At 44.3% G+C, this 243,793-nt stretch overlaps 2 protein-coding genes across 2 annotated transcripts; both read left to right on the forward strand.

Annotated features, from left to right (window-relative positions):
* Window positions 1-89,032: 89,032 nt before the first annotated feature.
* On the forward strand, window positions 89,033-144,042 carry GGCT (gamma-glutamylcyclotransferase). The gene is made up of 4 exons (XM_069730048.1): window positions 89,033-89,387; window positions 120,660-120,805; window positions 137,888-138,020; window positions 143,790-144,042. Exons 1-4 carry the CDS (start codon window positions 89,250-89,252, stop codon window positions 143,931-143,933), a joined length of 561 nt encoding a protein of 186 aa, XP_069586149.1. The 5' UTR covers window positions 89,033-89,249; the 3' UTR covers window positions 143,934-144,042.
* Window positions 144,043-149,719: 5,677 nt separating this feature from the next.
* NOD1 (nucleotide binding oligomerization domain containing 1) lies at window positions 149,720-243,545 on the forward strand. The gene is made up of 12 exons (XM_069730050.1): window positions 149,720-150,004; window positions 189,190-189,411; window positions 190,142-190,316; window positions 192,051-193,839; window positions 214,468-214,551; window positions 218,083-218,166; window positions 218,786-218,869; window positions 222,280-222,363; window positions 228,560-228,643; window positions 234,276-234,359; window positions 236,209-236,292; window positions 241,616-243,545. Exons 2-12 carry the CDS (start codon window positions 189,235-189,237, stop codon window positions 241,683-241,685), a joined length of 2,799 nt encoding a protein of 932 aa, XP_069586151.1. The 5' UTR covers window positions 149,720-150,004; window positions 189,190-189,234; the 3' UTR covers window positions 241,686-243,545.
* Window positions 243,546-243,793: the final 248 nt, after the last annotated feature.

The raw sequence follows: 243,793 nt of genomic DNA on the forward strand, positions 1-243,793 counted from the left end.
TCCGGAGAACATCGTTTCTGACATGGGATCCCAGTTTGTGTCTAGATTTTGGCGGACGTTCTGTGCTAAGATGGGCATTGATTTGTCCTTTTCGTCTGCATTCCATCCTCAGACGAATGGCCAGACGGAGCGAACTAATCAGACCTTGGAAACTTATTTGAGGTGTTTTGTTTCTGCTGATCAGGATGACTGCGTTACCTTTTTGCCGCTGGCCGAGTTTGCCCTTAATAATCGGGCTAGTTCTGCTACCTTGGTTTCTCCTTTCTTTTGTAATTCGGGGTTTCATCCTCGTTTTTCCTCTGGTCAGGTGGAGCCTTCTGATTGTCCTGGAGTGGACATGGTGGTGGATGGGTTGCATCGGATTTGGAGTCATGTGGTGGACAATTTGAAGTTGTCCCAGGAGAAGGCTCAGCAGTTTGCTAATCGCCGTCGCCGCGTGGGTCCTCGACTTCGTGTTGGGGACTTGGTGTGGTTGTCTTCTCGTTTTGTTCCTATGAAGGTCTCTTCTCCTAAGTTCAAGCCTCGGTTCATCGGTCCTTATAGGATCTTGGAAATTCTTAACCCTGTGTCGTTTCGTTTGGATCTCCCGGCATCGTTTGCTATTCATAATGTGTTCCATCGGTCGTTGTTGCGGAGGTATGAGGTACCTGTTGTTCCTTCGCTTGAGCCTCCTGCTCCGGTGCTGGTGGAGGGAGAATTGGAGTATGTTGTAGAGAAGATCTTGGATTCTCGTGTTTCCAGACGGAAACTCCAATATTTGGTCAAGTGGAAGGGTTATGGTCAGGAGGATAATTCTTGGGTGGTTGCCTCTGATGTTCATGCTGATGATTTGGTCCGCGCTTTTCATAAGGCTCATCCTGGTCGCCCTGGTGGTTCTCGTGAGGGTTCGGTGACCCCTCCTCAAGGGGGGGGTACTGTTGTGAGTTCTGTTTTTGGGCTCCCTCTGGTGGTTACTGATGGTACTGGGTGATTTGTGTTCTGCTGTCTCTGGTGTCCACCTGTTCTATTAGGATTTGGGAGTTTCCTATTTAACCAGGCTTTCTTGTCATTTCCCCGCCGGCTATCAAGGTTATCAGAGTGTTTTGTTACCTCAGCTTCTGGCTTCAGTAATCTTCAGGACAAGCTAAGTTTTTGATTTTCTTGTTCCACGTTTTGCTTTATTTTTGTCTTGTCCAGCTTGCATATAATTGTTTCTTTGCTGCTGGTTGCTCTAGTGGGCTGTAATTGCTCCTCATGTTCCATGAGTTAGAACATGAGTTCAAGTAATTGCAGGATGGTTTTTTGAAGGGTTTTTTGCTGACCGCGCAGTTTACTTTTGTATCCTCTGCTATCTAGTTTTAGCGGGCCTCATTTTGCTGAATCTGTTTTCATACTGTGTATGTGCTTTCCTCTCATTTCACCGTCATTATATGTGGGGGGCTGCTATTTCTGTGGGGTATTTCTCTGGAGGCAAGAGAGGTCTGTGTTTCTTCTAATAGGGGAAGTTAGATCTTCGGCTGGTGCGAGACGTCTAGGATCAACGTAGGCACGTTCCCCGGCTATTGTTATTTGTGTGTTCAGGTTTAGGGTCGCGGTCAGCTCAGGTTCCATCACCCTAGAGCTCGTTGGTGCTTGTCCTTTTGTGATTCCCTGCCATTGGAATCATGACAGTACACACAAGGACACAGGACAGAGGTTGAGTCAACTTTAATCCATGTCAACTGGCTGCAAGTGTGATTTAGTTATTGCCAACACCTGTTTGGTGCCACAGGTAAGTTACAGGTGCTGTTAATTACACAAATTAGAGACGCATCACATGATTTTTCGAACAGTGCCAATACTTTTGTCCACCCTATTTTATGTTTGGTGTGGAATTATATCCAATTTGGTTTTAGGACAATTCTTTTTGTGTTTTTTTCATTTAAGACAAATTAAATGAAGATAATAATACCAAAGAATTTGTGATTGCAATCATTTTTAGGAAGAAACTGAGTATTATCTGAAAGAATTGCAGGGGTGTCAATACTTTTGGCCACAACTGTACAGGTGTAGCGATGATTTTTACTTCCCAGAAACAAGCAGCAGTGGAAGTTGCTGAGTGCAAATTGCAAACTACCATTGTAGTGCCCAGTACGTTGTAGTCACCAGTACATTGTTGTGCCCAGCTCGAGCTTCTGGAGACACGCACCTGTAAATTAGGTGGGCTGTCATCGCTACATAAAAGCCAAACATGTAGACACTAAATGTGGTTTGGCACGCTGTGGGGCTTAGAAGGGAGAGGGGTATTTGGTTTTGAGAGCGTAGGATTTGCTGAATTCCTTTTGGGTGTACAGGGAGCTATAGCGCTTTTACAAAGCCTTTTTTACTACCAGTAATGTGGAACTATAATGAGTCAGCAGAGTTACTCTGAACTCTGTCTGTCCTCTGTTCAGTGTACACCAAACTGTGGCTGACCACTATTTTATGCACGCCTAACAAGATGGACACTGGTGGATCACAGGTCAGATGGTATCCACAGTGCCTCCATCTGCCTCATTATAACGAAGCTTCCGTCTGTATCACATATTTTAGAGATTTACACAAAAATCCCTGTGTAAGCGCTCAGCGTAGAGCACAGGATAAATGTGCACTGAGTCTTACTGCGAGCTTTAGTTTAAAAAACACTAAAAACAGCAGGTGAAGAATTGGTTTTATTTATTTTTTATGCTGTTCCTTGTGTGGTATAAGTAATTAGACAACTTTATTGTTGGGGTTAGTGCAATTACAGGGATACAAGATCTATACTTTTTTTAATGTTTGGCTGCTGTCACACACTAAAGGACAATTTTTATTGCAAAACAAGTTTTTGTATCCCCATATTTAGATATATATATAGCTATAATTTTTCCATATTTCGGCTGACAGTCATGTGAGGGCTTGTTTTTTGTGGGGTAAGTTGACATTTTTATTGGTACCATTTTAGGGCACAGGACATTTTTGATTGCTTCCTATTCCGATTTTTTAGGAGGCAAAATGAATAAAAACAGCAATTCAGGAATTGTTTTTTTGAGTTTTTGTTTATGCCGTTCCACGTGTGGTAACCTTGGTGGGGCAGCTTTATTCTTCAGGTCAGTACGATTACAGCGGTACCATATTTATATAGTACTAGATGGTGGCCCGATTCTAACGCATCAGGTATTCTAGAATATGTATGTCCACGTAGTATATTGCCCAGCCACGTAGTATATTGCCCAGCCACGCAGTATATTGCCCAGCCACGCAGTATATTGCCCAGCCACGTAGTATATTGCCCAGTGACGTAGTATATTGCCCAGCCACGTAGTATATTGGCCAGCCACGTAGTATATTGCCAGCCACGTAGTATATTACCCAGCCACGTAGTATATTGCCCAGTGATGTAGTATATTGCCCAGCAACGTAGTATATTGCCCAGCCACGTAGTATATTGCCCAGCACAGAGCCACGTAGTATATTGCCCAGCCACGTAGTATATTGCCCAGTTATGTAGTATATTGCCCAGCACAGAGCCACGTAGTATATTGCCCAACCACGTAGTATATTGCCCAGCCACGTAGTATATTGCCCAGCGTCGTAGTATATTGCGCAGCCACGTATTGCCCAGCCACATAGTATATAGCAGAGACACGTAGTATATTGCCCAGCACAGAGGCACGTAGTATAGAGACTTAATAAAAAACAAAAAAAAACATATACTCACCTATAGCCCGTTGAAGTCCTGCTATACTTACCCTCCACCGCCTTTCTCGCTCCTGTCCACGCTCCTGGGATCGCTGCATTGTAAGCAGCAGCGTCCGCTCCCGTCCCAGGGCTAGTGTGAGCAGGACCTATGATGACGTCGCGGTCACATGACCGACCGTGGCATCACGGCAGGTCTTTGTCACACACCAGCCCTGGGACGGGAGCGGAACCTGCCGCTTGCAATGGAGCGTTGCCGGGAGCGTGGAGAGAAGCGAGAAAGGCGGCGGAGGGTGAGTATAGCATGTTTTTTTTTTTTTATTATTTTTAACATGACATATTTTTACTATTGATGCCGCATAGGCAGCATCAATAGTAAAAGGTTGGGGACACAGGGTTAATAGCGCAGTAACGGAATGCGTTACCGCCGATATTAACCCTGTGTTAGCGGTGACCGGAGGGGAGCGGAGCGGGGCGCCGGGGACACAGTGCGGGGAGCGGAGCGCCGGGGACACAGTGCGGGGAGCGGAGCGCCGGGAACACAGTGCGGGGAGCGGAGCGCCGGGGACACAGTGCGGGGAGCGGAGCGCCGGGGACACAGACTACGGGGAGCGGATCGCCGGGGACACAGACTACGGGGAGCGGAGTGCCGGGGACAGTGACTGCGGGGAGAGGGCACCGGCCACTGAATGCGGGGAGTATGGAGCGGCCATTTTCTTCCGGACTGTGCCCGTCGCTGATTGGTCGTGGCTGTTTTGCGGTGACCAATCAGTGACTTGGATTTCCATGATAGGACAGAGGCCAGGACCAATGAATATCCGTGACAGAAGGACAGACAGACGGACAGACAGACAGACGGAAGTACCCCTTAGACAATTATGTATATAGATGCTTTTATTTTGGCGCTTTTCCGTAATAAAAACTATTTTATAGAAAAAATAATTATTTTTGCATTGCTTTATTCTGAGAGCTTTAATTTTTTATTTTTGCGCTGATGGAGCTGTATAGCAGCTTGTTTTTTGCGGGAAAAGATGATGTTTTCAGATATACCATGTTTATTTACATTTATTTTTTCATCACGCTTTATTCCACTTTTTGTTCAGCGGCATGATGATAAAGCTTCGTTTTTTGCCTTTATTTTTTTAACGGTGTTTACTGAAGTGGTTAACTAGTGAAGCAGTTTTATAGTGTGGGTTGTTCCAGAAGCGGAAATGCAACATATTTGTACTTTCTTTTGATTATTTTTACATAAACACATGTATTTATTGTAATAATGTTTAATATCTTTTTTTGCTCTTTATTTTTTTTAAACATTTTTACAATTTTTATTAACTTTTTTACTTTTTGATATTGTCCCAGTGTGGGACATCAACTGTATAGTGACAGATCGCTGTCACTATACTATGCATTATATTGGCGTCTCTCACACTGGGAAGAGTCATGTCAGCTCCTGCTCTGAAAATGAGCTGACAGGCCACCGTCCCGTACAGGAAGAAGCTGCCGGCGCCCGGAGAACCAGGGACGTGCAGGGACCGTGCCGGGAGCAGGTGAGTATGGGGGCATATTCACCTGTCCCATGTTCCACCGTCGGCACCGCTCCGCCTTCTGTATCCTCTGCAGTGACGCTCAGGTCAGAGGGCGCGATGACGCGATTAGTGTGCGCGCCGCCCTCTACCTGGACGTCAGTGCAGAGGACATGGAAGACACCGGTAGCTGCTGCATTTTCCACAATAGGATTATACTCGAGTCAATAAGTTTTCCCAGTTTTTTGTGACAAAATTAGGGGTCTGTGCTTATACTCGGGTCAGCTTATACTCGAGTATATACGGTATTTAGTCAGCCACCAATTGTGCAAGTTCTCCCACTTAAAAAGATGAGAGAGGCCTGTAACTGACATCATAGGTAGACCACAACTATGAGAGTCAAAATGAAAGTCTTAGTTACTCACCGGTTAACGGTGTTTTTCGGAGTCCATGACAGCACTACGGAGCACTACGGAGAGAGGGGATCCGCCCTTCAGGAACAGGAAACCTACAGATACATAAGGGCGGCACCTCTCCCACGCATCAGTTGGTTTACAGAGCACAAGAGGACCACCAAGGTTAATAGCATACATAATAAACAATAATACAATAACTAACTATTCACTACCCGTGAATTATATATAAATAAAGGAAGAGGTGTACACCCAGAACTTAAGAAGACGGGAGGTTATGTACAGGTGCTGTCATGGACTCCGAAAAACACCGTTAACCGGTGAGTAACTAAGACTTTATTCGGTCGTCCATGACAGCACTACGGAGAGAATTACAGAGAGTAACTAACTAGGGAGGGACTACAGCTTGCAGCACCCTTACACCAAAAAGAGAGGTCAGAAGAGGCACCCAGGTTCAATCTATAATGGTTATAGAAAGTGTTTGGAGAAGACCAAGTAGCAGCCTTACAAATCTGGTCGATCGACACCTCCAATCTTTCCGCCCATGAAGCCGCCATAGCTCTAGTGGAATGTGCTTTAAGACTTTCAGGCACCGGCTTGCCCTTTGAGAAGTATGCCAGCGAGATAGCCTCCCTAATCCACCTAGCTAAGGTAGATTTCGATGCTCTATGCCCTTTCCTACTACCCTGATAGGACACGAATAGGGCATTATCTAACTTCCAGGGATCAGTTACCGCTAGATACTCCAGGATACATCTTCTTACATCTAAAGTGTGTAACTTCCTTTCCTTATCGTTAGTAGGATTGGGGAGGAAAGATGGAAGAACTATTTCCTGTGTTCTGTGGAAACTGGACACTACTTTAGGGAGATATGCTGGATCAGGGGATAGTATCACTCTATCATCTCTAAGCTGCATGTAAGGGGGAACCCTGGATAATGCTTGTATGTCACCTATCCTACGCGCCGATGTTATGGCCACCAGGAAGGCTACTTTAAGAGATAACTTTTTAATAGAGGCTGAAGTAATTGGCTCAAATGGGGCCTCTGTCATGGCTGAGAGGACTAGGTTCAGGTCCCAAGGCATGACTCTATTCTTCACAATTGGCCTAGACCGTTTTGTTGCCCTAATGAATCTGCTGACCCAGTGATTCTCAGCAATGTTGCAGCCAAAGAGGGCCCCTAAGGCTGATACCTGCACTTTAAGAGTATTTGGGGATAACCCCATATCTAACCCCCTTTGTAAGAATTCCAAGATCTGGACAATCGGTATTGACTGTCCAGCTGTTGCCCCCGAGTTCTGAAGAAATCTCTTCCAGATTCTGACATAGATTTTTGTGGTTATCATTTTCCTGCTTTTCAGCAGTGTGTTAATGAGGGCCGGCAAGAACCCCCTATCTTTTAGCAGCGCCCGCTCAAAATCCACGCCGTCAGATGAAGGCCAACCGCTCGAGGATGGTAGACTGGGCCCTGGGATAGGAGATCCGGAATGTCTGGCAAGACCCATGGATCGGACATCGACATAGCCCTCAGGCATGGAAACCACGTCCTTCTGGGCCAGAAGGGGGCAATTAATATTACTGTGGCTTTGTTCTTCCTGATTTTCCTCACGACCAGAGGAAGTAGAGACAGGGGAGGAAAGGCGTAGGCTAGCCTGAAGTCCCAGTTTATGAGGAGGGCGTCTACTGACAGGGGATTTTCTCTTGGGTTCAGAGAGCAGAATTGTGCCACTTTCCTGTTTTCTTTTGTGGCAAACAGGTCTACCTCTGGTTGCCCCCACCTTTCCACAATAAGGTCGAAGATGGTGCCGTTCAGAGACCACTCTCCCTGCCTCAATGTGTTGCGACTTAAGAAATCCGCCGTAGTGTTTTCTGCCCCTTTTATGTGTAGAGCCGTCAACGAGAGATGTTGCTCTGCTAGATGAAACAGACGATCTGCTACACACATCAGGGATCTGGAACAAGTCCCGCCTTGGTGATTTATGTATGCCACGGTGACCCGACTGTCCGAAAATACCCGCACGTGGTGGCCCTGTAGATAGACAAGGAGTGTTTTAACCGCCTGCTCCACAGCCGTTAACTCCTTTAGATTGGAAGACATCTCCATCTGATCACGATCCCAAAGCCCCTGGACCAATGTATCCCCCATGTGAGCCCCCCACCCAGAAGGGCTAGCGTCCGAAGTGACAATACGAGTTATATCATATTCCCAGGGGACCCCTGTGGACAGATTCTCTTGATCTAACCACCACCCGAGGGATACAATAGCGTCTTGGGATAGGGTCAGCAGACTTTCTAGACATCCCCCCAACCTTTTTTGATGTAACAGCACCTCGCCCTGAAGTATCCTCGTATGATACTGAGCCCATCGGACCGCTGGAATACCGGACGAGAGAGAGCCTAACAGAGACATGGCTCTTCGTAGGGACATGGTGGGGTTTTTTGAGGCATTCAGCACCTGAAGGTGCAGGCGATTAATTTTTTCTTGAGGCAAACGGCATTCCTGAACCTGGGAATCCAGGGTCAGGCCTAAAAATCGCTGCACCGTCATGGGCTGTAACCGTGATTTTTTAACGTTTAGCATCCACCCCAGACGCTCTAGAGCCGACATCACTTTATGTAACTGTTCCATACAGTGATCCGCCGTTTTACCTACGATAAGGAGATCGTCCAGGTAGGGAATTATTAGAATGTTGGACTCATGCAGGTGTGCCATAACTTCCGCCATTACTTTGGTAAATACCCGAGGGGCGACCGAAATCCCAAAGGGAAGGGCCCTATACTGGAAGTGTTTTACTACCCCATCCAACCGTACCGCCACCCTCAGGTATCGTTGGTGACCTGCATAAATAGGGATATGGTAATAGGCGTCCTTCAAATCCAATACTACCATAAAGCAGTTTTTAAACAGCAGCTTTATTGCGGTGTTAATAGTTTCCATTTTAAATGGTTGAACGGTCAGAAAATTATTCAGCGCTCTAAGGTTAATGATTGTTCTGAAGGAGCCGTCTGGTTTACTTATTAGGAATAGAGGAGAGTAGAATCCACTACCCTGTTCTCCTTCCGGAACCTCAGATAGGACATTTTTATTGAGCAGATCGTGAACTTCCGCTTCCAGGGCCGCCTGTTCCGCTGGAGAGGATCTGAGAGGGGTGATTCTGAAGAAGTTCTGAGGGATAGAGGAGAATTCTAGCCGCAGACCCGTAGCTATCAACCCCAAAATCCAATCACTACTGGAGATCTTGGACCAGGCCAGGTAGAAGGCAGATAGTCTACCTCCCACCGGGGCGACTAGTCATTGGGGTGGTTTTTTGATTTCACGGGGTGGCTCCTGACGTCCTCCACCAAACATGAACCCAGTACCTCTCTTCTTTTTATCGTCCCATCTGCTCTGGTCTCTGGCTGGTCTCTTCCGTAAGAATCTTTTCCCTGCGAAGGGGCGCCTGTAAGAAGTTGTTGGTAGATTAGGAAACTTCTTCTCATCTCCGGCTTTTGTCTAGCAGCTCATCTAGGACTGGCCCAAACAGGTATTCCCCTTCGCATGGGATAGAGCACAGACGAGATCTGGATTGAAGGTCACCCGGCCAACATTTCAGCCATAGGGCCCTGCGCGCTGCGTTCGATAATCCTGCCGCTCTAGCCGCCATTCTTGCCGAATCCGCAGAAGCGTCTGCGAGAAAGGCAGCAGCATTTTGGATTGTTGGCAGGAATTCCAACATGGAATCTCTGGAAACACCTTCTTCCAATTTAGACCCTAGCTGATCCAGCCAGACCATCATCGATCTAGCTGCGCATGTCGCAGCTACAGCAGGTCTCAAGGCACCAGCCGACATCTCCCATGTCCCTTTAAGGAACGAGTCAGCCTTTTTATCTAGAGGATCCTTTAGGGAAGCCATGTCATCAAAGGGGATAGATGATCTCTTCGATGCCTTAGACACCGCCGCGTCTAATTTTGGCGCCTTATCCCAGGTGTTCACCATGGGGTCCTCAAAGGGGTATCTTCATTTAAAGAGCCTTTTTTCTCTGGCTTCTTCCATTCTCTTTTGATGAGGTTCTGCACCTTGTCATTGAGCGGAAAAGACCTACGTTTTTTAGGGTCTAGACCGCCAAACATTAGGTCCTGCGTTGAACGTTCTGGCCTTTTGTCCGCCACCCCCATGGTGGATCTAACTGATTTAATTAGTTTGTCCATTTGGTCCAACGGGAAACAGAAACGGTTAGACTCTTCTTCCGAAGAGGACGCTGAGGAGACAGAGGCATCTGAATCAATCTCCCTACTTGGGCCAGCGGACGAATCTGAATTTGAGGCGCTAGGCTCCCTTCTTCTCTTGGAAGGTTCTCCCCGGGATAGGGATTTCAGGGAATCCTTCACCTCCTTCCTGATAATCTCCCTAAGATTTGAAGTGAAATCGGGAGACTCCTCTGCCACCTATGGGAGCGGAGAAAAGGCTAAGTCACTTATCCGATGCTACCGCTATACAGTATCCCATTCAACTATTTCCTACCGTCTGCCGCACACACGACTGACAAAGTCTTTTAGGCTAGGCGTCTGGCAAAGGGCAAGCGCATAGCGCGCACTCCTTGTTTTTTGATTTACCAGCGCTTTTTTCCCCCTACGGAAATAAACATAGGAAAAGACTGCATCAGGGTACATTCAAGAAGATCTCTTACCCAGGCAGTAGCGGTAGGTACCGGATCACTGGGGGGGGGTCGGTCCAGATCCTTCTGCCTTGATCTGCGACTGGCCTGATTACTGCATCCGCGGGTCTTCTGCTGGGGTTTTGCAAGGGTCTCTGAGGATCTGTCCTGCTCCTGCTCCAGCAGACCAATGGCAGCTTCTGGCACATCCATAGCTGCAGATAGCCATAAGCAGCTCTGTAGCAATCTAATCGGCTATATATAGCCTTCCCCCGCCGGAACATGTGCAGGTGTGTATGGTCAGTAATTAATCTCCCCCCTGCACCGGACCCTGCTCCATCCTCCCCCGCCCCTGAACGCTCCCCCCCTGCCGCTCCCATCACATGCAGGACGCGGCATTTCCAGCTGAAGCCGGCCGGCGTCCAACTTCCGGTCCTGGCTCCGCCCCCCCCCCCCCCGCCGCATAACTTCCGGAAACGGCTAGAGCCGCGCCTGGAAGCCGGGGACGGCGTCGCCGAATCCTCCAGCCGCACACCGCCATACCAACGCCGCACGCGGCCCCAGCACAGCGGCGATCGCGGCGGAAGCCGGCGCCCGACACCCGGATCTGCCCCGATCCCAAAGGAGTGCGGAGGGGCGTTCCAGGAAGCCTGCTCCGCCTGGATAGGACCAGAGGTAGGGAGACAGGGCACGGGAGAGCTAACGGACCGGGGGGGGAGACATACTCACCTCGCTGACCCCAGAGACAGACCTCCTCCGGACGCTGCTCCCCTCTGCACCGCTCACTGTCGTGGAGCCCTACCCGGGCCCACCGTGGCACTTCCAGGGACCCGCACTGCCCGAGGTAGGAGACCCCCTCGCTACCTGGGTCGGACAGCCGGCCTGGGTGCTTGATAGGTGACTGAAGATAATCTGTAGGGAATCCTGTCCTCCAGGAACAGGAAACCAACTGATGCGTGGGAGAGGTGCCGCCCTTATGTATCTGTAGGTTTCCTGTTCCTGAAGGGCGGATCCCCTCTCTCCGTAGTGCTCCGTAGTGCTGTCATGGACGACCGAATAAAAAACAAATCCAGAAAATTACCCGTATATACTCGAGTATAAGCCGACCCGAGTATAAGCCGACCCCCCTAATTTTGCCACAAAAAACTGGGAAAACTTAATGACTCGAGTATAAGCCTAGGGTGGGAAACGCAGCAGCTACCGGTAAATGTCAAAACTAAAAATAGATACCAATAAAAGTTAAATTAATTGAGACATCAGTAGGTTAAGTGTTTTTGAATATCCATATTGAATCAGAAGCCCCATATAATGCTCCATAAAGTTTATGATGACCCCATAAGATGCTCCATATTAAAATATGCCCCATATAATCCTGCATAAAGGTTAATAATGGCCCCATAAGATGCTCCATAGACATATTTGCCCAATATAATGCTGCACAAATGCTGATTATGGCCCCATAAGGCTGGTTTCACATTTGCGTTTTTGCGGTAAAAAACGCAAAAAAACGCATGGTGAAAAAACGCATGTAAACGCATGCAAACGCTGCGTTTTTTGACGCATGCGTTTTTGCATGTGGTGTAAAAAACGCGGCGTTTTACCGCGTTTACATGCGTTTTTTCATGCGTTTGCGTTTTTTAAACGCATGCTGAGAAATGTGTGACAGCTGCCAATCATTAAAAAAAAGTAAAAAACCCACTATAAACAGAAATAGTTAGGGTTAGGGGTAGGGTTAGGGGTAGGGATCATAACCCTAACCCTAAAGAGATCCTAACCCTAACCCTACCCTACCCCTAACCCTAAGGGATCCTAACCCTACCCCTAACCCTACCCCTAAGGGATCCTAACCCTACCCCTAACCCTAACCATAAAGGGGTTAGGGTTAGGGGTAGGGTTAGGATCCCTTAGGGTTAGGGTTAGGGGTAGGGTTAGGATCCCTTAGGGGTAGGGTTAGGGGTAGGGTTAGGATCCCTTAGGGTTAGGGTTAGGGGTAGGGTTAGGGGTAGGGTTAGGATCCCTTAGGGTTAGGGTTAGGGTTAGGGGTAGGGTTAGGATCCCTTTATCACCTTTACGTTGGGTGGTGGCATATTAGTGTGTTTTCAGTGTTTTTAATAAAAAAATGCATGCGTTTTTTAACGCAAAAAACGCATGCACCAAAAAACGCATGCGTCCCCATTGACTCCAATGCATTTTTTGGTACAAAAAAAAACGCATGAAAACGCATGCGGTTTTTTTGGGTCCAAAAAACGCTTCTAAAAATACTACAAGTAGCATTTTAGAAAAAAAAACGCATGCAGTAAAAAAATGCATGCGTTGCAAAACGCGACCAAACGCATACACAAAAAAACGCGTGCGTTTTCAATGTTAAATATAGGGAAAAAAAACGCAGCAGACAAAAACGCAAGTGTGAAACCAGCCTTAGATGCTCCATAAAGATATTTGCCCCATATAGTGCTGTACAAACGTTGATTATGGCCCCATACAGACACTTGCCCCATATAGTACTGCACAAACGTTATGGCCCCTGTTATGATCTGGTGGTTTAGGAACAACATGAGACAAGCTCTGAAGGAGGTGGTATCTGTACTGACCGCAAACCCTGAACCTAGCAGCGCAACTAAAAATAGCCGTGGGGGGTACCTGACGCTCCCTAGACCCCTCGGCACAGCCTAAGATCTAACTTCCCCTAAAGATGGAAACAGGAAACCTATCTTGCCTCAGAGAAAATCCCCAAAGGAAAGATAGCCCCCCACAAATATTGACGGTGAGAGGAGGGGAAAATAACATACGCAGAAATGAAATCAGATTTTAGCATAGGAGGCCAGTCTAGCTTGATAGATAGGACAGGAAAGGCTACTGTGCGGTCAGTATAAAAACTTCAAAACAATCCACACAGAGTTTACAAAAATCTCCACACCTGACTAAAGGTGTGGAGGGTAAATCTGCTTCCCAGAGCTTCCAGCTAACAGAAAAAATCCATACTGACAAGCTGGACAAAATATAGAATGCACAGAACAATAAGTCCACAACATGTGGACTGAAATGAGCAAACCCAGGACTTATCTTGCTGAACTGGTCAGGAAACCAGGGAAATCCAAGCCGAGATGTGAATCCAGCCAGGAAACATTGACAAGTGGCACTGGCTAAAGGGAAGAGCCAGGAATAAAAGCCGAGCAGAAAGACAATTAGTGGAAGCAGCTCCAGACTACTAAATCCAAGGAGCAGCCATTCCACTTAAAACCACCGGAGGGAGCCCAAGAGCAGAACTCACAAAAGTGCCACTTACAACCACCTGAGGGAGCCCAAGAGCGGAATTCACAACAGGCCCCATACACACTTGCCCCATATAGTGCTGCACAAACGTTATGGCCCAATACAGACACTTGCGCCATATAGTGCTGCACAAACATTATGGCCCCATATAGACACTTGCACCATTTAGTGCTGCACAAACGTTATGGCCCCATACAGACACTTGCCCCATATAGTGCTGCACAAACGTTATGGCCCCATATAGTGCTGCACAAACGTTATGGCCCCATATAGTGCTGGACAAACGTTATGGCCCCATACAGTGCTGCACAAACGTTATGGCCCCATATAGTGCTCCACAAACGTTATGGCCCCATATAGTGCTGCACAAACGTTATGGCCCCATATAGTGCTGCACAAACGTTATGGCCCCATAGATGCTCCATACAGACACTTGCCCCATTTGCTGTGATAAAAAAAATCACATACTCACCTCTCCGTCGCTCAGGCCCCCGACACTTTCAATAGTCACTTGCTCCTCACATCAGCGCCGCTCCATCTTCAGCACTGGCATTCAGGCTGAGGGCGCGCACTGACCACGTCACCGCTCCCTCTGACCTGAGCGCCACTGCTGAAGATGGAGCAGAGCCGGAACAAGGAACAGGTGACTATCGCGCAGCGCTGAGCTCCCCGTTATACTTACCTGCTCCTGGCGCTGTGCACTCCCTGGCTTCCCGACGCTGCAGCTTCTTCTTGTAGTGAGCGGTCACCGTTACCGCTCATTACAGTAATGAATATGCGGCTCCACCTCTATGGGAGGTGGAGCCGCATATTCATTACTGTAATGAGTGGTACCATGTGACCGCTCAGTACAGGAAGAAGCTGCCGGTGCCGGGAAGCCAGGGACTGCACAGCGCCAGGAGCAGGTAAGTATAATTAGACGGCCCCCGCTCCCCCTCACCTGCCGACCCCTGGGTACGACTCGAGTATAAGCCGAGAGGGGGACTTTCAGCCCAAGAAAGTGGGCTGAAAATCTCGGCTTATACTTGAGTATATACGGTACCTTGTCTGATTTGGCAAGATTTATTTTGCAAATTATGGAGGAAAATAAGTATTTGGTCATTAACAAAAGTTCATCTCAATATTTTGTTATATATGCTTTGTTGGCAATGACTATGCTTTGTTGGCAATGACAGAGGTCAAATGTTTTCTGTAAATCTTCACAAGGTTGGCACACACTGTTGGTGGTATGTTGGCCCATTCCTACATGCAGATATCCTCTAGAGCAATGATGTTTTGGGCCTGTCGCAGCAGTTGATATGATTTGCATGTATTTATGAAAATATCTAAGATTTGCAAATACTTAAAAAAAATTCTCAATTTTTAAAATTTAAATTTTATGCCCTTAAAACGGACATTCATGCCGCACAAAATAGATTATAAATAACATTTACCATGTGTATACTTTACATCAGCCTAATTTTTTAAATGTTTTTTGTTAGGATGTTAGAAGGGTTAAAAATTTTGCATCAATTGTTCATGTTTTCAATGAAAACCTATATTTTTAGGGACCACTTTATTTTTTAAGTGGCCTTGGGATTATATGTCAGAAAACCTTAAAACAAGACACCATTTTAAATCTACACCACTCAATATATTCAAAACTGCTTTCAGTGTGTTTGTTAATTCTTCAAATGCTTCACTGGAATTAATGCAACCTGGAAAAAAGAAATAAAAAATTACATTTTTTTAAATAAAATGTCACTTTAGCCACACATTTTTCATTTTTACTAGTGTAAAAGGAAAACATTGACACCATAATTTGTTGCACAATTATTTCTGAGTTCTGAGTACACCGATACCTCATATGTGGTTGTAAACTGCTGTTTGGACACCCTGCCAGCCTCAAAGGGGAAGGAGCGCTATTTGATTTTTACAGCATAAATTTAGCTGCAATAAATTGCAGACACCATGTCGCATTTGCAGAGCCCCTGAGACACCAAAACAGCAGAACCCTCCCACTGATCCCATTCTTGGAATTGTAACGCTCAAGGAATTCATGTATGGGTGGGATTACCATCTTGAGCCTACAGGTGTTTTACAAAATTTTATAATATTGGGTAGTGAAAATGTAATATTTTTTCTTCCATGAAAATGTAGCTTTAGACCGAAATTTCTCAGATTCACAAGAGTAACAACAGGAATTGCACAATAGATTGTGACATCCATTTTTTCTGATACCCCACTGTCAAGAATCACAGCCTGGTTAATACTTAATCCTCCACACTTTTATCCTTTTCATCGCAAACAGCCCTCTGCTGCCTCATATCGTCAGGACAATTACCCAATTGGCCGACGATTAACTGATGAATACCACTAATAGGCTGGTTAATGAAGAACTAACAATGAGTATACAGTATATACATCTCCGATTCCAACACATGGAATATATATATATATATACCACGGTACGGTCACTGCTAACTCCACAATAATCCAAGAACTACTCGCTGCCACCACCAATCATTCATACAGGCTGACTGGACACATGATTTCTGGTAACGTCTGGCTTTAGGGTGCAGTTTACAGAACAAAAGGAACAGAACTAATACATTTTAAATTTACAAAGAGGACAAAACAATACAGCATATACTGTTAAATAAGAGGACAAACAATAGAAACGTACTACGCTGATCACAGCGATGGCTCGGTTTAGCGGATGGAAGCTATCCGAATGAAGACGTGGATTAAGGCAACACTGAAAAGTATCTTCCTTAGCATTGAACCCAGATCATAATTTGCCTTGACCTTTTTTCAGCAGCTAAGTTACACCCACACCCCCCTCTTGATGTTCTCACATGGGCTGGGTTGTGGAGTAAGCAGATATGTTATTGATGGCAGACAAGAAGGGAGAGAATAAGCAGGAGCAGAGTTTTTTGCAATAGATCAGAGGGAGACCATCTGAACATGGGGTGTTACCTGAAGGAGAATTCTTAACTGCAATTCTAAGATCCAGCTCAGATATAGGGCTCTCTAGGGCAGTATTGGGACCTGTTCTCTTCAACATATTCATTAATGATCTGGTAGAAGGTTTACACAGTAAAATATCGATATTTGCAGATGATACAAAACTATGTAAAGCAGTTAATACAAGAGAAGATAGTATTCTGCTACAGATGGATCTGGATAAGTTGGAAACTTGGGCTGAAAGGTGGCAGATGAGGTTTAACAATGATAAATGTAAGGTTATACACATGGGAAGAAGGAATCAATATCACCATTACACACTGAATGGGAAACCACTGGGTAAATCTGACAGGGAGAAGGACTTGGGGATCCTAGTTAATGATAAACTTACCTGGAGCAGCCAGTGCCAGGCAGCAGCTGCCAAGGCAAACAGGATCATGGGGTGCATTAAAAGAGGTCTGGATACACATGATGAGAGCATTATACTGCCTCTGTACAAATCCCTAGTTAGACCGCACATGGAGTACTGTGTCCAGTTTTGGGCACCGGTGCTCAGGAAGGATATAATGGAACTAGAGAGAGTACAAAGGAGGGCAACAAAATTAATAAAGGGGATGGGAGAACTACAATACCCAGATAGATTAGCGAAATTAGGATTATTTAGTCTAGAAAAAAAGACGACTGAGGGGCGATCTAATAACCATGTATAAGTATATAAGGGGACAATACAAATATCTCGCTGAGGATCTGTTTATACCAAGGAAGGTGACGGGCACAAGGGGGCATTCTTTGCGTCTGGAGGAGAGAAGGTTTTTCCACCAACATAGAAGAGGATTCTTTACTGTTAGGGCAGTGAGAATCTGGAATTGCTTGCCTGAGGAGGTGGTGATGGCGAACTCAGTCGAGGGGTTCAAGAGAGGCCTGGATGTCTTCCTGGAGCAGAACAATATTGCATCATACAATTATTAGGTTCTGTAGAAGGACGTAGATCTGGGGATTTATTATGATGGAATATAGGCTGAACTGGATGGACAAATGTCTTTTTTCGGCCTTACTAACTATGTTACTATGTAATATCATCACTCTTCAATGAAGGGATGCCAGAGTTTTTGATATAATCATGAATACGGTTCTGGAAATCTGCCCTGGCAGAGCCAGAGGTAGACTTATCTATAGAGTATAGAGAGTATACTCTATCTACACATTATATTTTCTTGTATATCTATATAACTGTGTTGCAGTTCATATTGGCTATTATATAGACCCACTATGGATTCTTTGAGTTGTTTGACCCCATTTGTATGTGTACCATATGCCTATTGTATTGATCTGCTTTGCAAGCTTTTAATAATTCCGATTGATAGAGTAATTATCCTAAATTATCCTACCAGTGTACTATACACTAATCACCACCAGGTTTACCCACCTCTCTTGTCTTTCATTTGCATTCCCCATTTTTTGTATATTTATTCAAGTATTATTTTTTCTATTTCTTTAATGTAACTTAATAAAATATCGTTTTTAGCCTCTGCAGAAAAAAGTCTCTGGTTTAGTGCTTTGTTTATCTATGCTTTTTGCCTGAGCATTGAAGGATGAGGATATTGGTGTCAATACTGTGCAATAATGAGTTTCTTCTTCTCCACTGCAGATCAATGAGAATAGAGCATTTATCGGGGCTATGAAGGGGCTTAACTTTGAGCAAGCCCACAGGAATCTCAGACTGTCTATGCTGAGACATGTTTGGAAAGGACACCTGGAAAGAAGAGAGAAAAAAAAGGGGAGGGGGGATGAGGAGAAAAAGTAGGACTGTAGAAGGATGAAAGACCAAATGTAATACCGGTAGTTAGAAAAAAAAGTCAGTAAGGGAGGACACTAAAAATAGAGAACAAGCTTACAAAAAGCAAACAAACCCCAGATCCAGTAAGGAGCCCATTAGGAAACAGTGGACACGAAGCTAGCCATATGGATGGAGCTTGGTGGCCCGCACGCAATAGAACCATAAGCTAATCACTCACCCAGCTCTTGAGAGGGCACAAACTTAAACAAAAGTAAAAAACAAAAAAACAATCAATTTTATGAATGAAGACAATAAGTCCAGACACCTGTCCTCCCATATGGAAGGCTGGCCCAGATTAGTCCCAATTACTGAGATCCAGAGTGTTGTATGAACATTGAGAGAATGGTCAATTTCGTAGCCCTATATGGACAGAGCTGAGTAGAGGCTCTAAAATGAAGACATTAAGTCAGATTTCTTTTGAATGAGCTGGAGTGTTCATAGGCAAATTCTGCAAGTCAGATGAGGAAACGGGGCTACGTTCACATTAGCGTTGTGCGGGGCAGCGACGCATTCGTCATGCACCCCTATATTTAACATGGGGGGCGCATGGACATGCGTTGTCTTGCGTTTTGTGACACATGCGTCATTTTGGCGCAACTGTCATGGCGCAGAGGATGCTGCATGATGCAGTTTTTTCTGCGCCAAAAATCATGCAAAAATGAACGCATGCGTCACAAAAAGCTGCGTTGTGCATGCATTTTTGCATGCGTTGTGCGTTGCGTCGCCGACGCTGCCACGCACAACGCTAATGTGAACGTAGCCTTAGCAGGTGAGGCGATATATGATCTTTGTCTTCTTTCTCTTTGCGGCAAGGCCTCTGGGAGCTTCAAAGAAAGCCAATCAGGAACTGACATGTGACTTGATCCCAGAAACCAGGGAGATCTTCACAGAGGTGTATCTAGGGTTTCTGACACCTGGGGCAAGAGTTCATTTTGGCGCCCCCCTCCCCAGCACACATGCGATTTGCACACTTTGCCATGTACCCATGAGCTCCTCTCCCTAATGCTCTCAATGTTCATTAAATCCCCCCATCTCTACTCCAATTCTCCCCACACAATAAATCCCATTCCCCACACAGCCCCTCATCACCCCATCTCCTCATCCCCCCTCAGCCCCTCATCACCCCCCCACAGCCCCTCATCAACCTCATCTCCCCCTCAGCCCCTCATCACCTCCACACAGCCCCTCATCATCCCCCCATTCCAAACACAGCCCCTCATCATCCCCCATTCCCCCATACAGCCCCTCATCATTCCCCCATTCCCCACACAGGCCCCCATCATCCCCCCAATTTCAGGCCATGCCTCTGACCACACCCATTTCACAACTAGTCACGCCCCAACCACACCCATTTAGCACTGCTGATCACAATGCTTCATAAACAATAATTATAAACAAAAAAAATATGGCTGCACAGTGCTCCATACTGTATAATGGCCACACATGATGCTCCATACTCTATAATGGCTCCACATGATGCTCCATACTGTATAATGGCCACACATAGTGCTCCATACTGTATAATGGCCCCAAATGATGCTGCGTACAGTGTACTGGCCCCACGTGATGCTCCACACAGTATAATGGGCCCACATGATGCTGCATACAGTATAATGGCCCCACATGATGCTCCATACTGTATAATGGCCCCACATGATGCTCCATACTGTGTAATGGCCACACATGATGTTCCATACTTTATAATGGCCAAACATAGTGCTCCATACTGTATAATGGCCACACATGATGTTCAATACTTTATAATGGCCAAACATAGTGCTGCATACTGTATAATGGCTCCACGTGATGCTCCATACTGTATAATGGCCACACATGATGTTCCATACATTATAATGGCCACACATAGTGCTCCATACTGAATAATAGCCACACATGATACTCCATACTGTATAATGGCTCCACATGATGCTCCATACTGTATAATGGCCCCACATGATGCTCCATACTGTATAATGGCCCCACATGATGCTCCATTCTTTATAATGGCCACACATGAAGCTCCGCACACCTCGTACACACGCGGCTACGCTCCGTACACCTTGTACACACACACGACTCCGCTCCATACACATTGCGCACTCTGCTCCGCTCTGTATACCTTGTACACACATGGCTCCGCTCTGTACACACGTGGCTCTGCTCCGTACACCTCGTACACACACGGCTCTGCTACATCCACACTGTAAACACCTCCTGACCTCACACATACGCTTACCTTCGTCCAGCGCCATGACAACCAGCAGACAGTGTCAGGCTTAGCTTAATGTCAGGCTTTACAAGGCTGCAGCACCCAATGAGGCTCAATTGCATGTGAATTATTGGTGAGGCTGCCAGTGGGAAAAAATAACAAGCCACATTAACTAGCCCTCTCCCAGGGAGCTGCAGTTGCTCCTCCTCCTCCAGCATTCACTGGACTGTGACATCGACTACTGATGATAGTCCCTCTGCAATCACAGCACTGAGCAGCTGAGGCCAGTTACAGTGGAGGAAGCCTGTGACGAGTCTCCATCCCACCCTGCTCAGCCCTACTCATTCTACACAATTTCACCTGGGCGCCATCTAGGATTACTGGTCACTGAGACCAAGCCCTTTGTAAGATCTGTTCCTTGTCAACAAAATAGTGCAGGTGGCATAGCACATCTCTAGGGGTAGAGAAGTACCTAGAGTTAGGTCTAGAGACTCTGTGAACCCTGTCAATCTTGTAAGTAGCCTCTAGGGGTCTATTAGATATGGTAGTAAAGATAGTGATTATCCCATCATGATCATGTAACAGCTCATGAGGCCAGCTTTCAGGGATACCTTTCAGTCTCTCATTGTTCCACCTGCCTCTGTTTCCTGATCATCCAGGAGCAATGAAATGCCCTTTAATTGAGCATTGGATTTCTCATATTCCTTCTCCAAGACAGACACCATTTTTACTAGGGACACGCTTGGCTTCAAAGGGAATTTGATGGTTTAGAATGTAAGCTCTTTTTCCTACTGGAAATTCTATGAGAGAGAGGAAGAGGCGTGAATGCCCCTTGTGACAAAGTCACTGGCAAGGTGTTGGAGGGGAGATATGTTTCGCTGAGGCTAATGGCTTCAGTGATTTAAAAAGTTTTTCCTCCAGCACATTAAGTGTTGCGAGGTGTTAGCTAGCCATTTTGCTGAAGGGCTGGGTTTTGTGAACAACCATAGAGAGGATAGGAGGTTGTCCACCTTATCTCCACCCCAGGATGTGGTCTGAGCCAGGCCTATAGCCATGTCCTTAAAGCACGTGCACGCTCCCACACTCTTAAAGGGCCAGCGTGTAACCTTGCTATTTCCTCCCCAGTCAATGACTGTGTGGCAGTATGTAGATATTGCTTCCTCCCCTTTGGGGAAGTGCCTGAGCAACCTTCTTATTTTGCAGTCTATACTGTGTAAGGTTGCATACCAGTCCCTGCTGCACACTGGTGCAAATCCTGCCTGCTGCACTCTGGTGCAAACTCTGCCTATGGTACCCAGTAACAAACTGTGCCTACGGCACCCAGTTACAAACTCTGCCTGCTGCTCCATCCAGTCTGTCCTTCTGGGGCCAGCTGCTGCACGACTGTTGGTCTGTCCTGGAGTGGCACCTGGCGTTCATCGGGAGCCAAATCTAACCTCACCATCAGAGGCTCTAATGAACAGTCTGGTGCTCGCTTAGTCACGCCCCTCCCAGGCTCTCCGCGGACAGTGGCACAGTGGTTCTAGTTCCACAAACCACTTCCGTGACACAGAGGCAGTCAGTGTTCAGTAGAGCTGGAGAGAGGAACTCCAGCATTTTGTGTACTGGGGAGGAAAATTGAACCTACAAATGCTAAGTTCTCCGGAGCATGCAGATCCCTGCAATTTAGAGACCTTTTGTTTTGTTTTTCCGGTTTTGCCTGAAGGGTTGTATTTATTTTCACTTCTCGATGGTCCAAGCTGCCTGTATAGACATTGTTCCTGATTCTACATCCGTGTGCCGCTGATTGAGCTGAACTACCACAGGTGGTGTTTCGAATGCAGGCAACGTTCCAGGAACAGGGGTAACGGCTGTGGACAAATTGCATGTCCTGGGTAAAGTTGGCCATAAGCCAGAAGATGACAGATAGCATGGAGCACCTGATTAAGCATCTGATGAAAACACAGCAGCAGCAACAGCTGGCCCTCAAGAAGACAAATAAGCTGCTTATGCAACAGATGCAACAACAGCAGCATCAGTTCCAACAACAGCAGCAGTACCAACAAGACCAGTTCAGACGACAGAAGCAGCAGATTGAGTTGTTGCAGAGGTGTTCGTAGGAGGCCGGAAGCTCATTCCCCAAGTCCAGGTGATGACAGATACAACCGGAAGGCGATATGAGGAGCGATGCAGAAAATGACACCGGGGCAATGATGTAGAGGCATTTTTGACAATTTTTTTTGCAGAGCAGGAAATGTTGGACCCAGAAGGTTTGTTATGACATGGCCGTACAACATGCCCAGGAATATGCCAAATTAAAAACTGAGATATTGGCATGCTCAGGGGTCATTATGTCTGTCAGTGCCCAAAGGGTTCATCACTGGGCATTTTATCGTGACAACCCCCCTTGCTCTCAAATGTTTGACTTACTGCATCTGGTACAGAAATGGTTGCAGCCGGAGTCCTCCACTCTAGCCCAGATGGCCAAGCAAGTTGTCAAGGACAGATTTATTCACTCCCTCCCTAGGCCAGTGCAGACCTGGCTTGCCCAGAGAGACCCCCAAAATTCAGATGACCTGGTGAGCCTTGTAGAAAGTTACCAGGTAGTCGAGAGGTTTCTAAACAAGTCAGTGGACGGTGCATCTTCATACTGGGGTAATCAGCGGGAGCCCTAGTCCTAAAAGAGCGTTAGTAGAGCCACCACTGGGGGGAGTCCGAGATCCCAAGGAATCACTGAGCGGTTGCCAAAGGCCGCTGGTAAAGACCTGGTCTGCTGGAGGTGCCACGGTCCTGGACACATAGCCACCCATTGTCCTATGTTCTCTGAGCAGATGGACTGCCTAGGCAGGCACTATGCCTATGCAGTGTGGACTATCAACCCGAGGAGGGGCCGCAGTCATCTCCCTTGACAATAAATGGCGTACTAGTGTTGGGACTCTTGGATTCAGGGAGTTTGGTAACTTGGGTAAGGGCCACAATTTTCCACCAGTTGGTCCATGGAAAAAATGTGGGCATCCGTTGTATTCACAGGGATGCCAAGGACTACCCAGCTGCCAGAGTGACTACAAAAACAAACCGTGGCACTGAGTCCCATGAGGTCGGGGTAGTTAAAAACTTGCGACACTCCGTAATAATAGGGCCAAACTTCAGCCTGTTCTGGGACTTGTGGGGAAATGCGAGGGTGCTCACTAACTCAGACAGGAGTCGATTCACCCAGGAAGAATCCCCATTGCAATCGAAGGTGAATGAGGTCCCCCTGTGTATTCTTGCTGTCGACGAGGACCAGACAGTGACTCATGATGAGATTCCTGGATTTGGGGTTTCTGGGGGGAATTTTTGGACTGCTCAAATGGAGGATCTTACGTTAAAAGAGGCATGGGACAATGTGGTTGTGTTAAACTGGGTTGTCCAAGAGAAGGGGGCCAACACCAGGTTCCCTTATTTTTCAGTTAATGAGGAGCTCATATCGGGTCACTAAACAGCGAGCGGAAGTATTAGAGCAGCTGTTAGTCCCAGGATCCTATAGATATAAGGTACTAAACCTGCCCCATTCTCATGTCTTTGGGGGGGGGGGGCATCTAGGAGTAGATAAAACCCAAGAACGGGTACTTCAAAGATTCTACTGACCTGGGTGTCACTGGTAATTAGTTATTGTTGATCCTGTCCTACATGTCAGTTAACTGTTCCCGTTTCCCACTTCTGCAGTCCCCTAGTTCTGTTACCCATTATAGAATTCTTATATGACTGGATTGCCATGGACCTTGTAGGGTCTTTAATTAAGTCCGCCAGAGCCCACCAATACATCTTGGTGATCATAGACTATGCAACACGTTACCGGGAGGCGGTACCACTGAGGAACTCCTCAGCCAGGAGTATGGCCCGAGAGCTAGTCCATATTTTCTCCTGGACGGGCCTGCCCAGGAAAATTCTGATGGCCAAAGGAACAATATTCATGTCCAAAGTAATGAGAGAGTTGTGTCAGGTCCTCCAGATTACCCAACTCAGGACATCTGTGTATCATCCACAGATGGATGGCCTGGTGGAAAGGTTCAACAAAACCTTGTAGTCTATACTTAAAGGGAACCTGTCACCAGGTTTGGCCAATATGGGCTACGGCCACCGCCTTTCAGGGCTGATATACAGCATTCTATATTGCTGTATATAAACCCCCAACCTGTAAGAGAAGAAAAATAACTTTTATTATACTCACCTGCGGGGCGGAAAGTAAGTTCCTGGGCAAGTGGCAAGGGCCATATGAGGTGGTAAAAAATGGAGTGATGTCAACTACAGGTCCACCAGCCAGTGAGAAGAAAGCTGTACCAAGTGTACCACAACCTGCTCAAACGGTGGTGAGACAGGGAACTGGTGGAAGCTACATGCGTGGGGGCCTTTCCTGAAGCCAGGATTGAGGATATCACAGTGGTAGAGACACTCAACAGCCCAGAAACTACAGAGCCATGAGCTGCTTCAGCGGAACTGGTACCTGTTTACGGAGTTACCGGGTTGTGCGCAGGTAGTTCGGCACAAAATTCTGACTGAACCACATGTGAGGGTAAACCAAAAGCCGTATCGAATACCTCAAGCTAGCCGCAAGGTGATCTCCAAGGAGGTGAGGAGAATATTGAGCCTGGGCATCTTTGAGGAGTCAAATAACGGCTGGTTCAGCCCTATTGTCCTTGTGCCAAAGCCAGATGGAGAGTGGTACTTCTGTAACGACTACAGAAAGTTAAATAAGGTGTCCAAGTTTGACACATATCTGATGCCCCATGTCAATGAGCTCATTGAGAGGCTAGGGGCTGCCAGATATATCACCACCCTGGACCTAACAAAAGGGTACTGGCAAATACAAAAGGGTACTGGCAAATTCTCCTGTCCCCAAGTGCCAAGGAGAAGACAGCCTTCTCTACGCCTGATGGGTGCTTTCAGTATAACCAGGATGCCGTTCGGACAACAAGGAACTCGAGCTACCTTGCAGAGGGCCATGGACCAGATCGTAGCCTCTCACAAAAACTGCATCGCCACTTACCTGGACAACATCATGATTTTCAACCCAAATTGGGGAAGTCACCTGCAGAAGATCCAGGCAGTACTGGAAGCACCGAGGAAGGCAGGATTTACCATAACCCTAAGAAGTGCAGCCTGGGAAAAGAAAAGTCAAAATACTTGAGCTACATTGTTGGGAGGGGCAAAATAAAGCTGCAAATACATAAGGTGGAGGCAATCCAAAAGTGGCCACAACTGGTCTCCAAACAGCAGGTTAGGGCGTTTCTGGGAATTGTGGGATACTATCGGCGATTTATCCTGAAATTCGCCATGATAGCTTCCCCCCTGACTGATCTTCTTAAGGGCACAAATACGTCACTGGTCCAATGGTATGGCAGATGGCATGCCAGGAGTTGAAGCTCACCCTATGCAATCAGCCGGTCTTGGTCGCACCTGACTTCAATAAAGAGTTCATGCTCCAGAGAGATGCCTTCAAGGTTGGTTTGGGAGCTGTGTTGTCCCAGGAACTAGATGATGGTGAACATCCAGTTCTATACATGAGTTGGAAACTCTCCTCCTGTGAAAAGAACTGTGCCATCGTAGAGAAAGAGTGCTTGGCCATCAAGTGGACAATCGACACCCTGAGATACTACCTGTTAGGTAGGAAGTTCAGGCTAGTGTCAGATCATGCGCCCCTGAGATGAACGAGGGTAAAGAAGGGGAAGAATGTCCAGGGGATTAGGTGGCTTCTAGCACGCCAGGACTTTATTTTTCAAATGGAAGTTACATGGAAACGCTGATGCCTTGTCCAGACTTCCCTGTTTAGCAAGTGAAGGTGCCAAAACCCCCTGCTTTGGGCAGAGGGGGTAATATGTGACAAAGTCACCGGCAAGGTGCTGGAGAGGAGATATGTTCAGTAGGGTTAGAGAGAGGAACTCTCTTGCATTTGGAAAGTTCCAGAGGTGCAAAACAGCAGAAACCCACACCAGTAACCCCATTTTGGAAACTGCACTCTTCTAGGAATTTATTTATGGGTGTAGTGAACATTTTAAAGAAACAAGCGATTTGTGGAATTTTGAACTGTGGAAATGAAAAATTATTTTTTTTCCACTAAAATGTTGCTTTAGCCTCAAGTTTTTCATTTTCAAAAGGGCTAATAGGAAAAAATGAACCACAAAACATTTGTTTCACAATTTCTCCTGGTTTACCGAATACCCAATATGTGGTCTGAAACTACTTTTCATGCACAGTCCAAAGCTCAGAAGTGAAGAAGCGAAATGCTGGACTACAGATTTTGATGGAATGGTTTTTGGGTGTCATGTCAAATTGGCAGAGCCTCTTAGATGCCAAAACAGTATAACCCTCTATAAGAGGTCCCATTTCACAAACTATATCCTTCAATCAATTAATCGAGGGTGCAGTGAGCATATTAACACCACAGGTGTTTCACAAAATGTTATACCATTGGGTGTCGAAGAAAACATAATTATATTTTTACCATTAAAATTATGTTTTATTCAGATTTTCCATTGCCACAAGGGGAGTTAGGTGAAGATGGCCCCATAAATACAACAATTACCCCCCAATTTGAGGCTGTACAGCACTGTTTGGCTACACGGCAGGGCTTGGAGGGGAAGAAATGCTATTTGACGTTTGGAGTGCAGATTTTCCTAAATACACTCTATTTGAAGAGCACATAAGTGCAAGAACTGCAAAAAAAACACAAAACTCATGTGACCCATTTTTGGAAATTACACACCTTTGGGAATTCATATACAGGTGTAGTGACGATTTTTACTCCAAGGGGGTTTTCCCAGAAACAAGCATGTCATTTATGTTGCAGAGTAAAAATTGTAAATCTGCAATTATAGTGCCTTAAAGTGCCTTTTTGGAAGTGCATTTGAACAGCAAGGTTGATTGCTGTTGAGGGGAACTAGAAAAAAAAAATCTATAAATCTTCAGCAGAGCGAGTGTGAGCGAGCTGAGTGTGGCCTGAGCGTAAGTGTGGACGGCGGTAAGTGTGACTTGTGATTCAGTGACTTTGGATTCAGGGAGTTTCCAAGGGAGGAATTACTGAATTGCTGTCTGTTTTGTATTAATACTTTGTATTTATTTTTTTTTTTATTGGTTAACTTTTCTGTCTGGTGCAATCCCCATTAGGAAATGTGCTCCATGATTGTTAATGCCATCCAGTGCACATCTTGCCACATGTATGCAGTCCTTGAGCAGCCGATCGAGGGTGCATACTGCTGTGCGAGATGTGAGCACGTTGTGCATATGGAAACCCAGATTCTGACTCTAAATGTGCAGCTGGTAACACTGAGATCCATTGACAATACGGAGAGGAGTCTTCTGCTCACGGAGCAGACGCTCAATGGGACAGATGGGGGGGATGGTAGGATGGAGCTGCAGGATGGTGAAGTAGCAAGCTGGGTGACAGTTAGGAAGCGGGGTAGAGGGAAGAGTGCCAGGGAGGCTAGTCCTGATCTGGAACACCCCAATAAGTTTGCTAAGTTGGCAGATGAGGGGGGTGCCAGTACAGGGGTAGCACTGCTTCAGCAAGGCAGCCGGAGGAGTGACTGCTTCAGTAAGGAGGGAAATAGGAGAGCAGGGCAGGCCAGACAGGTGCTGGTAGTGGGGGACTCAATTATTAGGGGAACAGATAGGGCAATCTGTCACAAAGACAGGGATCGTCGAATGGTGTGCTGCCTACCTGGCGCTCAAGTCCGACACATCGCTGATCGGGTGGACAGATTACTGGGAGGGGCTGGTGAGGACCCAGCGGTCATGGTGCACATTGGCACAAATGACAAAGTTAGAGGTAGGTGGAAGGTCCTTAAAGATGATTTCAGGGAATTAGGCTGCAAGCTGAAAGCAAGGACCTCCAACGTGGTATTCTCTGAAATACTGCCGGTACCACGTGCCATGCCAGAGAGGCAACGGGAGATTAGGGAGGTTAATAAGTGGCTCAAGAATTGGTGTAGGAAGGAGGGGTTTGGGTTCCTGCAGAACTGGGCCGACTTCTCAGTTGGCTACAGGCTCTACGCTAGGGATGGACTGCACCTCAATGGGGAAGGTGCAGCTGTGCTGGGGGAGAAAATGGCTAGAAGGTTGGAGGATTGTTTAAACTAGGGATTGGGGGGGAGGGTATTCAATTTATAGGAGGGGAAGATAGTGCAGACAGAGACCTGGGCACAAATAAGGAAGTTGGGAGTGGCGGTGGCATGGGGGGTGGGGTTAGAACAGTTAATAATTTAAGAAAGAGTAGAGGTACAGAGAGGAACATCAAGTGCATGTATACTAATGCCAGAAGCCTCGCCAACAAAATGGACGAATTAGAACTAATGTTGTTGGAGCATAATTATGACATGGTGGGGATATCTGAAACGTGGCTGGATGAGAGCCATGACTGGGCTCTTAACTTGCAGGGCTATAGTCTGTTCAGAAATGACCGTACAGATAAGCGAGGGGGAGGGGTGTGTCTATATGTAAAATCGTCCTTAAAACCCATCCGGCGTGATAATATAGGTGAATTTAATGAACATGTAGAATCCCTGTGGGTGGAGATAAGGGGAGGGGGAAAAAAATAATAAATTACTGATAGGGGTTTGTTATAAATCTCCAAAAATAATGGAAGCAATGGAGAATATCCTCGTAAAGCAAATAGATGAAGCTGCGACTCAAGGAGAAGTCATTATTATGGGGGACTTCAACTACCCTGAAATAGATTGGGGAACAGAAACCTGCAGTTCCAGCAAAGGTAATCGGTTTTTGACAACTGTGAGAGACAATTACCTTTCACAGCTGGTTCAGGACCCAACAAGAAGGGGGGCACTGCTAGACCTAATATTAACCAACAGGCCAGACCGCATAGCAAATATAAGGGTTGGGGGTTACTTGGGAAATAGCGATCACAAAATAATAAGCTTTCATGTATCCTTTAAAAAGATGTGTAATAGAGGGGTTACAAGGACACTAAACTTCAGGAGGGCAAATTTCCAACGGATGAGAGAGAATCTTGGTGCAATTAAATGGGACGATATCCTGAGACACAAAAATACACAAAGAAAATGGGAGACAGTTATTAGCATCCTGGATAGGACCTGTGCACAGTATATACCGTATGGGAATAAACATACTAGAAATAGGAGGAAACCGATATGGCTAAATAGAGCTGTAAGGGGCGCAATAAGTGACAAAAAGAAAGCATTTAGAGAATTAAAGGAAGTAGGTAGTGAGGAGGCATTAAATAAATACAAAAAATTAAATAAATTCTGTAAAAAGCAAATCAAGGCAGCAAAGATTGAGACAGAGAGACTCATTGCCAGAGAGAGTAAAAATAATCCCAAAATATTCTTTAACTACATAAATAGTAAGAAACTAAAAAATGATAGTGTTGGCCTCCTTAAAAATAGTCTGGGTGAAATGGTGGATGAGGATGAGGAAAAAGCCAATATGCTAAATGACTTTTTTTCATCAGTATTTACACAAGAAAATCCCATGGCAGACAAAATGACTAGTGATAAAAATTCCCCATTAAATGTCACCTGCTTAACCCAGCAGGAAGTGCGGCGGCATCTAAAAATCACTAAAATTGACAAATCTCCGGGCCCAGATGGGATACACCCTCGAGTACTGCAGGAATTAAGTACAGTCATTGATAGACCATTATTTTTAATCTTTAAAGACTCCATAATAACAGGGTCTGTACCACAGGACTGGCGTATAGCAAATGTGGTGCCAATATTCAAAAAGGGAACAAAAACTGAACTCGGAAACTGTGGGTAAAATCCTGGAGGGCATTCTAAGGGATGCTATACTGGAGTATCTGAAGAGGAATAACCTCATGACCCAGTATCAGCACGGGTTTACTAGGGACCGTTCATGTCAGACTAATTTGATCAGTTTCTATGAAGAGGTAAGTTCCGGACTGGACCAAAGGAACCCAGTAGATGTAGTGTATATGGACTTTTCAAAAGCTTTTGATACGGTGCCACACAAAAGGTTGATACATAAAATGAGAATAATGGGGATAGGGGAAAATATGTGTAAGTGGGTTGAGAGCTGGCTCAGGGATAGGAAACAAAGGGTGGTTATTAATGGAGCACACTCGGACTGGGTAGCGGTTAGCAGTGGGGTACCACAGGGGTCAGTATTGGGCCCTCTTCTTTTTAACATATTTATTAATTACCTTGTAGGGGGCATACAGAGTGGAATTTCAATAATTGCAGATGACACTAAACTCTGCAGGGTAATCAATACAGAGGAGGACAATTTTCTATTACAGCATGATTTATGTAAACTAGAAGCTTGGGCTGATAAATGGCAAATGAGCTTTAATGGGGATAAATGTAAGGTCATGCACTTGGGTAGAAGTAATAAGATGTATAATTATGTGCTTAATTCTAAAACTCTGGGCAAAACAGTCAATGAAAAAGACCTGGGTGTGTGGGTGGATGACAAACTCATATTTAGTGGCCAGTGTCAGGCAGCTGCTACAAAGGCAAATAAAATAATGGGATGCATTAAAAGAGGCATAGATGCTCATGAGGAGAACATAATTTTACCTCTATACAAGTCACTTGTTCGACCACACTTAGAATACTGTGCACAGTTCTGGTCTCCGGTGTATAAGAAAGACATAGCTGAACTGGAGCGGGTGCAGAGAAGAGCGACCAAGGTTATTAGAGGACTAGGGGATCTGCAATACCAAGATAGGTTATTACAATTGGGGCTATTTAGTTTGGAAAAACGAAGACTAAGGGGTGATCTTATGTTAATGTATAAATATATGAGGGGACAGTACAAAGACCTTTCTGATGATCTTTTTAATCATAGACCTGAAACAGGGACAAGGGGGCATCCTCTACGTTTGGAGGGAAAAAGGTTTAAGCATAATAACAGACGCGGATTCTTTACTGTAAGAGCAGTGAGACTATGGAACTCTCTGCCGTATGATGTTGTAATGAGTGATTCATTACTTAAATTTAAGAGGGGACTGGATACATTTCTGGAAAAGTATAATGTTACAGGGTATATACACTAGATTCCTTGATAGGGCGTTGATCCAGGGAACTAGTCTGATTGCCGTATGTGGAGTTGGGAAGGAATTTTTTTCCGCAAGGTGGAGCTTACTCTTTGCCACATGGGTTTTTTTGCCTTCCTCTGGATCAACATGTTAGGGCAAGTTAGGTTAGGCTATGGGTTGAACTAGATGGACTTAAAGTCTTCCTTCAACCTTAATAACTATGTAACTATGTAATACATTGTGGTGCCAAATACATTATGCCCAGCTTGTGTTTCTATTTCTGTTTTTGTGGGCTCAGTTGAAGCTTTATTGATACCATTTTGGAATACATAACATTTTGAATCACTTTTAAGGCTTGGTTGACATTTCTTCCGATCTCTACACTGACTACTTATATTGTGGTTTACAACTAAATCTCCGAAAAAGTAGAAGGCAGAGGGTTAAATAGTAGGTCAGAAGGTTTATGTTGAATTATGTTTATTTGAACACATTGCTGTCCCAATTATCAGACATAGTGTTTTATGTCCAAGTGGGCCTTAAAAGGTCTCGATAAATGATGTCACTGAAAAATACAGGGCCACTTGTAAGACCCAATATGGAGCACAGCAAAGGGCTGCGGCCACAGAGGAAGGGAGCAGTGCTGGGCTCTAAAGAAGAGAAAGATATGTAAGAACATAAACCTTTTAGGGCAAGAAATAAACATTCTATTTACAGTATACTGTGAATGGATCACTGTTTAGTGAGGCTAGAATGTGGATGGATTTGTGTGTAATTGTTAATAATAAATTATATTGCATCATGCAATTCTAGTCTGATGCGATAACAAGGTATTGTCTTACATCAGTAAAAGCATGGCTTATAGAGTAAAAAAAACAAAACAAAACACTGGTTTGTATGTAGTCCATGTTTGAGCACCAGTGCCAAAAAAATCAAAAAGCTGGTTCAAAGAATAGAAACCGAGTTAAAATAAAATATGGACAATTTCTGTTATAAATATAAATTAAAGATAGTACATGTCCCTATACAATCCAATGCAATGAATTATTGTTTTTGTGGACTCAGTAGAAAATTCTCTGTGCCATTTCGGCCCCTGATTTAACTAGGTTTGAAAGTACGGTAAATCGGTGAACTTGAGGCCTAGGTGTTTTTTTAACTAAACAATGCAAGAATATATACATTATTTTAAATAATAGAATATATGTTATAAAGGATTGTATGTTTTTGAACAGCTCAAAAATGCATTGATAAAGCGGGAACACATACATCTCAAATATCACTTTTTTATACACTGTAGCTGCTTGTTTATTGAAGAAGAAATCCATTTGCACATCAACTACTGTAATAAAAACTACACATTTAGATGAAAATTCATTTACATGTGCTATTTCTGTCCACATCCTAGGGGCATTTAGTTGTGCAATGTGTGCATAACCTCATCTGTCACCCTCTCCCCAAATAAATTGCCTGAATCTACTTTTGATGTTCGTAAATAATGATGGATGGGAGACAGATCTCCGGAGTGCTAGAGTGAATGCAACCCACCAGATACAACTTGACATTGTAATGTAAAATAAAATACCTTTTAAAAGTTGAAATGATATATTTCTCAAGCTATATGTTAGCACATTACCAAAATAAGAAGTATTCAGCATCACTTGCATGGCACAGAATTTAAGATTAGAATCCTGTCTCGAGCCGGGTTTAACCTGCTGATGTGAGTGCATGTGAATAGTTGTTGTGTAATTCTTCTGGCCAAAGAAGAGCTAATTTTGTGAGATGAATAAGAACATTGCTTTATCACTGAGGCTTCAGCTAGTGGAGTGGTGAGTGGGCGACGTTCTATCAAAGGGGAAATGTGAACAATCGGTGCCACACTAATCTAAACGTACGGCAAAATGATTCAAAAGATTAGATCCCATCCAAACCTAAAACACAATGCAGGAGCGTAATAATGAAACCCATAATCAAGTAAAAATAGAATCGCACATGTGGCACACACCAGTGTCTGAAAGGTGAAGATGAGCGAATTGATTCATATTTGTTTGATTTTTAGGAATTTACAGAATTCAGTGAAATAAAAAAAATTGTGAGTTGCTTTCAGGCAGCCACCATTTTAGTGATTGCAGCAGAAGATCATACGATTTCGGACAAGGCCGGGGGGGGGGGGGGGGATGGGGGGCTTGGGGGGGGTTTAACAGCACATGGAAGAGCAAAGCCAATCAGAAGGGAGCATCATAGCCTGTATGAAAGCAGAAAATGCAGCAGCCATTTTGTAATTAGTCTGGATAGTGAGAGGATGTCACAGCTCACAGCTTAGCTATAGATAGGGAAAGACATAAAACACTGAATAAACTGTACAAATAGTGTGTGAAAGCATGGAAGTGAACAAGAGTAGAGTGTATGGAAAATAGAATGATACAGATTTAACAGAGTGGGAGAAAGATAAAAGGGCAGATGAAGTCTATAAGGCAGGGCCAGCATAGTTATACAGTTGCATAAGCCGTTACTATTTTGATTGAGATAGTGTTAACTAAGAACCCTATGTTATTTACAGTTGTGCTCAAGTTTTCATACCCTGGCAGAAATTTTGCTTTCTTGGCCTTTTTTCAGAGAATATGAATGATAATATCAAAACTTTTTCTCCACTCATGGTTAGTGGTTGGGTGAAGCCATTTATTGTCAAACTACTGCGTTTTCTATTTTTAAATCATAATGACAACCCAAAACATCCAAATGACCCTGATCAAAAATTTACATATCCCATTTCTTTATACCGTGTATTGCCCCCTCTAACATCAATGACAGCTTGAAGTCTTTTGTGGTAGTTGTGGATAAGGTTCTTTATTTTCTCAGATGGTAAAGTTGCCCACTCTTCTTGGCAGAAAGCCTCCAGTTCCTGTAAATTTCTGGGCTGTCTAGAATGAACTGAGTGCTTGAAATCTCCCCAGAGTGGCTCAATGATATTGAGGTCAGGAGACTGAGATGACCACTCCAGAACCTTCACTTTGTTCTGCTGTAACCAATGACAGGTTGACTTTGCATTGTGTTTTGGATTGTTGCCATGTTGGAACGTATAAGTAAGTCCCATGCACGACTTCCGGGCTGATGGGTGCAATTTACCTCCAGTATTTGCTGATAATGTGTTGAATTCATCTTTCCTTAAACTTTGACCAAGTTTCCTGTGCCTTTGTAGCTCACACATCCCCGAAACATCAGTGATCCACCTCCGTGCTTTACAGTAGGAATGGTGTTCCTTTCATCATAGGCCTTGTTGAATGTAACGTTCATGGCTGTGGCCAAAAAGTTCAAATTTGGTCTTATCACTCCAAATTACCTTGTTCCAGAAGTTTTGACGCTTGTCTCTGTGCTGTTTTACATATTGTAGGCAAGATACTTTGTGGCATTTACACAGTAATGGCTTTCTTTTGGCGACTTGACCATGCAGCCCATTTTTCTTCAAGTACCTCCTTATTGTGTATCTTGAAACAGCCACACTGCTAGTTTTCAGAGAGTCCAGTATTTCAGCTGATGTTATGTGTGGTTATTTCTTTGCAACCAAAACAATTTTCCTGGCAGTTTTGGACGAAATTTTTGTTGGTCTACCTGACCGTGGTTTTGTTTTTACAGAGCCCCTGATTTTCGATCTGTTTATCACAGTTTGAACGCTGCTGACTGTCATTATCAATTCTTTGGATATCTTTGTGTATCCTTTTCCTGTTTTATACAGTTCAACTACCTTTTCCCATAGATCCGTTGGCAACTCTTTTGCTTTCCCCATGACTCACAATTCAGAAACGTCAGTGGCTGGATGAAAGATGCAAGAGTCTGTCTGGATCCCAGAAACGTACTGAGCTTTTATGCACACACACTGATTACAAGCAAACAGGTCACGGATGAGGATGTTATCTTTAGTAGCCATTCAAACCCATTTGTGTCAAATTCTGTTCATGTTATCATGCCAATATCACCAGGGTATGTGAACTTTTAATCAGAGTCATTTCAATATCGTTTGTTGTCATTATGATTTAAAAAGAGAAAACAGTAGTTTGACAATAAATAGCTTCACCCAACCACTAACCATGAGTGGAGAAAAAGTTTTGGTGTTATCGTTCATATTCTCTGAAAAAAAGCTAAGAAAGCAAAAATTCTGCCAGGGTATGTAAACTTTTAAGCACAACTGTACATGTACTATTAGTATATTTACTTACTAAAGAGTATATGTCTGAAGCGATGGCTGGGGGACCACCACGGTGCAGGAAGACTACTGTACACAAGATGAGGTGCAAACAACAAAAGGTAGATTTATTGGAAGGCAAGGAATGAAGTGGATGAGGAAGATGCAAACAGGGGTATGCAATGGCAAAAGATAATTTACAAGAGTTATTTACTTTAGCTTGTCCATAACATAGCACGGTGCTCCAACTGTTACAGATTCAATATATGCCACACAAGCAAATGCAAACAATAAACAAATAATGATGCTACTGTACGTATAACCTCCCTGGCCTCTACTAAGCAGGCCACACGGCTCCCATGTACTGACTATTGAAGCCTAAACTAGGCCCTGACATGTGCACAAAGCAGGAACAAACTCACGGTGATGTTGGGGACTCAGATCCAGTCCCAGGGGGCCCCCAACACTCTAGTATGGTGGTGCGCACGGCTTTCTGCCAGCTCTGTGGAACGTGGTCTTCTCCTTGCTTCGGGGTCCTGGAGGTGCTCCTGGAAACTGCAAATCCCTTTCTCGGCATCTTCCTGGCTTCTCAAGCTCACACAGGACAGCCACTCTTGCTGCACCCAGAAAAGTCTGTCAAATTTCACAAGTCCACTCAGTTACAGGCTGTGAGTCCTCTCTTGCAGCTATAAGCACAACGTTCTCTCTGCAGCAGCTCCAGCTCACACACTCTATCCATTTCAAAAACCTGACCGGCACATCCAAACACAGACTAAGTGTGAACAGGTGCTGAACCCAGAGTCGCCAACTCGTATATGGTTAAGTAAATAAGGCAGCACACTGCAGCGCTAAAACATGTAAACTTGAAAACACGCAATTTGAACTGCATTACTGCACTAGAAATATGAAAAATGAGAGCTTTTAGCGCATAAAAATGGCCAATTTTATGTGTACCTGGTAGCCCCTTTACAGCATCTCTCTTATACCAGGTCCTAAACTTGCCTTACCTCGCTGAGAATAAACGTCTCCATCTGAATGGGTACATGTGAAACCTCTTCTTAGACTAAAATTCTCTCTCTCTGAGGAGGGGTATTGGACCTGCTGTAATTAAAACACCTGAAGCTAGGAGGCGGAGTGCACGATCAGAAGGCTAAAGAATACATTTCAAAAACCTGACCGGCACATCCAAACACAGACTAAGTGTGAACAGGTGCTGAACCCAGAGTCGCCAACTCGTATATGGTTAAGTAAATAAGGCAGCACACTGCAGCGCTAAAACATGTAAACTTGAAAACACGAAATTTGAACTGCATTACTGCACTAGAAATATGAAAAATGAGAGCTTTTAGCGCATAAAAATGGCCAATTTTATGTGTACCTGGTAGCCCCTTTACGGCATCTCTCTTATACCAGGTCCTAAACTTGCCTTACCTCGCTGAGAATAAACGTCTCCATCTGAATGGGTACATGTGAAACCTCTTCTTAGACTAAAATTCTCTCTCTCTGAGGAGGGGTATTGGACCTGCTGTAATTAAAACACCTGAAGCTAGGAGGCGGAGTGCACGATCAGAAGGCTAAAGAATACATTTCAAAAACCTGACCGGCACATCCAAACACAGACTAAGTGTGAACAGGTGCTGAACCCAGAGTCGCCAACTCGTATATGGTTAAGTAAATAAGGCAGCACACTGCAGCGCTAAAACATGTAAACTTGAAAACACGCAATTTGAACTGCATTACTGCACTAGAAATATGAAAAATGAGAGCTTTTAGCGCATAAAAATGGCCAATTTTATGTGTACCTGGTAGCCCCTTTACGGCATCTCTCTTATACCAGGTCCTAAACTTGCCTTACCTCGCTGAGAATAAACGTCTTCATCTGAATGGGTACATGTGAAACCTCTTCTTAGACTAAAATTCTCTCTCTCTGAGGAGGGGTATTGGACCTGCTGTAATTAAAACACCTGAAGCTAGGAGGCGGAGTGCACGATCAGAAGGCTAAAGAATACATTTCAAAAACCTGACCGGCACATCCAAACACAGACTAAGTGTGAACAGGTGCTGAACTCTGGGTCATGCACTCCGCCTCCTAGCTTCAGGTGTTTTAATTACAGCAGGTCCAATACCCCTCCACAGAGAGAGAGAATTTTAGTCTAAGAAGAGGTTTCACATGTACCCATTCAGATGGAGACGTTTAGTCTCAGCGAGGTAAGGCAAGTTTAGGACCTGGTATAAGAGAGATGCCGTAAAGGGGCTACCAGGTACACATAAAATTGGCCATTTTTATGCGCTAAAAGCTCTCATTTTTCATATTTCTAGTGCAGTAATGCAGTTCAAATTTCGTGTTTTCAAGTTTACATGTTTTAGCGCTGCAGTGTGCTGCCTTATTTACTTAACCACACACTCTATCCAGGCCTCACCCCCACCCTTTGCTCAGTCCAGTTCATTCACACAGTCTATTGCAAGGGAGAAGCAGAACATTCCATCATGCCAGACAAATTGGTAGAAATCTCAAAGAAGATAGAAAAATGTTATGTTGCATCTTCTAAATAGGGAGTATTCTCCACAGGAGCTGATACAGACAGAAGAGGGCCCCTGTGTTAGGACAATATGTGGGCCAATAGCTCATCTTAATGCATACTTCAACCTGATTTGGAGGTAGAAGTTGGCCCCCTTACATTTTGGCCCCTGTGAAGCTGCCCATGTTGCTCCATAATTCTCCTGGTAAATTAACTTCAAGAGTAAGAATATTAGATACGGTAATTATTATTGCTTAGATGATCAATACACTCATGGAGTAGAACATACAGTTTGAAAGCATAGCAAGAGATTTACTAAACTAAATATGCCAGGTATCTGCCGTACATGTCTTGTACCGGATATATTGTTTCAGACACTTTTTGCATCTTACTCGGTAGAGGTGCTATTCTTAGCAAGAAAGTGCATGGTTTAAAGGGACATTGTCATCTAATTCATGCCACCAAAAATGCCAGTAGCATAAATTAGAACCTGACTGCATGATTGCAGACAGATATATTTCTCATAAACTTTACAGCATTTTTGGGAAAACAAACTTTAAAATCCCATCATGGACCATAGTCAAAGACGAGATTACGTCAAACAAATGGGCCATTAAAATAGCGTTTTTGCACTAAAATAATTGTCACAACACAGCTGTCGGGTGACCAGGGACTAGGGGCTCCTTCCCTGTCCCTAATGCTAGGGGGTGCCCGGGCTTGTCCTACTCCCTGGGATACTTCTGAAGGTAAAAATGTCGGGGACTCCGCCCTTGCCTTATCTCCTGAATTAGCCCTCCATCTGTTCTCTTCCCCCACCCAGTGAAGAAGGGCGCTACTGTGCATTGTAGTACAACAACCAGACAAACAAGGCAACACAAACAAGGGTTAACAGAAAACTCCAGGCATACAAAATATTCACTCACATATAACAGAGGAATGCAGCGGGGCGAGAAGGTAGGGGAATAAACCAAAATAGAGGATAGGGAATTTCCACGCATACAAACCAAGCAACAATCACAGATAACTCCTCCAACTCTCCTTCTCATATGAACTTCATTCCCTCCGTTAGCCATGCAACAAATGCTTGCTCTGACAAGGATTTGTAACAGAGCCCAGATTATAAAGAGGAAAGGAGTGGCTAACCAAGCTCAGCTGTGAGCTTAGGGATTTCCAATATGACCGATTAACCCCTGTTCTGCCAGAAGAAGTAAACACATTTAAAATGAAGAAGTGCTTCTTCTCAGCGCTGGAGTGGGAGCAATCAGACGCTGCAGTGTTCCAACTCCACACCGTTGCGGTAACCCCGTGACAAAAACGGTGTACTGCTTCCTCATTCTCTCTCTATATATAAATTTGTCACAACTCTATTGTTGGGTGTCCCAGGACCAGGGGGTCCTTCACTGTCCCTAATGCTAGGGACTCCCTAACTCACCCTGTTCACCATGGTGGAGATGCCAGGGCCATATACTTGCCTTAGCTCTTGAATCCGCCCTCAGTCTGTACCCTTACCCCACCTAGGGGTAGTAGTATACCAAAGAACACCAACCAGACTAATAAGGTGCTACAAATGGGTAATGAAAAATACAAACAAACATACAAATATACACACATAAACAACAGAGGTAAGCACTGGGGAGTGGAGGATGGGGTTAAACCAAAGTAGGAGAAGGAAGGGAATTATCACACACTCAAAACCCTAGCAACAGTCACACATTAAAAAGGTCTATCTTCATCTCATCAGACCAGAGAATCTTATTTCTCATAATCTGGGAGTCCTTCATGTGTTTTTTAGCAAACTTTATTCGGGCTTTCATATGTCTTGCACTGAGGAGAGGCTTCGGTCTGGCCACTCTGCCATAAAGACCCAACTGGTGGAGGGCTGCAGCGATAGTTGACTTTGTGGAACTTTCTCCCATCTCCCTACTGCATCTCTGGAGCTCAGCCTTAGTGATCTTGGGGTTCTTCTTTATCTCTCTCACCAAGGCTCTTCTCCCACGATTGCTCAGTGTGGCTAGACAGCCAGGTCTACGGAGACTTCTGGTGGTCCTAAACTTCTTCCATTTAAGGATTACGGAGGCCACTGTGCTCTTAGGAACCTTGAGTACTGCAGAAATTCTTTTGTAACCTTGACCAGATCTGTGCCTTGCCACAATTCTGTCTCTGAGCTCCTTGGCCAGTTCCTTTGACCTCATGATTCTTGTCATGGTATAGGACATGGTTCATGTCCTGTTCTCTCAGGGTTAATATTGCTGACCTCTCTTTGGATCTGTGAGGGGTATTTATACACACTCCAGACTAGGATTCCCTGTCAGCTATACTTTCGCTAAAGGTACCGTCACACTCAGCGACGCTGCAGCGATATAGACAACGAGCCAACCTAAACTAGATCTCTGGAGCATCGCTGTTTAGGTCGCTGTAGAGACGTCAAACACAGCAACTCCAGAACGATGCAGGAGCGATCCAGTGACGTAACGGCAACTCACTTCTCGTTCTCGCTGGTTGTTAGCTCCATGTAAAACGTTGCTGGCGTCGTTGCTTTTGATGTCAAACATGACGATACACGACGACCTGGCGACGAAATAAAGTTCTGGACTTCTAGCTCCGACCAGCGATGGCACAGCGGGATCCAGATCGCTGCTGCGTGTCAAACACAACGAGATCGCTATCCAGGACGCTGCAACGTCACGGATTGTTGTCGTTCTCGTTGCAAAGTTGCTGAGTGTGCAATTTCGGGAACTGAACAAAATTACTGTAAAGAACATGTACCCTTTCCCTCTGATACCCGATTTATGCAACCAACTCACATTGGCCAAATGGTTCTCTAAGCTCGATTTATGGGGGGGGGGGCTTATAACCTTATAAGGGTCCGAGAAGGGATGAATGGAAAACAGCATTCCTGATGACCGAGGGACTGTTTAAAAACCTGGTAATGCCTTTCAGTCTCACTAACGCCCCTGCTGTTTTCCAGAATTTTATCAGTTATTTTTTCTGACCTGATTGGGCGTTATGTAGTCGTCTACCTGAGTGACATTCTGATATTCTCAGAGGACAATCAGTCTCATTTACACCATCTGTGTATGGGTCTTATGAGACTCAGGGAGAACCACTTATACGCTAAACTGGAGAAATGCTCGTTCTTTGTGCAGGAACTGTCTTTTCTGGGATTAATTATATCAGGGGAGGGGTTCCGCATGGATCCTAGAAAGGTTCAGGCCATTATGGATTGGGTGCAGCCTCATGACCTGAAGGGGTTGCAGTGATTCCTGGGCTTCGCTAACTTCTATAGGAAGTTTATTAAGGATTTTCGCAGGTGGTAAAACCCTTGACGAACCACACTCTCAAAGAGGTGGATGTAAAAAATTGGTCCGTGGCTGCAAAAAATTCCTTCCTGACATTGAAATGTTTTAATTCAGCCACTGTGTAGGTACAACCCGAACCGTCGAGACCTTTTATTGTAGAAGTCGACGCTTTTGAGGTGGGGGTGGGGGCAGTGTTATCCCAGGGCCATCCCACCCTCACTAACCTCAAACCCTGCGCTTTTTTCTCTAAAAAATTCTCTTCAGCCGAGGGAAATTATGACATTGGCAACAGGGAATTATTTGCGGCTAAATTGGCCTTCGAAGAATGGACGCATTTTTTAGAGGGGGCCGTTCCATCCCATTACGGTCATCACTGATCATAAAAATTTGGCGTATATAGAGTCCGCTAAGAGATTGACCCCCAGACAGGCTCGGTGGGCACTTTTTTTCTTGATTTCATTTTACCATTACGTTCTGACCAGGGTCAAAAAATGTAAAGGCGGATGTCTTATCTTGAAGTTTTGATTCTGTGTCCCCTTCAGAACCTCCTTCCTCCATTCTTCAACTGGGAGTGGTTGTGGCAGAAGTCTCATCTGAGTTACAGAGGGAGATTCTGGAAGCACCAGCTCCCAGGAATAAACCCCCTGGTAAATTGTTTGTACCCAAACATTTCCATCTCCTGCAGGAGTTTCATGATGCTGTATTAAGCACACACCCTGGGATTGCAGCTACCGGTGGGCAGTGGCTAAGGGTTTGTGACCCTATATGGTTGCTGATATCAAAACGTTTGTGAATATGTGTGTGGGGTATGTGCTTGCTCTAAAACCTCTCAGGTCCTGCCGGACGGGGAATTGGTGCCTTTGCCAATTCCGGCACCAAAGTCCATTGACTTTATCACTAATCTTCCTCCTTCCATGGGCAACGAAGTGATATGGGTGGTGGTTGATAGATTTTCCAAACAAGCCCATTTTGTACCGTTACCCACTGCGGAAACCTTGCACCACTTATTTATACAGCACATAGTTTGGTTGCATGGGGTACGGGTGAATGTGGTGTCTGACGGGGGTGTGCAATTTATGGCCAGGTTTTGGAGAGCGTTCTGTAAGAAGTTAGGGGTCACGTTATCATTCTCCTCTGCTTATCACCTGGTGGTGATTCACCTCCTTCAAAATATCTAATGTGTTCCACAGGTCCCTATTGAACCCTGTGGGGACGGTTAGAGAAGATACCTCATCCAATGTTCCACCAGTGTTGGTAGAGGGTCAGCTGGAGTACGAGGTAGAGTGCATCATTGATTCATGGTGGGTGCGCCGGAGACTTCAGTACCTTATACATTGGAAGGGATATTCCCTTGAGGATCGCTCATGGGTTCCGGCCAGTTCTGTGCACACTGATCAACTGGTGCGGGCTTTTCATGCCAGATACCCTGAGAAACCTGAGGGTCCAGTGGCCCCCCATTAAGAGGGGGTACTGTCATGGTATAGGACATGGTTCATGTCCTGCTCTCTCAGCATTAATATTGCGGGCCTCTCTTTGGATCTGTGAGGGGAATTTATACACTCTCCAGACTTGGATTCCCTGTCAGCTATACCTTCGCTTAGTCTGTGTGTCTGACCCCTTGAGGGTGTGCTCGTTTGCATTTGTTTGCTTAACTCTGCTTGTTTGTTCAGTTGGCTTCCTGACCTTTGGCTCCCTTTCTGACTATCCCTCAGTCTCACCCCTCAGTTACCTCGCTATCTCCTGGTTTTGATCTTGGCACATTTAACTACTCTCCAGTGTATATCGTCCCCTGTTGTGAATTCTGCTTTTGGGCTCCCTCCAGTGGTTGTAGGTGGTAATGCAGTTGTCCCTGAGTTGCAGTCCTGGTCAGGTGTATCTGCTGATTGTAGTTCCGACTGGGGTATTTAGGTGTGCAGGATTCATTAGTCCTTGCCAGTTGTCCATGGTTCTGGGAGGTTTTGGATCTTTGTCTGGTTCCTCCTGCCTTGCTGCCAATTCAGCAAAGATAAGCGTCTGGTTTTTGTTTCTTTGGCACACATGCTGTGTGCTTAATAATTCTGTGCTATTCATTTGTTTTCTCTTGTCCAGCTTAGATTGTGTCAGTGTTTTCTCAGTCTTGTTGGATTCTCTGGAGTTGCAGATATACGCTCCACATCTTTAGTAAGTTGGTGGAATTTTTGTATTTTCTGCTGTGGATATTTTTGGAAGGGTTTTAATACTGACCGCTTAGTATTCTGTCCTATCCTTTCCTATTTTAGCTAGAGTGGCCTCGTTTGCTAAATCCTGTTTCCTGCCTGCGTGTGTCTTTTCTCTACTACTCACAGTCAATATTTGTGAGGGGCTGCCTATCCTTTGGGGTTCTGCTCTGAGGCAAGGTAGAATTCCTACTTCCATCTATAGGGGTATTTAGTCCTCCGGCTGTGTCGAGGTGTCTAGGATTTGTTAGGCACAACCCACGGCTACTTCTAGTTGCGGTGTTAAGTTCAGGATTTGCGGTCAGTACAGTTTCCACCTACTCCAGAGAAAGTTCCATGCGGCTCCAAGGTCACCGGATCATAACAGTACAACTGGCCCATAATGAGTTAAATGCATCTCAGAAGAAGGGAAGAAAGGTGTTGAGCCATTTTTTTTCTGCAGTCTGCTTTGTCTTCTCTTTCCTCTTTTCCTCTGGGTGGCTGAGGAGTCTTGTGCTAGCATGGATGTTCAGGAATTAGCTTCTCGTGTAGACCAGCTTGCTGCTGGGGTACAGGGTATTTCTGATTATATTGTTCAGACTCCTGTTTTAGAGCCGAAGATTCCTACTCCTGAATTGTTCTTTGGTGACAGGTCCAAATTTTTGAGTTTTAAAAACAACTGTAAACTGTTTTTTGCTCTGAGACCTCGATCCTCCGGTGATTCCATTCAGCAGGTTAAAATCGTCATCTCCCTGCTGCGTGGCGATCCACAGAATTGGGCATTTTCCCTGGAATCTGGGAATCCGGCTTTGCTTAATGTAGACTCCTTCTTTCAGGCTTTTGGATTATTATATGATGAACCTAATTCTGTCGATCAAGCGGAGAATACCTTGTTGGCCCTGTCTCAGGGTCAAGAGGCGGCAGAATTGTATTGTCAGAAATTTAGAAAATGGTCTGTGTTGACTAAATGGAATGATGATGCTTTGGCGGCAATTTTCAGAAAGGGTCTTTCTGAATCCGTTAAAGATGTTATGGTGGGGTTTCCCACGCCTTTCGGTCTGAATGATTCTATGTCTCTGGCCATTCAGATTGACCGGCGCTTGCGGGAGCGCAGAACTGTGCGCGCTGTGGCGTTGTCCTCAGAGCAAATTCCTGAGCCAATGCAGTGTGATAGGAGTCTGTCTAGAATGGAACGACAAGGTTTCAGACGTCAGAATAGGTTGTGTTATTATTGTGGCGACGCTTCTCATGTCATTTCTGTCTGCCCTAAGCGGACAAAGAGGATCGCCAGTTCATTTACCATCAGTACTGTACAACCTAAATTTCTGTTATCTGTGTCCTTGATCTGCTCATTGTCATCATTTTCTGTCATGGCGTTTGTGGATTCAGGCGCCGCCTTGAACTTAATGGACTTTGAGTTTGCCAGGCGTTGTGGTTTTGCCTTGCAGCCTTTGCAGAACCCTATTCATTTTAGGGGCATTGATGCTACACCTTTGGCTAAAAATAAGCCCCAGTTTTGGACACAGGTGACCATGCGCATGGCGCCAGCCCATCAGGAAGATTGTCGATTTCTGGTGTTGCATAATTTGCATGATGCTATCGTGCTGGGTTTTCCGTGGTTGCAGGTACATAATCCTGTGTTGGACTGGAAGTCTATGTCTGTGACTAGTTGGGGTTGTCAGGGGATTCATAATAATGTTCCTTTGATGTAAATCTCCTCTTCTTCCTCTTCTGAAATTCCTAAGTTTTTGTCTGATTTTCAGGATGTATTCGATGAGCCCAAGTCCAGTTCCCTTCCACCGCACAGGGACTGTGATTGTGCTATTGACTTGATTCCAGGCTGTAAGTTTCCTAAGGGCTGACTTTTCAACCTGTCTGTGCCTGAACATACCGCCATGCAGAATTATATTAAGGAGTCTTTGGCGAAAGGGCATATTCGGCCATCTTCTTCACCATTGGGAGCGGGATTTTTTTTGTTGCTAAGAAGGATGGCTCCTTGAGACCCTGTATTGATTATCGCCTCTTGAATAAGATCACGGTCAAGTTTCAATACCCTTTACCTTTGCTTTCTGATTTGTTTGCTAGGATTAAGGGGGCTAGTTGGTTTATGAAGATTGACCTTCGGGGGGCATATAATCTTGTTCGTATTAAGCAGGGTGATGAATGGAAAACTGCGTTTAATACGCCCGAAGGTCATTTTGAATATCTTGTGATGCCATTCGGGCTCACTAATGCTCCATCTGTTTTTCGGTCCTTCATGCATGATATCTTCCGGACTTATCTTGATAAATTCTTGATTGTATATTTGGACGATATTTTGATTTTTTCCGATGATTGGGAGTCTCATGTGCAACAGGTCAGGATGGTATTTCAGATCCTTCATGACAATGCTCTGTTTGTGAAGGGGTCTAAGTGTCTCTTTGGGGTGCAGAAGGTTTCTTTTTTGGGCTTCATTTTTTCTCCCTCATTTATGGAGATGGATCCGGTTAAGGTTCAGGCCATTCATGATTGGATTCAACCCACATCCGTGAAGAGCCTTCAGAAATTTTTGGGTTTTGCTAATTTTTATCGCCGTTTCATTGCTAACTTCTCTAGCGTGGTTAAACCCTTGACCGATTTGACGAAGAAAGGCGCTGATGTGGCGAATTGGTCCTCTGTGGCTGTCTCTGCCTTTCAGGAGCTTAAACGCCGATTTACTTCTGCTCCGGTGTTGCGCCAACCGGATGTTTCTCTTCCGTTTCAGGTTGAGATTGACGCTTCTGAGATTGGGGCAGGGGCCGTTTTGTCTCACAGGGATTCTGTTGGTTCCTTGATGAAACCGTGTGCCTTCTTTTCCCGTAAGTTTTCGCCTGCTGAACGCAATTATGAGGTCGGCAATCGGGAGTTGTTGGCTATGAAGTGGGCGTTTGAGGAGTGGCGACATTGGCTTGAAGGAGCTAAGCACCGTATTGTGGTCTTGACGGATCATAACAATCTGATTTACCTCGAGTCTGCCAAACGGCTGAATCCTAGATAGGCTCGATGGTCCTTGTTTTTTTCCCGTTTTGATTTCGTGGTTTCGTATCTTCCGGGTTCTAAGAATATTAAGGCTGATGCCCTATCTAGGAGTTTTTTGCCTGATTCTCCTGAGGTCCTTGAACCGGTCGGCATTGTGAAAGAAGGGGTGGTCCTTTCTGCCATTTCCCCTGATTTACGACGGGTTCTTCAGGAATTTCAGGCTGACAGACCTGACCGCTGTCCAGAAACTGTTTGTTCCTGACAGATGGACTAGTAGAGTGATTTCTGAGGTTCACTGTTCTGTGTTGGCTGGTAATCCTGGTATTTTTGGTACCAGAGATTTGGTTGGTAGGTCCTTTTGGTGGCCTTCTTTGTCACGTGATGTGCGTTCTTTTGTGCAGTCCTGTGGGACTTGTACGCGGGCCAAGCCTTGTTGTTCCCGTGCTAGTGGGTTGCTTTTGCCATTGCCAGTCCCTGAGAGGCCCTGGACGCATATTTCTATGGATTTTATTTCTGATCTTCCGGTTTCCCAGAAGATGTCTGTTATCTGGGTTGTTTGTGACCGGTTCTCTAAGATGGTTCATTTGGTGCCTTTGCTTAAATTGCCTTCCTCTTCAGATTTGGTTCCGTTGTTTTTTCAGCATGTGGTTCGTTTGCATGGTATTCCGGAGAATATTGTGTCCGATAGAGGTTCCCAGTTTGTTTCTAGGTTTTGGCGGGCCTTTTGTGCTAGGCAGGGTATTGATTTGTCTTTTTCTTCTGCATTTCATCCTCAGACAAATGGCCAGACCAAGCAAACTAATCAGACTTTGGAGACATATTTGAGATGCTTTGTGTCTGCTGATCAGGATGATTGGGTGGCCTTCTTGCCATTGGCCGAGTTTGCCCTTAATAATCGGGCTAGTTCGGCTACTTTGGTTTCGCCTTTCTTTTGTCATTTTGGTTTTCATCCTCGTTTTTCTTCTGGGCAGGTTGAGCCTTCTGACTGTCCTGGTGCGGATTCTGTGGTTGACAGGTTGCAGCAGATTTGGGCTCATGTGGTGGACAATTTGGTGTTGTCTCAGGAGGCTCAACGTTTTGCTAACCGTCGTCGGTGTGTTGGTTCCCTGCTTCGGGTTGGGGATCTGGTCTGGCTGTCTTCCCGTCATGTTCCTATGAAGGTTTCTTCCCCTAAGTTTAAGCCTCTGTTTATTGGTCCCTATAGGATTTCTAAGATTATTAATCCGGTGTCTTTTCGATTGGCGCTTCCGGCCTCTTTTGCTATCCATAATGTCTTCCATAGATCTTTATTGCGGAAATATGTGGTGTCCATTGTTCCCTCTGTTAATCCTCCGGCCCCTGTGTTGGTTGATGGAGAGTTGGAGTATGTGGTTGAGAAGATTTTGGATTCTCGTTTTTTGAGGCGGAGGCTTCAGTACCTTGTCAAATGGAAGGGTTATGGCCAGGAGGATAATTCTTGGGTTTTGCCTCTGATGTCCATGCTGCTGATTTGGTCCGTGCCTTTCATCTGGCTCGTCCTGATCGTCCTGGGGGCCCTGGTGAGGGTTCGGTGACCCCTCCTCAAGGGGGGGGTACTGTTGTGAATTCTGCTTTTAATTAATTAATTAATTTAAAACGTAACATCCTGATGGTATACAGCATATACAGTAAAGGCTGACGGTATTGACACCCTTGAAACTGTTGCAGAAAATTAAGTATTTCTCCCAGAAAATTATTATTGAAATTACACATTTTATTATACACGTTTATTTCCTTTGTGTGTATTGGAAAAACACAAAAAAAAAAAAAAACAAAGAAAAAAGGCAAGTAGGACATAGGACATAATTTGATTTCACACAATAGCCCAAAAATGGGAAGATCAAAATTGTTGGCACCTTTCTGAAATTGCGAGTAAAGAACTTTGTTTCAAGCATGTGATGCTTGTCTAAACTCACCTGTGGCAAGTACCAGGTGTGGGCAATATGAAAATCACACATGAAACCTGATAAAAAAGCTGGAGATGTTGACTCAATCTTTGCATTGTGTGTCTGTGTGTGCCACACTAAGAATGGAGAACAGAAAGAAGAGAACTGTCTGAGGACTTGAGAATCAAAATTGTTGAACAATATCAACAATCTCAAAATTACAAGCACATCTCCAAAGATCTTGATGCTCCTTTGTTCATGGTACGCAACAAAATCAAGAAACTGACAACCCATGGTTTTGTAGCTACCGTATTTTCTGGTGTATAAGACGACTGGGCGTATAAGACGACCCCCAACTTTTCCATATAAAATATGGAATTTGTCATATGCCCGCCGTATAAGACGGGGGTCGTCTTATACACCCAGTCATCTTATACGGCGTGTGGTTCCCAGGGTCTGGAGGAGAGGAAACTCTCCTTCAAGCCCTGGGATCCATATTCATGTAAAAAATAAAGAATAAAAATAAAAAACATGGATATACTCACCCTCGGACGGGCCCTGGCTCACAGCGCTGCTAGCGTCTGCCTCTGTTCCTTAGGAATGCAGTGAGTGAAGGACCTTCAATGACGTCACGGTCACATGAGCCGTCAGGTGACCGGTCACCTGACCGCGACGTCATCGAAGGTCCTTCACTCTAGTAGTATTCTGCTACAGATGGATCTGGATAAGTTGGAAACTTGGGCTGAAAGGTGGCAGATGAGGTTTAACAATGATAAATGTAAGGTTATACACATGGGAAGAAGGAATCAATGTCACCATTACACACTGAATGGGAAACCACTGGGTAAATCTGACAGGGAGAAGGACTTGGGGATCCTAGTTAATGATAAACTTACCTGGAGCAGCCAGTGCCAGGCAGCAGCTGCCAAGGCAAACAGGATCATGGGGTGCATTAAAAGAGGTCTGGATACACATGATGAGAGCATTATACTGCCTCTGTACAAATCCCTAGTTAGACCGCACATGGAGTACTGTGTCCAGTTTTGGGCACCGGTGCTCAGGAAGGATATAATGGAACTAGAGAGAGTACAAAGGAGGGCAACAAAATTAATAAAGGGGATGGGAGAACTACAATACCCAGATAGATTAGCGAAATTAGGATTATTTAGTCTAGAAAAAAGACGACTGAGGGGCGATCTAATAACCATGTATAAGTATATAAGGGGACAATACAAATATCTCGCTGAGGATCTGTTTATACCAAGGAAGGTGACGGGCACAAGGGGGCATTCTTTGCGTCTGGAGGAGAGAAGGTTTTTCCACCAACATAGAAGAGGATTCTTTACTGTTAGGGCAGTGAGAATCTGGAATTGCTTGCCTGAGGAGGTGGTGATGGCGAACTCAGTCGAGGGGTTCAAGAGAGGCCTGGATGTCTTCCTGGAGCAGAACAATATTGTATCATACAATTATTAGGTTCTGTAGAAGGACGTAGATCTGGGTATTTATTATGATGGAATATAGGCTGAACTGGATGGACAAATGTCTTTTTTCGGCCTTACTAACTATGTTACTATGTTACTATGTTACTCCCTGCATTCCTAAGGAACAGAGGCAGACGCTAGCAGCGCTGTGAGCCAGGGCCCATCCAAGGGTGAGTATATTCATGTTTTTTATTTTTATTCTTTATTTTTTACATGAATATGGATCCCAGGGCCTGAAGGAGAGTTTCCTCTCCTCCAGACCCTGGGAACCACATGCCGACATGCAGGATCGCTCCCTGCACAAGCCGTACCCGGCGTATAAGACGACCCCTGACTTTTGGGACAATTTTAAGGGGTCAAAAAGTCGTCTTATACGCCGGGAAATACGATCTCCTTGGACGTGGACGGCACAGAAAAATTGATGAAAGGTTGCAGCGCAGGATAGTCCGAACGGTGGAAAAACAGCTCCAATCAAGTTCCAAAGAAATTCAAGCTGTCCTGCAGATTCAGCGAGCATCAGAGTCAGCGCAAACTATCCATTGACATTTGAATTAAATTAAATGCTATGTCAGGAGACCAAGGAGAACTCCACTGCTGACACAGACATAAAAAAGCTAGACTGCAGTTTGTCATAATGTACGTGAGTAAGCCAAAATCCTTCTGGGAAAGCATGTTGTAGACAGATTAGACCAAGATAGAGCTTTTTGGTAAAACACATCATTCTACTATTTACATAAAACATAATGAGGCCTACAAAGAAAATAACACAGAACCTACTTTCAAATATGGTGGAGGTTTAAAGATGTTTTGGGGTTGTTTTGCTGAGCGGCTGTTCTTCCGCATCCTGGCACCCTACAAATAAACGATGTCCCAATTCTCCTGTGCTATGTGGGTGTGTAACACTCACAATTTGGTTGCAGGCCTCTTCGATCTCCGGTTCTTCAACTTCAGGAACCGCCGCGCACACATTAGTAGACATCAAATTTGTTTTATAATAAAGAAGTTTACTTAAAGTGAACCTGCCATCAGGATTTTGCTAAGAAAACTACAGTCAGTGTCAGGTTGCCACTGTTACACTGATTAAAATGATACCTGGGGTGAAGAAATCAGTTTTGTGGTTCTTGTTTAATCAGTGTTTGAAGTTTTGAGTTATTAAGATGCTCGTGCTCTGGGGTGGGCCTGTGGGAGGATTTTTTTTTTTTAATGATCTGGCCTTATTGTCATCCTTCTGGGCTTAAATGACAGCGACATGCCTCCTATTTTAAATACTGTGCCAGTGCATTTAATTTTGTGGTCTTCGAACAAAGTGGTGCCGACTGCAGCGAATGCCAAGCAGCATCTATCGGCAAGCGATGCTCTCAATCTGCGCATACGCCGTCCACTCTGTTACGGGGACCAGTGCGGGAGCACGCACACGAAGAGGAAATTGACGCTGCTGAACATGCTCCTAACATATAAAAACATTTGAATTAGTTAGTATCACAAATAACATTTATATCCAGGTACCTTATAGATGACGTCGCCTCTGGAGTCATTCTTCTTTTCTTCATCTTATCCAGACCCCATGATGAGTTTTCTTATCCACAGCTCGTCTCTGTGGACTTCCATCTTCTCCCGTCTTTAGCAGAAAATCTCCACATGATGCCCTTAAAGATAGAAGTGTCATTATAATGCTCTTGAATAAAAAATTATCCCTCACTATATTGTCTGCACAAAATATTAGCCCCACACTGTCCCTCATATAGTACATGCTCTTCACACTGCCCTCTCCTTTCCATACCGGCCCCCTCTTCACATTGTCCTCTCATACTGTGTCCCCCATAGGGCCCAGTATCCCAGTATTTATACTGTACTCTCATCACACTCCCCTTCCTTGGTATAGTATCCCCTCCTGGCTGTACCCTTACACTGTCCCTTCATGCTACACCCCCACTACTCAGTTTCTATTCTGTGCCCACTCACTTTTCTCCCTCCATACTGTCTCCTCACACTTTTCCCCTCCCTCCTCATACTGTCTCCTCTCACATCCCCCCTGTTCACCATACTGTCTCCTCGTATAGTTACCCCCACACTTTTTATACTGCCTGCTCACCTGATTCCCCATACTGTGTCTGCACACATCCCATCACCCTCAGTCCCCGTACTCTGTCCACATACATTTTTCACATCGCCACTCATACTGTCTACATACATTACCCGTTCGCTCCCCATACTGTCTGCAGCCATCCCCCAAACTGTTTCCTCATACATTAACTCAAAACAGTAAACACAGATTAAACAACAACCACATATCATTTTAACCCCTTAGCGACCGCCGATACGCCTTTTAACGGCGGCCGCTAAGGGTACTTAAACCACAGCGCCGTTAATTAACGGCGCTGTGGAAAAAGTCCATAGCGCCCCCCAGAGGCCGATTTTCTCCGGGGTCTCGGCTGCCGAGGGTAGCCGAGACCCCAGAGAACATGATTCGGGGGGTTTTTAACCCACCCGGCATTTGCGATCGCCGGTAATTAACCGTTTACCGGCGATCGCAAAAAAAAAAAAAAGCGATCTCTTTTTAATTTTTCTGTCCTCCGATGTGATCGCACATCGGAGGACAGAGAAAAGGGGTCCCAGGTGGCCCCCCAATACTCACCTAGCTCCCCCGATGCTCCTCGTGTCTCCCGGTGGGCGCCGCCATCTTCAAAATGGCGGGCGCATGCGCAGTGCGCCCGCCGGCCGGCACCGGGAGAATCTTTGGGGTCTCGGCTGCCGGGGGTAGCCGAGACCCCAAAGAGCATGATCGGGGTCGGTATTACCGACCCCTGTTTTGCGATCGCCGGTAATTAACTGTTTACCCGCGACCGCAAAAAAAAAAAAAGTAAAGTGTAATTCTCTGTCCTCTGATGTGATCGCACATCAGAGGACAGAGAAATAGGGGGATTCGGGGACCCTAGCATACTCACCTAGGTCCCTGGATCCTCTTGCTGCTCCTCCTGGCCGCCGGCAGCAGAACATGGCGGACGCATGCCCAGTGCGCCCGCCATCTGTCTCCATCTGCCGGCCGGCAGGATAACAGCAGTTGGGGCTAAAATTAGGGTTAGGGGTAGGGTTAGGGGTAGGGTTAGGGGTAGGGGTAGGGTTAGGGGTAGGGTTAGGGTTAGGGGTAGGGCTAGGGTTAGGGCTAGGATTGGGGCTAAATTTAGGGTTAGGGTTGGGGCTAAATTTAGGGTTAGGGTTGGGGCTAAACTTAGGGTTAGGCTTCTTTCACACTTACGTCGGTACGGGGCCGTCGCAATGCGTCGGCCCGACATACCGACGCACGTTGTGAAAATTGTGCACAACGTGGGCAGCAGCTGTAGTTTTTTAACACATCCGCTGCCCAATCTATGTCCTGGGGAGGAGGGGGCGGAGTTACGGCCACGCATGCGCGGTCAGAAATGGCGGATGCGACGTACAAAAAAACGTTTCATTGAACGTTTTTTTGTGCCGACGCTCCGCCAAAACACAACTGATCCAGTGCACGACGGACGCGACGTGTGGCCATCCGTCACGATCCGTCGGCAATACAAGTCTATGGGCAAAAAACGCATCCTGCGGGCACATTTGCAGGATCCGTTTCTTGTCCAAAACGACGGATTGCGACGGAATGCCAAACGACGCAAGTGTGAAAGTAGCCCTAGGGCTAGGGTTAGGGTTGGGGCTAAAGTTAGGGCTAGGGTTGGGGCTAAAGTTAGGGTTAGAGCTGGGATTAGGGTTAGGGTTTGGATTAGGGTTGGTATTAGGGTTAGGGTTGGCATTAGGGTTACGCTTGGGATTAGGGTTAGGTTTGGGATTAGGGTTAAGGTTAGGGTTGTGATTAGGGGTGTATTGGGATTAGGGTTAGGTTTGAGGTTAGGGTTGAGATTAGGATTAGGGGTGTGTTGGATTTAGGGTTTTGATTAGGGTTATGGTTAGGGTTGACATTAGGGTTGTTTTGGGGTAAGGGTTGTGATTATGGTTAGGGTTAGTGATTAGGATTATGGATGAGGTTGGGATTAGGGTTAGGGGTGTGTTGGGGTTAGGGTTGGAGCTAGAATTGGGGGGTTTCCACTGATTAGGTACATCAGGGGGTTTCCAAACACGACAGCCAATTTTGCGCTCAAAAAGTCAAATGGTGCTCCCTCCCTTCTGAGCTCTGCCGTGCGCCCAAACAGTGGTTTACCCCCACATATGGGGTACCAGCATACTCAGGACAAATTGGACAACAACTTTTGGGGTCCAATTTCTCTTGTTACCCTTGTGAAAATAAAAATTTGGTGGCTAAAAAATCTTTTTTGTGGGAAAAAAAAATATTTTTTATTTTCACGGCTCTGCATTATAAACTTCTGTGAAGCACTTGGGCATTCAAGGTTCTCACCACACATCTAGATAAGTTCCATGGGGGGTCTAGTTTCCAAAATCGGGTCACTTGTGGGGGATTTCTACTGTTTAGGCACATCAGGGGCTCTCCAAACGCGACATGGCGTCCGATCTCAATTCCAGCCAATTCTACATTGAAAAAGTAAAACGGCACTCTTTCTCTTCCAAGCTCTGCGGTGCGCCCAAACAGTGGTTTACCCCCACATATTGGGTATCGACGTACTCAGGAGAAATTGCACAACAACTTTAGTGGTCTAATTTCTCCTGTTACCCTTGTGAAAATAAAAATTTGTGGGCAAAAAGATCATTTTTGTAGAAAAAATGCGATTTTTTTTTTTCACGGCTCTACGTTATAAACTTCTGTGAAGCACATGGGGGTTCAAAGTGCGCGCCACACATCTAGATAAGTTCCTTAAGGGGTCTAGTTTCCAAAATGGTGTCACTTGTGGGGGGTTTCCACTGTTTAGGCACATCAGGGGCTCTCCAAACGCGACATGGCGTCCAATCTCAATTCCAGCCAATTCTACATTGAAAAAGTAAAACGGCACTCTTTCTCTTCCAAGCTCTGCGGTGCGCCCTAACAGTGGTTTACCCCCACATATTGGGTATCAGCGTACTCAGGAGAAATTGCACAACAACTTTTGTGGTCTAATTTCTCCTGTTACCCTTGTGAAAATAAAAATTTGTGGGCAAAAAGATCATTTTTGTAGAAAAAATGCGATTTTTTTTTCACGGCTCTACGTTATAAACTTCTGTGAAGCACATGGGGGTTCAAAGTGCGCGCCACACATCTAGATAAGTTCCTTAAGGGGTCTAGTTTCCAAAATGGTGTCACTTGTGGGGGGTTTCCACTGTTTAGGCACATCAGGGGCTCTCCAAACGCGACATGGCGTCCAATCTCAATTCCAGCCAATTCAACATTGAAAAAGTAAAACGGCGCTCCTTCACTTCCAAGCTCTGCGGTGCGCCCAAACAGTGGTTAACCCTCACATATGGGGTATCGACGTATTCAGGAGAAATCGCACAACAACTTTTGTAGTCTAATTTCTCCTGTTACCCTTGTGAAAATAAGAATTTGTGGGCGACAAGATCATTTTTGTGTAAACAAAAGCGATTTTTTATTTTCACGGCTCTACGTTATAAACTTCTGTGAAGCACTTGGGGGTTCAAAGTGCTCACCACACATCTAGATAAGTTCCTTAAGGGGTCTAGTTTCCAAAATGGTGTCACTTGTGGGGAGTTTCCACTGTTTAGGCACATCAGGGGCTCTCTAAATGTGACATGGTGTCCGATCTCAATTCCAGCCAATTCTGCATTGAAAAAGTCAAACGGCGCTCCTTCACTTCTAAGTTCTGCGGTGCACCCTAACAGTGGTTTACCCCCACATATGGGGTATTGGCGTATTCAGGAGAAATTGCATAACAAAATTTATGGTTACATTTCTGTTTTTACACTTGTGAAAATAAAAAAAATGGTTCTGAATTAAGATGTTTGCAAAAAAAAGTTAAATGTTCAGTTTTTCCTTCCACATTGTTTCAGTTCCTGTGAAGCACGTAAAGGGTTAATAAACTTCTTGAATGTGGTTTTGAGAACCTTGAGGGGTGTAGTTTTTAGAATGGTGTCACACTTCATTATTTTCTATCATATAGACCCCTCAAAATGACTTCAAATGTGATGTGGTCCCTAAAAAAAAATGGTGTTGTAAAAATGAGAAATTGCTGGTCAACTTTTAACCCTTAAAACTCCCTAACAAAAAAAAATTTTGTTTCCAAAATTGTGCTGATGTAAAGTAGACATGTGGGAAATGTTATTTATTAACTATTTTTCATGACATATCTCTCTGATTTAAGGGCATAAAAATACAAAGTTTGAAAATTGCAAAATTTTAAAAATTTTCGCCATATTTCCGTTTTTTTCATAAATAATCGCAAGTAATATCGAAGAAATGTTACCACTAACATGAAGTACAATATGTCACGAAAAAACAATCTCAGAATCAGCGGGATCCGTTGAAGCGTTCCAGAGTTATAACCTCATAAAGTGACAGTGGTCAGAATTGCAAAAATTGGCCTGGTCATTAAGTACCAAATTGGCTCTGTCACTAAGGGGTTAATCAGGTTCACTTTAACTATACATTTTCATCATATTGAAAAACGCAGTATTGGTCGCAAACTTTTCTGTTTTCAAAATCAATTTCTTGCCCCGAGTTATCCCTTTCCTCACTGGCATCTGACCCCTGTGATACTCCATCCGATTCTGCTCTGCAGCTTTCATGAGTCCCGTACCAACTCACTTATGCGATTCCCCATCCGATTTCCTCTAGTAGGAAGATACTGAGGCACATTTCTCAGTGCCTTAGTTGGACGAAAGGCCCTGGGCATTCCAGGAATGTCAGCTCCAAGTTTATGGCTGACGTTCTCTTGCTGCTGAACAGCCCTTGCTTCTCGTGCCCTCAGACCTCCAATTACTGCTCTCTCCATCTAACATCTGTTAGGTCTCGAGTTCCCGCTTCTGCACAGGGGGAATCTCGAGCCATCTCCGCTGCGGTCTCCCATTCTTATCCAGCCGCAGTGGAGTCTGCTCAGCAGGGACGTCGGTCCCAGCGTCTTGCTCAGTCTCACTCTGTACAGAGAGTTACTGCTGCTTCTTCAGCTTCTGCCATTAAAGCCAGTGCTGGTCAGCAGCGAGCGGACTTCTCTGGGACTAAGTCCTTGTCTGCACACACTGAGCATGCCCAGGGCAAGATCTCCCGTTTGAGATCGAGGGTCATGTGCTCAGGCCCTGCAGCACATTCCATTGGTCCTCTTGGCAGGTCTTGGAAGGGCAAAGTTTCTGTGGCCACTTCCTGTGCTGCAACTATATAAACTGCGCATGACCGCACGGCCATGCGCTAGTGTACATTTGCATATGTGTGTTTGTTGTGAGTGCAAGTCGTCCTTGGATACCCCTTCCCTATTGAATGTCTGTTCGCGGAAGGTGTATGGTTGCTATCTAGCGCCCGACTTATCCTACAGCACTAATCACACATTACAGCGTCCAGCTGCTGTGACCGCCATTACGGCGCCGTGCACTTCCTCTGTGCTTTCCTTACCCAAGCCTGGGTGGTTAGTGGCGTTCGTCAGTGCGGCACCGCATGCACTCTTGTGCCCTAATATTGTTATTCAGCTTCCTTACACACCCAGTTGCGGTGTTGTGCCAGCAAGGGTCTAATCGGACTTCAATCCTAGTTGGGGTTGAGTTCGCTGACTACTTGCTCGCGCTCTATGTGCGGTACCGCGATCCTGTGACGCAACAGGATCGCTTCCTTCACGCTGGGTGTATACTTATGAGTACCGCCATATAGTCCGTCATTACTTGGCAGCAGGTTCCATCTCTGCACGGTGAACCCCGGGCTGCGAACGCACCATACTCTATCTGTCTTTGTATTTGGTGCGTTCCGCTAGCCCTAACAACATCTTACTCTGTTCCTCTTGTTATTTGGCCCTGCTGCTCAAGAAAGATGCTGTTGGGGGAAGGCACCCTTCAAATATGAGAGACCTGGGGGCAGTTTGCAATAGAAAGTGGTCCAAAAATCTAGTTGAGAGGTGTAAGAAGCTTGTTGATGGTTATAGGAAGCAGTTATTTATTCCAAAGAGTGTGTAGCCAAATATTTAGTTAAGGGTGCTAACAATTGTGTCCGGCCCATTTTGAGAGTTTTGTGTGAAATTATGTCCAATTTACCTTTTTTTTTTTTTTTTTTTTGGGTTGTTCCAATACACACAAGGGAAATAAACATGTGTATAACAAAACATGTAATTGCAATAATTTTCTGGGAGAATACTTCATTTTCTGGAACAATTTCAAGGGTACCAACACTTTCAGCCATGACAGTATTACTCACGAGTTACAGAATTATTGTTGCACAGCCCGCTCAGCTATTTTTAGAGTCCTATCCTCTGGTATAGAGATAGTTAATCCCATCTCGCCTATAAATGGCTGACATAAAATGGGAATAGCCCTTTAGCCGTGCTTCCAAATTCTAATTCAATTTAATGTTTTGAGCAATTATTATTTCTCTGAATGTTCTCTTTTGCTTACTATTGACATAGCTTTGATACATCCCCTCATTATATTCGGGTACTTACAGGAATTTTAGTGACACAATATTTATACAGATGATTAACAAGGAGAACCAGAGTCAAATATGCTAAAAGGTCTTTGCAAAATTTAGGGCAACATAGTGCATGTAATTATTTCTGGGGTACTTAGTGTCATGCACAGTGTGGGAAGACTAAGTTCAACATGAGGGAAGAGGAGAAGGAAGCCAAAATGCTAGGGAAAGGGGGAGTGGAGACCCCATAGGCAGATCTAATAGCACCATGCCTCCCCTACCGTCCCTATATTGGTTCCACACCAATCGCTGAGCAGGAACCTAAGCCCTGTATATCCCTAGAGCTAGACCCAGAATAGGGAATGGGGGGATGAGCACTGTTCAGTCCACATTGCACACCAAGAAGTGTGACAAACAAAGGGAAGCAACTTAACTTAAGCAGGCTCAGAGAGGTAACACCAAATGTCCTCCAACAGCACCAGAGAGGAAGTAAGCTGACTGCTATAGCTCCAAGCCTTCACCACGGAAAATGTGAATACGGTATCACCGGCGACTCTTTGCAGCAGACAGTTTATAAACACCCAGATCCAGGTGTGTCAATTAGAGCCGGAGGAAGGTTGCCACTGGGTCCAAAAGTCAGAAGGACTAATAAGGCAGCCGACAGCACATCAATAGTGGGATGCACGCTCCAGTCCAACGACCCAACTGGAAATGAACAGTCCTTGATAAAGACCTTTTTAGGTTGAAACGTCGCATTAAGGCAGAATAAAGATATTGCATTTTTTTTTATCACCTGGACTGGATGCTGTTCCTTTTACTTTGAGGACTAATAAGGCGTCTGCAATGCCAAACGCAGAGACCTTCTGCAGCCAGATGCAGAGAAACTGTCTGTAGCATTTGACACACCTGTGACACTTAGTCATAGACATACCTTCCATAATTACATTTATTTATATACATCAGTTGAATTCTCTATTTGTTAGACATAAATTATCATGTCCTAACCTATTCGTCGGCCTTTATACCTAAGGTTCTAATCACTTATTTGCATGTGTACCCAAAATACTCTTATATTGTTATTTGTTGAATTTGATTGTAATTTTTTGTTAAAATAAATTTTGTAGAAATTTTTTAGCATATTTGACTCTGGTTCTCCTTGTTAATCATCATTAGGAGTCACTAATGGGTATGCTACAAATGTGGGACTGGTGGTTTTGTAATACAGTATTTATACAGGTTTCGTAATGCCATCTAGTGGTGATAATGTAGTATACACACATTTGCAGGACGAGACAGCTGTGCGTCTAGAGATCAGCCAACATGGGAAGGTGGAGACTGCTCTAACAGTCCAAGTAAGGCCCCATTCACCTGTCTGTGTTGCACGTATGTGTTCTATCTCTGCTTTTCATGGTCAGAACACTTACGGATTACAGTCTATGGGGCTGTTCAAATGTCCATCTTTACACGGACCGTGTGTCTGTTCAAAACTCATGGAGTCATGTCTGCTTTTCTCTGGTATCATGATTGAAGAGTCTCAATACAAGTCCATGGGTCCATTAAAAATACGTACAGCACATGGATGGTATCAGTGTACAATCCGTGTGCTGCTGTATTTAACATTGTAAGTATACGAGAAGCTTTGTCATTTACTCATTTATCCACCCGTGAAGAACACTGATGAAACACTGATGGAATACACAAACACACGAACCTTACCCTGATCTGAAACACTAATGAAACTGGTACTATTTTTTTTACATATGTGTTTCAACAAGAACGTGTGAATGAGGCCTAAGGCATATCTACAATGATAGTATTGGGCATAGTATTTTATCCTGGCTGGCATCGCTAGTTATTAATGATTCCATTCACTTTCTATTCTATTAAAAAGTACAACTTGTGCTGCAACAAACAAGCCGTCACTTTGCGACATTAATATAAAATATAAAAAGTCATAATAACTTCTCCAATATGACCGCAATTTTTTTCCCCATTAATTGTGTTATATGAAACATCTCTGGTATAGCTGTAATCACGTCTTAGACTAATGTGAGATGTCATTTATACTGTGTGTAAACAGAAGACACAAAATTAACAATAGCAGAATGTATATTTTTTCTATATTTTTATGTACCCCAAAATCATACCATTGAAAAGTATAGGTCATATCCCCGAGAAAACAAGTGTTAATTTAGCTACAGTAACAGGGAAATGAATATTCATATAGTACCCTGAGGATAGGGAATAAAAAGGGACAGCACCGCGCAGGACCTAAGCGCAATATTAAAAATATGACAAATAAAAGTGCAAAGCTGATGCACTCACCAAACCGAGGTAGATGGAACAGGTTATTGGCCCAGGGGGATTATCCAAACCAAGGTCCTAGTTGCTCGGTCTCCTGCACGGCTCCTGGTCAACGAGGCGATCCTCAATCGTCCGCAGGTGCAAAAGTGAAAAATTCAGTCTGGTGCCGGCACTCCTGAAAATAGTAATAGTATTTAAAAAAATATATTCTAAATATACAAATTATAACTAGGAGAATGTTACCTACTGAGTGCATCATGCCAAATGTAAAACTTGGTGACGGGATAATGCTATGGGGATGTTTTTTAGGGGATGGCCTTAGCCCCTTATTTCCAGTGAAGGGACATCTTAAAGGGAACCTGTCACCAGGTTTTTCCCATATAAAGTACAGCCACCATTAAGTCCTCTTTTACAAGAATGCTGTAAATAAGTCCCCAATCCACTCCTCAGATCCCCCAAAATACCTTTTATTATACCCACAGCTAGAGCGGTTTGGTCTCTAGTTTTGATCCAGCACCATTCTCTTTCCACGCTTCATGCGGATGAAGCATCCCATGTAATCAACACACTGTCCCCAATCGCGTTCCTGCACAGGCTCATTTCTCTCTGCCCTGCCGAGGGCAGAGCAAAGTACTGTAGTGAATATGCGCTGGTTATACTGTTTGGTCACACTCAAGGCGGAGCAGGAAGGAGAGCCATTTGGCTTTTGGAGCACAGATTTTGCTAGAATAGTTTGAGGGTGACATTTGCGTAGCACCTGAGATGCCAGGAATTGCATCTCTCAATGAATTCATCTACGGGTACAGTAACTATTTTGTAGCATCCACGTTGTGCTATTTTTTTTGAGAGTTACAAAACTGACAGTTTAGTGTCCATTCATTGTGCCCCATACAGTGTAGAGTCCAGACAGATTGTGTTCAGCTTGTGCTTCTGGCAATATGCACCATGTAAATTATTAATTGGGCTCTCCTCACTACAATAAAGCCAAACATGTGGCCACTTACTGCGGTTTAGGCACAGTAGGTGTCATGTGGTTTACCGCGACAGAGAGGAGCCAGAAGACCGCAGTGTCTGATTTCTCTTACTCCTTCACTGATTAGAAACACTTTTATTATTATTATTATACATTTTTATAGCACCATTTTTTCCATGGCGCTTTACATGTGAAAAAGGGGGCAAATATAGACAAATACATTAAACATGAGCAAAAAACAAGGCACACAGGTACATAAGGAGGGAGGACCCTGCCCACGAGGGCTCACAGTCTGCCTGGGATGGGTGAGGATACACTAGGAGAGGGCAGAGCTGGTTGTGTGGCGGTTCAGTAGACTGAGGATCACTGCAGCCTGTAGGCTTGTTGGAAGAGGTGAGTCTTCAGGTTCTTTTTGAAGGTTTCTATGGTAGGTGAGAGTCTGATGTTTTGGGGTAGAGAGTTCCAGAGTATGGGGGAAGCATGGGAGAAGTCTTGGATGCAGTCACCTTCATATAAAATGATGTAAATTTATTTTGGCAGTGCAGAGGTTGAGAGCACCTGGAGCTAAGGATCTCGGCTGTGCACTCCCACTCCAATCTCCTATATAATCTGGGCCCTGGCTACCACTCATTGTCAGAGATAGCTTACGCTGCAGATTGTTGTTGATGGTTATTAGAGTAGGCGGCCAGTGGATTTATCTGTGACTGTTGCTAGGTTTTGTGTGTGATAATTCCCTTCCTTCTCCTACTTTGGTTTAACCCCATCCTCCATTTCCCGATGCATTCCTGTTTTACAGTACAGACCAAAAGTTTGGACACACCTTCTCATTTAAAGATTTTTCTGTATTTTCATGACTATGAAAATGGCATATTCACACTGAAGGTATCAAAACTATGAATTAACCCCTTTCTGACATTATACGTACTATCCCGTCGAGGTGGGGTGAGCCCCTATGACCACCGACGGGATAGTACGTCATACGCGATCGGCCGCGCTCACGGGGGGAGCGCGTCCAATCGCGGCCGGGTGTCAGCTGCCTATCGCAGCTGACATCCGGCACTATGTGCCAGGAGCGGTCACGGACCGCCACCGGCACATTAACCCCCGGCACACCGCGATCAAACATGATCGCGATGTGCCGGCGGTACAGGGAAGCTGTTATGACCTGGTGGTCAGGACAATAATGGACCTGGTGGATAAGAGCACACGGAATGACCTGATAGTTACTGATAATATAGGACGAGCTCTGGGACGTGGGAACTCTGCTGACCGCAATCCCTAATCCTATCAACCACACTAGAAATAGCCGTGGATTGCGCCTAACGCTCCCTATGCAACTCGGCACAGCCTAAGAAACTAGCTTGCCCTGAAGATAGAAAAATAAAGCCTACCTTGCCACAGAGAAATTCCCCAAAGGAAAAGGCAGCCCCCCACATATAATGACTGTGAGTAAAGATGAAAATACAAACACAGAGATGAAATAGATTTAGCAAAGTGAGGCCCGACTTACTGAACAGACCGAGGATAGGAAAGGTTACTTTGCGGTCAGCACAAAAACCTACAAAAAGACCACGCAGAGGGCGCAAAAAGACCCTCCGCACCGACTCACGGTGCGGAGGCGCTCCCTCTGCGTCCCAGAGCTTCCAGCAAGCAAGAACAATCGAAATAGCAAGCTGGACAGAAAAATAGCAAACCAGAGAAAAACAAGCAGTCACTTAGCTTCTGCTGGTTAGACGGGTCACAATAACGATCCAGGAGTGAACTAGACCAATACTGGAACATTGACAGGTGGCCTGGAGCAAAGATCTAAGTGGAGTTAAATAGAGCAGCCAGCTAACAAATTAACCTCGTCACCTGAGGAAGGAAACTCAGAAACACCCACAGCCACCAGAGAAAGTCCATGGACAGAACCAGCCGAAGTACCATTCATGACCACAGGAGGGAGCCTGACAACAGAACTCACAACAGTAAGCATCACGCAGGGAGGGGGCTCCCTGCGGGCTTCCCTGAGCCCCCCGCAGCAACGCGATGTGATCGCGTTGCTGCGCGGGTCTCCCTACCTCCCTCCCTGCTCCAGGCCCGGATCCAAGATGGCCGCGGCATCCGGGTCCTGCAGGGAGGGAGGTGGCTTCACAGAGCCTGCTCAGAGCAAAAGAAATTCATGAATAGCTGGTTTTTGTTCATTCTGCCTCACAAAAATCGGAATAAAAAGCGATCAAAAAATGTCACGTGCCCGAAAATGTTACCAATAAAAGCGTCAACTCGTCCTGCAAAAAACAAGACCTCACATGACTCTGTGGACCAAAATATGGAAAAATTATAGCTCTCAAAATGTGGTAACGCAAAAAATATTTTTTGCAATAAAAAGCGTCTTTTAGTGTGTGACGGCTGGCAATCATAAAAATCCGCTAAAAAACGCTATAAAAGTAAATCAAACCCCCCTTCATCACCCCCTTAGTTAGGGAAAAATTAAAAAAATGTATTTACTGTATTTCCATTTTCCCATTAGGGCTAGGGTTAGGGCTAGGGTTAGGGCTAGGGTTGGGGCTAGGGTTAAGGCTACAGTTAGGGTTGGGGCTAAAGTTAGGGTTAGGGTTGGGGCTAAAGTTACGGTTAGGGTTTGGATTACATTTACGGTTGGGAATAGGGTTGGGATTAGGGTTAGGGGTGTGTCAGGGTTAGAGGTGTGGTTAGGGTTACTGTTGGGATTAGGGTTAGGGGTGTGTTTGGATTAGGGTTTCAGTTATAATTGGGGGGTTTTCACTGTTTAGGCACATCAGGGGCTCTCCAAACGCGTCATGGCGTCCGATCTCAATTCCAGCCAATTCTGCGTTGAAAAAGTAAAACAGTTCTCCTTCCCTTCCGAGCTCTCCTGTGTGCTCAAACAGGGGTTTACCCCAACATATGGGGCATCAGCGCACTCAGGACAAATAGGACAACAACTTTTGGGGTCCAATTTTTCCTGTTACCCTTGGGAAAATACAAAACTGGGGCTAAAAAATAATTTTTGTGGGAAAAAAAAAAAGGATTTTTTATTTTCACGGCTCTGCGTTATAAACTGTAGTGAAACACTTGGGGGTTCAAAGTTCTCACAACACATCTAGATTAGTTCCTTGGGGGGGTCTAGTTTCCAATATGGGGTCACTTGTGGGAGGTATCTACTGTTTAGGTACATTAGGGGCTCTTCAAACGCAATGTGACGCCGGCAGGCCATTCTGTTATGTTTGCTAATGACAGGTGTTATGAAGGCAATCCAGAAACACAGTGTGCTTAGCGATCAGAGCGCACACAGTGATCTGACAAATACCCAAAAATACAAGAACGAGCTCTGAGACGTGGAAACTCTGTAGACTGCACACCTGATCCTATCCTAAACACAACTAAAAGCGGCTGTGGATTGCGCCTAACAACTACCTAGGCAACTCGGCACAGCCTAAGAAACTAGCTAGCCTGAAGATAGAAAAATAGGCCTGACTTGCCCCAGAGAAATTCCCCAAAGGAAAAGGCAGCCCCCCACATATAATGACTGTGAGTAAGATGAAAAGACAAAACGTAGGGATGAAATAGATTCAGCAAAGTGGGGCCCGATATTCTAGGACAGAGCGAGGACAGTAAAGCGAACTTTGCAGTCTACAAAAAACCCTAAAGCAAAACCACGCAAAGGGGGCAAAAAAAAACCACCGTGCCGAACTAACGGCACGGCGGTACACCCTTTGCGTCTCAGAGCTTCCAGCAAAACAAAAGACAAGCTGGACAGAAAAAAAGCAACAAAAAAGCAAAAGGCACTTAGCTATACAGAGCAGCAGGTCACAGGAACAATCAGGAGAAGCTCAGATCCAACACTGAAACATTGACAAGGAGCAAGGATAGCAGCATCAGGCGGAGTTAAGTAATGAAGCAGTTAACGAGCTCACCAGAACACCTGAGGGAGGAAGCTCAGAAGCTGCAGTACCACTTGTGACCACAGGAGTGAATTCAGCCACAGAATTCACAACAGTACCCCCCCCCTTGAGGAGGGGTCACCGAACCCTCACCAGAGCCCCCAGGCCGACCAGGATGAGCCGCATGAAAGGCACGAACAAGATCGGAAGCATGAACATCAGAGGCAAAAACCCAGGAATTATCTTCCTGAGCATAACCCTTCCATTTAACCAGATACTGGAGTTTCCGTCTAGAAACACGAGAATCCAAAATCTTCTCCACAATATACTCCAATTCCCCCTCCACCAAAACCGGGGCAGGAGGCTCAACAGATGGAACCATAGGTGCCACGTATCTCCGCAACAACGACCTATGGAATACATTATGTATGGAAAAGGAGTCTGGGAGGGTCAAACGAAAAGACACAGGATTGAGAACCTCAGAAATCCTATACGGACCAATAAAACGAGGTTTAAATTTAGGAGAGGAAACCTTCATAGGAATATGACGAGAAGATAACCAAACCAGATCCCCAACACGAAGTCGGGGACCCACACGGCGTCTGCGATTAGCGAAACGTTGAGCCTTCTCCTGGGACAAGGTCAAATTGTCCACTACCTGAGTCCAGATCTGCTGCAACCTATCCACCACAGAATCCACACCAGGACAGTCCGAAGACTCAACCTGTCCTGAAGAGAAACGAGGATGGAACCCAGAATTGCAAAAAAATGGAGAAACCAAGGTAGCCGAGCTGGCCCGATTATTAAGGGCGAACTCAGCCAACGGCAAAAAGGACACCCAATCATCCTGGTCTGCAGAAACAAAACATCTCAGATATGTTTCCAAGGTCTGATTGGTTCGTTCGGTCTGGCCATTAGTCTGAGGATGGAAAGCCGAGGAAAAGGATAGGTCAATGCCCATCCTACCACAAAAGGCTCGCCAAAACCTTGAAACAAACTGGGAACCTCTGTCAGAAACAATATTCTCAGGAATGCCATGCAACCGAACCACATGCTGAAAGAACAAAGGTACCAAATCAGAGGAGGAAGGCAATTTAGCCAAGGGCACCAGATGGACCATTTTAGAAAAGCGATCACAGACCACCCAAATGACTGACATCTTTTGAGAAACGGGAAGGTCAGAAATGAAATCCATCGAAATATGTGTCCAAGGCCTCTTTGGGACCGGCAAGGGCAAAAGCAACCCACTGGCACGAGAACAGCAGGGCTTAGCCCTAGCACAAATCCCACAGGACTGCACAAAAGTACGTACATCCCGTGACAGAGATGGCCACCAGAAGGATCTAGCCACTAACTCTCTTGTACCAAAGATTCCAGGATGACCAGCCAACACCGAACAATGAAGTTCAGAGATAAGTTTATTAGTCCACCTATCAGGGACGAACAGTTTCTCTGCTGGACAACGATCAGGTTTATTAGCCTGAAATTTTTGCAGCACCCGCCGCAAATCAGGGGAGATGGCAGACACAATGACTCCTTCCTTGAGGATACCCGCTGGCTCAGATAAACCCGGAGAGTCGGGCACAAAACTCCTAGACAGAGCATCCGCCTTCACATTTTTAGAGCCCGGAAGGTACGAAATCACAAAGTCGAAGCGGGCAAAAAATAACGACCAACGGGCCTGTCTAGGATTCAAGCGCTTGGCAGACTCGAGATAAGTCAAGTTCTTATGATCAGTCAATACCACCACGCGATGCTTAGCTCCTTCAAGCCAATGACGCCACTCCTCGAATGCCCACTTCATGGCCAGCAACTCTCGATTGCCCACATCATAATTACGCTCAGCGGGCGAAAACTTCCTGGAAAAGAAAGCACATGGTTTCATCACTGAGCAATCAGAACCTCTCTGTGACAAAACCGCCCCTGCTCCAATCTCAGAAGCATCAACCTCGACCTGGAACGGAAGAGAAACATCTGGCTGACACAACACAGGGGCAGAACAAAAACGACGCTTCAACTCCTGAAAAGCTTCCACAGCAGCAGAAGACCAATTAACCAAATCAGCACCCTTCTTGGTCAAATCGGTCAATGGTTTGGCAATGCTAGAAAAATTACAGATGAAGCGACGATAAAAATTAGCAAAGCCCAGGAACTTTTGCAGACTTTTCAGAGATGTCGGCTGAATCCAATCCTGGATGGCTTGGACCTTAACTGGATCCATCTCGATAGTAGAAGGGGTAAAGATGAACCCTAAAAATGAAACTTTCTGCACACCGAAGAGACACTTTGATCCCTTCACAAACAAAGAGTTAGCACGCAGGACCTGAAAAACCATTCTGACCTGCTTCACATGAGACTCCCAATCATCTGAGAAGATCAAAATGTCATCCAAGTAAACAATCAGGAATTTATCCAGATACTCACGGAAGATGTCATGCATAAAAGACTGAAACACAGATGGAGCATTGGCAAGTCCGAACGGCATCACTAGATACTCAAAATGACCCTCGGGCGTATTGAATGCAGTTTTCCATTCATCTCCTTGCCTGATTCTCACCAGATTATACGCACCACGAAGATCTATCTTAGTGAACCAACTAGCCCCCTTAATCCGAGCAAACAAGTCAGATAACAATGGCAAGGGATAACGAAATTTAACAGTGATCTTATTAAGAAGGCGGTAATCAATACACGGTCTCAGCGAACCATCCTTCTTGGCTACAAAGAAGAACCCTGCTCCCAGTGGTGATGACGATGGGCGAATATGTCCCTTCTCCAGGGATTCCTTCACATAACTGCGCATAGCGGCGTGTTCGGGCACGGATAAACTAAATAATCGACCTTTAGGGAATTTACTACCAGGAATCAAATTGATAGCACAATCACAATCCCTATGCGGAGGTAGAGCATCGGACTTGGGCTCTTCAAATACATCCTGATAATCAGATAAGAACTCTGGGACCTCAGAAGGGGTGGATGACGAAATCGACAAAAATGGAACATCACCATGTACCCCCTGACAACCCCAGCTGGATACCGACATGGAATTCCAATCCAATACTGGATTATGGGTTTGTAGCCATGGCAACCCCAACACGACCACATCATGCAGATTATGCAACACCAGAAAGCGAATAACTTCCTGATGTGCAGGAGCCATGCACATGGTCAGCTGGGCCCAGTATTGAGGTTTATTCTTGGCCAAAGGTGTAGCATCAATTCCTCTCAATGGAATAGGACACCGCAAAGGCTCCAAGAAAAACCCACAACGTTTAGCATAATCCAAATCCATCAGATTCAGGGCAGCGCCCGAATCCACAAACGCCATGACAGAAAATGACGACAAAGAGCATATCAAGGTAATGGACAGAAGGAATTTGGACTGTACAGTACCAATGACGGCAGACCTAGCGGACCGCTTAGTGCGCTTAGGACAATCAGAAATAGCATGAGTGGAATCACCACAGTAGAAACACAGACCATTCAGACGTCTGTATTCCTGCCGTTCAACTCTAGTCATAGTCCTATCGCACTGCATAGGCTCAGGTTTAACCTCAGGCAGTACCGCCAAATGGTGCACAGATTTACGCTCGCGCAAGCGTCGACCGATCTGAATGGACAAAGACTCATTCAAACCAGCAGGCATAGGAAATCCCACCATGACATCCTTAAGAGCCTCAGAGGGACCCTTTCTGAACAAAGCTGCCAGCGCAGATTCATTCCACTGAGTGAGTACTGACCATTTCCTAAATTTCTGACAATATACTTCTATATCATCCTGACCCTGGCACAAAGCCAGCAAATTTTTCTCAGCCTGATCCACTGAATTAGGCTCATCGTACAGCAATCCGAGCGCCAGGAAAAACGCATCGACACTACTCAATGCAGGGTCTCCTGGCGCAAGAGAAAATGCCCAGTCTTGAGGGTCGCCGCGCAAAAAAGAAATAATAATCAAAACCTGTTGAATAGGATTACCAGAAGAATGAGGTTTCAAGGCCAGAAATAGCTTACAATTATTTTTGAAACTTAGAAACTTAGTTATATCTCCAAAAAACAAATCAGGAATAGGAATTCTTGGTTCTAACATAGATTTCTGATCAATAGTATCTTGAATTTTTTGTACATTTATAACGAGATTATCCATTGAAGAGCACAGACCCTGAATATCCATGTCCACACCTGTGTCCAGAATCACCCAAATGTCTAGGGGGAAAAAAAAAGTGAACACAGAGCAGGGAGAAAAAAAAAAAAAAAATGATGTCAGAACTTTTTCTTTCCCTCTATTGAGAATCATTAGTTTGGCTCCTTGTACTGTTATGTTTGCTAATGACAGGTGTTATGAAGGCAATCCAGAAACACAGTGTGCTTAGCGATCAGAGCGCACACAGTGATCTGACAAATACCCAAAAATACAAGAACGAGCTCTGAGACGTGGAAACTCTGTAGACTGCACACCTGATCCTATCCTAAACACAACTAAAAGCGGCTGTGGATTGCGCCTAACAACTACCTAGGCAACTCGGCACAGCCTAAGAAACTAGCTAGCCTGAAGATAGAAAAATAGGCCTGACTTGCCCCAGAGAAATTCCCCAAAGGAAAAGGCAGCCCCCCACATATAATGACTGTGAGTAAGATGAAAAGACAAAACGTAGGGATGAAATAGATTCAGCAAAGTGGGGCCCGATATTCTAGGACAGAGCGAGGACAGTAAAGCGAACTTTGCAGTCTACAAAAAACCCTAAAGCAAAACCACGCAAAGGGGGCAAAAAAAAACCACCGTGCCGAACTAACGGCACGGCGGTACACCCTTTGCGTCTCAGAGCTTCCAGCAAAACAAAAGACAAGCTGGACAGAAAAAAAGCAACAAAAAAGCAAAAGGCACTTAGCTATACAGAGCAGCAGGTCACAGGAACAATCAGGAGAAGCTCAGATCCAACACTGAAACATTGACAAGGAGCAAGGATAGCAGCATCAGGCGGAGTTAAGTAATGAAGCAGTTAACGAGCTCACCAGAACACCTGAGGGAGGAAGCTCAGAAGCTGCAGTACCACTTGTGACCACAGGAGTGAATTCAGCCACAGAATTCACAACACCATTCCATCTAAGTCTGCATTCCAAATGGCACTCTTTCCCTTCCGAGCCCTCCCATGCGCCCAAACGGTGGTTCCCCCCCACATATGGGGTATCAGCGTACTCAGGACAAATTGGACAACAACTTTTGGGGTCGAATTTCTCCTCTTACCCTCGGGAAAATACAAAACTGGGGGCTAAATAATTTTTTGGGGAAAGTTTTTTTTTTTATTTTCACGGCTCTGCGTTACAAACTGTAGTGAAACACTTGGGGGTTCAAAGTTCTCACAACACATCTAGATGAGTTCCTTAGGGGGTCAAGTTTCCAAAATGGTGTCACTTGTGGGGGGTTTCTACTGTTTAGGCACATCAGTGGCTCTCCAAACGCAACATGGCGTCCCATCTCAATTCCTGTCAATTTTGCATTGAAAAGTCAAACGGCGCTACTTCCCTTCCGAGCTCTCCCATGCGCCCAAACAGTGGTTTACCCCCACATATGGGGTATCAGCGTACTCAGGACAAATTGTACAACAACGTTTGGGGTCCAATTTCTTCTCTTACCCTTGGGAAAATAAAAAATTGGGGGTGAAAAGATAATTTTTGTGAAAAAATATGATTTTTTATTTTTACGGTTCTGCATTCTGTGAACTTCTGTAAACTTCTGTGAAGCACTTGGTGGGTCAAAGTGCTCACCACACCTCTAGATAAGTTCCTTAGGGGGTCTACTTTCCAAAATGGTGTCACTTGTGGGGGGGTTTCAATGTTTAGGCACATCAGGGGCTCTCCAAACGCAACATGGTGTCCCATCTCGATTCCAGTAAATTTTGCATTGAAAACTATCATGAAGTACAATATGTCACGAGAAAACAATATCAGAATCACTGGGATCCGTTGAAGCATTCCAGAGTTATAACCTCATAAAGGAACAGTGGTCAGAATTGTAAAAATTGGCCCGGTCATTAACGTGCAAACCACCCTTGGGGGTAAAGGGGTTAACACATGTGGAATTATATACTGTAGCATGGCTAAAGGGTGTGTAGTCGATGGGAGGTATGTGCCACATAAGTGCCTTGTTGCTGTAATGTAGCCCGGAATATTGCGTTGTTTTATATAACCATATGTTTGTGTTTCAGGACCTGTGGTGATGTCAGACCACATGGCTAATCATGTGATAGATTACTGGGTGTGGTTAGTCCTATATAAGACTGGCTAATCCTTTACACAGGAGATATGTGTGGAGGTGAAACCCTCCTGGGTGTGTTCGGCTTCAGGACTGAGCCGGATGAACTGGACACTTGTTTTCCTTTGCCTGAACCAAAGGCTATTTTGCTTTCTGTTGTTTTGCCACATGGTTTATGAAGCAATAAACCCAGTGAACTTTAAAGGAACACGTCTCCTGTGTGTCAGCCGTCGCAGCTGAGTGAGTGAAATCGCTACAATTGGTGGAGACCTGCGAGCAGCATTCCCAGCGGAGACGTGAGTTTATTTTTGAATGGCCTGGGTCAAGGCTGTTGCAAGCCAGCAAGCATTGCCGGAGAAAATGGAGGACCTGCTGAAACACTTGGTCCAGCAGGAGCAAAGGCAGCAAGAGACCAACAGGCTGTTGATGCAGCAGATACAACAGAGCCAGCAGCAGATACAACAGAGCCAGCAGGAGCAACGGCAGCAGTTACAACAGAGCCAGCAGCAGATGCAGCAAAGCCAGCAGGAGCAACGGCAGCAGTTACAACAGAGCCAGCAGGAGCATCAGCAGCAGATGCAGCTTCTGGCAACCGCCATCCAGGGCAAGGCGAGCGCCCCAACCCCAGGTTTGGCTGATGACACCCACGTCCGGAAGACGGTAAGACGTGCATTGCAGAAAATGACTCCCGGGGATGATGTTGAGGCCTTCCTGACGGTGTTTGAGAGGGTCGCTGAGAGGGAAAAACTTCCGCCAGAGCAGTGGGCAGAGGTACTTGCGCCATACCTGACGGGAGAACCCCAGAAGGCGTACTATGATTTGACCTTGCAGGATGCCAAAGAGTATCACAAATTGAAAGCCGAGATTCTCGCACGTCTGGGGGTGACACTGACTGTCAGGGCACAGCGAGTTCACTCCTGGGGCTATCACCGGGACAAACCACCTCGTTCCCAAATGTTTGATCTGTTGCACCTGGTCCAGAAATGGCTGCAGCCAGAATCCTCTGCGCCTGCACAGATGGTAGAACGGGTGATGATGGATCGGTTTGTCCATTCCCTCCCGAGGCCTATACAGTCTTGGGTTGCCCAGGGTGATCCCCAGAATGCCGACGAGCTGATCGGGCTGGTTGAGAGATACCAAGGGTTGGAAGGCTCCTTCGGGAGGCAGCCCATGCCGTACTGGGGGTCCCAGAGGGCAGCTGAGTCCCAAAAAGGGGTGGTGCGTCCAAGGTCACAAAGGGCGGGGGAGGTGGTGCCCAAGGTCCCCACGGGTGATGTTATTTGTTGGAGGTGCCACAAGCCAGGACATATAGCTGCCCGTTGTTCCCAAGCCACTGAGCAGATGGACTGCAGCATGGGACGCCGTTGTTCATACTATGCGTATCCAGTCTGTAGTGTGAACTCTCCATCCAACGAGGGACCTCAAGCGTGTCCCGTAAAGGTGAACGGTCGAGCAGTAACGGCACTGTTAGACTCGGGGAGCCTAGTGACCCTGGTGAGGGCCACTTTTCCTCTTCATCTGCTCCCAGGAAAGAAGGTCGGAGTGCGGTGCATACATGGTGATGCAAAGGACTACCCTATGGCCAGGGTGGACATTGAAACGGCATGTGGCACTGAATCCCACATAGTCGGCGTAGTTCAGGACTTGTTGCACCCTATAATTATTGGCCGGGATTTCTGTTTGTTTTGGGATTTGTGGGGAAAGGGTTCTGAGCTCCCTGGCAGGGAACCAGTGAACCCTGGAACGGTATCGCCACACCCAGAGGCAGACAGCTTTCCTTTTTGTGTTCTGGTTGGGGATGAGGAGGAAGTATCCCCTACATCTGACATTCTGGAGTTAGAGGTTACCGGTGAAAATTTTGGGACTGCCCAACATAGGGACCCCACTCTGAGGGAAGCCTTTAATAATGTCACAGTTATTGACGGGGTGGTACAGGAGCCGGGGGCAGACACAAGATTTCCCCATTTTCTGCTGAGGGGGGAATTGTTGTACCGGGTCACGAAAATAAGGGAGGAGTTGGTAGAGCAGTTGATAGTGCCGGGTCCGTATAGACGGAAAGTGTTGGACATGGCCCATTCACACATCTTGGGTGGACACCTAGGGGTGGAAAAAACGCAGGAACGGGTTGTGCAGAGGTTCTATTGGCCTGGGTGTCACCGGGAAATAGTGAACTATTGCAGGTCCTGCCCTACATGTCAGCTAACTGCTCCTACTCCTCATTTCCGGAACCCCCTTGTGCCACTGCCCATTATTGAGGTACCGTTCGAGAGAATTGCCATGGACTTGGTCGGTCCCTTAGTTAAATCAGCTCGGGGCCATCAGTATATATTAGTCATCCTGGACTATGCCACACGCTATCCTGAGGCAATTCCCTTGAGGAATTCTTCCTCAAAGAGCATAGCCCGCGAGTTGGTCCATGTCTTTTCCCGGACAGGTCTGCCAAAGGAGATCCTGACTGACCAGGGTACACCTTTCATGAGCAAGGTGATGAGGGAGTTATGCAAAGCCCTGAAGATCTCCCAGTTGAGGACCTCGGTGTACCATCCCCAGTCAGATGGTCTTGTTGAGAGGTTTAACAAGACTCTAAAGAGCATGCTGAGAAAAGCTATAGAGAAAGACGGTAGAGACTGGGATTGTCTCTTACCCTATCTGATGTTTTCCATTCGTGAAGTTCCACAGGCCTCCACAGGGTTCTCACCGTTTGAGCTTCTATATGGCCGACATCCACGAGGACTCCTGGATATAGCCAAGGAAACCTGGGAAGCCGAAGTCACGCCCCACAGAAGCGTCATTGAGCATGTGGCCCTGATGCAGCAGAGGATTGCAAAGGTGATGCCTATCGTGAAAGAACACCTTCTCCAAGCACAAGAAGCTCAAGCCAGGGTCTACAACCGGTCTGCAAGAGTGAGGCAGTTCAATTCGGGAGACCGAGTTCTGGTGTTAGTTCCAACGGTGGAAAGCAAGTTCTTGGCCAAATGGCAAGGGCCATATGAGGTTGTCGAGAAACTTGGTGAGGTAAATTATAAAATTCACCAACCAGGAAGACGGAAACCATTCCAAGTTTACCATGTCAACCTCATCAAGCCATGGCAAGATAGAGAGCCGACAGTTACTCCGTCATTGTTAAGCAACCCAGAAGGTGAGGTTGGAGCGGTTACTATAGCAGAGACGCTATCGAAAACCCAGAAACAGCAGTGCCGGGAGTTACTCCAGAAAAACAGGGACCTGTTTTCAGAATTGCCAGGATACACGAAGGTCATAGAGCACGAGGTCCTAACAGAGCCCCATGTGCGAGTGAATGTGAAACCTTATCGTATTCCTGAGGCTCATCGAGAAGTTATCTCCAAGGAAGTGGAGCGTATGTTGAGGCTTGGAGTCATTGAGGAATCCAAGAGCGGTTGGTCAAGCCCAATTGTCCTGGTCCCAAAACCTGATGGAGAGTGGAGGTTTTGCAACGACTATCGGAAGTTGAATGAGGTCTCCAAGTTCGACGCTTATCCCATGCCCCGTATTGATGAGCTCATCGAAAGGCTTGGGCACGCCAGATATATATCCACCTTGGATCTGACAAAGGGGTATTGGCAGATCCCCATGGCGCAGGAAGCCAAGGAGAAGACAGCCTTTTCGACACCTGATGGATGCTTCCAGTATGCCCGGATGCCGTTTGGCCTACAGGGAGCTCCGGCGACCTTCCAGAGGGCTATGGATAGAGTTCTTGCACCCCATAAGGCCTACGCTGCTGCGTACCTAGATGATATCGTCATCTTTAGCCCGGACTGGGAGAGTCATCTGGAGAAAGTCCAAGCGGTGTTGGATGCTATAAGAGAGGCCGGATTTACTATAAACCCAAAGAAGTGTGCCTTGAGTAAAGAAGAAGCTAAGTACCTTGGATACATAGTGGGTCACGGAGAAATAAAACCCCAAATCAGTAAAGTGGAGGCAATTCAAACGTGGCCAAAACCAGTTTCCAAGAAGCAAGTTAAAGCCTTCCTGGGAATCGTGGGATAATACAGGAGGTTCATCCCAAACTTCGCCACGATGGCTGCGCCTCTGACTGACCTGCTAAAAGGGACAAAACCAGTAATGGTTAAGTGGTCCGAAGAAACAGAGTCAGCCTTCCAAGAAATGAAAAACGCTTTGTGTAAGCAACCCGTTCTGATGGCCCCAAACTTCAAGAAAGAGTTTATTCTTCAGACAGATGCCTCAGATGTTGGGGTGGGAGCAGTCCTTTCCCAAGAACTACATGGGGAGGAGCATCCTGTTCTCTATCTGAGTAGGAAGCTGTCCTCATCTGAAAAGAACTACTCAGTCGTTGAGAAGGAGTGCTTGGCCATAAAGTGGGCAGTGGACACATTACGGTACTATCTGCTGGGACGTAAATTTAGACTGATATCCGACCATGCCCCACTTAGGTGGATGAGGGAAACGAAGGGTAGAAATGCTAGGGTCACCCGTTGGTTCTTATCCCTGCAGGACTTCAGTTTCCACGTGGAACATCGGGCCGGAAAGCTGCACGGTAATGCGGATGCCCTATCAAGAATCCCTTGTTTAGTGGGAGAAAGTGCCAAGCCCCACGGCTTTAGGCAGAGGGGGGAGGTATGTAGCATGGCTAAAGGGTGTGTAGTCGATGGGAGGTATGTGCCACATAAGTGCATTGTTGCTGTAATGTAGCCCGGAATATTGCGTTGTTTTATATAACCATATGTTTGTGTTTCAGGACCTGTGGTGATGTCAGACCACATGGCTAATCATGTGATAGATTACTGGGTGTGGTTAGTCCTATATAAGACTGGCTAATCCTTTACACAGGAGATATGTGTGGAGGTGAAACCCTCCTGGGTGTGTTCGGCTTCAGGACTGAGCCGGATGAACTGGACACTTGTTTTCCTTTGCCTGAACCAAAGGCTATTTTGCTTTCTGTTGTTTTGCCACATGGTTTATGAAGCAATAAACCCAGTGAACTTTAAAGGAACACGTCTCCTGTGTGTCAGCCGTCGCAGCTGAGTGAGTGAAATCGCTACAATACTTAACAAAAAGTGTGAAACAAATGAAATTATGTCTTATATTCTAGGTTCTTCAAAGTAGCCACCTTTTGCTTTGATGACTGCTTTGCCCACTCTTGGCATTCTCTTGATGAGCTTCAAGAGGTAGTCACTGAGAAAGGTTTTCACTTCACAGGTGTGCCCTGTCAGGTTAAATAAGTGGGATTTCTTGCCTTATAAATGGGGTTGGGACCATCAGTTGTGTTGAGCAGAAGTCTGGTGGATACACAGCTGATAGTCCTACTGAATACACTGTTAGAATTTGTATTATGGCAAGAAAAAAGCAGCTAAGTAAAGAAAAACGAGTGGCCATCATTACTTTAAGAAATGAAGGTCAGTCAGTCTAAAAAATTGGGAAAACTTTGAAAGTGTCCCCAAGTGCAGTGGCAAAAACCATCAAGCGCTACAAAGAAACTGGCTCACATGAGGGCCGCCCCAGGAAAGGAAGACCAAGAGTCACCTCTGCTTCTGAGGATAAGTTTATCCGAGTCACCAGCCTCAGAAATCACAGGTTAACAGCAGCTCAGATTAGAGACCAGGTCAATGCCACACAGAGTTCTAGCAGCAGACGCATCTCTACAACAGCTGTTAAGAGGAGACTTTGTGCAGCATGCCTTCATGGTAAAATAGCTGCTAGGAAACCACTGCTAAGGACAGGCAACAAGCAGAAGAGACTTGTTTGGGCTAAAGAACACAAGGAATGGACATTAGACCAGTGGAAATCTGTGCTTTGGTCTGATGAGTCCAAATTTGAGATCTTTGGTTCCAACCACCGTGTCTTTGTGCGATGCAGAAAAGGTGAATGGATGGACTCTAAATGCCTGGTTCTCACCGTGAAGCATGGAGGAGGAGGTGTGATGGTGTGTGGGTGCCTTGCTGGTGACACTGTTGGGGATTTATTCAAAATTGAAGGCATACTGAACCTGCATGGCTGCCACAGCTGTTATGAACAGGTAATTCAGAACCACAATGGACCTTGAAGTTCAGAGCACACAAGGTGACCTGACATTTATCAAAAACATAGGACGAGCTCTGAGACGTGGAAACTCTGCTGACCGCAATCCCTAATCCTAACACACCACACTAGAGGTAGCCGTGGATTGCGCCTAACGCTCCCTATGCAACTCGGCACAGCCTGAGAAACTAACTAGCCCTGAAGATAGAAAAATAAGCCTACCTTGCCTCAGAGAAATTCCCCAAAGGAAAAGGCAGCCCCCCACATATAATGACTGTGAGTAAGATGAAAATACAAACACAGAGATTAAATAGATTTAGCAAAGTGAGGCCCGACTTACTGAATAGACCGAGGATAGGAAAGATAGCTTTGCGGTCAACACAAAAACCTACAAACAACCACGCAGAGGGGCAAAAAGACCCTCCGCACCGACTAACGGTACGGAGGTGCTCCCTCTGCGTCTCAGAGCTTCCAGCAAGCAAAAAAAACCAATATAGCAAGCTGGACAGAAAATATAGCAAACAAAAATAACACAAGCAGAACTTAGCTTATGCAGGATAGAGAGGCCACAGGAACGATCCAGGAGGAAGCAAGACCAATACTAGAACATTGACTGGAGGCCAGGATCAAAGCACCAGGTGGAGTTAAATAGAGCAGCACCTAACGACTTAACCTCATCACCTGAGGAAGGAAACTCAGAAGCCGCAGTACCACTCTCATCCACCAAAGGAAGCTTATAGACAGAACCAGCCGCAGTACCACTCACGACCACAGGAGGGAGCTTGGCCACAGAATTCACAACAGTACCCCCCCCTTGAGGAGGGGTCACCGAACCCTCACCAGAGCCCCCAGGCCGACCAGGATGAGCCAAATGAAAGGCACGAACCAGATCGGCAGCATGGACATCAGAGGCAAAGACCCAGGAATTATCTTCCTGACCATAACCTTTCCACTTAACCAGATACTGGAGTTTCCGTCTCGAAACACGAGAATCCAAAATCTTCTCCACAATATACTCCAATTCCCCTTCAACCAAAACTGGAGCAGGAGGATCAATAGATGGAACCACAGGTGCCACGTATCTCCGCAACAATGACCTATGGAACACATTATGGATGGAAAAAGAAGCCGGAAGAGTCAAACGAAAAGACACAGGATTAAGAACCTCAGAAATCCTATATGGACCAATGAAACGAGGCTTAAATTTAGGAGAGGAAACCTTCATAGGAATATAACGAGATGACAACCAAACCAAATCCCCAACACGAAGTCGGGGACCCACACAGCGCCTGCGGTTAGCGAAACGTTGAGCCTTCTCCTGGGACAAAGTCAGATTGTCCACTACATGAGTCCAAATCTGCTGCAACCTATCCACCACAGTATCCACACCAGGACAGTCCGAAGACTCAACCTGCCCTGAAGAGAAACGAGGGTGGAACCCAGAATTGCAGAAAAACGGCGAAACCAAAGTAGCCGAGCTGGCCCGATTATTAAGGGCGAACTCAGCCAAAGGCAAAAAGGACACCCAATCATCCTGATCAGCAGAAACAAAACATCTCAGATATGTTTCCAAGGTCTGATTGGTTCGTTCAGTCTGGCCATTTGTCTGAGGATGGAAAGCCGAGGAAAAAGACAAATCAATGCCCATCCTAGCACAAAAGGCTCGCCAAAACCTCGAAACAAACTGGGAACCTCTGTCAGAAACGATGTTCTCTGGAATGCCATGTAAACGAACCACATGCTGAAAAAACAATGGCACCAAATCAGAGGAGGAAGGCAATTTAGACAAGGGCACCAAATGGACCATCTTAGAGAAGCGATCACAAACCACCCAAATGACCGACATTCTTTGAGAGACGGGGAGATCCGAAATAAAATCCATAGAGATATGTGTCCAAGGCCTCTTCGGGACCGGCAAGGGCAAAAGCAACCCACTGGCACGAGAACAGCAGGGCTTAGCCCGAGCACAAATCCCACAGGACTGCACAAAAGAACGCACATCCCGCGACAGAGACGGCCACCAAAAGGATCTAGCCACCAAATCTCTGGTACCAAAGATTCCAGGATGACCAGCCAACACCGAACAATGAACCTCAGAGATAACTCTACTAGTCCATCTATCAGGGACAGTTTCTCCGCTGGGCAACGGTCAGGTCTATTAGCCTGAAATTTTTGCAGCACCCGCCGCAAATCAGGGGAGATGGCAGACAAAATTACCCCCTCTTTGAGAATACCCGCCGGCTCAGACAAACCCGGAGAATCGGGCACAAAACTCCTAGACAGGGCATCCACCTTCACATTTTTAGAGCCCGGAAGGTACGAAACCACAAAGTCAAAACGGGAGAAAACCCAGCAACCAACGAGCCTGTCTAGGATTCAACCGTTTGGCAGACTCGAGATAAGTCAAGTTTTTGTGATCAGTCAAGACCACCACGCGATGCTTAGCTCCTTCAAGCCAATGACGCCACTCCTCGAATGCCCACTTCATGGCTAGCAACTCTCGATTGCCAACATCATAATTTCGCTCAGCAGGCGAAAATTTCCTGGAAAAGAAGGCGCATGGTTTCATCACCGAGCAATCAGAACTTCTCTGCAACAAAACAGCCCCTGCTCCAATTTCGGAAGCATCAACCTCGACCTGGAACGGAAGCGAAACATCTGGCTGGCACAACACAGGGGCAGAAGAAAAACGACGCTTCAACTCCTGAAAAGCTTCCACAGCAGCAGAAGACCAATTGACCACATCAGCACCCTTCTTGGTTAAATCAGTCAACGGTTTAGCAATGCTAGAAAAATTAGCGATGAAGCGACGATAAAAATTAGCAAAGCCCAGGAACTTCTGCAGACTCTTCAGAGATGTTGGCTGAGTCCAATCATAAATGGCCTGAACTTTAACAGGGTCCATCTCGATAGTAGAAGGAGAAAAAATGAACCCCAAAAATGAAATCTTCTGAACACCAAAGAGACACTTTGACCCCTTCACAAACAAAGAATTAGCACGCAGGACCTGGAACACCATTCTGACCTGCTTCACATGAGACTCCCAATCATCCGAGAAGACCAAAATATCATCCAAGTATACAATCAGGAATTTATCCAGGTACTCTCGGAAGATGTCATGCATAAAGGACTGAAACACTGATGGAGCATTAGAAAGTCCGAATGGCTCAAAATGGCCTTCGGGAGTATTAAATGCTGTTTTCCATTCATCGCCCCGTTTGATACGCACAAGATTATACGCACCACGAAGATCTATATTGGTGAACCAACTAGCCCCCTTAATCCGAGCAAACAAATCAGACAGCAGCGGCAAGGGGTACTGAAATTTGACTGTAATTTTATTTAGAAGGCGGTAATCAATACAAGGTCTCAGCGAACCATCCTTCTTGGCCACAAAAAAGAAACCCGCTCCCAATGGCGACGATGACGGGCGAATATGACCCTTCTCCAAAGACTCCTTCACGTAACTCCGCATAGCGGCGTGCTCAGGTACAGATAAATTAAACAGTCGACCCTTAGGAAACTTACTACCAGGAATCAAATCGATAGCACAATCACAATCCGTATGTGGAGGTAGGGCATTGGACTTGGGCTCATCGAATACATCCCGGTAATCAGACAAGAACTCTGGGACCTCAGAAGGGGTGGATGATGAGATAGACAGAAATGGAACATCACCATGTACCCCCTGACAACCCCAGCTGGACACAGACATTGATTTCCAATCTAATACTGGGTTATGGACTTGTAGCCATGGCAACCCCAACACGACCACATCATGCAGATTATGCAACACCAGAAAGCGAATATCCTCCTGGTGCGCAGGAGCCATGCACATGGTCAGCTGGGTCCAATACTGAGGCTTATTCTTGGCCAAAGGCGTAGCATCAATTCCTCTCAATGGAATAGGACACTGCAAGGGCTCCAAGACAAACCCACAGCGCCTAGCAAACTCCAAGTCCATCAAATTCAGGGCAGCGCCTTAATCCACAAATGCCATGACAGAATAGGAAGACAAAGAGCAGATCAAAGTAACGGACAAAAGAAATTTCGACTGTACCGCACCAATGGTGGCAGACCTAGCGAACCGCTTAGTGCGCTTAGGACAATCGGAGATAGCATGAGTGGAATCACCACAGTAGAAACACAACCCATTCTGACGTCTGTGTTCTTGCCTTTCAGCTCTGGTCAAAGTCCTATCGCACTGCATAGGCTCAGGTTTATGCTCAGATAATACCGCCAAATGGTGCACAGATTTACGCTCGCGCAAGCGTCGACCGATCTGAATGGCCAAAGACATAGACTCATTCAGACCAGCAGGCATATGAAATCCCACCATGACATCATAAAGGGCTTCAGAGAGACCCTTTCTGAAAATAGCTGCCAGCGCACATTCATTCCATTGAGTGAGCACGGACCACTTTCTAAACTTCTGACAATAAATCTCTATCTCATCCTGACCCTGACATAGAGCCAGCAAATTTTTCTCTGCCTGATCCACTGAATCAGGTTCGTCGTACAGCAATCTGAGCGCCAGAAAAAACGCATCAATATTACATAATGCAGGATCTCCTGGCGCAAGGGAAAATGCCCAGTCTTGAGGGTTGCCACGTAATAAAGAAATAATAATTTTAACTTGTTGAACTGGGTCACCAGAGGAGCGGGGTTTCAAAGCCAGAAACAGTTTACAATTATTTTTAAAATTCAAAAACTTAGCTCTATCTCCAGAAAATAACTCAGGAATAGGAATTTTAGGTTCTAACATAGGATTCTGAACCACTAAATCTTGAATGTTCTGTACTCTTATAGTGAGATTATCCATCAAAGAGGACAGACCCTGAATGTCCATGTCCACACCTGTGTTCTGAACCACCCTGATGCAAAGGGGAAAAGAAAGACAGAACACAGTGCAAAGAAAAAAAAATGGTCTCAGAACTTCTCTTTTCCCTCTATTGAGAAGCATTAGTACTTTGGGCCTCCAGTACTGTTATGAACAGGTAATTCAGAACCACAATGGACCTTGAAGTTCAGAGCACACAAGGTGACCTGACATTTACCAAAAACATAGGACGAGCTCTGAGACGTGGAAACTCTGCTGACCGCAATCCCTAATCCTAACACACCACACTAGAGGTAGCCGTGGATTGCGCCTAACGCTCCCTATGCAACTCGGCACAGCCTGAGAAACTAACTAGCCTTGAAGATAGAAAAATAAGCCTACCTTGCCTCAGAGAAATTCCCCAAAGGAAAAGGCAGCCCCCCACATATAATGACTGTGAGTAAGATGAAAATACAAACACAGAGATTAAATAGATTTAGCAAAGTGAGGCCCGACTTACTGAATAGACCGAGGATAGGAAAGATAGCTTTGCGGTCAACACAAAAACCTACAAACAACCACGCAGAGGGGCAAAAAGACCCTCCGCACCGACTAACGGTACGGAGGTGCTCCCTCTGCGTCTCAGAGCTTCCAGCAAGCAAAAAAAACCAATATAGCAAGCTGGACAGAAAATATAGCAAACAAAAATAACACAAGCAGAACTTAGCTTATGCAGGATAGAGAGGCCACAGGAATGATCCAGGAGGAAGCAAGACCAATACTAGAACATTGACTGGAGGCCAGGATCAAAGCACCAGGTGGAGTTAAATAGAGCAGCACCTAACGACTTAACCTCATCACCTGAGGAAGGAAACTCAGAAGCCGCAGTACCACTCTCATCCACCAAAGGAAGCTTATAGACAGAACCAGCCGCAGTACCACTCACGACCACAGGAGGGAGCTTGGCCACAGAATTCACAACACACAGCATCTTGCAGCGGCATGCTACTCTATCTGGTTTGCGTTTAGTTAGACCATCCAGGGCTGCCACTAGAAATTTCGGGGCCCCATACTGGCAAAATTTTCGGGGCCCCCTTGAGACTCCGCCCAGGCTCCACCCCAGCCCCGCCTCCAGGCTCCACCCCTCGAACTGTCCACAGTCCCACCGCTCTCTCTTGGAAAAACTCCACTTCTCACCAATCACACATTAACAGTTCCCATCACCAGATCACACATATAGCTGGCAGCTTTTGTTTTGGCCAAAAGATTTTTTAAGCCGCCACCATAACACAGTAGACACTTTTGGCCAGGCCCTACTCTACTGTAACCTATTAAATATTTGTTAAAATATGCAATACAATTTAGGTATATTTTTATTTATTTTTCAATTTTTAAAATGACCAATAATATCACATAGAAGGAACAAATACCACAACACCATGACCAGATGACATATTACCACCACAGTGATCGAATAATATCACATACAAGGAACAAATACCACAACACCATGTCCAGACCACATATTACCACCACATAGTGACTGAATACTACAATTCTGATCAGTAATTTAAAAAAAAGCACCATACTATCACCATAAGTGCCATTATACACAGGAGATCTGTACTTAGTATGCAGTGTCTGTGTACAGATAATATAGTGATCACTAGTGAAATTATACACAGGAGCTCTGTATACAGTGTATAGTGTCAGTGTATAGGTAACACACTGACTCACCAGTGACGTCTCTAGGTGAAGTCCTTCATCTTTCATCCAGCACAGACCGCCATCATTTCATCCAGCCAGGACTTCTCTCTGCAGGAAATAACACAGTTATCTCGAGCTCCGCTTGCAGAACACATTACTTAATTTTTCACATCTTCTACATTACACCACATGAAGAAGGCGACATAGTATCACTCTATACAGTAACAGGACCGCCCCCCATTTAAAACAGTATACTCAAAAAATAAAATAAATACATCACTGCAGTAATAATATCCCTAAATTAGCCCCTATGGTATTAATAATATCCCCCAGCCTGGCCCCGTGTGTCTCATTCCTGGCGTCAGCCAGATGTTCTCCCATCCTGCCCTCATGAGTATCCATTCTGCCCCATATGATCTCCCCATCCTGCCCCATATGATCGCCCCATGTGATCTCTCCATCCTGCCCCATCTGTCTCCATCATATCCATCCTGCCCCATGATCCTGCACGATGTCTCCAATTCTGCCCCCAGTGTCTCCAATCATGCCCCATGTCTCCATTCTGCCCCCTATGTCTCCAACCATGCCCCCATGTCTGCAATCCTGACACTTGTCTCCAATCATGCCCCGTGTCTCCATTCTGCCCCATCTGTCTCCAATCCTGCCCCATCTGTCTCCAGTCATGCCCCCATGTCTTTCATCCTGCCCCGTGTCTGCAATCATGCCCCGTATCTCCATTCTGCCCCGTGTCTCGCATTCTGCCCCAATGTCCAGCATTCTGCCCCTGGGTCTCACAGTCTGCCCCTGTGTCCAGCATTCTGCCCCTGTCACTGTGTCCAGCATTCTGCCCCTGTCACTGTGTCCAGCATTTCTGCCCCACTGTGTCCAGCTTTCTGCCCCACTGTCTCCAGCATTCTGCCCCACTGTCTCCAGCATTCTGCCCCACTGTCTCCAGCATTCTGCCTCACTGTGTGTCCAGCATTCTGCCCCACTGTGTGTCCAGCATTCTGCCCCACTGTGTGTCCACCATTCTGTCCCACTATGTCCAGCATTTCTGCCCCTGTGTGTCCACCATTCTGCCCCACTGTGTCCAACATTTCTGCCCCACTGTGTCCAGCATTCTGCCCCACTGTGTCCACCATTCTGTCCCACTGTGTCCAGCATTTCTGCCCCTGTGTGTCCACCATTCTGTCCCACTGTGTCCAGCATTTCTGCCCCACTGTGTCCAGCATTCTGCCCCACTGTGTGTCCAGCATTCTGCCCCACTGTCTCCAGCATTCTGCCCCACTGTGTCCAGCATTCTGCCCCACTGTGTCCAGCATTCTGCCCCACTGTGTCCAGCATTCTGCCCCACTGTGTCCAGCATTTCCGCCCCTGTGTGTCCAGCATTCTGCCCCACTGTGTCCAGCATTCTGACCCACTGTGTCCAGCATTCTGCCCCACTGTGTCCAGCATTCTGCCCCACTGTGTCCAGCATTTCTGCCCCACTGTGTCCAGCATTTCTGCCCCACTGTGTCCAGCATTTCTGCCCCACTGTGTCCAGCATTTCTGCCCCTGTGTGTCCACCATTCTTTCTGTCCCACTGTGTCCAGCATTTCTGCCCCTGTGTGTCCACCATTCTGCCCCACTGTGTGTCCAGCATTCTGTCCCACTGTGTGTCCAGCATTCTGCCCCACTGTGTCCAGCATTTCTGCCCCTGTGTGTCCAGCATTCTGCCCCAGTGTGTCCAGCATTTCTGCCCCACTGTGTCCAGCATTTCTGCCCCTGTGTGTCCACCATTCTGCCCCACTGTGTCCACCATTCTGCCCCACTGTGTCCACCATTCTGCCCCACTGTCTCCAGCATTTCTGCCCCTGTGTATCCACCATTCTGCCCCACTGTGTCCAGCATTTCTGCCCCACTGTGTCCAGCATTCTGCCCCTGTGTGTCCACCATTCTGCCCCACTGTGTCCAGCATTTCTGCCCCACTGTGTCCAGCATTTCTGCCCCTGTGTGTCCACCATTCTGTCCCACTGTGTCCAGCATTTCTGCCCCTGTGTGTCCAGCATTCTGCCCCACTGTGTGTCCAGCATTCTGTCCCACTGTGTGTCCAGCATTCTGCCCCACTGTGTCCAGCATTCTGCCCCACTGTGTCCAGCATTTCTGCCCCTGTGTGTCCAGCATTTCTGCCCCAGTGTGTCCAGCATTTCTGCCCCACTGTGTGTCCAGCATTTCTGCCCCTGTGTCCACCATTCTGCCCCACTGTGTCCAGCATTTCTGCCCCTGTGTGTCCACCATTCTGCCCCACTGTGTCCAGCATTTCTGCCCCACTGTGTCCAGCATTCTGCCCCACTGTGTCCACCATTCTGCCCCACTGTGTCCAGCATTTCTGCCCCACTGTGTCCAGCAGTTCTGCCCCTGTGTGTCCACCATTCTGCCCCACTGTGTCCAGCATTTCTGCCCCTGTGTATCCAGCATTCTGTCCCACTGTGTCCAGCATTTCTGCCCCTGTGTGTCCACCATTCTGCCCCACTGTGACCTGCATTTCTGCCCCACTGTGTCCAGCATTTCTGCCCCTGTGTGTCCATCATCCTGCCCCCCGGGCCCCCTGGATCGCAGCTCTCAAAGAAAAAAAAAAAACCACGACTTCTTACCTGGCCATGCTCCTGCGCCGGGCGAAGATCCCCCCAGGCTCCACACAGACGCACTCGCCGGGCCCGGCGGCTGACAATGACGTCAGACGCCGGCGACGCCGGCGAGTGCGCACTGCGGCCCTATTCAGCTGCCAGCCTCAGACTGGCTGGCGGCTGTTAACTATTGACGTGCGGGCGCGGGCCCGCACGTCAATAGTATGCCGCTGCCGCAGCGCCTGCAGGGGGGGCCCGGTGAGCAGATGAGACGGGGCCCGATGCGGGCCCCCTCTGCTCACCGGGCCCCATACGCCAGTCACGGCTGTCATGCCCTGATGGCGGCCCTGAAACCATCATTTATTTTTCAACAGGACAATGACCCCAAACACACCTCCAGGCTGTGTAAGGGCTATTTGACCAAGAAGGAGAGTGATGGGATGCTACTCCAGATGACCTGGCCTCCACAGTCACCAGACCTGAACCCAATCGAGATGGTTTGGGTTGAGCTGGACCTCAGAGTGAAGGCAAAAAGGCCAACAAGTGCAAAGCATCTCTGGGAACTCCTTCAAGATTTTTGGAAGACCATTCCTGGTGACTACCTCTTGAAGCTCATCAAGAGAATGCCAAGAGTGTGCAAAGCAGTCATCAAAGGAAAAGGTGGCTACTTTGAAGAACCTAGAAAATAAGACATAATTTCAGTTGTTTCACACTTTTTTGTTAAGTATATAATTCCACATGTGTTAATTCATAGTTTTGATGCCTTCAGTGTGAATGTACAATTTTAATAGTCATGAAAATACAGAAAAATATTTAAATGAGAAGATGTGTCCAAACTTTTGGTCTGTACTGTAGATCTAACTGATATGCAATGGTTTACTGTATGTTAACCATGTCTCATATCCTGTCGGCTTCTGGAATGATTTTATAGAAGCCGACAATTGAATTATCGGCTATTCTGCTACCTCTCTATGAAATATAAATATATATACATATATGTGTGTCATTGACATTATATATATACCTACTCTATATGTAGACATTTATTTTATGTATTCTATTCTAACCTGTCAGTGTGATTTTACATTACACCGCACTGAATTACCAGCTTTTCTAAAGGACACCGGTGCGTATTTCTCGCAAGTCACACGCATGGTCCGTGTGTAATCCGTATTTTTCTCGCACCCATAGACTTATGTGGCCGGGATCACACATATGGCAGATACGGCCGAGTCTCGCAGGTGAAAACCCAGCTCTGGCACCGGCACTCCGAGCGGAGCGTGCTGCTCCATGTATTGCTGTGTGGCCGCACGCTCCGCTCCGGAGTGCCGGTGCCAGAGCTGGGTTTTCACCTGCGAGACTCGGCCGTATCTGCCATATGTGAGATCCCGGTCTATTGGTGAGTCTCGCATGCTGCAATTTCACTCGCACGTATAATACGGCCAAGAAAAAAAACGATGATGGGAGCTGCCCCATAGATTAACATTGGTGTGAGTGCTATGGGATTTTTTCTCGCATAGCTCTCATCCGTATTCCTCTGTAGTGTGAGGCTGCCGTCACACTAGCAGTATTTGGTCAGTATTTTACATCAGTATTTGTAGCCAAAACCAGGCGTGGAACAAATAGAGGAAAAGTCTAATAGAAACATATGCACCACTTCTGTATTTATCACCCACTCCTGGTTTTGGCTTACAAATACTGAGGTAAAATACTGACCAAATCCTGATAGTGTGATGGCAGCCTGACTCCGGCCTGAGGTGCTCACTCCATACTGAATAAATTGGGATATTTTGGAAATGTCATCCCTCTGTCGGTCCATCATTGCTCCACTTTTCCTCGGCTTCAGTGCTGGACTGTATCCGCCATCACGCCTGCAGCTCAGCACAGTGCTGTACACCCGCACATGACCCGGCCGGCTCTCACCCGGTACATCAGCAGGCGACGCATTGTCTGCACAGCTCCTATTCTCCCCGTGTGCAGCCGCGCATTGTACCGGAGGCACTTTTATTGTTACCGGCATCTGGTACTTTCCCACGTCCTCCGTCCGCTCACCCGGACAGGACGCGGCTCCGGTGACAGTCACACGCGCTCCCGTGATGCCCGGGGGCGGGAGCAGCACGTGATGCAGCAGCAACAGCCGGTTATTTAGTGCTGACAACGGGAACATCCGCCAGTGCCACCCACACAGGCGACATGGAGGCGAAGGACACGGCCGGACTGCAGCCGGGACTCGGCACCTTCTTCTACTTCGCCTACGGGAGTAATCTACTGAAAGAGCGGATCCTGCTGGACAACCCGTCCGCCTCATTCCACTCCATAGCCATGCTGCAGGTGCTGCCCGGTGTGTGTCAGGGGAACTGCTGTGTACAGCGCTGTGTACTGACGGGGAGCTGTGTACTGAGGGGGGCGGGGAGCTGTGTACAGTGCTGTGTACTGAGGGGGGCGGGGAGCTGTGTACAGTGCTGTGTACTGACGGGGAGCTGTGTACTGACGGGGAGCTGTGTACTGAGGAGGGCGGGGAGCTGTGTACAGTGCTGTCTACTGAGGGGGACGGGGAGCTGTGTACAGTGCTGTGTACTGAGGAGGACGGGGAGCTGTGTACAGTGCTGTGTACTGAGGAGGACGGGAGCTGTGTACAGTGCTGTGTAGTGAGGAGGGCGGGGAGCTGTGTACTGAGGGGGACGGGGAGCTGTGTACTGAGGGGGACGGGGAGCTGTGTACAGTGCTGTGTACTGAGGAGGACGGGAGCTGTGTACAGTGCTGTGTAGTGAGGAGGGCGGGGAGCTGTGTACTGAGGGGGACGGGGAGCTGTGTACTGAGGGGGGCGGGGAGCTGTGTACAGTGCTGTGTACTGAGGAGGACGGGAGCTGTGTACAGTGCTGTGTAGTGAGGAGGGCGGGGAGCTGTGTACTGAGGGGGACGGGGAGCTGTGTACTGAGGGGGACGGGGAGCTGTGTACTGAGGGGGACGGGGAGCTGTCTACTGAGGGGGACGGGAGCTGTGTACTGAGGGGGACGGGAGCTGTGTACTGAGGGGGACGGGAGCTGTGTACTGAGGGGGACGGGGAGCTGTGTACTGAGGGGGACGGGGAGCTGTGTACTGAGGAGGACGGGAGCTGTGTACTGAGGGGGATGGGGAGCTGTGTACTGAGGGGGATGGGGAGCTGTGTACTGAGGAGGACGGGAGCTGTGTACTGAGGGGGACGGGGAGCTGTGTACTGAGGGGGACGGGGAGCTGTGTACTGAGGGGGACGGGGAGCTGTGTACTGAGGGGGACGGGGAGCTGTGTACTGAGGGGGACGGGGAGCTGTGTACTGAGGGGGACGGGGAGCTGTGTACTGAGGGGGACGGGGAGCTGTGTACTGAGGGGGACGGGGAGCTGTGTACTGAGGAGGACGGGAGCTGTGTACAGTGCTGTATACTGAGGAGGACGGGAGCTGTGTACTGAGGGGGACGGGGAGCTGTGTACTGAGGAGGACGGGAGCTGTGTACAGTACTGAGGGGGACGGGGAGCTGTGTACTGAGGGGGACGGGGAGCTGTGTACTGAGGGGGACGGGGAGCTGTGTACTGAGGGGGACGGGGAGCTGTGTACTGAGGGGGACGGGGAGCTGTGTACTGAGGAGGACGGGAGCTGTGTACTGAGGGGGATGGGGAGCTGTGTACTGAGGAGGACGGGAGCTGTGTACTGAGGGGGATGGGGAGCTGTGTACTGAGGAGGACGGGAGCTGTGTACTGAGGGGGACGGGGAGCTGTGTACTGAGGGGGACGGGGAGCTGTGTACTGAGGGGGACGGGGAGCTGTGTACTGAGGGGGACGGGGAGCTGTGTACTGAGGGGGACGGGGAGCTGTGTACTGAGGGGGACGGGAGCTGTGTACTGAGGGGGACGGGGAGCTGTGTACTGAGGGGGACGGGGAGCTGTGTACTGAGGGGGACGGGGAGCTGTGTACTGAGGGGGACGGGGAGCTGTGTACTGAGGGGGACGGGGAGCTGTGTACTGAGGGGGACGGGGAGCTGTGTACTGAGGGGGACGGGGAGCTGTGTACTGAGGGGGACGGGGAGCTGTGTACTGAGGGGGACGGGGAGCTGTGTACTGAGGGGGACGGGGAGCTGTGTACTGAGGGGGACGGGGAGCTGTGTACTGAGGGGGACGGGGAGCTGTGTACTGAGGGGGACGGGGAGCTGTGTACTGAGGGGGACGGGGAGCTGTGTACTGAGGGGGACGGGGAGCTGTGTACTGAGGGGGACGGGGAGCTGTGTACTGAGGGGGACGGGGAGCTGTGTACTGAGGAGGACGGGAGCTGTGTACAGTGCTGTATACTGAGGAGGACGGGAGCTGTGTACTGAGGGGGACGGGGAGCTGTGTACTGAGGAGGACGGGAGCTGTGTACAGTACTGTGTACTGAGGGGGACGGGGAGCTGTGTACTGAGGGGGACGGGGAGCTGTGTACTGAGGGGGACGGGGAGCTGTGTACTGAGGGGGACGGGGAGCTGTGTACTGAGGGGGACGGGAGCTGTGTACTGAGGGGGACGGGGAGCTGTGTACTGAGGAGGACGGGAGCTGTGTACTGAGGGGGATGGGGAGCTGTGTACTGAGGAGGACGGGAGCTGTGTACTGAGGGGGACGGGGAGCTGTGTACTGAGGGGGACGGGGAGCTGTGTACTGAGGAGGACGGGAGCTGTGTACTGAGGGGGATGGGGAGCTGTGTACTGAGGAGGACGGGAGCTGTGTACTGAGGGGGATGGGGAGCTGTGTACTGAGGAGGACGGGAGCTGTGTACAGTACTGTGTACTGAGGGGGACGGGGAGCTGTGTACAGTGCTGTGTACTGAGGAGGATGGTATCCTGTGTATGAGGCACATATAATCCAGCACCTTCAGTATTCTGCAGATTTAGGGCCCCTTTCCACTTGTGAGAAAAACGGACGAGTGCAATCCGATAAAATCGGATTGCACTCGGACCAATATTTTTCAATAGGTGACATTCCATTAGCGATTTTTTTTTTTTTTTTTTTTTTTTTTTTTTTCCCAGCCGAAATCGGACTGAGAAAAATCTGTGTCGGCTGAGAAAAAAATCGCAGCATGCTGCGTATTGCTGAGATTCTCGGACGAGACTCGCCAATGCAAGTCAATGGGTGCGTGAAAAAAAACGCACAGCACTCGCACCATGCGAGTGCTGTCCGATTTTTACGCACCCGTGTCCTTAGAAAAGCCGGCAATTCAGCGCAGAGTACAGTAAAATCACACTGACATGTTAGATTAGAGTAGATATATACACATAGAATAGGTATATATACATATATATATATATGTCAGGGAGACACATATATATATATATATATATATAGCAGCGTGAGAGAGCTTTAAAGCTGGTAATTATTACCGGCTTTTGCTTTCTCCTTCCTAAACCCGACATGATATGAGACCTGGTTTACATACAGTAAACCATCTCATATCACCATTTTTTTTGCATATTCCACACTACTAATGTCAGTAGTGTGTATATAATAATAATAATAATAATAATAATTTTATTTATATAGCGCCAACATATTCCGCAGCGCTTTACAAATTATAGAGGGGACTTGTACAGACAATAGACATTACAGCATAACAGAAATACAGTTCAAAACAGATACCAGGAGGAGTGAGGGCCCTGCTCGCAAGCTTACAAACTATGGGGAAAAGGGGAGACACGAGAGGTGGATGGTAACAATTGCTTTAGTTATTCGGACCAGCTATAGTGTAAGGCTCAGGTGTTCATGTAAAGCTGCATGAACCAGTTACCTGCCTAAGTATGTAACAGTACAGACACAAAGGGCTAATACTGCATAAAGTGTATGAGAACATGATGCGAGGAACCTTTTTTTTTATTATTATAAATAGGCCACACAGGGATCGTTAGGTTAATGCATTGAGGCGGTAGGCCAGTCTGAACAAATGAGTTTTTAGGGCACGCTTAAAACTGTGGGGATTGGGGATTAATCGTATTAACCTAGGTAGTGCATTCCAAAGAATCGGCGCAGCACGTGTAAAGTCTTGGAGACGGGAGTGGGAGGTTCTGATTATTGAGGATGCTAACCTGAGGTCATTAGCGGAGCGGAGGGCACGGGTAGGGTGGTAGACTGATACCAGGGAGGAGATGTAGGGTGGTGCTGAGCCATGGAGTGCTTTGTGGATGAGGGTAGTAGTTTTGTACTGGATTCTGGAGTGGATGGGTAGCCAGTGTAATGACTGGCACAGGGTAGAGGCATCGGTGTAACGGTTGGTGAGGAATATGATCCTTGCTGCAGCATTCAGGACAGATTGGAGCGGGGAGAGTTTTGCAAGAGGGAGACCGATTAGTAGAGAGTTACAATAGTCCAGACGAGAATGAATAAGTGAAACAGTCAGAGTTTTTGCAGAGTCGAAATTAAGAAAAGGGCGAATTCTAGAAATGTTTTTGAGATGCAGGTAAGAAGAGCGAGCCAGTGATCGGATGTAGGGGGTGAATGAAAGGTCAGAATCAAGGATGACCCCAAGGCAGCGGGCATGTTGCTTTGGAGTAATGGTGGAACCGCACACGGAGATGGCAATGTCAGGCAAAGGTAGGTTAGTAGAGGGAGAGAACACGAGGAGTTCAGTTTTTGACAGGTTTAGTTTCAGATAGAGGGAGGACATGATGTTAGAGACAGCGGTAAGACAATCACTGGTGTTTTCTAAAAAGGTCGGTGTGATATCGGGAGCAGAAGTGTATAATTGGGTGTCGTCAGCATAGAGATGGTACTGGAAACCAAATCTACTGATTGTTTGTCCAATAGGGGCAGTATACAACGAGAAGAGTAGGGGGCCTAGGACTGATCCTAGAGGAACCCCAACAGTAAGGGGAAGGTGAGAGGAGCAGGAACCAGCAAAACATACAGTGAAGGATCGGTCAGAGAGATAGGAGGAGAACCAGGAGAGAACGGTGTCCTTGAGGCCGATGGAGCGGAGCATAGTGAGGAGGAGCTGATGATCCACAGTGTCGAATGCTGCAGAGAGATCCAAGAGAATTAGCATGGAGTAGTGACCATTAGATTTAGCTGTTAGTAGGTCATTAGAGACTTTAATGAGGGCAGTTTCAGTAGAGTGTAAAGAGCGGAAGCCAGATTGAAGAGGGTCGAGAAGAGAGTTATCTGAGAGATAGCGGGTAAGACGGGAGTGGACCAGGCGTTCGAGGAGTTTAGAGATGAAGGGAAGATTAGAGACAGGTCTATAATTAGCGGCACAGTTTTGATCGAGGGATGGTTTTTTAAGTAATGGATGTATGATGGCATGCTTAAATGAGGAGGGAAAAATACCGGAAGTGAGGGAAAGGTTGAATATTTTTGTTAGGTGAGAGGTGATAGCCGGGGAAAGGGACTGGAGGAGATGTGACGGAATGGGGTCACTGGTGCAAGTGGTCGGGCGAGAAGATGCAAGGAGCCTGCTTACTTCTTCTTCTGTAACTGCTTCAAAGTCAGAGAGTGAACTAGATGCAGTGGGGGAGGGAGGACAGTGCATGGTATGAAGAGATTGGGAGATGATTTCCTGTCGAATGTGGTCAATTTTTTCTTTGAAGTAATTGGCCAGATTGTCAGCACGGAGATCCGTGGTTGGGGCCTGCTCTCTTGGGTTGAGTAGGGACTGGAACGTGTCAAAGAGACGTTTAGGGTTATTGGACAGGGAGGTGATGAGGGTGTTGAAGTAGGTTTGTTTGGAGAGGTGAAGGGCAGAATTGTATGTCTTTAGCATGAACTTATAATGGATGAAATCTTCGGGTAGATTAGATTTTCTCCACAGACGTTCTGCGCACCTGGAGCACCGCTGCAGGAAACGTGTTTGCGGCGTGTGCCACGGTTGTTGCCGTCTGTGCCGAGTTGTTTTATGTATAGGAGGAGCAGCTTCATCCAGAGCACTTTGCAGGGTTTCATTGTAATGCTTCAATGCAGAATCAGGACATGAGATGGAGGAAATAGGGGCCAATGAGGACTGCAAGTTCATCATAAGTTTCTGGGTGTTAATGGCCTGTATGTTTCTATAGGTGTGGAAAGTGGGGGTGACCTGAGCGGGATGGCAGTTCTTGATAGAGAATGAAAGAAGGTTGTGGTCAGAGAGCGGGAGAGGGGAGTTTGTGAAGTCATCCACTGAGCAAAGTCGGGAGAAGATCAAGTCAAGGGAGTTTCCATCTTCATGTGTTGGAGAGTTAGTATGCTGCGAGAGGCCAAAAGAGGAGGATAGAGATAAAAGGTGAGAAGCAGATGGGGAGAGGGGAGAGGCAATGGGGATGTTGAAATCACCCATGATAAGGGTGGGGGTGTCACAGGAGAGAAAGTGTGGAAGCCAGGTGGCAAAGTGATCCAGGAACTGATGAGAGGGGCCGGGAGGACGATACACCACCGCCACTCGCATGGAGAAGGGGACGTAGAGTCTGACCACATGGACCTCAAAGGAAGGGAAGACAAGTGAGGGTACTTGGGGGATAACTTGGAAAGTACATTTGGGTGAAAGGAGCAGACCAACGCCTCCACCTGCTCTGTTGTCTGATCTTGGGGTATGAGAAAAGTGTAGTCCACCATATGAAAGAGCAGCAGCAGCGGTGGTGTCTGACTGCTGGATCCAGGTTTCAGTAAGAGCCAGGAGATTAAGAGAATTAGAAAGGAAGAAGTCATGAATGAAGGAGAGTTTATTACACACAGAGCGAGAATTCCAAAGGGCACAATTGAAAGAGACAGCAGGCATGCAGGGAATATTAATAAGGTTAGAGGGGTTTCTGGGTGTAGCAATTGGGAGGTTTGACTGGCTATAACATGGGGGGCCGGGGTTTGGAGATATGTCTCCAGCGACTAGGAGAAGGAGGATGGAAAGAGTGAGCAGATGGTTAAGTGATTTGTGAGAGCGTCTCTTGTGTTGGATGTTGGGACTGAATGGATCTGTGCTGTTAAGCAATGTGAATAGAGCATGAGTGCTATACATAGGAGAGGCAAGGACAGAGGGGCCGATATGGATGGAGTGTAGAGAGTTAATGCGAGGGCGGTGAATGTGAGTGAATGCAGCAGCCAGAATATAGATTATACAAATAAATATGGTGAGTATTTGTGCTATTTCAAGTGAATATGGATTAGATTTAGATTGTCTTACCTGTCTCCTGCCCTGTCTAACTGCCATGTTATAACTGCCGAGTACTTAGAAAAAAAAGTACTTTGAATAAAAAATACACGAATAACAGTGCACGAATGCATCCCCAAGCTACATCTACATTTATAGAAGGCTAGCCCTTAGATCTCTTTTTTTTTTTTTTTTTTGTGTTAAAGCTCGTTAGCAATCAATCTAACTCAGTTGAGACAACAGGACACATTAAATGTAGTGATCAGATAAACAAATGTCCAGGTCTACATGGATCATAAAGCACTTTGAAACAGTTATGTGATCTCTCTGAGTAAGGACATGCAAAAGTGAGTTAAATATCTATAAACACAAACAAACGCATAATAGGATGACTAACATATATAGATACATGCAGGATTCAATGCCGAAGATAGAATGACTCAGATACCATCCAAGCTGCTTGCTGTCAGGGACTGGAGCAATAGACATGCAGGATATTTCAGCTCAGAGAATGAATGATATGTTTACCATCCAAGCTGCTTGCTGTCAGGGACTGGAGCAATAGACATGCAGGATATTTCAGCTCAGAGAATATATGCAAAATTTGGCCGTTCTAGCTATTATATTTAAGGGTTAAATGGCGGAAAAAATTGGCGTGGGCTCCCGCGCAATTTTCTCCGCCAGAGTAGTAAAGCCAGTGACTGAGGGCAGATATTAATAGCCTGGAGAGGGTCCACGGTTTTTGCCCCCCCCCCCCCCCGGCTAAAAATACCTGCCCCCAGCCACCCCAGAACAGGCACATCTGGAAGATGCGCCTATTCTGGCACTTGGCCACTCTCTTCCCATTCCCGTGTAGCGGTGGGATATGGGGTAATGAAGGGTTAATGCCACCTTGCTATTGTAAGGTGACATTAAGCCTAATTAATAATGGAGAGGCGTCAATTATGACACCTATCCATTATTAATCCAATTGAATGAAAGGGTTTAAATAAACACACACACATTATTAAAAAGTATTTTAATGAAATAAAAACAAAGGTTGTTGTAATATTTTATTTAACGCCCAATCCACTCACTGAAGACCCTCGATCTGTAAATAAAAAAAACATAATAAACCAACAATATACTTACCTTCCGAGGATCTGTAAAGTCAAATGATGTAAATCCTTCTGAAGGGGTTAAAACATTTTGCAGCCAGGAGTTCTGCTAATGCAACGCTACTCCTGCCTGCAAAACCCCAGGGAATGAAGGTAAAGTAGGTCAATGACCTATATTTACCTGCATTTGCGGTGAGGCGCCCTCTGCTGGTTGTTCATAGATCGTGGGAACTTTCCTAGAAAGCCTGGGAAGCAGTAATATAGTGGGAAATCCGTAAAAAAATTAATGAACATGCTGTGTTTTTTTTCGCAGAAAAAAACGAATCCTGTGCAAAAAAATTGCGGAATGCATTCTAAGGCTACGTTCACATTAGCGTTCCGCTAATGTGCGTCGCTGTTGCGTCGGCGACGCAGCGGCGACGCGCCCCTATGTTCAACATGGGGGACGCGTGCGTTTTTTTTGTTGCGTTTTCCGACACGTGCGTCGTTTCCGACGCTAGCGTCGGACGCAAGAAAATGCAACAAGTTGCATTTTTCGTGCGTCCGATTTTCGTCAAAAAACGACGCACGCGTCGCAAAACGCAGCGTTTTTGCGTGCGTTTGCACGCTTTTTTTGTGCGTTGCGTCGCCGACGCAGCGGCGCGCAACGCTAATGTGAACGTAGCCTAAATGATGGGATGCATAATGTATGCATTTTTTTTTGCGTTTTTATAGCTAAAAAAGTGAAATCTGCTACGCATGCACACAGCCTTAGAAAAGCCGGTAATTCAGTGCGGTGTACAGTAGAATCACACTGGCAGGTTAGGATAGAATAGATAAAATAAATGTCTACACATAGAATAGGTAGATATACAGTATAGACCAAAAGTTTGGACACACCTTCTCATTTAGATTTTTCTGTATTTTCATGACTATGAAAATTATACATTCACACTGAAGGCATCAAAACTATGAATTAACACATGTGGAATTACATACTTAACAAAAAAGTGTGAAACAACTGAAAATATGTCTTATATTCTAGGTTCTTCAAAGTAGCCACCTTTTGCTTTGATGAATGCTTTGCACACTCTTGGCATTCTCTTGATGAACTGCAAGAGGTAGTCACCAGAAATGGTTTTCACTTCACAGGTGTGCCGTGTCAGGTTTAATAAGTGGGATTTCTTGCCTTATAAATGGGGTTGGGACCATCAGTTGTGTTGTGCAGAAGTCTGGTGGATACACAGCTGATAGTCCTACTGAATAGACTGTTAGCTGCTTTTTTCTTGCCATAATACAAATTCTAAGTAAAGAAAAACAAGTGGCCATCATTGCTTCATTCCTAGAAATGAAGGTCAGTCAGTCCGATAAATTGGGAAAACTTTGAAATTGTCCCCAAGTACAGTTGCAAAACCATCAAGCGCTACAAAGAAACTGGCTCACATGAGGACCGCCCCAGGAAAGGAAGACCAAGAGTCACCTCTGCTTCTGTGGATAAGTTTATCCGAGTCACCAGCCTCAGAAATCGCAGGTTAACAGCAGCTCAGATTAGAGACCAGGTCAATGCCACACAAGACAAGATTGCCTTGTGCAGGCATGTACTACGGAGGACAGAGAAGGAACTTCAATCCAATATTGCAGCCAGTATGCAGCCAGCGGATAAGGAAAGGGTGAATCAAACACCCGAAAACCCCGCCTCTATGGCTGAAAATTGTTCCCTCCAAATTCAGGTGACACAGTCCCTTTAATTGATTGCTGTGGGTCAGTTTCCATTGTGGATTTTTTTTTTTCAGTAAACGGATGCGATTCGTTAATTTTTCTATTTTCGTTCTCTCAATATTAGTTTCCCAGTTACCCAGCATTCCTATTTCCTTATTTTAGGGATTTATTATCCATTTTCTGCCACTTGTGCCCACCTATAATTCTTCGATGCAGTTAGATTAGTTTTTTGAGTAGGATACAACCCATTGTATGGGCAGTGGATAGCCTTGGAGCTTGGTACTGTTGTGAATTCTGTGGCAGAGTTCACTCCTGTGGTCACAAGTGGTACTTCGGCTGATTCTCTCTGGGATCTTCCGTTTGTGGAGGAAAGTGGTACTGCAGCTTCTGAGTTTCCTCCCTCAGGTGATCTGGTGAGCTCGTTAGCTTCTTCTCTACTTAACTCCACCTGATGCTTTGATCTATGCCTCCTGTCAATGTTTCAGTGTGGGACTTGTTTTTCCCCTGGATCATTCCTGTGGCCTGCTGCTCTGCAAAGCTAAGTTTTGCTTATGTTATTTTGTTGCTATTTTTCTGTCCAGCTTGCTTTATTGGTTTTTCTCGCCTGCTGGAAGCTCTGAGACGCAGAGGGACCACCTCCGTACCGTTAGTCGGTGCGGAGGGTCTTTTTGTCCCCTCTGCGTGTTTTTTTGTAGGTTTTTGTGCTGACCGCAAAGTTATCTTCCCTATCCTCGTTCTGTTCAGCTAGTCGGGCCTCACTTTGCTAAATCTGTTTCATCTCTATGTTTGTGTTTTCATCTTACTCACAGTCATTATATGTGGGGGGCTGCCTTTTCCTTTGGGGAATTTCTCTGAGGCAAGGTAGGCTTATTTTTCTATCTTCAGGATTAGCTAGTTTCTCAGGCTGTGACGAGGCGCCTAGGTTCTGGTCAGGAGCGCTCCACGGCTACCTTTAGTGTGGTTTGATAGGCTTAGGGATTGCGGTCTGCAGAGTTCCCACGTCTCAGAGCTCGTTCTATTATTTTGGGTTATTGTCAGTTCACTGTATGTGCTCTGACCTCCATGTCCATTGTGATTCTGAATTGCCTTTCATAACATGGTACACACCATTTATTAATAATTTATTGGAACAATGTGATTTTGATATAAAACATGATCATAATGACTAGAAAATATAAGTGGGCATGTAACCTGGAACTAGCTGGCGATTTTTGTTACATGGGAGAAATATCCCAAGAGATGCACTCGCTCATACAATGTGTATGACATTATGATGTATGGTAATTACATCAAAGTTGTTTCTGGCTACAAGTCTGTGACCCAATTCCATTGATGGGAGGTGACTATTACCATTTAATTGCAGAATCTTAATTTTGTGATTAATAGTTTACCGCCCTACATTATACTTGTAGTCATGAGCAAGAAATTCTTACATTTACAACTTTTGTTTATTTTACCATCGCTGAACAAGAAATTCACATTGTCATCCATATTTGTAGCAGAATTGGTTTAGGTTCAAGAATGGGCTGATCAGGTCCCCTGTCCATCCCAAACCACCACCATAAGTAGAACCAGGGGCGGATAAAGAGTAGACAGTGCCCTTGGAAGATTAGAAGGCGCGGGCCCCCCATCCCATCACGATTTAATAAAAACAAAAACAACAAAAACAAAATATAAAAAAAGTGCTCTGGTGCACATCTGTAGATGCAAAATGAGAGACAGCGGTACACACTTTTTTTTCCTTATGCACAGCACTATACGTAACGCAATATATTATAGAGCAGGGATGGGCATTTAATTTTCCTGAGGGGCCACATGACAGATCGGGACTGTTGTGAAGGCCGAACTAATAGGCTGAAATTATATTATTTCTTATTCATTAACTTAATACAGCAGAACTACCGTATATACTCGAGTATAAGCTGACCCCCCCCCCCCCTAATTTTGCCACAAAAAACTGGGAAAACTTAATGACTCGAGTATAAGCCTAGGGTGGAAAATACAGCAGATACCAATAAAATCAAAATTAATTGAGAAATCAGTAGGTTAAGTGTTTTTGAATATCCATATTGAATCAAGAGCCCCATATAATGCTCCATACCGTTCATGATGGCCCCATAAGATGCTCCATACAAAATACGCCCCATATAATGCTCCATACAGTTTATGATGGGCTCCATAAGATGCTCCATATTAAAATATGCCCCATATAATGCTGCACAAATCCTGATTATGGCCCCATAGATGCTCCATAGAGACATTTGCTCCATATAATGCTGCACAAATGCTGATTTTTGGCTCCATAAGATGCTCCATAGAGATATTTGCCCCATATGCTGCACATAGCCCCATAAGATGCTCCATACAGATAATTGCCCCGTATAATGCTGCACAAATCCTGATTATGGCCCCATAAGATGCTCCATAGACACATTTGCTCCGTATAATGCTCCACAAATGTGGATTATGGCCCCATAAGATGCTCCATACAGATATTTGCCCCATATAACGCTGCACATCGCCCCATAAGATTCTCCATACAGACATTTGCCCCATATGCTGTTGCTGCTAAAAAAAATTAAAAAATCACATACTCCCCTCTCAGGCCCCCGGCACTTGCTATATTCACCTGCTCCGCGTTACACCATATAATGCTCCATACAGTTCATGATGGGCCCCATAAGATGCTCCATAATAAAATATGCCCCCATATAATGCTGCACAAATGCTGATAATGGCCCCATAAGATGCTCCATAGAGACATTTGCTCCATATAATGCTGCACAAATGCTGATTTTTGGCTCCATAAGATGCTCCATAGAGATATTTGCCCCATATGCTATTGCTGCAGTAAAAAAAAAAAAAAATCACATACCTCTCGTCGCTCAGGCCCCCGGCACTTGCAATACTGACCTTTCCTGTTCCACCACTGAGCGCCGCTGTGTCTTCCCATCCTCTGAACCGATGTTCAGGCAGAGGGCGACGCACACTAATCGAGTCATCGTGCCATCTGACTTGAGCGTCCGTGCAGAGGATGCAGCGGCACCGACGGTGGAACGGGGAGCAGGTGAATATCGCGCACTGGGTTATACTCCCCTGCTCCTGGCGCGGTCCCTGCACGTCTGTTCCCCGGCAGCTTCTTCCTGTAGTGAGCGGTCACATGGTACCGCTCATTACAGTAATGAATATGTGGCTCCACCCTGGAGCCGCATATTCACTACTGTAATGAGCGGTAGCATGTGACCGCTCACTACAGGAAGAAGCTGCCGGCGCCAGGGAAAAGACGTGCAGGGACTGCACCAGGAGCAGGTGAGTATTACACAGCTCCACTCCCCCTCCCCTGCCGACCCCTGGGTATGACTCCAGAGGGTTATTTTCAGCCCAAAAAAGTGGGCTGAAAATCGGCTTATACTCGAGTAAATACGGTAATTATGCTGACATCCCCCCCTATGTACCGTATGAGTTCACACGGCCCCCTGTGTACAGCATGAAACCCCATATAGCCTCTCTTGGTACAGTATTAACCCTCACATAGCCCCTTATATATAGTATGAGCCTCCATATAGCTCTCTGTATACTGTATGAGCCCTCACATAGTCCTGCAATGTACAGTATGAGCGTCACATAGCCCTGCTCTATACTGTATGAGCCCTTGCATAGCCTCTCCAGGTATGACCCCTCACATTGTCCTGCTGTATACAGTATGAGCCTCACATTACCCCACATATACAGTATGAGTCCCTACATACCTCCCAAGATACAGCATGAGTCCCCACATAGCCACCAATATACTGGATCAGCTCCAACTTGGTCACTATCTATAGTGTGAGCCCCACATAGCTCCAACAAACAGTATGAACCCAGCACCCCACCCCACCCGCATATCCTTCTATGTACAGGCACACATCCCATACATACATTTAAAAAAACAAACAAAAAAAAACACTCGCCTTGCTCTGCTTCTCTCGGTGCTCTGCTCTGGTCCCCGGGGTACTACCGTACTTCTTTTTCTGGCCTTCGTGTACATGATGACACTGTTGCATCACAAAAGAAGTGATGGGAGCTCCCCTGGAACTGTGCTGCCATTCCACGTTGCTAGCAGTGGAGCTCCAGGAAAGCTCCCTGCCTGAAGATGTGCGTTGCTGATGGCAGTGCACAAATCATAATGGGGGCAATCTGGCCATGACCTCCCTTGCCTTCGTTATAATCTGCCTAGGAGTACACCTATTGCTGTAGTAGAGTAAAGTCCTTTACAGTTCTTGCATGAAAAAGTGTTTGCCCCCTTCCTGTTTTCCTATTCTTTTGCATGTTTGGCACACTTAAATGTTTCAGATCACACAACAAATTTAAATTGAAATATTAGACAAAACACAGCACATGGAAACGCAAAATGCATTTTTTTTTAAATGAAGGACTTTTATTAAGAGAAAAAGAAATCCATACCTACAGGGCCAAGTGTGAAAAAGTGATTGCCCCACCTTTAAAACATAAATTAACCGTGGTTTATCACATCTTTGGGAGGCTGCGTTAAGTCCCTAGCCACAACCAGGCCTGATTACTGCCTCATCTGTTCTCAATCTAGAAATTACTTAAATAGGACCTGCCTGACAAAGTTTAGAAGACCAAAAGATCCTCAAAAGCTAATCATCATGCTGCCATGCAAAGAAATTTTGGAACAAATGAGAAACAAAGTAACTGAGATCTCAGTCTGGAAAAGGTTACAAAGCAATTTCTAAAGCTTTGGGATTTCAGCGAACCACAGTGAGAGCAATTATCTACAAATGGTGAAAACATTGAACAGTGGTGAACCTCCCCAGGAGTGACTAGCCGACCAAAATTACCCATAGAGAGCAGCGGCAACTCATGCAAAAGATCACAAAAAACCCACAACAACATCCAAAGAACAAACATGCAAACTAATAGGGAACAGGAAGGGGGCAAAAACCTTTTCTCACCACTGTACATGTCCAACAAAAAGGTTTCTAAATTTTAAAAATAGTTTAACGCGGGGTGTTGATTTCCCTAGACTAGTCCTGCCTCAGATCCTCTTGTCATGCACATGGTGGAAGGGGTCATTGATATACTCTGTATAATCCTTGTAGTTGTAGGACCTCCAACAGGTAAGACCGCCAACCCTAATCATGCACAGGATCTTATGCTTTCCTACCTGTATAGAGGATGTCAATCATACACCACTGAGGGGAAAAAAAAGATGCATGCCATGGTTGGTTTGATTTGCGGTCCAAACTGGCCAATTCTAATGTACAGATGTTTCATACAGCACATGGATGCCATCTGTTTCGCACTAATTTATTCTTTATTAAAAACCTGGGAGTATGAATAATGCCCTTAATTTCAATGATTGCAAAAAAAAAAAAAGCAATGTTAAGGCCGGGTTCACACGTCCAGATAATTCCAGTACCGTACAAAAACGGTACTGGAGTTATCCGTGTCCGTGCGGCACACGTGTGCCGCCCGTGTGCCCACTGGGTACCACACGCACCGTGCCGGAGACAGCGCTAAAGTTTAGCGCTGTCCCCGGCATCGTGCTGAAGCCCCATTCGTATGTTCCCTGCAGCAGCGTTTGCTGTAGAGAAGATATGAATATTAGTGTGTAAAATGCAGATCCAGGTCCCCCTGCCCCCCCTACCCCCTGTGCAGCTTCCGGATCCCTCGCCGCAGCGTCCTCTTCTGGCCGCAGCTTCTCCTGTATGCGGTCACCTGGGGCCGCTCATTTACAGTACTGAATATGCGGCTCCGCCCCTTTGGGAGGTGGAGCCGTATATTCATGATTGTAATCGGCGGCCCCACGCGACCGCATACAGGAGACGATGCGGCCAGAAGAGGACGCTGCGGCGAGGAATCCGGAAGCTAGGTGAGTATTTTAATCACAGGGGGGGGGGGGGGACCTGGATCTGCATTTTAAACACTAATATTCATATCTTCTCTACAGCAAACGCTGCTGCAGAGAAGATATGAATCGCGGCTTCAGCACTAGTGGGGGGGACAGCGCTTAATGTAGCGGTGTCTCCTGCACGGCACACGGACTGCACACGGACAGTGTCCATGTGCGGTACGTGTTGATTGTTCTACTCCTGATTTTGGCTTTGAGATATTGAGGTTCAAAACTCTCCAAATATTCAACGTGTGATCGTCGCCTTAGACCGTTTCATGAAAGGGCACCATAATGTGTTTCAGAAGACTGAAAAAGAAAAAGCATGAAAGAGCCCTCAAGGAATATTTATAAGTAGTGTTTTCCACAATTGTTTTTGCATGTTCTTCAGGGGTAAAAAAAAAAGCTTCAGTTTACAGTACCAGCAAAATGAATGAGATTTCTGTAATCTCATTCATGTTGTTGCTTATTTTGTCTTTAAAGGGGTTGTCCACTACTAGGACAATAATCCCCGATGAAGCAGGGTGAAACGCGCGTTGGGGCTTGGGTACACGTGGATCTATACTAGCCTGCAGGTACGGGTATCTTATTATCCCCCTTATAATTATTGTTTGCCATTTTGTTGAGCTTGTTATATCCTTGTTTGCCATAGAGGAGCTCCAAGTAATGTATACATCTTCTACCATCTTCATTCACCTGTTGGGACTATCCACTGTGACATTAATATATCTTTATGATGTGCATCACAATACCGTGAGATATGTATTTTGCACCAGCACTTTTTGTACTGTTTGATCCTCATTTCTTCACTTCTCGGATGATGTATGTTGGGTACCTTGCTTGCATTGCAGTTCTCATGTTGGCTCCACTATAGTAGGAACCTTTGCGGTCACTTTGGACATCCCTCGTATGACTAATGCCACAATATTGTTTTGCCTGATTTCAGACTTTGACCTTTTTTCTCAGCTCTCGCACAGTATCAGAGTTACTACATAGTTTACCATTTAGTATTTATCCTGATCTTACTGTGTGCTCCACTCTATACTTTATTGGTTTACAGATACTTCTGTGCCCTATTTTCTTAGAGGGACTTCTTTGCTTATTAGTTTTTATGTACGGTATGTAGTTTTTAATAGACAGTTTATTAAAGTCTGTTACTTTTAAATTGGAGTTGTATTGCACTTGTCTTGAGTTCTATGGGAGCCGGCTATCTTCCAGAGGATTTGTTGTTTGGTTTTGTATGTATGTAATCATATTCAGATTTGTATGCAGGCTTGGTAGCCATTGGGAGTTGGCAGCAATTTTGTGATTACGTGGCACCAACATTCCCTTGTGTAGGTCTGTATATATTGTCCTGAATAATCTCATAGACAATTACTGAGTACAGACAAGGAAATTTCCTCCTATGGTTCCTGATTTGTTAACCCCTCTGTGACCTTAGACGTACTATCCCGTCGAGGTGCCCTGGGCTTATCTGACCCTGGACGGGATAGTACGTCATAGCCGATCGGCCGCGCTCACGGGGGGAGCGCGGCCGATCGCGGCCGGGTGTCAGCTGCTTATCGCAGCTGACATCCGGCACTATGTGCCAGGAGCGGTCACGGACCGCCCCCGGCACATTAACCCCTGGCACACCGCGATCAAAGATGATCGCGATGTGCCGGCGGTGCAGGGAAGCACCGCGCAGGGAGGGGGCTCCCTGCGGGCTTCCCTGAGACCCCCGGAGCAACGCGATGTGATCGCGTTGCTGCGAGGGTCTCACCTCCTTCCCTGCTTCCTCCAGCCCCGGATCCAAGATGGCCGCAGATCCGGGTCCTGCAGGGAGGGAGGTGGCTTCACAGAGCCTGCTCAGAGCAGGCACTGTGAAGGCTGCAGCGCTGCATGTCAGATCAGTGATCTGACAGAGTGCTGTGCACACTGTCAGATCGGTGATCTGTGATGTCCCCCCCTGGGACAAAGTAAAAAAGTAAAAAAAAATTTTTCCAAATGTGTAAAAAAAAAATAAAAAAAAAATATTCCAAAATAATGAAAAAAAAAAAAATATATTATTCCCATAAATACATTTCTTCATCTAAATAAAAAAAAAAAACCAATAAAAGTACACATATTTAGTATCGCCGCGTCCGTAACGACCCGACCTATAAAACTGTCCCACTAGTTAACCCCTTCAGTAAACACCGTAAGAAAAAAAAAAAAAAAAAAAACGAGGCAAAAAACAACGCTTTATTATCATACCGCCGAACAAAAAGTGGAATAACACGCGATCAAAAGGACAGATATAAATAACCATGGTACCGCTGAAAGCGTCATATTGTCCCGCAAAAAACGAGCCGCCATACAGCATCATCAGCAAAAAAATAAAAAAGTTATAGTCCTGAGAATAAAGCGATGCAAAAATAATTATTTTTTCTGTAAAATAGTTTTTATCGTATAAAAGCGCCAAACCATAAAAAAATGATATAAATGAGGTATCGCTGTAATCGTACTGACCCGAAGAATAAAACTGATTTATCAATTTTACCAAACGCGGAACGGTATAAACGCCTCCCCCAATAGAAATTCATGAATAGCTGGCTTTTGGTCATTCTTCCTCACAAAAATCGGAATAAAAAGCGATCAAAAAATGTCACATGCCCAAAAATGTTTTCAATAAAAACGTCAACTCGTCCCGCAAAAAACAAGACCTCACATGACTCTGTGGACCAAAATATGGAAAAATTATAGCTCTCAAAATGTGGTATTGCAAAAAATATTTTTTGCAATAAAAAGGGTCTTTCAGTGTGTGACGGCTGCCAATCATAAAAATCCGCTAAAAAACTCGCTATAAAAGTAAATCAAACCCCCCTTCATCACCCCCTTAGTTAGGGAAAAATAAAAAAAAATGTATTTATTTCCATTTTCCTATTAGGGCTAGGGTTAGGGTTAGGGCTAGGGTTAGGTCTAGGGTTAGGGTTAGGGTTAGGGTTGGGGCTACAGTTAGGGTTGGGGCTAAAGTTAGGGTTAGGGTTTAGATTACATTTACAGTTGGGAATAGGGTTGGGATTAGGGTTAGGGGTGTGTCAGGGTTAGAGGTGTGGTTAGGGTTACCGTTGGAATTAGGGTTAGGGGTGTGTTTAGATTAGGGTTTCAGTTATAATTGGGGGGTTTCCACTGTTTCGGCACATCAGGGGCTCTCCAAACACGACATGGCGTCCGATCTCAATTCCAGCCAATTCTGCGTTGAAAAAGTAAAACAGTGCTCCTTCCCTTCCGAGCTCTCCTGTGTGCCCAAACAGGGGTTTACCCTCACATATGGGGTATCAGCGTACTCAGGACAAATTGGACAACAACTTTTGTGGACCAATTTCTCCTGTTACCCTTGGGAAAATACAAAACTGGGGGCTAAAAAATAATGTTTGTGGGAAAACAAAAAGATTTTTTATTTTCACGGCTCTGCGTTATAAACTGTAGTGAAACACTTGGGGGTTCAAAGTTCTCACAACACATCTAGATAAGTTCATTGAGGGGTCTAGTTTCCAATATGGGGTCACTTGTGGGGGGTTTCTACTGTTTAGGTACATTAGGGGCTCTGCAAACGCAATGTGACGCCTGCAGACCAATCCATCTAAGTCTGCATTCCAAATGATACAAGAAGCAAATGTCGACGCACAACACTGTAATAAATTAAATGGTATCAGGGGTGCGGAGAAGTGGCAAACAACATAAACCAGAAAAAAAGGAGAAAGAGCCACTCTAAGAAGACCGCACACCACAAAATATAAATGTACAAAAGGTAAACTTTTATTGATGCAAAATATTAAAAACATCTAAAATATCCCCACAAAAAAAAATGATGCTCCTTCCCTTCCGAGCCCTCCCATGCACCCAAACGGTGGTTCCCCCCCACATATCGGGTATCAGCGTACTCAGGACAAATTGGACAACAACATTTAGGGTCCAATTTCTCCTGCTAACCTTGGAAAAATACAAAACTGGGGGCTAAAATATAATTTTTGTGGAAAAAAAATATTTTTTATTTGCATGGCTCTGCGTTATAAACTGTAGTGAAATACTTGGGGGTTCAAAGCTCTCACAACACATCAAGATGAGTTCCTTAGGGGGTCTACTTTCCAAAATGGTGTCACTTGTGGGGGGTTTCTACTGTTTAGGTACATTAGGGGCTCTGCAAACGCAATGTGACGCCTGCAGACCATTCCATCTAAGTCTGCATTCCAAATGGCGCTCCTTCCCTTCCGAGCCCTCCCATGCGCCCAAACGGTGGTTCCCCCCCACATATGGGGTATCAGCGTACTCAGGACAAATTGGACAACAACTTTTGGGGTCCAATTTCTCCTGTTACCCTAGGGAAAATACAAAACTGGGCGCTAAAAAATAATTTTTGTGGGAAAAAATTTTTGTTTTATTTTTATGGCTCTGCATTATAAACTTCTGTGAAGCACTTGGTGGGTCAAAGTGCTCACCACACATCCAGATAAGTTCCTTAGGGGGTCTACTTTCCAAAATGGTGTCACTTGTGGGGGGTTTCAATGTTTAGGCACATCAGTGGCTCTCCAAACGCAACATGGCGTCCCATCTCAATTCCTGTCAATTTTGCATTGAAAAGTCAAACGGCGCTCCTTCCCTTCCGAGCTCTCCCATGCGCCCAAACAGTGGTTTACTGCCACATATGGGGTATCAGCGTACTCAGGACAAATTGGACAACAACTTTTGGGGTCCATTTTCTCCTGTTACCCTTGGTAAAATAAAACAAATTGGAGCTGAAGTAAATTTTTTGTGTAAAAAAGTTAAATGTTCATTTTTATTTAAACATTCCAAAAATTCCTATTAAACACCTGAAGGGTTAATAAACTTCTTGAATGTGGTTTTGAGCACCTTGAGGGGTGCAGTTTTTAGAATGGTGTCACACTTGGGCATTTTCTATCATATAGACCCCTCAAAATGACTTCAAATGAGACGTGGTCCCTAAAAAAAAAAAAAATGGTGTTGTAAAAATGAGAAATTGCTGGTCAACTTTTAACCCTTATAACTCCCTAACAAAAAAAAAATTGGTTCCAAAATTATGCTGATGTAAAGGAGACATGTGGGAAATGTTACTTATTAAGTATTTTGTGTGACATATCTCTGTGATTTAATTGCATAAAAATTCAAAGTTTGAAAATTGCGAAATTTTCAAAATTTTCGCCAAATTTCTGTTTTTTTCACAAATAAACGCAGGTACTATCAAAGAAATGTTACCACTATCATGAAGTACAATATGTCACGAGAAAACAATGTCAGAATCACCAGGATCCGTTGAAGCGTTTCGGAGTTATAACCTCATAAAGGGACAGTGGTCAGAATTGTAAAAATTGGCCTGGTCATTGACGTGCAAACCACCCTTGGGGGTAAAGGGGTTAAAGCCTGTGAGATTCAACCTACCACAATATGAGGGCTACTAATGGACACATGGGCTCAGTCTGTACATGTCTGTACATGTATGATCCCACCATACTGAACTTTTATAAGACTTTCCTGACGGTTGCTAGTATTTGAGATATACAACCAGAGCTTGGTAGAACTGGCCCACCATGCCACCTGCTAATCCTATAGAGCGTCGCTTTCCTGTACCGAGGTCAGACAGAAGGGTGGAGAAAGTAGAGCGTGGCTGAGACCTGACAACTTCTTCTTTTTCTGCTCCCAGATTCTGGACTTGGGCTACGTTCACATTAGCGTTAAGCTAATGTGCGTCGGGTTTGCGTCGGCGACGCATGCGTCCCTATACTTAACATGGGGGACGCATGCGTTTTTGTTTGTTGCGTTGTGCGACGCATGCGTCTTTTTTGCCGCGTCGGACCAAGAAAACGCAACAAGTTGCATTTTTCTTGCGTCCGATTTTTGGCAAAAACCGACGCATGCGTCGCAAAACGCAGCGTTTTTGCGTGCGTTTTACTGCGTTTTTGCGTGCGTTGCATCGCCGACGCAGCGGCGCACAACGCTAGTGTGAACGTAGCCTTATTGATAGGTTGGCAACTCTCTGGCTCTACCCGCTGCGCACAATGCCCCCCACCATAAAGCTCTGCAGTGAAACTTTACTTTAGAATTTTCAGATGTGACCATTCACAGTGACATCCACTGTTTCCATAGCAAGGAAAGCTGCAATGCCCGCATGTGGAGTTTTTACTAAAATAAAATACGGTACGTCCGCTAGTTTTAGTGCCTAATCTACAGTAAGCACCCATCAGAGAATTAGACCACGTTCACACATTCAGTCAGTATTTTACCTCAGTATCTGTAAGCCAAAACCAGGAGAGGAACAATCAGAGGAAAAGTGTAATAGAAACACGTCATCACTTCTGTATTTATCACCCATTCCTGGTTTTGGCTTACAGATACTGACCAAACACTGAATGTGTGACCATGGCATTAAACCCTGGTTCTGGACATGCGTGTATAATCTTTCAGCTCACCCTCTTGCCTGTGCTGCAGTCCTATGAACAGAGCGCTTGTTGGCTGCTGCAAGTAGTCTGCTTGTTGATCAGATCATACCATCTAGTCCTTGATATGCGGATACGCGATCCCAACCTGCTCAGCCTCCTACTTTCCAAGATGTCACGACATCCATTTCATCAGCCAGCCAAAAATATCACTCTGACTTTTACTAAGCAGTCCATTAGGACTCATTCAGACATCAGTTTTTTTTCTTATACTAGTTCAGTCCCAGTTTTTCAATAATAACACTCCTACATATGATAGTGTATGGGGATGTTCACATGTCCATGACTTTTTGCAGACTGAGTGGTTTGTGCAAAATTCGAGTGTCGGATCAAACTCGGCAATGCAAATCAATGGGTCCATGAAAAAAATCTGTTTTGTTCAGACTATTTAAAAGGTTGGTGGAGAATTTATTTATTTTTTTCACATACGAAAAAAACATGTGAAAACTAAAACTCGGATAACAAGTGATGAAACTAGGTCTGTTTTTACCGTAGGTGGAAAAAAAAAACTGACGTTTGAATGAGACCTAAAGGATCATTAATATCACTTTTTCACATAAAGGTGCTATCCATTTATTTCACAGATCGCACTGGTACATATGATAGTCTATAGAGATAATCAAGTGTCATTTTTTTTTTTCCTCAGACCGAGTGGTTTGTGCAAAATTGTGGCTATATGCTTGATATTGATTTGAGTGTCGACTCAAAGTCTGCACTTCAAGTCTGAGTCAGTGAAATAAATCTTAGAAAGAAGAAAAATACAGCTCATCCGTGATGCATAAACCAATCTTCGGGAGCACGGACCCGCTGTGTCCAGGCGTATACAGTCCAAAAAAGAAAAGAATATCCAGCTTCACCGAATCTGTAAAAAAGAGTTTGACATGATTAAGGGAGCTTAGTCTCCAGAAACACGTTGAGATTCTTACCCATATGGTTCGTGCTGAAGTCAGTATCCTCTATGTTCAAAGTTTGAATAAAGAAAACTCTTTTTTTACGGATTCGGTGAAGCTGGACATTCTTTTCTTTTTTGGAGTGAACAAATCTGACAGCTGTGATGCTAAGGCTAGGTTCACATTAGCTTTTCTGTGCGCAGCGTATCTGCGTATGCAAAAGCATGCTTACGCCTCCGCATCATCTTATTCATGATGCCAAAAAAAACGCTGTGTGTGCATGCGGTTAAATGCATTTTGGCATGCGTTTGCGTTTTTTATGCACATGTGGAGGTGGTGGTGACATCATTTCCTGGACATGCGCAGTCTGAAGTACGCATGCATATCGAACGCGTGCGTACGCATGTCTTTCCATACCAATGTGTTCCCATAGACAGTAATGTGTTTTTTGACACACTTATACGCAATCATGCGCATGATTGCGCAATATTTGACGCATCAAAAATGCAACATGTTATGTTCACCACAAACCCGCATGCGTACGCATCCACATGCGAATGCATGCAAACGCATGTCCCTGCGTACACCATGTTAAAGATATGGACGCGTGAGGATCATACGCTGCACACAGATACGCTATTGTGAACCAGGCCTAAGTCACTTCTCACAGACAAGCCGAGAATCCAGGAAATGAATAGCCATGGTGAAGAGCCAGTTGGGTACTTCATACACAGGGGGAGACAAAAGCATTGTCAGGTCACAGTCCAGGGTCACGTTCTGAGAAGGTAGCAGATCAAGACAAAGGGGCTAGGCAAATTGATGGTCAAAGGCAATGTCGGGCAACAAAGATCTACTATATAATTGTGTAAGGGTCACTTCCGTCTGTCTTTCTTTCTGTCACAGGTATTCATTGGTCGCGGCCTCTGTCTGTCATGGAAATCCAAGTTGCTGATTGGTCGCGGCAAAACAGCCACGACCAATCAGCAACGGGCACAGTCTGGAAGAAAATGGCCGCTCCTTACTCCCCGCAGTCAGTGCCCGGCGCCGGAATACTCCTCTCCAGTCACCGCTCACACAGGGTTAATGCCGGTGGTAACGGACCGCGTTATGCCGTGGGTAACGCACTCCGAACCACTGCTATTAACCCTGTGTGTCCCCAACTTTTTACTATTGATGCTGCCTATGCGGCATCAATAGTAAAAAAATGTAATATTAAAAATAATTTAAAAAAAACAAAAAACCTGCTATTCTCACCCTCCGTAGTCCGCCGAGCCGCTCGCACCTGCCGCCGTCTTCGGTTCCTGGCGATGCATTGCAAAATTACCCAGAAGACTTAGCGGTCTCGCGAGACCGCTAAGTCATCTGGGTAATTTCGCAATGCATCCTGGGAATGGAAGATGGCGACAGCCGCGCGCCTATCGCCGGAGCTTCGGTGGATCCCAAGGGGTGAGTATATAACTTTTTTTTATTTTTTTTTTTAACAGGGATATGGTGCCCACACTGCTGTATACTATGTGGGCTGTATTAGATACCATGTGGCTGTGTGATATACTCCGTGGGCTGTGCAATATATTACGTGGCCAGTGTTATATACTGCGTGGCCACTGTTATATATTGCGTGGCCTGTATTAACGCATCGGGTATTCTACAATATGTATGTATATAGCAGCCACATAGTATATAGCACAGGTCACGTAGTATTTGTCTGCTATATACTACATGGCTCCTATATACTATGTGGCTGCTCTATACATACATAAGTACATATTCTAGAATACCCGATGCATTGGAATCGGGCCACCATCTAGTTAGAATATAAACTCAAGCACATTGCAAGCACACAACACTTGAGCTGAGCTACACCTGGCAATGGTCTAATCCTTGCCAGCCAGCGAAACGCCCAGAGCGGGCGACACCTGGAGGAAACCCCACAGGCCTGGCCAGTTTGGACAGCAGAGTTGTCATTCACAATACTGACAGCTGAACACACCCCTGATCCTATAGGGCCGCTGATCTGTCACATACTATGTGTATGCATTTATTCTACTATTCTATTGTAACCTGTCAGTGTGATTTTACATTATACCGCACTGAATTACTGCCTTTTCTAAAGGACACCAGTGCGTATTTCTCGCAAGTTACACTGATGGTCTGTGTGGTGTGCGAGTTTTTCTCTCACCCATAGGCTTTCATTGGCGTACTTCGGGCGTAATACGGTGACAGTCGCCGCATGCTGTGATTTCTCTTGCATGTATAATACGGCTGAGAAAACAGATCGTAAGAACTGCCTCATAGATTAACATTGGTCCGAGTGCTATGCGATTTTATTTATGGGCAATATACTACGTGGCTGGGCAATACACTACGTGGCTGGGCAATATACGACCTTTTCTCACTCTTACTGTCGCTCTTATTCATTCTCGTCTGGACTACTGCAACTCTCTTCTGATCGGTCTCCCACTTTCCAAACTTTCTCCTCGCCAATCCATCTTGAATGTGGCAGCCAGGGTCATATTTCTGTCCACCCGCTTCACCAATGCCTCCATCTTGTGCCAGTCATTACACTGGCTAACCATTCGCTACAGGGTCCAGTATAAACTCATCTTTCTCACCCACAAAGCTCTCCACAGTTCTGCACCGCCTTATATCTCCTCTCTCATCTCTATCGCCCTACACGTGCACTCCGTTCTACAAATGACCTAAAGGTAGCATATACAAAAAAAATGCGTATCTTGAACCAATCTTTATTATAGTACAAAAAATGTTACTTTAAAACCATTGAAACATACACAATTAAAATCTGGTAGCCAAAAAAGTGCTCAAGCTGTGCAGGCCGGGAAGGTAGGCACGCCCACAGCAGCCGACGACACAATGGGCACAGAGTCCCCGGCCGCATACGGACGGAGACCCGGCCCATCGGTCCGCCCACTGCACAAGGCTTGATGTCCCGTATTAGGTATCTGAAGTATCTGCTCTCTGACTCCCACACAGAATTATGCCTGTCTCAAGAACATGTTAATGTGGATACTATTATGTCTTTGTAAAGCTGGTTGTTCTGTAGTGGTGCCACATATATTTGTTTGGCTCACAGCTTGAGCACTTTTTTGGCTACCATATTTTAATTGTGTATGTTTCAATGGTTTTAAGGTAACATTTTTTGTACTATAATAAAGATTGGTTCAAGATACGCATTTTTTTTTGTATATGCTTTCTTCATATCTATAGCGTAGAACACGTGCTGACTACGTATTTATGTGGACGCTGTACTATTAATTCTTTTTAGTTTTTGAATATGCGTCCTATAGAATAAGGGGTATTTGTTAGGTTTTCAAATGACCTAAAGGTATAGTTACACTAAACGACTTACCAATGATCACGACCAGCGATACGACCTGGCCGTGATCGTTGGTAAGTCGTTGTGTGGTCGCTGGGGAGCTGTCACACAGACAGCTCTCTCCAGCGACCAACGATCAGGGGAAAGACTTCGGCATAGTTGAAACTGTCTTCAATGATGCCAAAGTCCCCGGGTAACCAGGGTAAATATCGGGTTACTAAGTGCAGGGCCGCGCTTAGTAACCCGATATTTACCCTGGTTACCATTGTAAATGTTAAAAAAACAAAACCCAGTACATACTTACATTCCGATGTCTGTCACGTCCCCTGCCGTCAGCTTCCCGCACTGACTGTCAGCACTAGCCGTAAAGCAGAGCACAGCGGTCAGTATGTACTGTTTTTTTTTTTTTCTTTTACAATGGTAAACAGGGTAAATATCTGGTTACTAAGCGCGGCCCTGCGCTTAGTAACCCGATATTTACCCTGGTTACAAGTGAACACATCGCTGGATCGGCGTCACACACGCCGATCCAGTGATGACAGCGGGTGATCAGCGACCAAAAAAGGTCCTGATCATTCCCCAACGATCTCCCAGCAGGGGCCTGATCGTTGGTCGCTGTCACACCTAACGAGATCGTTAGCGGGATCGTTGGTACCTCACAAAAAGCGTGACGTTGCAACGATATCGTTAACGAAATCGTTATGTGTGAAGGTATCTTAAGACTAACATCCACTGTAATCTGAACCTCGCACCTCCGTCTCCAAGACTTCTATCGTGCTGCGCCAGCTCTCTGGAATGCACTTCCCCAGACGATCAGACTGACACCTAGCCCCAACCTATTCAAGCGCGCTTTAAAAACCCATCTCTTCAAACAAGCCTACCACATCAACTACTCAGTAAACTAACTTTGTCCTGTTCCCTCCTTCCAAATATTATCTGCATGTGAATCTGCACCCTACTATTCATCTGTCTCCACACCCTCCATGCACATAACTGCACTTAATACTTGACTATTGCACTTAAACACACGGGCTGATGACCGAATAATGCAGCTTTATATGAAAATCCCTATTTATTATAATTGCCAGACCTGAAATAACAAGCACTTTTCACCTATTGTGTCCCCCCCATTTCCTTGTAGATTGTAAGCTTGCGAGCAGGGACCTCACTCCTAATGTCACTGTTTAAATTGTCTTAACTTGTACTGAATTTATTGTTTGTAAATGTCCCCGCTTAATTGTAAAGTGCTGCGGAATATGTTGGCGCTATATAAATAAAAATTATTATTATTATTACTACATGGGCTGGGCACTCTACTACGTGGCTGGGCACTATACTACGTGGACATACATATTCTAGAATACCCGATGCGTTAGAATCGGGCCACCATCTAGTATTAGTATAATAATGGTCAGCAGCACTACAACTTGGCTATATCTGTTTAACCCCTTCGTGCCATGCGCCGTACTAGTACTGCGCTGCCAGCACTGCATTTGTGCCAGCAGCAGTACTAGTACGGCGCACCGATCACCGCGGTCTCTCGCTGAGCGCCACGGTGATCGGGTGCGGGTGTCAGCTGTATATGACAGCTGACACCCCGCAGCAATGCCCACGATCGGCGCTATCGCCGATCGCGGGCATTTAACCCCTCTGATGCCGCTGTCAGTAGTGACAGCGGCATAGAGGGGGATCGCGCAGGGACGGGGGCTCCCTGCGCTCTCCCACCGGAGCAACGCAATGAGATAGCGTTGCTCCGGTGACCCGGAAGGAGTCCCCGGATCCAAGATGGCCGCCGGACTCCTTCCGGGTCATGAAGTGACCTGGCTAGCCGGCGCCTGCTGAGAGCAGGCGCTGGAGAGCCAGCTAAACTGCATGTCAGATCGTTGATCTGACAGTGTGCTATGCACAGTGTCAGATCAACGATCTGATCTAATACAGAGATGTCCCACCCTGGGACAATGTTAGAAAGTTCAAAAAAAAAAAAAATAGAATGTGTAAAAAAAAATAAATAAAAAAAAATCCCCAAATAAAAAAAAAAAAACATTTCCCAATAAATCCATTTATTTATGTAAAAAAAAACAAAAAAACAAATGTACACATATTTGGTATCGCCGCGTCCGTAACGACCCGCTCTATAAAACTATCCCACTAGTTAACCCCTTCAGTGAACACCGCAAAAAATAAAAATAAAAAACAAGGCAAAAAACATTACTTAATTATCATACAGGCGAACACAAAGTGGAATAACACGCGATCAAAACGACGGATATAAATAACCATGGTACCGCTGAAAACGTCATCTTGTCCCGCAAAAAAAAAGCCGCCATACAGCATCATCAGCAGAAAAATAAAAAAGTTATAGCTCTCAGAATAATGCGATGCAAAAACAATTTTTTTTTTATATAAAATAGTTTTTATTGTGTAAAAGCGCCAAAACATAAAAAAATTACATAAATGAGGTATCGCTGTAATCGTACTGACCTGAAGAATAAAACTGCTTTATCCATTTTACCACACGTGGAACGGTATAAACGCCCCCCCTAAAAGAAATTCAGGAATTGCTGGTTTTTGTTCATTCCGCCTCCCAAAAATCGGAATAAAAAGCGATCAAAAAATGTCATCTGCCCGAAAATGTTACCAATAAAAACGTCAACTCGTCCCGCAAAAAACAAGACCTCATATGACTCTGTGGGCCAAAATATGGATAAATTATAGCTCTCAAAATGTGGTGATGCAAAAACTATTTTTTGCAATAAAAAGCGTCTTTTAGTGTGTGACAGCTGCCAACCCTAAAAATCCGCCAAAAAAACGTTATAAAAAGTAAATCAAACCCCCCTTCATCACCCCCTTAGTTAGGGGAAAATAATAAAATGTAAAAAAATGTATTTATTTCCATTTTCCCGTTAGGGTTAGGGTTAGGGCTAGGGTTGGGGTTAGGGTTTCAGTTATAATTGGGGGTTTCCACTGTTTAGGCACATCAGGGGCTCTCCAAACGCGACATGGCGTCCGATCTCAATTCCAGCCAATTCTGCTTTGAAAAAGTAAAACAGGGCTCCTTCCCTTCCGAGTTCTCCTGTGTGCCCAAACAGTGGTTCCCCCCAACATATGGGGTATCAGCGTTCTCAGGACAAGTTGGACAACAACTTTTGGGGTCCAATTTGTCCTGTTACCCTTGGGAAAATAAAAACATAGGGGATAAAATATCATTTTCGTGGAAAAAAAAATATTTTTTATTTTCACGGCTCTGCGTTATAAACTGTAGTGAAACACTTGTTGGTTCAAAGCTCTCACAACACATCTAGATAAGTTCCTTGGGGGGTCTAGTTTCCAATATGGGGTCACTTGTGGGGGGTTTCTACTGTTTAGGTACATCAGGGGCTCTGCAAATGCAACATGACGCCTGCAGACCAATCCATCTAAGTCTGCATTTCAAACGGTGCTCCTTCTCTTCCGAGCTCTGTCATGCACTCAAACGGTGGTTCCCCCCCACATGTGGGGTATCAGCGTACTCAGGACAAATTGGACAATAACATTTGTGGTCCAATTTCTCCTGTTACCCTTGGGAAAAAAAAAATTGCGGGCTAAAACATCATTTTGTGGAAAGAAAAAATGATTTTTTAATTTTCACAAGGCTACATTCTAAACTTTAGTGAAACAATTGGGGGTTAAAAGTGCTCACCACACATCTAGATAAGTTCCTTAGGGGGTCTTCTTTCCTAAATGGGGTCACTTGTGGGGGGTTTCCACTGTTAAGGCACGTCAGGGGCTCTCTAAATGCGACATGGCGTCCGATCTCAATTCCAGCCAATTTTGCATTGAAAAGTCAAATGGCACTCCTTCCCTTCCGAGCTCTGCCATGCGCTCAAACAGTGGTTTATCCCCATATGTGAAGTATCGACGTACTCAGGACAAATTGCACAACAACTTTTGGGGTCCAATTTATCCTGTTACCCTTGGGAAAATAAAAAATTTGGGGCAAAAAGATCATTTTTTGTGAAAATTAATATAAATTTTTTTTTACGGCTCTACATTATAAACTTCTGTGAAGCACTTGGAGGTTGAAAGTGCTCACCACACATCTAGATTAGTTCATTAGGGGGTCTACTTTCCAAAATGGTGTTACTTGTGGGGGTTTCCACTGTTTAGGCACATCAGGGGCTCTGCAGTCGTGACATGGGCTCCGATCTCAATTCCAGCAAATCTTGCATTGAAAAGTCAAATGGCGCTCCTTCCCTTCCGAGCTCTGCCATGCGCCCAAACAGTGGTTTACCCCCACATATGGGGTATCGGCGTACTCAGGACAAATTGTACAACGACTTTTGTGGTCCAATTTCTCCTGTTACCCTTGGTAAAATGAAACAAATTGGACCTGAAGTGTAAATTTTGTGAAAAAAAAGTTAAATGTTCAATTTTTTTAAACATTCAAAAAATTCCTGTGAAGCACCTGAAGGGTTAATAAACTTTTTGAATGTGGTTTTGAGTACCTTGAGGGGTGCAGTTTTTAGAATGGTGTCACTTTTGGGCATTTTCTGTCATATAGACCCCTCAAAGTCACTTCAAGTGTGAGGTGGTCCGTAAAAAAATGGTTTTGCAAATTTTGTTGCAAAAATGAGAAATCGCTGGTCAACTTTTAACCCTTATAACGTCCTAACAAAAAAAAATTATGTTTCCAAAATTGTGCTGATGTAAAGCAGACATGTGGGAAATGTTGTTTATTAACTATATTATGTGATATAACTCTCTAATTTAAGGGCATAAAAACTAAGAGTTTGAAAATTGCTAAATTTTCATAATTTCCGACAAATTTTTGTTTTTTTCACAAATAAATGCAAGTCATATCGAAGAAGTTTTACCACTATCATGAAGTACAATATGTCACGAGAAAAGAGTGTCAGAATCACCAGGATCCGTTGAAGCGTTTCAGAGTTATGACCTCATAAAGTGACAGTGGTCAGAATTGTAAAAATTGGCCCTGTCACTTAGGTGAAAACAGGCTTTGGGGTGAAGGGGTTAATGTGCTTTTTGATGCTGACAGATTCTGTTGAATCCCATGTGTGTACTGTACCTTCGTTATCTACCTACATGCTTGCTAACAAAGTTTGTTTTATTACTTCAGGACTTCAAGCTTGCATTTGGCAACCACAATGGCAACCAGAACAAACGATGGCATGGAGGAGTGGCGACAGTAGTTGAAAGTGAAGGTGATAACGTTTGGGGAGTTGTATGGAAAATGGACATTTCCTGTCTGGATTCCTTAGATATGTAAGGATTTGTGCGCATGTAACGCTCTATAACTTTAAGACCTCAGCAAATCATTTACCACTCATACCCATTACCGTTAAATATCGGTCCGATGTCGTTTGATTGTCATGCAAGTGACATTCGATTATTATTATATATATTTTTTTTTTTTAATGCAAGTACAATGCGTTTTTATCACCTAGCATCCGAATGCAATCCAATTTTAGCATTAGCTTTTACATAGAGTAACTCTGTCATTTAGACCGGAAAAGGTACTGGAGATGTCCGTGTCCATGTGTGTAATACTTGTGGCACACGTGTGGCAACCATCTCGCACACCAGTGCCTGAGAAACGGTGGTACAGTTGCCACTATTCCCCAGCGCCAGGTGCTGAAGACGTCACTCATCTCATCATTCTCCCCTGCTCTGCCAGTGATCATTGCAAGTAAGGGAGAATGATGAGTTATAGTCTACTGATAACAGAGACAGCAGGCGGCAGCTGATGGGACTATTACACTCATCACCCGCTGCCTGTGTATAAGTAAAGCAGCGTGGGTTCCCTTGTATTTTCTATAACCAGCCAGGCAAAACTCACAGCTAGGGGCTGCTACCCTTAGCTGTCAGCTTCAGCAAGGCTGGTTGTGTCTTGTTTTTTTTAAATTAAATTTTTTCTCTTCGCCACGACAGCACCCACTGAGAGAGGGGATCCGCCCCTGGGAACAGGAAACCCTACGGAGAGATAAAAGGGGCGGTCCCCCTCGCTCCCACAGTTTGGTTTCCTGTTCCTACGGGAAGATCCACGGAGAAGAGGATTCCCAGCCTGGACGCCGCTTGTGCAGTTTACCTGTGAGGACGGCAAGGGCTCCAGGACTGGATGCAGCGTCAGGGGTGCTGATTCAGTTTTCCCCCCTCTGCTGGCAGACGTCGCGAGACCGGGTCGTGGGGGCCGGTTCGCGGCAGATGTCCGGCGGTCTGCGGGGCAAGCACCAGGTGGTAGCGTCGTGCCGTCCTCGGCGGACGCCTGTGCGGTGTGGAGCCCAGTGCATGCCCCCGGAAGTGCTGGTAAGCTTCCGGGGTGCGGAGGAGTGAGACGACGCCGGCGCTGAAGCCGGTAACAGCGCCGGAGTATCCAATATGGCCGCGACCCGGAAGTGGTTAGCACTTCCGGGTTCAACAGGAAGAACATGGCGGCCCCCATGTGAAAAGGACGCCGGCGCTGCATCCCGGCGTCCAGAATGGATTCTGCAAGAGAGCCTGCGGTACCTTCTCTAGAGGTTACCACCGTCACCCCTCGCAGCCATGCCAGCAGCAGCAGCCGCTCTAGGCAGAGCGGATCGTCCAAAAGGAAGCCACCTGCATCTGTGTCTCCTCCTCAGCCGGTACCTGATCGGTCAGCTTCTGGGTGAGTGTGCATCTACCCCACTAGTCTGATTATTGTCCCTCTCCCTTTATAATAGGCAAAAAGGAAGGAAAAAGCGAAACACAAGCAGTGTGCGTTATGTATCCAGCCCCTTCCGGATAGTTACACTAAAAGGCTATGTGATTCATGTATAAAATCAACGTTACGTGAGGAAGCCTCAGTTAAATCAGAGGATATAAGGGCCATGAATAGGGAAGAATTACGAGCCCTACAAAGCGTTGACAGAGAGCCACGTATTAAGGAGAAAAGAGGATACGTTTCACCTGTATCCGGTCAGCCGTCTGAGTTAGGCCGCCGTCACACATGCGAGTTTTACGGACGTAAGAGCGCAGAATCTACGTCCGTAAAACTCGCAAAAAATACGGCACAATTATTCTCTATGCCCCTGCTCCTATTTGCCGTATTTTACTGATCAGTATTATACGGCTTTCTACGGCCGTACAAAATCGCAGCATGCTGCGTTTGTCACCGTACTGCGCAAGAAATACGCCAATGAAAGTCTATGGAAGCGTGAAAAATACGGATTACACACGGACAAGCAGTGTGACTTGCGAGAAATACGCAGCGCTGTTAGAGAGAAAAGCCGGTAATTCAGTGCGGTGTACAGTAAAATCACACTGACAGCTTACAGTAGAATAGGTAGAATAAATGTGTACACATAGAATAGGTATATATATATATATATATATGTCAGTGAGACACATATATGTATATATATTAATATTTATTCCAGCGCTAGACAGCTTGAAAGCCGGTAATTCAATTACCGGCTTTTTCCTTCTCCTTCCTAAAACCCGACATGATTTGAGACATGGTTTACATACAGTAAACCATGTATTCTCTCCATTTTTTTTGCAGATTCCACACTACTAATGTCAGTAGTGTGTATCTGCAAAATTTGGCCGTTCTAGCTCTTAAAATAAAGGGTTAAATGGCGGAAAAAATTGGCGTGGGCTCCCGCGCAATTTTCTCCGCCAGAGTAGTAAAGCCAGTGACTGAGGGCAGATATTAATAGCCTGGAGAGGGTCCACGGTTATTGGCCCCCCCCTGGCTAAAAATATCTGCCCCCAGCCACCCCAGAAAAGGCACATCTGGAAGATGCGCCTATTCTGGCACTTGGCCACTCTCTTCCCATTCCCGTGTAGCGGTGGGATATGGGGTAATGAAGGGTTAATGCCACCTTGCTATTGTAAGGTGACATTAAGCCTAATTAATAATGGAGAGGCGTCAATTATGACACCTATCCATTATTAATCCAATTGTAGTGAAGGGTTAAATAAAACACAAACACATTATTTAAAATTATTTTAATGAAATAAAAACAATGGTTGTTGCAGTATTTTATTCAACGCCCAATCCAGTCACTGAAGACCCTCATTCTGTGAGTAAAAAAACATAATAAACCAACAATATACTTACCCTCCGCAGATCTGTAACGTCCAACGATGTAAATCCTTCTGAAGGGGTTAAAACATTTTGCAGCAAGGAGCTGTGCTAATGCAGGCTGCTCCTCGCTGCAAAACCCCAGGGAATGAGGCTAAAAATAGATCAATGATCTATATTTAGCTTTATTTGCGGTGAGGCGCCCTCTGCTGGCTGTTCATAGATCGTGGGAAATTACCTAGAAAGCCAGGGAGCTTTCTAGGTAATTTCCCACGATCTATGAACAGCCAGCAGAGGGCGCCTCACCGCAAATGAAGCTAAATATAGATCATTGATCTATTTTTAGCCTCATTCCCTGGGGTTTTGCAGCGAGGAGTAGCATTGCATTAGCACAGCTCCTTGCTGCAAAATGTTTTAACCCCTTCAGAACGATTTACATCGTTGGACGTTACAGATCTGCGGAGGGTAAGTATATTGTTGGTTTATTATGTTTTTTTACTCACAGAACGAGGGTCTTCAGTGATTGGATTGGGCGTTGAATAAAATACTGCAACAACCATTGTTTTTATTTCATTAAAATAATTTTAAATAATGTGTTTGTGTTTTATTTAACCCTTCACTACAATTGGATTAATAATGGATAGGTGTCATAATTGACGCCTCTCCATTATTAATTAGGCTTAATGTCACCTTACAATAGCAAGGTGGCATTAACCCTTCATTACCCCATATCCCACCGCTACACGGGAATGGGAAGAGAGTGGCCAAGTGCCAGAATAGGCGCATCTTCCAGATGTGCCTTTTCTGGGGTGGCTGGGGGCAGATATTTTTAGCCAGGGGGGGCCAATAACCGTGGACCCTCTCCAGGCTATTAATATCTGCCCTCAGTCACTGGCTTTACTACTCTGGCGGAGAAAATTGCGCGGGAGCCCACGCCAATTTTTTCCGCCATTTAACCCTTTATTTTAAGAGCTAGAACGGCCAAATTTTGCAGATACACACTACTGACATTAGTAGTGTGGAATCTGCAAAAAAAATGGAGAGAAGACATGGTTTACTGTATGTAAACCATGTCTCAAATCATGTCGGGTTTTAGGAAGGAGAAGGAAAAAGCCGGTAATTGAATTACCGGCTTTCAAGCTGTCTAGCGCTGGAATAAATATTAATATATATACATATATGTGTCTCACTGACATATATATATATATATATATATATATACCTATTCTATGTGTACACATTTATTCTACCTATTCTACTGTAAGCTGTCAGTGTGATTTTACTGTACACCGCACTGAATTACCGGCTTTTCTCTCTAATATATGTGTCTACTGACATATATATATATATATATTTTCTTTTCTTTTTGGGACACATGGATCACTTCTATAGCGGTATGTTGGTTTTGCTAGCCTGCGAGAAAACCACGCAGTACGGATGCCATACGGATTACATACGGAGGATGCCATGCGCAAAAAACGCTGACACACCCTGCCTACGGAGGAGCTACGGACCACTTTTTTCGGGACTTTTCAGCGTATTACGGCCGTAATATACGGACCGTATTGTTTTACGCTGTGTGTGACGCCGGCCTTAGAGGAAGCAAACTCAGATAGATCGCAGCAGGAGATATCCTCAGATGAGGATCAGGATACGTGCTTCCCCACAGATGGCATTGACAATCTGGTGAGATCAGTTTGCAATACCATGGGCATAGAAGATCTTAAAGTCCCTAAAACACAGCAAGACATTATGTTTGCTGGCCTATCCGAAAAGAAGAGACCCTCTTTTCCGGTAATAACGGCAGTAAAAAGTTTGATCAAAAAAGAGTGGGAAAGCCAGGGGCAGAGGGGGTTACCACCATCCTCAAAGAGACGCTACCCCTTTAATGATGAAGAATTCACAACATGGTCAAAAGCCCCAAAAGTAGACGCAGCTGTGGCGTCTACATCAAAGAAATCCTTACTGCCTGTAGAGGATTCAGGCTCGTTACAAGATCCTCTAGATCGCAAAGCCGATTCGCTCCTTAAAAGAGCATGGGAGACTTCTGCAGGGGCCTTTAAACCGGCAATCTCAGCCACATGCACCGCAAGATCCATGCTTGTTTGGCTGAGTGACTTGGAAGAAGGGCTGAAAGGAGGTCTCTCTCGAGAGAAATTATTGTCCTCTATACCCCTAATTAGAGGTGCCACAGCCTTTCTAGCGGACTCATCTGCCGACTCTATACGCCTGGCAGCCAAGTCGGCAGGATTAACCAATGCAGCACGTAGGGCCCTATGGCTTAAGGGCTGGAAAGGTGACCCTCAGACCAAGTCTAAGTTATGCAGCCTCCCATGTCAGGGTGAGTACCTGTTTGGTACCAAACTGGATGAGATCTTAACTAAAGCAGGGGAAAGGAAGAAAGGCTTTCCAAATAGTAATAATTACGTTCCATTTTATAGGAGAGCGTTCCGAAAGCCCGCATTTAATAAAAGGAAGGAGTTTAAGAACCAGGATCGCTGGGCCACAAGAGACACAAAACAAAAGGGTGCGTTCTTTGGGAAGCGCCCTTTCAAGTTTGAAGAAAAACCTGTGGGAGGCAGATTGTCCTCCTTCGCTAATGAATGGCGGGCCATAACAGCAAATATTTGGGCAAATAACCTTATTGCCTCTGGGTTACAATTAAAATTTTCCCGAGTCCCTCCGGACTCATTTCTATTGACTTCATTAAAGTCTCAGTTACAACAAGAGGCATTGGAGCAGGAGGTAATAAATCTCCTAGCTAAGGGAGTCTTGGTGGAGGTTCCATTCCTACAGGAGGGAAAGGGATTCTATTCCCCGTTATTTTTGATTCCAAAACCAGATGGAACATTCAGAACTATTATTAATCTTAAAAAATTAAACACCTACCTAGAAAATCAAACCTTTAAGATGGAATCTATCCGGTCCACCATTAAACTCCTGTTTCCCTATTGCTTTATGACAGTTCTCGACCTTAAAGATGCGTATTACCATCTACCTATTTATGCAGAGCATCAACAATATCTACGGGTAGCGATTGTATTGAATGGGTGTGTCCGACACTTTCAGTATACTGCAATGCCTTTTGGGCTATCTATAGCCCCAAGAGTATTCACTAAACTAATGGCGGAGGTAATGTCATATCTAAGACTAGAAGACACTCTCGTAATTCCCTACTTAGATGACATCTTAGTAGTAGGAAATTCTCCTTCGCAATGTCAACAACGGTTGTGTGATATGATAGCATCTCTGCAAAGATTGGGTTGGATAATAAACTGGGAAAAATCTAGACTTATCCCAACAACTCGGCAAATTTTCCTGGGGATTATATTAGATTCTACAAGCTAGAAATGTTTCCTTCCGGAAAATAAACAGATAACGGTTAGGAATAAAGTTCAGTCGGTAATAGATAAACCCCTAATTTCTTTGAGAGAAGGCATGTCCCTTCTTGGCTCCTTCACGTCATGTATTCCAGCGGTTCCATGGGCCCAATTTCACTCGAGGCATTTACAGTATGCAATTTTACATGAAGAAGAAAAATCTCATGGTCATTTAAATATTAACATTTCCCTTTCTAATAAAGTAATCCAATCTCTGATATGGTGGCTAGATCCAAAAAACCTGGTCAGTGGAGTCCCCTGGGTAGTTAAACCCTCAAATATAATATATACTGATGCCAGTCCTACTGGCTGGGGCGCACATTTAAAAGACCATTTAGTCCAAGGATTATGGTCAGTCACGGAGTCAGACGACTCTTCTAATATAAGAGAGCTAAAAGCTATCTATCATGCTCTATGTGAATTCCTTCCGCAGCTACACGGGACACATACCAGAATTCTGTCCGACAACATGACATCAGTCGCCTATATCAATCATCAAGGAGGAACAAGATCAGGAACGCTCATGTCTATAACCGAAGACATTCTAACCATAGCCAAAGAACATCTTCTGTCCCTGTCAGCGCTACATGTCAGAGGAGTGGACAACTCAAGAGCAGACTTCCTCAGTCGTCATACCCTCCACCAAGGAGAGTGGGTCCTAAATCATCAAATTTTCAAAATGATAACTATGAAATGGGGTACACCCGAGATAGATCTCTTCGCCACAAGACAAAACCGACAACTAAAAAGATTCGCTTCAATGTTCCGGGCCGACAATCCCGACATTCTCGATGCCCTTCAGACTCCTTGGACATTTCAGAAAGCATACGCTTTTCCTCCTCTGATTCTTCTACCAACAGTAATCAGGAAGATAAGGGAGGACCGGGCAAATATAATCCTGATTGCCCCATTTTGGCCAAAAAGACCATGGTTTTCCCTGCTCAGAGCCATGTCCATCTCGGATCCGTGGATCCTCCCGGAGGATCAGGATCTTCTTTCCCAGGGGCCCTTCAACCACCCTCATGTGAAGGGACTAAGGTTGACAGCCTGGAATTTGAGAGGCAGCTGTTAAAACTAAGAGGCTTCTCCGATAGTGTAATTAATACCTTGTTAACAAGTAGAAAAAGATCCACTACTGATATATGTGAGAGTGTGGAAGAAATTTCTAAATCTCTATCCATCGGCGTTATCTAGTGAAATTCCCGTCTCCACTATTCTAGAATTTCTTCAAAAAGGACATGACCTAGGCCTTTCAGTTAATACTCTATATATAGGGGCCTTGTATAGTCACAATGTTGCGGGTAATAGATGGATAGCTAGATTTATTTCAGCTTGCCAGAGATCAGAGCCAGTTCAGATTCCGCAGATGCCTCCTTGGGATATTAATTGGGTCCTGGAAGCCTTAACAGGTCATCCATTTGAGCCTCTAGACTTAGCTCACATTAAATATATTTCACTTAAGACCGTTCTTCTTGTCGCGTTAGTATCGGCAAGAAGAGTAGGTGACATACAGGCGCTATCAGTAGATCCTCCCTTTATGTCAATATTTCCTGATAGAATTGTCCTGAAAACAGACCCTTCCTACCTACCTAAAATGTGTACAAAATTCTATAGATCTCAAGAGATCCTTCTTCCTTCTTTCTATAATAATCCTACAGACCAGGAGGAAGAGAAGTACCATACTTTAGATGTGAGAAGGGCTATAATAACTTATCTGGATAGGACTAGCGCCTGGAGGAAGAGCAGGGCTCTCTTTGTTTCCTTCCAGGGTCAAAGGAAAGGATCTGGTGTTACAAAAGGCACACTATCCCGAAGGATTCGGGAGGCGATATACCTGGCCTATTCATCTAAAGGGGAGAATCCACCTGAGACTGTGAAGGCACATTCCACCCGGGCGATAGCATCATCCTGGGCTGAACGAGCGGAGGTTCCTATAGAACTCATATGTAAGGCCGCAACCTGGTCTTCTCCTTCTACCTTCTATAGTCACTATAGATTAGATCTATCTGCCTCCACTGACTTGTGTTTCGGTAGATCAGTCCTTAATACGATAATCCCCCCCAAATAACTATCTCTGAAAGTCTCTCAGTGGGTGCTGTCGTGGCGAAGAGAAAACACCGGATTACGTACCGGTAATGCTCTTTTATAGAGCCACGACAGCACCCCTTCACTTCCCTCCCATTTACATATTAGTGTACATATGAGCACTGTTAAGGGTGGTGGATTCTTGTACTTATACATGGTTAAATTATAATGAATGATAAAGAATTGTCTACTAAAACTGGTGGGCGGTTCCTCGCAATCTCTGTAACCCAAACTGTGGGAGCGAGGGGGACCGCCCCTTTTATCTCTCCGTAGGGTTTCCTGTTCCTAGGGGCGGATCCCCTCTCTCAGTGGGTGCTGTCGTGGCTCTATAAAAGAGCATTACCGGTACGTAATCCGGTGTTTTTTGGTTTTTTTTTAAACTGTGTGGGTACCCCGCATTTTTGACAACCAACCTTGCTAAAGCTGACAGCTGACGAATGGTATTCTCAAGCTGGTAAAGTCACTAAGTTCACCTCAGTTCAGCTGGTGATCTATGGTGAACTCACTGAACTGTAGTGAGCCCCTCTATTCCTGATAACCTGCCTTGATGATAGCTGAGGGTTGCAGCCCCCAACTGTGAGTTTTGCCTGGCTCGTTATAGAAAATGCAAGGGAATCCATGCTGGATTTTTTTTATTTATTTATAGCACAGGCGGCAGGTGATTGAATACTCCCATCAGCTGCCGCCTGCTCTCACTGGTATTAGCAGCAGCAGGTGTAGGCTGATGGGAATAATAGTACCATCAGCCGCCGCCTGCTGCATAACCCAAGTGCAGCTTGAGATGGCCAGACATTCTCCTTCAGGATTTTTTGGTAGATTGCAGAATTCATGGCTACATTTACCACAGCAAGTCCTGAAGCAGGAAAACAGCCCTAGGCCATCACACTACCACGACCATATTTTACTATTGGTATCATATTAGTTTTCTAAAAAGCTGTTATTTCAACACCAGATGTAATGGAACATACAACTTCCAAAAAGTTCAACTTGGGTCTCATCAGTCCACATAGTATTCTCCCAAAAGTCTTTGGGATCATCAAGATGTTTTTTGGCAAAACTGGGATGATCCTTTATGTGCTTATTGCTCAGCAGTGGTTTTTGTCTTCGAACGTGCCATGCAGGCCATTTTCCAGTCCACCACCTGACAGCACCATTGGAGGACGTCCTTCTTACCCTCAGTGGGACAGGAACAACAAGCGGTTAAAAGGACCCTCCCCACTCCACCCACTAGTGTTTTTCCTGCCCCACTGCGGATAGGAACGGCAAGCGTGTCCTCCGGTGCTGTGCAGATGGGGCTGCTACCATTCCCAGCCTTTCCCTTCCCTGACGCAAGAAATCTGCGGCTGATACCTGCAATGGGGGGTCCCTCAGCCTCCCCAGAGTAGCGCTGCTCCTGGGGTCAGGTCCACTTCCTCCTCATTGGGGGCTCTCGGTCCGGGTGCCTGCCTGCCGGGGAGTCAGGGCTATGGCCGCTCAGCGCGCAGCCAGCTCCAGCATGCGGCCGCAGCTTCTCCTGCGACCGCTTCCAAGCGGCCACTTCCGGGTCCAGCGGCCGTGTCACTTACGGCCGCGTCACTTCCGGTCGCGGTCAGCGTGGGAGAATGGCGCCGGCAGCAGCGCCGGCCTTGGTGAGGGGTGCAGCGCGGTCACCGCAGCGGCGGTAAGGAGGGCAGGATCAACCAGGTAAATCCTATATAATTTCACCATTGGGGTCTGTATACTGCCGGCCATCCTGATAAAGGAGCACTCGGCTACACAGCTAAGATTGTCCTCACTATGGAGGAGACTGCCAGGCCTGAGGGGACTGACCAGCTTCAGGGGCACGTGAGTGGGCTATGTTAAAGCCATACCACAAGGCTCACCCCTCCCCCTGCTTCCCTACCTACAATATGTATCTCTATCTATCCCAGGCAGAGCCTCCCATTCCCACATCCGAGAGGAAAAGATCTGGAAATAATAAGTGCCCAATATGTGCCACTAAATTTCCAAAAAATTGGCGGAAGCCATTGTGCAAATCGTGCACATCCAAGATTGTGGGTGATGAGCAGACTGCGTTACTATCTAGTATGAGGACAATGATTTGGCAGGAGGTTCAGGCTTCCATCTCAAGCTTGAATCTTCCCCAGACATCTCAGTCAGAACCGCAAGCCTCACGGAAGAGGCCGAGGGAGTCTAGCCCCTCTTCCGAGGGAGAGGTTTCAGAAGATTCTGACCAGGAAGAAAGAAACAGATCATTGAGCAGGGGAAAAAGATATCTCTTCTCTGCAGCAGACACAGAGGAGCTTCTTTATGCTGTACGTAACACCATGCAATTACAGGATACGCCAGAGGAGACCTCGATCCAGGACGAGATGTTTGGCGGATTACATGCTTAGGTCACAAAGGGTTTTCCCGTTAACAACCACATCCGTTCCATGATCCTGGAACAATGGCAAGAAGCAGAGAAGAGACTAGTGGTACCCAGGGATTTTAGACTCCGTTTGCCCTATAACCCAGAGGACATTAAAGTATGGGATGCAGTTCCCAAGATTCATGTTCCGCTGGCAAAAGTGGCGAAGAAGACCTCAATCCCATTTGAGGACTCCTCCGCATTAAAAGATCCTATGGATCGCAAAGCAGATGGTCTGCTCAGGAGAACTTGGGAATCCTCCGCAGCAATAATACGGGCCAATATAGCTGCAACATCTGTGGCCCGGTCAATGCATCTATGGATTGACGATTTGGAGGAACATCTCAAAGCAAAGACTGCCAGAGATGTTATTCTCTGGTTCATGCAGCTTTACATGAACACCTGAGCCTTACACTATGGCTGGTCCGAATAACTAAAGCAATTGTTATCATCCACCTCTCGTGTCTCCCCTTTTCCTCATAGTTTGTAAGCTTGCGAGCAGGGCCCTCACTCCTCCTGGTATCTGTATTGAACTATATTTCTGTTATGATGTAATGTCTATTGTCTGTACAATTCCGTCTATAATTTGTAAAGCGCTGCGGAATATGTTGGCGCTATATAAATAAAAATTATTATTATTATATTATATTATTATTCTCAAATCCCTGCCATTGCTTAAACTTGCAACAGGCTTCATGGCAGACGCTTCTGCTGAAACAGTACGCTTCGCGGCCAGAAGCGAATCCTTGTCTAACGCATCCAGAAGAGCCATCTGGCTAAAGACCTGGTCAGGGGATATCCAGTCAAAAAATAAATTGTGCGGAATCCCATTCTCAGGGAATAAAGTATTTGGGCCTATCCTAGATGACCTCCTAGAGAAAGCCTCAGATAAAAAGAAGGGGTTCCCTGAGGAAAATACAAAAAAGTACCAGCCCTTTCGTAGAGCCCGACCTAGTCAGAGGACAGACTACAGGGGGAAAGGGAAGACTGGGAGGTGGCCTTATCCCAAAGGTGGAAAGGGTAGAGACTCCATCTTCCCAAGTGCAGGTACACCAAAGCCAAACAAATGACATCAAGGTGGGGGGTCGGTTGCAAAAATTTCTAGGGGGTTGGCAGAAAATATCCCAAAATCCGTGGATTCTGCAGGTGATTGCTCAGGGATACAAACTAGAGTTCTCCAGCAGTCCCCCAGAAAGATTTGTGGTAACCCGACCATGTCCGCTCTCAGACTCCTCCATGTGGACAAACATCCAGGAGTTGTTGAGGTTAGGGGCGATTATTCCAGTTCCGATCTCAGAAAGAGGCAAAGGCCATTATTCCCATTTGTTTTCAATAAAGAAACCGTCTGGGGATTCCCGGACGATCATAAATTTAAAACCACTAAACAGGTGGGTCCGGTACAAAAGATTCAGGATGGAGTCCATAAAATCTACAACGCCTCTTATAGACAAGGACATGGTGATGTGCACCTTAGACCTAAGCAATGCATACTATCATGTCCCGATTCACGCTTCCTATCAAAAATTCCTGAGATTTGCCCTAATGAACAAGGGGTTATTACATCACTTCCAGTTCAGATGTCTCCCCTTCGGACTTGCTTCGGCACCCAGGATATTTACCAAACTTATGTCAGAAGTTGTGGCCTATCTAAGAAACCAGAATGTGACCATAGTACCATATCTGGACGACTTTCTGATAATGGCGAGATCAGAGAAACTCCTCAGAATAGATTGCAACTTCACTCTTTCCATCCTACAGGATCTGGGGTGGATTGTGAACTGGAAGAAATCCTGCCTGGTCCCAGATTTCAGAATAAAATTTTTGGGGGTGATTTTAGATTCCCATCTAAGAACATCTTTCTTACCAGAAGACAGACAAGAGGCCTTGATCAGGCACGTTCATCAATTCAGAAGGAGTACCCCCTCCATAAGAGAGGCAATGAGGATACTCGGCTTCATGACAGCATGCATACCCTGTGTGAAATGGAGCCAATTCCACTCGAGGGAGTTACAGAGAGAAGTCTTGGGATCTTGGAACAGGAAACAGAGTTCCCTGGACAAGAAGATTATGGTGTCTCCGTCAGTAAAGAGATCCCTAACCTGGTGGACCACACCGGAAAACCTGAGAGAGGGAGTTCCATGGATACTCGATCCCTGTGTTACGGTTACCACAGATGCCAGTCAATACGGATGGAGCGGTCATATAGGAAGAACATACTATCAGGGAGAATGGACTCCTCAGATTGCCGCAAGATCGTCAAATTTCAGGGAGCTGTATGCAATCTGGAAGGTGCTGTACCGATCTCTGGTCTGGAACAGACACGTAAGGATACTGTCCGACAATGTCACAGCAGTGGCATTTCTAAGACACCAAGGAGGTCCGAAACATCCACCGCTGCAACACCTAGCAGACCAGATTTTCAGGTGGGCAGAAAGATCTGTCAAATCCATCTCGGCAGTTCACCTGGAAGGCGCCAAGAATCAGGTAGCAGATTTCATGAGCAGAACGTCTCTACATCCCGGAGAATGGGAACTGAACCCAGAAGTATTCAGCAGTCTGTGCCAGAAGTGGGGAACTCCTCAGGTGGACCTTTTTGCCACCAGGTCAAACACAAAGACCAGAGCATTTTTTTCACTCAATCCTTTCGACGGAGCCGCCGCAGTAGACGCCTTGTCACCGTACTGGGGAGAAGGTCTCCTGTACGCATTTCCGCCTCTTCCTCTGATACCGAAGACACTCAGGAAGATACGAGACGAAGGAGCAACCGTAATCCTGGTGGTTCCTTTTTGGCCAAAAAGGAGCTGGTTTTCTCTACTATACAGAATGTCAACAGAGAAACCAGTCTTATTACCGAACAGGCAGGACCTTCTACTTCAAGGTCCCTTGTTCCACAAGAACCCGGACTCTCTTCGCCTATCTGCTTGGATCCTGAACGGCAAACCTTAAGATCCAGAGGCCTGTCAGAAGAGGTCATTACCACACTCCAGGCAAGCAGAAAGCCGGTGACCTCGGCAATTTACAACAAGATCTGGAAGCGGTATTGTTCGTTTTTGGGAGGGGGTCCTGTGGATACTTCGAAACCAGACATTCCCAGAATCCTCGATTTCTTGCAACTCTGATTTGACAAGGGCCTTCGGCCTAGTACTCTAAAAGTACAGATTGCAGCACTTAGTGTTTTTTTTTATACGTCTTTAGCCTCCCATCCCTGGATAGCAAGATTTTCCAGGGCCACGCAGAGAATGAGACCACTTGTGAGGAAATCAACTCCTCCTTGGGACCTAAACCTGGTTCTTAACACTTTGTGTAAAACTCCGTACTTGTTGTCAGAAGATATGAACATAGCCAATCTCTCCTTTAAAACTGCCTTCCTGATTGCCATCACGTCAGCTAAAAGACTGAGGGAGATGCAGGCTCTTTCCATCCAGAACCCATATCTTCAGATTTTTGACGACCGAATAGTCTTTAAACTTAACCCAGCTTTCCTCCCCAAGGTAGTATCTTCTACCAATATAAATCGGGAGATAGTCCTTCCTTCATTCTGCCAACACCCTAGAAACACAAAAGAAGGGGTCTATCATAACCTTGATGTTAGAGAGACTGTTATAAAATACCTGGGGGCGACGGAAAGTTGGAGACAGGACACTAACTTGTTCATACAGTACGGTGGTCCAAACAGGGGTTGTAAAGCAGCAAAATCAACCATTGCTAGGTGGATTAAAAACATGATTAGCCTAGCTTATACAGACCAAGGGAAAGATCCCCTGAATATTTTTAGGGCCCATTCAACACGAGCTATCTCTACATCATGGGCAGAAAAGGGGGGAGCCACAGCTGAGCAAATCTGTAGGGCGGCGACTTGGACTAGTCTTTCTACCTTTGCTAGACACTATAAATTAGATGTCGTATTAGACCAGTTAGCCTTTGGTAGAAAAGTATTACATGCAGTAGTCCCACCCAAATTAAACATCCTTTGGTATTTCTCCAATGGTGCTGTCAGGTGGTGGACTGGAAAACGGTAATTAGTTCTTACCGGTAATTTTATTTCCAGGAATCCACCTGACAGCACTACTAGTTCCCTCCCACTGCAAGTTTATACTGTTGACTAATGTGATGTAACATTGGTGTATAACTGTTAATAAACTCTCTTTTGGATCCATCCAGATGTGGTACTTAGAAAATCACTGGTGGGTGGAGTGGGGAGGGTCCTTTTAACCGCTTGTTGTTCCTGTCCCACTGAGGGTAAGAAGGACGTCCTCCAATGGTGCTGTCAGGTGGATTCCTGGAAATAAAATTACCGGTAAGAACTAATTACCGTTTTTGCCACTTTCTTATGGTGGAGTCGTGAACACTGACCTTAACTGAGGCAAGTGATGCCTGCAGTTCTTTGGATGTTGTTGTGGGGTCTTTTGTGATTTCTTGGATGAGTCGTCGCTGTACTCTTGGGGTAATTTTGGCCGGCCACTCCCATATTTTTCCCAGTTGTGGATAATGGCTATCACTATGGTTCACTTGAGTCCCAAATCTTTAGAAATGGCTTCATAACCTTTTTCCAAACTGATAGATCTCAATTACTTTTTTTGTCATTTTGTTCCAGAATTTCTTTGGATCACGGCATGTCTAACTCTTGAGGATCTCTTCTGTGTCAGGCAGCTCCTATTTAAGTGATTTCTTGAATGAGAACAGGTGTTTCAGTAATGAGATCTGGGTGTGGCTATGGAATTTGAGCTCCGCTTTCCAAAGATGTGATAAACCACAGTTAAAACATAAAGGTGGGAGGGGCAATCACTTTTTCACACAGGGCCCTTCATTTCAGAACTCCAGTTTGTAATTACTTGAGTTATCTTTGTGTAATATTTAAATTTGTTAGGTGATCTGAAACATGTAAGTGTGACAAACATGCAAAAGAATAGGAAATCGGGAAGGGGCCAAACACTTTTTCACACAACTGTATGTACAGTCCTTAATATAAAAATTTCAGCACTAAGAACAAGCCATAAGGTTATGCAAATCGAGGAAGTAGTTGTTACGAAGATCTGCAAATGATTATTCTGTGGCATGTAGGAGGGGCATAAAAGACATATTAAAAACAAATTTCTTTTAGCAAAAGTCGAAACCTCCAAAAATTGGATCAAATCTGGATGATTTTGATGCCTCCTGATTATCAATCTGACAGTTATCACCATTTGACATGAATGGAGAGGGGCTGAATTCTCAGACTGAGAGCTTTGTGTATTGCTCTGGCAAATTACTACAGGCATAGGCCATGAAGTCAACTTTGTTCAACCTTGCACGTCCCACTGTTTGGGAGAACAATGACAAATTGAAATCTGACAAAAAGGTGCACAGAGATGAACCTCTGCACGGATAAATAGATTAGAATAGAATAATAACTCTTATTGATCCATTCTGTACTACAAGTAAAATTGGACATTACATACTGAACCTAAGGTGTCCGTGTCTACACAATCCATTGAAGGGCATTTGCACGACACTGGGCTATGAGTCTGAAGTCACTCACGCCACTGCTCTAAATGGAGAGCAAGGTGCAGAGCAAGACCCTAATGAAGGCTAGAATGTAGGTCTATCCTCTTCAGCCAGGAGTCCTGCCTTTCTATTGGCCACAATGATAACTAGAGATTGGTCTGCAGACCATGTAGGCACGCTGGTCTTACCGTCGTTATATTGCGACATAATGTACAGTTGCTGGACCTCACTAGTCTTCATTCCAGGTACAGTAACAGTTTGGCATTACAATGATTTGGCTGTGGAATCTGTGTCACAGCCATCCACTTCTAGAAAAGTATCCCATCAGCTGTTTTTCAACACATCATGCCCGCATGTTGCTTGTGCTACTGTGAGAAGCCCGAGTGGCCTAAACGTGATACTATGCCGTGCAGAGTCGCTGGCTTTGTTTCCTACCAAGCACATCTGGGATGTCAGTGGGCAGCAATTACAAACAGAGCTGCCCAAGTGCATTCAACACTGCGTAGCATTCCTCGCACAGTATGGCAGCTGTCATTGAGTTTATTAATGGTTGTCTATCTCTTTGCTTGGTACTCATACTTGATACTAAATACATCGAAATGTTTTAACATTTTTCTCCATGCTTTTTATCACTGGAATACATTACCATATCTGTTAACACTGTGATTTTCATAATTCCATGACTTGTCCTTTGTGGTGTTGTAATTTTAATGTTGAGGAGTGTATGATGTTATCGGTGGGGCACTGTTGCACGCCGTCCACAGTTGAGGTGGCTTTGCCTGTGTGGCCACCTCCACTGACCATGGTATGTGGTCATTCTTGAGTGTGATGAGACCCACATACATCATACTTTCATGGCAAACCATATACATATACCATAAATGTACAAGATGGGATTAAACCTCATTTACTCATGCCTTCTTTTAGGACTGTATAACAGCTTTTTATTCCATATTTTCCAGCCAGGAGGGTGTAGCTGTTGGTATTTATCAACCGATAGAAATCAATGTACAGACAGCAGATGGTGAGCTTGTATGCCGGTGCTATAAAATGAATAAATGTATTTATGGACTGACGTCTCCTCAATACAAGCAGGTAATGGCTCTTGCATGTTATGTGCTGGAAATGCCTTCCTTTGCAGCATGAACTTTCTCTAGAACTATGGTAGATTCCCATCTGTGTTTAGGAAAGTGATATTCTTTGCTTAACCCCTTCTTGACACCAGCCTATTATATGCAACCCTGTTGGCAATGTCTTCCTCCAGACTACTGTACATATGGCAGCAGCTGTGTATTACAATATACACTGCAATTACTGTTTTCTTCCATACTCTCCCCCTTCCAAAATATTAAGACCTTTTACACAGCACAGATTCAAGGCCATTCTATTATCTCAGCATCCGCCAAGTAAGTACACTTATCCAAAAGTGTCACTCGGCAGAGACATGGGATGTAATGGTCAGATGTACAGTGTATTGAAAGTGTTTTGCTTTGTTTTAATTTTATGTGGTATACCAACACAAATTAACAAGTACCGTATTTGTAAAGTGTAAAGCAAATGATATATGGTTTTCCAAATATTTTAAAAATCTAAATCTGAAAATTGTGACATGCATTTTTGGTTTGGTTGGATGGTGTTTTCATGGTTATGTCCAGTGTTATTTTTTCACGCCACACTTAGCAATTTGCGTTAGTCCAAAAAGTTCTATATTTTCATCTAACTAGAGCGTCCTCTTTGCAAGAAGTCAAGTAAGGAACACAGCTAGCATTTCAAACTGCCAATTTTAGGCTTCTTATGGCTTGCTTTCAAAAATGGCTTTCTTCTTGCCACACTTCTATATAGGCCAGATTTGTGGAATATACGACCAATAGTTGACCTGTGGACAGATTCTCCCACCTGAGCTGTGGATCATGCAATTCTGCTCTAATTAGTGCTCCCCTTGTTTAGGTAGATGGCCATGTCTTGGTAGGTTTGCAGTTGTGCAGTACTCCTTCCTCTTTTGCATGCATGATTGAACTGTGCTCTGTCATATGTTCAGAGCTGGGGCTATTTTTATAACCTAACCCCGCTTTACTTTTCTCCTCAACTCTATCCCTGATCTGTCGTGTGTTCCTTGGTTTTCATGATGTCCTTTGATCCCTAATGTTCTCAAACAAACCTCTGAGGATTTTACAGAACAGCTGCAATTATATTAAGAATAAATGACACACAAATGGACTTATTGTATATACTCGAGTATAAGCCAAGGCACCTACTTTTGCCACAGAAAACTGGGTAAGCCTATTGACTTGTGTATAAGCCGGGTATGCATTGTCCCCCATCCCTGTCCTGCTATGCATGGCTCCCCCTTCCTTGTCCTGGTATGAATGCCTCCCTGTCCCTGTCTGCATGCCTCCCTCTTCCCTGTCCTGGTATGCATGCCTCCCAGTTGCGTCCCTGTATGCGTGCCTCCCCCTTCCCTGTCCTGGTATGAATGCCTCCACGTTCTGTCCCTGTCTGCATGCCTCCTTATCCCCTCTCCCTGTGTGCATGTTTCCTATTGAAAAAAAAAACATCATACTTCCCTACCTGTGCGCCCTCGGTGCTGGCACTGCATCTTGTTCCGGCGTCTGCCTGCAGCTCTTCCTGTGCTCAGCGGTCTTTTGGTACCGTTAATTAAGGTAATGAATATGCACTCCACCCCTATGGGAGTGGAGACATGTCCCCATATTCATCACCTTAATGAGCAGTACCACGTGACCGCTGAGCACAAGAAAAGGTGCAGGCAGACGCCGCAGGCCGTAATGAGATGCAGTACCAACACCGAGGGCGTGCAGGTAGGGGAGTATGATGTGTGCGCTGGCACCTGCTGTTCCGCCACTCCCCCTCCCCCGCCAGCTTTCTGTACCGTGACTCGTGTATAAGCCGAGGAGGGGCGTTTTCAGCACAAAAAAAGTGCTGAAAAACTCTGCTTATACACGAGTATATACGGTAATTTACTAAGTATGTAACTTCTGGAGGCAATTGGTCACTAAAGAATTTATTTAGGGGTATCCGAATAAGGGGGTGAATACAAATGCATGTCACAATATTCAGATTTATAGTTTCAAAATTATTTTGCAAACCATATATAATTTCATTCGCAAATACTTGCTACTTTGTGTTGATATATCACGTAAAATAACCAAATACATTAGTTTGTTGGTATAATGTGGAAATGTTCACGAGGTATGAATATTTCTTCAAGCACAGTAGTACAAGTATGCTTAATTTTAACAGCAGAACACACTTTTCACACCCTTATTATTATTATTTTTTTTTTTTTTAAATGGTCAGATGTAAGCAATGTCAGATGAACATTGCAAAAATGTATCCAAATGTACTGACCGAGCTATAATCTGCAGTTTTCAGACATGCTCACTTGTAGGATGTTGATGTTGTAATGCATAATGTGACTAGCCTCCTTTAAGCACCCTTGCATTATAAATTGAAATAACCGCAGAAGTTCTACTTTCTTGTACTATCCAAAATGGGCTCGCTTCTTAGGAGTTTAGACTGGTGAGCTCAAAAACCATGTGTCTTTTTAAAAGCAAAATATGACATCTATAAATGTCATATGTGACTGAGACCACTATAGTCTCTGTAAAACTTGACCCCTTTAAAAAAAAATATTAAGTGTTTTTACTTGTATTGTGTATTTAATAAAGACTTGTATTTTATGTATAATTTCTGGGTAGGTCACAATATTTTTTTTTTTGGGGGGGGTTCATGTCTCAGACACAGCCATTACACAGTACAGTTCACGGTCAGACACAGCCATTACACAGTGTACACAGCAGGGGGACATTTATAAGTTTATCTCAGCATAGGAACATTTTATTTAAAAGCATCCAATTGTGAAAATTGACCGCCCCCGGCACATTAACCCCAGGCACACCGTCATCAAACATGATCGCGGTGTGCCGGCGGTATAAGGAAGCATCGCGCAGGGAGGGGGCTCCCTGCGTGCTTCCCAGAGACCCCCGCAGCAACGCGATGTGATCGCGTTGCTGCGAGGGTCTCCCTACCTCCCTCCCTGTAGCAGGCCCGGACCCAAAATGGCCGCGGCATCCGGGTCCTGTAGGGAGGGAGGTGGCTTACCAAGTGCCTGCTCAGAGCAGGCGCTTGGTATGCCTGCAGCCCTGTAAGTCAGATCGGTGATCTGGCAGAGTGCTATGCAAACTGTCAGATCATCGATCTGTGATGTCCCCCCTGGGACAAAGTAAAAAAAGTTTAAAAAAAATTTCCAAATGTGTTAAAAAAAAAATTCCTAAATAATGGAGAAAAAAAAAAAATTCCCATAAAAACATTTCTTGATCTAAATAAAAAAAAAAAACACAGAAGTACACATTTAGCATCGCCGCGTCCGTAACGACCCGACCTATAAAACTGGCCCACTAGTTAACCCCTTCAGTAAACACCGTAAGAAAAGGAAAAAAAAAGAGGCAAAAAACAACGCTTTATTATCATACCGCCGAACAAAAAGTGGAATAACACGCGATCAAAAAGACGGATATAAATAACCAGGGTGCCGCTGAAAATGTCATCTTGTCCCGCAAAAAACGAGCCGCCATACAGCATCATCAGCGAAAAAATAAAAAAGTTATAGTCCTCAGAATAAAGCGATGCAAAAATAATTCTTTTTTCTATAAAACTTTTAATCGTATAAAAGCGCCAAAACATAAAAAAAATGATATAAATGAGATATCGCTGTAATCGTACTGACCCGAAGAATAAAACTGCCTTATTAATTTTACCAAACGCGGAACGGTATAAACGTCTCCCCCAAAAGAAATTCATGAATAGCTGGTTTTTGGTCATTCTGCCTCACAAAAATCTGAATAAAAAGCAATCAAAAAATGTCACATGCCCGAAAATGTTACCAATAAAAACGTCAACTCGTCCCACAAAAAACAAGACCTCACATGACTCTGTGGACCAAAATATGGAAAAATTATAGCTCTCAAAATGTGGTAACGCAAAAAATATTTTTTGCAATAAAAAAGCGTCTTTCAGTGTGTGACGGCTGCCAATCATAAAAATCCGCTAAAAAACTCGCTATAAAAGTAAATCAAACCCCCCCTTAATCACCCCCATAGTTTGGAAATAAATACTTTTTTTTAATTTTTCCCTTTTTCCCATTAGGGCTAGGGTTAAGGCTACAGTTAGGGTTGGGGCTAAAGTTAGGGTTGGGGCTAAAGTTAGGGTATTTATTACATTTACGGTTGGGAATAGGGTTGGGATTAGGGTTAGGGGTGTGTCAGGGTTAGAGGTGTGGTTAGGGTTACCGTTGGGATTAGGGTTAGGGGTGTGTTTGGATTAGGGTTTTAGTTAGAATTGGGGGTTTCCACTGTTTAGGCACATCAGGGGCTCTCCAAACGCGACATGGCGTCCGATCTCAATTCCAGCCAATTCTGCGTTGAAAAAGTAAAACAGTGCTCCTTCCCTTCCGAGCTCTCCCGTGTGCCCAAACAGGGGTTTACCCCAACATATGGGGTATCGGCGTACTCAGGACAAATAGGACAACAACTTTTGGGGTCCAATTTCTCCTGTTACCCTTGGGAAAATACAAAACTGGGGGCTAAAAAATAATTTTTGTGGGGAAAAAAGATTTATTTTCACGGCACTGCGTTATAAACTGTACTGAAACACTTGGGGGCTCAAAGTTCTCACAACACATCTAGATAAGTTCCTTGGGGGGTCTACTTTCCAAAATGGTGTCACTTGTGGGGGGTTTCAATGTTTAGGCACATCAGGGGCTCTCCAAACGCAACATGGTGTCCCATCTCGATTCCAGTCAATTTTGCATTGAAAAGTCAAATGGCGCTCCTTCGCTTTCGAGCTCTGTCATGCGCCCAAACAGTGGTTTACCCCCACATATGGGGTATCGGTGTACTCAGGACAAATTGTACAACAACTTTTGGGGTCCATTTTCTCCTGTTACCCTTGGGAAAATAAAACAAATTGGAGCTGAAGTAAATTTTTTGTGGAAAAAGTTACCGGTAAATGTTCATTTTTATTTAAACATTCCAAAAATTCCTGTGAAGCACCAGAAGGGTTAATAAATTTCTTGAATATGGTTTTGAGCACCTTGAGGGGTGCAGTTTTTAGAATGGTGTCACACTTGGTTATTTTCTATCATATAGACCCCTCAAAATGACTTCAAATGAGATGTGGTCCCAAAAAAAAAAAAATGGTGTTGTAAAAATGAGAAATTGCTGGTCAAATTTTAACCCTTATAACTCCCTAACAAAAAAAATGTTGGTTCCAAAATTGTGCTGATGTAAAGTAGACATGTGGGAAATGTTACTTATTTTGTGTGACATATCTCTGTGATTTAATTACATAAATTCAAAGTTGGAAAATTGCGAAATTTTCACAATTTTTGCCAAATTTCTATTTTTTTCACAAATAAACGCAGGTAATATCAAAGAAATTTTACCACTATCATGAAGTACATTATGTCACAAGAAAACAGTTTCGGAATCATCAGGATACGTTGAAGCGTTCCAGAGTTATAACCTCATAAAGGGACAGTGGTCAGAATTGTAAAAATTGGCCCGATCATTAACGTGCAAACCACACTTGGGGGTAAAGGGGTTAATGCAATTTCTCATGCCAATGAGAATCAGAACTGGTATATTTCATTGGGACATTTGATTGAATGAATAGATGAATGGTACACACTCCACCAAGAGCATCAGTTTACCATTCATTCATCAACTACTAAATTACTTTTTGATTACGGTATTTCTGGTGATAACACTTTCTGTTTGATAATAGACATTGTAATGAATGCCTATGGGTTATCTAGTTTATTTGTGGGTTTTATCTATTCATATACAGGTGATGTGCATGGGAGCAAAGCAGAACGATTTACCACCGGAATATCAGAAAATGTTGGGAGAACTACAAACAAATAACTACTCCGGCCCAATTGCAATAATGGACATATTAAAAGAAGCAATACAGAAAGTGCAAGATGATTGAAGTTAATTTATGTTTTTTTTTCCTATGCACTTCGTCTGGCAGCTTGTGTTTTTGGGAATATGCAATGGATCAAATTAGACAAACTCTTTTAATTAAATTTCAACATGTCTCAAGTGTCATGCAATGTTCTTAATCATTTGTTACCTAAAAAGCATAGATAAACTTACACAATAGAATATTAGCAGTAACCATCATACTTGCAAAGACCAATATCATTAGCCCCTTGGACTTAATTATTCTGCATTTAATAGGTAATTAAAGCAACCTGCCATTAATTCAGTGTAGTGATGACACAGGAATTGCACCTTCGCCATTAGCAGCAGTGTGTAAGCTGTACATTACACCTGACACTCCTCTGCAAAAAGTGGATGAGAGATGACTTTGATCTCAGCAGTTTAATGCCTCTGATGCTGCAGTCAATAGTGAAACTGCAGCATCTAAGGCCGGGTTCACACTAGCGTTTACGGGCTTTGCGGAGGGCTGTGTACGTCCTGATAAGCCCCGCCTTCTTCAGCATACATCCTGTTTACCTATCTTTAACATTGGGTATGCAGGACATGCGGATGGTTGCGGATGCATTGTTTTGACGCACCCTCCATCCGCACAAGACACAACTTGTTGCGGTCGGCGGGCGCGTCAAAAACAATGCATCTGCATAACCTGCTTACCCAATGTTAAAGATAGGTAAGCAGGACACATGCAGAAGTATGCGAAAGTAGACGAGGCTTAGCAGAGGACATGCGCAGCCCTCCGCAAAGCCCCCCGAATGCCAATGTGAACTTAGCCTAAGTGGTGAGACAAAGGAAACTTTCTTTTTCATCCTCGACTATTACAGGTTGCGATAAGTATGCCAGCTGTAAGCCTAACAATGGATCCTAGGTTAGCCATCTTTGTACACCGGTTTCGCCCAACCAGTGGTGCAAGGAAGACCAGCAATAATACACTGTGATAGACATATTGCAATGTCTTTTTACAATTGTTCACAGTTTCTTAAATTAAAAAAAAGCACAATTTAAAAAAAAAAGTGAAAATTTGCATTTTATCTTCCATAACTATTCAAACCATAAAGCCATCACATTAAGCATATCACGTGAATGCCATAAAAGGTAATTATAAACTTTTTAACAGCAATAAACATACAAATTACAAATAAAGGAATGAAAAGTTATGTAAAGTAGTTTGTGCCTTGAAATACAACCCTATCAACAGTAAAATAAAATAAGTACTTTTGAATAGGGGTGAAATAATGTTTCTTCATGAATCGGTTTTATTGTGCAGAAGCTTTAAAAATACAGTATTGCCATAATCGTACTCAGCTGTAAAATAGTTAATGTGTCGTTCATACAACACAGTAAAAAAAGAAATTGCAAAACTGCTTTTTATTTGTAGTGCAGAATGATTTGGCTCCTCAAAACTCTCCATAATTGTTTTGGTTGCTTTCAGATCTGGAGACGTACTTGACCACTGAGTCACTTTCACCCTGTTTGTCTTCAAAATGTAACAGATGTGTTTTGGATCATTGTCATGTTGGAAAAATGCATGTCTACCAAAGGTGTAGAGTGATGGTAGCACTTTGTCTTTCAATGTAGAGCGGTGCATCTGTTACTTCATGATGTCATTAATGAAATGTAGCTTCCCCAAAACCAGGAGCAGTCATGCAGCCTCACATAAGTACATTGTCCTCATCATGTGTCAGTGTAGGCACCATGCATACAGAGAATTAATTTAGAACGTAATTTCCACCAGAGAAGGACGTTGGAGTAAAAGGAGGAACATTTTACTGACTGCGCCACCTGCCACGGCATGTGAATCACAGTGCCTATACAATGGCAGCAGCTCACTGTGCAGACCAGAATGCTGCTTTTGGTCACCTAACAGTTGAATAACACCACTCTTCCCAGGGAGGGCAGTCTTGCTGTCATTAAAGGGAACCTGTCAGCAGGATTGTGCTCAGTAACCTACAGCCGGTGTCAGGCCGGTGCCGTTAGACTGAATAAAATGATACCTTGGTTGATGAAATCCATCTTGTGGTTGTTGTTTAATCTTTATTTTCAGTTTTGAGTTAATGATATGCTCGTGCTGTGGGGTGGCCTGTGGGGGTCTTCATGTGTATGGCTCCTGACAGATCATTGATCCCTCATAGACCTGCCCCCTAGTTTACATAACGAATATTATATATATCATGGGGGAAAAAAACAAACCCTTCTGCAGTCAAGCGCTGGCACCTGCGCAGCAGCCTGGTCGTATACGTAATGAATTATATACACATTTGTTTGATGTAATGCTGAAGTTCCTAAAAAAAAAAAAAAAAGTTTGAAAATGGCTCCAGCGGCGCCTGCGCAGAAACAGCTCTCGGTGATCAGCCTGGCATCTGCACTTGGCCGCCCTGTCACTTGCTGTCGTCTGGTATCTTCCTCTGCACTGGGTTAACGCCACACTCCTCTCACGAGACCCACTTGACCTCCTTTTCTTCACATTATACTTGTGAGGGATGAAATAGGAGTTGACTGCTCAGCCAGTCAGCATCGCAGGAGCAATGTCACGATAGGACTGGGGAGAAACCTGGGACCAGAGGCACCTTATCTGGCCCTAGCACTAGGGAGCGCCCTAGCTTGTCCTGTTTCCGGAATACCTCAGATGGCGAAGATGTCGGGGCCTCCGCCCTTGCCCTGTCTCCTAGCTGCATCCCTGCTTCTGTGCCCTTCCCCCATCCGGGGAAGAGAGGCACTACTGTGTATCGCAGTACACCAACCCGACGGGAACAAAGACAAGGGTAAAAAAAAAATCCACTCACACAAATAACAGAGGTATTCACCAGGGTGTGAAGGACGGGGGGAGGAAAATAAGGCAGGTAAGGATGAGGAATTTCCAAGCATACAAACCAAGCAACAGTCGCACAATTAACTTCTCTCTATATATATATATACAATATAAATACCTTAAATTGTCATCCACTTCTGTCTGGACGTCCTTGAATCCCACAATCCACTGCGCCGCATCGGAAGTACGCCAACCGCCATATTGGTACCGCTGCTGGGATCCAGGCCGCTGCTACCACTTCTCCACATCCTCTCATCGAGCGCACTCCCCTGTGTCTCCACATGACTCGCTGCCCTCAGCCTGTCACAGGTGGAGGAGGACCGTGCGGGAGCCGGTAATCACCGTATGAGGGGCTGTGGAGGGGGCGGCGGGAGCTCTGAGGGAGAAGGCTGCAGTCAGGAGGGGAAGAGAGCACAGACCACTTCTCCGCATCCTCCCCCTCTCACCAAGCGCACTCCCCCGTGTCCCCACATGACTCGCTGCCCTCAGCCTGTCACAGCCCTGTCATGGCCGGCGAGCAAGCAGGGGTCACACTGCACAGGGGGGGCTCACAATACATGGCGGGTCTCAATACACAAGGGGTTTCACAATGCAAGAGACGTGTGCTCACAATACACGGGGGTCTCACAGCAAGAAAAGGGGTGCTCACAATACACAGGGAGGCTCACATTGCAAGGGGAGGTGCTCACAATACATGAGTCACACTGCACAAGGTCTCACAATTCAAAAGAGTTCTCACACTGCATGAGAGGTCTCACTGCACAGGGGGTGTCACTGCGTTGGGGTGTCTCATAATACACAGTGGGACTCACACTGTACAGGAGAACGACGATAATACAGAATATAATCTGCAAGAACCCCTTTCCACCGCTCGGATCCAGACCACTGGGGCACCCTCCCCACTCGGCAACTGTAGTGCTTAAGGACGAGACATTTTCAACGCTGCAAAGCCTGCCCCCATCGGGACGTGACAACCCTCCCGATGCGATAGCATCGGGCCTCCATCTAGTACATATATAATTGTGTGTTTTGAAGAATATCTAGTTTTAAAATGATGTGTAAATGACAGAACTGCTGTATGTAAAAGCTCATGTTAAAATCGCATGTTATACGGATACATAGATGCCGAGGAAATCGCATTGCAAACGGATTAGACACGGATGACCATACGGAGAACACTCGTGCAACTCTTGTCCGAGAGAATCTGACCTATTTTTAATAAGTTAAGTGTGACGCCGGCCTAAAGGAGTGGTTCTGCAGGATGTAACCACAGACCATTTCTCTGTTCTCATCCTTTTTGGTCGTTGTTTTGGTAACTTTTGCATTTTGTCATTACCTGGGCAGAGGCCTGGGTGGGGTGCTGGGCAGAGGCCTGGCAGGGGGACTGGACAGAGCTCTGGCTGGGAGGCTGGGCAGTGGCCTGGGTGGGGTGATCGGTAGAGGCCTGGGTGGTGGCTAGGCAGAGACCTGGGTTACATGTTCGGTAGAGGCCTGGGTGGGGGCTGCAGAGAGACCTCGGTGGGGTGCTCGGTAGAAGACTGGGTGGGGGGCTGCACAGAGGCCTGGGTGTGGGGCTGGACACAGGCCTGGCTGGGAGGCTCGTCAGAGGCCTTGGTGGGATGCTCGGTAGAGGCCTGGGTGGGGGGCTAGGTAAAGACTTGGGATAGGTGCTCGGTAGAGGCCTAGGTGGGGGGCTGGGCAGAGACTTGGGATAGGTGCTCGGTAGAGGGCAGGGCAGAGACCTGGGTAGGGTGCTCGGTAGAGGACTGGGTGGGGGGATGGGCAGAGACCTGGGTGGGGTGCTCGGTAGAGGCCTGGGTGGGGGGCTGGGCAGAGATCTGGGTGGGGTGCTGGCAGAGGCCTGGCAGGGGGACTGGACAGAGGCCTGGGTGGGGGGGCTGGGCAGTGGCTTGGGTCATGTGCTTGGTAAAGGTCTGGGTGGGGGTCTGGGCAGAGGCCTGTGCGGGGGTCTGGGCAGAGACCTGGGTGGGGTGCTTGGCGGAGGCCTAGGTGGGGGCTGGGCAGGGACCTGGGTGGGGTGCTGGGCAGAGGCCTGGGGCCCACCAGAGGCCTGGCTGGGAGGCTGGGCAGTAGCCTGGGTGGGGTGCTTGGAAGAGGCCTGGGTTACGTGCTCGGTAGAGGTCTGGGTGGGGGGCTGGACAGAGGCCGGGCTGGACAGAGGCCTGGCTGGGAGGCTCAGCAGAGGCCTGGGTGGGGTGCTCGGCAGAGGCTTGGGTGGGGGGCTGAACAGAGGCCTGAGCGGGGGGGGGCTGGGAAGAGACCTGGGCGGGGGACAGAGACCTGGATAGGGTGCTCAGTAGAGTCCTGGATGTGGGGGGCTGGGTTTAGTCCTGGGTGGGGGGCTGGGCAGAGACCTGAGTGGGGTACTCGGTAGAGGCCTGGGTGGGATGCTCAGTAGAGACCTGGGTGGAGTCCTGGACAGAGGCCTGGTTGGGAGTCTCAGCAGAGACCTGGGTAGGGTGCTCTGTAGAAGTCTAGGTGGGGTGCTGGGCAGAGGCCTGAGTAGAGGGCTGGGTAGAGCGCTGACGCGTCAGAACAGGTGAGTGTAAGTAACGTTTTATTTTTTAACCCTTCATATCCCTCAAGAGACTCCTATGAATGTTGGTGGTCTGGCTGCCATTTTGCTGGATTTGTTCTGATTGAACCATGAAAAAATGTGGATTATGGAAACTCCTAATTCTCAGTGGGCTTTGCCCTGGCTTTTTCCTGTATGAGGTGTTCTTCATGTACTTTATGTGGTAATTCTCAGTCTCTGTTGACTCAATGAGAGGGGCTTTTGTAATGTAGGTTTTTGCGCCCCTGTAATTGCAGGACTTTTCCCACGGACGTCGCTGTCGTTCAGTCGGATTTTCCCACTACTTCACAATCAGTCACGTGTCGCAGCATTACAGCTGACAGGTTCGCTGTAGACATGCGCAGTGGGCCGTGCGGTCGTCGCCTGGTCTGGGGCGTCACTGTCGGAGTGGGCGGGGATAGGACGTTGGCTCGGAGACAGCTGACAGCACTCGCAGTAGTAGAGCGAGTGTTCCGTGCTGTGGGCGACCGTGGAGTGTGGGCGACCGTGGAGTGTGGGTGACCGTGGAGTGTGGGCGCAGCGCTGCACTGTCGCTACTTCTCCGTGTACACTGAGCAGCGGATCCATCTTTTATTACTTTAGGAAACGTCTTGCGATTCTCCGGTTCTGGACACCACGTTACCAGTGGCCGGGTGATGCGGGGACACGGAGGAAAGTAAGTGCGACTTCCACAGTGACTGTGGGGACATTAGTGATCAGAGCTCGGGGTCTCATGTGGCGATCACAGCTCTGCAGACAGGTGCTGGGGGCTCAGTGTGGGAATGTCGCTGCTGCCGATCTCGGCAGCCACATTCCGGTCACTGATCGCCTGCAGCGCTGGTCCTAGAAGTGGCAGAATACTTCCCTACACTTGGGGCATTGGCTGTCAGATCACAGCCCTGCGGGGGCACAATAGAAGACCCTCTATTGCACTGACACATTGTTGCAGTTAGAGCACCACATTTTCCAGCTTTCTGTTTTTTCTCAGTTATGATTTCCTTAAAGGTTTATTCCAAAATGACAAGTTATAGGGCTAACTGACTGCTGGGACCCCAACAATCCTGAGGATGGGTGTCTTGGACCCTGAGGCTCTGCAGACCTGTGATGAATGCAGCATATTTGGGCAGGATGGACCTCCTCCCCATTCATCGCATATGGGACTAAGGCCACGTTCAGTATTTGGTCAGTATTTTACATCAGTATTTGTAAGCCAAATCCAGAAGTGGGTGATAAATGCAGAAGTGGTGCATATGTTTCTATTATACTCTTCCTCTGATTGTTCCACTCCTGGTTTTGGCTTACAAATACTGACCATGTGAACGTGGCCTTACAAAAATAGCTAAGTGCTGCACTTGGCTTTCTCCAGCAGTCCCATAGATAATGAATGAGTCAGACCATACAGGTCCTTCTCAAAAAATTAGCATATAGTGTTAAATTTCATTATTTACCATAATGTAATGATTACAATTAAACTTTCATATATTATAGATTCATTATCCACCAACTGAAATTTGTCAGGTCTTTTATTGTTTCAATACTGATGATTTTGGCATACAACTCCTGATAACCCAAAAAACCTGTCTCAATAAATTAGCATATCAAGAAAAGGTTCTCTAAACGACCTATTACCCTAATCTTCTGAATCAACTAATTAACTCTAAACACATGCAAAAGATACCTGAGGCTTTTATAAACTCCCTGCCTGGTTCATTACTCAAAACCCCCATCATGGGTAAGACTAGCGACCTGACAGATGTCAAGAAGGCCATCATTGACACCCTCAAGCAAGAGGGTAAGACCCAGAAAGAAATTTCTCAACAAATAGGCTGTTCCCAGAGTGCTGTATCAAGGCACCTCAATGGTAAGTCTGTTGGAAGGAAACAATGTGGCAGAAAACGCTGTACAACGAGAAGAGGAGACCGGACCCTGAGGAAGATTGTGGAGAAGGACCGATTCCAGACCTTGGGGAACCTGAGGAAGCAGTGGACTGAGTCTGGTGTGGAAACATCCAGAGCCACCGTGCACAGGCGTGTGCAGGAATGGGCTACAGGTGCCGCATTCCCCAGGTAAAGCCACTTTTGAACCATAAACAGCGGCAGAGGCGCCTGACCTGGGCTACAGAGAAGCAGCACTGGACTGTTGCTAAGTGGTCCCAAGTACTGGGGAGGAAGACTGGGGGAGAAGGAAATGCCAAAATGCCTGAAGTCCAGTGTCAAGTACCCACAGTCAGTGATGGTGTGGGGTGCCATGTCAGCTGCTGGTGTTGGTCCACTGTGTTTCATCAAGGGCAGGGTCAATGCAGCTAGCTATCAGGAGATTTTGGAGCACTTCATGCTTCCATCGGCTGAAATGCTTTATGGAGATGAAGATTTCATTTTTCAGCACGACCTGGCACCTGCTCACAGTGCCAAAACCACTGGTAAATGGTTTACTGACCATGGTATTACTGTGCTCAATTGGCCTGCCAACTCTCCTGACCTGAACCCCATAGAGAATCTGTGGGATATTGTGAAGAGAAAGTTGAGAGACGCAAGACCCAACACTCTGGATGAGCTTAAGGCCGCTATTGAAGCATCCTGGGCCTCCATAACATCTCAGCAATGTCACAGGCTGATTGCCTCCATGCCACGCCGCATTGAAGCAGTCATTTCTGCCAAAGGATTCCCGACCAAGTATTGAGTGCATAACTGAACATTATTATTTGTTGGTTTTTTTGTTTGTTATTAAAAAACACTTTTATATGATTGGATGGGTGAAATATGCTAATTTATTGAGACAGGTTTTTTGGGTTATCAGGAGTTGTATGCCAAAATCATCAGTATTAAAACAATAAAAGACCTGACAAATTTCAGTTGGTGGATAATGAATCTATAATATATGAAAGTTTAATTGTAATCATTACATTATGGTAAATAATGAAATTTAACACGATATGCTAATTTTTTGAGAAGGACCTGTATACGCCTACCTCCATTCAATACAGGGCTGCAAACCTTGGGGTCCAAGAGGCCTGTTCTTAGAAGTAGGTGCAGAGTGTGATGTGTAGTCAGGAGAGGGGTGCAGTGATGATGGCAGTCAGAGCCCCTGTGATCAACAGGATTTGGGAATAAACCTTTAAAGGGAACCTGTCACCCCGTTTTTTCAGATTGAGATAAAAATACTGTTAAATAGGGCCTGCGCTGTGTGTTACTATAGTGTATGTAGTGTACCCTGATTCCCCACCTATGCTGCGAAATACATTACCAAAGTCGCCGTTTTCGCCTGTCAATCAGGCTGGTCAGGTCGGGTGGGCGTGGTGACATCGCTGTTTCTTCCCCAGCTTTCCGTTGGTGGCGTAGTGGTGTGCGCATGTCCAAGTGCCGAATCCACTGCCCGCAGGTGAAGAAAAAGCGCGCGATCTGCGCTATTACCCTTGTCATCGGTGGGGGCGGCCATCTTCCTGAGGCCGCACGTGCGCAGATGGAGTGCTCTGCTGCACGGGGCTTCAGGAAAATGGCCGCGGGATGCCGCGCGTGCGCAGATGGAGATCGCGGCGGCCATTTTCCTGAAGCCGAGATGCAAAGACTTACATGAACATATAGGTTGGGAGGTGAAATCTTGTGGAGATATATCCCTTTAAATGAACCATGGCGTCTAATGGACCCCTAATAAACTACTCTGTAAAGGTGATGGGTTAACGCAAACCCGTTGTATTAAAAAGGAATGTGCACCTTAACAGTATCTTCCGGTATGCTGTTGACTAGTAATTGATTGAGCCATACCCCTTTAGTTCCGGTTGCTTTCACTTTTTTAGATTTCTCTCCCACTGTGGTGAAACTGAATGAAGTGGTAGCACTCCATGGAATAATTTTCCGTCGATGTTCTTCCCAGCGTAAATTCCTTGGCCCAGCGTGCAACTGTGGAATATGGAGGAGAAGAGTCCCCCAATGTTTCCACCAAGTCGCTGTGTATGTCTTTGGTAGTCATTTTTTTCAAGCAGAGGTATTTGATGACAGCTCTGAGCTCGTTTTTTTCCATTTTGATGTTCACTCCTCGGCAGTTCATATTCAAATGAATGTAGCTCCCGGGAATCGTGGTCTATTTAAGTAATCTTTTTTTCCTGGACTAGTGGGTACCTAAGAGAGAAGAAAACATTTTATTTTAATTTCTGTGTGCAATAGAAATAACCGATTATCATTACTTTTGGATCGCCCCTCGTATTTCCAGAAATTACTTTCCTTGTATTTCTGGTGTTACACCACTGAAGTAATTACCTGCACTTGGTCTATATACTGGAACAAATATATATGTATATTATATAAGATTGTCCAGAGTTGTTAAAATTGTGTAAAGGGTATAATGATTTTTTAATTTTTAAAGAGGACCTTTCACCCAATTTTTCAAGTTGAACTGGCCCAGGATAGAATAGTGGCTGCTGATTTTTTTTTTTTTTTTTGTTTGTTTGTTTTGTTTGCTTTTGTATTTTCCCTCAAATATTATTAATCAGTGTGTTTGACCAATTGGGTTTTTCAGACCATTTTCACTATGAGCTTGTACTTTTCCCTGTATGACACTGATCAGTCAAGCCAACCATAGGCAGAAAGCAACAGGAGAATTGGGGAAAGTACGCACGCCCACCATAACTTAGGGCAGGTTTCTTAGTTTGTGAGATATAGTGTTACAGCTCTGATCTCTTGGTCTAACATCCTGTATGAGTCAGTGTGGAGAGAGGGTGCAGTGCAGCTGAGTTTAGCTGTGTCACATTACAAACCCTTCTATCAGCTTTCCTGTTTACCAAGTATCGGTAATTACACTTACTGTATATTTGTTGTACTGTGGCAACTTATAATCACTCTGCGGGGAGATCCAAGCTGTCATAATTTCTCACACAGGAACAGCTTGCCTATTATGGACTACTTCTGTGTGAGATGTAATAACAGCTCTGATCTCCCCACAGAGTGATTACAAGGTGCCTGACTACAACAGGTATCGGTGTGATTACTGACATTGTGAGCTTTACTTTGGTCTCATCTGACCAGAGCTCCTTTTTGGTTGGTTACTTAGAGCAGTTGACTAGGACACTTTGACCTGTAGTGATAATATTGTGCTTATAAAAATAAAAAAGATAAAAAATGATTTTATTGAAACCATGCACAGCCTAGCAAGTGACACATTGCTGAAATCAAGGTCTCGGCCCCTATATTACAAAAAACTACTGATATAGTTAGGTCCAGAAATATTTGCACATTTTTTGGCATTTTAGCTTTTTATCAAAGCATATTCAGGATAAAGTTATATACCGGTAATTAATATGGGCTAAAAGTGCAGACTCTCAGCTTTAATTTGAGGAGTACTCCTATCCTAATTGGAGTAAGGGTTTAGGAATTACAGCTCTCTAATATGTAGCTGGGTCTTTCAAGGGACTATAATTAATTGGACAATTGTCCCAAAGCTGTTTAATTGGCTGCATGGATTTTCCCTCTTTATTTCATTAAAATGTTTGCAGCTGATTCCAGTTGTGGCATTTGCAACTCTCGTTGGAAGTGAAACAGACCATCAATAGGCTGAAAAAAATCTATCAGACAGCAGAAATCTTAGTAGTGGCCAAAACAACAGTTTTGTACATTCACCAAAAACCAAAGTGCACTCATGAACTTAGAAACGCAAAAACGTCTGGACGTCCACAGAAGGCAACAATGGTGGATCGCAGAGTCCTTTCCATGCTGAAGAACAGCCCCTTCACAATATCCGCTCAAGTGAAGAACACTCTCCAGGAAGTTGGTGTTTCAGTATATAAGTCTACGATAAAAAAGAAGGCTTCATGAGCACAAATACAGAGGGTTCACCACAAGGTGCAAATCATTAATTGGACTTAAGAGCAGAAAGGCCAGATTAGACTTTGCCAAAAAAACACCTAAAGAAGCCAGCCCAGTTCTGGAAAAGCTTTCTTTGGACAAATGATACGAAGATCAACCTGTACCAGAATGATGAAAAGAAGATAGTATGGAGAAGGCTTGGGATGGCTCATGATCCAAAGCACATCACATCCTCTGTAAACCATGGTGAGGGCAGTGTGATGGCATCCAGTGGCACTGGGTCTCTAGTGATTGATGTGACTGAAGACTGAAGCAGCTGGATGAATTCTGAAGTGTACAGGGCGAAACTTTCTGCTCAGATTCAGCTAAATGCAGCAAGGTTGATTGGATGGAGCTTCACAGTACAGATTTACAATGACTAGAGATGGGCAAACCTAAACTAGTGTCCTTCCCTGGAAGTCCGTTTTACAATTTGAGAGAGATTTTGTAGATCCATAGTTTGGATCCTCATTGAATTCTATGGGGTCCGAGTACAATTCTGGTACCCGAACCGAACTTTGGCCTAAAGTTCAGGTACCAGAACCCGAACTTCCAAGGGTCTGCTCATCCTCAACATTGATTCAAACCTACTGCTAAAGCAACACAGGAGTTTAAGGCAAGAAAGTGAAATATTTTGCAGTGTCAGTTGATCACTACATCTCAACCCCATCAAGCAGGTTTTTGCCATCTAATGTAAAGACTTCATGCTGAAGGGGTTAAAAACAGAGTTTAGGAATGGCGAATTTGTTCACCTGTAATTATTTTAGCAACAGGAGCTTATTTCAGCCCAACATGACCTCTTTTTTTTCTAAATCACGTTACTCTCAGATAAGGTAGCAAAAACCTGCTGACAGATTCCCTTTAAGACAACATTTAAGGCAGAAAGGCTAATAAACAAGTAACAACTAGGGTTGAGCGACTTTTAGTTTTTCAGGGTCGAGTCGGGTTTCACGAAACCAGACTTTCTCAAAAGTCGGGTCGAGTGAAATCGACCGATCCTATTGAAAAGTCGGGGTCGGGGATCGGCCGAAACTCGAAACCCAATGTAAGTCTATGGGTTTTTTTGTTTTTTTTTTACATTTCCTTCAGGGCGATATAGCAGAAAAGCCGGTAATTCAATTACCGGCTTTTCATTTCTCCTGCCAAAACCCGACATGATATGAGACCTGGTTTACATACAGTAAACCATGTCATATCCCCCTTTTTTTTGCATATTCCACACTACTAATGTTAGTAGTGTGTATATGCAAAATTTCGGCGCTCTAGCTCTTAAATTTAAGGGTTAAATCGCGGAAAAAATTGGCGTGGGCTCCCGCGCAATTTTCTCCGCCAGAGTAGTAAAGCCAGTGACTGAGGGCAGATATTAATAGCCTGGAGAGGGTCCACGGTTATTGGCCTCCCCCCTGGCTAAAAACACCTGCCCCCAGCCACCCCAGAAAAGGCACATCTGGAAGATGCGCCTATTCTGGCACTTGGCCACTCTCTTCCCATTCCCGTGTAGCGGTGGGATATGGGGTAATGAAGGGTTAATGCCACCTTGCTATTGTAAGGTGACATTAAGCCAGATTAATAATAATGATTATATATATATATATATATATATATACGAAACCCGACTTTTAAGTAGAGACCGCCGACCCGATCCCAGACTGGGGTCGGGTTTCACGAAACCCGACTTTGCTAAAAGTCGGCGACTTTTGAAAAGTGCCGATCTGTTTCGCTCAACCCTAGTAACAACTGTAGTCTGCTGCAGTAAAGGCCTGGCAAAGCATCACACAGGAGGAACCCTCAACGTTTGGTGATGTCCCGATGTTCCAGACTTCAGGCAGTCATTGCCTACAAAAGATTCTCTACAAAGTACTTATTTAGGGTAAAGTTAATTTGTCCAGTTACTTTGAAGCCCAAAATGAGGACGCTTTGTAGAAAATTAATTACTATTCCTAAACTTTTCACAGGAGATTTTTGTTCAATCCCTGAAAGTCTACACTTTGTGGCATGCAGAGCCCATATCACAAAGATTGTCACTGTCCAAATATTTCTGGACCTAACTGTATATTCCCATTATTACAAGTATGTTAGTAAGCTGAGTCTATTTGTTGCATATGTCTACTGAAGAAGAATAGTGAAAAGATTAAAGATATGTCTAATGGAATGGTTGTTACCCCTTGTAATTTTGTAGCACTGCAGTCAGTATAATTGGCATCAGGTGGCCTTTTCATAGTACAGAGGTTGCCATTTCCATTGATTTTCCTAGCTGTGAGATGGATCAGGTTGAGGTAAATGTATGAACAAGTTTTCTTTAGTGATGGATGTGATCTGAGTATTCTTGGTCATCTTGTCCTATTTTGCATGTTATCGCCCTGAATGGGAAAAGGGAGGGAAAGAACATATTATTAACAATAGCTTTTTTTATCTCTTTTGAAATCCATTTATGTGGCCTATACCTTAACTTGCTGAAGTATCAGACTGCCCACAAAAAATTTATTGGAATTCTGTACTAATCGAGTGAGCTAAGGTACAGCAGCAGGGCAGAGAGGTGCACAGAGTACTCCTATCAGATGCCTTTTTATTACATTAAAGGTCAGAAATGGCGCACTCAACAAATGTAGATGGTGCTCAAAGGAATATATGAATCTAGAAAAGGATAACCTTTGGCACTCAATAAGTTCAAAATAGTTTTTCTTTGAAAAGAAAAACTATTTAGAACTTATTGAGTGCCAAAGGTTATCCTTTTCTTCTTTTATTACATTGTAATCAGATTTGGTTTTGGGTTTTTTCAACTTTTTTATTGAGTTTAAAGGCATTAACAAAAAGGAAAGTTGTACATATTCTTAAAGAAACAGAGTTTAAGAGCATAATAAAAGGAAAAGTTGTACATATCTTTGAAGGAGCAGCATAAACATACCCCGTGTTCCCTAACTTCGCATTCAGATTTGTATTTTAAACATTTTTTTTCTTCTTCTTTTTTTGTAGTATGTTTACTTGGCCTTTGCTTTACTACTAGGGTATATGCAGCTGAATTGAAGTTGGCAGTTCTAGACAAATAGTTTGCTTGATACTTCTCCTATGCAGTCATTTAGTCACATTGCTTTCAGTTGAGTAACAGGTTTTTCTTGGTAGATGGTATTTCAGTGGGATTTCTACATGAACTTTTTATATAAAGGGAAGTAGCATGAACAACTTGCACTAAGTTCAACTGTTATACTGTTACAACTAAAGACTTTTACAGAATTTTCCATTATAAAAAAAAAAGTGGTCCCGAATGGTTTTATACTTGTAAAATAACTCATCATGTACTAACCCTCCCCAGGTCCATCATCTACTCTCTGCCACTTTTCAGTCTCTGCGCATTGACGGTAGCAGTGGTTTCACACTGACGGCGCAGATCACTGCGGCTGCAGTTCACTGAGCTAAGCGGTTCTCTTGATGTAGACCGCATAAGCGACTGAGCTTAGTGACTGGCCACTTCAGTGTGCGCGCTGTTGACTGGGCATTTTTATGCACGTAGCACAAAAACAGATAACAGGAATAATAAAGACTACAAGTCGGTGAAACCCATGCCTTCCTGTACAAACTAGACTATCCTTAGCTGCACAACTAAAAACACCGCCTAAGACCTGGCTGTCTAAAAGGCCAATGAGGGGTTTCTCGTACCTCGTGAGGAACAGCGGGGAGACCGCTGTGCACAGCTAACCAGGAGAGGGAAAGTTTGCACAAGGATGCAAGGACGCAGTGTGTGGAAAGTTAAAGTACGTGCACAAAAGGGAAATGAGGACAACTAAAGAGAATAATGAATGAAACAAGAATAGTCTCCCACTAACCTAACTAAGGATAACGAAAAGATGCTGGGAAGGCAGGAAAACGGCAGAAATACACGCTGTGTTTACCTAGCCAGGAAAATCCCTTGGCTGAAGAGCTGGAACTCCTTAGCACTCCTCTTAGAATTATAGCCAGCAAGGAAGTGTAGTGAAGGGAGAATATGTATAGCTCAACCCAGAATGTGATGGGGCATCCAAAACAGGACAATGGGAAACACGTGAAGAAAAACCCAGAAAGGAAAAATAAAGGCAATAGGAACCATCAACATAAGGACAGGGAAGAAAAGAGTGTAGTGCCTTTTGCTTTGTGGTTTGTTTTCCTCTCTGTTGAGCCACAGCAGAATTCATCTCTGTCCAAATGCCAATGGTTCTTTTGTGCTTGCTTTCCTTTTTTTTGTTTTGCTTCATTTCAGGGTTTTTTTTTATTTTTTTGTATTTTTCTTTTGGTTCTGTCCTATCACATTTTGGGATGGGCTTCATATAGTAATAATCTCTCTCACTGACTTTCTTTGCTGGCTATACTTCTATGTTGATGGTGTTAAGAGTTCTAGCTCCTCAACTGAGAATTATCTTTCCTGATGAATCGAGTTGCTTTTTTTGCAGTCTGACTGTGAGTTCTCCTTCCCAGCACACTTCACTTTGTTTTACGTTTGGGGGTCTGGGAGGTTTTCACTTAGTCCATTTTTTTTTTGTTTTGTTTTCAGTATTTTACCCTTTCTATCCTGTGTCAACATGTTTAGTTCCTTACCTTGGGTTCTTGTTTCTCCCTGCACGCGCTCTCCCTTACCTTTTGTAGGATTTGTGTTGCAGCCTACCCTCTGGTTCCTCAGCTGGTACGATAAACCCTCGGTGGCCTTTTAGGGAGCCAGGTCTGAAGAGGTGTTTTTAGTTGTGTAGTTAAGGACTTTCCTAATCTGTACAGGGACCAGTTGGGTGCAGGTACAGCGTTTCTGTTTGTAAGTCCTTTCCTTCTACCGTTATCCATGTGAGTGCATGGACGCGTTCATAACAAAGGGCAATACTTCAGCAAAAAAGAGATTCGACCATACAGCCACAGGTCACCGGATTGAATCCTCAATCTGAGCCATGGCAATGTTACTGCTGCAGCCAATATAAAAGACAGGAACAGTGGTGTAGAAACAGTGCTGTTTGTTATTGTACAAGTATGAAAGTGTTCGGGGACTACTTTTCCTAAAGTAAAAAACGCTTTATCTGTTGGGCCTCTACATGAGTACCGTTATGCTTGTGACCTTATTGATGTTAAATTGCCCTCTTTTCTGTATCTCACCAAAGTGTAACCTCTATATTTATGTACCTTGTGGAAGTGTAACTGCAATAAGTACCTCTTTTGAGAAAATTAACTATTTTTGAGTTTACGAATAGTGATGAGCGAGTATACTCGTTGCTCAGGTTTTCCCGAGCACGCTCGGGTGGTCTCCGAGTATTTGTTAGTGTTAGGAGATTTAGTTTTCATCACGGCAGCTGAATGATTTACAGCTACTAGGCAGCCTGAGTACATGTGGGGATTCCCTAGAACCAGGCAACTCCCACATGTACTCAGGCTGGCTAGTAACTGTAAATCTTTCAGCTGCGGCGATGAAAACTAAATCTCCGAACATTAACAAATACTCGGAGACCACCCGAGCGTGCGCGGGAAAACCCGAGCAATGAGTACACTCGTTCATCACTATTTACGAACTGTCAAATTCCTTCAGGGCCAACACTACATGAATGGTATAACTTATTATTATTATTATTTATTTATATAGCACCATTAATTCCATGGTGCTGTACATGAGAAAGGGGTTACGTACAGTTATAGATATCGTTTACAGTAAACAAATTTACAGTGACAGACTGGTACAGAGGGGAGAGGACCCTGTCCTTGCGGACTTACATTCTATGGGATAGGGGAGAAGAGGCAGCGGCTCTGGCGATGGCGAGGCGGCAGAATGGTTATTGCAGGCTGTAGGCTTTCTTGAAGAGATGGTTACTCTTCTTTCTGTGCATAACTGGCCACTATACACATCATACCTCCGTAAAAGCTGCTTTGTACCGTGTACTGTCACAATTGCATGTTTCATCAGCCATGTACAGTACCAGTCAAAAGTTTGGACCAGGGCCGGACTGGCCATTGGGCATTTCTGGCAAATTCCAGAAGGGCCGGTGGCAGTCGTAGGCCACTCGCAAGCGCCGACTCCCCGCCACGAAATCCACCCCAACCCCTCCGCCGACTCGCCCCGCCAGCGCCGCCGCATTCAACTATACCGGCGTCTATGATGCCGGTACAGTTGAATGCAATGATGGAGGAGAGCGCGTCCGCTGTCGCTCCCTCTCCCATCATTCCCCGCTCTGCCTCTGACACTGCGGGTGCGCAATGACGTCATATCATCGCACACCTGCTGTGTGTCGGGCGGGCAGACTGCAGCTGCTGAGACTGGAGCAGTTCGGGCACGAGGAGAGGTGAGGAGAGTGTTGTTTTTTTTTTTTTTTGTTTTTTTTTAAATATATCAATGAGTGATAACTGGATGGTGGGGCTATTGGAGGAGCTGTATTTCATTCTATGGGGGCTGTGCTGCATTTCATTCTATGGGGGCTGTGCTGCATTGCATTCTATGGGGGCTGTGCTGCATTGCATTCTATGGGGGCTGTGCTGCATTGCATTCTATGGGGGCTGTGCTGCATTGCATTCTATGGAGGGGCTGTGCTGCGTTGCATTCTATGGAGGGGCTGTGCTGCATTGCATTCTATGGAGGGGCTGTGCTGCATTGCATTCTATGGAGGGGCTGTGCTGCATTGCATTCTATGGAGGGGCTGTGCTGCATTGCATTCTATGGAGGGGCTGTGCTGCATTGCATTCTATGGAGGGGCTGTGCTGCATTGCATTCTATGGAGGGGCTACATTACGCTCTGAGGGGGCTACCATATATTATATATGCAGGGGTTGCATATATATCAGGGCTTCGGGGGAGGGCAGCGCAGTGCAGACAAAGATCTCCATTAATCGGATGGCTGACACCTGGGATTCCCTGCTAACCCCCATCCGGGGGCGGTACCTTGGGGATTATTTAAGGCTGCAGGCTGGGATGGCTGGTGTTCCTTGCCCATTTCATTATGGAGTCGCCAGAAGGGACTAACGGCAGCCAGCAGCAGCAGCAGTCAGAAAAGCCTCGAAGAAGCTCCCAGCGTCGGTCTAGTGGCAGTAGCCGCACTGGTGGAGCTAAGGAGGCTCGAGTTTCTATACCAAAGTCCTCAAGCCGTAAGGATTTGCCGGCTGCGAAGGACCCCCCATCTACGGTGCCACTTATTACTGGCTGGGTAAGTGATCTTCGTGAAAGTTCACTTAGTGATGATTGTGTTCCCCTTGTTTTTTTTTTTTTTCCTCTCTCCTTAGTAGGGGAGAAAAAGTTCATCTAAAGCTAAACATAGGCAGTGTGCTGAATGCGCAGAGCCGCTTCCGGATGGACATTTGAAAAAGTTATGCAAAGCATGTATCCAACACCTGCTGGAGGAGGAGGCTCCTGATCTAACCTCTACAATAAGAGAGATGGTTAGACAGGAAATCAAAAATTCTGTGAGATCCAGATCTCGGGGAACGGAGGTCAAAAAATCCTCCCCTTTATCTGATGTGGATTCAGACTCGGGTGAGCTGAGCTCAGGGTCCCTCCCGTCTACTTCTTCGTCTGAGGATCAACAATCCAGTCAGGCCTGCTTGTCCCTGGATAGGGTTAACCATCTGGTTAAAGCGGTTAACAGTACAATGGGGATAGAGGATACCCAGTCAGAATATTCCATTCAGGATATTATGTTCAAAGGTATTGAGCGGAAGTCCCGAAGAGCCTTTCCAGTGGTTGATAAAATCAAATCACTAATCTCAAAGGAATGGAAGAAACCAGAGAGGAAGGGTTCGCTTCCGCCAGCGTTTAAAAGAAGATATCCCTTTGAGGAGGAGGCTTCATCCTCATGGGATAAAGTTCCGAAACTAGACGCGGCAGTCGCCAAGGCATGCAAAAAAATATCTCTCCCCTTTGACGACTTGGGGAACTTGAAGGATCCATTAGATAGGAAAGCTGATACCTTCCTTAAAGGAGCTTGGGAGACTTCAGCTGGGTCCTTGAGACCAGCTATAGCAGCCACCTGTACCGCTCGGTCCTTGATGATATGGTTAGGTCACCTCGAAGATCAGCTCAAGGATAATGTCCCTAGGACGGAAATATTATCCTCCATGCCCATAATCCAGGATGCAGCAGCTTTTCTTTCGGACGCATCGGCAGACTCGGTCAGGTTGGCCGCCAGATCCTCGGCGTTATCTAACGCAGCCCGAAGAGCGCTATGGATAAAATGTTGGCCAGGGGACTTACAGGCCAGAACAAAGTTATGTGGCATTCCCTGTGAAGGAGCTCACTTATTCGGACCGACCCTAGATGAGCTGTTGGAGAAGGCAGGAGATAATAAAAAACGCTTTCCCTTCCTAGGAAGACCCTTCTACAGACGAGACTATAATAGAGGATGGTCTAACCGCAGAAGGCCATATAGAGACTCTAACAGAGAATCTAACAGATACGACAGCAACAGAAGGAGGGGTAAAGGATTTATGTTTAATCCTTCACGAGAGGCTAAAAAACCGCAATGACTAGCGGACCAGGTGGGGGGTAGGCTTTCGGCCTTCTACCCAGCCTGGGTACGGATTACAAACAATCCATGGATTCTAGGCATTGTGGAAAAAGGCCTAACCTTTGACTTCCATCATACTCCTTGGGACAGATTTATGTTGACACCTGTTCGTTCCTCCTCTACAGAACAGTTGGCACTGGAGTCTGAGGTCCGAGAACTTCAACGGAAGAAAAGTTCTAGTCAAAGTTCCTACGGGCGAGGAAGGTAGGGGGTTTTATTCCCCTCTGTTCCTGATCAAAAAACCTGATGGTTCATATCGCACCATTTTCAATTTGAAAGGCCTGAACAAATTTTTGTTGATACCCTCCTTCAAGATGGAGTCGGTTAAGACAGCAATAAAATTACTCTTTAACCATTGTTTTATGGTTGTCTTAGATCTCAAAGACGCCTATTACCATGTTCCAATACATATAGATCATCAGAGGTTTCTTAGGGTGGCGGTTTCACTAGCCGGCGCGATAGAACATTTTCAATATCAGGCACTTCCCTTCGGAGTCGCAATTGCACCCCGGGTGTTCACAAAAATCATGGTGGAGGTTATGGCGCACTTGCATGAACAGGATATATTAGTAGTCCCATACCTGGATGATTTACTAATTGTAGGTCATTCAGAGTCGCATTGCAAAGACCAACTACAGAAGGTCATGAGTGCGTTACACGAGTTGGGCTGGATAGTCAATGTCAAAAAGTCGCGTCTTCAACCCCTAAAAGTACAAGAGTTTCTGGGATATGTTATAGACTCTAGTCAGCAGGAATGTCGCCTGCCGGACGCAAAAATTGCTAAAGTTAAACAGTTGGTCACCAGGGCAATAAATAATCCCTTAGTGTCGGTCAGAAGTGCGATGTCTATCTTGGGTTCTCTTACATCCTGTATCCCGGCGGTTCTCTGGGCACAGTTCCACACAAGGACGCTACAATGGGATGTGTTGCACAATTCTCGTCGTCTAAGAGCTCACCTCGACAGTAAATTTTCACTCTCTGCGGAGACTACACATTCTCTTGTTTGGTGGTCTCACACTTCGAATCTACGCAGGGGGGTCCCTTGGATAAATCATGTATCTAGAGTATTGACTACGGACGCTAGCCCCAAGGGGTGGGGGGCTCACTTAGGGGAGGATTGGGTTCAGGGGCTATGGCCTCAGTCTGAACAGGACTCTTCCTCCAACTTGAAAGAGCTGTTGGCAGTTAAACATGCCTTAAATAAATTCCTTGTACCCCTACAGGGTCGACACGTCAGGCTATTATCAGACAATCGGGTAACTGTGGCCTACATTAATCGTCAAGGTGGCACGCGATCCAGTTCATTGATGGAGGTCGCAAATCATATCTTTCAGGTGGCCGAAGTACATCTTCTCTCCCTGACGGCGCTTCATATAAAAGGAAGTATCAATACCAAAGCCGACTATCTAAGCCACAACGTACTCAGACAGGGAGAGTGGTCGCTAAGTCCAGCCATCTTCAATCAGATCATTCAGTTATGGGGTTGTCCGGAGATAGACCTTTTTGCCAGCAGGGGGAACAAAAAATTACACCAATTCTGCTCCCTAAATCCAAAAGACAACCCATACGCTGTGGACGCTCTGCTGATATCTTGGCGCTTCAGGCTCGCATATGCTTTTCCCCCTCTAAATCTGATTCCTTTAGTTCTGAGGAAGATTCGGGAGGACAGGGCCCGGGTAATCTTGATAGCTCCATTTTGGCCCAAGAGGGCTTGGTTTCCTTGGCTAAGGAAGATGTCCGTCTGCCAACCATGGATTCTTCCAGAGCTACCAGATCTGCTCTCCCAAGGGCCAATCCTCCATCCTCAAGTAGCCAACTTACACCTAGCGGCATGGAACTTGAGAGGTCCTTACTGAGGGGAAAAGGATTCTCTCAGAATCTGGTAAATACACTGCTTAAAAGTAGAAAACCCTCTACAACGAGCATTTATGTTAGAGTGTGGAGAAAATTTCTATCATATTCAGGGGCTCAAATTGACGAAAAACCATGTATAAACCAGATTCTCGAATTTTTACAAAAAGGCCTAGAGATGGGCTTGGCCACAAGTACTCTTAGAGTTCAGGTATCAGCGCTGGGAGCATTATATAACCTTAACTTAGCCAGTAATCACTGGATTTCTAGGTTTTTTTAAAGCAGTCACTAGATCTAGACCAATGATTAAACAAAGGTTAGTCCCATGGGACCTAAATCTGGTACTCTCAGCCCTAACGCAAGCCCCATTCGAGCCTATTGATACCATTCCTGTAAAAAACCTTTCAATCAAAACAGCCCTGTTGATTGCACTCACATCTGCTAGAAGGGTTAGTGATCTGCAGGCACTTTCCAGACATCCACCATACATGCAGGTCAGGGAGGATAGGGTAATATTGAAACCCGATCCACTATATCTTCCTAAAATTGCATCAAAATTCCACAGAGTACAGGAAGTGATCTTACCCTCATTTTGCTCTAAACCTGCTAATGATAAGGAACGTAGTTTTCATTCCTTAGATGTAAGAAGATGCCTCCTTAAATATATTGCAGTGACAGATGCCTGGAAAAAGGATAACTCCCTGTTTGTAGCCTATCAAGGGGTGAGAAAGGGTCTTAGAGTATCTAAAAACACTCTAGCCAGATGGATTAGGGAGGCGATTTCTCTCGCTTATACCGCAGGTGGCAACGAAGTTCCAGATGGTATAAAGGCACACTCCACGCGGGCCGTAGCGTCTTCCTGGGCGGAGAGGTCAGAAGTATCGATCGAAGACATATGTAAGGCGGCCACATGGTCTTCTCCTTCTACCTTTCTTAAACACTACAGGTTAGATCTGGGTAGTTCCTCAGACCTTACGTTTGGGAGAAGAGTGCTGGAAGCTATTATCCCCCCCTAAATCTTTAGTCTCTGAAAGTCTCTCGTTGTGCTGTCATGGCGACTGAATAAATACGTACGCTACTCACCTGGTAGCAGTGTTTTTTCAGGAGCCATGACAGCACCCTTAGATTCCCGGCCCTATGGTTTGGATGTTTCAACGCCCTGTTGGTTTTGAGTTAAATTTCATGTTCACTTGCATAATAAAATATATTTATGTGTATACTGCATCTGTGTTACTAACCAAGGTGGTCCTCTCATGCTCTGGAAACAACTGACGTGGGAGAGAGGTACCGCCCTTTTTATGTCTGTAGGTTTCCTGTCCCTGTAGGGCGGATCCCCTCTCTCGTTGTGCTGTCATGGCTCCTGAAAAAACACTGCTACCAGGTGAGTAGCGTACGTATTTCTAAAACACAGAATTTACACTATTAATTTATGGTAAAATGGCTTACAATGCTCTATCTACTGAGAATTATAAGGAACTTGGTATGCCTGACATTCATGCTACTTGAACCTTGGCATGGGCAGTATGAATGAGAAACTGCAACCATGTATGTTCTACTATGAATTGTTTCAGAGAAGACATACCGTACTTTGAAAAGCTGAGTCTCCGATGACTAGTAAGAGGGAGGTCGCCGGCAGAGAGAAGCAGGGCCTATGTTGTAGTGACAAACTGGGCAATTGTCTCCATCCCAAAAAGCACCCCAGCTTTTATCCACCCAGAAACTGCACTGATAACGCCAGACCTGCTTTTTGTTGCCGTTTCCAAGATCAGAAGGAGAACTCAATTTACTAATGATGTGACTTCTTCAGGCACTTGGCACATAGGATTTTATTTAAGGTATCATGCTACAGGGGACTGAATACCGATGTCACAATGTTCAGATTTTTATTTTTAAAATATGGGAAGTATAAGGGTATGTGCACACGATGCAGATTTAGTGCAGAACTGCAGCAGATTTTTCTGCAGCAGAAACGCTGCAGAACTGCACTGTGATCACAGTACAATGTAAATCAATGTGAAAAAAAAAAGCTGTGCACATGGTGCAGAAAAATCTGCGCAGAAACGCTGCAGATTTCAAAGAAGTGCCTGTCACTAGAATTTTGTGCAGTTCTGCAGCGTTTCTGCACCCCTCCATAAAAGAAATCTGCAGGTGCGTTTTTTATGCGTTTTTTATCCATTTTTTGTGCAGATTTGTGCTCAAAAAAAGCATTAAAAACGCATCAAAAACACACCTGCAGATTCTGCCAGGAGATGCAGATTTAGTGCAGAACTGCAGCAGATTTTTCTGCACCAAATCTGCATCGTGTGCACACAGCCTAAAACCATGTTAATTTCCTTTTACCCACAACAATTTGCGTAAAATTCTTCTAGAATAATAATGATCAAAAATACTAAATATACTATATTAATCAAGTTAACTATTATTTTTTTATCCCAAGGTTAAAGCTGGATAGTTTTTAATGTTCTTACTAGAGTTTTCTTTATCCTTAAACAGGGTTGTCCACTACTTGGACATCCCCTTTTTATTCCTCATGTTTGTTAAAATAAAAACCCCTATACTTCCGGTATGGTACTGTTCCACCGATGTCGGCACTCACGTTCCTGAGGCTCATGTGAGATTGTTACATGATCCCTGTGCCCAATCGGTGCTGGCATCACTGTCTCTGCCTTCGGACAAATTGAACATCTAGTGGAAGTCACAGAGCAGCTGCAGCCCTGGCTTTCTGTTCATGTCCAATTCGTCGAAAAGCGTGGACAGTGACGCCAACACTGATTGGGCACAGGGATCACCTGACCTAACAACCTCACATGAGCATCGGGAAAGCGAGTACTGACACCAGAGGTGAGTATAAGTGTTTTTATTTTTACAGGGCAAACATGAGGAATGAGAAGGGGTTGTCCGAGCAGTGGACAGTCCCCTTGTTCCCTTCACGACCTTTGACGTATATTTACGTCAGAGGTCATATCCCTTCCTTTTATGTGGGCTTTCATGCTGAGCTCACAGCTTTCTCCGCACATGATGTTAACCAGTTTAATCTCTGACAGCGGGATTTAACATGCGGCATACAGAATTGCGTCATTCATCCCGCCCTTCAGCGCCCCTGTCCCATGATACCTGCTATGGGTTGTCATGATGTCTCTGTGAACTTTGGCCTGTGACCGGCATTCATCGGAGATCGTGATTTCTGCTATACATCGCAGCTTCAAGTCTCCTAAGGGGAATATTAAATACAGTGAAGAGTATAGTTGTTGTTTTTTTTTTTAAACATATGAAAAATTAAAAAAACACAAGTTCAAATCACACACTTTTTTCGCCATTAAAAATTAGAGCACTTGAAATTAAATAAAAATATACACATTTGGTATTGCCGTGTTCATAAAACTCCAATATATCAAATTAATCTGAACAGCAAATGGCATAAGGAGAAAAAAAAAATTCCAGAGTTACGGTTTTCTTTCTTTTCGGAAACAGCGCCACTTTTGTTTGTATATGGTCTGGTCTGTAATGTGTGTGTGTGCTATAATACCACGCTCAAGTGGTGCTGTTTCTGGAAATATCAATAATTCTTAGAATTTTTCAGACCCTTTCACATCACTGTTTTGAGTTCCCTTTTCTGTACATATCTTTTCATCGAAAGGAGGATAAAATCTTAGTAGAAGAGAGAGGGGAAATATTCTCTAACATTTCCTGAAAAATTCTCCTCTTTTGGGCAAAGTTCAAATCTTACTCTTGTCAGAGGGTAACATTTTGATAAGATGTCAGATCATACACTTATAGGAGAAAAAATGTGAAATTTGTGAATGTCACTGGGTTTTTTGTTTCTTTTTTTTTCAGATGTCAATCTGCTTTCATTTTTTGTCATTGTGCCTATTGCTTGGAAAGGTCTAAGGAATGTGTTAGATTTTGACTTGTCTTGCTAATAAAAATAGAAAGAAATAGCAGCTCAGAGTAGGACTTGTTGGTATTTTTTAGTGGTAAAATCTTATCAGAGTAAATAAAATGAACCAGCAGTCCAGCAGTGAAGAAATTAGGGAGGATTCAGGACTAAGGATAATTGGTGGATGTCTGAAAAGGTTGGCTAGAAATTACAATTTTGGCACTCCTACAGCATTTCTGTGCTGATGGGTGGGGAAATTGGTAGATTCTGTCCTTGAGGGCAGGGAGCAGACTGTTTTTAGGCTTGCTGAATATTTACAATATTATAATTTTATGCCAAGCGATTTAGAATTACGATACGATACGATACACTTTATTGATCCCGTGGGAAATTATGGTATCACAGCAGCACAACTTAAATCATAAAAATCATAAAGGAATTCCATAGTTGACATGACAGTTTGTTGACAGAAGAACATTATACATTAGAATAGGACATACACAACAAGTGAACTGAAATGTAGAGAAATAAGTAGACATTCACCTTGGTGGTTTAACCCTAATGTTATTATTGTACATTCCCATAGCAGTTGGCACAAACGATTTCCTATATTTTTCCTTCTTACACCTCAGAAGTATTAGCCGGTTACTGAAGGTGCTCTTCTGTCTCATGAATAGCTCATATAATGGATGTGCATTATTGTTCATAATTGCCATACACTTTTTCAGAGTTCTTCTCTCCACTACCTCCCCAAAAGAGTACAGATTACAGCCCACAGCAGAACTTGCCTTCTTAATAATCTTATTCAGCTTATTAGCATCAGAGGCCCGCACACTACTACCCCAGCACGTGATTGCAAAAAAGATGGCACTTGCCACTACAGATTGGTAGAACATTTCTAACATTTTGCTGCACACATTAAAAGACCTCAGTTTCCTTAGGAAATACAATCTGCTCATCCCCTTCTTGTAGACAAACTCTGAGTGGCATCTCCAGTCCAGTTTGCTATCCAAATGGACCCCCAAATATTTGTAACTCTCCACCTGCTCTACCTCCTGACCAGCAATAGTGATCGGTAAGCATTCCAACTTAATCCTGCTATAGTTGGCCACCAACTCCTTAGTTTTCTTAACATTTAGTTGCAGATAGTTACCATTGCACCAATCCACGAAATTCGACACCACACTTCTGTATTCCTCATCCCCCTGATCCCCCCTAATGCATCCCACAACCACGGAGTCATCCGAAAATTTTTGAAGGTGGCAAAGTTCAGATTTATACTGAAAGTCTGAAGTATACAGTGTGAATAGAAAGGGTGCAAGCACCGTTCCCTGGGGGGCACCTACACTGCTCAATAATCTGCTTGACACAACTGCTCCCATCTGTACAAACTGTGGCCGATCTGATAGGTAGTCAGTTATCCAATTTCTCATCCCCTCCTCAACCTTCATATCAGTCATCTTTTTGTGTAGTAAAAGTGGCTGCAGGGAGTTAAATGCACTCGAGAAATCGAAGAACATCGCTCGCACCGTGGTTCCGTCAATCTCCAGAAATGAATGTACCCTATGTAACAGAGAAAGAATAGCATCATCCACCCCCAATCTATGTCGGTAGGCAAACTGAAGGGGATCGATAAAAGCATTGACCCTTGGTCTTAAGTGAGCAAGCACTAATCTTTCCAAGGCCTTCATAGCGTGAGATGTTAAGGCTACAGGACGATAGTCATTTAGGGTTGCAGGAGAAGAAGTCTTGGGTACCGGCACCAGACAGGAAGTTTTCCATAGCACAGGTACCCTCTGTGTTTGTATACTTCCATTAAATAGGCGCGTAAAGACAGTACACATCTGGTCTGCACAAACTTTAAGGACACGTGAGCTGAGTCCATCAGGTCCTGCAGCTTTACCAATGTTAAGTGACTTAAACTGCCTCCTCACATCATTTTCGGATACTCTAAAATTAGTCTGCTCATCCTCCAATATCGATGTTGCAGAATTTGCACCCAGGTCCCCTCCACTATCAGTTGGCACATGTACACATGTACTGCTGAACCTGTTGAAATACTCATTCATCTCATTAGCCTTGTCCATTGTTCCTGGATCATTTTCAGGCCTCAGCTTAAGCCCAGTCAGTAATTTCATTCCTACCCAAACCTCTCTGGTATTATTGGAATTAGTTTAATGAGACTGTCTGGCCTTAGGCTATGTGCACACGTAGGAAAAGTGGTGCTGAATTTTCTGCACAAAATCTGCATCTCCTGGCAGAATCCGCAGCTGCGCATTTGCCGCGGTTTTTATGCAGAATTTATGCGGATTTTCTGCGGTTTTTGCCACTGCAGATTTTTATCATGGAGGAATGCAGAAACGCTGCAGATCTGCACAAAAGAAGTGACATGCTCTTCTTTGAAATCCGCAGCAATTCCACACTGATTTTTCCGCACAGCTTTTTTTTTTATACCATTGATTTACATTGTACTGTACATCACAGTGTGGATCTGCAGCGATTCTGCGCGGAAAAATCCGCTGCGGATCCGCAGCAAATCCGCATTGTGTGCACATAGCCTAAGGGTACAAATCTGCAGTCACTCTATGTGACTGCAGACTTGCGAATCCTCACAGCGTGCGCACTGCATGCTGTGAGGATTCTCTGCCAGTGCCAGGAGCGGACATTCATGTGACCGCACACTAGTCGGCAGGTAACTGCATGTATACAAATAGTATACTTGCAGCCACATGCCCGCTGCCTACAGTATTTAATCCCTTGCTGATATTGTAAGTTTGCCCACTGACAAAGACATGAACAGTCTATAATTTTAAAGATAGGGTAATTTGAACAGTGAGAGAATATCAAAAATAAATTCCAGAAAATCACATTGTATAAATGATATACATTTATTTGCATTTTGCAGTGAGAAATAAGTATTTGATCCCCTACCAACCAGAGTTCTGGCTTTTACAGACCAGTTAGACGCTCCTTATCAACTCGTTACCTGCATTAAAGACAGCTGTCTCACATAGTCACCTTTATAAAAGACTCCTGTCCACAGACTCAATTAATCAGTCAGACTCTAACCTCTACAACATGGGCAATACCAAAGAGCTTTATAAGGATGTCAGGGACACAATCATACACCTGGACAAAGCTGGAATGGGCTACAAAACCATAAGTAAGACGCTGGGTGAGAAGGAGACAACTGTTGGTGCAATAGTAAGGAAATGGAAGAAATACAAAATGACTGTCAATCGACATTGTCGACATTGATCTGGGCCTAAAACTACACGAGGGGAACTTGTTAATGATCTCAAGGTAGCTGGGACCACAGCCACCAAGAAAACCATTGGTAACACTTAGGCTGCCGTCACACTAGCAGTATTTGGTCAGTATTTTACATCAGTATTTGTAAGCCAAAACCAGGAGTGGAACAATTAGAGGAAAAGTACAATAGAAACATATGCACCACTTCTGTATTTATCACCCACTCCTGGTTTTGGCTTCCAAATACTGATGTAAAATACTGACCAAATACTGCTAGTGTGACGGCAGCCTTACGCCATAAAGGTTTAAAATCCTACAGTGCCCGCAAGGTGTCACTGCTCAAGAAGGCACATGCGCAGGCCCATCTGAAGTTTGCCAATGAACAGATGATCTGCAAAGAGGAGTGGACTAAAATTCCTCCTGACATGTGCGCAAACCTCATCATCGACTACAAAAAATGTCTGACTGCTGTGCTTGCCAACAAGGGTATTGCCACCAAGTATTTAGTCTTGTTTGCCAGAGAGATCAAATACTTTGTTTCTCACTGAAAAATGCAAATACATTTATATAATGGGATTTTCTGGATTTTATTTTTGATATTCTATCTCTCAATGTTAAAAATTAACCTACCCTTTAAAATTATAGACTGTTCATGTTTTTGTCAGTGGGCAAACTTACAAAATCAGCAAGGGATCAAATATTTATTTCCCCCACCGTAGATTGACTGCAGACTTGTGCTCGAAGGCCAGACAAGAACTAATTTGTGTATCTTCCTTTACTACAGCTATTGAATGCTGATTCCTGTTTTGCTGAGGCACACGTTTGCAACACCCCATAAAATATCTCTTCTTAATTAGCTTTATTCTTTTAGTTTTTACCTATATACAGTATATGTGCTGTGGATCCATGTTACCGTATATACTCGAGTATAAGCCGAGATTTTCAGCCCAAATTTTTGGGCTGAAAGTGCCCCTCTCGGCTTATACTCGAGTCACGGTAGCGGTGGGGTCGGCGGGTGAGGGGGTGAGGGCGCTGAGGCATACTTACCTAGTCCCAGCGATCCTCGCGCTGTCCCTGCCGTCCCACGGTCTTCTGTGCTGCAGCTTCTTCCCCTCTTCAGCGGTCACGTGGGACCGCTCATTAGAGAAATGAATAGGCGGCTCCACCTCCCATAGGGGTGGAGCCGCCTATTCATTTCTCTAATCAGCGGTAACGGTGACCGCTGATAGAGAAAGAAGCTGCGGCACCAAAGACAGCTGTGACAGGCGGGGAGCGCCAGGATCGCTGGGACTAGGTAAGTATGTCATATTCACCTGTCCGCGTTCCAGCCGCCGGGCGCCGCTCCATCTTCCCAGCGTCTCCGCTCTGACTGTGCAGGTCAGAGGGCACGATGACGCATATAGTGTGCGCGGCGCCCTCTGCCTGATCAGTCAGTGCAGAGACGCCGGGACCGGACGCTGGGGAGCTGCAAGCAAGAGAGGTGAGTATGGCTTTTTTTTTATTGCAGCAGCAGCAGCCATGGCACAGATTTATGTGGAGCATCTATGCGGATATATGAACGGTGCAGAGCACTATATGGGGCACAGCTATGGGGAGATATGAACGCTGCAGAGCACTGTATGGGGCACAGCTATGGGGAGATATGAACGCTGCAGAGCACTGTATGGGGCACAGCTATGGGGAGATATGAACGCTGCAGAGCACTATATGGCACAGCCAAGGGGGAATATGAACAGTGCAGAGCACTATATGGGGCACAGCTATGGGGAGATATGAACGCTGCAGAGCACTATATGGGGCACAGCTATGGGGAGATATGAACGCTGCAGAGCACTATATGGGGCACAGCTATGGGGAGATATGAACGCTGCAGAGCACTATATGGGGCACAGCTATGGGGAGATATGAACGCTGCAGAGCACTGTATGGGGCACAACTATGGGGAGATATGAACGCTGCAGAACACTGTATGGGGCACAGCTATGGGGAGATATGAACGCTGCAGAGCACTGTATGGGGCACAGCTATGGGGAGATATGAACGCTGCAGAGCACTATATGGGGCACAGCTATGGGGAGATATGAACGCTGCAGAGCACTATATGGCACAGCCAAGGGGGAATATGAACAGTGCAGAGCACTATATGGGGCACAGCTATGGGGAGATATGAACGGCGCAGAGCACTATATGGCACAGCTATGGGGAAATAATGATCTATTTTTATTTTTGAAATTCACCGGTAACTGCTGCATTTCCACCCTAGGCTTATACTCAAGTCAATAGGTTTTCCCAGTTTTTTGTGGCAAAATTAGGGGGGTCGGCTTATACTCGGGTCGGCTTATACTCGAGTATATACGGTAATTTTGAAGTGAAGCCAGAATATACAACTTTTACTGTGCAACTGCTGAATGGTGCTGTTCAAATGATGTACGATAATTAGGGTTTATTCACACGCTTCTTTTTTGTCAAGTTTTTGCCTCAGAAAAAAAAGTTGTTTTACGGTATCAGCAAAGTGATTTAGATTTCTGAAATCTCGTGCACATGCTGTTTTTTTTTTTTTTCTTGCAAATTTGAACCATCAAAGCGTTTTTTTCAAATGTGTCGCATGTCTGTTTTTTTCAGCATTTTGTCAGTGGTTTGTTTTCATCCATACAAATGAATGTGCATGCGTTTTTCACATTAAAAAAAGTACTTTTTACTCCGCTTTTTTCTTGCCATCACTCTGAACATTTACAGCAGATTCTCCTGCAGCAAAACTCAATTTGTGCACAAAGCCTTGCCAGGTTCTTAGGGATCTTAAATAACCTGCTAGATAATAGAGTAACATATTTGGTTTTGGAGTTATTTGATTTCTGTGCTGTTAGCAAATAACTATTATCTTGTGGGGGCAAGAAAACCGCTAGGTCTGTACAGAATTCCCCACTGCTAATCTAGTGAAAACCAGTCTTTTTGTTTTGGCAGACGGATATTGTCACAAAGCCAATTCTGTCTTATTGGATCCTGCATTCAGTGCTGACAAAGAGAAGATCCTCTTTTCATTATGTCCTGGTAATCCCCGTTTTTGCCCATTAATTGCTAGGCTTCAGGCTTTGTCACCTGTGTGCGGAGCAGTTGCAATGCCTTCCAGGGCAAGGGTTGCTACATCTGGGTGGTCGAGCTCTGCTGTAATAATGCAGAACATACAGATCTACCTGTCACTCAGTACCTTGGGACTGTTGACGCTAACCAGGTCCCTAGAACTAGGGGTGTCCTAGTCTGTCCCTGTCCCCCTGGATTACTCTTGAAGGTGGAGACGCCGGGTTCATGTGCCTTGCTATGCTCCTAGATCAACGCTTATCCTTGGACATACATCCAGCTGAAGTGTATTGCAGCGCACAAATTTTCCGAGTCCATGTGCAGCAATGCACGCTGGTAGCCAATCAGAAGCCAGCAGCTGTCATCTGTCTACACATCACTGGGTCGTTTGGATGCTGAAGTCAGCTGCTGGCTTCTGAAGGTGGCGGGGGAGAGAATGGAAGGTGAGTAGAGTGTTCATTGCATTTTTTTTTTTTTTTTAGTTTATGCGTTGAACAATAGGGGGGCATATTCATGGAATAGGGGAGCATATTGTAGAGTCTTACACAATTAAATTATAGTAATAATAAAATGGATATGGATGTTGGGATAACCATTGGGAAAAAAACAATAGGTGAAAATTTCTCAGTCGTAATGGTAATGCTTATTGGCAATATACACTACATTTCAAAATTCATATTATACTTACAATGGCTTTTATGATATCCCATTCTAATTGATGGGCAATAATAATAATAATGGAACTGATTTCCCCTTTGCAGCTAAACAGCTTTCACCTTTCTGAGAAGGCTTTGTACAAGTTTTTGGAGTGTGTCTGTGGGAATTTTTGCCCATTCATTCAAAAGAGAATTTGTGAGGTCAGACATTGATCTTTGATAAGGACAAGCTCACAATATTCATTCTAGATCATCCCAAAAGTATTCGATGGGGTTGAGGTCAGTGCGGACCAATAAAGTTCTTGAACACCAAACTCGAGCAACATTGAGCTTGTTTTTTCTGCTGAGGCACGATCATGCAGGAAGAGGAAAGGGCCTTCCCCAAACCGTTCCCCTAAAGTTTTAGGCAAGCCATTGTCCGCAATGTCTCTGTAATATGAAGCAATAGGTTGTACCTACACTAGATCTTAGACCAACCCCTGAAAAACAACCCCATTGCATTATCCCTCCTCCACCAATTGTTACATTTGGCACATTGCAGTCAGACTTCTACATTTTTTGTGTGCATTTTCCAATCCCAGAATCGTCCATCTGACTACCAGATAGAGTAGTGTGATTAATCATTACACAGAATGAATTTTCCCAGCTCCAGAGTCCAGTGGTGACACACTTTATACCACTCCATCCAACGCTTGGCATTACTCTTGGTGAAATAAGGCTTGCATGCAAATGCTTGGCCAAGCAAATCCATGCCATGAAAATCTGGGAACACAGTTTTTGTGCTGATGTTATTCCCAGAAGAGATTTTCACAGATGGAGCATTGGCAAGTCCGAACGGCATCACTAGATACTCAAAATGACCCTCGGGCGTATTGAATGCAGTTTTCCATTCATCTCCTTGCCTGATTCTCACCAGATTATACGCACCACGAAGATCTATCTTAGTGAACCAACTAGCCCCCTTAATCCGAGCAAACAAGTCAGATAACAATGGCAAGGGATACTGAAATTTAACAGTGATCTTATTAAGAAGGCGGTAATCAATACACGGTCTCAGCGAACCATCCTTCTTGGCTACAAAGAAGAACCCTGCTCCCAGTGGTGATGACGATGGGCGAATATGTCCCTTCTCCAGGGATTCCTTCACATAACTGCGCATAGCGGCGTGTTCGGGCATGGATAAATTAAATAATCGACCTTTAGGGAATTTACTACCAGGAATCAAATTGATAGCACAATCACAATCCCTATGCGGAGGTAGAGCATCGGACTTGGGCTCTTCAAATACATCCTGATAATCAGACAAGAACTCTGGGACCTCAGAAGGGGTGGATGACGAAATCGACAAAAATGGAACATCACCATGTACCCCCTGACAACCCCAGCTGGATACCGACATGGAATTCCAATCCAATACTGGATTATGGGTTTGTAGCCATGGCAACCCCAACACGACCACATCATGCAGATTATGCAACACCAGAAAGCGAATAACTTCCTGATGTGCAGGAGCCATGCACATGGTCAGCTGGGCCCAGTATTGAGGTTTATTCTTGGCCAAAGGTGTAGCATCAATTCCTCTCAATGGAATAGGACACCGCAAAGGCTCCAAGAAAAACCCACAACGTTTAGCATAATCCGAATCCATCAGATTCAGGGCAGCGCCCGAATCCACAAACGCCATGACAGAAAACGACGACAAAGAGCATATCAAGGTAATGGACAGAAGGAATTTGGACTGTACAGTACCAATGACGGCAGACCTAGCGGACCGCTTAGTGCGCTTAGGACAATCAGAAATAGCATGAGTGGAATCACCACAGTAGAAACACAGACCATTCAGACGTCTGTATTCCTGCCGTTCAACTCTAGTCATAGTCCTATCGCACTGCATAGGCTCAGGTTTAACCTCAGGCAGTACCGCCAAATGGTGCACAGATTTACGCTCGCGCAAGCGTCGACCGATCTGAATGGCCAAAGACAAAGACTCATTCAAACCAGCAGGCATAAGAAATCCCACCATGACATCCTTAAGAGCCTCAGAGAGACCCTTTCTGAACAAAGCTGCCAGCGCAGATTCATTCCACTGAGTGAGTACTGACCATTTCCTAAATTTCTGACAATATACTTCTATATCATCCTGACCCTGGCACAAAGCCAGCAAATTTTTCTCCGCCTGATCCACTGAATTAGGCTCATCGTACAGCAATCCGAGCGCCAGGAAAAACGCATCGACACTACTCAATGCAGGGTCTCCTGGCGCAAGAGAAAATGCCCAGTCTTGAGGGTCGCCGCGCAAAAAAGAAATAATAATCAAAACCTGTTGAATAGGATTACCAGAAGAATGAGGTTTCAAGGCCAGAAATAGCTTACAATTATTTTTGAAACTTAGAAACTTAGTTCTATCTCCAAAAAACAAATCAGGAATAGGAATTCTTGGTTCTAACATAGATTTCTGATCAATAGTATCTTGAATTTTTTGTACATTTATAACGAGATTATCCATTGAAGAGCACAGACCCTGAATATCCATGTCCACACCTGTGTCCAGAATCACCCAAATGTCTAGGGGAAAAAAAAAAAGTGAACACAGAGCAGAAAAAAAAAAAATGATGTCAGAACTTTTTCTTTCCCTCTATTGAGAATCATTAGTGAGGCTCCTTGTACTGTTATGTTTGCTAATGACAGGTGTTATGAAGGCAATCCAGAAACACAGTGTGCTTAGCGATCAGAGCGCACACAGTGATCTGACAAATACCCAAAAATACAAGAACGAGCTCTGAGACGTGGAAACTCTGTAGACTGCACACCTGATCCTATCCTAAACACAACTAAAAGCGGCTGTGGATTGCGCCTAACAACTACCTAGGCAACTCGGCACAGCCTGAGAAACTAGCTAGCCTGAAGATAGAAAAATAGGCCTGACTTGCCCCAGAGAAATTCCCCAAAGGAAAAGGCAGCCCCCCACATATAATGACTGTGAGTAAGATGAAAAGACAAAACGTAGGGATGAAATAGATTCAGCAAAGTGGGGCCCGATATTCTAGGACAGAGCGAGGACAGTAAAGCGAACTTTGCAGTCTACAAAAAACCCTAAAGCAAAACCACGCAAAGGGGGCAAAAAAAAAACCCACCGTGCCGAACTAACGGCACGGCGGTACACCCTTTGCGTCTCAGAGCTTCCAGCAAAACAAAAGACAAGCTGGACAGAAAAAAAGCAACAAAAAAGCAAAAAGCACTTAGCTATACAGAGCAGCAGGTCACAGGAACAATCAGGAGAAGCTCAGATCCAACACTGAAACATTGACAAGGAGCAAGGATAGCAGCATCAGGCGGAGTTAAGTAATGAAGCAGTTAACGAGCTCACCAGAACACCTGAGGGAGGAAGCTCAGAAGCTGCAGTACCACTTGTGACCACAGGAGTGAATTCAGCCACAGAATTCACAACACCAGCCTAAGTCACTGCTGATTACTGTTGATATGACTGTGGATAGACAGCAGAGTAAAATATGAAGTCTATGGAACTTCTTAAGGTGAAGTAGTATTTTGAAACGGCCAAGTCAGTCACCTGATTTCACCCCGATTTGATTTTGATTTTTATATTCATTGAAGACAAAAGTCAAGTCTGAAAGATCCACAAACAAGCAGTAGCTGAATATGGCTACAGTTCAGACCTTGCAAAGTATCTTGAGGGGGACTTGTCGCTTGCTCAAAAAAATGGAATTGAATAACTTGCAAAAATCCTGTAGCTCCCCTGATTCTGCCACTGTTTTCTGTTTTGCGCTCTGTCGCACTGTGGTATAGATACTCTCAAATTGTTTCTTCTGAAATCTCTGCTTTGCAGTCCAAAATAGTGTTTAGTCATGTCTTCTCTAGCGCATGTACTTTCACCCCTCCCTCCCAGATGCTGCCAATCACATTGCAGAATCTGATCTAGCAGCCGGTCAGTCTCGGAGGCTGCCAAGTTGTGATTGTCAGCATATGGGAGAAAGTGGTGAAGGCACATGAGCCAAGAAAAGAGTGAAAAAACACCAAGTTGGACATCAAGTAGAAGTTTCACATATTGTGCTCCAGAAGAAACAAATTGTAACTATCTCTGCAACAGAGTGGCAGAGCTTGAATTAAAAAAGCTCCTCAATAGCTCGGGGAGCTCATGAACTCCTGTAAGGTATTTTTATTTTTTATTAATGTCCGGTCCTATAATAGTGAAAATTCAGCATTTGGTGATGTCCCTTACTTCCAGATTTTAGTCAGTCAACTACTGCAATGTATTCGCATCCAAGTATTAAACTTGCCTATAATGATATTAATTTGTCCAATTTTTTCACCTCTAAAAATGGAGAGGCTGTATAAAATTTGTCTGCAGTTCCAGAACAGGTAATACAATATTTTGGTTCAAACTCCTTTATTCAATGTTGAAAGTCTACACTTCAGTTGCAGCTTCATGACTTTGTTTCCAATCCATTGGACAGGTGTGCAGTGGCTAAATTATGAAAATTCTATCCCTGTCCAAATACTTCGGACTTAAACTAATGTAGTGCAAATTGAATTACCAAAGTTAGTACCCCCAGTATGGTCTCCCTATGTTTTTAGCGTCTGGTAGTTCTGTTTGTGTAATGTACACGGTAGTATTTCAGGTTCATCTATGTGTGTAATGAGGGAACATTTTCTCCTGGCTTCACTTCTCTGTAGGCTTTGATTCAATTGCAGGTTAATTATTAACAGGTTCTAAATAATCTTTTATAAAAGGTCACAGAAGGAATGAATATGACATGAGACAATGTAGATGTACAAAATCAAATATTGGTTTTGGACCCAATTTAAAATGAAAGAAAAGCTTTATTTTTTCACACATAGTTCAAATGGTTGGATGCACGTTATCTGATTGTTTTAAAACACCAGTTGTTCTGGGTATATCACAGGGGAGCACATTTATTGAAAGTCAAAGCCATATTTCATTCATTTAAAGGTAGACCTTGAACTGAATTATAGTCATTTAAACTGAGTACCTCATCCAATTGGTGCTGAGTCAGGAACAGTGTTTCTTTTTCTTCCGTGTTCCTCCATTCCACAGTTATGGTTTCCGAAAAAAAGATGCAAATTTCAAGCCAATAACTTCTAGCTCTTAACATGCCAAAACAGCAGAAACTCCCACAAGTGACCGCATTTTGAAACCTACACCCCTTAATGAATACATGTAGGGGTGTAGTGAGCTTTTCTTTTTTTACCTTTAGATGATTCACAGAATTGTAATAATAATAATAATAATCTTTATTTATATAGCGCCAACATATTTCGCAGCGCTTTACATTTTAACAGCTTCAATCACAACAGTCATAAGTAACAATGTTAACAATACAATAATTAAAGCAACACAAGACGACCCTGCTCGTGAGAGCTTACAATCTACAATGAGGTGGGGGAGATACAAAGTACAGGTGTGTATTTACAATGATGTATTTACAATGATGGTCCAGCCATCTTCAGGGAGTGGGGGATAGATGGAAGTAGTGAATGGGCTACACACAAACAAAATAACTGATTAGGGAACATGATAGGCGGCTCTGAACAAATGTGTTTTTGAGGGAGCGCCTAAAACTATGCAAATTGTGGATGGTCCTAATTTCTTGGGGTAGAGCATTCCAGAGGATAGGCGCAGCACGGGAGAAGTTTTGTAGTCGGGAGTGGGAGGTACGGATAAGTGCAGAGGTTAGTCGAAAGTCATTTGCAGAGCGCAGAGGTCGGTTAGGCCGATAGACAGAAATGAGGGAGGAGATGTAAGCTGTGAAGAGCTTTGTGGATGAGAACAAGTACTTTGAATTGTATCCTGTAATGAATGGGCAGCCAGTGTAATGACTGGCGAAGAGCGGACACGTTTGAGTAACGATTAGCTAGATAGACGACCCTGGCTGCTGCATTAAGGATAGACTGGAGAGGGGAAAGTCGAATGAGGGGGAGGCCAATTAATAGAGCATTGCAGTAGTCCAGGCGGGAGTGGATCAGGGCGACAGTGAGGGTTTTTGTTTCTATAGTGAGAAAAGGGCTGATTCTAGAGATGTTCTTTAGGTGTAAGCGGCACGTGCGGGCAAGAGATTGTATATGGGAGGTGAAAAAGAGATCGGAGTCAAACATAACACCCAGACAGCGCACCTGCTGCCGGGGTGTTATTATGGTGCCACCAACGGAGAGGGAAACGTCAGGTTTAGGGAGGTTAGTAGATGGTGGGAGCAGAAGAAGTTTAGTTTTGGAGAGGTTGAGTTTCAGATAGAGAACGGACATGTCAGAGACTGCGGACAGACAGTCAGTGGTGTTCTCTAGTACAGCAGGAGTAAGGCCAGTGGATGACGTGTATAGTTGTGTTGTCGGCATAAAGATGGTACTGAAAGCCAAATCTGCTGATGGTCTGTCCAATTGGGGCCGTGTAGAGGGAGAAGAGAAGGGGGCCAAGGACTGAGCCCTAGGGTACCCCGACAGTGAGAGGAAGAGGAGATGAAGTGGAGCCAGAGAACAGAACACTGAAGGAGCGGTCAGAAAGATAGGAGGAGAACCAGGAGAGAGCAGTATCCTTAATGCCAAGTGACTGGAGCCTAGAGAGTAAGAAAGAGTGGTCAACAGTGTCGAAAGCTGCAGAAAGATCGAGAAGAATGAGCAGAGAGTGGTCACCATTACATTTTGCTGTCAGAAGGTCGTTGGTCACTTTGAGTGCAGTTTCTGTTGAGTGTAGGGGGCGGAAGCCGGACTGTGAGGGTATGTGCACACGTCAGGATTTCTTGCAGAAATTTTCCTGACAAAAACCAGACATTTCTGCCAGAAATCCGCATGCGTTTTTACCGCGATTTTGATGCGTTTTTGGTGCGTTTTTTCCCAAATGCATAGAATTGCGGGAAAAACGCAGAAAATCCACAAAAATAATGAACATGCTCATTTTTTTACCGCGATGCGTTTTTTTCGCGGAAAAAAAACGCATCCATGTGCACAAAACATGCAGAATGCATTCTAAATGATAGAATGCATAATGTATGCGTTTTTAATGAGGTTTTTAGCTCGAAAAAAACATGAAAAAAACGTGAAAAAACCTGTACGTGTGCACATAGCCTGAAGGGTCTAGGAGGGAGTGAATGGAGAGGTAACGGGTAAGGCGGGAGTAGACTAGGCTCTCCAAGAGTTTAGAGATGAAGGGGAGATTGGAGACCGGTCTTTAGTTTGTGCAGGATGGGTCAAGGGTGGGTTTCTTCAGTAATGGAGTAATGATAGTGTTTGAAGGAGGATGGGAAAATGCCTGAGGAGAGTGAGAGAATAAAGATTGTAGTTAGGTGAGTAGTGACGACTGGAGAGAGAGACTGGAGGAGATGAGAGGGAATGGGGTCGGTAGAGCATGTAGTCGGACAAGAAGAAGGAGCCTGGAGACTTCTTCTGTGATGGGATAAAATGCGGAAAGTGAGCCAGGGGAGAGATGCAGGGAGGGATGGGAGTCACTGAACTTGGTGATTGGGAGCGGATTTCCTGACGGATATTGTCTATTTTCTCTATAAAGTGGGAGGCCAGGTCATCAGCACAAATGTCTGTGATAGGGGCTTGAGCTTTTGGCCTGAGGAGGGAGTGAAAGGCGTCAAAAAGTTTCTTGGGGTTGTTGGATAGTGAGGAGATCAGAGTGGTGAAGTAGGTCTGTTTGTCGATGTGAAGGGCAGAGTTATAGGTTTTTAACATAAATTTGAAGTGTATGAAGTCTTCTGGTGTGCGAGTTTTCCTCCATAAGCGTTCAGCACTCCTAGAGCATCGCTGGAGAAATCGGGTTTGTGATGTGAGCCAGAACTGTTTTACTCTGTGTTTGGAGGTTCTGAGGGTGAGGGGAGCTACTTGGTCTAGGGTGCTTCTAAGAGTGTCATTGTAGTGATGTACCGCCAGATCAGGACAGGAAAAAGAAGAGATTGGGGACAGTGATGAGTGTAAGGAGTCTGAAAGTGTATGAGGGTTAATGGCTTGTAGATTTCTGACTGAATGGTAGGTAGGAGGATGCTGGGGTGAGTGAGGATTTGTGAGCATGAAGGAGAGAATGTTGTGGTCAGAGAGGGGAAGCGGTGAGTTATTTAGGTAGGAGATTGAACACAGCCGGACAAAGACCAGGTCAAGGGTGTTACCGTCCTTGTGTGTCTCAGAGCTTGAGAGCTGTGAGAGGCTGAGCGAAGTGGTTAGTGATAGAAGCTGGGATGCAGATGTAGAAGTGGGGCTGTTTATGGGGATGTTGAAGTCTCCCAGGATAAGGGTTGGGAGTTCTGAGGACATGAAGTGCGGCAGCCAGGCAGAGAAATGGTCCAGGAAGTGGGTGGGTGAGCCTGGGGGCCGGTATATGACCGCTATTCTGAGGGAGAGGGGACGGAAGAGCCTGATGGTGTGGACCTCAAAAGAAGGGAATATGAGTGATAGAGTTGGTGGGATGACCTGGAAGGTGCATTGTGGGGAGAGGAGTATGCTGACTCCACCACCAGGTCTGTTTGTGGGTCTCGGGGAATGGGAGAATTGTAGGCCACCATGGGAAATGGCAGCAGGGGAGACCGTGTCAGAATCCTAGATCCAGGTTTCAGTGAGGGCCAATAGATTTAGAGAGTTGTTCAGAAAGTAGTTATGCAGGAAAGGAAGCTTGTTACATACAGACCGTGGATTCCAAAGGGCACAATTAAAAGGAGATGAGGGAGTGCAAGTAATATTAATAAGGTTAGAATGGTGTTGATGTGAGGTAGGGTAGGGGTTGAGGTTGGTGGACCGTGGTTGGGGGAGATGTCCCCTGAAATCAGTAGGAGTAGGAAGATAAAAAGCAAGAAGTTTTGGGAATTGTAAGAAGATTTTTTGTGCAGTGTGTTTTGGCAAGATGGACTGAGGTTTTTCAGGAAGGTGAGAAATGCATGGGAGCTGTACATGGGAGAGGGAAGTATAGAGGGGCTGATGTATATGAGTTGTGATGGCGGGGGGATTGGTCGGTGGATGTGGATTGCAAGGGAACATAGGAGGATAGGAATAAAGCACATGGATAGAAGAGAGAGCAGAGTGTGGGTTACCTGACTCCTGCCCTGACTAACTGCCATGGAATAACTGCTATAACTTGATGCTTAGATAATGCGAACTGCCATGGAATAACTGCTGTAACTTGATGCTTAGCTAATGCGAACTGCCATGGAATAACTGCTGTAACTTGATGCTTAGCTAATGCGATGCTTTGCTGAATGCGTCCGACCCCACACATGTGTGCACCCCTAAGAATGAATCTAAATTTATAGGCCCCCAGTGCAAGGAGAGGACAGCGGGATTATGGGAGCTGGTTAGTTATAAATTAGGGACAGCTGCTCAACACATCCTGGTGTGGATAGATGATCAAAGATGCAGTCCTGATAACATCTCTATACTAACACCTCTTCTGTGATAAACATCTACAGAGACCCCCCTGGAGCTACAACAGTGAGTACTGAAAACCATGTAACTGATGATGAATTCTAGCACAGGAGTTGAATGACATGAAATTACCATTCAGGGTGCTAGCTGACACACAGAAAATCATTGCAAAATACAGAGACATTCAGGATCCAGGGAGAGCTGGGGATATTCACTGCATACCATTCAGGGTGCTTGCTGACACACAGAAAATCATTGCAAAATACAGAGACATTCAGGATCCAGGGAGAGCTGGGGATATTCACTGCATACCTGTGTGAAGAGAGGAGAGGAGATGGCTATTAGTTCTTTGCCATGGAATAACTGCTATAACTTGATGCTTAGCTAATACGATGCGTTGCTGAATGCGTGCGACCCCACACATGCGTGATAACATTGGGCTGAGTAAATTGCAAATTACCATTTTTTTTTTAATACTAAAACATTGCTTTGGCCCCATGTTTTCAATTTTCAAATGTGGTAATAGTAGAAAAAGAATGGTACAATTTGTTAAGCAATTTTTCTTGAGTATGCCAATACCCCATATGTGGCCAACGACTAATTTTGAGTCTCAGTACAAAGCTCAGAAGGGAAAAAGTGGCACACTAGAGTTCAGATTTTGCTGGAGTAGTTTGTGGGTGCAAATAGCAGAACCATCTATAAGTGACCTCATTTTACAAACTGCACCTCTCAGTGAATTTATCGAAGGGTGCAGTGATCATATTGGCACCACGAGTTTTATACCATTGGGCAGTGAAGAAAAATTAATTACACAATCACAAATCACACCACAAAATTTTTGTTTTAGCCCCATATTTTACATTTTAACAAGGGAAAATGGGTAAAAATGGCACCAAATTTTGTCACAAAATTTCTGCTGAACATGGCAATAGCCCATATGTGGCTGTACAGTAGTACTTGGCCACACTGCGAGACTCGGGAGTGAAGATGCTCTATTTGACTCTTTGAGAGCAAATTAACGTACAATAATTTGCAAACTCCATATACGAGCACTTAAGTGCGAGAAGAGCAGAAATTCCACCCTCAAGTGACCCCATTTGTGAATTCATCTATAGGTGTAGTGACAATTTTGACTCCATGGTTGTTTTCCAGAAACAAGCAGCAATGGGGATGTTGATGAGTGAAAATTGCAATTCTGCTGTTGTAGTGCCTGTACATTATAACCAGCTCATGCTTCGGGATACATGCACCCATAAATTAGGCGGGCTCTCATCACTACAGAAATGCCAAACGTGTGGACGCTAAATGTGCTTAAAGGTACCGTTACACTTAACGATTTACCAACGATCACGACCAGCGATACGACCTGGCCGTGATCGTTGGTAAGTCGTTGTGTGGTCGCTGGAGAGCAGTCACACAGACAGCTCTCCAGCGACCAACGATGCCGAAGTCCCCGGGTAACCAGGGTAAACATCGGGTTACTAAGCGCAGGGCCGTACTTAGTAACCCGATATTTACCCTGGTTACCAGTGAACACATCGCTGGATCGGCGTCACACACGCCGATTTAGCGATGACAGCGGGTGATCAGTGACCAAAAAAAAGGTCCTGATCACTCCCAGCGACCAACGATCTCCCAGCAGGGGCCTGATCGTTGGTCACTGTCACACATAACGATTTCGTTAACGATATCGTTGCTACGTCACAAAAAGCAACAATATCGTTAAAGAAATCGTTGTGTGACGGTACCTTTAGGCACATTGGGGCTCAGAAGGGAGTGGGGCATTTGGATTTGGGAGCACCAAATTTGTTGGATGTCTTTTGGTGGACGAGGAGCCATTTTGCGTTTCCAGAACCTTAGTGGATACACTGACCAGACCCTACTTATGAATTAGGAGTCAAAGCATTAGCATGGTAAGGTCACAGGTTTTCTTTTCAGGACAGACTCTCAGATTAGATAGAGTGTAGGTAGGAATAAATTGATTAATTGAGCATCTATGTCTCTTTACTAATCTTAGTAATGCATTATGTGCTCTATTCATAATTGCATTTCTGTCATTTTTTGGCACGAATACTTCTCATTTGGTGACTTTTTGATTGGTGACAAATTCATAAATTGATTTCCTCCATAAGTTGTCTTAAGTGGTATCGTTAGTTTTCTGATTTTTACGTCAGTGTGGCTTTTCCAGCTGTTTTAATCTGATTCATGAAATGTGACATCACAGGTTTACCCTTTTTCTTAATTACTAACATTCTTAAAAAAATATGTAAAAAACATTTTTTTGTGAGACCTATAGATTTTTTTCTGTATAAAAAATGTTTTTCTACATACTTTAAGGTATTCTTGTCCTAATACCAGGTCCAACACACCTGTATAGAATATACGGTAGTACTTTATAGATTATAGTGTCAGCGCATTCCTTTGTTGTTCTCTTTATGCTTGAATTTTTATCAATAATTTATCAATAAAAATTGTACATTTTCATATTTTTTTTTTGCAATATTACAACTTTTCCCCTCAATCATTCCTATGATGTTATGTATAGAAATACCGTATGGCGATGTATTGCGTTACTCCTATAAAAGACTGTTAATAGATTCATTAAGGAAGTGGTCAGGTGTACTTGTGCGGCCAGGCCCCATCTAATTTGATACTATAAGACACAGCAACTTTTTAGCTGGAACTTTTTTTTTTTATTGGTAGCACTACACTACTTACTGAAGTTCTGTGATCCTGGTTCCATTTAGTTGTCGTCGATGAATACTAACTTTTGTGCCAGCCATTAACATTTTATTGTGTGCTAGCCATCATTATTAGTGTTCTCATATAGATTCAGCTCTACATTCTGCATATGCTATGTAATTATTAGATCTAACTGACTATAATCAATTCTATTTCATTTGTGGAGCTCAGTGTCCAAATTGTTGCAAAGCATACTGCTCATTGTAGAGGCTCTTCTTTGGGTAAAAGTAAGGTCCTAAATAGACGGCATTTGTCCTTCATATCCATATTCCCCAATAGAATTCATAGGCAAGAGTTGTCTTATTTGGATAAATTTTAAAACCTTTATTAATATAATGCCAGAAACCAAAGGTATACATCAACAAAAGACATTGCTATAATGTATGTGGACTCATTAGAGCCTCTCACTGCTGTTTTTCACTCTTCATGGTCAGAGTGCAGAAATTCCGGCCATCTCCTCCACTCTAGCCCAGATTAATTGCAGAAAAAAAGAAGAAAGGATCCCCGTTCTTCAGATCAGTGGTGGTCCCAATGGTCTTGACGCAAGTCAGTCATGAATGTCTTTTGTTGAAATACCACTAAAATGGAGTCATGGGTTTTTACATGTTTATTTTTTGAATTGGTGGTGGACACCGCAGGAATACTTTAGTTTAAATGCTGTTTCTTTATTATTTAATCTATACTTTTATTTATTTTAGTGAAAGGCTAAAGTTGGTGAAGAAGTGTGATGTTATACCAGGACAATGGAACTGAAGCAGCCCAAGCCACAGTCTTATGTTCAATTAGTTATGAGAAGTCGAGAAACATTGGTCAATCTGACCAGAAATGTCAAGTGTTTGCTTGACAATTTACTCGACCATGGATATTTTTCCCCTGAAGATTCAGAAATCGTCCTACAATTTTCTACAAGGGCGGACCAGGCAAGTTCTGACTCCTGTAAAAACAAAAGTTTTTTTTTCTTCTTTCTATAGATGAGATGAGATCAGCACCTTGGATTTATAGCTCGGTGTTTAGTTTTTGTCGGAGTTACCTAAAGGGTAATTCTTCCTAAATTAATTTTTAATGCAGGTGATGGGTTAGACTATGACATCATAGGTGGTTATTGGTTGGAATTATCATAGGTCTTTTGGGGGAGGTTTGCTGCTATTTCACCTGTTTACCATCATATAACGCTTGCGATAAACCATTGATTTCACTCAATACTTTTTAGATTCAATTTCCTGTTACATGGAACTCGTCACCTTGGAAACCGCCTTTTACCTGTAGATATACGGTTAATTTGCAGATATATAAAGACTTTATAGTGTTATCACTACAGATTCACAACCATTTCTGTCTCCCCATCCTGCTATACCCCCTTCATTTCTTCTTAATGTGAGTTTATGATGTACAGTGAGGTCACACCGGCAGTCGGTGATTGTTCTACCTAGTCAAGAGTCATCACCAAGAATGACTGGTCAAGTCATTACATTGTCAACAAGACAGAGGGTTTTAAGCAGCAATTGCCTCTTATATTGGAATTGTACAGGCTTCGGTACTTCTCCTAGAACCTGTAAGCTACTCCAATAGATATGGACCACATATGGACCACATACTGTCTATTACAGGAAATGTAATGATCTAAAATGTGAAATATTTATTTTCCTACAGGTTCGACAGATCCTTGACCTGGTGCAAAGTAAGGGGGAGGAAGCTGCTGAGTGTTTTATATATGTCCTTTATAAAGTGCCTGAAGCTTACTTTGATCTGAACCCTTGGTTATCAGAAATTAATTTTCAACCTTCAGAACAAATACAGAGTTTACATATTAGGAACAATGACCCTGGTAGGAATTTCTTCTTATGCACTTGAGCCAGTTATTGTGTACGGTGACTCATGATTAATGACTTGCGTGAGTTTTTGTGACTTGCACTAAGTGAACGGATTTTCATCTTGTTTGAATATATTTAGTGATTTTTTTTTTTTAAGTTCTAATGTAAAAAGCAAAATTATATCAACTGAGAGCTTGCATGTTAAATGTAGTGGAAACTAAATATAAAGATGGCACATTTAGGGTATCTGCACACATGTTTTTCAGGCTGACTGTTCCAAAATCCAAAAAAGCAATGACTCAAAAGAATGAACGTATGCATTTCAATGTAAAAACAACTTGCTGTTAATATGTTTAGTCTTTTGTTCGTGCTTCAGGTTTCCAAAGTCGCCAAAAAGTTACGAGGTGAGCTGACCATTCTTCAGGCATTTTCTTCTCTGAAGATGCTGTATACCAGGCCAGTACAGCATACAGCTCGCGGGCCGCTTGCACTTCGTCAAAGGGTGTCCTGCTGTCCAATGAGCTGTTTTTCAAATGTTAGAACAAACAAAAAATTAGGTGTAACAGCTCAAATAAGGTTAAAGGAGTGTGTGTATAGTAGTATATAATGACGTGTACGTCCCAAAAAGTTGAATGGCAGGCCATTTGAAACTTGAGAAACCACCAGACATGGATTGAGAAGAATGGATATGGGGACAAAAGGTTATGATGTAAAACCTCTTTATTAAACAGTGGGTGGCAATAATTGGCACTGTGTGCAACAGAGTGCCCACACAAGTACAATGATTCAGTATAAAAACATTAAACAGGATTTGTACACAATAAATTACATTTTCTGTGGTCCCCTTTTATATTAAGGTGGTAAAATCAATAATTTTATTATTGGTGCATGAGAACCCAGGAAGTACAGCACCTCCCCTGAAATGAGCATCACTGATGACTCTTCGTTTCAGGGAGGGGGCAGAGGCTTTGACAGTGACTTGACCCACTTGTCTTGAGTATCCCAGCATGCACTGAAATTCTCAAACGAATAGTCATCACAGGAAGTAGAGAAAAAAATGCAATAGCTGTTAGATAGCGTAGATGAGGAACAAAGGTGAGTTTCTAAAGCAAGTATATTAGAAAATAGCTTAGATTATAGCATCAAATAGATAGAAGGTTGGGAGGATAATGCGCTTGCCTTCGGACCACACCTTTAAACTGTTTTGGATTTTTTTCACATCCTTTAATATCTGTACATTAAAAAAAAATCTTATGAAAACTGTTGAAGGAAAGAGCGTAAATAGTGTCTTATCTGAGAAGGTTAAAAGGTTAATCCATAAGATTGCACTCACCAGATGTAGCTGGGTTGAAGCATTGAAAGGATTCGCTGCAGCAGATCCACGAGTCCAAGAAGGACCAGCCGTTAGATACAGATTGGGAAAATTGTGGTAAATTTCTGCGCTGCTGAATCACTAGAATTCCAGAATTATTAGTGGCTTTATTATTCTACACATTTCAGAGTTAGAGACTCCTTCATCAGGAAACGCCACAGGAACATCAAACATTTAAAAAAAAAATCCTGTACAGCCCCTTTTTATTTTCTTAATTTAAAAATAGTGTGTGAAAATAAGAACATTAAAGCATCAGCACTTGTCCCATCAAGTTACATGAACATTGATTATTGGACTTAATGCACAATATGCTAAAACGGAGTCTTTTATAAGCGGCATTCATTGTAATTAATATTTATCTTCTTGTATCTTCCAGTTACGTTATACAGCAAGAAGCTCAAGCAAGAGTTGTGCAGTGATTCCAAATTTGTGAAGTCCTACTCTCTAGAAGAGGAGTTGATGCTCCAAGAAACTTATGTTAATGGAGTTATGGAATTAATTAGTGACAGAAATGAAAATATGGGACAATTGAATGATCTTGGTTCTTTGTTTGATGACATTGGGGTGATCAATGAAGAAGGAGAAACTACGTTTATCTATGGTGATGCTGGCATGGGAAAGACTCTTCTGATCCAAAAACTACAGAATATGTGGGCAAAAGGAGAATGTTACACTAATGTTAAATTTTTCTTTAGATTTCGCTGTCGGACATTTGTGTTTTTTAATACTGACACCGTGCTTTCTCTAAAAGACTTACTGTTCAGATACAACTGCCATCCAGATCATGATCCAGACGAAGTCTTTCGATATATTTTAACATTTCCCGAGACTGTAATGTTCACTTTTGATGGCTTTGATGAAATGCATTCCAGTTTTGACCTAAACAACATTCCAGAAGTTTCCCTACCTTCAGACACCATACACCCTGCGGCATTATTCATGCATTTGCTGAGTGGAAAATTGTTGAAAGGATCAAGGAAAGTCTTAACAGCAAGAACTGGTTGTCAGGTGTCAGGAAAATTTGTTCGAAAGAGAATTATGCTTCGTGGCTTTAGGACGGATAACCTATTGGAGTATACTAATTTATTCTTCAAGGAACCCAGTGTTCAGATGCGTGTTTTAAGTCACTTAAATGCCAACCACAATTTTAGTAGTTTGTGTTCCATCCCACTTTTCTGCTGGATAATATTTAAGTCTTATGAACATTTTCACTTTGTAAATGAGAGTCCTGAGTTTTCCACCAGGTCTGTAACACTTACGGATATATTCTTACTCATAGTTGAAGTTTACTTGAATTTATCTACCAAAGGAACCAACAGACCTCAGGCTGAAACTTACAAGAGGGGTAAAGAGAAATTACTGTTGATAGGTAAACTTGCCTATGATGGAATGGACAACTCCCGCTTTGTTTTTGATAATGCCACCATCACCTCTTTAAAGATCCCACAGCAAGATCTAAAGTTGGGTTTCCTCAGAACTGTGAAAAATTACAATGGAGGTGAAGAAAATAGCTCTTTTGAATTTTTCCATGTGACTCTTCAGTCGTTTTTTACAGCCTTATTTCTTGTGATCGATAGTAGGATTAGTACCACAGATCTGCTGAAATATTTTGGTCATTGTGCACACTCCCAACAAGAGGAGGTTTCAGGCAATCTGATTTTGTGTGTCTGTGCAAAGAAGCACAAGCAGGGAGATCCTTTTGCTAATAATGATCACTTACAATTCATCAACCTCTTTCTCTGCGGGTTACTTTCAAAACCGAAACAAGTTCTCCTAAGACATCTAGTGCCATCTTCAATCTTGAAAGTAAAGAGAAAAGCTCTTAAGCAACAGCTTTTTAGAAGTGTTAAATTTCACTTAAAAAACCTGCCCCGCTCAAAGTTTATGGGATACAATCGTGTCCACGCGTTGACTCACTTTATCTGGATGGCACGATGCATATGTGAAACCCGGTGTGAGAAGGTGGGGAAACTGGTAGCCAGAGGAATATGTGCAGATTACATTAAGCTAAGCTTCTGTGGGGCCTCTTCTTCTGATTGTGGTGCCATCTCCTTTCTACTGAATCAGTACCAGAAACAAATTGCTTTGGAACTGGACAATAACAATATAAATGATTATGGAGTGAAAGAACTTATACCATGCTTCAGAAAACTCACTGTGGTTCGGTAAGATGTCTTATATTTTTATTCTTTACATTTTGGAGTAGACATTTTTCATGAAGTTCTGTTTAAACCACATTTGGCCATATAATTGTCATTATAGGGTGAGATATTTTTAGTATATTGTTTTTTTTTTTATAGCACAAGTCAATACCAGGTGTATCCAAATGTATGGATATATTTTTGCATTGAATGAATTTATCTGAAGAAAATGCAAATCCCTTTCCCTTTAAAAAAAAAAAAAGTTTAGTTCTATCAATTTTTGGTAAATCTTCTTTGTCTTCAAACATCTAATAAAGAGGAGCCGCTAGTTGTGATCCTTACCATAAAGCGTGTTAGATTATTTGTTTTGATGTATACCCTCGTAATATATCATATCATCCTACAACTAATGCCCCCCATATATATATTAGACAAGAGTCAGCCAAAGCTACCATTATCAGAGGGCTTGGCCAACAGTCTAATGTGTATGGGGGCCTTCCAATTCTTCCCCAAAGGAGATTGGCAGCAGTTCTCTCATAGCCAAGTACTCCTGTATATGGAGGAGACAGCTGGTGGCCAAATAATGGTTCAGCCGGCTGCTATTTATAATGTATGGGGACAGTGCATTTAGAATGACTGATAATTGGGATCAAGTGTTCCTAGGAACACATTTCCCGATGAGTCTAAATAGACCACCGATCACTCTACTAATGAGCAAAATGCTCATTGGTTAGGTGAAACATTTTTCAGGTTGCTTAACTCCTTCACGACCTTGGAATTTTCCATTTTTGTGTTTGTTTTTCGCTCCCCTTCTTCCCAGAGCCATAACATTTTTATTTTTCTGTCAATAGGGCCATGTGAGGGTTTGTTTTTTGCTGAACGAGTTGTAATTTTGAACGACACCATTGAGTTTACAATAAAGTTCCAAGTGCATTGAAATTACAATAAAAGAACAATTCTACAATTGTTGTTTTGGGGTTTGTTTGTTTTTTGCCATGTTCACTAAATGCTAAATCTGACCTGCCAATATGATTCTCCAGGTCATTATGAGTTCACAAATGCCAAACATGTATAAGTTCTTTTTATTTAAGTGGTGAAGAAAAAAATACATTTTGTGTTTAAAAAAAAAAAAAATTTGTCCATTTTCGGAGACCCATATCCTCTCCATTTTTCGGGATCTGGGGCTAGTTGAGGGCTTATTTTTTGTGCGCCGAGCTAATGTTTTTATTGATATGCTGTTTTGTTCACCTGTTATTGCATTTTATTGCAATGTTGCAGCGACCAGAAAAAAACAAATTCTGGCATTTTGATTTTTCCTCATTCCACCCACTGCTGTTATGGGCACATGACAGCTGATCAAATCAGCTGGGTATTTCCATAATTGTATTGACCCTCAGAATGAGGTTAACATGTCATTTTATATTACCGTATATACTCGAGTATAAGCCGAGATTTTCAGCCCACTTTTTTGGGGCTGAAAGTCCCCCTCTCGGCTTATACTCGACTCATACCCAGGGGTCGGCAGGGGAGGGGGCGCGGAGGCTGTCTAATTATACTCACCTGCTCCTGGCGCGGTCCCTGCAGGTCCCAGGCGCCCCAGCTTCATCCTGTACTGAGCGGTCCCATGGTACCGCTCATTACAGTAATGAATATGCGGCTCCACCTCCCATAGAGGGGGAGCCGCATATTTATTACTGTAATGAGCGTTAACGGTGACCGCTCAGTACAGGGAGAAGCTGCAGCGTCAGGGAAGCAGGGACTGCACCAGGAGCTGGTGAGTTTAACTGAGAGGGGAGCGCAGCGCTGCGCAATATTCACCTGCTCCTCGTTCCGGCGCCGCTCCGTCTTCAGCGTCTTCTGTAGTGACGCTCAGGTCAGAGGGCGCGATGATGTGGTTAGTGCGCACCCTCTGCCTGAACAGTTAGTGCAGAAGACACTGAAGATGGAGCGGCGCCGGAACGAAGTCAGGTGAATATTGAATGTGCCCGGGGGCCTAAGCGACGAGAGGTATGTGATTTTTTTTTTTGATTTTTTTTTTTTTTTTATCACAGCAAATGGGGCAAGTGTCTGTATGGAGCATCTATGGGGCCATAACGTTTGTGCAGCACTATATGGGGCAAGTGTCTGTATGGAGCATCTATGGGGCCATAACGTTTGTGCAGCACTATATGGGGCAAGTGTCTGTATGGGGCATCTTATGGGGCCATAATCAAGGTTTGTGCAGCACTATATGGGGCAAACATCTTTATGGAGCATCTTATGGGGCCATAATCAACATTTGTGCAGCATTATATTAGGCAAATGTGTCTATGGAGCATCTTATGGGGCCATTATTAACCTTTATGCAGGATTATATGGGGCATATTTTAATATGGAGCATCTTATGGGGCCATCATAAACTTTATGGAGCATTATATGGGGATCCTGATTCAATATGGATATTCAAAAACACTTAACCTACTGATGTCTCAATTAATTTTACTTTTATTGTATCTATTTTTACTTTTGACATTTACCGGTAGCTGCTGCATTTCCCACCCTAGGCTTATACTCGAGTCATTAAGCTTCCCAGTTTTTTGTGGCAAAATTAGGGGGGGGTCGGCTTATATTCGGGTCGGCTTATACTCGAGTATATACGGTAAATTGTGAAAGAAAAATTGCTGCTAGAAAAATCAGAATTTACATATTCTCTGTCTTCATACCGCATTCTAAAAAGTATAATCAAAAGTTATCAAAAAGTTGTATGGCTCTGTACATAAATGAGAGATACCCAAAGGAATATGTGCTGATTACTTAAAACTGTGTCAGTCTGCATAAAATGACTGTTCAATCCAAACACTTATTTTGCATCTACTGTATTTTTGCTCCATGCTTCCTTCATTGACAGTTCTGGCAATACAAGAGTCAGAGAAGGACGGAGATACAGTGGTTTGTGAAAGTATCCCCCCTTGGCTTTTAACCTATTTTGTTATATTACAACCTGTGTTTAAATATTTTTGTAATCCAATTTGTGTGTGATGCATCAGCACTAAATAGTACCTGTGTGAAGTTGGCACCCCATGTTCTCAAAAGATGAATAAAAATACACCATTCGTTTGTGCTGCGTTTGTGCTGGTTTGTGCCGCAAAAATGAACGTTTGTGCCGCTTTGGTTCCAGAGATATTGCGCGTTATATTTTTATGAAGCTCCACCCACTTTCCACCCCATGTTCTTAAATGTTAAAAATGAATACACCATTTGTTTGTGCTGCGTTTGTGCTGGTTTGTGCTGCAAAAATAAACGTTTGCACCGCTTTGGTTTCCGAGATATTGTGCGCTCAATTTGCTGAAACTCCGCCCACTTTCCACCCCATGTTCTTAAATTTTAAAAATGAATACACCATTCGTTTGTGCTGCGTTTGTGCTGGTTTGTGCTGCAAAAATAAACGTTTGCACCGCTTTGGTTTCCGAGATATTGTGCGCTCAATTTGCTGAAACTCCGCCCACTTTCCACCCCATGTTCTTAAATTTTAAAAATGAATACACCATTCGTTTGTGCTGCGTTTGTGCTGGTTTGTGCTGCAAAAATAAACGTTTGTGCCGCTTTGGTTCCAGAGATATTGCGCGTTATATTTTTATGAAGCTCCACCCACTTTCCACCCCATGTTCTTAAATGTTAAAAATGAATACACCATTCGTTTGTGCTGCGTTTGTGCTGGTTTGTGCTGCAAAAATAAACGTTTGCACCGCTTTGGTTTCCGAGATATTGTGCGCTCAATTTGCTGAAACTCCGCCCACTTTCCACCCCATGTTCTTAAATTTTAAAAATGAATACACCATTCGTTTGTGCTGCGTTTGTGCTGGTTTGTGCTGCAAAAATAAACGTTTGCACCGCTTTGGTTTCCGAGATATTGTGCGCTCAATTTGCTGAAACTCCGCCCACTTTCCACCCCATGTTCTTAAATTTTAAAAATGAATACACCATTCGTTTGTGCTGGTTTGTGCCGCAAAAATCAATGTTTGTGTTGCTTTGGTTCCTGAGACATTGAGTGCTAGCTTTGCTAATGCCCCATTTTAGTTGCATCAAAAAACATAGTGGTCATCAGAGAAGTTAATTTAGCATTAAGGGATTACAGTAGCATACATGGTTCATTATGACAAACACAGGGTTAATACTTCATACACCGTGACTGGTCAGTGATGGGAAGAGGTTATACCTGGCAGAGGAGGTAATGTCTGTATGTACATCTCTGCTACCCGAGTTGTAACTCCGCCTCCAGCGATGTCATAGTGATGTCATAAGCCAGGGGTCGGCATTCTGTGGGGGCTAATGTCTGTATATACATCTCTGCTACCTCCAGCGATGTCATAGTGATGTCATAAGCCAGGGGTCGGCATTCTGTGGGGGCTAATGTCTGTATATACATCTCTGCTATCTCCAGCGATGTCATAGTGATGTCATAAGCCAGGGGTCGGCATTCTGTGGGGGCTAATGTCTGTATATACATCTCTGCTATCTCCAGCGATGTCATAGTGATGCCATAAGCCAGGGGTCGGCATTCTGTGGGGGCTAATGTCTGTATATACATCTCTGCTACCTCCAGCGATGTCATAGTGATGCCATAAGCCAGGGGTCGGCATTCTGTGGGGGCTAATGTCTGTATATACATCTCTGCTATCTCCAGCGATGTCATAGTGATGCCATAAGCCAGGGGTCGGCATTCTGTGGGGGCTAATGTCTGTATATACATCTCTGCTATCTCCAGCGATGTCATAGTGATGTCATAAGCCAGGGGTCGGCATTCTGTGGGGGCTAATGTCTGTATATACATCTCTGCTATCTCCAGCGATGTCATAGTGATGTCATAAGCCAGGGGTCGGCATTCTGTGGGGGCTAATGTCTGTATATACATCTCTGCTATCTCCAGCGATGTCATAGTGATGTCATAAGCCAGGGGTCGGCATTCTGTGGGGGCTAATATCTGTATATACATCTCTGCTGCCTCCAGCGATGTCATAGTGATGTCATAAGCCAGGGGTCGGCATTCTGTGGGGGCTAATGTCTGTATATACATCTCTGCTGCCTCCAGCGATGTCATAGTGATGTCATAAGCCAGGGGTCGGCATTCTGTGGGGGCTAATGTCTGTATATACATCTCTGCTGCCTCCAGCGATGTCATAGTGATGTCATAAGCCAGGGGTCGGCATTCTGTGGGGGCTAATGTCTGTATATACATCTCTGCTACCTCCAGCGATGTCATAGTGATGCCATAAGCCAGGGGTCGGCATTCTGTGGGGGCTAATGTCTGTATATACATCTCTGCTACCTCCAGCGATGTCATAGTGATGCCATAAGCCAGGGGTCGGCATTCTGTGGGGGCTAATGTCTGTATATACATCTCTGCTACCTCCAGCGATGTCATAGTGATGTCATAAGCCAGGGGTCGGCATTCTGTGGGGGCTAATGTCTGTATATACATCTCTGCTACCTCCAGCGATGTCATAGTGATGCCATAAGCCAGGGGTCGGCATTCTGTGGGGGCTAATGTCTGTATATACATCTCTGCTACCTCCAGCGATGTCATAGTGATGTCATAAGCCAGGGGTCGGCATTCTGTGGGGGCTAATGTCTGTATATACATCTCTGCTACCTCCAGCGATGTCATAGTGATGCCATAAGCCAGGGGTCGGCATTCTGTGGGGGCTAATGTCTGTATATACATCTCTGCTACCTCCAGCGATGTCATAGTGATGCCATAAGCCAGGGGTCGGCATTCTGTGGGGGCTAATGTCTGTATATACATCTCTGCTACCTCCAGCGATGTCATAGTGATGTCATAAGCCAGGGGTCGGCATTCTGTGGGGGCTAATGTCTGTATATACATCTCTGCTACCTCCAGCGATGTCATAGTGATGTCATAAGCCAGGGGTCGGCATTCTGTGGGGGCTAATATCTGTATATACATCTCTGCTACCTCCAGCGATGTCATAGTGATGTCATAAGCCAGGGGTCGGCATTCTGTGGGGGCTAATATCTGTATATACATCTCTGCTACCTCCAGCGATGTCATAGTGATGTCATAAGCCAGGGGTCGGCATTCTGTGGGGGCTAATGTCTGTATATACATCTCTGCTATCTCCAGCGATGTCATAGTGATGTCATAAGCCAGGGGTCGGCATTCTGTGGGGGCTAATGTCTGTATATACATCTCTGCTACCTCCAGCGATGTCATAGTGATGCCATAAGCCAGGGGTCGGCATTCTGTGGGGGCTAATGTCTGTATATACATCTCTGCTACCTCCAGCGATGTCATAGTGATGCCATAAGCCAGGGGTCGGCATTCTGTGGGGGCTAATGTCTGTATATACATCTCTGCTATCTCCAGCGATGTCATAGTGATGTCATAAGCCAGGGGTCGGCATTCTGTGGGGGCTAATGTCTGTATATACATCTCTGCTATCTCCAGCGATGTCATAGTGATGTCATAAGCCAGGGGTCGGCATTCTGTGGGGGCTAATGTCTGTATATACATCTCTGCTACCTCCAGCGATGTCATAGTGATGTCATAAGCCAGGGGTCGGCATTCTGTGGGGGCTAATGTCTGTATATACATCTCTGCTACCTCCAGCGATGTCATAGTGATGCCATAAGCCAGGGGTCGGCATTCTGTGGGGGCTAATGTCTGTATATACATCTCTGCTACCTCCAGCGATGTCATAGTGATGTCATAAGCCAGGGGTCGGCATTCTGTGGGGGCTAATGTCTGTATATACATCTCTGCTACCTCCAGCGATGTCATAGTGATGCCATAAGCCAGGGGTCGGCATTCTGTGGGGGCTAATGTCTGTATATACATCTCTGCTACCTCCAGTGATGTCATAGTGATGTCATAAGCCAGGGGTCGGCATTCTGTGGGGGCTAATGTCTGTTTACATTTCATTATGCAGAGTCGAGGTTATTGCCTGAGCAGCATTAGTTGACACTCTCACCTATTGAGTGGGGATAGTTTCGGCTTCCACCATATTCGTGACACCAGACCATTCACCCTGGAGGGAACCGCAGACTAGTAAAGAGTTTGCACCATCACTGAGGAACAAGGTCAGGTTACTCCTGGATTTATAACCTCTACAACCAATGGCACTCGTGCTTAGCTGTAGTCATTCATTTATTTTCACCCCAGTAGTAAGGCAGGGCGTGTTAATGGGTGGAGCCAATGGGCGGGGTCAAGGGGGCAGCAAAATTAGCTTTCACCTAGGGTGGCAAAAACCCTTGCACCAGCCCTGAAGCCCATTATACCTAGCAAACATTGTTTAGCCAAATTACGTTGCACTATAAAAAGAATTCCAGGGAAAAAAAAGATTGTGATTACTTTTGACGTTGGCCAGATTATGTAAAGTGACTGTCATCTTCTATGAAAATCTTTGCATAAATATGCAATGACCGTAGACATCACCACTTTGTGTGTGATGGCTTTGGATTGCAGTGTGAATATGGCTGGGTTAACATTACATTTGGGCATACTGGGCATACGCTCCATTCATTTCTATGATCTGGCGGGGGTCCGCAAGTGACTCTAGTTGGCTCATTTTTGCTCCATATGCGGTTTTCTTGCTGGACTCAAAACCGTGGTAGACCATGATTTTGTGTCTGGCTCAAAACAAAAGTATTGTTATTTTAATATAGCTGTCCAACTAAACAGGACCTTCAGAGCTTAATAAATCTTTGCAAATCAAACACAGATAAAAATGGAATTACCAATAACAGATGAAACTTTGTAGACAGCAGAACTGTTTAAAGAACCATGAAACGGTTTAATCATAATGGGAAATCCACATTAACAAAATGTTAACAGAATAAAAAAATATTGGTAAGGCATATTTTAGGTTATTTTAAACATACACTTTAAGCACCAAAACAACCTTAGAGGAAAGCATTACTAACATTTTGTTTGGTGCCAGGATACTTTTAAACTTTCCACAACAATCTTGCAGCCTGTGACTTGCCACGGGACTCATGATGAGACAGATTCTCCACATATTCACTCCTCCTTTGTAAATATCACAACATGGGGTTGTATCTTGGTCTTTGCAGAGGCTGTTGTAATAAAGTCACACAGGTCATCATATTTCTCCCAGCCATTAAATTTTCTTCTACAATAGGCAACATAATGACCAAGAGACATATTGCCAGTTCCTGGAATGAAGGCAACAACCCCTCGTAGCACAAATGAATGACTGTCCAGATGTATGTTCACAGGTATTTTGGACAGTGTATACTGTGTTTCTGCACTTATTTCAATACAAAGTACTTGTCCAGTGGTGCAGCTGTGCGTGACCGAACCACTGCAAAGAAATTTCAATGAAGATGCATCCTGAATTTTCAAGCCATCTGGACACTCTTGAGGTGACTTTAACCCCTTAAGCCCCGAGGGTGGTTTGCACGTTAATGACCGGGCCAATTTTTACAATTCTGACCACTGTCCATTTATGAGGTTATAACTCTGGAACGCTTCAACGGATCTTGGCGATTCTGACATTGTTTTCTCGTGACATATTGTACTTCATTTTAGTAGTAACATTTATTCGATATAACTTGCGTTTATTTGTGAAAAAAACGGAAATTTGGCGAAAATATAGAAAATTTCGCAATTTTCCAACTTTAAATTTTTATGCCCTTAAATCACAGAGATATGTCACGCAAAATACTTAATAAGTAACATTTCCCACATGTCTACTTTACATCAGCACAATTTTGGAACCAAAATTTTTTTTTTTTAGGGAGTTATAAGGGTTAAAAGTTGACCATCAATTTCTCATTTTTACAACACCATTTTTTTTTTAGGGACCACATCTCATTTGATGTCATTTTGAGGGGTCTATATGATAGAAAATACCCAAGTGTGACACCATTCTAAAAACTGCACCCCTCAAGGTGCTCAAAACCACATTCAAGAAGTTTATTAACCCTTCAGGGGTTTCACAGGAATTTTTGGAATGTTTAAATAAAAATGAATATTTAACTTTTTTTCACACAAAATTTATTTCAGCTCCAATTTGTTTTATTTTACCAAGGGTAACAGGATAAAATGGATGCCAAACATTGTTGTACAATCTGTACTGAGTACGCTGATACCCCATATGTGGGGGTAAACCACTGTTTGGGCGCATGGCAGAGCTCGGAAGGAAAGGAGCGCCATTTGACTTTTAAATGCAAAATTGACAGGAATTGAGATGGGACACCATGTTGCGTTTGGAGAGCCACTAATGTGCCTAAACATTGAAACCCCCCACAAGTGACACCATTTTGGAAAGTAGACACCCTAAGGAACTTATCTAGATGTGTGGTGACCACTTTGACCCACCAATTGCTTCACAGAAGTTTATAATGCAGAGCCGTAAAAATAAAAAATCATATTTTTTCACAAAAATGATCTTTTCGCCCCCAATTTTTTATTTTCCCAAGAGTAAGAGAAGAAATTACACCACAAAAGTTGTTGTGCAATTTGTCCTGAGTGCGACGATACCCCATATGTGGGGGTAAACCACTGTTTGGGCGCATGGCAGAGCTCGGAAGGAAAGGAGCGCCATTTGACTTTTCAATGCAAAATTGACTGGAATTGAGATGGGACGCCATGTTGCGTTTGGAGAGCCCCTGATGTGCCTAAACATTGGAACTCCTCACAAGTGACACCATTTTGAAAAGTAGACCCCTTAAGGAACTTATCTAGATGTGTGGTGAGCACTTTGACCCAACAAGTGCTTCACAGAAGTTTATAATGCAGAGCCGTAAAAATAAAAAATCTTATTTTTTCACAAAAATGATCTTTTCGCCCCCAATTTTTTATTTTCCCAAGGGTAAGAGAAGAAATTAGACCACAAAAGTTGTTGTGCAATTTGTCCTGAGTGCGACGATACCCCATATGTGGGGGTAAACCACTTTTTGGGTGCATAGCAGAGCTCGGAAGGGAAGGAGTGCCATTTGACTTTTCAATGCAAAATTGACTGGAATTAAGATGGGACGCCATGTTGGTTTGGAGAGCCCCTGATGTGCCTAAACATTAAAACCCCCCACAAGTGACACCATTTTGGAAACTAGACCCTCTAAGGAACTTATCTAGATGTGTTTTGACAGCTTTGAACCCCCAAGTGTTTCACTACAGTTTATAACGCAGAGCCGTTAAAATAATTTTTTTTTTTTTCGCAAAAATTATTTTTTAGCCCCCAGTTTTGTATTTTCACAAGGGTAACATAATAAATTGGACCCCAAAAGTTGTTGTTCAATTTGTCCTGAGTACGCTGATACCCCATATGTGGGGGGGAACCACTGTTTGGGCGCATGGCAGAGCTCGGAAGGGAAGGAGCGCCATTTGGAATGCAGACTTAGATGGATTGGTCTGCAGGAGTCACGTTGCATTTGCAGAGCCCCTGATGTAACCAAACAGAAACCACCAACAAGTGACCCCATATTGGAAACTAGACCTCCCATGGAACTTATCTAGATGTGTTGTGAAAACTTTGAACCCCCAAGTGTTTCACTACAGTTTACAATGCAGAGCCGTGAAAATAAAAAATCCTTTTTTTTCCCACAAAAATGATTTTTAGCCCCCCAAATTTTTATTTTCCCAAGGATAACAAGAGAACTTGGACCCAAAAAGTTGTTGTCCAATTTGTCTCGAGTACGATTATACCCCATATGTTGGGGTAAACCCCTGTTTGGGCGCACGGGAGAGCTCGGAAGTGAAGGAGCACTGTTTTACTTTTTCAATGCAGAATTGGCTGGAATTGAGATCGGACGCCATGTCGCGTTTGGAGAGCCCCTGATGTGTCTAAACAGTGGAAACCCCCCAATTATAAATGAAACCCTAATCCAAACGCACCCCTAACCCTAATCCCAACTGTAACCCTAACCACACACCTAACCCTGACACACCCCTAATTCTAATCCCAACCCTAATCCCAACCGTAAATGTAACCCAAACCCTAACCCTAGCCCTAACCCTAGCCCTAACCCTAGCCCTAACCCTAACCCTAATGGGAAAATGGAAATAAATACATTTTTTTAAATTTTATTATTTTTCCCTAAGGCTAGGTTCACATTGCGTTAGGGAAATCCGTTTAGCACTAGCGGATTGCGCTAACGCAATGTCTTTTTAGGTGTCGTGTTTAGTGGTCGCGTTAACGTCCCCGCTCTGGAAGATCGGGGATCGGACCTCGGGCGCGCCGCGGACGCTGCAAGCAGCGTCTGAGGCGCGCCACAAAAGAATGGCACCTTGCTAGCGCGAGCCGAAAATGGCACGCTCTAGCGATGCGCTACACCCGAAAATCACATTGCTGTCAATGGTTGTGCTAACGGACCCGTTGCACGGCGTTAATTGTGACATTTTCGCCGTGCAACGCTGTCCGTTAGCGTTAACCCATTAACGCAATGTGAACCTAGCCTAACTAAGGGGGTGATGAAGGGGGGTTTGATTTACTTTTATAGTGTTTTTTATATCGGATTTTTATGATTGGCAGCCGTCACACACTAAAAGACGCTTTTTATAGCAAAAAAGTTTTTGCGTCTCCACATTTTGAGACCTATAATTTTTCCATATTTTGGTCCACAGAGTCATGTGAGGTCTTGTTTTTTGCGGGACGAGTTGACGTTTTTATCGGTTACATTTTCGGACATGTGACAGTTTTTGATCGCTTTTTATTCCGATTTTTTGTGAGGCAGAATGACCAAAAACCAGCTATTCATGAATTTCTTTTGGGGGAGGCGTTTATACCGTTCCGCGTTTGGTAAAATTGATGAAGCAGTTTTATTCTTCGGGTCAGTACGATTACAGCGATACCTCATTTATATCATTTTTTTTATGTTTTGGCGCTTTTATACGATAAAAGCTATTTTATAGAAAAAATAATTATTTTGGCACCACTTTATTCTGAGGACTATAACTTTTTTATTTTTTTGGTTATGATGCTATATGGTGGCTCGTTTTTTGCGGGACAAGATGACGTTTTCAGAGGTACCATGGTTATTTATATCCGTCTTTTTGATCGCGTGTTATTCCACTTTTTGTTCAGCGTTATGATAATAAAGCGTTGTTTTTTGGCTCGTTTATTTTTTTTTTTTCTTACGGTGTTCACTGAAGGGGTTAACTAGTGGGCCAGTTTTATAGGTCGGGTCGTTACGGACGCGGCGATACTAAATATGTGTACTTTTATTGCTTTTTTGTTTTTTTTTATGTAAAGAAATGTATTTATGGGAATAATATTTTTTTTTTTTTCTGCTTTATTTAGGAATTTTTTTTTTATTTTTTTTTACAAGTGTGGAAATTTTTTTTTTTACTTTTTCACTTTGTCCCGGGGGGGACATCACAGATCACCAATCTGACAGTGTGCACAGCACTCTGTTAGATCGGTGATCTGACATACAGCCGGGCAGGATTAGAGCTGCAGCTGCAGCCTGATCCTGACCCGGAAGTGCTCCCTGCAGGACCCGGATGCAGCCCGGCGGCCATTTTGGATCCGGGGACTGCAGGGAGAAGACGCTCGGTACACGGTGAGCACATCACCGTGTACCGATCGTCTCAGGGAAGCCCGCAGGGAGCCCCCTCCCTGCGCGATGCTTCCCTGCACCGCCGGCACACCGCGATCATCTTTGATCGCGGTGTGCCGGGGGTTAATGTGCCGGGAGCGGTCCGTGACCGCTCCTGGCACATAGTGCCGGATGTCAGCTGCGATAGGCAGCTGACACCCGGCCGCGATCGGCCGCGCTCCCCCCGTGAGCGCGGCCGATCGCATATGACGTACTATCCCGTCCCTGGGAATTAAGTCCCAGGTCACCTGGACGGGATAGTACGTCATATGGGATTAAGGGGTTAATGGCTTTAGACATTTTGAAACATTTAGGTGTAGCCCATCTTCCAATGCTAGCTGAAGTTTACTAAGTCCATTAGTTTCTAAAATATGTATATTGATTGGCAGAAGAGGGATTGCTCTTGAATTAGCTATATTTCTATTGCAGTACACAGAAGAACACTGTGTTTTAATTATTACGCTTGGTACCTGTCTCATTGTCATTGAGATTATGTGTGCAACTTTACATTCAGCATTGACCTGCCTCACACCTGACTTCAGCTGAACATATTCAAATATTCCAGACAGTATTTTAGCCCTCATTGTATAAACTTCCTTTCCAACTCCCTTTGTCACAATTGTCTGCACCAATTCAAAAATTTCAATGGTGTTCTCTTTGTTGACATAATTGCAAAATAATCCACTGTCCCAGAATGCACAACAAAGACACTGGCAAAATGAATCAAATGCACAGGTATTAATGATACTTATAAGCTTTTTGTTTACTTGTATTGGTTTTTTAGCTAGATGGTTACCATTTTTCAAAATGCTCACCTTTTTTTTTCGGTTAAATTTTGTGTCCATGTGCAGCAACTCGGAACATGGGGTTAGGTAGGACAATCTCTTTTTTGGAGGACTACTGAGACCTTTCCAATTTTCAACAGGCTGCTCCTGCAAGCTACTTTCATCACCCAATTTTATGTGAACTTGTGAATCCTCCTCACAGTTGCTGTTTTTTTGCCCATTCTCTTGGCTCATATTTTCACTGCTTTCGGTTTTCTTTATGGGAACTGAGGAAAGTCTCATTTTGCCTTCCATAAATTCAAGGTGACGAATTACAAATCGGTCGGTTCTAATAGGGAGACATTCATGTTTAAAGAGTCCATTTTTTATGTTCTTAAATTCAGCCTCAACATTTGCAGAACTTGCTGTCATGTTCACACTTTTAAAGTGTGGAACCATTATGGCTGTCCAAAGTGGAAGGTAACATGCCATTCTTAAAAGATTTGGAACAAGTTCTGGAAGGAAATGTAAATTGTCTCGGTCACCATGATTTGCTGCAAGCATCTTACTCCTTTCACAAATTTCTGTTGCCCATATTTTCAGGTCTGTTTGGCATGGTTGAATTGGCTCATCCTCTTGTTCTTTCATCTCTACTCCATAGTCATCTTCAGTGACAGTGGGTAAAACACGTCCCTCTGCAATCCGTCTCTTCAGTTGAACTTTGCTAGTCTCTGATAAAACTGGTGTGCCTCTGTCATCATTCCATTCTGATTCACTAAAAGCAACAACTGAAATTGAATGAATGAGTTCTCTCGCATCATCAAGTGATGTAGACTGTAGAAGTTGTGCCATTGCTCTGAGATAGAATTCCCTTACTCTGTTTCCAGCTTGCCTCAGACATTCCCATCGGCTAATAAGCTTGATACAGTGCGCAACATCAATTCTAATAAAGCATGGTGGTAGTTTTGATGCAACATTCCTGGTCAACACTCCAAAGCACTGATTTATATATGTCTTCAAGTCGGGGTAAGGTGTGAAAGCCTTAACTAGAGCTCCAAGCAAAGCGAGGGAGAAATCACAAACTGCTTCCGTTGGAACTGTAGCACCTGCTTGTTTCCATTCTGTCAGCCATTGCGCTATAGAATTAATAGTATGGCTCTCAGAAAGCATCTGCACTACTGGGATATGATCTCCACTCGAACACAAAACCCCTTGGTACAAAAAGATGTGTCCAGAAATGCCAACAGGTCTTTTTAGTTTTCTCACTACTGAACCTGTTGCATCAAAACTTACATAGGAACCCAAGTTCTTTGACTTTATTTGGTACACTTGCATCTGAGACGGGGTCCAGTAATGGCAAAAAAATTTATCTAGACCAATGTTGTGTATGCTTCCAGTCTGAGGAACACTGTATTTCAGGAGATGTAATGAAAGAATTGGGTCCTTGTGCATTAACTCTCTTTCGCCAATCTCTTGCTTGGCTTTCCTTAACGTTGCTAGATTTGGTAGATGGCTAGGCTCAGGGTCACCAACATCCATAACTTTATAAGCCTCAGCTGCTCGCCATACATGTGCTTGTTTTCGTCCTTCCCAGAGTTCTTTTGACAACCTTTTTCTTAAATCTCCTGATAATTTACGTTTTGATTTTCCTGTGTGGAGACTGTCATCAATATTGCAGATCATACACTTAAGCACTACTGGCTTAGCAATCTCTGGTATTTCTTCAACTTTTATGGATAGTTGTGCAGCACCCTGTTATATCTATGTAGTTAGATACAACATTTGGATAAACCTTTGCCCTCCTGAATGTAAGTGTGCACGATGACTTGATATTTTTCCAGATCACCTCATTCAATATGTGAGTCCATGTACCAGGTTTTAAGATTGTGTATTCTCTTTTATCAGCATACATAGATTTGTCATTGTAAATTACTTTTTCAGGCCAAATTTTGACCCAGCTCTGAAAAGAAAGACTGAACTCAAACTGAATGTCACAGCACTGAACTGATGAATGACTCTCTGCTCCTTCTGAGCTCTCACTGTTGGAAGGTTGTTTTGGGATATTTGTAACATCTTTGTACAGACCAAGGGCTTCCCATACATTGTGCCGATTTGTCTTTACAAACGTGTAAAGGTTTTTTGGTGAAATTTTGTTATTTAATTTTTGACACAAGTCTACCCATACTTTTTCTGAGGGGAATGCTATTGCCTGTCCTGTAATAATTTTTTCATGTGAAGAACAGATGACATTTATAATGTCATCATAGTCACAGGCTGGCTTCCTGGGCATCTGATCAAAACAAAAAATGTTTTTTTTAGTTTTACATGCAGTGTATTATATGGAAAATAATTGATTACATAATTTTTAATAGTTAACCCCTTAATGACCGCCAATACGTCTTTTAACTGACCTGAGATATAAGAGAATAGCCTCCCCATACAGATGACAATCCAGCATCTGTCGGTTGTACACTATAGCTGACAACTTGCTGTACCAGCCACGATCAGTATTTGCACCATCTAAATCTGTTTAACCCCTTAGATGCTGCTGTCAATAGTGACTACATCATATAAATGGTTAACAGAGTGTGGGGGCTTCTTCTTTGTCACAATTGGTGCCCTCAGATCATGATTTTGTTGTCCTGATGTTTGCCATGGCAATTCATGACCAAATAGTGGCCTTAGAGTCTGACGGCTGTAGTAATCTGTTTAGAAGTTAGCAACATTTAGGTGGTAAAAATACACATTTTCATTTCTATCATACCACTTTGCATTAATTCCTGTAAAGCACCTGAAGGGTTAATAAACTACCTGACAGCAGTTTTCAATATGTCAGGGGGTGCTGTTTTTAAAATGGTATCACGTTTGTGGGTTTCCCAATATATGGGACCCCTAAAGTCACTTCAAACATGGATAAGTCCCTAAAAAAATAAATTTTGTAAATTTCTTTGAAAAAATGAAAAATTGCTGCTACATTTTTAAACCTCCTAAAATGCTAACAAAATAAAAGAACATTTTACAAATGGTGCTGATGTAAAGCAGACATGTGGGAAATGTGATTTATTAATGGTTTGCTGTTGTATGACTATCTGGATTAAAGGGATAATCATTCAGATTTAGAAAATTGCTAATTTTTTAACATTTATCTCAAATTTTTGATATTTTTTATAAATAAACACAAAAAATGTTGAACAAAATTTACCATTATCATAAAGTATAATGTGTCACGAAAAAACAATCTCAAAATCACTGGGATTTGTTGAAGCGTTGCAGAGTTATTACCACATAAAGTGACACTGGTCAGATTTCAAAAATTTGGCTCGGTCACTAAGGGGTTAAGATACAGTGGTCCCTCAACATACAATGGTAATTAGTTCCAGGTGAATCATCGTATGTTAAAACCATACTGGAGCAGCAGGTGATGCTGCATTCAACAGAGTCCTTCATATGTTGAAATCATCGTATGTTGGGGCCATTGTATGTGTTGAGGGATCACTGTACTGAGATTAAATAATCCTATTCTTAGCACGCTCACTTCTCTCTACTTTTACAAATGAAAAGTGTATTGTGTATCTCTGCCTCTCCCATAGTAATAAATGGTGGGGGCGCGCCTGCCACAGCAAAGCCCTGTGGTTGGCAGTCACTCTGCACACAGCGGTGATTGCTCCATGCAGGGGAGCACTGAGATTGCAGGGGGCCCAGTGGTCAGTACCAAACCCAACCCCTCCCCCCCTCCCCCCCCCCGGGGGTGGGATAGGGGATAAGTTTTGCAGCAGAGTACTCTTTTAATGGGCTAAAGCATTACTGTAATTACAAACAACTTGATGTGTTGGAGAACTACAACCCCCAGCATACCCGGACAGCCTTTGACTGTCCGGTCATGCTGGGAGTTGTAGTTTTGCGACACCTGCAGGCACCCTGCTTGGGAAATACTGTTGTAGACAGATAAAAGTACAACTCCATGATTGAACTAAAGTTTCTTTGCTCAGGTAATAGCTTTGCAGAAATCTACCAAGACAGTTTAGCACATTTTCAGTTCAAATAAGTAAGTACACTTGATTTACCCTGGGAGTCTCTCAACTAGTAGTCAAATTGTTAGGCATACATTTGCTTAGGCCTTTCCCCAAGTTACAGTGTGTGGGGGAGGGGCATCACAAGCAGGAAATCGAAATGAAGTATGGGGTCTAGTAAGGAACAATTTATACATTTTTTTTTATTATAAAATTGCTATGGCTAGCCGGTGTTTTTCATTTCTTTTTATCTCCCTTTATCCATATATCAGTTACAGTGATTTGAGGCACAAACTCAGTGCGAGATTTCAAAAACCAAAGCAGCACAAACCAGCACAAATACAGCACCAATGAATGGTGTATTCATTTTTGCAGCACAAACCAGCACAAACGCAGCACAAACGAATGGTGTATTCATTTTTAAAATTTAAGAACATGGGGTGGAAAGTGGGCGGAGTTTCAGCAAATTGAGCGCACAATATCTCGGAAACCAAAGCGGTGCAAACGTTTATTTTTGCAGCACAAACGAATGGTGTATTCATTTTTAAAATTTAAGAACATGGGGTGGAAAGTGGCTGGAGTTTCAGCAAATTGAGCGCACAATATCTCGGAAACCAAAGCGGTGCAAACGTTTATTTTTGCAGCACAAACCAGCACAAACGCAGCACAAACGAATGGTGTATTCATTTTTAAAATTTAAGAACATGGGGTGGAAAGTGGGCGGAGTTTCAGCAAATTGAGCGCACAATATCTCGGAAACCAAAGCGGTGCAAACGTTTATTTTTGCAGCACAAACCAGCACAAACGCAGCACAAACGAATGGTGTATTCATTTTTAAAATTTAAGAACATGGGGTGGAAAGTGGGTGGAGCTTCATAAAAATATAACGCGCAATATCTCTGGAACCAAAGCGGCACAAACGTTCATTTTTGCGGCACAAACCAGCACAAACACAGCACAAACGAATGGTGTATTTTTATTCATCTTTTGAGAACATGGGGTGCCAACTTCACACAGGTCTAAATAGTCTACATTGGTGAAGTGAGAGAAATAGACATAAATTACATTTATGAAATCAAATAACAAAAAATTGGCATCTGCAATGAAGCCCATAAAAATTTCTGGGGCAAGCAATGCCCTTCTTAAATCACATGCTTAGTGAAAGGAAGTCCACCTGTGTTCAATCTAAGTGTCCCATGGCCTGTCAGTATATACAGACCTTTTATGAAAGGCCACAGAGGCTGCAACACCTTTAAGCAAGATGCACCACTAACCAAACACCATGAAGACCAAGGAGATCTCCAAACAATCCAGGGACAAAGTTGTTGAAAAGTACAAGTCAGGGTTGGGTTATTTAAAAAAAAAAAAAAAAGAGATGATCCCCTGGAGCACCATCAAATCCATTATTAGCAAATGGAAAGAACATGGTACCGCAACAAACCTGCCAAGAGAGCGCCGTCCAACAAAACTCTCAGCAATGATTGCATTAATCAGAGACCCAGCACAGAAACCATAGGTAACACTGAAGGAGTTGCAGAGTTCCTAAGCGGAGACTGGAGTATCTGTCCATGCGACCACAATAAGACATACATTCTATAGAGATGGCCTTCATGGAAGAGTGGGCAGAAAAAGCCTTTACTTAATCACAAAAATTGTAAGGCTCGTTTTGAGTTTACCTAAAGACATGTGGGAAGCTCCCCAAACGAATGAAGGAAGGTGCTGTGGTCAGATGAGACCAAAATTTAACTTTTTAGCCATCAAGGTAAATGCTATGTCTGGCGCCAAACTAACACAGCTCATCACTAATGATGAGCGAATATACTCGTTACTCGAGATTTCCCAAGCACGCTCGGGTGACCTCCGAGTATTTTTTAGTGCTCGGAGATTTAGTTTTCATCGCCGCAGCTGAATGATTTACATCTGTTAGCCAGCATAAGTACATGTGGGGGTTGCCTGGTTGCTAGGGAATCCCCACATGTAATTAAGCTGGCTAAGAGATGTAAATCATTCAGCTGAAGTGAGGAAAACTAAATTTCCGAGCACTAAACAATACTCAGAGGTCACCTGAGCGTGCTCAGAAAATCTCGAGTAACGAGTATATTCACTACTCATCACCACAAGCCACTATCCCCACAGTGATGGCAGCATCATGCTGCGGGGATATTTTTCGGCAGCAAGGAAAATGGTCCTAGTCGAGGGGAAGATGTATGGTGTGAAGTACAGGGATATTCTTGAGCAAAACCTGTTTTTGTCAGTATTTTGTGACTGGGTCAGACGTTCCCCTTCCAGTAGGACAATGACCAAAAGCATACTGCTAAAGCAACACACGAGTTGTTTAAGGGAAAATATGTAAGTGTTTTGGAGTGGCTACTCAAAGCCCAGACCTTAATCCAATTGTGAATCTGTGGTCAGACTCGAAGATTGCTGTTCACTAGAGGAAACCATCTAACTTCAAGGCGCTGGAGAAGTTTTGCCTTGAATGAGCAAAAATCCCAGTGGCAAGGTGGGGAAAGCTCACAGAAACTTATCCAAAGCGACTTGCAGCTGTAATTGCAGCAAAAGGAGGCTCTACAAAAAATTGACTTTAGCGGGGTGAATGGTTATGCACTCTGAAATTGTCAGTTATTTTATCCTATTTGTTGTTAGCTTCACAAAAAAAAAGAAAACCAAGTGTTCCCAGTTGTAGGCATGTCCTTTACATGAACTGATAAGAAACACTAAATAAAAAGTGAAATTCCAGGTTGTGATGAAACAAAACATAAAAATGCTAAGGGGATGAATATTTTCGCGAACCACTGTAGATGCAAAACATGTAGGCTGCGTGGTGCAATTAACTGTTTGGCTTTTCCGTGGCTTCCTCTGATTGCGGTGCCCTCTCCTTTCTTCTGAACCACTAACAGAAATTACTTTGGAAATGGACAATAGTAGAAATGATTATGGAGTGGTAGATCTTCTACCATGCTTTAGAAAACTCACTGTGAGTTCAGCTAAAAGAAAAATTTAAAACTTATGGTTCTCAGAACATGGTGATACAAAAACAAAGGATTTTTTGTCGGTTTATATATTGTACAAAATGTTTTTAATAAAATAAAACCTAAATAAAATGATATGAATGATATATTGCTTAATCTGAGCCACAGAATAAAGTTAACACTTCATTTGTGCAGCACGTGAATGGCATACAATTAAAAAGTTAATATAATCAAATAGTTAATGACTTAATAAACTCAAATATGCCAGGTTCTTAAGTGGATAAATCATATTCTGGGTTAATTTGTTTGCACAACTTCAATATTTCATCTATTCTACTTGGAATACAGATTAAGTGTGAATCAGATCACAGATGAAGGTGTCAAAGTTTTGGCAGAAGAGTTAACCAAACATAAGATCATCAAGTTTCTCGGGCAAGTAATATTTTAATATTGGGGTGCATGTACTGATCCTTGTACCTTGATGAAGGTTTGTGATGACCAATAAATGATATATGTGTGTCTGTTTCTGTATGAGTTTAATTCACAATAACTGTGAGACTGCACTTTGGCTGACACTCCACCTAAGGCTTCTTTCACACTAGCGTCGGAATCTCCCCGTCGCAATGCGTCGGGGAGAGATTCCGACGCTAGCGTTTGCTGCATTGCACAATGGGTGCAGCGGATGCATTTTTCCGGCGCATCCGCTGCCCCATTGTAAGGTGCGGGGAGGTGGGGGCGGAGTTCCGGCCGCGCATGCGCGGTCGGAAAAAGCGGTCCGTCAGGAGAAAAAAACGTTGCATGTAGCGTTTTTTTTCCCCCGACGCTCCGCCAAAGCACGACGCATCCGTCGCAAGATGGATGCGAAGTGTGGCAATCCGTTGCAAATGCGTCGTCAATAGAAGTCTATGGGGAAAAAACGCATCCTGCAAGCACTTTTGCAGGATGCGTTTTTTCTGCAAAACGACGCATTGTGATGGATTTAAAAAAAACGCTAGTGTGAAAGTACCCTAATCGGTGTGTGATTATGAAACCCCACGTTGTGGTATCATCCTAAGATCGGTTGAATCAAATTTGAGTGGTTATATGTTGAAAGGTGAAGTGAATAACATCGATTATCTTGTTACAATGACACCTAGCATGGGCTTTGATATACAAGGCAGCAAGCAAACATTAAGGGTGCTTTCATATTGCGTTCCACCCCCTCCGTTCGGTTGCCCATCGGGGCTTATGTCTGAACCTCCCACAAAATACTTCAGGCGTGTATGCCTACTGGAGTCAGACACTCAGACGCAGTAAAAAAATAAGCATGTGCACAGCTCTATACAATGGTGCCCAGGTAGGTTCCAAAACCTTAGTGATATATATAAAATAAAACCTGGCACTCAACTTTTTAAAAAATGATTTTTTTATTTCAAGCGGAAGTGTAGTAACAGCAATATTCCAAGCGGACGTGCAGTAACAGCAAAACGTTTCGGTCATGAACAAGTGACCTTCATCAGTTACTGAAAGTTACAAAATTATCAAAGAAATAGTATGCAAATTAATGAAAAAAATAAAGTGTATACAAAAGGTTCATGGCACTACATTAACAAAATGAATCGTGGTTTGGAGAAAAATAGACACATCATGATGATGCAATATACCAGTGTGGGTAAAGTACTTTACCCACACTGGTATATTGCATCAGAGTCACGTTCCCTATTCTCTATTTTCTAACACACTCACCCTTGTCCAACTTTTCAGCCATAAGCATTACAGTCTGTTAATCTGAGTTAACACTTACTTCACCACCAATCATACGGTATGTACCTTCGCTTGTTTCTTACTATCTCCCATTTGACTGTGCCATGGTGTGTCTATTTTTCTCCAAACCACGATTCATTTTGTTAATGTAGTGCCATGAACATTTTGTATATACGTCATTTATTTTTTTTTCATTAATTTGCATACTATTTTTGATAATTTTGTAACTTTCAGTAACTGATGAAGGTCATTTGTTCATGACCGAAACGTTTTGCTGTTACTGCACTTCCGCTTGGAATATTGCTGTCACTACACTTCTGCTTGCAATAAAAAAAATCATCTTTAAAAAAGTTGAGTGCCAGGTTTTATTTTATATACTCAGACGTAGTAGACAGCGTCTGGGTGTCCGCCTCCAGTAGGCGTATATGCCCCAAAATTATGCACGGTAGAGTGCACTTTTGCTTTGTTGGCACCATTATGCATTATGGCCTATGGCCCCATCAGCACAAACGTCCAAATTCCATTTTGCGGTGGTGGGGAAGGGGGTCAGACCTAAATCCCAAAGGGGCCCACTGAACGGGTGCCTAAACACCATGTGGAAGTACCTAACAACTAGTGTGGAGCAAGCCAGTCTTAGTGTAGTGCTTGCTAAAGTACAGTCAACTGATTCATTAAGTTGGGTGAATTACATGTGTCTGGTAGCTAGCATGTGCCTCTGCCAGACATGTACATAAGTTGCATACTGGCATACATTTATTGAGTAAGTTAAGCCACTTCAGTGCATAACTTATGATTAGAGATGAGGGAATATCTTCGGCTCCCTCCTTATTCGGCAAGCTATAGCGCTTACTGAACAAGCTGCTGTGGGAACTCGGATACCTGGATTTCTCCTACTGATCAGCTGTTCGGCTCCGCAGCTGCATGTGTCGCGGCTGTGTGACAGTCACAGCACATGCATGGAGAGCCTATTTGTTGGGCTTTCCATGTATGTGTTGTGACTGTCACACTGCCACTACACATGCAGCTTCGGCGCTGATTAGCAGGAGAGATCCAGGTATCTGGGTTCCCGCAGCAGTTTGTTCGGTAAGCGCTATAGGTCCCCAACTAAGGGAGCCGAAGATATTCACTCAATTCTACTTATGATGAATCTGACAGGCAGGTGTGGCCACACCCCGCCGCACCCATGCGAAGTCCATATTGGTGTAGTTGGCCATGACTGGCATGTAAATGCCAAAAGTCGCTATGTTTTTGTTCAACCTCTGAGTTAAGGTGTTAATGCAAAATTTCTGTTGTAAATACTTACTTTTCCGCCTGTATTCTTGAAATTTATGGTCCTGATTCAGCATAGCGATAACGCCAAAATTCTGGCATAAATCCCTTTAATGAATGATGAATTCGACAATCTGTGCCATCACGCCTCATTCTCTCCCCAGCTCTGTCCATATTGGTGATGCTGGACAAAACTGGCTCGATAAAAATTTTGCGACTTTTCTAAGGGATTTAAGCCAAAGTTCACAACTAGGAAGGATGGATGTGAACTTGATTGTTCTTTGTTCTCTTCACAACCGATATTACCTGGTGGCAAGTCTGGAACATAGATCTAGTTAACATCCTGATTCGGGACCATAAACGTCAAGAATATGGTGGAGGTAAACTTAGTTTGACAGAATTCTTAGTCGGTTGTTGACTGGAATAAGATTTGTAGCAAGGCACACACCGCTTGTCAGGTGCTCCCGATTCATTCAGAGGTGTGCGCCTCCCAATGATTCACGAGCGCCTGACTCCAACATCCCCCTCATCAAGTCTGGTCTTGAAGAATCAGAGCCAATGGGTTGGAAACAATAAATTAGTAATTTCGAAATGGTCTAGAAACTGCCTTTTCCCTTTCTTCTTGCTTTTTCATCTAACTCCAGCACCCAGATTTACAAGTATACTGGTCAGTCTTGTAGCATCACTTAGGATGTAGCAGGTGTATCATCATGCCATTTCTTGATGACTGGCTGGTAGACGCAGCATCATAAAACCCCTCTTTTGTCAGTTTCGTTTGGACATTAAAAAGGCATTTGCTTTGAACTTTCCAGTGGTCCCTGCCTATACTGCACCAACCCTGCTGCACTACAATGTAAAGAAAGAAATATGTCAGTAACAAAGTATAGAATTAGTAATAGATAAAAACCTAAATATAGGAAATTAACATTTTTATTTTTCTGTAATTTCTAGATTGTACAAAAATCTAATAACAGATCATGGAGCCAAGCATGTGGCAAAAATCATTCTAGAATGCCCCTTGTTAAAGTACTTAAAGTAAGTATGCAGAATATTTTTATCTGTTCTTTTGTTATGAGCATGATTTTCTGAAAGGAAATATGTCACCAGGTTGTTATGTAATCTGAGAGCAGCAGGATGTAGTATGTAACAATATCCATATAATATAGTTAGATGTATCTCTAAAAGCACGTTTAGGTCTTCATGTGGTGGTGTGTTACTTATGTCTCGAGTAGTTTGCTATCATCTATCTGCTATTATAAATTACTAAGGTAACATGGATGACCTATAGTTAGGACAGGTCATCAATGTCTGTGCCGGCGGCGGACGGAAGTGCTCAGTTACGGTGGTGCTTGGCCTACTTATAGTGGCTGCAGCCGGGTACTGCACATCTGTGTCCTATTGATATCAATAAAGGGGCGAATGTGTAGTACCCGGCCGCGGTTACTATGTGGAGGTGGAGCATCTCCATAAGCGCTTCTGGTCACCGAGAACAGCAGATCAGTAGGAGTGCCGCCGGGTATTGCACCCTCACAGGTCAGAGATTGACCTATCCTAAGTATTCTGGCATTTATTCTAATGCTTCTACAATGCATGTGGGTAAAATTGTATTCAATTTTCATCTGACACAGAATTTTATTATTTGCTGTTTGAACAGGTTGGGGTACAATCGGTTTTCTGCTGAAGGTGGAAGACATATTGCACAAGCGTTACAAAGGAGCATCAGTGTTTGTGATGTGGGGTAATAAAAACTTTACATGAATTGAAAAAAAAAATCCTTCCACTATTCTATTTAAAACATTTTTTTTTTAAAAATGTGTGCTTGTGTTCAGCAAAACTTGTAAAGTAAGGCTTATCTATGTGAAGATTTTTTGTTGGGTGGTTTAAGAGAATGACAGCTTGGCATTACGAACACTATAAAGTACATGAAGGATAACTTACCTGTACGGCTACATTTCCATGATAAGTTGTTCGTGAGTTTTTGATTATGCAGATTTTCTGCACCTATTATGTAAATTAGGTTACCGTATATACTCGAGTATAAGCCGACCCCCCCCTATTTTTGCCACAAAAAACTGGGAAAACTTAATGACTTGAGTATAAGCCTAGGGTGGAAAATGCAGCAGCTACTGGTAAATTTCAAAAATAAAAATAGATACCAATAAAAGTAAAATTAATTGAGACATCAGTAGGTTAAGTGTTTTTGAATATCCATATTGAATCAGGAGCCCCATATAATGCTCCATACAGTTCATGATGGCCCCATAAGATGCTCCATACAAAATATGCCCCATATAATACTTCATACAGTTTGATGGGCTCCATAAGATGCTCCATATTAAAATATGCCTCATATAATGCTGCACAAATGTTGATTATGACCCCATGAGATGCTCAATAGACACATTTGCCCCGTATAATGCTCCACAAATGCTGATTATAGCCCCATAAGATGCTCCATAGAGATATTTGCCCCATATAATGCTGCACATGGCTCCATAAAGATATTTGCCCCATATAATGCTGCACATGGCCCCATAAGATGCTCTATACAGATATTTGCCCCATATAATTCTGCACATGGCCCCATACAGATAATTACCCTATATAATGCTTCACATGGCCTCATAAGATGCTCCATACAGATAATTGCCCCATATAATGCTGCACATGGCCCCATAAGATGCTCCATACAGATATTTTCCCTATATGCTGTTGCTGCGATTAAAAAAATAAAAAATCACATACTCACCTCTCAGGCCCCCGGCACTTGCTATACTCACCTTTCCCGTTCCACCGCTGAGCACCACTGTGTCTTCCGCGTCCTCTGTACTGATGTTCAGGCAGAGGGCGGTGCTCACTAATCGTGTCATCACGCCCGCTGACTTGAGCGTAACTGCAGAGGACGCGGAAGACGCAGTGGCGCCGACGGTGGAACGGGGAGCAGGTGAATATCGAGAACTGAGTTATACTCACCTGCTCCTGGCGCGGTCCCTGCACGTCTGTTCCCCGATGCCGGCAGCTTCTTCCTGTAGTGAGCGGTCACATGGTACCGCTCTTTACAGTAATGAATATGCGGCTCCACCCCTATAGGAGTGGAGTGGGGTGGGGTCCATATTCATTACTGTAATGAGCGGTACCATGTGATTGCTCACTACCGGAAGAAGCTGCTGGCGCCGGGGAAAAGATGTGCAGGGACCGCGCCAGGAGCAGGTGAGTATTATTAGACAGCTGCTGCTTCCCCTCCCCTGCCGACCCCTGGGTGTGACTCGAGTATAAGCCAAGAGGGTTACTTTCAGCCCAAAAAAGTTGGCTGAAAATCTTGGCTTATACTCGAGTATATACAGTACTTTCATTTTCTCATTGTTTTTGAGTGTTATTTTTATATGCCTCTTTATAGCGTTTTTGATGTTGCTTTTTATCTTGTCATGTTTTGAATGAAGCTGCTTTCTTTCTGATATCTCATGGTATTTGGCTTCAACAAAACTTTGATAGGATGTGCTGATTTCTGCATCTAATCTAGTCTGTCGGGAAAATCTGCACATAAAACTCAGCGTACCCATAAGAAATATTGACATTTTGCAGTTTTGCTACACACGCCGCAGGCCCGTTTACGCTGAGTAAAAAAGCACAGTGGGCAGGAGATTTTTATAAATTCCATTCACTTCGCTGGAACTGTAAGATGCTGCGATTTTGAAAATGCCGAGCTTCAAAAAACTCATCATGAGAACTTAACAAAATGCATAGAGCACTGTTTTGGTGGGGAGGGGGGGAGAGGAATCCCATCTATTAATTACATCATCTGCCTTATTTTATTACAAATGAAAATCTTAGATCACAAAGTATGCTTGTACTGCACTGTTATTTTTTTGCCTTTGATTTCTGTTAGAAATCGGTGAGCCTACAATTCTTTTACTTTGGTCCTGAGTCAATAATAATTTTTGATGTGTTTAATCTTGTAGCAGATATCTTAAGACTAAGCTTCAGCTTTAGGCCATGTGCACACGTTGCGTTTTTGCCCTGTGGATTTGTTAACAAACCCTGAATCAATCCTGATGGCAGCAAAGTAAATGAGAAACATCATGCTCACGTTGCTTATTTTTGACTTGTAGATTTGGTGCAGAAAATAATCTGTAGCATCAATTCTGTGTGTTTTTTGTCAGCGTCTTTTATCATTGACTTCATTCAAATCAGTCAAAAGCGCAGTGCAAAAAACACCATAAACACGTTACACGCAACTTTGCATCTGCATTTTTCCCAATAAGAGATACAGAAATGGTGCAGACATTTCTGCATCTATTTACTCAAGTGTGCACATAGCCTTAAAGTAACTTTTCCACTAAATGTATCACTTATCCAAGTGTATGATCACTTGGAGGCTTTTTCTGCCGAGACCCTCATGGATTCTAAGAATGGGCTTGCCAAAGTCCTCTGTGTGAATAAAGCATGTGCTTGATCAGCACTCCATCCACTTTGTTGGGGCTGACTGAACCGCCCTCTCAATCTCTCCTACATATGTGAATAAAGCAATATTAAAACATTTGCTCTATCACATCATTCACACAGGAGACTTTGGGACTGTTGGTGTCACCACTAAACATGGGTGAATCGATTTGCAGGACTCTGGTCTATCGGCCAAATCAGTAATCTGACCATTGGACGGGAGACCCTCCAAACCTCTTACCTCTTGGAATTCCCAGCTCTTCTTGCCTGGCTGGAGCAATGTCTTGTCAGGAGATCGGGAGGTAAGAAGATTCACATGTCTCCCACCAGCAGTCACATATTACTGTCCTGGCTGATGGACCAGAGTCCTGTGCATCTAATGTCCCATCTCTAATTCTTGACAGTTGGACCTGCAGTAATAATACGGTCATCACCTAGCCATAGGATAGACGATAAGTGCGGTATATATTTTATGGGAACATCCTTTGCAGTAAGTTTACAGCTCCTGTAACATGTATAGCTTGTCCTCATACAAGCATTAGATTGTTCTTTGACCCTGTTCAAAATATCAGGATCTGCTGAGCAACATCTAATATGCGCAATATGACATTATTATTCCTCTACGCTACTATTTTTATACATAAAATTCCTTAATTTATAATCTTCTGACATTCAAGAATGCATTGAATATACGGTATGTATTTGCAGGATGTGGGGAAATCGTATTGGTGATGAAGGGGCACAGGCATTCGCAGAAGCAATAAGAAACCATCCCTGCCTGAAAGATCTAAGGTTTGTTTTAAGGTTCTAATATTCTCATCACCTACAGTTGAAGTCATTAAGTCATATTTATTCCTTCCAAGTCAGCAAACTAGTTTTTAAAGGAGTGGTCCGAAACCAAAGCTTAATTTAGCCCTTTATGTCAATCTAATGTATTCTAATAACTTTTCTAATACAGTTAAATTAATAATTCACCGATGACATGTATTTGGGGCTGCGCTGATCTCTGGTCTCCCTGCTTGCCGCATTCTCTCCTTTTCAATGCACACTGACAGCTTTTTCTTTTTTTCCGTCTCTTCACTTTTCATTAGAGCCAACGTGGGAGTGCACTGTCACTGCACATTCAGTAGAGCAGGGACTAGCCCAGCCCTGAAATGACGCATCAAGTGACATCCATTTCAACGTGGATAAAGCAGCTGTAGCAGTGACAGCAACCAGTGCCCCTTGATAATGACCTGTTTAAGAATCCCAAGTGCATTATTGGATAATTGAATGAAATGTCTTCAAAATTAAAGTAAAAAACAAAAAACAGGCAGAGTTGAGGGAATATTATTTAATTAAACTATATTAAAAAAAGTGATTATTACATTAAATAGACTTTTAGGATAAATGTAAACTTTAGTTTCAGACCACCTTTTTAAGCAAGACGTGGCAAATCTTTACGTTGCATATGAGATAAGCAATTCTTCCAACAAATGTTGACAAACAAATATTTCATTTATAAATCACTATATCAAAGGACCTTGAAAGGACTATCCAGGACTTTTTGTTTTCTCTTCCCCAGGCTAAGTACTTACTGGCAGGTAGTTACTATCTACTTGCTTGTTGTGCCCTGCGACAATTTCTCTTGCTTCCTTTGACCTCACGTCAACAGAGCAGCTTTGTCTTCCGGTCTGCTTAGTCGATGGGGCATCACTGCCGACGTCAAGCTGATTTACAGTCAGCTCCTTACAGTTAGGCAATGAGAAGCCAGCTGTCAATACCATGACAGTCAGTGAGCCCCATTGACAAAGCAGAGTGGAAGAAAAAGAGCTGCTCTTTCTACATCACTGGAAGCAGGAGAATCGCAGGCAGGAGTAACCACTCTGAGCTAGGAGAGATCATTATAGGGCAGAACAGGCAGGTAGTGTAGTAACTACAGTTGCGCTCAAAAGTTTACATACCCTTAGCACAATTTCTCTATCACCCATGACCCATATCACCCACCCTTCAGAGATAGGGAACCTACAGAATAAAAGGGCGGTACCTCTCCCCCTCATCAGTTGGTTTCCTGTCCCTGACGGGGACCCTTCAGTTTTGGTACCTGGAAGAAAATGCTGTCTTGATGAAGATCTGAAGCTACCCGGGACCGGCCAGTCCGGGTTCTGACAGCGGGGAGGCCCCTGTCACAGCTGGTGCGGTGCACGAAGCCGCTACCGCTGGGACTGAGTCTGCAGGGTGAGCGCAGGGGAAGCGTGGCCACCGCTCTGGAGAGGATGCTGGGGCTTCTGGGTCCCGGCAGGCACACACGTGGACAGCGTGTGCCCTGCTGTGCAGCAAGATTGCCACCACACCGGAAATGGTGAAGAACATCAGGTTTTGCGGCGGGCGCATGCGCAGACAGTGTGCGCCCTGGACGTGGACCAAGATGGCCGCCGCCCCAGATCTAAAAGCAGGGCTTCCGGGTTCCCAGCACGCATGCGCAGGAGAGAAAAGAGGAAAAAAAAACTCTCCCCGAGCAATCCCACCGCAGGAGGGGGAGGGGCCAGAAGTGAGTTGGCAGCAAGTTTAAAAGAATGGTGAGTAGTTAAGCTCTTTGCTGCATGCAGTTCCCAGTGAATAACCATGGAGGACAACGACCAGCAGCTCCAGCAACAACAGCAGCAGAAGCGCCACCACCAGCCACAGAACAGGGATATGCAGAGAAAGAGTTCTTCTGCAGACAACTGGAGTGGTCGATCCAGCAGCCATTCTACACAACGCAGTAAAAATTCCAGTGCAGTGAACCAGTCGCCATCTCCAAAAAGCCTTTTGCAGGATCCTACCCCTCCTGCGTCTGATTGGTGAGTGATCTTCGTGAAAGTTTACCGTTGTAACTGGGGTCCCCTCTCTTCATTTTTATTATGGAAGGAAAAGGTTGGGAAAAACAAAGCACAGGTCTTGCCCCATGTGCAAAAAACCCTTGCCAGAGTCCTGGGATACGAAACTTTGCAACTCCTTTATAGGACAAGTTCTCTGCGAGGAAACCTCAGACTTCGCCTCCGAGCTGAGATCTGCAATTAAGTTGGAGGTCGAGCGTGCATTTAGGTACCTCAGAGGTAAAGGTAAAGAGGAAGGAAACTGTAATATATTCCCAATCCGATTCCTCTATCTTCGGGGGCAGGGGTTCAGATATGCCAGACTCCTCTCCCTCTTCCTCAGATGATGAAAGAAGGAGCCGTCACTGTTTTGCCCTAGATGAGGTAGATGAAGCAGTAAGATCTACTATGGGGGTGCTGGACTGTCGTTTGGACAAAACAGTCCAGGATATAATGTTCATCTGTTTAGTCCAAAAGAGACGAAAGGTACACTACTGTTCAAAAGTTTAGGGTCACCCAGACTATTTTATGTTTTCCATGAAAATTCATATTTTTATTAATAAAATAAGTTGCCAAATGAATTTAAAATCTAGCCCAGACATTGACAAGGTTTGAAAAAATTTTTTTTATTTGAAATAATAATTTACTCCTTCAAACTTTGCTTTCGTCAAAGAATGCTCCCTTTGCAGCAATTACAGCATTGCAGACCTTTGGCATTCTAGCAGTTAATTTGCTGAGGTAATCTGGAGAAATTTCACCCCATGCTTCCAGAAGCCCCTCCCACAAGTTGCTTTGGCTTGATGGGCACTTTTTGCGTACCATACGGTCAAGCTGCTCCCACAACAGCTCAGTGGGGTTGAGATCTGGTAACTGCGCTGGCCACTCCATTACAGATAGAATACCAGCTGCCTGCTTCTTCCCTAAATCTTGCATAATTTGGAAGTGTACTTTGAGTCATTGTCATGTTGTAGGATGAAATTGGCTCCAATCAAGCGCTGTCCACAGGGTATGGCATGGCGTTGCAAAATGGAGTGATAGCCTTCCTTATTCAATATCCCTTTTACCTTGTACGAATCTCCCACTTTACCAGCACCAAAGCAACCCCAGACCATCACATTACCTCCACCATGCTTGACAGATGGCGTCAGACACTCTTCCATCATCTTTTCAATTGTTCTGCGTCTCTCAAATTCTTCTTCTGTGTGATCCAAACACCTCAACCTTGGATTAGTCTGTCCATAACACTTTTTTCCAATCTTCCTCTGTCTAATGTCTGTGTTCTTTTGCCCATATTAATCTTTTCCTTTTATTGGCCAGTGTCCGATATGGCTTTTTTTTTGCCAATCTGCCCTGAAGGCCAGCATCCCGGAGTTGCCTCTTCACTGTAGACGTTGACACTGACGTTTTGTGTATACTATTTAATGAAGCTGCCAGTTGAGGACCTGTGAGGCATCGATTTCTCAAACTACAGGCTCTAATGTACTCGTCTTGTTGCTCAGTTGTGCAGCGGGGCCTCCCACTTCTCTTTCTACTCTGGTTAGAGCCTGTTTGTGCTCTCCTCTGAAGGGAGTAGTACACACCGTTGTAGGAAATCTTAACTTTCTTGGCAATTTCTCGCGTGGAATAGCCTTCATTTCTAAGAACAAGAATAGACTGTCGAGTTTCACATGAAAGTTCTTTTTTTCTGGCCATTGTGAGAGTTTAATGGAGCCAACAAATGTAATGCTCCAGATTATCAACTAGCTCAAAGGAAGGACAGGTTTATAGGTTCTCTAATCAGCGAAACTGTTTTCAGCTGTGCTAACATACTTGCACAAGGGATTTCAAGGGTATTCTAACCATCCATTCGCCTTCTTACACAGTTAGCAAACACAAAGTACCATAAGAACACTGGAGTGATGGTTGTTGGAAATGGGCCTCTATACACCTATGAAGATAGTGCATTACAAACCAGACGTTTGCAGTTAGAATAGTCATTTACCACATTAACAATGTATAGAGTGTATTTCTGAATCATTTAATGTTAGCTTCATTGGAAAAAACTGTCTCTTTTCTTTCAAAAATAAGGAAATTTCTAAGTGACCCTAAACTTTTGATCGATAGTGTATTCCCCCTAAATGAGAATATTCAGGCATTAATTAAGGAAGAGTAGGAGAAACCAGACAGGAAAAACTCGTCAGTACCCTCCCTTAAAGGGAACCTGTCACCCCGTTTTTTCAAGAAGAGCTAAAAATAGTTAAATAGGGGCAGAGCTGGGCTTTACATTAGTGTATTTTGGAGCCTTTATTCCCCACCTATGCTGCTGAAATACCTTTGTAAAGTCGCTGTTTTGGGCTGTCACTCACGCTGGTCAGGTCATATGGGCGTGGTGACAGCGCTGTTTCTCCCCCAGATCTCCGTTGGTAGCGTAGTGGTGTGCGCATGTCCAAGTGGCAAATCCACTGCGCAGCTTCAATGAAAATAGCGCGATCTGCGCTATTCAGCCGTTTATCGTGGGCGCGGCCATCTTTGTGAGGCCGCGCATGCGCAGATGGTTCTTCTCGGCTTCCCGGGGCTTCAGGAAAATGTTCGCGGGATGCCGCACATGCGCAGATGGAGATCGCGGCGGCCATTTTCCTGCAGCCGAGATGTGCGCCTCCTTTCTGCTCCTAAGTGTCATCCTTCGGCTCTGATAAATATGGAGGACTTGTCATCCACATAGCACAACAAAATCTTACGCCCGCACAGTAGCATCGCCGTCCTGCACAGGCGCACTTTCACCGGTGCTGGAGTTACATCTTTCGCCACATATCCAATAATGTGCCTTTCTCCACCCGCAGAGTAAAGTGGACGGGCCGGCGATGCTACTGCACAGGCGCAAGATTTCGTTGCACTATGTAGATGACGCAGGACGAGTCATCCACACCAATCAGAGCCGGATAGTGATATACCTGCCCTATTGAGGGCAGAGCAAAGTACTGCAGTGCGCAGGGCTGGGAAAGGTCAGAGAGGCCCGGTGTCTGCGCACTGCAGTACTTTGCTCTGCCCTCAACAGGGAGATAAAGTACACCTGCGCGGGAGCCGCGACAGGAAGCAAATGCATTACAGAATGCTGTAGATAACCTCCTGATGGCGGTGGCTGCAGCTTACAGGCCAAAAATGGGGTGACAGATTCCCTTTAAACTATCTAGAGAGCAAGATTACAGAAGTTACAAGATGTGGGCCTGTGTTCTTAAAAATGCCAGGGCTGAATTTCAGTCCCAGTCTGGCCCTGATATGTGCTGTTAATATGCTCAGTGAACCCCTACATCAATTCAGTGAGGTGACTTATGTGGAGTTCTGCTTTTCTGGCACCTTAGGGGCTCTGCCAATGTGAAATGACATTCACAAACCATCCCAGAAAAATCTGTGCTTCTTTCCTCCTGAGCTTTGCACTGTGATGGAAAGTAGTTTCTGTTCACATGTGGGGTATCGTCATACTCAGGAAAAATTGAGTAACAAATTATATGGCTTGTTTTCTCCCATTAGCCCTTTTGAATATTAAATATTTGTGGCTATAACAACATTTTAGTGGAAAAAATTAAATTTTTCATTTTCACACCTCAATTTATACAATTCTGTATATAGTGTGTACATGTATTCTGTGTTCTTATACAATTAATCACCTGTGCCTTTAAAATGATCACTACAGTCCTAGATTAATTCCTCAGTGGGTGTATTTTCCAAAATGTGGTCACTCGTGGGAGGTTTCTGCTGTTTTGGCATCTCTGGGGTCTGCAAATGAGATCTGGTGTCTGCAATCTATTCTAGCAAAAATTGTGCCCCAAAATTCAAATGCTGCTCCTTCCCTTCCTAGCCCTGCTGTGCACCCAAACAGTAGTTTCTCACCACAAATGGGGCCTTGTTTGTGGGTTTTCGGGCATCTAAGCAGTTAGACTGCCCACGATCATATATTTGGATAGATGATATTATATTTTAGCCATAAGTTTTTCTGCCAAATACATACTTGGCAGAAATCTATTTGATTACCAACTGCATTCAGGAGGGGGGCTGAATTGTGTCTGAATTAGGTTTAAACAATACATATATTAATAAATAATATTGTATAGTGTTCTTAGTCCTATTACTAGCAATTTTATAATCTAATAAACATCTTGTATTTTTCTCCGTAGTCTGGCCTGCAATGAGATAACGTCTGTTGGAGGTGCATATATTGCTGATGCTTTAAAGCACAATACATCTCTCAGAATATTATGGTAAGTTATGATTACACGTGTCCGCTCTGTGATGTCACTCGCCCAATATAAAACTTGTCCCCACTAGCAGGCTATTACTATCCCATGCATACTCAGTGAGTGCACCATTTGTCCAAAAGGAGTTGTCCACTACCCTTACTAATGGCCCCACGAGGGTGAGAATAAAAAATACGCTCAGTCTTGTGACAATCCTCCATGGTAACTTGCAACCAGTGATCGGCTGCAACATTTACATTTTGTCAGGTGAGCCGGAAGAAACAGTCTCCAAATCCAGCCCTGATTTCTTGATAAATGACTTGTGCATAATAACTAGTGATGAGCGAGCACTAAAATGCTCAGGTGCTTATTGCTTGAACCGAGCGGTTCCTAATACTCGCATGCTCGTTTCGAATAACGAGTATAATGGGAGTCAATGTGTGAAAGCTGAGCTTTTTTCCAGCAGACCCTACAGAGAGATCTTGGGGTGCAGTGAAATGTTCAGATGGATGGGAAAAGTGCTGAATGGAAGGAGAACAGCAAGGGGGAGATCACTGGAAGCATCTCCGACTCCCAGATCGCTGCTGAGAACAATGGTGTCACACTTTTACTCCACTTTAAGGAGTCACAATAAAACAATGCAAACCCACGAGAAATTGCATTTTACAGGAAAAAAAAAAGTCAAAACATTTTTTTTCCTGTGTAATGACTTGTATATAAGGCAAATCTTAAAAAGGATGTTAAAATATATAATTTAAGTAACCAAAATTGTTTTTTTTTCAATTAAAAAATAGGGAATTTCAGTTTCACTTATGAAGGAAGAAAGAAATGCCAAAAATAAGGGACTCCGTTAGACCCTGTATTAGACATAAAGGAGGGCCTCATACACATTCTGTTCAAATTGTCATGTCAGGTACATTTAGACTCAAAGGCTATGCACTTTTGAGGGTTATATACCAAGGAATTGTACTCCATGGAATAATAATCTATGGATAAGCAATATGTAAGGGTATGTGCACACGTTGAGTAACATTCCTGCGCCACTTCTGCATCTCTTGACAAGAAAAATGCAGCTGCAAAAGCGCATGTTTTAGGTGCGTTTTTGCCTGTGTTATTGATTGATTGGTTTGAGTGAAGTTAATGTTAAAAAAAAAAAAAAAAAAAAAAACGCACAGAGAAGTGACTCTGCAGATTATTTTCTGCACCAACTCTGCAAGTCAAAAATATTTAACGTGTGCATCACATTTCAGGTTTCTCTTTCACTTTGCTGGTATCAGGTTTTGCAACAAATCCGTGCAGAAAAAATGCCACAAAAATGCACCAAACCTGCAATGTGTGCACGCAGCCTAAATTTTTTAACATTTTGAGGGTTATATACCAACGAAATGTGCCCAAGAATATGCAATACCCTATGGATGAGCAATATAATATCGATTTTAAATTTTGAACACGTTTTTTGAGGGTTATATACCAATGAAATGGACCAAAGAACACTTAATACTGTATGGCTAAGAAATGTAACCCAGCTAAATTTTTAATCTTTTTTTTTTTAAGTCATATATATCATAAAAATGTACCCCAGAACACGGAATAGTGTGTGGGTAAGAAACAAATGAGCAAAATTTTCAAGCGATGTTTGTACTTTTATATACCACCAAAACTCTATGGATGAGTAATCTAATCCTGAACTATTTTTCTACACTCTTTGTAAGTTTTACATACCACCACAATGCAACAATAATTGGGTTAAACTGTATGTATGAGTCATTGAATTCATCAAAATATTTTCATTCAAATTTTTTTTTAATGTCTAGTTGATTTACGTATACAGTCATAAAGTCTTTGCAGAAGTGCAAAGCCAGATAAACATTTTGAGAAGGGTCATCCAAAAACCCCTGAAATTCAACAGCTGGTGGGCCTCATTAAAATACTTAATATTACGGACACTTTATGTGCTGCTGTCATATGGTGGTGTGGAAAAGTTTTTGGCTAGTCCAGGCTCATTTTTAGTGAGCCTGTCTGCATTCTCTGACAGGCGAAAGCGCCTGTCTGTTGTGATCCCCTGGTGGCAGTAAAAACCCACACAGACAAGATGCTAGTGGCAAGGCAGCACAACACAGTGACAGTTCATGCCAGGTGTAGTTGAAAGCCGCAGAGGAATTAGGGCGTGCATTAGTTTGGTTGGCCAGGTATTGCTTGACCATCTTTAAAAACTTTTCCCTCCTTCTCAAAAATATCCGGTCATCAGGCCCTGGGCTGGTGACATGAAATTGGCTCATTCCTTTGACAGAGAACCTCTGCCTGTGCTGTGTCTCTCTCTGGCCTCACTTCCTTGGTGGTGTAAGGATGTTTACTTCCTGCCGCTAGCATTATTTGATGGGAATTTTTTCAGCATATTTTCGACATTGGCCTTATGGTATAGCACCATTTTAGAAGACACCTCAGGAAGAAGAGATGCAAACTTATCCTTGTAGCGTGGGTCTAGCAGGGTGAACAACAAGTACTCTTTTTTTTTTTTTTCCAAGATGAATGCAATGCGAGGGTCACAGGAAAGGCAGCGGTACATAAAGTCGCCATATGTGCCAAGCTCCATACAGCCAACACTTCACTGTCTCCACCATGATGACGACTCTCCATCTCCTCCTCCCTCTTTCTCTTCATTCTCATCTTCGTCCCATCCACATAGGAGAGATGGGACAAAAGTTGTGTGGCTACTAGCCTCTTTTGCTCTAGCCACGAGCGCCTGTTCTTCCTCTTTCTCCTTCACAACGTCCACCTCCTCATTGTTACCCAATTCGCGCTGAGCAGATGAGGAGACTGGATTTTTTTAAAAAGGAAATAAGTAATACATTTTTATCATTAATAAATTGAGGTCACTTTTATTTAATACTAACTATGAAAAAAAAAGGACTTTATTGCCCAATGGCGTGGCAACGTTTCCGATATAGTATCCTTTCTCAAGTTACCTTTAGTAGCCATTCAAACCTATTTGTGTCAACTTCTGTGCATGTTATCAGGCGAAAATCACCAGGGTATATGAACTTTTGATCAGGGTCATTTGGATGTTTTGGGTTGTCATTATGATTTAAATAGAGAAAACACAGTAGTTTGACGATAATTGGCTTCACCCGACCACTAACCATGAGTGTAGAAAGAGTTTTGGTGTTCTCATTCATATTCTCTGAAAAAGGCCTAGAAAGTAAAAATTCTGCTGGGGTATGTAAACTTTTGAGCACAACTGTACGTACACCATATAGGAGTCACTGAATCTGATGCATATACACCACTTAGGAGACACTGAGGCTGTGTTCTGGCAACAGATGTAATGTCTGCCAATTTGCAGACAACAAAAGAACTACTTTTTCCTCGAATCACAATGTTACTTATAATATAAAATCATTTATTAATTGTGATTCTGACCACGTCATATACTGCATAAAATGTAAGGCTTGCAACATTTGCTATATAGGTTACACCACAAGGAAAATCAAAAAAAGAATTTCAGAACACATAGCAAATATAAATAACAATAATTCAGGCTATTCTGGGGCTATGAAACATTTTATTTCTGTACATAAAGGAGACCTATCAGATTTTTCATTTTTTGGCATAGAAAGGGTTAGTCAGTCACCTAGAGGTGGAGATTGGAAGAAACAATTAGCACTGCGGGAAGCCTTTTGGATTCTGACTTTAGACACTAAACATCCACACGGTATGAATTACAGGAATGACCTTTTTTACATGTATTGAACTAACAGATAGATCTTGCGGCAATTTAAAGTATATATTTATGCAATTTCAGTGTATTTGAAATAGGAGAAAAAAGTCTTGTTATGTGTGTTTAGCTGCAGCCTTTTTCAATGCAATTGATTGCTATGTCTGTGATTGGTTCCTTACTATATATAAACCTGTTCATCTATATGGTATTAGTTCCTATGACTAAGGGCGCCGTGGTGCGCCAGAAACGCGTCAGGCAGAGAGAGTCTCCCTCTCTCTTTTTTAATATTGTTTTTTAAAATGCTTTAATAAATTTTGGATATTTTACTTACACTGGATGGACGTGCTGGATATTCCCTTTTCCTTTCTTCTACTTCAGCTGAAATCACCAGCAGGTACTGCACCCACCAGTTACATTCATTTGCAACGGCTTACAGATGCATATCTCGGCGTGTCAAGCTCCTAACTTTTCCTCTTCCCCCCCTCCTCTTTTCTTGAATGCTGATGTATATAGTCGGTTGAAAAAATTATGTTGACATTTTTCGTGTTTTGCTACCTCACAACCTGGAATTTCACTGTGTTATTTTGAGGGTTTGCATTAGATCATGTTAAGAGCATGCCTACAACGGTGAACATTTGGTTTTCTTTATCTTGTGAAGCTAACAACAAATAGGACAAAATAACTGAAAACTTCAGTGTACATAACTATTCAACCCCTTAAAGTCAGTACTTAGCAGAGCCTCCTTTTGTGACAATTGCAGCTGCAAGTCACTTTGGATAAGAGTCTACGAGCTTTCCAAATCTTGCCACTAAACGTTTTGCCCATTCCTCAAGGCAAAACTGCTCTGGTTCCTTCACCAGAGGAAACCATCTAACTTGAGCAGCAATCTTCAAGTCTGATTACATATTCCCAATTGGATTAGGGCCTGGGCTTTGACTAGGCCACTCCAAAACATTTACATGTTTACTCTTAAACTAATCGAGGGTTGCTTTCGCAGTAGGCTTTTGGTCATTGTCTTGTTGGAAGAAATCGCCGTCCCAGTCTCAAGTCACTGACTGAAACAGGTTTTGCTCAAGAATATCCCTGTATTTCGCACCATCCATCATCCCCTCGACTTTGACCATTTTCCCTGTCCCTGCTGCCGATAAACGTTTCCGCACCATGATGCTGCCACCACCATGTTTCGCTGTGGGGATCGTGTTCTTGGCTTAATGAGCTGCATTGGTTTGGCGCCAGACATAGCGTATATCTTGGTGGCAAAAATGTTCAATTTTGGCCTCATCTGACCAAAGCACCTTCCTCCATACACGTGGGAAGTCTCCCATGTGACTCAAAATGAGCCTTACAATTTTTGTATGCAAGTAAAGGCTTTTTTCTGCCAACTGTTCCATAAAGGTCACCTTCATCGAATGTACAGCTATTACAGTTGTATGGACAGATACTCCTGTCTCTGTTTGAGGCCTCAGCAGCTCCTTCAGGGTTACCTTTGGCTTTGTGCTGCCTCTCTAATAATTATGGCCTTACTTGCCCGGGCTGATAATTTTTCTTGGCAGCTCTCTCTTGGCAGGTTTGCTGTAGTACCATGTTTTTTTCCATTTGTTGATAATGGATTTGATGGAGATCCGGGGGTTCATCACAGATTGAGATATTTTTGTATACCCCAAACCTGACTTGCAGTTCACAACTGTTTTGTCCCTGTCTTGTTTGGAGATCTCCTTGATCTTCATGGTGTTGTTTGGTTAGTGGTGCCTCTTGCTTAGTGGTGTTGCAGCCTTTGTAGCCTTTCAGAAAAGAGGTCACGGTGTATACACTGACAGACTATGTGACACATAGATTGTGTTGTGTTAATGGTATTCTTCTGAATTTATGTAGGCCAATGCTTTATATGAGAACAAATGTAATGTTTTTATTTGATATTTTCAATCTGAATTTTTATAGGTTGACAGAAAACAAATTTACAGATGACGTGGCCCAAAGCTTTGGTGAAACTCTGAGAGTGAACCAGACTCTTCAACACCTGTGGTGAGACCATATATAACAATGGCTGAAATTAGATATTTCCACATTTTAAAATGCCTTCCTTTTTAAATTTCTATTGTATATTGCATGTGTATGTACAGTGGGGCAAAAAAGTATTTAGTCAGTCAGCAATAGTGCAAGTTCCACAACTTAAAAAGATGAGAGGCATCTGTAATTTACATCATAGGTAGACCTCAACTATGGGAGACAAACTGAGAAAAAAAAATCCAGAAAATCACATTGTCTGTTTTTTAAAAATTTTATTTGCATATTATGGTGGAAAATAAGTATTTGGTCAGAAACAAAATTTCATCTCAATACTTTGTAATATATCCTTTGTTGGAAATGACAGAGGTCAAACGTTTTCTGTAAGTCTTCACAAGGTTGCCACACACTGTTGTTGGTATTTTGGCCCATTCCTCAATGCAGATCTCCTCTAGAGCAGTGATGTTTTTGGCTTTTCGCTTGGCAACACGGACTTTCAACTCCCTCCAAAGGTTTTCTATAGGGTTGAGATCTGGAGACTGGCTAGGCCACTCCAGGACCTTGAAATGCTTCTTACGAAGCCACTCCTTCGTTGCCCTGGCGGTGTGCTTTGGATCATTGTCATGTTGAAAGACCCAGCCACGTTTCATCTTCAATGCCCTTGCTGATGGAAGGAGGTTTGCACTCAAAATCTCACGATACATGGCCCCATTCATTCTTTCATGTACCCGGATCAGTCGTCCTGCCCCCTTTGCAGAGAAACAGCCCCAAAGCATGATGTTTCCACCACCATGCTTTACAGTAGGTATGGTGTTTGATGGATGCAACTCAGTATTCTTTTTCCTCCAAACACGACAAGTTGTGTTTCTACCAAACAGTTCCAGTTTGGTTTCATCAGACCATAGGACATTCTCCCAAAACTCCTCTGGATCATCCAAATGCTCTCTAGCAAACTTCAGACAGGCCCGGACATGTACTGGCTTAAGCGGTGGGACACGTCTGGGACTGCAGGATCTGAGTCCATGGTGGCGTAGTGTGTTACTTATGGTAGGCCTTGTTACATTGGTCCCAGCTCTCTGCAGTTCATTCACTAGGTCCCCCCACGTGGTTCTGGGATTTTTGCTCACCGTTCTTGTGATCATTCTGACCCCACGGGGTGGGATTTTGCGTGGAGCCCCAGATCGAGGGAGATTATCAGTGGTCTTGCATGTCTTCCATTTTCTAATTATTGCTCCCACTGTTGATTTTTTCACTCCAAGCTGGTTGGCTATTGCAGATTCAGTCTTCCCAGCCTGGTGCAGGGCTACAATTTTGTTTCTGGTGTCCTTTGACAGCTCTTTGGTCTTCACCATAGTGGAGTTTGGAGTCAGACTGTTTGAGGGTGTGCACAGGTGTCTTTTTATACTGATAACAAGTTTAAACAGGTGCCATTACTACAGGTAAGGAGTGGAGGAAAGAGGAGACTCTTAAAGAAGAAGTTACAGGTCTGTGAGAGCCAGAAATCTTGATTGTTTGTTTCTGACCAAATACTTATTTTCCACCATAATATGCAAAAAAAATGATAAAAAAACAGACAATGTGATTTTCTGGATTTTTTTTTCTCAGTTTGTCTCCCATAGTTGAGGTCTACCTATGATGTAAATTACAGACGCCTCTCATCTTTTTAAGTGGTGGAACTTGCACTATTGCTGACTGACTAAATACTTTTTTGCCCCACTGTATATGTATTTTATTTTGCAAATCTAACAATTGCCCCACGAATCGTATTTAGAATATTGCAGCAGCTCAATCAAGAACAGATGACGTTTTGTAGTTTTTGGATCAAATGTCTATCTCTCACCATGTTCTCCATTTCTGTACATGGCAGGCTAGTTAAGAACCACATCACTAACTATGGCGCCAATATACTGGCAGAAGCCCTGGACCATAATACTGGTTTGGAGGAACTTTGGTGAGTATTAAATCTCATGCTGGAAGATACACGTTCACAAACCACAGGCTAAAAACCACATGATCACTAATTTAGCCACAAGTATGAATAACTATATTGTGCAAGACCACCTCGTCTTAAGTCTAATTTATCTGGCTGCAATTTGTATTGATAGAAGATGACTCAGCATGAGGTCTCTTTCACCTCTTATTACTGAACTAATTTTAAAAAAACTAAACTTGTTGCTAAATTGCAAAGGTCATTATCAGGCCACCAAATCTGAATACTTCTGTTTTTCCTTGCATTTAGACTGGATTTTTAGACAGTATGTGTTCAATAAAAGTGTATGTAATTTTCAACCATGTGTGAGTATTACTACTTCCTTACATGACAAGCTCTCTACAAGATTGCAGCTGTACTGGTGGCTTATAATTTTGTGGGAACAGAAGTGTCTTGAGTATTGAGTGCTTTGTTCTGCCAGCCCTGCTGCCTTCTCTGCATTTAGTAGAATCAGTCGCTAGTATAGTTTTGGCAAGGATAACGATACCTAGAACAAGTTAAAAATTTAGTAACTCTAATTGAATCTTGGCTGATGCAATGCTAAGCATAAATTTGTACACCCCAACAGATTTATCATAACACCTTTTTAGTTTCCTTTCAGAATGAACATTTTCTATGGTATATCATACTACAAAATACTTCCATAAATGTGTGCCATTTATTGCAAAAAAATTATTTTGCACACCCCAAAAATAATTTCCTTAACCAATTCATTCAAGACCATGTTGCAAAAATGAGTACACTCCAATGAAATATTTAGAAGCAAAGCTACAGTCAAGACAACAAAATTTGAATGAACAAGAATGTAACCACTTGTAAGTGGTAAGGGCATTACTTAAAGAAAACCCTTTCCCATTTCATGCTGTCAGCAATGGCACCATATAGAAGAGAAATGTCACAAAACCTAGGAAAGAAAATAATGCCTTTTACACAAGGAATATGAAGGCTCCAAGAAGATCAGGAAGACTTTCCTTAGCTGTCCCATCTGACCTATTAATATGGGCATACAGGTAATGATTTCTTCCAGGCTCTGGGGCGTGCGGTGCCTGGAAGAAATCCTTGCCTCCTGTCTTTTTTGTAATTCTACCCACTCCTATGTATGCCAGTTATGGCCCTGGAATCCAGTGCCCTGCACTCCATCAGAAATACATACCTCGTCCTTCCTTCTATGGACATTGCATTCAGGGATCTTCTGTGCAGGCGCCGGCGACTTCTGCTCCATTGACCTCTGGCTTGCGCGTCGATAAGATGCTCTCCCCACTTCCTCCTGGCACAGTCATTGCTATGTACACATGGTTCCTAGCGATGACTGTGCCAGGAGGAAGTGGGGAGAGCATATTATAGGCTCACACAACTGAGGTCACAGTCAGTGACTCGCCGGCACCTGTGCAGAAAATCCCTAAGTGTAGTGACAGAGTCCCTTTAACCCCTTTTTGGCATTGGATGTACTATTCCTCCCATGTGACCTGGGAATTAATTCCCATGGACGGAATGGTACGTCCAATGCGATCAGCCGCTTGTCAGCTGATTCTCACAGCTGACGCCCGTCACTAAGTGTCAGGAGCGGTCCGTGACATTTGAATTAAAAAAAAAAAAATCTAAACAATAAAAGTACACATATTTAGTATTGCCGCGTCCATAGCGACCCAACCTATAAAACTGTCCCAATCCCTTTAGTGAACACCATAAAAAAAAAAAAAGGCAAAAAAAAGTTCTTTATAATCATACCGCCGACCAAAAAGTGAAATAACACGCGATCAAAAAGACGGATTTAAATAAATGTGGTACCACTGAAAAGTCATCTTGTCCCGCAAAAAATAAGCTGCTATATAGCTCCATCACCGGAAAAATAAAAGGTATAGCTCAGAGTGAAGCGATGCAAAAATAATTTTTTATATAAAATTGTTTTTATTGTATAAAAGTGCCAAAACATAAAAAATGATATAAATAAGATATCGCTGACCTGAAGAATAAAACTGCTTTATCAATTTTACCAAACGCGGAACGGTATAAGCGCCTCCCCCAAAAGAAATTCATGAATAGCTGGTTTTTGTACATTCAGCCTCACAAAAGTCGGAATAAAAAGTGATCAAAAAATGTCAAGTGCCTGAAAATTGTACCAATAAAAACATCAACTCGTCTCGCAAAAAACAAGACCTCCTATGACTCCGTGGGCCAAAATATGGAAAAATTATAGCTCTCAAAATGTGGTGATGCAAAAACTATTTTTGCAATAGAGTCTTTTAGTGTGTAACAGCTTCCAAACATAAAAACCCACTATATAAGCCCACTATGAATAGTAAGTCAACCCCCCCTTATCGCGCCCTTAGTTTATTTCCATTTTCCCATTAGAGATAAGGTTGGGGCTAAAGTTAGGGTTGGGGCTAGAGTTCAGGTTCGGATTACATTTACGGTTAGGGTTGGGATTAGGGTTAGGGGTGTGTTTGGGTTAGGGGTGTGGTTAGGGTTGAGATTAGGGTTAGTGGTGTGGTTAGGGTTGGGATTAGGGTTAGGGGTGTGTTGTAGTTATGGTTGGAGTTAGAATTGGGGGTTTCCACTGTTTAAGCACATCAGGGGCTCTCCAAATGTGATATGGTGTCCGATCTCAATTCCAACCAATTCTGCGTTGAATAATTAAAACGGCACTCCTTCCCTTCTGAGCTCTGCCGTGCGCCCAAACAGTGGTTTACCCACATATGGGTCATCCGCGTACTCAGCCAAATTGGACAACAACTTTTTCAGTCCAATTTCTCCTGTTACTCTTGTATAAATAACAATTGGGGGCTAAAAAAATAGTTTTTGTGAGGGGAAAAAATGATTTTTTTTTTTTATTTTCACGACTTTGCGTTACAAACTTTAGTGAAACACTTGTTGGTTCAAAGTTCTCACAACACATCTAGATAAGTTCCTTGGGCGGTCTAGTTTCCAAAATGGGGTCACTTGTGGGGGGTTTCTACTGTTTAGGTACATCAGGGGCTCTGCAAACACAATATGACGCCTGCAGACCAATCCATCAAAGTCTGCATTCCAAATGGCGCTCCTTCTCTTCCGAACCCCGACATGCACCCAAACAGTAGTTTTCTCCCACATATGGGGTATCCGCGTACTCAGGACAAATTGCACAACAACTTTTGGGGTCCATTTTCTCCTGTTATCCTTGGTAAAATAAAACAAATTGGATCTGAATTAAATTGTTTGTGGAAAAAAAGTTAAATGATCATTTTTTTTATTTTTTGAAACATTCCAAAAATTCATGTGAAGCACCTGAAGGGTTAATAAAATTCTTGAATGTGGCTTTGAGCATCTTGAGGGGTGCAGTTTTTAGAATGGTGTCACTTTTTGGTATTTTCTGGGTATTTTCTATCATATAGACCCCTCAAAGTGACTTCAAATGTGATGTGGTCCCTAAAAAAAAAAAAGTGGTGGTGTAAAACTGAGAAGTTTCTGGTCAACTTTTAACCCTTATAGCTTCCTAACAAACAAAAAAAATTTGGTTCCAATATTGTGCTGATGTAAAGTAGACATGTGGGAAATGTTACTTATTAAGTATTTTGTGTGGCATGTCTCTGTGATATGAGGGCATGAAAATTCAAAGTTGAAAAATTGCGAAACTTTCAATATTTTTGCCAAAATTCTGGTTTTTTTTTCACAAATAAACGCAAATCATATCAGAGAAATTTTACCACTATTGTGAAGTACAATATGTCATGAGAAAACAAACTCAGAATCACCGGGATCCGTTGAAGCGTTCCAGAGTTATAGCCTCATATAGGGACAGTGGTCAGAATTGTAAACATTAACCTGGTCATTAACATGCAAATCACCCTTGGGGGTAAATGGGTTAACACCTAAACAAGAGAATCTTCTCATGAGAAGGGTTGAAAAAATTAGCATGTAAATTCACTGCAGTTAGATTAAAATAGCCAAACTGGAGTGACTCAATGCACTGCACATGAATGAAATGCATTGATGTCCTCCACAAATGAAGCCTCTCAAGGTCACAAAGGTGATGCGTACAAAGAAAAATGCATGGTGCCTACAGTGAAACATGGAGGCGGCAGTGTCCTTATGTGGGGCTGCATGAGTACTCCTTGTGACTGGGAGCTACATTTCATTGATGGTATCATGAATTCGCAGATGTACTGCTCCACTTTATATTAAAAGAGAAGTTGCTACCATTATTCCATGCCGTTTGTAGACGTAACAATTTCCAAATTGACTGTCCAAAACACACATCTAAGGCCTCTTTCACACTTCAGTTGTTTGGCGTCAGTCTAAAACCGCCATTTTCCTCAAATAACGGATCCTTTTTTTTTTTTTGACGGATCCGTTATTTTCCCATAGACTTGCATTAGCGACAGATTGTGACGGATGGTCGTCCGTTCCATCCGCCATGCGACGGATCCGTCGAAATTTGGCGGACGTCATCTAGAAATAGACGGACATTATAACGTTTTTTGTCAACGCCGAAATGGCGGATCGCGACGGATCAGTCGCGTCCGCCATTCCATAGAATGGCCGCCTATGGGTGACGGATCCGTCGCGACCGTCATTTCGGCGGATCCGTCGCCCCAATCCGCTTTTTCAATTGCGCATGCTCAAAAAGTAGATACTTTTCCCAGACAACCCCCAAGTAACGGATCCGTCAAAAAAACGGATCCGTTAGAACCGTTTTTTCAACAATTGTGACGGATCCGTCGATCCGTCACTATGTCGTAAGTGACTGACGCCAAACAACTGAAGTGTGAAAGAACCCTAAGGCCACTGTTACATTTCTGAAGAACAGGGTGAAAGTGATTTAAGTGGCCAGGTATGTCTCCTGATCTGACCCCAAGTTCTGAAGAGACAAGTTGAGAATTGCTCTCCATCCAGCCTCTAGGCTCTAGTCTAAAGGAAGTCGTTCTTGAGGAATGGAAAGAGATAGATGTTGCAATATGTCGCCACCTTGTTCATTCCATGCCTAGGAGACTTGATGCTGTCCTTAAAAATCATGGAGGTCATACAAAATACTAGATGTAGTTTTTTTTGCATCAACTAATATTTGTAAAACTTAAGAAGTTGTCATGAACGCTATATTGTTAACCTTATTTTCATATTATGGGATAAAAAAAATGTTCTATGAAACTCCAGAAAATTGTTAAAATCTTGCTTTTCAAAGGGGGTGTACTCATTTATGCTAAGCACTGTATATCACTAACATGCAACTTTTAGAGGTAGATATCCGTACTGTGCTTTTTTTTTTTTAAACTGCAATCCTTTTCATACATAATACTATTTCTTTCAGTTTACATAACAATCCTCTTACTCTCGATGAGAATGAACCTTTTCAGATGAATTCTAGAATTAAAACCTGACTTGAATATGTGGTCCTGAAGATCTAATAAAGCCTCGAGGAACTTCCGCTCCTCACTCCTGTTACATCCTACGAGTCATGGCAATACTCCTTCCAGCATGAAACCTTACTGTACTTTGTCAATAATGAAGAAAGGTATTAGGTTCAATACATTTGCTGAGTGAAAATGGGGGAAAAAAAGGCAATCTTTTCTTAAAGGGAATCTGCCTCCATATTTTTGCTACCCAATTTGAGCAGTGTCATGTCAGGGCAGAGATCTTGATTCCAGCGCTGCATGACTTCTTGGGCTTCCAGCTGCTGTTTTGATAAAATATCTGTTCTCTGCTGTAGATCTACCGCTTTCTGTGCACACTGCATAGGCAGAAACCTGTCAATCAGTGGTGGGGGTGGGGTTATACAGAGATCATAGACATGGAGGACTTCATGGCAGCAAGTTTAATAGTCCTCTACTGATAAAACATTGATTTTATCAGCAGACAATATCAAAATTAAGGTAAGCAGCCTAGTAAGTGACACACTGCTAAAATCAGGGTCTCTGTCTCCATTAGGTTTCCCTCAGATTAGATAGCCAAAACCTATTGACAGATGATGGTTTGGGGAGTCATGTTATCTGTTGCTATAGGTACACTATATTTTATCCAGACCAAAGTCAGTGCAGCCGTCTACCAGGAAATTTTAGAGTCCTTCATGCTTCCCTCTGCGGACAAGCTTTTTGGAGATGGAACTTTAATTCTCCAGCAGGACTTGGCACCTGTCCACACTGCCAAAAGTACCAATACTTGACCTAACTCGCCTGACCTTAACGCCATAGAGAATCTATGGGGTATTGTCTAGAGGAAGATGAGAGACACCAGACCCAACAATGCAGATGAGCTGAAGGCTGCTATCAAAGCAACCTGGGCTTCCATAACACCTCAGCAGTGGCACAGGCTGATCGCCTCCAAGCCACGCCGCATTGATGCAGTAATTGATGCAAAGGAGCCCCGACCAAGTATTGAGTGCATTTACTGAACATACATTTCAGTAGGCCAACATTTCGGAATTTAAACTAATTTTTCAAGCTGGTGTTATAAAGTATTCTAATTTACTGAGATAATGACTTTAGGGCTTTCATTGGCTGTAAGCCATAATCATCAACATTAACAGAAATAAACACTTTAACGCCTTACTGACATCGGACATATTAGTACGCCGATGTCAGTATCTCCCACTTTGATGTGGGCTCTGCCGCTGAGCCCACATTTTTCCGGGGACATGTCAGCTGTTTTAAACAGCTGACATGTGCCCGCAATAGCTGCGGGTGGAATCAGGATCCACCTGCAGCTATTAACTAGTTAAATGCCGCTGTCAAACTCTGACAGCGGCTTTTAAATCACGCTCCCGGCCATCGGGCCGGAAATACGCGCACCGTTGACCCCACGTGATCAGGGGTTATCGATTCATCGGCATGACAACCAGAGGTCTCCTGGAGACTTCTATGGTTGTCAGTGCTGGATTGCTGTGAGCGCCACCCAGTGGTCGGCGCTCATAGCAACTCAGCAATTCTACTACATAGAGGCGATCTGACCATCCCCTCTATGTAGCAGAGCCGATCGAGTTATGGCAGCTTCTAGCCTCCTATAGAGACTATTGAAGCATGGCAAAAGTAAAAAAAAAAGTTTTAAAAATTATTTAAAAAAAAATTTAAATGTAAAAGTTCAAATCACCCCACTTTTGCCCCATTCCAAATAAAACAATAAAAAAAAAATATCAATGTCCAGAAAAGAAAAAAAGTGTGCCACCCGCACTGCTGCCTAATGCGAACCTCTTCATCCATGAAGGGGCACTTCACGGTGCATAGCCACAAAAGAATTAATGATCCGAAAAAAAAAAAATAACGGCTTGCACTCACCAGGCCCGAAGAACAATTCTTATCTTTATTAAGACATATGCAGTAAGTTCAGGGAGAACGTGCTGAATGTAGGATGACAGCTGTTTCGCACACACCGTGCTTCCACTGATCCCGAATAATGATCATCGGGATCAGTGGAAGCGCGGTATGCGCGAAACAGCTGTCATCCTACATTCAGCACGTTCTCCCTGAATTTACTGCGCATGTCTTAATAAAGA

This window comes from Ranitomeya imitator, chromosome 6 (assembly GCF_032444005.1).
Source record: "Ranitomeya imitator isolate aRanImi1 chromosome 6, aRanImi1.pri, whole genome shotgun sequence".
NCBI classification, from domain to species: domain Eukaryota; kingdom Metazoa; phylum Chordata; class Amphibia; order Anura; family Dendrobatidae; genus Ranitomeya; species Ranitomeya imitator.

Excerpts from the sequence above, each read along its gene's own strand:
- GGCT (XM_069730048.1), top strand. The coding sequence starts at position 89,250 with ATGGAGGCGAAGGACACGGCCGGACTGCAGCCGGGACTCGGCACCTTC. Across the intron at positions 89,388-120,659 it reads ACTCCATAGCCATGCTGCAG|GACTTCAAGCTTGCATTTGG; the intron begins GTGCTGCCCGGT and ends TTATTACTTCAG. Across the intron at positions 120,806-137,887 it reads TGTCTGGATTCCTTAGATAT|CCAGGAGGGTGTAGCTGTTG; the intron begins GTAAGGATTTGT and ends CATATTTTCCAG.
- NOD1 (XM_069730050.1), top strand. The coding sequence starts at position 189,235 with ATGGAACTGAAGCAGCCCAAGCCACAGTCTTATGTTCAATTAGTTATG. Across the intron at positions 190,317-192,050 it reads TATTAGGAACAATGACCCTG|TTACGTTATACAGCAAGAAG; the intron begins GTAGGAATTTCT and ends TGTATCTTCCAG. Across the intron at positions 218,870-222,279 it reads ATCAGTGTTTGTGATGTGGG|GATGTGGGGAAATCGTATTG; the intron begins GTAATAAAAACT and ends ATGTATTTGCAG.